Source organism: Hibiscus syriacus, unplaced genomic scaffold, assembly GCF_006381635.1.
Source record: "Hibiscus syriacus cultivar Baekdansim isolate YM2019G1 unplaced genomic scaffold, ASM638163v2 tig00116996_pilon, whole genome shotgun sequence".
NCBI classification, from domain to species: domain Eukaryota; kingdom Viridiplantae; phylum Streptophyta; class Magnoliopsida; order Malvales; family Malvaceae; genus Hibiscus; species Hibiscus syriacus.
Window position 1 is genome coordinate 2,951,206 of NW_024063512.1, and position 282,921 is coordinate 3,234,126.

Consider the following 282,921-nt stretch of genomic DNA (forward strand, 5'->3'; position numbering starts at 1 on the left):
TATTTGACTTCATAGATGTTGGTAGAGGAGTGAAGCCAGGAACTTATAGACTGGTAAATTCTCATCCCAAGTCCCATTCCCCATCATTCGAGATAGATAGATAGATGGATGATTTCTTTTTAGCAATGGACGAAAATATTGGGTATAAGCGCATTCTAAATTACAACATTTGGTGCACAGGTGAGGCCATACCCAAGGCGTGCTTTCAGTGATGGAGAGAGCAGTTTGACACTAAATGAACTTGGGTTAACAAGCAAACAAGAGGCCCTATTTCTGGAGTTGATCTGAAGAAGTAATAATATCTAATTCCTACCCGGAAAATCGTTTAGTTTCTATTGAACAAGTAGATGAATTTCAGGAGGATAAAATTAATCTGACTTAACAATGCTCAGTATTCTGCATTTTGTTGTTGATGGTTTTCTATTGATTAAAGGAGAATGCAGTTATGGCTGTCCTTTGTCGATGGCTGTTGAACGAGGCAAATCTACCACATTGTCCCTACGCACTCCAGCGTTGGTCCAGTAAACCGCTTAAAGTTCACTTAATCTGCTAATAATAACCTAATTAAAGATGCAGATTCAGCTTTGTTATATTATAAAAATTTATTATTAAAAATATATATATTAAGTGACATGTATCATATTCAAGTAATTTTAAAAAAATATTTTTAAAAGAATTTAAAATATTATTATATCAAAATAAATCTTAATTTCTTTAAAATTACAAAAAAAAACTCTAAATCCCTAAAAATCCCTAATCTTAACCTCACCATCTCCATTGTTGATCATGGACGTCGTCACCTTTGTCACTCTTGATGTTTTCCTTCTCGACCGTTGTCGTGTGCATTGTTAGATCGCTTGAATGTCGTGATTTTAGGGGGTTCAGGGATGTCGAGTTTATGTTATCGGGTTAGGATTATCATCGAGTAGAGGTTTGGTCGATGACAATGATAACGAATGGTGACGACCGGCGTAAGCATAGGGATTGAAATTAGAGTTTTCAAGGTTTTTCTTTTTAAATAAAATTTTAAAATTATATAAATGTGACAAGTATCAATTAAAGAAAGTTTTTAACGGTCGTTACAGTCGTGACACTTAAAATAGTAACGTTAGTAACGTTAGGTATTTGAATTAATCGGAAAAAATTTTAGGCACTTAAATAAAAAAATAATATAATTTGGACACTTATTTTTACATTAAACATAATTTATTTGATAATATATGCTTGTATTAACTTTATTCCGATTTCCGATTTTCGGAGACATATTTTAGTTAAGAGATTAAAGAAGTTTAAAAAATGTTAATTTTCATAAGACGACAAAACAAAATTGTATAATTGGGGTATGAGCCGGTGACCCAGCGGATAAATGAATGGGTACGAGGAAACGAACACGTGCACATCACGTGAATTTCAACACTCTCTGAAAGAAAGGTACTAGTGCTACAAACTAAAGACAAAAAGGAGAAAATTCCCTACATGAAAATTTAGTCACCAACTCCCTAACGGTCATATCTCACCGACAACACTCCAACGGTCACGAAGGCTATTATTCACCATGGTATTATTTGCTTGAAACGAATCCCACAAACCCCAAAAAGAACAACAGGGAAAGCAATGATGGAGACGTGAAGGTGAAAGAGGTGAGTATTTACTAGTAAGGTGTATAGAGTATAGTATACTATAGCTGTAGCTGTAGTGAAAATGAGTTAAATGAAGAACATGAACCGGGAGAAACAGTAAAATGTTTTCAAAAAGCCTCTTGGTTTTCTTGGGTTGTGAGCTTCGAGAGAGATGTTTCATTTGTTGGTTGATCGTTTTTCAGTTTGCTTGTTCATGCATGTTTAGTTTGATTTCAAAGCTGGGTTTTTTCTGAGTCTGGGTTCAGTTTCAGTTAGCATGGAGTTTTTGCAAGCCTCAAAAGCTGAGATGGGTCTCAAAGTTTTTCACGATATCTGGTCCAGGTTTGAGTATCTATGCGCTTTTGCTTCCAATATTGACGTTTTCTACATTGTTGATCATAGCCTTTTCGAATGAGTTTTTTGTGAGTGTCTGGGAATCCGACGATTGTTTTGTGGTAGATGTTTTAGTGTAGTTATTAACAAATCTTTGATTCTTCATGGGGTTGAATATTCTTTTCCATTATTCTAATTAGTTCTTCATTGTACACACACGCACACATTCTTCATATAGGAACACTTGCATTTTCAATATTCCTTAATTCGTCTCTGTATTTTTGTTTATCGGATTCCTTCCTATTTTATTTCTTTTGTGTTTCTTGAAAATCACACACTCACTTAGAATTTGTCCATCTCTGATCTCTCTAGATTTAGTTGTCCAAGCATACATGCAAGGTTTCATATGAACATATAAGATTTTATACAAAAACTCATACATTGCATAAGACTTGTATACACAGAGAGATAGGGAAAGAAAATAGAGAGTACAAACTGGGGGTGGGTGAATTGAAATTGAACTTAGAAAAAATAGGAAGGTTGTAGAGAAATGTTGGCAGGGTGTTCTAGTTCAACATTGCCGTCACCAAGGCATAGACTGAGGAGTGAAGCGTCTGCACAGTTTCAAGCTTGCCATTTCCCAACTTCAATGAGCACACAGAGATTGGACCTGCCTTGTAGTTTTTCTCGCAAGGACACTACTTCAAGGGCACAGCCTATTAGGCCTGTTGGCCTTTCTGTGGAGAAACCAATTGAGTCCAAGACCAGCGGTTGTTCTCTCAAGCAGAATATCCGGCTGCCGCCATTGACTATTGCTGCACAGAATCCATTTGAAGGACGGAGGGAGATCAATGATGAGCTTTGGGAGAAAGGGAAATGTTTGAAGAGGTTTGCTGAGGGTTTAATTGATGAGTCAGTCGTTGACAGGGCAAAGAGGAAAAAGGGTAGCTGTCATAATGATATTACTGGTGGTATTCATGAAGGTGGTGGAGATAATTTGCGTCTGGCCCAACTTGGTGCTGGAGATTTTTGGTTTCAACCAAGTTTTACTGGACAAAGTGCTCCTCAAGTTCCTTTCTCTCTGAATTGTTCAGGGGATGAAGAAAGGGTGTGTTTTGCGCCCAGTGAAGTGATTTCACTGCCTTTGCCGTCCTCTAACAATCCTTGGACCGAATCAGTAATAACTGAAATCACTGATGCCGGAGAAAAAGATGTCGAGACAATCCATAGGCCGGTGGAAGCTTCGGGATCGAGTACTTCTTCCGAGAGTCATAGTTTGGGACTTCGGTTAAATGAACAAGTCACTGAACATGAAGTGGGCAATGGGTCAGGGAATCCTCGCCCACATGAGGTTGCTGGTATGGGGGCTTATGATGAGGAGGAGAACAACCATGGGGAGCATCAGGGGTTTGAGCTTGTTCACTTACTTGCAGCTTGTGTTGAAGCAATTGGATCGAAGAACATTGCGGCCATCAATCATTTTATAGCTAAGTTGGGTGATCTTGCTTCTCCAAGAGGAAGTGCTATAAGCCGTCTAATTGCATACTATACTGAAGCTTTGGCTCTTCGAGTCGCAAGGCTTTGGCCTCACATTTTTCATATCACACCTCCCCGTGAGCTTGATTGGGTTGATGATGACAATGCTACTGCATTGAGGCTCTTGAATCAGATAAGTCCAATTCCGAAATTTCTTCATTTTACATCAAATGAGATATTGTTGAGAGCCTTTGAAGGGAAAGACAGGGTTCACATAATAGATTTCAACATCAAGCAAGGACTTCAGTGGCCTAGTTTGTTCCAGAGTTTAGCTTCAAGGGCTAATCCACCAAGCCATGTTAGAGTTACCGGAATTGGCGAGTCGAAACAAGAACTGAATGAAACGGGAGATAGGCTCTCGGGATTTGCTGAGGCATTGAATTTGCCTTTTGAGTTCCATCCAGTTGTGGACCGGTTAGAAGATGTAAGGTTGTGGATGCTCCATGTAAAGGAGAATGAGACTGTAGCTGTGAACTGTGTGTTTCAACTGCACAAGACACTTTATGATGGAAATGGTGTAGCTCTCAGGAATTTCTTGGGACTTATTCGTAGCACGAACCCTACGGTGGTCATCATGGCCGAGCAAGAAGCTGAACATAATGTACTCAGCTTAGAAGCAAGGGTTTCCAACTCATTGAGATACTACTCTGCCATATTTGACTCCATTGATTCAAGCCTTCCCATGGAGAGTCCAGATGGGATCAAAGTAGAGGAGATGTTTGCAAGTGAAATCCGGAACATAATTGCTTGCGAAGGACGCGACAGGGTAGAAAGGCACGAGAGTTTTGAAAAGTGGAGGAGGTTGATGGAGCAAGGAAGGTTCAGGTGCATGGAGATCACAGAGAGAGAAGTGGTTCAGAGCCAATTGCTGTTGAAGATGTACTCTTGTGACAAGTACAATGTGAAGAAGCAAGGGGAAGATGGTGGAGCGCTTACTCTAAGTTGGTTAGATCAGCCACTTTATTCAGTCTCAGCTTGGACACCCATTGATGTTGCAGGCACCTCATCCTCATTTCCTCAGCCAAACTGATTAGTTTTATTCCATTATTGAGTACAGAAAAGGCGACACAAGGATTCTTTGTAGGTAGAGAAATCTGTCATTATTCTTTCATTCTTTTGTTGCATGCAATAACTCCATACAGATTCATATGTTTCTAGGACAGAATTTTTTAGATCAGTGTGTAGTACCGGAGTGGATTAATTTTCTGTTTATTCTTTGATTCTTTATGCGACATAAAATTCTTTGTAGCTTCTTTTCATTTTATTGTAAGATTTATCAGAACTATGAACAGTTAATGTACTAGGAAATTTATCTTTCATATCATAAAGGATTTTATTTAAATTTGCCTGCTTGGTTCTTTCTTTTACTGATTCCTTAATACAAGATACAATATTCTAGTAATATTTATATTATTAAGATATCCAAAAAAATTATATTGAAATATAAAATTTATATAAAGGATGTGTATAATATTTCAAATGTATTTGAATTTTCTTTTAGCTACAAAAGTTAAGGATTTAAATAGCTGCAAAAAATCATTAATGTAAATCTCTTTTGTTCCAAAATCTTAGGATGATGATAGGTAAATATGGTCATTTTGATTATTTAATTAAGTATTTTCATGTTTGATATGTTTACATTCAAAAATAATTTTCAACCATACATTAAACGCTCAAACCTTTAGTATTCATGGTGCTTGAACCTGAGACCTTAAAGAGTAACAACAATTTATTTATTACTGAGGTCGCTTGATTCATGCAAAAAATTGTACCTTATGTTTGATAAGGATGACAAATTAATTTCTAATTTAATGATTGAAATTATTTTTCGTTTAGATCAATGAACGAATGAATAAGAAACATCCGTAATTTAGAAAATATACAAACGCAATGGAAATTACACATCTTTCAATTTCGTCAGAAATAGTAACTAAAAGACGGGCTAAATAGTAAATAGCAAACAAAGTTTGTATTTCCTGTATGATTTTTAGACTTGGACGTAAAAAATGGGGTAGTTATGCGGTGCGGCGCTTAAAAAACGGTTAATATACGGTGTGATCGGTTAAATAAGTGATCGGTTAAAATTTAGACCGGTTATGTTATATTATTTAACCGGAAATATTATAAAGTACAATAACATATTAGGTAGCGCTTATATAATGTAATAGGTAGCGCTTATATTGACCTATTTTATAAGTAAACCGGTATATTTATACCGATAACATTACAAATTTACCTATTACATTATAATATGTTGAAAGTGTCCATACTTTTATATAAAAAGGATCGATACTTTTTTTAAAGTTATGTAATTTATGTTTCAATTTTTTAATAGTGTTTCATGTTTTCCACCTACAATATTAATTTAATAATTTCATTTGCACAAAAAATTATTTGATTGTTTTGATATTTTATAAAATAATATTTAGAATTTAAATTTAACAATATTAACCAAATATAATAATATATATGTAATATATATGTTTTTTGTTTTTAATTTAATAATAATATATATCGTAACGTAAAAAATAAATCATTAAACGCCTATAATTACTAAATTAATATCTTAAAACTCACTCAAAAGATAACCTTAAATTAATGTTTACCACAGTGAAAAAAGTATGGACACTTTTATAAAAAGGATAGATACTTTACAATATAAGCACTACCTATTACATTATATAAACGCTGCCTATTACATTATATAAGCGCTACCTATTACATCATATTTTTACCTATTATATTGAAAGTGTCCATACTTTTTATAAAAAGGATCGATACTTTTTTTAAAAGTTATGTAATTTATGTTTCAATTTTTTTAAACAGTGTTTCATGTTTTCCACCTACAATATTAATTTAATAATTTCATTTACACAAAAATTTATTTGATTGTTTTGATATTTTATAAAATATTATTTAGTATTTAAATTTAACAATATTAACCAAATATAATAATAAATATGTAATATATATTTTTATTGTTTTTAATTTAATAATAATATATACCATAACGTAAAAAATAAATCATTAGACGCCTATAATTACTAAATTAATATCTTAAAACTCACTCAAAAGATAACCTTAAATTAATGTTTTTCACAGTGAAAAAAGTATGGACACTTTTATAAAAAGGATATATACTTTACAATATAACAGGTAAAAATATGACAAAACCAGTTTCATTATAACAAAACCGATAAAATTTACCTGATATGTTAAAAGTATGGACACTTTTATAAAAAGGATAAATACTTACCGATAACCAAAGTTTACCGGTTACCAATTTTTTTAATAGTTTTTCGTGTTTTCTACCTAAAACATTATTAGTCTGTCAACATAATAGGTAGCGCTAAACCGAATTTATTAAATATCTTTTAATGTATCCGGTAATACCGTATATTAACCATATATTAACCGACCTTTCCTGAGACAATCCCTAAAAAATGGAGGATAAGGAGTGGAGTTGTTGAGCCCAGTTCCAAGACAGGTTAGAATACTACAATTTAGTCCATCTAAAATGGACTGCATTTCTTAATTTGCATAGTACAAAATCAGAAGCCTTTGTGTTCAAAGCTGACTTTAGAAAAATTTATGATACAGTGGATTGAGGTTTGCTAGATTTTATATTAAAGAAGATGGGGTTCGGAATGAGGTGGCAGAGGTGAATTCACTTGTGTATTTCGACTCCGACTATCTCTGTGTTGGTGAATGGATCCCCTACCAATAGTTCTAAGATTAAGAGAGATCTAAGGCAAGGGTGTCCATTATTTTCAATGTTGTTCAATCTGGTGGGAGAAGCGCTGAGTGCCATGTTGAGCAAAGCGGTGGATATTGGATTGATAACTGGGGTCTCTATTGGGTCCAGTAATTTGCGTCTCTCACATATCTAATTTGCAGATGATCTTATTATCTTTTCGGAGGCTAATATTAGGTTGATCATGAATATTAAGAGGGTATTGAGAATTTTCGTAGTTTCGGGGCTCAAATTGAATTTGAAGAAATCCAAAGTGTATGTAGTTAATGTGGATGAGAGGCGATCCTTGGATTGGGCCCAAAAAAAAAAATTAAGTGTGGGTGGGATAAATTCCCAACTGGGGCGAAAGAGGAGCTGTATCGATGTGTGGAGGTCCGTTATAGAGAAGGTTCAGAAAAGACTTGATGGATGGAAAAGAAGTTTGCTATCCTTTGGTGGACGTATTACATTGGTGAAATCGATTTTATCAAACCTCCCGGGTTTCTATTTATCCTTATTCCAGATGCCATCTTCGGTTGCTTCAAAATTAAACAAATTAATAGCGAGTTTCATTTGGAATACAAATGCAAGAAAGGGCGTTCATTGGATAAATAGGGAAAACGTTTGTAGGCCAAGGGAGCTAGGTGGCTTGGGTGTTGTGGATTTGAGAGTTAAAAATCGATCATTACAAAATAAGTGGTTGTAGATATTTGGGTGCGAGTGTAACTCCCTCAGACCAATGCGGTAAACCGATCCGATCTAGAGTGTCACATTAGGGCCACTAGAGCGTCCCACTGTAAAAATAGCGGAAAATTTAAAACTTTTATTTAAAACATGTAACTCATAAAATAATTTATCAGTAGGAAGAGATAAAATAGATTTTCAGACCCATACATAAAATAAAAGACAATTACATGCCCCTAGTCACATATACCATACTCCGCAAGCAACGCCGAAAGAACTCCCTTATTGATGTCGATAACTGCGCTGGTACAATTCTTTTAACCTGCAATGGTGAGTAATAGAGTGAGCTTCGGAAAGCTCAGTAATACAGAACTACCAGGTGATGCTATAGGACATGCAGATAAATGGAAAGCCATATAATTTCCTTATTGAATCATACGTATACAAATTTTCGGGATAATTCGGAGTTACACTGGTAGTTCATCGAATAGAAGCCATGAAAATCCTAGGTCATAGGAAACATTCATAGTATCATGTTTTCATGAGGTCGAATAGGACATCTAGTGTGTTCCAATCAAAACCAGTGAAAATATATAAATCTTTTAAAACAATAACGAGACCCTCCAACCAAACTCCATTATGCAGTTCCCCATAACTGCGTCCGTAGGGATTTCCCTATGCACACAGCAAAGGGAGCCAACCTAAGATATGCCTTGGGGCCTATGGGCCTACCCAAGGGTATCATTAGGTCCGTAAGGTCTTACCAGCTGGATCAGGGCTGTGCCTCCATACTCCAGAATCCTATCCATATAAAAATTTGGTAGAAATCAGTTTTAGCCATAAATCATAATATCTGGACCGTTATCCAGTAACATGTCATAATCGTGATAATGAAATAAAACGTATAATTGATTTCCACCTATACACCGTAAGTAGTCAAATAATTAACCCAAGGGAGTGCCTTGGGGTCTGAGAGCCTACCCAAGGATCACCTTAGGTCCGTAAGAAATGTTCAGCTTGATCAGAGCGGTACCTCCAATCTACCCATATAATGTCCCAATAAAAACGTTCAGGTATAACCCGTGAAAATATAAAACCATAGTTCATAAACCAGTAAATTCCATGATTTCATAAATCAGGAACCATTCATAGTTTCGATGAAAACCGAAATCAGATATCACATACCATGTTGCCATGATTCTAAACCAATAAATCAATACTTTCATTAAAACTCATTTCAAAGCATATAAAACCATCATGTAGTACATGTGGAACACACTAGAGAATCCAAGTATTCTTTAGAGACATTTTGTAGTCATCAGTATAGATAACAGGAACTTATGCAATTTGATCGAATTCCAGGAATGATGTCCTATTGAAGAGAATCGATTACTAATCGATCTAATCAGACATTTAAGGTTGATACTTTAGAATTTCACTACGTTCTCATGTGCATTAGGAAAACGTTCAGGAATGTCCGAAGTGATTTGAGCTAATAAAGGAGAAACGAAGATTCAAGACATTTACAATCCATGTTGATCGATCGGTTTATCGAACTATTCGAACTGAACAACTCTCAGAACTAATGCATGTTGACCCGTCAATTCGTTTCATTTCCAGGGTATTCACTCTTTAATACTAACAATTCTTATCCATAAATCATATTCGTAATCATCATTGAATAGTTCTTCCAATAGTCTTTATTTCATTTTCACGTTTCAACGATATCAGGAATTATTGACGTACTTGATTCATGGTTCATGACCCATAAGGATAATTCATCATGTAAGTTTAATAGTGTTTCCAAACTCATTCAATCACCTATTTAATCCTCAGTCATTGAGGTTACTCAGTTCGTTTAGCAATCAAGTTTATCCCGGTTACTTCAGAGTTTTCCAGATTAATTCAAACATTTCTGAATTTCAGCTACATCTTGTACTTCCTTTAAGTTTAATTTAGTCATATAATAAAGTCCTTCTGGTATTCGTGGTTGCTTGGTCTCACGAATATCTACTTCTTAGTACCGAATGCGCTCTAGAGTTTAGCTGAGCCAAGTACTTCCAGAATTATCATTAATCCAAACTTGAGAAAACGAACACGCATCCAAGTGACATTGATGCCATTCAGGTATTGACATAGCATTAGGGTTGATATACTCACTTAAATTGTTTTCCATTACTTTTTTAAGGGTATTACAACAACCATGTTTATTTGGATTCCTTAATATCCAAGACATTTACTTAGTCTAGGTCATAAGGTCATTTTGGTCATTTTGGTGCTCAGTTTTATTCCATTCATTTCAGAGCTCGAGGATATCCAATTATTCCTAAGCTTAGTAATATTCTTGGGTCATTTCCATTCCAAGGGTATTCTGGTCATTTTATAGATCCAGTGTATTACAATCATTTTCTTATGTCTGATCTTAGTATGGAATTCAAATTTATCATTTATTTCAGTCATTTCGAACAATTCTGTCAAAAGATCACTATCGATAAATTATTCTTCATGTATTTACTCATAACTCGAAGATTTACGGATTATTAGAAATTTTCTGTATACACGTATAACTTAACGATGAAACTAGTAATTCATCGATTTATGCATGAGTTCTTGAGTACTTTTCTATTCAGGGTTAATTCGAGCTATTTTTTTCTCAAGGGTAATCTCGTAATCCTTAACCATTTAATTTCGATATTAAAACTCTTAACAAAGATAATTATAATTTAGAGATTCAAGGGTTAATCGCTTTCCCGAATAATCTCTGAACTTTAAATTATTCCTTATCAACTTCTAGTATCTTGTACAAGCCATTTTGGGTTTAGAAATCAATTATCCAGATTTCCTAAGCAAAAATAGTATTTTTGTTGAAAACATTTTGATATTTCGATATAACAAATTAAGTTAAATGAATTTTAAGATTTTCCAAATGATTTTCTAAGTATATTCGATAGAATTATTCGAATATCAAAACATTACTCCAAATCTTTCAAAGATCATTTTTAATCCTTACTCAAAGTGTAAAATTAAGTTTTAATCTTAAAACAATTCAAAATAATTTTACAAAGTATTTCGAACCATTTCAAAGCCAAAAATTCCAGATTGCTCAGAGGGAACCGATTCCCCCCAAGGGGGTACCGATTCCCCCCTGAATGGTTTGGCTCCGAGAATTCCAGTATGCTCGGAGGGAACCAATTCCCCCCCAGGGGGTACCGATTCCCCCCTTGTATAACGGTCAAAATATTTGAATTTTACACTTAGGTAATCGATTCCCCATAGGGGGTACCGATTCCCCCCACGCTCCAAACTGTTTTATTAATTGTTTTCACACTAAAACGGCTATATTATTTTCTCTAATCATTCCCAACGTTCAGAAGTGATTCAAGGTGTATTTAAGCAAGCTTAGAAGCCATTGATCAACAACAAGAAACATCAAGCAATTAGAATCAAGAGAGAATCAAAGAGAAAGCATCAAACCTCAAGTTTGAGCATTTCAAGCCTATTTTTCATTCAATATTCATTTTGCTTTCAAGAACACTTATTTTGCTCAATTGTATTTATTCTTGAGTGTTCTTTCTTTGTTCTAGAATTGTGCAAACATATTTACCTTGTGAGGTTTTTCTTGTAAGTTTGCAAATTTGTATTTTTCTTTGAGAAAAGAGTGTTCTCAAGAATTGGGGTATATTCTTGAGGGAGTTGTAAGGTTATCTCTTTGGCCTCAAAAGAAAGAACAAATTAGTGAATTTATTGGAAAATCCTTAGTGTGGATAGCTAAGGTAGTGGATGTAGACTTTGGTTGATAAAGTCGAACCACTCTAAATCGCTGTGCAATTTCTTTCAATTTTCTGCAAAATCTTCCACAAAAAATTTTATTGCAAATTCACCCCCCTCTTGGTCGATTCAGTCAATCGATTAACTCAACAATTGGCATCAGAGCCTAACTCATTTGAAGGTTTAATCGCCTCTTGAGTCGATTCGGGAAGAGTTATATCGATAATCAAAGTCATCAATGGCCTCCACTTCAAACTTCGACTCCGGTCTCGATTCGATGCCCGTCAACAAGCCTCATTTCTTCAATGGAGCTAACTATGCCTATTGGAATAATAGAATGGTGTACTTCATTCAAGCAAGTGACATGGGAGCATGGAATGCTGTAGAAGAAGGATACATCAAACCTCTCACTCATCCAAGGTTGTGGAGTGAAGGAGAGACAAGAATGTTCCAGCTCAACTCCAAAGCCATCCATATCATTTTTTGTGCTCTTGGACCAGATGAATACGAAAGAGTTTCATCGTGTACAACCGCCAAAGAAATATGGGACAAACTTCAAGTCACTCATGAAGGTACCGATGAGGTAAAGAAATCTAAAATTAGTATTCTAACGCATAGCTATGAAAATTTCAGGATGAAACCAAATGAAGATATTAAAGCTATGACGGATAAATTTTCAACGATTGTCAATGGTCTCAAATCATATGGAGAGATCATTTCAAATGAAAAGCTTGTGAGGAAGTTAGTCTACTCCCTCCCAAAATCGTGGCAATTAAAGAAGACGGCAATCATCGAGTCTAAGGACTTAACATCCTTAACTCTTGAAGAGCTAATTGGGCCACTCCTCACTCATGAAATGATGCTCGAAGATGAGGTGGACCTCAACAAGATTGACGAGACACCAATGGAGAAGGAGAAGAAGAAAAACATTGGAGTTGCTCTCAAATCCACAAAAGATGAGAGTGATTCGAATGACGATGAAGATGACGAGGAAATGACATTGTTTGCCAAACGATTCAGAAAAATGATGAGACCTTATCGAGGAAGAAAATTCAAACGAAATGAAGGCCTCAAAAATGAACCGAAAGACAATGACCCAATCATTTGCTACGAATGCAAAAAGCCAGGGCATTTCAAATATGATTGCCCACAATTGAAGAAAAAAGGGTCAATCAAAGAATAAGCACAGGGCTCATGTGGCTATATGGAGCGATGAAGAAAATTCCGATGAAGAGGAACAAGAAGTAGCTAACTTGTGCTTGATGGCATTTGGGGAAGATTTTAAGGTAACCTCTAACTCATCCGATTTTGATGATTTATCCTATGATGAGTTATTAGAGGAATATAATGGGTTGGCTTCGGATTATGAGAAATTATTTTTAAAATATAAAAATGATGTTTCAAAATTGAAAAATGAAAACAAACTCATATCCAAAACCAACAACGATCTTGAAAATAAAATCAAAGATTTGCAAATCAAACTAGAAGAGTTTGAAAAGAAAAATTTAGATTTGCAAAATTTACTTTCAAAGATCAATGATGATCATCAAAAGAAAATTGATGATCTTAAAACTTCTTTTGATAAAGTTGGAACAAAACATTTTGAAAAAGGTGGAAATTCAAAATTCAACTTTGTTAGAAAAAGTTTTAGAAACTACAATCATAGAGGTCCCCAAAGAACCTCTAATGGAAAAATAGTTAGAAGTATGTGGGTTCCTAAAGAACTCATTACTACTAAAGATAAAAATATCCTACACAAATGGATACCTAAGGGGACTAGGATTTTGGAAACTAATGAATATGGACCCAAAAGAATTTGGGTACCAAAAATCAAAAATTAATCTATGTTTGTAGGGAAAGGAGCATTGCTACAAGGCACGGGAAACAAATTCAAATTCATGGTACCTTGATAGTGGATGCTCAAGACACATGACCGGAGACAAAAGTTGGTTCATTGAGCTTAACGCCAAAAATGGAGGAGAAGTGACTTTTGGAGATAATTCAAAAGGTCACATTGAAGGTATTGGTACAATAGGTAATACCTCTTCCATACAAATTAAAAATGTTTTATATGTGAATGGATTAAAGCATAATCTATTGAGTATTAGTCAATTATGCGATAAAGGATTCAATGTCTTATTTGAAATTAATGGTTGTAAAGTCATTGACATTGCATCTAATCGGATTATGCTTGTTGGTCATAGAATAGGAAACATATACATGGTGCATTTAGATTCTTTTGATATGACTAATTTATGCCTAGTTGCTAAGGATGAACATGATAGTTGGTTATGGCATAGGAGACTAGGACATGCTAGTATGAGTGTTTTGCAACGGTTAATTCAAGGAGACCTAGTAAGAGGGTTGCCTAAGCTTAAATTTGATAATGATAAAATCTGTGATGCTTGTGCTAAAGGAAAACAAAAGCGAGTTTCTTTTAAATCCATTAATGATGTATCAACTAGTAGAGTTTTACAATTGATCCATTTAGATCTTTTTGGGCCAACTAGAACTACTAGCTTGGGTGGAAAACAATATGCATTTGTCTTGGTAGATGACTATTCTAGATATACTTGGGTTCTATTTTTAAGTACTAAAGATGAAGCATTAGAACAATTCATCACGTTTTCAAAAGTAATCCAAAATGAAAAAGGTTACTCTATAACTAGTGTTAGGGGTGATCATGGAACTGAATTTGAAAATCTTGGATTTACTGAATTTTGTAACTCTAACGGTATTAGCCATAATTTTTCAGCACCTAGAACCCCTCAACAAAATGGAGTTGTTGAGAGGAAAAATCAAACTTTAGAAGAAATGGCTAGAGCCATGCTTTGTGAAAATAATTTGCCAAAATATTTTTGGGCGGAAGCCACAAATACCGCTTGTTATACTGTAAATCGAGTAATGATTAGGCCAATTTTAAAGAAAACTCCATATGAAATTTTCAAAAATAAAAACCCTAACATCATTTATTTTCATCCTTTTGGATGTAAATGTTTTGTTTTAAACAACTGTAAAGAAAACCTTGGCAAATTTAATGCTAAAAGTGATGAAGGAATTTTTCTGGGTTATTCCTTAAATTCTAAAGCATATCGTGTATTTAATAAAAGAACTTTAGTTGTAGAAGAGTCTATACATGTTCTTTTCGATGATAATCTCCTTCCGAGGAAGGATTCTTGTGTGAATGATGATGTAGGTGTTATAAATACAAATGACGTTAGACATGACGTTGGAGAACCATCATCAAAGGAAGAAACGAAAAATAAGGAAACTCATGATCCTCTTGAGAATCCAACCATTGAAGAAATGGAAGTATCTTATCCAAGAGAGTACAACTATGTCAAGGATGGTGAAATTATTGGTGATCCATCCAAAGGGGTAACAACTCGATCTTCTCTTAGAAATATTTGTAATTATGTTGCATTTATCTCATGCATAGAGCCTAAGAATATTAAAGAAGCATTAAATGATGAACATTGGATTATGGCTATGCAAGAAGAGTTAAATCAATTTGAGAGAAGTAAAGTATGGACATTAGTTGAAAGGTCTAGTAATAAATCTACTATAGGTACTAGATGGGTATTTAGGAATAAGCTTGATGAGAGTGGTAATATAGTAAGAAAGAAGGCTAGACTTGTTGCTCAAGGGTATACTCAAGAAGAGGGCATATACTATGATGAAACATACGCTCCCGTAGCTAGGATGGAAGCAATTAGAATGTTATTAGCATTTGCATGTTTCAATGAATTTAAATTATATCAAATGGATGTTAAAAGTGCATTTTTAAATGGTTTTATAAAAGAAGAAATGTATGTGGAACAACCTCCAGGTTTTGAAGATTCAAATTTTCCGGATCATGTTTTAAAATTGACAAAAGCTCTTTATGGTTTAAAGCAAGCTCCTAGAGCTTGGTATGAAAGATTGTCAAATTTTTTAATTGAAAAAGGTTTTTCAAAATGGAAGGTTGACACTACATTGTTTTTAAAGCATAAAGGTAAAGGTTTATTAGTAGTTCAAATTTATGTTGATGATATAATATTTGGTTCTACTAATGATGTTCTTTGCCAAGAATTTTCTAAGCTAATGCAAAGTGAGTTTGAGATGAGCATGATGGGGGAGCTCTCATTTTTCTTGGGACTCCAAATCAAGCAAAGAAAAGATGGCATCTTCATCAATCAAGCTAAGTACGTCAAAGATATGCTCAAGAAGTTTGGACTGGAAAATAGGAAACCTCATGACACTCTAATGAGCTCTTCAACAAAGCTTGACTTAGATGAAGGAGGTAAATGTGTAGATGTTAAATTATATAGGTCAATGATTGGATCTATACTTTATCTAACTGCAAGTAGACCGGACATTATTTTTAGTGTTTGCTTATGTGCTAGATTTCAATCATGTCCTAAGGAATCACATTTACTAGCTGTTAAGAGAATCTTTAGATACCTTAAGGACACTCCTAGTTTAGGACTTTGGTATCCTATAGACTCTAGCTTTAGCTTGCATGCTTTTTCTGATGCGGATTATGGAGGATGCAAATTAGATAGAAAAAGCACCTCCGGTACTTGCCAATTCCTTGGAAATATGCTAATTTCTTGATTTTCAAAGAAACAAAATTGTGTTGCATTATCTACCACTGAAGCCGAATACATTTCAGCTGGTAGTTGTTGTGCACAAGTTTTATGGATGAAACAACAACTTTTTGATTATGGAATTGAAGTAGGTACCATTCCTATCAAGTGTGACAATACTAGTGCTATTTGTCTCACTAAAAATCCCATCCAACACTCTAGAACTAAGCACATTGAAATAAGACATCACTTCATTAGAGACCATGTCACTAAGGAAGATGTGGTTCTAGAATTTGTTGATACTTTGCACCAATTAGCGGATATATTTACAAAACCTTTAGACAAGGAACGATTTTGGACACTTAGGAGAGAATTAGGTTTGACCAACCTATCTTCACTGAGTGTTTAAAATAATTTTAGCACTTTTAATAATAAATGAAAAATGCTTATAATAGTAATTTTTGATTGCATTCATTGCTATTAGTTGGGGGGGTTTATGATTCTTGATGAAAAATTAATTTTATGTTCAAATATCGTTTAAAGATTAATTGAATTGTTTGAACATGATTAATTTTCAATATATGAGTTGCCAATACCACTATAGGAAATTAATTTAGCATTTTGGGTGTTTAAAATCGGATTTTAGCATTTTGGTGCAGAGGGAATCGATCCCCCCTTGAGGGAACCGATTCTCCCCACATGGGAATCGATACCCCCCTGGGGTTCTGGTTATACACGGGTAGAACCCTTATTTTTACTCAAAACCCTCCTTTCTCTTCACGTCGTTTCTTCCCTCAACTCTCTCCCTATCTCCATTCTTGCCTCAAATCATCGATTTTAATCGAAATTCACTTCAAATATCATCTCCTAAACTTGCAATCATCATTAAAATCGTGCAAACAACATCAAAATCCACTCAATCTCATCCTTCAAGGTAAAATTTTCTAAACTCCCTATTTTATTGATTTTGAACATAGGACTTGTTTTAATTAGTTCTAGGATGAACTTTAGATCGGGCATTGATTGTTTAGTGATTAAAAACTAGATATTACAACCAATTTCATCAAAAACACAAGAATTTTCCAATTTTTTAAAATTTTTGAAATTATTAAAAAAAATGTTAATTTTCAAATTATCGTGTTTTGATTAAATTATGTTGTTGTTATGAAAACTATACATATATTGTTTCTCAAAACCATATTTTTCAAAAGTTTTTTAAAAAAAAACTTTGCCCATTAGGATTGATTTAGAGAACCTTGAAATATTGAGGACTCAATTGAGTTTTGGGATTGATTAAATTGCATACATGTGTTTTGTAAATTGCAGGTTATCAATTCTATTCCGATTTCCTAAACCATGTCAAATCCTAAACGTGCTAGGTCATCATCTAGTCGCTCACACCGTCAACCAAATCCACCTCCAAATCCTCCTCCTATTCCAATTTCTAATCCTAATCCCATTGATCCTAACTTGACTATCCAAAATTTGTGTTTCAATCATCCTAGTCCTAGAAATCATCGTTTTTGGTATTATCAATATTTCGACTCTTACAAAATCCGGGAAGAACGTATTCCTTCTCGTCAAGCTATGTTAGCTATCAATTTTAAATATCTTCCTCTTTTACAAGAGTGGAAATTTGATAAACTATTTGACCTTGAACCCATCGTTTACCATCAACTTGTTCGTATTTTCTATTCTAATGCCGTTTTTGTTAAAAACCAAACTGAAACCGAAACCATAGGAATTCGTTCCTACCTCCTAGGACAATTCTTATATATTGACTCGGCTTACATAGCCAATACATTCGGACTAGATAATGATAATGATGTTATTTCAAATGAAAAACAGGTTTTAGGATCTCGTTATAAAAGAAGGGATAGTGCAAGTGTCTTAGACATTCATGAACGTTTTCTTCATCTAATGATTTCTTGGTGGTTTCGACCATCCGGAGGTCGTTATTCTACTCTTAGAGCCTTAGATCTTTGGTGGTTACATTGTTTCAAAAAAAAATATTAAAATTAACCTACCTCAGATTATTTTTGCTGAAATTGTTGAAACTGTAAATCTTGTTCCTAACAAGAAACTCTGTTCATCTCTTGTTTATGGTTACATTTTGAGTAATCTGTTTTCCAAAGTTGGGCTTAGATTCGGTCTAGATGTCGGTTTTCCCCTTAAGAAACAAATTAACCTTCTTTCCTTAACGAGAGCGGGATGGATTAAGGATAAGGAAACCGGTGAATGGGTTCGATCTTCTGCAAATACTCCGAGAGCTAGTTCTTCACAAGCTCCACCCGAAGCTGACGAGGATCTCGAGCTTGAGTAATTAATGCGAGACATCGATGAAGCCGAAGATGAGCCTGAGCAGCCCGAAGAGCAAGCACAACAAACACATTAAATGCCTCTATATTTCCAATCCTTTATGGAGACATTCGATTTTTGATACGCTACCATGGATTCATGCTTTTCTTCTATAGAGTCCCACTTATCCACAATGGGAGCTCAACAATTAGAAATTCTTCGGGAGATGCGTGCAAACAATGAAGCAACCAACGCGCGTATTAATGACCTCACTAACGAAATGGCCGCTATGCGAGCTCGTTTTCCTCCTCCTGATCCTGATATGTGATTCTATGTTTTGCTTTGAACTCCAAACTTATTGTTTTAACATTTTGAATATTTTGGAATGTTTGAATTTGTGAATTATTGACTTTGAATTTTTTTGGATTTATGAATGGTTAGAAATTATCTATTTGGTGTGATTAAATTTATTCATTATTGCATCATTTACTTCATGATTAGATATATGACCAATTTTGCCATTTCACATTAATTATGAATATTGATTATGAAACTAATGGCTAACGTTTGTCTTGCTTGTGATCTTAGCAACTTATATTATATATAATCAATTGGCTAAATAATTTCAAAACCTTGTTTAAATTCTTTAAAATGTCTTTTTGATTTAACAAAAAGGGGGAGAAGTTAAATGTGTTTTAAAGTGTTAGTGTTAAAGTAAGGGGGAGTAATTTCAAAACTTGATTTCAAAATCTTAAAATTACTAAAATGTTTTGATGTTTTGTTATATCAAAAAGGGGGAGATTGTTGAAAACATTTTGATATTTCGATATAACAAATTAAGTTAAATGAATTTTAAGATTTTCCAAATGATTTTCTAAGTATATTCGATAGAATTATTCGAATATCAAAACATTACTCCAAATCTTTCAAAGATCATTTTTAATCCTTACTCAAAGTGTAAAATTAAGTTTTAATCTTAAAACAATTCAAAATAATTTTACAAAGTATTTCGAACCATTTCAAAGCCAAAAATTCCAGATTGCTCAGAGGGAACCGATTCCCCCCCAAGGGAGTACCGATTCCCCCCTGAATGGTTTGGCTCCGAGAATTCCAGTATGCTCGGAGGGAACCGATTCCCCCCCAGGGGGTACCGATTCCCCCCTTGTATAACGATCGAAATATTTGAATTTTACACTTAGGGAACCGTTTCCCCATAGGGGGTACCGTTTCCCCCCACGCTCCAAACTGTTTTATTAATTGTTTTCACACTAAAACGGCTATATTATTTTCTCTAATCATTCACAACGTTCAGAAGTGATTCAAGGTGTATTTAAGCAAGCTTAAAAGCCATTGATCAACAACAAGAAACATAAAGCAATTAGAATCAAGAGAGAATCAAAGAGAAAGCATCAAACCTCAAGTTTGAGCATTTCAAGCCTATTTTTCATTCAATATTCATTTTACTTTCAAGAATACTTATTGTGCTCAATTGTATTTATTCTTGAGTGTTCTTTCTTTGTTCTAGAATTGTGCAAACATATTTTCCTTGTGAGGTTTTTCTTGTAAGTTTGCAAATTTGTATTTCTCTTTGAGAAAAGAGTGTTCTCAAGAATTGGGGTATATTCTTGAGGGAGTTGTAAGGTTATCTCTTTGGCCTCAAAGAAAGAACAAATTAGTGAATTTATTGGAAAATACTTAGTGTGGATAGCTAAGGTAGTGGACGTAGACTTTGGTTGATAAAGTCGAACCACTCTAAATCGCTGTGCAATTTCTTTCAATTTTCTGCAAAAGCTTCCACAAAAATTTTTATTGCCAATTCACCCCCCTCTTGGCCGATTCAGTCAATCGATTAACTCAACAATTTTGCATACACATCAGTAATTTCATCAGATCAATATGTCTTTACAAACTTCTTATCCAACTTACAGGGTCAATTCTTATCCTTATTACTACATAAGGGTATTTTTCGTAATTTTACCTAATCGAAGTATTCTCATAATTTATCATCCAAGTACCTTTAATGATATAAATTATAATTTATATATTCAGTACGGATTCCTTTATCACTTAATCGCAGAACTTGCAATTAAATAGAATCTTAACTAACTTATCACTTAAACCGTATTCGGTTCAAATTCATCCATAATCAAACAAGCATAATAGACCAATCATATATATTCATGCATTTATTCATTATCAACATGTTCCATAAAGCATAAAGAGGTAGTAATGTATTACCTCGCATTTTCCAGCTATATTACTCGATTATTTAAACCCCATCTGATCGCCATCAAACTTCAATCCAATTAATTTTTCCCTCTCCATAAAGATAACTTATTAGAACTAATTAATAAATGAGGGTCTTATTTGCTAAAAAAATCAAGGACTTAGGATTGAATGAATACTTAATTTATCAATTTTGGACTAAATTGAATTAGTATAAACTATTGAGCTATATATAAAAAATATATTGAAATATGGGGATAAGATCATATTCTTACCTTAAATTGAGGACTAAAGTTGAGATTTTCCCGCCTCCCCTCTAGAAACCCCTAAAACTATATAGTGTCACCAACTAACTTCATCTCCCACATGCCAATTTCATTTCATTTTAGAGCTTGATTTCACCCGTTAATATGGATTCAACAGCACCCTTATTGAACTTCACCACAACATCCTTTAAACATTTTCATCCACCAACATGAAATCCAACAGATGCTCCATGTATCCTGCAATTTCGCAAGCTCGTCAGCGAACTCGCATGGAAATAAATCTTACCTTGTTGACGATAACTGTCCAAGCTTAATAAAAGTAGGACCGAGTTGCAATACACGCTCATTTAGCCATGAGGTTGTCTTCATTCTCCTCTTTTTCTGCTTATCCTCTGTGAAGCCCCCTGCATATGCCCATTTGGAATTGTCCAATAGAACACGTACACATAAAAAAATAACAAAAGACCAAACATCTATAGTCCTTTGCAAGGTACTGTAATTTTCGTTGACCCAACTGAAATTTTCATCTGAAGGCAGAAGTTTTAACTCCTCTAATGGTGGAAGTTCTTTAGATACTCACGATATAGACTTTTGTATAAGGGATGGACTGATGTTTCTCCTAACTATGCTAGCACCATTTATAACCTGCTTTACACCATTCACCTTCTCCACTTTCCCAGTAGCAGGAGCCTTTCTTTTTACTACCTTACTCGCAGACACCATTTTAACAACTCGCCCATTGGCTCCTAATTTTGGGGGTGGTTCAGTTTGTTGCATTTCCACTTGAAACCTGAATGATTTATCTGCCATAAGAAGATTACGTATTTGCCTCTCCAACTTAGCAAACTAATTTGAAATCGAGCTCGAAAAACTGGAGTACCCATAGTTCTTCCTTGGTTCACCACTTCAAAATTGTAAGAATAACTATTGTGCGATGCCAGTATTGCTGCCATTTAAGTGGAATCATAAGGTTACCTGCTCTTTTTCTTTATGGATATTTTAGCTCCCTAGACAATGACTTCCATATTTTTTTTATTATATGAATGGAAATTGTTGTTGGGAAATGACAAAGCAAATAATTTCTTTAATTGATTTCCAGCTTTGGTGGATACTGGCTGAAAATGAAAGCTGGAAGCAATGAGTTCCAGAAAATACCATTATCATTAATCTAATTCACCCAACAATTTTTCCACTTCTACCTACTCTATCCTCCTCAATTTGTTTAATAATATAATGATATGATAAAATAATTATTTGCCAACCAACTTCATATCATTTCACATATTTAAACTTAAAGAAATCTAACCCCATATTGGGGTGTGATAATTCTCCCATTCTTAAAAGAATTTCGTCCTCGAAATTCATTCATGTCACATAATTGCAGAAATGAAACCTCCATCAGTTCTTTTATATCTTTCAGTAGCTTTCTCAGAAGTATTGATACTCTAATAATCCTTAACCAGTTGAGTATACATTTTCTTCAAAACTCTCCCTCATTCCAATAAAAGAATCAGAACAGAAATATCCTTGTAGAATCAATTCAGCCATGGTTACGAAAATAGGCTCATAGAGCTGTAACATATCTCAATTTTATTTCTGGAGTTGGATCGGAATTTCTCATATGAGTAACTTTCACATAGCTCATGAGGTACTTTACAAAGTTTAGACAGACGTTACTGGTATTCCTTTATGCAAAGGTAGAGCCTTAACAAATAAAAATTTTGGTTTGCTCGTTGCAGATAGGGACTCAACCTTTGAGTTCCGGCTCATAGAGGTACAATTGTAGTATAGGGGCAAGTACTGATCAAACATCTTTTGATATTCGACTGGTCGGTCTATCTTGAAAAAAATTGACTCAACCATAGCCCTGGTACCACTAAATGTAACCCCCTCAGACCAATGTGGTAAACCGATCCGATCTAGAGTGTCACATTAGGGCCACCGGAGCGACCCACTGTAAAAATAGCAGAAAATTTAAAACATATAACTCATAAAATAATTTATCAGTAGGCAGAGATAAAATAGATTTTCAGACTCATACATAAAACAAAAGACAATTACAAGCCCCTAATCACATGTACCATACTCCGTAAGCAACGCCGGAAGAACTCCCTTAATGATGTCGATAGCTGCGCTGGTACAATTTTTTTAACCTGCAATGGTGAGTAATAGAGTGAGCTTCGGAAAGCTCAGTAATACAGAACTACCAGGAGATGCTATAGGACATACAGATAAATGGAAAGCCATATAATTTCCTTATTGAATCAGACGTATATAAATTTTCGTGATAATTCGGGGTTCCACTGGTAGTTCATCGAATAGAAGCCATGAAAATCTTAGGTCATAGGAAGCATTCATAGTATCACGTTTTCATGAGGTCGAATAGGACTGTAACACCCTCAACCCATTCCCGACCCAAATACGAGTCCAGGATGTTACATTAACTATACAAAACAATACTCTTAAAAAATGATAAAATATTTGAAGTTATATTATTAAAATATAATAATATACATATATTAATACAAGTTTATCAAAATACTCAGAGCATACACAACTTGACCCTTTGATTACATGTCAACATTCCTTTACATAACAAAAGGACTTACTGATTAAGTTGCCTCTGATATGATAGTTGCAGGAGTAGTGTTGTCCAGTTGCTTAACCTGTCTCATCTACTTTCTCGGATCCTACGTGTGAAACACTCACATGCTAAGTCATAGACTTAGTGAGGCAATATAATAATAATAACAACAAAGAAATGTAATGAAAATGCCATAATAAAATGGAATAAGATGAAATCAAATACTTAACCATGCAGTTTATACCACTATGTTCCTTACCTGTAAACATAGTACATTAACATTCTGAATTCGTATTAATAAGATTATTGGCCCATGATACCATACTGAGAACCTAAGGTATGTGAGTAATGTGAGGTTGTACACTATGCTGTCACCACAGCTCGTATAAATACATCGAAGTGCCACGTAAAATTACACCGAAGTACCGCGTAAAATTACACCGTAATTCCATATAAAATTATCCCTAAAGACCACGTAGAAAATTCCTTAAGAATAATATATATATGTCAAGGATCAAGTATGTGTCTTAAAAGACCTCACACATATTCCAAAGAATACATATATATCCCGAAGGACCACGTAGACCCTCTACTCTTAGCATGCCAACTATACCTATAGTTCTCATCTACATAACATGGGCTTTTCCAAAATTACATAGTATATCACATAGACATATCATTTCATTACCTTCATCACATGGCTCGTATAATTTTGCATACATATTCATTTAAAACATTTTACACAATGCACATAGTTTGAATTCATATCATGCTTCATAATATGAAATGAATCATGCATCAATGTATTGAATCTAGACTTCTCACAAGTCTAGAACTGAATATATATCGCTATAATCATGTTATTCATATGCACTCACCTATATTTCCTTGCTTTTTCCTCGATCGATCTTACTAGGCAATTGTTTTGGAACTTGTTTAAGCTCTGTATCTTTATAGTAATTCATTGATACTTATCAGTATACTAATTAATATATTCTAAACTATCATTTCTTGGGCTAAAAAAAAGCCATTTTCATCTTTTAATGAAAGTATGCATCGATGCACTACACCATGTATCGATGCATCCCTTGACGGGTGCATCGATGCACTATCTATCCATCGATACATAAATCCTATTCGATATTTGTATTTAAGGGGGTGCATCGATGCACTATCTATGCATCGATACACTGATGGCATTCGATGTTTTTATTTTGAAGTGCATCGATACACCTTGATCAATTTCTAGGATTTATCCTTGATGCATCGGTACACATTGAATGTGCATCGATGCACATTGCCTAGAAATGTCATTTTTAACACGAAATCCCTTCATAATCCCCTCAACACTACATAATTCACTTTCTTTTATATCCCTAACTTGCATACTCTTACTTAAACTAATTATTATCCATTTCATACCTCTAAAACTTAGAAATGCAATTCTCCATATAGAATTTAAGAAGCTCACTCAAATTCCAACATGTTCTTAATCTAATTCTAACATTTCATATTCCTTAATTAGCTTGATGACAAGTCAAATCCCACTTCCAATTCTTATTATGAACTCTATTTCAAGATTTCACTTTTCTACTTCATTTCATTAATCCTTCCCAACTCCATCATCTTTCGATTTTAAAATAACCTAAGCTTTCATTAAGCTTAGTTATCATCTAATGATCAATAATCAACCTTAAATTCATCAAAAATTCATCAAAAATTTGATCAACAAGAAAACTCACCTTTAGTTTGGTCTCACGGTGGAGAATAAGAATGAAGAAGAAGAGAAATCTGGAACTTTGGTTTTCCCCAATTATCTTCCACGTGGTATTAAAATATCCCTTCAAAAGTAATATTTAATTATTTCCCCTATTAAAAGACTTATTTACCCCTTTAGTTCCTCATTCTTTGCTAATTGCTCCTACACAAAACATTTCAATCAATTCTTTGAACTTTTTTAATTTATCCAATTTGGTCACTGAATTTTTAAATCTCACAATTGATAACTAACCCGGTATGGAGGATTTTATAAATCTCTCTCCCTTAAGAAAATCCGTCTTAAATTTTCATTGTACGAACAGATGAGGATATTGAAGTCGCATATCTTCTTCACGTTCCCACGTGGCTTCTTCTACCTTGTGATTTCTCCAAAGAAATTTGACCAACGGAACCGTTTTATTTCTCAATTGTTTAACTTCATGAGCCAATATTTGTATTGGTTCCTCTTCATAGGTCAAATCAGGTTGAATTTCTACTTGTTCTGGTGCAACAATGTGAGAGGGATCTGACATATATCTTCGTAACATGGACACATGGAAAACACTATGGATTTTCTCCATTTCTGGTGGCAAATATAACTGGTATGCCACTGGTCTTATTCTTTTAACAACTTCATATGACCCGATGAATCTATGACTTAACTTTCTTTTCCGACCAAATCGTAATACTTTTTTCCATGGTAATACCTTCAGAAACACTTTATCCCCAACTTCAAATTCAATCTCCTTTCTTTTAAGGTCAGAATAGGACTTTTGCCGATCAAATACCACTTTTAGGTTATGTTGAATTTCCCGAACTTTCTCTTCCATATCTTGAATCAAATCTGGACCGAGTATATTTCGATCTTTGAGCTCATACCAGTGTAATGGCGTACGACATTTCCTCCCATATAATGCCTCATAGGGTGCCATTTTAATACTGGACTGATAACTATTATTGTAAGCAAACTCCGCCAGTGGTAAGTATTTCTCCCATGACCCTTTAAACTCAATGACACATGCTCGCAACATATCTTCCAATATTTGAATTGTTCTTTCTGATTGTTCGTCTGTCTGAGGGTGAAAGGCGGTACTAAAGTTAAAGTGAGTCCCCAACGCTCCATGCAAGGATTTCCAGAATCTCGAGGTGAATCGAGGATCTCGATCATAAATTATAGAAACATGCACTCCATGCAATCTAATAATTTCTCTAATATACAGCTTCGAATACTTTTCCATAGAGAAATATGTTCTGACAGGAAGAAAATGTGCTGACTTGGTCAATCGATCAACAATTACCCATATCGAATCTCTTTTGTTTGGAGTCAGGGGTAACCCCGAAATAAAATCCATCGTTACATTTTCCCACTTTCATTGTGGAATGGAAAGTGTTTGCAATAATCCAGACAGAGCTTGATGTTCAGCTTTTACTTGCTGACATGTTAAGCACTTGGAAACAAATTTAGTAATGGTTCGTTTCATCTATGGCGACCAATACCGATCTTTTAAATCTATATACATCTTGGTTCCACCCGGGTACATTGTCAATGGACTGTAATGAGCCTCTGTCAATAAATCTTTCTTCAACTCTTTATCGTCTGGTATCACAATTCTTTTTTTATAATACAATTTCCCATTAGACTTCACCTCAAAATCCTTAATTTCTTTATTCTTTACCTGCTCTATTCTTTTCAAACATATTTCATCTTGGCTTTGCAATTCTCCTATTCGGTCTAACCATGATGGTTTAAGTTTTAACTCTGCACATAGACCACCGTCTCCAGTCAAAGATAACCTTGCATCCATAGCTCGTAAAGCTGCAAACGTTTTTCTACTCAAAGCATCTGCTACCACGTTAGCCTTTCCGGGATGATAGTCAATTATTATATCATAATCTCTCAAAACCTCAACCCATCTCCTTTGTCTCAAATTAAGCTCTTTTTGAGTCATCAGGTATTTCAAGATCTTATGATATGTATACAAGTAACATTGTTCTCCATACAGATAATGACGCCAAATCTTGGGAGCGAACACCACTACAGCCATTTATAAATCATGGGTGGGGTAATTCTTTTCATGTGGTTTCAACTGTCTCGATGCATACACTATCACCTTCCCTTCTTGCATTAATACACACCCCAACCCATTGTGGGACGCGTCACTATATACAATAAAATTCTTACCAGATTCTGGTTGAACCAATACAGGAGTTTCTGTCATAATTCTCTTTAAGGCTTCAAAACTTTCTTAACATTCAGAAGTCCAAACAAACGGTACATTCTTTCTCATCAGCTTCGTTAAAGGCAACACTATCATCGAAAAACTCTTAACGAATCTTCGATAATAACCGACAAGTCCAAGGAAACTCCGAACTTCAGATACATTCTTTGGAGCTTCCCAGTTCATTATAACTTTTACCTTTTGAGGGTCTACCCGAATCTCATCTGCAGAGATCACATGCCCCAAGAAAATTACTTCATTTAGCCAAAATTCACATTTGGACAATTTGGCATAAAGCTTCTTATCTATGAGAATTTGCAAAACTATTCACAAATGTGCGTTATGCTCTTCAATGGACTTCGAGTAAACCAGTATGTCATCAATAAAGACAACAACAAATTGGTCCAAATAGGGCTGAAAAATCCTATTCATGAGATCCATAAAAGCAGCAGGTGCATTCGTTACTCCGAAGGGCATTACAATGAATTCATAATACCATATCTCGTTCTAAAAACAGTCTTTGTTATGTCCTTCTCCTGAATCTTCAATTGGTGATAACCCGAACATAGATCGATCTTCGAAAATACCGAAGCTCCTTTTAACTGATCAAACAAGTCATCAATGCTCGGGAGGGGATACTTATTCTTGATGGTCACCTTATTAAGCTGTCGATAATCAATGCAGAGACGCATTAACCCATCATTCTTCTTAACAAATAACACATGAGCTCCCCAAGGCGACACACTTGGTCGAATAAATCCCTTCTCTAACAACTCTTGCAATTGATTCTTTAACTTTTGTAATTCTTTCGGAGTCATTTGATAAGGTGCCATTGTAATCGGAGTTGTTCCCGTCATTACTTCAATCTGAAATTCTACCTCTCTATCTGGAGGTAATCCTGGCAATTCAGCAGGGAAAACATCAGGGAATTCCTGAACTATTGAAATCTCATATAATCCTTTCTCTTTAGCTCTTATATCTATCACATTTGCAAGAAAACCTTGAAATCCTTGTAGTAATAGCTTCTTAGCAGACATTAATGATATTACATTTGCTAAAGGATTAAACCTTTCACTAATCACATTTATTTATATTTCTCCTGGACTCTTCAGGGTTACCTTTTTCGATCTGCAATTAACATCCCCATAGTAACGGAACAACCAATCCATTCCCATAATCACTTCAAACTCGTCAAAGGGTAATTCCATCAGATTAGCAGGGAATTCAATTCTCTGAATCTTTATGAGACACCCCTTACAGACTTTGTTTACCCGAGCACTATGGCCTAAAGGATTAGTTACTATAATCTCATTACTCGTAGCTTCTAAGGGGATCCTCAATTCCATTACTAACTTACTTGTAATGTAAGAATAATTAGAAATCGGATCAATCAGTATCAATTCCACTACTAACTTAATTGTATACCTGTGCGATTGCCCGAACTTCATGTTGAGGAGAGGATTCAGATTGGTTCATTCCTCTACCTCTTCCACGTCCTCTCTGTGAGGCAGAACCAACTCTTTCAGATGGTGCAGGTTCACCAACCATCAACAGACAATCCCAGATAAAATGTATAGCATCTCCGCATCGGAAACAAGTCCCACCAGACATTCGACACACCCCAAAATGATTTTTCCCACAATACTGACACTGTCTTGCTTAACCCTGGTTGGATCTCCCAGCACCAGATCCCACTGATTGTGTCTGTATAGGCCTTGCCTAACTTGATCCCCTAGCAGATGATGTAACTGATTCTGATCTAACTTGTGATCGAAATCCTGAGTTTCTTCCTCTTTTTGATGGTGCTGAGTTGGAACAAGCATCTGTCCTCTTTGATGTCTGAACTCTTAAGTCCCCGAATCTCTCATTCTGAGCTCTTTCAAGAGCTTTGGCACGATTAATCACCTCTTGGAACGAGGACAAATTCAATACTATCAGCATTTCTTTCAATCTAGGGTGTAAGCCCTCCACAAACCATTCACACGCATCTTTTTCAGTAGGCACAAGCTCAGATGCTAACCGACTCAGCCTGTTAAACTCGTATTCATACTCATATACAGGGCGGTTCATCTGTTTCAAGTTCATAAACTCTTGCTTCATCTGCCGAATGAACTGATCTCCTATATACTTGTTTTTAAATTTATCTAAGAATAAAGACCAAGTTAACTAGTCACTTGACATCGTTATGGTGATGTTCGTCCACCATATTATTGCCTGACCCCTCAGTAACGAGACAACTCCATCTAACTTCTCCACTTCAGAGCACTGGAGACCATCCAACATGATTTTCAAATCATTTAACGAAAGATATGCCACAACCGGACTTTCCTCAGATTCTCCCTTAAATTCAGGAGCTCCCAAACTTCTCAACTCTTTTGCTACATTCATTCTTTGAATTGGTGGGGCAGGAGGTTGAAGACGCGTCAGAATAGCGTCCAACGTCCTGAAGAAATTGTCTTGGTCTTATACAGGCACTCCCTGAGATGCCTGTCCTTCACCTTGCTTGGCCAGGGCAGGTGAATTACTGCTTTCAGCAAGCATATCTTCTCCCGTTTCACTTCGGGAGCTATTATGTCCGGGCATCTAATAAAATAAACACACTATTCTATTAGCAAAACAACATACTCATACTATACCAGATTAGAAGTTCTCACTATTTGTTGGCATGTATTCCATTTAAAGACTCTATAGACTCTTGTTTATGCCTAGAATCGGCTAAACCATAGCTCTGATACCATTAAATATAACACCCTCAACTCATTTTCGACCCAGATACGAGTCCAGGATGTTACATTGACTATAAAAAACAATACTCTTAAAAAATGATAAAACATTTGAACTTATATTATTAAAATACAATAATATACATATGTTAATACAAGTTTATCAAAATACTCAGAGCATACACAACTTGACCCTTTGATTACATGCCAACATTCCTTTACATAACAAAAGGACTTACTGATTAAGTTGCCTCTGATCTGATACTTGCAGGAGTAGTGTTGTCCAGCTGCTTAACTTATCTTGTCTACTTTCTCAGATCCTACGTGTGAAACACTCACACGCTAAGTCATCGACTTAGTGAGACAATATAATAAGAATAACAACAAAGAAATGTAATGAAAATGCCATAATAAAATGGAATGAGATGAAATCAAATACTTAACCATGCAGTTTATACCACCATGATCCTTACTTGTAAACATAGTACATTAACATTCATGAATTCGTATTAATAAGATTATTGGTCCATGATACCATACTGAGAACCTAAGGTATGTGAGTACTATGAGATTATGCACTATGCTGTCACCACAGCTCGTATAAATGCACCGAAGTGCCACGTAGAATTACACCGAAGTGCCGCGTATAATTGCACTGTAGTGCCATATAAGATTGTCCCTAAGGACCACGTAGAAAATTCCTTAAGAATCATATACATATGCCAAGGATCAAGTATGTGTCTTAAAAGACCTCACACATGTTCCAAAGAATACATATATGTCCCGAAGGACCACGTAGACCCTCTACTCTTAGCATGCCAACTATACCTATAGTTCTCATCTACATAACATGGGCTTTTCCAAAATTACATAGTATATCACGTAGACATATCATTTCCTTACCTTCATCGCATGGCTCGTATAATTTTGCATACATATTTATTTAAAACATGTTACACAATGCACATAACTTGAATTCATATCATGCTTCACAATATGAAATGAATCATGCATCAATGTATTGAATCTAGACTTCTCACAAGTCTAGAACTGAATATATATCGCTATAATCATGTTATGCATATGCACTCACCTATATTTCCTTGTTTTTTCCTCGATCGATCTTACTAGGCAATTGTTCTGGAACTTGTTTAGGCTCTGTATCTACATAGTAATTCATTGATACTTATCAGTATACTAATAAATATATTCTAAACTATCATTTCTTGGGCTAAAAGAAAAGCCATTTTCATCTTTTAATGAAAGTATGCATCGATGCACTACACCATGTATCGATGCATCCCTTGACGGGTGCATTGATGCACTATCTATCCATCGATACATAAATCCTATTCGATGTTTGTATTTAAGGGGGTGCATCGATGCACTATCTATGCATCGATACACTGATGGCATTCAATGTTTTTATTTTAAAATAGTGCATCGATGCACTTCATGTGCATCGATACACCTTGAACAATTTATGGGATTTATCATTGATGCATCGGTACACATTGAATGTGTATCGATGCACATTGCCCAGAAATGTCATTTTTAACATGAAATCCCTTCATAATCCCCTCAACACTACATAATTCACTTTCTTTTATATCCCTAACTTGCTTACTCTTACTTAAACTAATTATTATCCATTTCATACCTCTAAAACTTAGAAATCCAATTCTCCATATAGAATTTAAGAAGCTCACTCAAATTCCAACATGTTCTTAATCTAATTCTAACACTTCATATTCCTTAATTAGCTTGATGACAAGTCAAATCCCACTTCCAATTCTTATTATGAACTCTATTCCAAGATTTCACTTTTCTACTTTCTTTCTTTAATCCTTCCTAACTCCATCATCTTTTGATTTTAAGATAACCTAAGCTTTCATTAAGTTTAGTTATCATCTAATGATCAATAAGCAACCTTAAATTCATCAAAAATTTGATCAACAAGAAAACTCACCTTTAGATTGGTCCCACGGTGGAGAAGAAGAATGAAGAAGAAGAGAAATCTGGAACTTTGGTTTTTCCCAATTATCTTCCACGTGGTATTAAAATATCCCTTCAAAAGTAATATTTAATTACTTCCCCTATTAAAAGACTTATTTACCCCTTCAGTTCCTCATTCTTTGTTAATTGCTCCTACACAAACATTTCAATCAATTCTTTGAACTTTTTAATTTATCCAATTTGGTCACTGAATTTTTAAATCTCACAATTGATCACTAACCTGGTATGGAGGATGTTACAAGGACATCTAGTGTGTTCCAATCAAAACCAGTGAAAATATATAAATCTTTTAAAACAATAAAGGAACCCTTAACCAAACTCCATTATGCAGTTCCCCAGAACTACGTCCGTAGGGCTTACCCTAAGCACACAGTAAAAGGAGCCAACTTAAGATATGCCTTGGGGCCTATAGGCCTACCCAAGAGTATCATTAGGTCCGTAAGGTCTTTCTAGCTGGATCAGGGCTGTGCCTCCATACTCCAGAATCTTATCCATATAAAAATTTGGTAGAAATCAGTTTTAGCCATAAATCGTTATATTTGGACCGTTATCCAGTAACATTTCATAATCGTGATAATGAAATAAATCGTATAAATGATTTCCACCTATACACCATAAGTAGTCAAATGATTAACCCAATGGAGTGCCTTGGAGCCTGAGAGCCTACCCAATGATCACCTTAGGTCCGTAAGAAATGTCTAGCTTGATCAGAGTTGTACCTCGTCTACCCATATAATGTCCCAATAAAAACGTTCAGGTATAATCCGTGAAAATATAAAACCATAGTTCATAAACCAGTAAATTCCATGATTTCATAAATCAGGAACAATTCATAGTTTCGATGAAAACTGAAATCAGATATCACATACCATGTTGCCATGATTCATAAACCAGTAAATCAATACTTTCGTTAAAACTCATTTCAAAGCATATAAAACCATCATGTAGTACATATGGAACACACTAGAGAATCCAAGTATTCTTCAGAGACATTTTGTAGTCATCAGTATAGATAACAGGAACTTATGCAATTTGATCGAATTCCAGGAATGATGTCCTATTGAAGAGAATCGATTACTAACCGATCTAATCAGACATTTAAGGTTGATACTTTAGAATTTCGCTACGTTCTCATGTGCATTAGGAAAACATTCAGGAATGTCCGGAGTGATTTGAGCTAATAAAGGAGAAACGAAGATTCAAGACATTTATAATCCATGTTGATCGATCGGTTTATCGAACTATTCGAACTGAACACCTCTCAGAACTAATGCATGTTGACCTGTCAATTCGTTGCCTTTCCAGGGTATTCACTCTTTAATACTAACAATTCTTATCCATAAATCATCTTCGTAATCATCACTGAATAGTTCTTCCAATAGTCTTTATTTCATTTTCACGTTTCAACGATATCAGGAATTATGACGTACTTAATTCATGGTTTATGACCCATAAGGATAATTCCTCATGTAAGTTTAAGAGTGTTTCCAAACTCATCCAATCACCTATTTAATCCTCAGTCATTGAGGTTACTCAGTTCGTTTAGCAATCAAGTCTATCCCAGTTACTTCAGAGCTTTCCAGATTAATTCAAACATTTCTGAATTTCAGCTACATCTTGTACTTCCTTTCAGTTTAATTTAGTCATGTAATAAAGTCTTTCTGGTATTCGTGGTTGCTTTGTCTCACGAATATCCACTTCTTAGTACCGAATGCGCTCTAGAGTTTAGCTGAGCCAAGTACTTCCAGAATGATCATTAATCCAAACTTGAGAAGACGAATACGCATCCAAGTGACATTGATGTCATTCAGGTATTGGCATAGCATTAGGGTTGATATACTCACTTAAATTGTTTTTCATTACTTTTTAAGGGTATTGTAACACCCATGTTTATTTGGATTCCTTAATTAATCCAAGACATTTACTTAGTCTAGGCCATAAGGGTATTTTGGTCATTTTGGTGCTCAATTTTATTTCATTCATTTCAGAGCTCGAGGATATCCAGTCATTCACGAGCTTAATAATATTCTTGGGTTATTTCCATTACAGGGGTATTCTGGTCATTTTATAGATCCAGTGTATTACAATCATTTTCTTCTGTCCGATCTTATTATCGAATTCACACTTATCATTTATTTCAGTCATTTCGAACAATTCTGTCAAAAGAGCATCATCGATAAATTATTCTTCATGTATTTACTCATAACTCAAAGATTTACAGATTATCAGAAATTTTCTGTATAAATGTATAACTTAATGATGAAACTAGTAATTCATCGATTTATGTATGAGTTCTTGAGTACTTTTCCATTCAGGGTCAATTCGAGCTATTTTTTCTCAAGGGTAATCTCATAATTCTTAACCATATAAGTTCGGTAATAAAACTCTTAACAAAGATAATTATAATTTAGAGATTCTAGGGTTAATCATTTTCCCGAATAATCTCTAAACTTTAAATTATTCCTTATCAACTTCTAGTATCTTGTACAAGCCATCTTGGGTTTCGAAATCAGTTATCAAGATTTTCTAAGCAAAAATAGTATTTTCCATACACATTAGTAGTTTCATCAGATCAATATGTCTTTACAAACTTCTTATCCAACTTACAGGGTCAATCCTTATCCTTATTACAACATAAGGGTATTTTTCGTAATTTTACCTAATCGAAGTATTCTCATAATTTATCATCCAAGTACCTTTAATGATATAAATTATAATTTACATATTCAGGACTGATTTATTTATCACTTAATCACATGACTTGTAATTCAATAGAATCTTAACTAACTTATCACTTAAACCGTATTCGGTTCGAATTCATCCATAATCAAATAGGGATAATAGACCAATCATATACATTCATGCATTTATCCATTATCAACATGTTCCATAAAGCATAAAGAGGTAGTAATATATTACCTCGCATTTTCCAGCTATATTACTCGATTGTTTAAACCCCATTTGATCGCCATCAAACTTGAATCCAATTAATTTTTACCTCGCCATAAAGATAACTTATTAGAACTAATTAATAAATAAGGGTCTTATTCGCTAAAAAATCAAGGACTTAGGATTGAATGAATACTTAATTTATCAATTTTGGACTAAATTGAATTAGTATAAACTATTGAGCTATATATATATATATATATATTGAAATGTGGGGATAAGATCACATTCTTACCTTAAATGGAGGACTAAAGTTGAGATTTTTCCCGCCTCCCCTCTAGAAACCCCCAAAACTATGTAGTGTCACCAACTAACTTCATCTCCCACATGCCAATTTCATTTCATTTCAGAGCTTGATTTCACCCGCTAATATGGATTCAACAGAACCCTTATTGAACTTCACCACAACATCCTTTAAACATTTCCATCCACCAACACGAAATCCAACAAATGCTCCAAGTATCCTGCAATTTTGCAAGCTCGTCCACGAACTCGCATGGAAATAAATCTGACCTTGTTGACGATAACTGTCCAAGCTTACTAAAAGTAGGATCGAGTTGCAATGCACGCTCATTTAGCCATGAGGTTGTCTTCATTCTCCTCTTTTTCTTCTTATCCTCTGTGAAGCCCCTTGCATATGCCCATTTGGCATTGTCCAATAGAACACATACACGTAAAGAAATAACAAAAGACCAAACATCTATAGTCCTTTGCAAGGTACTGTAATTCTCGTTGACCCAACTGAAATTTTCATCTGAAGGCAGAAGCTTTAATTCCTCTAATGGTAGAAGTTCTTTAGATACTCACGATATAGGCTTTTGTACAAGGGATGGACTGATGTTTCTCCTAACTATGCTAGCACCATTTATAACCTGCTTTACACCATTCACCTTCTCCACTTTCCAGTAGCAGGAGCCTTTCTTTTTACTACCTCACTCGCAGTCACCATTTTAACAGCTCGTCCATTGGCTCCTAATTTTGGGGGTGGTTCAGTTTGTTGCATTTCCACTTGAAATCTGAATGATTTATCTGCCATAGGAAGATTACGAATTTGCCTCTCCAACTTAGCAAACTGATTTGAAATCGAGCTCGAAAAAATGAGAGTACCCATAGTTCTTCCTTGGTTCACCACTTCAAAATTTTAAGAATAACAATTGTGTGATGCCAGTATTGCTTCCATTTAAGTGGAATCATAAGGTTACCTGCTCTTTTTTTTAATGGATATTTTAGTCCCCTAGACAATGACTTCCATATTTTTTTATTATATGAATGGAGATTCCTGTTGGGAAATGACAAAGCAAATAATTTCTTTAATTGATTTCCAACTTTGGTGGATACTGGCCAAAAATGAAAGCTGGAAGCAATGAGTTCTAGACAATGCCATTATCATTAATCTAGTCCACCCAATAATTTTTCCACTTCTACCTACTCTATCCTCTTCAATTTGTTTAATAATATAATGATATGATAAAATAATTATTTGCCAACCAACTTCATATCATTTCACATATTTAAACTTAAAGAAATCTAACCCCATATTGGGGTGTGACAGCGAGTCTGATAGTTTATGGGGGGAAAATAGCCAAGTATGGAATGGAGAGCAACTCTTTGATGCCGTGTCTTATTCAAGCTCGTAAAGTCTCATGGATGTGGAAAAACATTACCTTGCCCTTGGGTAGTGTCGAAGATCCTTTTTTTCAGAATTGCTTCTTTGAGGTTGGGGATGGCGAACATATTGATTTTTGGGATGACTGCTGGACCGAAGTTCCATCGTTAAAGGCAGCGTTTCTGCGTATTTTCAGTGTTGCTCTAAAGAAATCCGAAAAAGTTAACGATTTCGGAAGTGAACAGGCAATGGTGCTGTAACATTGAACTTAGGAGAGCATTATTTGAATGGAAAAAAAAAAGCACGTGGGAGACTTTCATGTCCGTGATAAATAAAGTTGTAAGGAGCGCGTGTTTCGGACCGTATGGTGTGGAAAGGGTCTTGGAATGGACAGTATTCTCCAAGTAATTTCTTTGTTTTTGTTTCATCTTTGAAGTTTGAGAAGGACGGGGTTTGGAAGCTAGTGTGTCCTTTGCCAAAGGGTTCCAACTTTAGTTGAATTAATGAAAAGAGGCATTCAGAATTTGGGGACAGTCAAGTGTGTCCTTTTCCATAAGGTACTTGAGACGGTGAACCACCCTTTTTTTGCCATTGTGAGGTCGTTTGGGGGTGTGGCAGAGATGGTGTAGATTGTGGAATATCAATTTAGTGGTCCCAGTTAATACTAAATCATTCCTCATTGTTTGGAACTGTCAAACGGTCAACAGAAAAACAAAGCAGTTGTGGAGCTTATCTTTTTTTGGTTTTGTTTGGGCAGTTTAGGTGCGTAGGAATGATGTCGTTTTAAATGGGAGTGTCTGTGATGGTGATAAACTGTTTGAGTCGGCTTTATTACTAAATGATTTTTAGTGTAAATGCTATTGGCCGTTGTCTTTCTCGTCAATTCTTGATTTTGTTATGTCCTAATGCTCGAGTTTAAGGTTTAGGTTGATCATTTTCGTATGGCAGTGTAGATGCACTTGGTATGATTCTTGACTGTGTTTACTTTGCCTTTGCATATGGGTTGGTGTCTAACACATCCTAAAGTTTGTTTTGAGTTTCGTTCTGCCTGATGACACAAAGAATGGATATTTACCTTTGGAAGCTTGGTGTTTTTCGTAGGGCTGTGAAGCTGTTTTTGGGACGAGGTGTTGATTTGTTTGAGGAGCTGATGGTGGTGTGTTATTTCGTTGTTGGCTTGTTTTGGATTTAGAATTGCAGTGTTGCAGGTAGAGTTTTTTTTAAGTTTTTTCTGGTGCAAATCTTTCACTCCCTTGGGCTGCCAATTTACGAGGAGCATTTCTGCAAGTTGGAGTGCTTGGTTCGACTCCTTCGCTAGCGTTTTTGGTGATCGATAAATTGTGGAATCTTGTAAATCGTGTCTCGAGTTTTGGTTTTTTTTTTAAAGCAAAACGATATAATCGACCCTAACTTATGTTACCGTGATCATTATATCGACATAACTAGGGAATACTCTTTTTTCTCTATGTAAAATTAGAGATGTTTTTTAACAAGATTCATAGTGATTGTCTTTGTGTTTTATATGCATAAATAATATAATCATACAAAACACATTTTCAAAAAAAATAATTAAAAAACCTTACATTGTAGTACAAAAACATACAAATATTAATATTATTAATAATTTAATTAAAATTTTAAAAATATATATATATATTGTTTTTTCGAATAGGAAATCAAATGATTTATTTTGGTTCGTTAAGAAAATTCAATTGAGTCGAGATATGTTCGTGTCATTTAGATTCCTAATGCCACCTCATTTACTACCGTCATGATATTGACGTCACCGTTGTCTCCTTGTTCCCTGCAGAAGAGCTTTTTGGAATGGTAGGTGATTTGGTTGTGTGGCACGGCTGACATGCTTGGCTAATCGATTTCGCTGTGTTTGTTGATTTGCATTAATGGGACTCGAGTGTCTGCAATTACATTACATTACATCAGCGTGTTAATGGAAGCATGCGTGAGTTGTATATTTTGCTCTCTCTACCAGATTATGGTTTACGGATCAAGACGCCCTTTCAGCGCTGGACCAATTAGGAATTGACACCCAAGACTCACTTTTTCTCTATTTTTTTGTGAAAACGAAAATTATTAAAATTTTATACAGTGATTTTTTTTATTATTTTGATTCAAAAAATTTATTTTTAAATACTGATACTTAATACTTATAATTTATTTTTATTTTTTAAGAGTTTACGTATTAAATAAGGTGAGATCCGTCTTACATGTTGGATTCTTAATCGGTTCATAATCAAACTGAATTGTATGAAATGAGTTTTATTATTATAGATTTTATTTTTAATTTAACCCTTGAAATATATTATTTTTTCACTTTACACTCTAAATTATTATTATTATTTTCGATTTGAGCTTTAAATTATAATTCTCTTCACATTTTATCTTAAAATGTTTATTCTTAAGGACAACCAACATGCTTGCATTTTGCATATATTGGATGGAATCACATCTGTCGCGATCTCTTTCTCCTGTGCCCCTTTTTAGCTTAATAAGCTGTGACGTATATTGATAGATTTTTCCAAATTGAAAAAAGAAAAACTGGAAGCGCGTGGGAAATGTAAATGGTATCACATCATTCCCTTTACTTTTATGCCATGACAAGATTATGTAATTTATATATGATGTACCTATTATATGACTAGAAATTTTATTTTATCTAATAAATAATTATAGAAGAGATAAAATAATAGAATAGTAAAAGATGTTTATATAAAATTTTATTACTATATAAAAGGATAAAAAAGTTAACAATAATATTTTATTTGTTTTCAAATTGATTATAAATAGCTGATTTTCTCCATTTGTTCTTGTAACACATTTTATTTGTTCACTTTTTGTTAACACTAATTTTATCGAAATCTATCTACAATATGTAAATAAACTGAACTTAAATGAATAAGGTTGTATTCGTGTTCGTTTCTTTATTTTTTTTAAAGGTGTTCATGTTCTTTTAAATTTTTAATATCGTATTTATATTATTTTATTTATTTTTGAAGGTGTTCGTTTTCGTTCGTTTAACGTTCACGAAAATGTTCGTTTATATTTTAGCATATATGTTCATTTGCAAATCAAAAATGATAAATTTATGCCACTAATGTTTAAACTCTTTAATCTTCATAATTTAAGCTCCAAATTTCACCATGTGTTCAATTTAGTCCCTACATTCATCAATAATTAAAATGTAAAAAAAGTAAACGAGCTTGTTCATGAATGTAAACGAATGAGTCGATAAATGAGTTTGCTCATGGATATAAACAAACCGAACACACCTTTTTCCGTGTTCGTTCGTTTATTAAACGAACGTAATTTTTTTGTCATACTCATCTATTTAACTTAATAAACGAACGGTTCACAAAAAATTAATCGAACGCTCTGTTCATTCACACCCGTATCTATTTATTAGATCTGGACAAAAATCTAATCTAAACCTAAATCAAATAAAACCCAAATTAGATGCAGTCTAACCCAAACTCAAAATCCAACCCAAGCCCAAACCTTGATACATTCTTACCCAATCAAATCCCAAACTTCTCTCAACAAACCATAACCAATTACCCACTATTAGAGCATCACCCATTACCTCAGACTACATAACCCCAGCACACGATGGCCCAAACCTCAACAAACCACAATCAATTCTAGGAGGAGTTAGGAAGGATATGATAAACATATATAGGGATTCCATTTCTCTATCATAAATAATAGGAACTTTCAATTACGTTGTAAAAATGTAAAACCAGATAAAACGGAATCATGAATTATACCTTTGTGTTTCAATTATTCTCATAACGGGGATTAGGCTTTAGTTATAATATAAAAATATAAAGCTAAAATTCATTTGGCTCTTCATGTCATCAAGTAACGTAACTTGGTTAGAAGGCTATCAATACAATCAACACTGCAATGCTTACATTTGACCACACTACAAGCTTTGAGTTGACAACGATAATAAGCAGCAGGCCCAATTTTTAGTTGGACTTGTTACGGGTTCGGGTTGTCTTTTTTGAGATAACGATTGATCTCTATCGATAAACCCGTTAAAGAACCGAATCAGAGAGTACTTAGTACCGGTGCTACGGAAAGATATCCATCAAGCATTCAACACATTCTTTAGTTTGCAAGTTGACAGCCTGAACCGGATTAGATTAAAATAATCAATTCAAGAATCGAACCTCTAACATGTTATTAATTGGTATTAACCAATAATAATTCTATAAAATTAAATAATCAATTTATATCAAATTAAAATAAATAAATAAAATATCTAAAATCATAATTAAGCCCTTCCGTGCAAATCCTAACCACGTAACGTATATCCAATTTCACTAAATTTTCTCCCCTTTCTTTTTCCCGCAGGACATTGGCTGCAGGATTCTAATCTGAGTGTCTTGTCCGGATCATTAAAACATAAAATGTTAGTTAGCCAAATAATTGAACCACAGAAGAGTCGTTTTCACTGAACCCACAGCCTTAGCTCCATCTACAATGAAGACAAAGGCATAAACATAAACATAACCAAGCACATGGGCCTGGATTTAATGTAGAACCGATCACTGTTTTCTAATTTTGTCGACACTAATATATATATATATATATATAATAAAAAAACGAGCAAAACGTGAATGTGGGGAAACTGTGTGGAGTAGGCTTGAAGGCTGCCGAGATTGAAGACTGGTCCTTGTTATCATTGAAAGTAAAAAGTAAAATGGTTTAAAAAATCATTAAGTAGAAAAGCTTAGCCAGCCACCAATTGGGACCCACAGATCCGCAACTTCTAACACGTGATCCATTTATTTCTTCTCTCTGTCTCTCTGTCTTAAAGTACACTATTTTTCTTTTCTTTTCTTTTTTTGAGGAAAAAAAATAAACAAAAGGTTAAGATTGGCCCATGCAGCTATTTTTCACTTTGTTTTTTCGAGACTTTTTTTTGTCTATTTTAATTCTTAAAGTATATTTTATTAACTAGTTTAATTTTTAGGGTAAAATATATGAATGGTTCCTTGACTATAGGGTGTTGTTATTTGAGTCTCTAACTATTAAAAATTACAAAATAATTCTCTGACTATAAGATATTATTTTATTGAGTTATCCAACTATTAAAATTTACAGAATGACCACCTCGACTATTCATATGTTCCAAACTCGTCATTTTATATTAAAAATTTAACAATCGTATGAGCTAGACGTTAACATGTTGATTTGGATATGGAGAAAACATATTTTAATGATATCTATTGGCACCACTGCTGCATTCAAACACTGACTCGACGACATAATATTTCAAACACTAGCTTGGTGACATAACTTAAATGGAGAGTTGATCCAATAAATATAGATCAAACGATTCTGAGATCAAATTTATTATATTATAGTCAATATGTTACTGTCCAACTTAGACAACTGCCATTTTTTTAACAGAAAATACGAGTTTTGAACATATGAACAGTCATGTGACCATTTTGTAACTTTTAATGGTTGAGGGACTCAACAAAGCAACACTTTATAGTCAGTGGACTATTTCGTATATTTTAATAGTAAGGGGACTCAATGAAACAATGTCCTATAATGGGGGACCATTTTTGTACTTTACCCATTTTTATTGGTGTTAAATAATGAAATGGGATACTTTAAAAATATGTATAATTTTAAAGAAATTTCTAAAAGTTAAAAATGTCAAATGAAAAGTTTTTTATCAACACCGCTAAATAGCTGGTCATGGTAAAAGGATATTTTTTTTTATGTATTTAAGCTTTTTAATGGCATAATGACAAAATTTGTACCTAATGTTTGATAAAATATTCATTTTGCTCTCTATTCTTTTTTGAAGAACTTTGACACTCAATGTTTCATTTTAGGGCAAAATACACCCTGGTTGGACGAAATATAACACCCCGATTTTTGGGTTAGCAGTTTTATATTGACCCAAGTGGGTTCTAATTAAACCCAAAGGTCTATGAAAAAGCTTTGAGTTAAGTGGATTTTGGATTTGAGCCCATTTAATTTTAAAAAAATGTATTTTTGATTGTAAAGCAAAAAGGGAATGACTAATGAGGTAAATAACCCATAAGTATTTTAAAGGTTAAATTCTATTTATAAAGGATGATGTAAACAAGCAAGAGTTTAGGAAAAGTTGAGTTCTCCCCCTCATTTTCTTTACCTCCCTTGTCATCTTCTTCCTTTAAAAACTCCCTCATTCTCCTCTTATGGCTTGAACAAAGGCAGAAAAGTTATAGACCAATACTCCTAATATGAAATTTCTGAGGTAAGAAAAGTAATCAGCACCCTTAAAGCTCTCATTCAAGCTCTCATTCTCAAAGTTTGGCCATGGTGGCTATGGAAGGGGTTTTAGTGGGGTTTTGAGTAGAGCTCAAGGATAATTCTAGCTCATTTTAATTGGTTAGAAATCCTTTTCCTACATCTCCCAAGCTTTTAGATGAATTAATAACTAATTTCCTTGTGTTTGATTAGTGAAAGAGGGGGTGAGAGTTCCAAAAGCAAGAACAATGAGAAGTTTGTGCTTGAGTGATATGGAGTTGTTTTCTGCGGCTAGAATTAAGGTAACACACCTCTAGCTCTATAACGCTTGTAAATCACTATATGTAGTTTGATTGCTTGTATGAGTGCATGGGGCATAACGGTGTATTTGTGTTCATGAGGGAAATGGGGTACTTTGATGTTATTCATGGATGAAAATGAGATATTATAATCCCTTTAAATTGACATAAGCTTTAAATAACGTTTGAGGGCTTTAGGGAGGCTTTAGGTTAGAGTAATAGCATTTTGCTCGTGAAAAATAGAGTTTTTTGAGTTTGGGGGTATCGATACTAAATGAACAGTACTAATAATATATGTCTGATAGGCACAAAATAAGGGGTTTTGGTCAAGTAGTATCGATACTCTATTCATAAGGTATCGATACTCTATTCATAAGGTATCGATACTCTATTCATAAGGTATCAATACTCTTTTTGGGTATCGATACTAGATGAACAATACCGATAATGTACGTTTGATAGGCCAAAAATAAGGGTTTTGGTTAAGTAGCATCGATACTTTGTTCATAGGGTATCGATACTATTCTTGGGGTATCGATACTGAAGGTAATGATATCGATACTATGGTTGATTTCAAATTTTAGAATGCAAAATTCGTACTGATACTCTAGGCAGTACCGATACTATAAAAGGGAAATATTAATATTCTAGATAGAAGTTTCAATATTGGATAATTTTTCCAATCATATCCAAATTCGGCACGAGTACTCATGAGAGTATCGATACCTTAAGAAAAAAGTATTGATAGTCTATATGGGGGTATCGATACTAGAATGATATCACAAAACTTCGAGAGTAAAAAATGGAATTAGTACCCTTGGTAGGTATTGCTACCCAATGGTCAATACGGATATTATAGGGTCGAGTATCAGTACCATCGAAAAAAAAAATTACTTAAGGCCTTGTTTCGTATGGGAACTCGAATAAGGGATCTAAGGGCGTGAAATCTTATTATTAAAAGCTTACAAGTGAAACGTTGATTTAATTGTGTGTTTTGTATAATAACATTATGAGTTAAAATTTCATAAGATTTTATGTCTTTGTTTGATGCTCGAGAAACGATGAGGACACCTGAGTTACTTATGTATGACGATCATCTAGTGATTGAGGAATATTTGAATATATCCAATTTGGTATTAGGGCATTACAAGCTTTAGTTAGACGTTGCTCTGATACTCCTTGACCCGGATACGTCCCAAGTACTCTAGAGGAGTAGACTAGTCGGGTAAGATACTGAAGCTATGTGAAGGTACTTGGTAGCGAGTACCATTTGGAGGTAAGACGCTGATGCTACGTGACTTAGGACTTACCCAAGTTACCTTTCGTAAGTAAATAAGGGTGTGAGTTCTGTGATGCTGATGTGACCTCGAACTACACTATGACACTTACTTGTGTTGTATGCTTGATAAGTCTTTGTGCTCATGACTATATTTGTTAGCATGCTCATATGGTGAATGCATGTAGTATAGTAGAGTTATTTGTGTGACACTGAGTTTGTGAGCTCAATGTTCAGAATTTGTTTCGGTGTGCATATTCTTAGGAACTAGATCAAGGATCCCATCGTCAGACTGTAGATTCCAAACTTGATTGAGTATTAGAGTACATCTCGAATATTTAGTGGGCATGTATTTTCATGGACCTTATGTATATTGAGTCGTAACTATGTTTTGATAAACTCTTATATTTTTGGGATGTATTATTTAGGAATTCCCCACTTTTGTAATCATATTACATTTTGGTGTTAAACCACATTTTAAATTATGGATGTTTATCTATGATTATGATATCAATTTCAAAAAAATGGTTAGTCATTTCGATGGTTATGTGTAACATTTTAATCCTCTGGATTTCGGGTTAGAACATTATATTTAGTGGTATCAAAGCATCAGTTCAATCTTTCCTAGGACCCGCATGTTAAAGTTAATAAGTTAATATTTTGATATGAGAAAATAACCTCAGTGACAAAAAATGCCTTATAATATACGAATTTAACCAACTTTTTTTGGATTTGCCAAAATGACCAACAAATTCGCAACGCGAATTCCAATTTTGCAACCTAGTTTCCAATTTCGCAACGCGGATATGTAAATCGCATTGCGATTTTCCAAATTCGCGTTGCGATATTCTAATTTTGCAACGCGAAAGTCAAATTCGCAACGCGGAAGTCAAATTCGCAACATGAATTTAATTTCGCAACATGTTTTAGTTTCGCAACATAAATGTTTTAGGTATATAACAACGCAGCAGCAGCAACTCATAACCTAAATCCCTAAATCCCTAAATCATAACTCATTCCATCTCCATCTATCACTATCTCCGACGACATCCGTTCCTATATCCAATGACATCCTTTCCCATCTCTATTTTTTTTACATAATTTTATTTCTATATAAATTTTCAATGATTTCTCTCCCAAATTATCAAATATAAACTTAATAAAGGTATGTTTTTCTCTAAGTTAGTGATAATATCTAGTTTATAGCTCGTTTGTTTAGTAAATTAATTTACAATTTTTAGAATGAAATCATCTAATGTTGATCATGTTTGGATAGATTTGTGTTTTGGAGGGTCATGGGAAAATGTTCACGGTGTTTTACAATATGTGCCTTTACCCATGAATCTTCAACTAAAACTGTCATTAAAAAAGTTAACTTATGAAACTCTAATATTACGTGTTGCAAAGAAATTGAATTTAGAGCCTCTAAGTGGATTTAGACTATCTTATCTGAGAAAAGGTAAAGTTTATTTGTTAACCGACAATAAAGATGTTGAACGATTCATTGCTTACATTAGTGTTTCGCAAGAAGACGATGTTACATTATATGTTGTTGAACCTAGAAGTAGTGAAGTTGGGTCAGTAGCGGGTAGTAATCAGCTAAGTTCTTCAACCCAAAAATTTAATGGTTCCACCACAATTTCATCACCAAGCAAATTTTGTTTCACCACATTTCCAATACCAAACACAATCTCAAACCCACAACCTTTTCCTAATCAAAATCCCAATCAACTTTCAACACCAAATTCTGGTTTTCGTATTGACCAGTTAGACGATTATGAGACAACAGAAAAAATTGTGAGTACTAGTCAGTATTCGAAATTTGATCTTGGTCAATACCCAGACTTTGATATTGGTCAATACTCGGATTTTGATGATGTGATGGAAGAAGAAACAGACCCTGCATGTAATGATTTTGATATTGGTCAAAAATTCGAATTTTGATAATGAAACAGCCGCTGCCGAGGAAGATGTTGTTGATGATAATGAGGAGGAAGTTACGACTGTGAATGAACATGTTGAACATCCATTCTGTAATTCATATAACCCTGAAGAAGAAAAAGAAGAAGAAGTCCCCGAAGAAAGGAAAAAGAAGAAAATGCCACAGGAGTATAACTGGAATATGCCAGAATTACTTCAGATACAGGAAGAAGAGTTGGTAAAGATATCAGTTGATTATTACACAAAAGTTATTCGTATCAAGAAAGATGATTTTTTTGATACAAAGGAAGACTTGAAGATAGCTTTGTATACGAAATGTGTAGAAGATGGCTATCAACTAAGAGTTAACAAATCAAGCAAAGATCATTTCGAAACAAGGTGTATGATTGAAAAAAATTGTACGTGACGTATGATTACTAAGAGGATAAAAGATTGCAAAATGTTTCAAGTTAGGACTTTTATTGATAAACATACATGTTCAAGAACCCAAGTTTTTCCTCACCATAGATAGGCAAACAAAAAGGTGTTGGGTGGTTTTCTGGATGAGTTAATGTTTTTGAATGGAAGGGTATATCGGGGACATGAAATTATGACTAGCATGAATACTCGGTTCAAGATTAGTATCTCATATTCTCAAGCTTGGAGAGCCAAATGTTATGCCTTGGAATTGTTGAGGGGGTCGCCAGAAGCATCGTTTGCCCAATTGCCAGCTTATTGTCACAATTTAAAGCTGAAATATCTTGGGTCGGTAACTCATATCAAAACAGATAGAGATGGACGCTTTGAGTTGCTGTTTATCGCCATTGGTGTTGTGGTTAGTAAATAATTATAATATTGTTGACTCATTTTTGTTAGTTGCATGCATTTCACATTTAAATGATTATATTTCTTGTGTATATGATTTTGTAGATTCGTTCGTTTATTACTTGCATGCGCCCAGTTATTATAGTTGATGGAGCACATTTGAAAGGTCGATGCCTTGGAGTAAACTTATTAGTAGTAGTCATGGATGCTAACAATGGGATACTGCCAATAGCTTATGGGGTTGGCAAATCTGAAACCTCTGATTCATGGACATGGTTTATGGGGCATCTTAGGGATTACATAGGTCCTATTAGTGATCTGACAATCATATCCGATAGGGTAAACTCAATTGACAACGTTGTTAGAAGGTGTTTCCCAGAAGCTTTTCATGGACTTTGTGGTGTTCATTTGTACAGAAATCTAAAATCAAGGTCTGCCGGTATAAAAAATCACAAATGGACATACTGGAAGGCTGTAAAAGCTTATCGGGAAGTGGATTTTAATAAGTATATAAATTGTTTAAAATGTGTTTTGCCTCAATGTGCTCAAACACTAGAAGATGTCGGGTTTGAAAGATGATCAACAGTACATCAACTTGGAGCAAGATATGGTTTCATGACGTCTAATAGTGCAGAATCAATCAACACTCTAAGTCGTCATTCCCGGAAATTACCTATTACTATGTTAATGAAGTTTTTTCGAGCCTCTATTCAACAGTGGTACTACAAGAAAAGAAACCATGCATGTATTATTTCTTTAAATTTGTAACTTATCATATATTTTACTAAGTATTATTTATTTAAATTTACAGGAACATTGGAACGTCGGGTTACACCATGGACTGAAAAAAAGATAACGAAACGTGTTGTGAAGTCAACGTCCTGGAGAGTTGAACCATGTTCAAACACTTTGTTTGAAGTATTGGATAATAACTTAAATGGGTTTGTCGATCTAAATGCAAAGACGTGTAGTTGTAAGAAATGACAAACATCTGGTTATCCGTGTGGCCATGTTATAAAAGTTGCTTTTCATCTAAACCAAGATGATTCAAGCGCATACGTTATGGATTGCTACACTACAGAAGTATATCGAGAGACTTATGCCAAGATTGTCTACCCATGTCCACATCCTTCTGAGTGGGACATACCAGATGACTTACAAACATTTTTGCCACCAGTGATGGATAGCAAGCTACCTGGCCGACCAAAAAATCACGATTGTATACCGTCTAAGGGTGAAGAGAAGAGGATATCGACATGTAGTCGGTGCAAGGAGAGTGGCCATCCAAGGTTGACCTGTGGATCACCAGTGCCATCACAATCATCTTTTCCTCTACCAAAAAATGGATCCTCATCTAAATTCAAAGCTCATATGGTGCCAAGCAAAAGGAAATCAAGATCGCAATCAAAATCCCAATCACAACCGGCTTCACCTTTTGGAACTTATTAACTTAGGTGATTTTTAAATGCAAACATTGTATTATGTGTATTTTATGTGTTAATGCATACATTTTTAGTTAGAAATTCATTAGTAACTTGAGTTTGAACATTGATATGATATGTTCAGTTGTTATCATGTTGGGATTTTCTCGTGTTTGATTGCTTGGATAGTTGTTCTCTTGCTTCTTCAAGTGTCCTTAGCTTGTATTTATAGCTTGGAATATGTTTGATGTTGTATATACCTTGATGTTGTATGTTGCGATCAACGCGAAAGTCAAATTCGCAAACCGAAAATCGCGTTACAAATTTGACTTTCGCGTTGAATTTGACTATAGCAACGCTTATTTCGTGTTGCGAATTTGACTTTCGCGTTGCAAATTTATACCTTCAACAGGTCTTTTTTGCCTTCAAACATAATGCAGATTGAATTTTTTAGAAACAACAAATCAAATAAACAAGCAAAAAATAATTCTTATTTAAAAATCAAATTAAACAAATCCACTTTTACAAATCAATTAATCAAAAAATAAATCTTATTTCCTCATTAATTGTAACAAATCAACTTTCAATGTAAAATTCAATTAAACAAAGAAAAAAAGTGTACCCCAGACTGTTGTTTATGCACAAATACATTTCACGCAGCTCACTTCAGGATTAACCTGCAGAAACCAAACATTTGCTCAAACAACACTTTCTACACATCTAAAACCAACAAACAGCAAATTACTGAATTCTAGGTACTTAACCAAATATTTTCAAACCAATTAAAGAGTATATATGTTAACAACACTTGCTCAAACTTACCAATTGTTTATGTACAACTTTCAGCACGCGGATGCAGGTATGCAGCTTCTCGAATATATCGATCTGGCCATATAATGTCGAAACCACAAGCCTACTTCAGCTCTATCTCTATCTGTGAGAGGTAGATATTGTATACTTCATGTCGTTAAACGTTCCAAGCACAAGCATACGAGAGGACCACAATCCTCTCTGGCTCCCTGTGTTTGTTATGGCGCAGTCTCGTATCTGATCATTGTAATTTTGAACTTCTTTGGCTTCTTGTTTCCAGATTTTGTCCAATAATCAATCGCATTCAAGAATTTAGCCAAATGATCGCTCCATCTCTTTGTAATAATATCTCTCAAATCAGACAATGGTATGTAATTCAACATGCTGTCATATACCACTGTCTTCAGGGATGGGAGTTGGAGCTCGATGAGAAGCCAATGATCCTTTTCCAAAATATGAATAAACACCTGCAATCATAAATAATTGCACACATCAAATAAAATTTATGAAAACCTTTAAAATATTCAAAAAATAAATACTAACCTTATCGACCTCCCACCACGCAGGATAAAAATTAGCTTTTTCATTAGCCAACTTATATAAAGCATCTCTCTGATCTTTCAAGTGAGCTGCGTGAAAAGACGTCGGCATAATAGTCCATCGAATACCTCTTTTCTTCAATTTCCTTATTATTAGAAGACTTGACACCCATGCATCAATATGCTGTTTTATAAAAAAATAAATATATTAGTGAATTTATTAATAGTTTAAAAAAAATTAATCAAAATGCAATATAAGAAGAATATAATACTTACACCCCTTCGAGATAGTCATTATCTTCAACCCCTAATAAAATACCCCACCAAAACCGATCAAGAAACAAATGAATAGCATCGTCGATTTGGCATAGGTCAGAATAACACCCCTTGCTCTGCTCATGTAGATAAAAATCAACTGCGGTCTTAGCCCAAAGGGTATCATCTGTAATTGTGTCCGGTAGTGTTTCCATCTCCTGCTGAGGAATGGTACTGGCCGGTAACTCATACGAAAGCCAACACGCATCCATCATATCGAGCATGGGAGGTGGTTTATCAATATGTCGACATATGAAGCCAAATGAATCGGGCTCTTGAACGGCGGGCGTGACCACTTGAACGATGACAGTGGCCTCTTGAACGGTGGGAGGGGCTTCTTCGATGATGATAGGGGCCTCTTGAATGATAGGAGGCGCCTCTTGAATAATGATAGGTGCATCAGGCTTATTCTTAAAGAGTCTTGGCACTAGTGGGGTGAACGGAGACATAATGGCACGTGTACGACGTCTGATGCATGAACCCCGTCGTGCAAGAAAAACCCGACGTAAAGCATCTACCTTAACGGTCGCTAAAAATAAATTAATATATAAATCAGTAAATAAATAAATAATGTCGAAAAAAGTTATTTGCATTTTTAGTATATTATTAAAAAAATTTACCTCATTGCGTAGAGTATTAACCTCATTCTGTAACAATGAAACATTCTCGCGTAGAGCGACAACCTCATCACGTAAGGTAGATACCTCACCGCGTAGCGCACCATTGTCATCGCGTAAAAAATTCACCTCACCACATAAAGATCGAACCTCACCACGCCATGCACCATTATTTTCACGTAAAGTACCGACCTCATGACGCAAAACACCGACCTCATCACGTAATTCCCCTAACTCATCCCGTGGAGGTGGAGAACAGGGAGATGGAGATAGACGGAGCCTCTTTGCCGGTCACCTATCATGAGGTGATGGTGGAGAAGAGGCTCGATGATGTGATGGAATAGGTGATGGTGGAGGTGGAGAAAAGGCTCGACCAGGTGATGGCTCCGGGTGTCGAGCTATAGAATCGGCCCGATGGGGTGATGTCTCTCGAAGTAGGGGTGCTCATCATCCGTCCCATCAAAAAACCGCTTACTAGATTCCCACCAATCAGTGGAAAGCTCAGCATCTGAGGGTGTCAGCCTCTGTAATGGGTAGTTGGCCTCCTAACAATATAAAAGCTCAAACAAAGTTAAACGTGTACTAGTAATAACTTGTTTATATATGGTAGTATTTGTGTGTTAACTTACATCATTAATCGTCGTATATGGGAGTAAGTCTTCCCAATCCAACATGCGTTTCCTCTTCTAGGTAATAGCCCTAGGAATATCATTTGATCTTTTTATCGCATATGTCTGCATGCTGGGGAAAGCCTCAAATATCCAAATCTACAAACAATATAATACACAAACATTAGTAATTGTTAAATAATTAATTATAATTTTGGAAACATTATATAGAAATTCTTACCTTAAAAGCCCAAGTAAAGCCTATCAAAGTGTATTTAGAACCATCGCCCCGCAAACTTTTTCGGTCCTCGAAGGCAGACGACAACTTTTTCCAGGTAGCTTTCCATATATATGAACCCCACGGAAACAGGTTCCATGCATTTAGGTCCTCTACCAATAATATTAGGTCCTCAGAGATTGGTTTTCTGCCCTCTTTGCCTAAAAAACCGGCATGCAAAAGTAATAAATGGCATACTCGGACAACATCAAGGTCATCCATCCGAGTAAAACCATCTTTATCAAATAATCTCTTCAAGTCGTCGACATGTATACTCGGCTTCGACTTTGCCAGCTCAGGAAAAACCCGATATAACCATGATGGGCGGGCGATATGACTAGTGTACCGACCTACATCATCGTGTCCGAAGCGTAGACCGGTGATTAAGCAAAACTCCTCCCGCCCAAAACAAGTATACTCCGGTGCCGGAGGAAAATGAAATCATATCTCTTCATCACCACGTTGTACCCCCTCGGGTAGATCGTTAGTCATGGTCTAAAGAAACAAATGTGTCAACATAGTATCTCCACCCGAATGTTGTACTTTCAGCCATGGCCCGAAGCAAGTATCCTCAAACAATTTTCTTTGTAGAGGTGTAAGCGTCAACGCAATTTTAGTGGCTATGCTTAATTTATTCCTTAAGGTCAATTGAGCCGAAAAAAATTTCTACAAAAACAATAAACATACCAAGTTAGATATACCAAAAACTACAAATTATACACTACAAACAGACATGATATTAAACAGTGAAAACAAAGCCAAATATGTTTCAAACTAGCACGGTATTCACCCAAGTCATTATTCCATCATAGTTCACAAAATGCATCGGATAACATTCCAGAAGTAAGCACTTATATAAACATTTAAAAGGACAACATATAGGTTTAGTGCAGGTTCAAGGACAACATAAAGAGTAGTAGTTTATTCTTGAAACTTAAATTAGCAACATTGTGAAGTTAATATATGTCTTTGTTTTTTGGTTGAAGTAATACAATTCATTCAAGTTTCAATTTGGCGAATAAAAGAAGTTTCTGAAACTTAAATTCGCAACGCGAAAATGAAAATCGCAACGCGATTTTAGTTTCACGTTGTGAATTTGGTATTGCGATTTAGGGTTTCTTCAACAAAAAGACAAAACAAAGACAAATACTAACTTCACAGGGTTAAAGACTAAACAGTTTAGCAGTATTGACAGCAACCGAATGAATTTAGCAATCTCAGTGAAATGGTTAATCTAATAATAATACAAAAATTTTAAAATAAAAATAAGAGATTAAAAAAACTAACCCTCGGTGGTTGATTTTCCATTTCTGGCCGTGAATGGTTGTGAGGGTTGATTTGAGAGATGGAGATAGACGGTTTTCGTCAGAAATGGGGACAGATTTCGTCAGAAATAGGGATGGATTTCGTCGGAGATAAGGACGGATGTCGCCGTAAAGAGTGAGAGATGGAGATGAGACTGAGTTGTGCTTTAGGGTTTTAGGTTAAAGATGATTTGCGATAATACTGTTTACATTTGTGTTGCGAAATTAATATTGTGTTTCGCATAAAAACATTTGACTTTCGCGTTGCGAATTTAACTTTCGCGTTGAGAATTTGGAATATCGCAATGCGATTTACATATTCGCGTTGCGAAATTGGAAACTGGGTTGCGAAATTGGAATTTGTGTTGTGAATTTGTTGGTCATTTTGGCAAATCCAAAAAAAGTTGGTTAAATTCGTATATTATAAGGCATTTTTGGTCACTGAAGTTATTTTCTCTTTTGATATTCAAATACTATGCGATAATAGTTGATATTTTTGTAAATGGTTTGAGATTTGATAGTATATGGTTATATTTATTGCCATTGGTCTATTGGATGGTTGGTTATAGCGTCAAATAATTTTTTTAAGAAAAACTTTATCATTTTATATAAATTAATATTTATTTAAGTATTATGATATAAAAGTTAGATATTTTGTTAATTCTATTAAGACCCACACAAGGTGAGAAAGGTTAATTTCAAATTGTACGATGGTCCTACATAAACTTATAGTATTTTAGTAAAATTAAGGTAATTCTTTAGGAAATATTGGTGTATCATTAAAAAATTTGGTTAATATTTAGGACTTTAGTCTTCATTATGAATGAGGAAGTTGTTACTAGTTACATCACTTGGTAAATTATTATAAATGGGGTGACGACATCATAAATGTTGGTATAAAAAAAATAAGTAGATATTTTTTAGAAAAATATATTTAAAACTTTATAGCTTTTATATATATATATATATATATAACCTGTATGACAGTTTTTATTTGAGACGTAATTTAAGATTTATTATTTTCATGGATAGATAGGGAAAAATTGAATCACGAATGTATTTTTTGGAAATTTTAAATTCTTGTATAGATTAAATATTTTTTATTGATAATTTAATTTTGTACTCTTAAAATTTTATAATTTTCAATCCTTATATTTTCTAAATTTGCATTGAACAATAGAAAATCCCGTGTTCATATCTTTGCTTTTTCCTCGATTGAAAAAGAAAAAGAGAACGACGTATTAAGAAAACAAAGACAATGTAAAATTCCTTCAACCTCCGGTATGGAATGGGCTGGTGAAGGTGCATGCGATGAACTGAAGGTAAAAATAACTTCAACGGAGAAGTAATTGAAATTTACTATTGCATTGATGTAAAAACTTATTAGTTTTGGAGTTAAAAGGGAAATTTCCATTTTGGTGGCCTGGCCCCACCGGTATTCGCCTCTGTTGGCCAAATGAGTAATTTGACAGATGGCATTAGTGTCCATATTCACTATGGCATATACAGCTGGACCAACCATAAGGGTTGAAATGAAAAAAAAGGTTAATATTTGTTTTATATTATCTCAATAGACAGCAAAGCAAAATTGGGAATCGGATCTCTATTACCAATTTACCATGCTGGCTCAGCTGTAAAGCCAAATGTCGTGACAGAAAAGGTTCAAAGGCAGATTCGCTTTTCTAATGTTGTGCATATCACATGTATTATGTATAAATTATAAATTTAATTTAAATATTTTATTTTAGTTAATTTTTAGATTTTAATATATTTTTTCAATTTTAAATTTATAAACATGAATCAATGCAATATGATTAAAGCGCATGATTTAACATGATAAAATTCGATAATAAGAATTATATTTATAATACATATATTATAGAAGAAGTTAATTTCACAAAAAAACATATTTGATCGGCCAGTTAAATTGTTAATCTTTATTCTATTATATTCATTTATGTTATAAGTTCTAGACTCACCAGAAGTATTCACATTCTTTTTCCTAAAGTTTCATTTTCTCTTCTCTCTAAGTCGAAGAACGTCTTCGTAGTTGATTACATTAAGAGAATATTTTTGAACATAGGGAAGTCATGATCTCTTACATGTCCAAGTGATTTGTCAAAGTCAAAATCAATTGACAGATGAAAATAACAATCGAGTGCGCCAATCTACAAGTAGCCATCATAACCTTATGCATACCAACATCTCTTTTACCTCTTCATAGAGAAAAAGTTCGTATACCGAATAATCATTATATAATCATCGAATATAATTCTTCACTTAAATCAAAATGAGTGATTCAATGAGAATAACAATCACTTTGTTTCTAGCAATAAAATATTTATATATCATGTTATTTTTTGTAATAGTTTAAGATGATTATAAAATAATATTGATTTATAATTTTGTTTAGTTACTGACAATATACATACATCTTGTAAATACAACTGATCAAACTTAAGACACGAGAGAATAATACTCCAATCATATTGAGTAATTAAATGAATTCTTAGTTTTTACTATTATATTAATTACCTTTTACACATATAACATGCGAAGCATAAACCATTTAAGGCATTCTTTCTCTCTCCCGCCAATAGTTGGATAAGATTGATCCTTTCCTAGTTAAGATTTCGCTTAACACTAAGTGTGTTTATATATATATATATATATATATATATATATATATATATATATATATATATATATATTATAAAATTTACTAATTTTATTTTAATTTCATGAATTAATTTAAATTCATTTAATAATTATAATTGTCTTTATCTATTGATTTAAAAAAATATTTATTACACAAATCAACTTATCTCAATAGTTAAAAAAATTGTTATTGTTCCTATTGGTCATGGGTGTGTTCGAATACCAGTGACAATAAGAGTGATTGCATATTTATTGTCAAAATGGTTGAGAGTATTTAAAACAGATTCTATTTTATAATCTCTTTAACTTAATAAAAAAATAACATTTATTTTTGTTAGTTACCCAAATTAATTCGTCAAAATCCACATTATCTGTAAACAAAACATTGGATTTTTTTTAATTTTTAAAAGAAAAATACCTCTATGTACTACGCACCACTCTTCTTCTCCTCTTATGTGGATCTGTATTTCAATTAAATATTTAAATTAAGCCAGATTTTATCGCTTTCTTTTGTACTTCTTCTTCGTTCATGGTAGAGTGCTTCTGATTTGTTTTATCAGGTAATGCTTTTCTTTCTTATTATTTTCCCTTTCTTTTTTGTTCCTACCTCTGTTTGTTTTCTAAGAAAACAACCATGATAAACTTAAAGAAATCATTGAAGACAAACCTGGATTTATTCTTCCATTCCTTTCAGTTTCGCATCCTTGCATTTCGTCTGAATGAGATTCGGAGTTTATATAAGTTTTCGTTTTTTCCTTTTCTTGAGGCTTCCGGTTATAAACCAGAAATCATTATGAATCTCTAGAATTTGCAACCGTTATAATTTCACTGAATGATTTCAACGTCAATTTTGATTTTTTTCTTTTAATTCTAATTACAGTATATCATTAGGAGAGTTCTTTTGTTAATTGCTGCATTTATATATAACTGTTACAACTAGAAAACTTGCCTTTTAACTCAGTGATTATAAAGTTGCCTTTAGGTAATTGATCAGCTTTTGTTTTTCAGTTGGTAAATATTAAGAACCAGGAACACATGATTTCACTGGTCAAATCAATTAGCGTGGCTTTTCCACTCGTGTTTAATACAGTGATAGTTCAATTATATTATGTTCTATGATATGTAAAGGCAATTTTTATCTGTCTGGCAGCTGGAGTCTAGTTTCAAACATTTTTCTCCTGTTCCCTACTTTTTAATGCAAAGGTTGCATATTTTTATATTTTTGTTCTTTCAGCATTCTTTGAATAATTATTTCATTTATTTGCAGTGAGATATGGTTTCCTTTGGGAAGAGGTTGAAGGAAAGACAAATTCAGGAATGGCAAGAGTATGTTCGATATATTCTTATTTCCGTGTGCATTGCTCTTTGACTATTTCCTCTGTATTGTGTTATATAATTTGCTGCTGTATCAATACTATGCTTTTTGCTTGTCCAACATGCTGCTAGTTGCAGTTTAATATATCTTATAAGACATTTTTCAATAAATATAATGTGGTTACAACTGCCATAGCCTTCTTTAATAGCATGTGGTGCTTATTTTCTACTATTCATCTTATGCGAGCATGAAGAGTTTACATGTTTCTTTATATAATTTAGCAACTTTATTTCTGTCTTTAATCAAGATTAATCTAAAAAAATCATCTTTCCTGATACAGAACAAACCATAGATATACGATGTGAAAAAGAGAGACAGGTTGTTGTGCATGTTGACAAACTTGAATGTTATTAGCGGCAAGACAAAGATCATATGATGTGGTCATATTTCTTTTCTCTTGCAGATATTACATAAACTACAAGTTAATGAAGAAGAAAGTCAAACAGTATGCTCATCAAATTGAAGTCGGGACACTAGATCTTCGACAGGTTCTCAAAGATTTCTCAAGAATGCTGGATAATCAGGTATGTTTAAAACTGAACTTCAGATTATCTGCATGTACTTATTCATGGAAAACTGAGACCAAAAGCTTGAATAGCAGGGAGCTAGGGACTCCACTATGGACATACTGATATTATGCTTTGATCCTTTTGCAATCTATTTACTTTCTCCTTTTAACTAATTTAGATTTTCTTTAGCATCACTCCTTTCCCCCTTTTTCCCCCAATATTTATGGATTGTTGGGGGAAAAGAGCATGTTAGAAAGTATACAGGGTAGGATGTCGGTACATTTATGGGAATTTCTGTAATTTATCCTTTATTTTGTTTGTCTTGTTCTGCATGTTTGTTGTATCACATCTTAAATTATTTTGTTTGTCTTGTTCTGCGTGTTTGTTGTATCACATCTTAAAGCCTCTTTTAGCTGGTAAAGATTTACTTAAAATGCTCAATGTGAGCATTGTGATGTGTCATGACCCTGTGGAATTAGAATGCCTTTGTATAGATTTTAAATCTAAAGAGAAATTTTGCAACCAATCATAAAAGTAATTTTTGTTTCCATACACCTTATGTGCTTTATGAAAATTGTCTTTCCCAAGGTTGAATCTGATGTATTTCATGCTTATTGTGTAGAAAACAAACTGTGTAGAAAACAGACTGTAGAAAACAGACAAGTCTGTTATTTTTATTCTTGTGTACATTCAGTAGAACATATTACATATTTATATACAAATTATGCCTCTAAACTAGGAAACTCTAAGAAAAGAAACTAATCCTAGGAGATGTAATCCCTTGAAATAAGAGATTGAAAAACAAAAAATAATTACAGAATCTCTTAACTTAAGGGATTGACAACTCATTTCTATAATTCCTACACTCCACCTCAAACTGGTGTATATATGTTGTATATACCCAGTTTGAATGACATCTCATCAAAAGTCACTCGTGGAAGGGCTTTGGTGAAGATATCTGCCAGCTGTTTCTTTGTCGGAATGTACTGCAGTTTTGCAACTCCATTGTTGACCTTCTCGTAAATAAAATGTCTGTCTATCTCAATGTGTTTCGTTCTATTATGCTGCACTGGGTTTTTTGCTATACTCATAGCTGATTGGCTGTCACTAAAAATCTCAAAATTCTTCTTGTCATCTAAGTCCAGTTCTGTGAGCAGTCTTTTAATCCACATTCCTTCACATATTCCGAGAGCCATTGCTCTAAACTCTGACTCAGCACTACTTCGAGAGACAACAACTTGTTTCTTACTTCTCCAAGTCACCAAATTACCCCAAACGTAGGTACAGTAGCCACTAACTGACCTTCTATCAGTTAATTCACCTCCCCATCTTGTATCCGTATAAACCTTCACTGTTCTGTCTTGATGTTTTCTAAATATAAGTCCAGCTCCTGGGGTAAATTTCAAGAACCTTAAAATTTTGTTAACAACTTCCAAATGTTCTTCTCGAGGATCACTCATATGTTGGCTGACAATGCTCACTGAGTATGCAATATCAGGCCTGGTCAGTGAAAGGTAGATTAACTTCCCAACTAACCTTTGGTAGGTTTCCTTGTTTACTGGATTTCCAGTCCTTTCCTTGCAAAATTTCAAGCCTGGCTCCATTGGAGTTTCAACTGGTTTGCAGTTGAGCATCCCACTTTCTGTAAGAAGATCCAAAACATACTTACACTGGTTTATGACTAGCCCTTCCTCGGACCTTGCAACTTCCATACTCAGGAAATACCTCATACTCCTTAAATCCTTGGTTTCAAACTCCTTTGCAAGATTCATCTTTAGCTTTTCTATTTCTTCTATATCACTGCCAGTTATAATCATATCATCTACATAGACAATTAGGAGGGTTATCTTACCACTCGGTGTAATTTTTCTGAATAATGTGTGATCCGCTTGGCTTTGTTTGAAACCATTTTGTGTCATAGCCTTAGCAAATCGATCAAACCAAGCCCTGGGAGACTGTTTTAAGCCATATAAGGATTTATTGAGCTTGCACACAGTTTTCTTAGTGACCTTTCCTTCTAATCCGGGGGAGCCTCCATGTATACCTCTTCTTCAAGGTTCCCATTCAGAAAAGCATTCTTTATGTCCAGCTGATGCAATTTCTAGTCCATGTTAACAGCTACTGATAACAATATTATGATGGTATTCAATTTTGCAACCGGTGCAAAAGTCTCCTGGTAGTCGATGCCATAGGACTGAGAAAAACCTTTAGCAACCAGCCTTGCCTTGTATCTTTCCACACTCCCATCCGAATGATATTTGACTGTGAATATCCACCTGCATCCAACAACTCTCTTCCCTTTTGGCAAATCTGTCAAACTCCATGTCTTATTCTTTTGCAACGCTTTTATCTCTTCTTCCACATCCTTTTTCCACTCAGGAGATTGAAATGCTTCTGTCACATTTCTTGAGATTTTCACAGTGTTAATGCTGGCAATGAAGGCCCTGAAATTAGACTGTAATTTCCCATATGTAACATACTTATTTATGGGATGAGCAGTGCATTTTCTTACTCCCTTCCTAATAGCAATAGGAAAGTCATCAAGATTAACAGTAGTAGCCTCTTGGTAACCATCATTACCTTATGTTTCAGCTGCAAGAGGATCCGAATTTGGTTCTTGGCAAATGCTAGGCTGACTGATTTCTTCAGCAACATCTTTCCTTCTTCTTGAGTAAACACTGAGTTGTTTCGGTTGGGGAGTTATGGTTTCAGGGTCATTGTTAGGTGCATTTTTGGTAGTGGTGGAAGGTGTTTTGCACGGACTAGAGTGTTGAGATAAGGAGGAAGGTAATTCATCAGAGTTATTTAGGTTATTCCCATCACCCTCCCTAGGAACTGGGACAGTGCTAGCCGGCTTTGTAGAGACAGTAATAGGTAAGGAAAGGATAGGCTGTAAAGAAATATCGGTTTGAATAGGTTGAAATTCCTTGTAACTAATAGGCTGTAAAGAAATATCGGTTTGAACAGGCTGAAATTCCTTGTAACTCCCCCCCTGAATTTCTGTTCCTGAAAAATAAGGTTGGTTTTCAAAAAATGTAACATCAAAGGAGACATAGGTCTTTTTTGTGGAAGGTGAGTAACACTTGTAACCCTTCTGACTCGAAGAATAGCCCAAGAACACACACTTTATGGACCTAGGATCTAATTTCCCTCTGTTGTGGATATGAACAAAGGTTGAACACCCAAACACCCAAGGAGAAAGACTTGAGTTTAAATGTTTAAAATGGGGATACAGCTGAAACAGAACCTTAGTAGGAATTTTGAAATCTAAGGTCTTACTTGGCATTCTATTAATGAGGTAAGTGGCTGTAAGAAGAGCTTCCCCCCCAAAGATACTTAGGAGCATTAGCAGCAAACATAAGAGACCTAGTAACTTCTAGAATATGTCTATTTTTCCTTTCTGCTACCCCGTTTTGTTGAGGTGTGTTGACACAAGAAGTAAGGTGAACAATGCCTTTTTCCTTAAAGAAATACCCAAGAGTTTTATTCAAATACTCACTCCCATTGTCACTCCTTAGAATTTTGATTTTTGTGTCAAATTGGATTTCAACTTTTTGATAAAAACTTTTAAAGGGAGACTCAACCTCAAATTTTTCTCTCATTAAGAAAACCCATGTTGTCCTAGAGTAATCATCTATAAAAGAAACAAACCACTTATACCCAGAAATACTTTTGACAGGAGAAAGGCCCCAAATGTCACTATGGATGATGGAAAAAGGTGTTGTTGGTTCAAATTTGGCTGGGATATATGGTTTTCTGGTGTGTTTGGCCATTTGACAAATTTCACAGGAAAACAAAGATGGATCTTTATTAATGAATAAGCTCGGTAACATTTTGGAAAGATAGAAAAAATTAGGATGACCTAATCTAGAGTGTCATAACATAATTTTATTGGTATTGAGATTAGAAGATAAAATTGGTTTCCTAAGAGCACTGGATAAGGCATGATTATGAGATGCTTTACCTCCAAGGGTGTACAATCCTTTGCCCAACCTAGCACTGCCAATCACCCTCTTCGAGCCCTGTGCTTGAAAAATGCAACCACCAGTACCAAACACAACATTACAACCAAAATCTTTAATTAATTTGTTGACTGACAACAGATTGCATGCAAGTCTAGGAACATAGAGGACATTATGAAGTAGTAGATTTTTGTTTAATGTAACAGAACCACTCCCTTTGACTGTAGTGAGAGAGCCATCTGCTATTTTGATATAAGCTGGTAAGCTGCTTTCACTATATTCCTCCAAGAGATCAATATTTCATGTCATATGATCTGATGCACCCGAGTCTATTATCCATTGTACAGAGGAAGCATATGGATTATTTCCATCAGTAGTAGTATAAATCACATTTGTAGGCTTGGCTGTCATACTGTTCAAAATCTGCTACAGTTCCTCTATCTGTTTCTTGCTAAAATTGCTTGAGGAATCATCTTGAGAGGCAATATGAGGCTCCTTTTGAAACCTGGACCGTGTGGGCTGCCAATCGGCTGGTTTTCCATGCAGCTTCCAACATTGATCTATCATATGGCCTGGCTTCTTACAATGTTCACACCAAAGGCGATTTTTCCTCTGTTGCTTTGAAAATTTGAAATCTGAAATCTGAAAATCAGATTGAGAGAGGTTGGTATGGGAAGTGATTTCGGATGCTGAGGGATCCGGATTAGCCATAAAAAAATAGAGTTGAATAGGAATTGATTTAAAGAGAAGCGAAAATCGGATTGATCGCTCGAAACTGATACCATGTAGAAAACAGACTGTGTAGAAAACAGACAAGTTTGTTATTTTTATTATTGTGTACATTCAGTAGAACATATTACATATTTATATACAAATTATGCCTCTAAACTAGGAAACTCTAAGAAAGGAAACTAATCCTATGAGATGTAATCCCTTGAAATAAGGGATTGAAAAACAGAAAATAATTACAGAATCTCTTAACTTAAGGGATTGACAACTCATTTCTATAATTCCTACATATTGTAATTGAAATTTCAGATTGAGAAGATTGTCCTTTTTCTACTGGAGCAACAAGGCCTACTCGCAAGCAAGTTAACAAAGCTTAGAGAACAGCATGATGCTCTTGAGGAGCATCCACAAATATCCAAAATAACTGAACTAAGAGAAGTTTATAGAGGAGTGGGATACGATCTTTTGAAGCTTCTCTATTTTGTTGAAATGAATGCTATCGGTCTACGGAAGATATTGAAAAAGTTTGATAAACGCTTTCGCTATAGATTCACTGATTACTATGTCAAAACACGTGCTAATCATCCTTACTCTCAGCTGCAGCAAGTGTTCAAGCACGTGGTAATGTACCATTTCTATATTTAACATCCAGCTCTTGTTCATTTCTAGATTAGATTGTGAAAAGTAACAGTAGGGCATGTAGAAGTAGTTTTAGCAGTATCCTTAAGCTTATTTTCTAAATGTATATTTTTCAGGGTTTAGGTGCTGTTGTTGGGGCAGTATCTCGTAATCTTCACGAACTTCAAGACCGTCAGGGAAGCTACTTATCAATTTATGATTCGCCCTCACTTCCACTCCAGGTTTCTGCAATATATACTTGTTATAAAATTTTCATCTTATTCCCTCTGCAAATCTGTTATATGGTAATAAAGATATGGTTATGCTATTTTACTTACTCGGATCATCTGCAGGATCCTGTGGTTGATTCAATAAAAGCAGCTGTTGATAGGTTAACTCACTCAACAAACTTCCTAAACTTCATGGCACAGCATGCTCTGATTATGCAAGAAGAGCTACCTGCTCCCATTGAGCAACGCATTGATGAAGAGAAATACCATTTTATGTCACTCCTCCTGAACTTAGCAAACACATTCCTTTATATGGTTAATACATATATTATTGTTCCTACAGCTGATAACTACTCCATGAGCCTTGGAGCTGCTGCAACAGTCTGTGGTATTGTTATTGGGGCAATGGCGGTTGCACAGGTGTTTTCTTCAGTGTACTTTAGTGCATGGTCTAACAAGTCATACTTCAGACCTCTCATATTTAGCAGTATTGTCCTTTTTGTGGGAAATACCATGTATGCGTTGGCTTATGATCTGAACTCATTAACAGTTCTTCTACTGGGTCGACTTTTTTGTGGGTAAGTGTTTGTTCTCTTTATCTTCTTTTCTTCTTGTCAGAGCTCACAGTACATATAGTGATTGTGGTGGAACGGTCATTGGGGTTTTTGGTTTGTTTTTGGTGCTTGAGTTTGTCAGGGTTTTATTCTGGTTACTGATACTAAGAGTCTTAACGCTCTAGCAACATACATATGGCTGTTAGCAGCATGGTCGTTATTGAGAGATAACCAAAGCTCAACGTAGTCATTGTAGTTTGCAGTATGGTAGGACTTCTTAGTGTATAATGACTGTAACTTAACTATTCCAAATTTTCTCTTATTGGATTAGTTATTACTTTTATTATACGTATGGCAAACCTGAGCCTTACTGGAATTATAAGTGGGAATAGAATTGGAGATTAAATATGGTTCCAGGACCCCAATTGAACTCACCTATGAATATTGTTAGTTTGAGAGACTAGGAGCTACGTTTCATTTTTTACTTTTGCCATCTATCTTGATAAAATTAATCTTGTCATTGCAGATTCGGTTCTGCTAGAGCTGTTAACCGCCGGTATATCAGTGATTGTGTACCACTAAAAATTCTTATGCAGGCATCTGCTGGATTTGTTAGTGCCAGTGCTTTGGGAATGGCATGTGGTCCTGCTCTTGCTGGCATACTTCAGACAAATTTCAAAATTTACAAGTTAACATTTAATGCAGTCACTTTGCCAGGATGGGTTATGGCTGTTGCTTGGCTCGCATATCTGGTATGGTTGTGGTTCTCATTTAAAGAACCATCTCGTGATTTTGAAGAGAATAATTCTCCTCATGGATCGAATTCCGGTATGTTTTCTTTTATCAATTATCTTTTGGCTTGATCAGTTTATGCATATATGCTATTATGTGATTATCACTGATCAAGGTCTTTCCAGTATATTTAATTTAGAACCCAATAATTGGTTTGGGAGCTCATCCTTTTTAATTCTGCTGCTTTGATTGTTTTGTTTAGTTGCAGGATATCTTATATAAATGCATTAAAATTATTGATATGCATGTTCTACAATGTAGATACAGAAAAGGCAGAAAAAAGTAAACTTGAGAAAGGTCTTAAACAACCATTGCTGATTACTTTGGAAGAGAAGAAAGAAGATGATGAAGACCCAGAAGCTGATGGAAGTGAAGAAGATCCTGAGGAATCTCGTCGACCCGCTACATCAATGGTTTCAGCCTATGGACTGCTTACACCCTCAGTCAAGGTATATCATTAAACAATTACTGGCTTGAGTTTCAAAAGTTGTATAAGATGATTAGTCGAATGTTCATCTGAATTCATTTGCAATAAAAAATTCCTTAGCACACTAAATGGGAAAAAGTGGACAAATACGATGTTTATATTTATCAACTTAACTTTACTTGTATCGTTTTAGCTAAAGAAAATGGCCTTTGGATGTTCTCTAACCTGAGTTCTAATAATATCACCAGGTTCAGTTGTTGATATATTTCATGCTCAAGTATGCAATGGAAATTCTACTTTCGGAGTCTAGTGTGGTCACCACATACTACTTCAGCTGGTCAACAAGCACAGTTGCCATCTTTCTTGCATGTCTTGGCTTAACAGTTCTTCCTGTAAACATTGTTGTTGGGAGCTACATTAGCAACATGTTTGAAGACAGGTATTTTTTAAGGATGTACCCTTTTAATTAATTTCTTTATTTAACGTAAATTGGTATTCATATCTTCATTGATCTTCGCTTCGGAATTGTGTGTCTAATGCATCCATTTTCATTGCAGGCAAATTTTGTTGGCATCTGAAATTGTGGTTTGCGTAGGCATACTGCTAAGCTTCCATATAATAATGCCATACTCCGTACCCCAGTATGTATGCTCAGGGCTCATCATGTTTGTTTCCGCTGAAGTACTCGAAGGTAAACATTATATCATCTGATTTATGCCTGCAAAGCGCACTTGATGTTTTCGTAATAAGAACCGAAGATGAAGCATTCCTCCCTGTTTTCAAGTTTTAAATGAACCGAGTGTGTGGTTACAGGTGTGAACCTGTCACTTCTATCCCGCGTAATGTCATCTCGGCTGTCACGCGGAACGTACAACGGGGGACTACTCTCGACGGAAGCTGGGACTATTGCTCGAGTGATTGCAGATGCCACAATAACAATAGCTGGCTTCTTTGGTCAGAGTTGGTTTTTGAATATCACTCTACTTCCTTCACTAGTGATATGCGTCGTCTCTATCGTTGCTACATGCTGTACCTATAACTCTTTGTTTTGACCAATTCCATAAGAACAAGAATAAAAAGAAATCAGCATCTCTACAAAATTCCATGATGATGCTTAACAGTTTTACCTGTTCAAATAATTTTTTTCATCATCGTGTTATCGATGCTATATATAGTGAGAAACTTGCGGCGTTGATTATCCCTTATAATTGTATCTTGATAAAATTTTGTTCCCATTCAATTGAGCTCTCAAAATAGAGCTGCAAAGTCCTACACATATAGAATGCTTCTATTTGTTTTACTTATGGTCTTTGTTATCTAGGCTTGAGAAGTGGACGTCAGGTGTATGAATACGTGTTATATAACTTCACATCATCTCTTTATGTAGTATATAACTAATCTCCAATATAGTATCATTCTTTAATATTATTAGTTTAAAAAAGCCATTTAAAGCTTAAGCACCGGTAATGATGTTGGTGATATGTGGGTAAAAATTAACATGTAGGATAGGATCGATAGTTATTCTTACTTTCATCTTCAAATTATGACTCTCATTCTAAACTGATCCTCAAACTTTTGAGCATTCCAAGTTCATCTCCAAAGTATGACCCTTATTCTATATTGATACCCAACTTTTTTAATGTTCTAATTTCATCCTCAAACTTTTGAATGATTTAGAGGAATATTATTGGAATGTTGAAAAGTTTGGGGATTAATTTAGAAGGCTGGTCCTAGTTTGGGGATGAATTTGGAACGTTCAGAAGTTTGGGGATTAATTTAAAATATGAGTCATAGTTTGAGGATGAAATCAGAATGTTCAAAAGTTTAGGGACCGATTTAGGATGGAGGTAATTGTTTGAGGATGTATGGTGCAATTAACTCTCTCTCTATATGCGTATGTTTAAAAAATAAAATGGAGTTGAAAATCACCCAACTTGGACTTCATCGAGTGTCCTAGGCCCTAGCCTTCTCTTTTTCCGGGTGGAAAAAGATGTTTAACTCTCCTGCAAATATGTTTGCTCTGTGGAGAATCACATATTATGCATTTCTTGAACTTTTCCTGAAGCTTCTTTTGCCTACAAGATTGGACATTTAACTTGGTTTGAGTTTTGTTTGGGTTTTGTGGCCGATAAACACAACTCAATAATCTTTGTTCCCTCAACCTATCTCCCGTAGAGCTTGTTGCTGGATTGGCCTTGTTTTTCATATATAAGACGCAAGACCAGGTTTTGGTTTTTGTTGGTATACATATATCCATAGCAATATCTCAACCATTTGAATTTATCTGGTGTTTCTTTTGGGACGATGAGTCTTGGGTGGGGGAGACTTGTTAACGTTGCCTTTGCTGTATTTCTCTTCCTACATAGCTTTTCTGCCTCTCAAACAGGTATTCCCAATATAAATGTTGAAGTAAATCTGGATATGAAGTTTATTTTTAGTATTAAGCTATCATTTTCATGCAAAAACTCAGGCTTAATGCATCAATGTTTCTATCCCAACAGCACCAAACTACTCTTTCATGCACAATGCAACATCAGCACCAAACTTGTCATTTTACGACTACATAGTTGTCGGCGGTGGGACTGCCGGCTGCCCCTTAGCTGCCACACTATCTCGACAGGCCAACGTCTTGCTCCTTGAACGCGGTGGACACCCCTATGGTGACCCCAACATCACTAAATTGGCCAACTTCGGTGCTTCCCTCTCCGACCTTTCCCAGCGGTCCCCATCGCAGCGGTTTATCTCCACAGACGGTGTCATTAATGCACGAGCGCGCGTGTTGGGCGGCGGAAGTTGTCTGAATGCAGGGTTTTACACACGCGCCGCCCCAGAATACGTCAGGTACCGAGTTTGCACCAATTAACATTATTTACCAATGTTTTTGCACCATATGCATATGTGTTATGTTGTTAATTTTAGGCGAGTAGGGTGGGATGGACGACTAGTGAATGAGTCATACCAATGGGTTGAAAATCTTGTGGCATTTGAGCCACCGATGGGGGAATGGCAGTCAGCTGTGAGAGATGGTCTGCTAGAGGTTGGGGTGAGGCCGTTCAATGGCTTCACCTTTGATCATATTAATGGGACCAAAGTTGGTGGAACAATATTTGATCAACAAGGGAACCGGCACACAGCAGCTGATTTATTGATGTATGCTAACCCTGGGGCTCTTACTGTCCTCCTGCATGCAACTGTGCACAGAATCTTGTTTAGAACCAAAGGTAACATTATCTCATAGCCACCACAAATTCTCTCTATCATCTGATATGTAACTTGAACTTGGTTTCAAATAACAGGGAAAAGCAGGCCAACGGCTCATGGAGTGATTTTCTGGGACGAAACAGGGGCTCAACATAGAGCGTATCTTAAACGTGGGTCTAAAAATGAAATCATTCTATCTGCCGGAGCACTGGGAAGCCCGCAGTTGTTGATGTTGAGTGGGGTCGGACCGGCAGCTCATCTTCAGTCGCATAATATCAGGGTGGTGTTAGACCAACCCATGGTTGGCCAAGGCATGTCCGATAACCCCATGAACGCTGTCTTTGTCCCGTCCCCTCTTCCAGTCGAGGTTTCACTTATCCAAGTCGTTGGCATTACAAATTCTGGAAGCTACATTGAAGCTGCTAGTGGTGAAAGCTTTACTACTTCTAGTCTTTCTTCTTCTTCAACATTTTATGGCATGTTCTCACCTAAGGTATAATAAGTTTTGTGTTCCATTCATTTAAAGACTTTTTTCGGTACTTCAAAGCTCTATTAAACTTTAGTACATTACCCTCACCTTGCTATGCAGATTGGCCAGTTATCTACGGTGCCACCTAAACAAAGGACCCCAGAAGCTATTGCCAAAGCTATTGAATACATGAATAGACTTGACCAAATAGCTTTACAAGGTGGATTCATCTTGGAAAAAATCATGGGTCCAATTTCAACAGGCCATTTGGAGCTCCAAACCCGAGATCCGAACGATAACCCATCTGTCACCTTCAATTATTTCAAGGATCCTCTAGACCTGCAAAGATGTGTTAAAGGGATTGAAACCATAGGGAAAATCATTGAATCAGAGTCTTTCTCTAGATTCAGACAGGATTCTGTGTCTTGGCAAGAACTTCTGAATATGACCGAATTTTCCCCTATAAATTTGTTGCCTAAGCATTACAACCCCTCAATGCCACTGGACGTGTTTTGCAGAGACACAGTGATGACTATATGGCACTATCATGGAGGCTGCCAAGTTGGTAGGGTTGTTGATCTTGATTACAGGGTTCTCGGTGTCAATGCTCTAAGGGTCATCGATGGATCCACCTTCAACTACTCGCCTGGGACTAATCCTCAAGCCACTGTCATGATGCTTGGAAGGTATTAATTAATCATTTGGCATAAAAGGATCAGTTTGGAAGGATTGACATTTTCTGTTTAATGTGATGCAGGTACATGGGTGTGATGATATTGAGTGAGAGATGAGCCAATTAAGAATCCAAGTGATTCGTTGTGGTTTATGTTTATTTCTTTTGATTAAGACATGATGTTCTTGACTTCTTGTTAAGCATTAAGTGGTCCAAATGTTGAGGCTTTTAAGTTAAACCATTTGTCAAAAGTTTCATTTATGAATATTTGGCGTGAGAAATGTTTTGTTGTTCAATTGTTTTGCCTTGTAATAAACTGGTTCAATGATCCGTAGCAGATCAAAATGTAGAAGAACAAGAAATCAAAACATATTGTAATAACGTAAGCATGATAATAACGATCGTAAAACAGTCGCAAAATAAAACACACTAAGATTTAACATAGATAAACCTTTTCGGAAAAAGACCACGGGGAGAAAGAGAGAAAATTCACTATATCGAAAAAGAGTACAAGAAGATTTTCCCTTTCTCTCATTCTCAGCTTGAAAATCGATGTCCAGGATCTTCTGTTACTTCTTCATCATCTTCTCCTCCTCCTCCATTGCACTCACTTTCCTTGGAATATGCATTTTTGACAAATCCCACAACTCAGTAAACCTGTATTCTCAGCTAGCTATTATATGGCGGTAAAGAGTCCAAATTTCAATCCGGTATCAGGAAAAGGATTATGGCATTCATGAATATCCCAGAAGCTGATTACATCCTGGTTTTCATTGCAAATCAATCCGCTGTTTTCAAGCATCTAGCAGAGTCTTATCCATTTTGGTCCAGTCGAAATCTTCTGACGGTTTACGACCATCAAAATGAGGTGGCAGAGGTGATGATTGAGAGCTCGAAGAACTGAGGAGCAATTGCTATGTCGGCTAGTTTTTGGTGACCTAATCTACAAATGCATACAGAAAACTTGACAAAGAAGATTGTGAGTACAAGCAAGCGGATGGAGGAAGGCATTCTCGTTTTCCACTGCAATCAAGGGTTACAGGATCGAGATATATTCATATCTGTGGATTCCAGCCTGCCTGCCTAATTTGTTCATTTTTTATGGTTTTTTGGAGAAAACCCCGTTTGGATTATGCTGCTTGTTGGTCAAGTAATTCAATGCTTTCGGTTCTTAAAGATTCAGCCATCGGATATGAGCGTAGGTATAGTGAATCTTGTCCCAGTATCATGCCAACTTGAATCCATGAAAAACTTGCTATAATTTCCAGGACTGAAACCAAAAAGGTTGATGAATCTCCAATTCAATCTTCATTCTCATGCCCCATATCTGAAACAGGCGGTGAAGTTCAAAAACCTGAAGGAACCAAATCAGCAAAGAAGAAGACATCATTTTCTGAAATTAAAAAAAAAGAAAAAGAAGAAGTAATAGTTGCATCATTTGAATGTGGTAGCACAAACAATACCCTTCAAAGCAAAAACCCGAAACCTGAATGTAGAAGCTTGGGTCATGCAGATACACTAGGCGTGATAAAAAATCAAGATCAGGACAAAAATCATAATTAGCATACATTCATAAGTGCCCGTCTAGCTCAGTCAGTAGAGCGCAATGCTCTTAACTTTGTTTTTATATTATTTGTCATTGTGCTTTAAATTGAATCTTGTACCGGCGTCGTTTTATTCACATTAAATATCTTGTTATTTTTATATTCGCTTTCTCAAGTCTCACCAGTCCTGCCAATTTTCTTAAAACCCTAACCCCAAAGACAAATCCCTCAAAACCAATCAAATCCAAAAGAACAAAGAAAGGGAAGTTAAAACTTGAACGAAGATGCCGAACCTTGAATGTCGTATGTACGAAGCGAAGTACCCTGAGGTGGATATGGCGGTGATGATACAAGTGAAAAATATCGCCGACATGGGTGCCTATGTTTCTCTCCTGGAGTACAACAACATCGAAGGTATGATATTGTTCTCGGAGCTCTCCCGCCGCCGGATTCGTAGCGTTAGCAGTCTAATCAAAGTGGGCAGAACAGAGCCCGTGATGGTCCTACGTGTCGATAAGGAAAAGGGTTACATTGATTTGAGTAAAAGGAGAGTTGGCGAAGAAGATATTCAGACTTGTGAAGAAAGGTATAATAAGAGTAAGCTTGTTCACTCTATTATGCGACATGTGGCCGAGACTTTGGATATTGATTTGGAGGTAATTTATCTATTTTTCTTTTTAATTTTTATAATCGAGCACTGTTTTGATTGCTCAGTGGTTGACAATAGTAATAGTTTTCTAAATTTGCATAATATGTATCCTTTTGGCCATGCTTTATGGATTGTGATTTGGAAGTAAATTTGGGTTCTTGGTTGATTGAGGGGATTTTGATCATTGTTTTATGGGTTTTTGCTTTGAAAATTTGGTTCGGTTAATGTTATCTGAGAATAATAAGACTTTCCAGTTATTTTCTTATTTAATGTCTATGAGGAGAATGCATCTTTTCCGTACTGAAACATGATAAACCAAAAACAAATTGGCTGATTTCCTTTTAAACGTTCTACTTTTAGTCCAAATTTTCACAATTTTTGCTCACTTTCAGATTGCATTTTACCCTGTTTCTTAGAAATATATGGACAAGCTAATAGTTTTGTCTGCGAAATTCATGCTAAGGCGAAGATTCTATTCTAATAATCTATACATGTAGCCAGTATTGAAAGTAATCTCTGTCTTCAGTTGATCGGCATACAATGGACTGATTCGAATTATTTTTTACAGGAGTTGTACATTAAAATTGGTTGGCCACTATACCGGAAGTATGGACATGCTTTTGAGGTAAGAATCTGCTGTTTTCAAAGTGTTTTATTATTTACACACTGGTATCATGGCCTTAATATTTATGTTTGCAGGCATTCAAAATTATTGTGACTGATCCTGATTCAGTCTTGAACACCCTCACCTGCGAAGTAAAAAAATCGGGCCCAGATGGACAGGAGGTAATTTTTTATTTGTAAGATTCATGCATCGTTATTTCTTCAGTTGGATTGAATCTCTAACCGTTTCTTTCTTTAGGTGACTGAGGTGGTTCCTGCTGTAACTGAGGAAGTCAAAGATGCTTTGGTAAAAAACATTAGGAGAAGAATGACTCCACAACCTCTGAAGATTCGGGCTGACATTGAAATGAAATGTTTCCAGTTTGATGGTGTTCTTCACATTAAGGTATTATTTTTAGAAATTCCCTCTGCTTTGTTTGTTGGTAACAGATGTTATTTTTTTGAATTTGCAGGAGGCCATGCGCAAAGCTGAGGCAGCTGGGAATGATGATTGCCCTGTTAAAATCAAGCTTGTTGCACCGCCACTTTATGTTCTTACCACTCAAACCCTTGACAAGGTTAGCTTAATGTCTCTTTTCATCTTTATTTTACTTGTTTTTGAAGTTACAGCCTATAGCTTTTAGTTCTGAAATCTGAAAGCGTTTGCATGAACATACTATACTTTTACGGTATTATGCCGTCCAAGATTGTTTCCCCTGTTGGAGTTGTCATTTTTGCTTCCCCATGCCAAATTCATCTGCTGATAATTCCATTGCATGCACGTTTGTCTAGCATTTTTTCCCCTTTCTGAGTTATGTAATTCTTTATTGTCTGTCGCTCAGGATCAAGGTATAGCCACTCTCACTAAAGCAATTATAGCTTGCACCGAAGCTATAGAGTATCATAAGGGAAAACTTGTTATCAAGGAACAACCTAGAGCAGTGAGTTTCCATCTTATTTCAGATTTGTCATTAGTCTTTGTTGCTTGGTTTGAAAAAAAAATTAATCTTTCTCTGGAGTCTCTCACATGGATTGATATTTAGGTGAGCGAACGAGATGATAAATTGCTTGCCGAGCACATGGCTAAGTTGCGAAATGATAATGAAGAGGTAAGTGGTGATGAAGATAGCGAAGAAGAGGAAGACACAGGCATGGGCGAAGTTGATGTTGAAAATGCAGGTCCGGGAATAATGGAATGATGCTTCTGCGGTGGCAATGATAATGAACATGATGGTCACCCTTTTCTTACCAAACCACTTTTTTTGGCCCCCCTTTCCAGGCAATTGAAAACCTCTTTAAAATTATTGTCATGTTGAGTTATTTTGCTAATATTGGATTTTAATGGAGAGTATACAGATGTATTACCTATTGATTCAAGTATTCAAAATCTTTGAAGGTGGACTTGTTTAGTTCGTTGCTTACCGTGGGGTAGAGCCACATTGAATGTCACAGTTAAAATGACTAAAAAGAGAGAGAAAACATATTCATTTTAAAGAACTCCATGCACTTGTCATTCTAATATATATATATATATATATAAAGATATTACATATGGCTAGCATACATGGCAAACAAAATAAACTGTTGCAGGGTTTTAATTTAATCTTTTATTTATTTATTGTATCATTAACTAAACAATTAATTCTGGTTAACATAGGGTCTATTTTGTCGGTTTAAAATAGGGATAAGTAAATTTCAATTCGACTCCAAAAAATTAAATCATTTTATCATTTGATTTTTTGAATTCAAACCGAGTTAAATTTTACAATTCGAATAAATCATATAATAGTATATCATGATTAAGTGTATATTATGTTTAACTTTGTAATCTAATGATGTATTGTTTAAGCTTGCTATATATTACATTATTATGTGTCTTGATTATCTTATTGAGTTTTTTGAAATTTACTCGAATTGTAACTTTATTAGTTTGAATTTTCAACAATTTCTTTATCTCTGAAACATATAATCATAAAATAGAGTCATATAAATAAATCGAAGAGAAAATCAAATAAATAGAATGGAACATACATGAACCTTAACCATGTTTAAAGGTTTAGAAATTCCTTACCCAGCTTCGAAATTAAGAATGATAGATTAAACTATGGGATTTCAGAATTTGAATTTGAGTTCATGAACACTTACGATTTCTTTTTCTTTCTTTTTTTAATAAAAAAACCTTTTCTTCCTAGTTCCTTAAAGGTTTCATCAATGACATTTAGGAATCAACCTTCAACAATGTTTTTATGAATTTGGATTGTGTAGAATCAGTCTAAAGCTTTTATTCCATATTCAAGCCTAATTGGTAGTACACAACTCTATGAGCAAAAAGGAAAAATGGGACTGGTCCATGAACCATGAGTAACCGCATGTCGTAAGATTAAACCCGTAGGGCCTAGAGAACCTGTTGTCGGGTCGTTTTCAGTGCTCATTCGGGTACGACTGAAAACCAATGTGCCCATTTCCCTCATGGGAGGGTGTCCCATATACATGCAGAGTCGAATTGATTACTGCAGGGACAACCTCAACACTTGTAAAGCCAGAGGTTACAATAATGGACTTTTGTCAAAAGTAGAAAGGAGACATAGGCAGAGGCAAAACCTGCCACTGTCCCTTTGATTTTAGAATTTCGGCCTTATCGGCATTTTCACCGGTTTACACCTCTCAACAACCTGTTGGGATGGACTCGGGACCCGAATTCGATAAAATCCGATTTGATCTGATCTTGTTACATCAAGTTTTGTTTTAATGAGTTTGAATTGTATAACGTCTATTTTAGATTATGAGTTTAGGTCATGTTGGGTTGGGTTGAGGTTTAGGATGGAAAATATCCAACATGGAAAAAAATCTAATTACACCTTATATATTTACAGATAATTATAAGGGTAAAATACACGTTTCGTACTTAAACTATTACTTTTAATCCGTTTTAATACATAAACTTTATTTTATATCAAAATCATACCTAACATTTAGTTTAAGTTTCAATTTGATTTCGTTGTTAGAAAATTAACAGAACCGGTTATGTGACATGTTTTTATTTTTTCCCAATAAAGATGTGGCATTACTTTATGTTGGCATGTCAACGTCATTGTTAAGGCTTGAATGACATGGTACCAAAATGAAACATAAACTAAATGTTAGGTATGATTTTGGAACAAAATGAAGTTTGAGTACCAAAACAAAACAAAGATAAAAGTTTAAGTACTAAACATATATATATATATATTTATGTCGGGTCGATTCAAATGCAATTTTATCTCAAAAAGTGGGTCGTGTGAAGCCATCTTAAATTTAGGTAGGGTTAGATTTCGAGTAGAATGTGTAATTTGTCGATCGAATTTAAAAAAAAAAACGCTATCCATACTCATCCCTAACAACAATGTTATTGTTTCTAGTCCAAGTAACCAAACAACTTGTGGACTAATTGATTCCCAAGTTCCAAAGTCAAAACCATGATTCATTCATTTTTTTTAAGTTGCTTTCCACGTACCCTCCCTTTAAACTTTGTCAAAATCATGGAGTCTAGCATCTTATTAGCCCCAAGTAACAAGCATAGCCTCCAAGTAAAACAAATAATTTATTAAGACAATTTAAGAGAGAAATAGCTGTAAAATATCTCAAAATGTAGACTCCAATCTTTGTCATCAACCTAGAGGTCACCAAATTAGTTGTCCACGTCATTCCCTCAAAAGTTGAAGGGTCAATGTCCCTAATGTTGGGGTTTTACATAAATGATATTATTATTTTACTTATTTAAGAAAATAGCATTTAAAATAAATTATTTAAGAAAATGAAACTCATTTCCTCACACATGCTGTCACATATTATAGATAAAAATATGTTTGACAGGATATACTTTTATTTTATGTGATATCTTTTTTCAGGATCAATTCGAAAGAAATTTAAAGGTACAAGGACCAAGACATGAATTTTCAGAAACCAATCATTTTAGAGAAAACGATGAGTTTTTTTAAAAAATAAATGTTGGTGTTTTAAATATAATTATATCGTACAACTTTGAAAGGTCACAGCTTTATGCTTGTGTATTTGATTGAGGTAGTTTTTTTTTAATTCGTGTAATTTTTCAAGATCTACGCATTGGCAATGGATCGAAGATATCTTGTCGCTGTTTTCACCTCGACGTTTTATCCCTTAATTTTGAATTTTAGTTTTTTATTAGAAATTTTAAATTTTTGAGTTCTTTATTTCTAGTCCGATGGACTTAAAATTTTATTTATTTATACAAAAACATCTCATTATTTATAAGGTAAGTCAAAAAAGTATCATTCTTCTAATTCACCTATTGAGAACAAAAATCAGTCTCCCCTACGAAGTGAGCATGAAATAACTAAACAAATTATTCAACTTGAAAAGTCTACAACAGAAATTCTATGTCAGCTAAAAGTTCACAAGGATCGGAGTTTGACAAAATATGTATTGGATGTTGTTGTTGCACTTTAAAAAAATAGATGATGAAACTATTAGTATGCCTATTTGAAAATCATTTTATTAATCTTTCTGTATCATATTTAACAGATTTTCTTTCAGTTTAGTCCCCGTGTGTGGTTTAAACAAAAGTTTTAGAAATTTGTAGAAAAACTAAACGTATTAAATCCTTAAAAATAATGAGATATTTATGTATAGAAAAATCGAAATTTAAGTTTGACGGGTTAAAAAAGAACAGAATTAAAGATTTAAAATTATCGATAAAAAAACTAAATAAAATTAAATTAAAGGTTAATATGATATTTTTCAGGACGAAAACAATGACAAATGTTTTTGGCCCCTTTTCAGCACGTAAATCTCAAAAAAATAAATACTAAATCTGAAAAAAAGTCTCAATCGAGCACATGAACACAGAGTTATGATCTTTTAATGTTTCAATGTTTAACTTAAAATGATAATTTCTAATTTTTTTTGTTTTAATCTATAGATTTTATTTTCTTACAATTTAATCCTGAAAAAACAAACATATATCTTGAAAGACAAAATCGTATTCTACTAAATATATCTTTCAAGCAAATACAATTATCAAAATATATCTTTACCTTACATGATGTCATTTTTCTAAATAATTTATTTTAAGTGATATTTCCTTAGATAATAAAGATAATGATATTATGTATATAAAGTTGTCCCCCAATGTGGTCCCTTGAATCAGTGTGGAATAAAAATTTATTAAACAAAATATTCTCTCTTTTTTAGAGAATCGAGGATCCAATAGCGCGCCACCACTTGCCCATCTCGCAAGAAGAAAGATACTCCAATAAACAATTACTCCCAAAAAGCAAACCCTACCACCAAACAAGGATCAGCCACGTGAAACCCAGTCAGATGATGATCACTCCGATGAACCACGTGGCGATCTCCCATTGGTTTCTTCCCTATTTCATCGTACGCACACATGCATACGTGTTTTCAACCTGTACGGACCCACATGTAGAGAGAGAGAGAACATTTTAATGGTGTCCAATTATTTTCATGCAACCGACAGAAATGTCGCGTGTCCTTTACTTTCACCTCACAGCCTGGTTGTTGCTCCTTTCGGTGGATACTGGACGTGGATGTTGTCCGTAAAACTTAACAGGTGTCATGTGTTCAGGCGATGGGCACACATTTTCGGTGCATCCATATCGCTCTTCGTCGTGGAATCACATGTTCTGGCATCCATTCTCTGTTTTTCTTTTTTTGGGAGGTGCCTGTTTTTTTTATCTTCAATTTTACCAAAAGAAGAAAGGGATTAGGTTCTTCACTTCCATTGACTTTGTCTATTATCATATCCTTTTTCTTCATCTTTATTTACCACTAAAATAGAGAGTTAAAGGAGCTTGAGCAAGGGAGTGAGTGATTGGTCTAGTCATATGTCATCTGCAAAATCTAGGGTTTTTGTTCGATTCTTCATTTTCCAGAGAAATTTTCTAAAAAATCTTGCTTTGTTCCTGCACATCAACTCAAACTTTTGAAGATTTTCTTCCAGTAATAAGTTTTCTATTTTTAGAAACCTTTTTTTCCTAATCGGGGTATTTTGGTTGTTGACAAAAATACATAGTATATCTCATGGGATTCAACCATAAATTCATTTTCTTTTCTGGGTTTCTCTTTGTAGGAACGAACACTCATTATTTTTGGTTTTGGCTTGTAGGAGAAAATGGTGAGACAGAAAACCCAGATGAAGAGAATAGAAAATGCAACAAGCAGGCAAGTAACCTTCTCAAAGCGAAGGAATGGTCTGCTTAAAAAGGCCTTTGAGTTATCCGTTCTCTGCGATGCTGAAGTTTCACTCATCATCTTCTCTCCCCGTGGGAAGCTATACGAGTTTTCTAGTTCCAGGTGCGTAATTTTCTCATCATCTTGCTTTTAACTTTCTGATATTTATTTGTTCATGCTAATTAAATCTGACAAGATATGAATAAATTTCCAAACATGGATGTTAACTAAAGAGAGGCACGCTCTCCTCCCATGTACTACATAGCTATTAGCTAATGCTACTGCAGGTAGGCAAAGTTCTAAGAGTCACTGATGATCGCAGGCTTTTATCTCTACCACATGGGATCCGAATCAGATTCCTGATCTCTTTAGAATCAATTCTTAGGGGTTGATCCTGTGATCTGTGGGGTAATGGGGTTTCCCTGTTTAAGTCTTGCAGATTTCTGTCCTCCTTCAACCAACATAAGTCTCCAGAGACAGAAGAAAGAGAGAGAATTTTCTCCTGGTCTTTAACTAGGGTTTAATGTCTGGGGTAAACAATATAACTGAAATTATTATTAGTCACCACAGCTTGGGAGTTGGGTCATTTGTAGTAAGCTAGCCTTGACCTTTACTTAACTAGCATTAAAACAGCTTTAAAGATTAATGAAAAATAAGCATGGAGCTGAGTGTTGGGGCCTCTGAGCAAGAGCTTGGGCATTTCTAAGACAGAAGTTTGCTTTTTTACTTCCAATATGGAAATAGGTAGATGTTTTTGGCTCCATGCAGAAAGCTTCCAGCTTTCCCACATTCTTTTATAACATTTATAGACAATCAGTGGATTACATAGTTTCTAATGTTTAATAGGCATACATTGTATATGAACATAAATGAAGTTTCTAGGTTAGGTTACCATTATCTGTTTAACAGGTAATGCCACTCTTATCTGTTTGGTTAGGGTAGGGTACATTAGGTTGTTATCACTTATTGCACTGGGAATTATATAGCGGATTCAATTTTTTAGGTAAGATCTCACAGATATAGGTTGTTGAACCGAATTATATAAGTAATCTTAGTCTACTTCTCAAGTGTTATTCTTTGAATCTCTTTCATTCAATTGTATGAACAGTCGTTGTAATACTACTTGTAACATTGCAACAGTATGACATTCAATATCCGTTCAGGATGGTTTGACTCTAATTATAGACATTACATTAAGTGATTCAGAACAAAAACTATTTCATGCATCTATTTTTTTAAACCATATCATACAAGCATCAACAAAAACATATATAATACATCTCATCGTAACCAATTTCATCACATAATTATATTTTACTCGTTTAAATAACCAAATCATCGTTTTATACTCAATGGTTGAATAACATATAAAAACCCCAGTTTAAGTCTACCATTATCTTTTTATGTGTTTAATATATTAGCAGAAAAATTTTCAATTAAAATGGAGTTGTATTTCTAAGTGAATTATAAAAACAAAGTTTTTAGGACTAGAATGAAAACCTTCAATAATTTTGGTATTTAATCTAAACCTTCAAATTTATCATTCAATCGTGAGATTAAAATCAAAATAAGTCTAATGTTAAAATTTCGAAATCATTTGAGTTAAAATCAAACCTCAATTGCATTTTTAAAATCAAGGTATTAAAAGAAAAAGAAAACAAGGCGAGAAACACTTTTAGTATTATACTATCCAAGTAGTATCAATGTTTCCCCATGAGTATAGGTGATCATGGTCTAGTATCAATATTACATTCATACGATATCGATATTATAGGTTAAAAATGTAAAACTTTCAAGCTTTAATGATATAAAATAATCTTAGTTCTCATCAAACATCTTAATCATGTTCCTAACATAGTATCGATACATCAATCACATAAGAATACACTTGCATATTGAATTTGACAACAAAAAATACATTAGATCAAAATATAGACAATATGATAATTTTAAGTCATTTTCCACACACGTCAAGAACTAGAATTATTATTTTATGCATTTTAAATCAATACATTAGTCCAAAACGTCATTAGTCTTATTCACTATATTATATATGCTCATTACATTCATAATACAAAAACATTTCATTTAATGTATTAAGTTTTTAATCATGCTTGTAAACATAGAAAGCATGCATCATATTAACATCACATAACAAAATCATCATGCATGGGCATCAACATCGATTTCAACAAATCAATATTAATTTAACACTCCATGACAGTCTAAAATCCACTTACTACATTCAAAATATTAAACAATGATTAAGCCCACAATATTTTATTAGAAGAAGTTTATGAAATGGTTATTACCTTGAACACTTGGCCTTAGATGTACATTTCACTTGCCAAATTCTCCAACATTCATGAGTTCTATTTCTCTATAAAACTTATAAAACGAGAGTGACCTGGTAAAAGCTCAATGAATGTTTCAATTACTACAAGTAAAAATCACATCACAAATATTGCAAAGCATATTAAATATACTACTAAAATCATTGCTTTCAACATCATGAGGGCATACTTATCCTTAAATCAATTACTCATATTTTCACATATGGTACAATAAGATGCTTTACTCTTTCACAAAGCATAACAACTCAGTTTTAGTTTTCTTATTAAGGATTATTGATACTTATATTCAAGATCAATCATAATTTAGTTACATTATCGGATAATTGAATCTCTTTATATTCACCTCAACAAAACATATTCCTATTGAAGTGTTGCAATGCTAACATTCTTCACCATACTAAACATGTGTTATATATGGATAATCATTCTTTACAACCAAATATATATATATATATATACAATCATTCTCTTATCTCTCCAATGTGTCTTAGGTAGAGGTGAACAAAACTTGACTCGAATTGAAAAATTGATTTTTTTACTCTATTCGATTTGAAAAAACTCGATTCGATTCGGAAAAACTCGACTCGAATTAACTTCGAATTGTAATTTCATAAACTCGACTCGAAAAAATTCAAATTCAAACCGAGTTATAAAATACAACTTGAATAACTCAAAAGCTTTAGTATTTAGTGAATCGATTTTCAAGTTTGAGTCTAGTCCCTCGACTTTGTATGATATATGTATATAACATATGAAAAATATTGAAGATATATATATGTATTGTAATTTGTTATAAAAAATCATTTTAATTGGAATCAAATAGTATCATAATATCATAAATATTTACAATTAAATTTAAACAGAAACTAAAAAATTTAACTCGACTCGACTCAAAAAAAGTTTAAATCAAATTCGAGTTATAAAATAGGACTCGTCAACTCTAATAACTTAACTTTTTTTTGACTCGATCGATATATCACCCCTGGTCCTACGGGCCTCAATCATCCCACATCACACGAAAAAGTACCCAAATCCTACGGTATATCAATTATATTCAATAATTTTAAGAGGAACAATAAGCACATATTTGTGTACTATTTTTAATGCACATTCCTTTGTTTTTATTCATTTTTCACACAACATACACAATTTTTAAGCATGTTTTTTATAATACAAATGCACTATTGAATGTTATAAAGAACTGAATGGGTTCATCACATTTAATATAACATTGTGTGCATTAAAATCAGCTAACACATATCACATTTGCTAAAATTAATCATAGAATTATATCTAACAAAATCATGCTTTCTAAAATAACTTAAGTAAAGAAGTATTTGAAATTTACTTACTCTTGGAGCTTATGATAAATGATTAGTCTAAATCTAAGCTCCTAAATCTCACTTAAAGATGTAAAAAGATGTATTAACTAACTTAGAACATTCAATAATGATATTGTCAAAAAACTCAAAACATTTTATATTCTCTTTTAATTTAGTCGAATTCAATTCTAATGGATCTGATACTAAACACACAAGATTACAACATTACTACCTCATTAATTTTAGGATATTAAAGTCAATTGTTTGCAAAACCATTCAATTTTTTATCACTTCCAGAATCTTTGTTACTTACTGAAATTTCTCCTTCCAGCTGCTTTATGTTTTCTAATACACCTTTCCTTTTTTATATTTTCTCCTTTAATTTCTCTATTAATATTGTACAAATTAAATCCAGCTATCTAATCATCAACTTTAGTTCATGATTTAATTATAATTAAATAAAAAATCATAAAACTTAATAGATGTATTAAAACAACTCAAAACTTCAATTTTTAGTGGTGCACAACAGTTGAAACGATTTAGTTTTACTTGTAATTTTGACAATCCCACCTTCTCATTTTCCTCCTCCTCTCCAAAAGAAGTCATTTCTAAGGAGGTGCAAAATTGCCTAAGCAACATGTGGTATTGAGATTAAAAGAGGAACACAAAAAGATGAAGAACAACATAAAACAAAGGAATTCTAATCCTACTTGATTACTGGTGAAAATTAAATAATGCAGTAATTATTGTGTTTGCTTTGAGATGCTTTCAGCATGAACAAAACCATAGAACGATATCAAAAAGAGGGAGAAGGATGCTTATGGAATCAGCAGCAAATCAGTAGGGCAAAATATGCAGGTTTATAGCTCCACCCCTATATATATATATATATATATATATTCTTGCCCAAGTACATGCATGCATTGAGTCTTGTGATTCAGTATGTAATGATTGAATTTGCATGGGCATGAAGAATGTAAAGGAAGACGCTCACAGCATGGCAAAGAAGATCGAATTTCTGGAAAATTCTAAAAGGTTAAATCCTTATGCTGCAAGTTCATTTTTGGAATCTGTTTTCTTCATCTTCTTGTGTAAGCCAGCTCTATGTTTCATAATTTTATAACAGAAAACTGCTGGGACATGGATTAGAACCATGTTCTGTTGAAGATCTGCAACAGTTAGAAAACCAATTGGAACGAAGCTTATGCAGAATTAGGGAAAGAAAGGTACATCCAAATTCATAAACATAACAATTAAAACCCACCACTTATGATACAAACGTATGACTAGTGAATTTATATACAAATCTTTTATTATTTTAGTTTTGATCATTTGTTGAGTAAATTTTATAAATATAAACATTTATATAAAATATTTCCGCCCACTCAAAATATAGTGTGACAAATTCTAGTTAATATAATATTAAGGAAAATATGTTAAAGATTTATTTTAATGTGTTGCATAATCAGGTATTTTTGGAGCAGATCGAGAGGTTAAAGGAAGAGGTGAACCATTTTGCATGCTTTTTTTTTATGTTATATATATGAATATGCTTAACAGAAAAATTTGCATGTGGATGACTAACTAATCAAGCATTGATTCAGGAGAGGCGCCTTGGGGAAGAAAATGCAAATCTGTGTGAAAGGGTATTTGATCTCTAATTTTCCTACATGATAATATGATTTTGTTTTGGCGACATTTTGTAACATTATGATTATTAGTGTGGGATGCGACCACGAGAATCATCGTCAACTAGCTTATCGGATGAGCTCCAAACAGAGAATATGGAGGTGGAGACGGAACTGTGTATAGGACCACCGGAGAAAAGAAATATCTAAAAACCCTACTTTTATACTAATGTTTGTTGCTGGTTAATCACTTTCAATGAAGCTTCAACACCTGCACTCACGTTGTTATTACAAATATTAACATTTGAATGCGAAAGACTCAGCATGAATGCATTGGGTTAAATAAACTCCCTTTTCAATTTTTTTTTTGAGATTTTTATATTTCCATATAAAATTTTCAAAATCTTTAGTTCCGTTGATCATGTCATAATTATATCTTTTTTTTTTCTAAATAAAGAAAGAAAAAGATCTCATGATATGAATTTCGTTATTTTCTTGGAGAAAAATTTAAAACTCCTTTCATCATTAAATTATAATATATATATATATATATATATATATGAAATGAAAAATAGCTTGAATTTACTCTGTATTACAGAAACCCTTTTGGATGAACTTATTTACACACACAAAGAAACGTGCTACGCTAGCTAACATACTCCCCGACCTCTTTAATTTACAAAGGGATGTAACAACTCTCTCTATAGATTAATCAAAATGAAAATTGGATCAATGAATTAGTTGTTGACCCTGCTGCAATTCCTTTGAATTTGATATTTCAGAGGATGAGAATTCTCACAGGCATGTGAAAATCCGATAAAACCCCGAGCTTACAGAATAGTTTCTTCGACTTAGCGAATTGTGGTTCTTCCCAAAGATGATGCTCCTATTTCGCTATCTGTGTTCTGCATTAGAAGATCATGTCCACAAATATATGAGTTGCTTCTACAGACCATTGAGTAGCACACCAGAAAGAAGAAAATTTTGAAAGAACTTGATGAGATTAGAGGCAATCCACGGAATAATGCAGCATTTACTTTCCAATTAAAAGCAGACATTTAACAGTACAAAATCGAAATTCGAAACTACATTACTTTATCCCCTCTGCTCCCTATTAACTTACAATCCCCACAAACAAAAAGTAAATTTATGAGAGTGGTGTTCAAACTAAAATCGGATTAATTGGTTGGGAAAAGAAGACTACAAAATTTGTCAGATAGCTTGGACTCCAAGTCTCATTACCTGAGATTTAGGGGAAGGGAACACATTCCAAAACCTTAGCGTCTCATTTCCAGCTCCAGTAACTATTGTCTGCAAAAAAAAAAGGTCATTTTAAACACAAGAAGAGCATTGATGTATAAATAAAGAGAAATAAAACTGCAGAACTTCCTCATATATTTTAATACTTCTATCGTAATACAGAAGTAGAAGCCAAGGGTAAGTCTAAAGCATGGGAAGGTACAAACCTGTCCATCAGGTGAGATTGCAAGATAAATAACTCTGTATGTGTGGCCCGTAAGAGTAGCCAACTGCATTAGTAGAATAAAATTTGAGAGGATAAAATGTAGATGAGAGATTATGATCATATATACACTGTTTTTAAACTTCTTATACCTTTGACATCGTAGGGTATCTTCAAACAATTATCTGGTTTTGGGAATATCCATGAGTGCTGACGAGTTCATTAACATTCTTAGACCACACGAGATTGCATACCTGCCATGCATAGAGCAGACATTATAAGCATCTAGAATTTGTAACTCTAGTCTTAAGAAGCACCACCAAGGCAAAAAGGAACTTGCAATTGTCTTATGTTAATTACAATAATAAATCTTTTCCATGGATATGTTCCATGAATTTATAGGGGAACGTAAAATTAGATATGTAGATTAAAATTTTCTTAATCTCTCATTATTGACAAGGTTACTGCATTGTAGATTAATAGGATAATTACTTAGAACACCTTGCAGATGACAACGCATTCATCATGTCAAAATTCAATCAAATTAGAGAGAGATCACCTATATCAATGCAGTCAAGGAAGAAACTTTATGCACAAGTCCATTTGATGTACATTTAAGGCCATGGTTAAGGGACCTGATCTGATAAGAACAAAAAAAAAGCACCCGACTGCCAGTGTCCATGCAGCTCAACTGTGTGTTTGTGGTTGTATTCCAGAATCGAATACATCGATCAGCTGTACCACCCCCAGATGCAAGAAGGTCGTGCAGATGGGGAGACCAAGCAATTGCTTTGACAGCAGCAGTATGATCCAGTATTCCAGGACAGTTTGTGTGGAATGTTGATTCCAAACGAAAAATTATATATATAGATGAGATTTTCCATTCAATCAATTTTAAAGTCAATGCACACTAAGCCTTGGAATAAGTCAGATAGGCAAAATAAATTTTACATACTCTGTTGTCATTTCCACCAGATGCCAGTTCACGGTTATCATAAGACCACTTCAGTCCACAAACCTACATAACGCCCAATAGTTATTCAGACTCAGAATTCAGGAAATGAGCATTTAGCGGGAGCCATGAATGAACACAATAATGATGGATAGCACATGCAATTTCCCAAAAAATGACTAGCATGAGAGCACGGATTCTTGATAAAACATGAAAAAAAAAGAGGCATTTATGAAATTGGAGGACATAAATATAAGAAAAACTTGTGTTAGAGAAAAATCCAATTGTAATAATATCTATAAATACATAAACAAAATTGTTTGAATCAAACTAATGAGTGATAAGAGTCTAACCTCTTACTTGTGACCAGAGTTTACTAGCAAAATCATCCTGAGCACGTACATCTCTTTGAAGAATGCTCCTATCACGACTACCAGAAGATAACAGAGAAGAGCTCCATGCTAAGGCCCCCACACGTAATCGATGCCCCTCCATTGTTCTCACCCTCTGGCAGCGAGATGCATCCCATATCTACATACAAAGTGATAGCCATTAACTAACTACATTATCCTACAAGCAAAATGCAGGAAGTCGGATATTAAAAGAAATTATAAGACTGATGAAAACTGGTGAGGAAAGATTCTCTCCTGAAAATTTTGTCACCTTCCATGACCATGATAGAAGCATTAAATTACAGATTTATGTCAAAGTTTATTAAAGCCCAAATATTCAAGGAAAGGACTAAGTTTTAAACTTTCAAGTAATAAAATTCTTAGAAGCAATTAAAGAATGTATTTTCCTTACATGAGGAAGTTAAAATGAGATCTCAAAATACTAATAAAATAGAAAGATTCAGTCCCAAACTATCAAAAGTCATCTCGCACTGCCCAGAAGTCCTGCGAATTTGTACATAACCATAAAAGGTACCCATGCTTGCATCTGACAAGACAATTGAACAGTTTTCTAGTTTCCCTCTGGCCAGAATCCATAAACTATGGATAGAGGCTTTTACTTTTGGGTCATGCCTTATCTGACCATTGAAGCAGATTTTGACCAAAATTAAGGCTTTTTCTCTACCTCTTATTTATTCCAATAGTAAACTACAATGTTAAAGTTTTTTAAGCTACATCATAAAGTCCAACTATTATATAACCACATAAAGGAACTATTATATAACCACATAAAGGAAAATAACATGTAAAAGCACCAGTAAATTCAAGAACAATTCTATAGAAAAATAAACATTATGAATTGCCAGCTAAATCGACTGAATGACCATAAAGATTTACTCTTCAATCTTCATATTGTTTTTACAATTCAACAATACTTTTCTTTGGGAGATAAAGCTTTCAAACTCCGCATGCATTCTGCCACCCCTGTTTATGAAACAACTTTGAGAACATTACTGCACTTCTTAAGAACTAGTGCTTTCATTCTTAGTTATACTCGAGGCATTACAGATCACGTAATTATACTATCTAACAGTAACAGCCTAAAAATAACACAGCAAAATCATACACAGATAGGCAAACTGAACATGTTGGCAACATAACCGTTTTTATCATCAGATACTAATAAAATTGAACCCGAACTTTGCCGTTGTTAGTCCCAATCGCAAGATGAGTTCCGCGTTGAGCCCAACCAACTGAATACTCACTATCATCAATCCCCAAATCACACAATTTGGTAACCTTACTACAAGCATTCTACAAATAAACACAATTCCCCAACCCCACGGCCAACATATTATTAGATGACCAATCCACCAAATTCAAATAGAAACCATCTTGTAATGCAGGTGCATCCAAAACCTACGAAAATAGAAGAACAAACACTAATCCCTCAAAAAAAAAACAAAAACAACCAAATTTACCGTGAAAACCATTAAAAAAAACTCACCTTGTAAGGTGACCTGGGAACTTTCCTGGGAGCCTTAACGGGGCTATGACTAATCCCGGGAACCTATTCATCAAGCCCGAACGGTGAAAGCGAGTGTAATGTTCGTTTAGTTTCGGTCTTGTACCGGAAAATATTACGGCAAGCCGAAGGTGCTAATGGATCCTTCTTGTCTGGCGTATCAGGCCCAAAAAGTGCGGCGCGTAGAAGCCTGTGATAAGTACCGGAACCATCTTCTTTTCCTTCAACTGATGTCAGAGAATTTGAGATATCAAAAAGGCCGAAATTGGATCCCGATCTGCTGGGAATGAACCTATCAGAATAAATTGTGCGCGACGGGGAGCTATTGTGGTTGGAGTTGAGCATCCGGTTGATGTGCATTGTCCGAGACAGGAGATTTTGGAGATGGAGGGAAGAGTCTGACATTGTGGACGGGAGGTTGAGGCGTGGAGTTGCCGTAGCTGATTTGATACGTAGATTACTTAATATAGAATCTTCCATGGAAAACAATTGTGTTTTTAGAGGGGAAGGGTGAAAATCAGGCAAACCCTAAAAGAAGAATAATTGAGAGGTTGAAGAAGAGGTATTGCTTGGAGGCATGCATGCTTTGTCTTTTAGATTCTTTTTCTGGAGACAAAATATCGTTGGCTGTTTTATATTTTTGCGCGAAAGGTAGAAATCCGGGATTGTAGAAAAACGGACTAATATACGGTTAATATACTGCGTTACTAGATACATTATAATATATTTAATAAATTTGGTTTAGTACTATCAGAAATATCGAGTAATAACAATGTTGTAGGTGAAAATCGTGAAGAAAATATTAAAAAATTTGGCAACCGGCAAACTTAGTTTGTCGGTTTGTGTCGATACAAATGAAAATGTATCGTTCCATAGCAATATAACATGTAAAAATATGATAAAATCAGTTTCATTATGATAAAACCGGTAAACCGCTACTGGATATATCGAAAGTATCGATTAGATTTAAATAAGTATCGACACTTTTTAGAATTTAAAAGAAAAGAAGTAATAACGCCTATAAAGTGTCGATACTTTATAAAAACGTATCGATCTATAAAAATATAACATGTATAAGTATGACAAAACCGGTCACGAAATGATAAAACCGGTAAAGAGCTACCGGATATATTGAAAGTGTCGATACGTTAATATAAGTATCGATACTTTTTGAATTTAAAAGAGAAGAAGTTATAGCGCCTATAAAGTGTCGATACTTTATACAAATGTATCGATCTATAGCAATATAACATGTAAGAATATGACAAAACAAGTCTCGAAATAATAAAACCGGTAAAAAGCTACCAGATATATTGAAAGTGTCGATAAATTAATATAAGTATCGACACTTTCGTAATTTAAAAAAGAAGAAGTTATAGCGCCTAAAAAGTGTCGATACTTTATGAAAATGTATCGATCCATAACAATATAATAGGTAAAAATATGACAAAATCGGTAAAGCGCTACCGGTTATGTTGAAAGTATCGGTACTTTAATAAGTACGCGTAAAAAAATATCGACACTCTTTAAATATGTGTCGATACTTTTTTCCAAAATAAAGCACAAACGAGTTGCACGCATAAAGTGTCGATACATTTAAAATTGTATCGATCTCGAAAACATTGAAACCGATATTTATAATGTAATAGGTCAATTTATAATGTAACCAGTTTAAATTTATTGGTTTTATGAGAAAATAGGTTAATATAAACGATGCCTATTACATTATATAAGCACTACCTAATTTGTTATTGTACTTGATAATATTTCCGGTTAAATGCCTATTTTATTATATAAGCGCTACCTATTACATTATATAAGCGCTACCTAATATGTTATTGTTCTAGATAATATTTCCGGTTAAATGATATAACATAACCGATCTAAATTTTAACCAGTCACTTGTTTAATTGATCACGCCGTTTTTTAGGCGTCGCTCAGCAGAACTCCCGTAGAAATCCAATAGGACCAGTCTATAATGAAGCTGAGTCGGTTTATTAATCTTAATTTTGAATTAAGTTATGATATATAAGATACGAAAAAAAAGTAAAATATGATAAAGATAATGCAAACTATGGAATACAAAACTGAGTAGATTATTTACTTATCTATTTATTTTTATGATTTTGTTTTGATCATATAATTTTTTTTCAAAATTTACATTTTAGTTTTGTTTTGGTCATTTACTATTAGAAAATTAGTAGTGATGTTAAAGTGTTATGATAAGTTAGTGTTACATAATTATTGAAAAAATAATATCATGTCAACAGTTTTTTATTTTATTTTTTAATGATAAATTATTAAAACGGAACGTTAAATATGATTTTGAGAAAAAAAAGTTGGATGATCAAAACATAAATGCAAGATTAGTGGGTGACTAAGTGTGTAGTTTACCCTATAAATTTATGTAATATAATTTATTAAATAATAAAATTTAGGGTGAACTGCTTATTTGGTCATTCACTTATTAGTTAGTTTCTATTTTAGTCATCCAACTATTATTTTTTAAAAAAAATCATACTTAACTTTACGTTTTAGTTCTATTTTGGTCATCCGTCGTTAAAAAATTAACAGTAATATTGAAGTGTTACTATAAGATAATGTCAATCAGCATTGAAAATAAAAATACCACGTCATCACCTATTTTGATGTGGACATGCCACGTTAACATCTCGCTTCACCTGTTTCGGTTGAGTCTTTCGACCCAAAACGAAGATTGAGGGTTAATATGCTCAAAAGAAGAAGAAATAGAGACTATAGTTATACTACTACCAAATGTTAAAGGTATTTTTTATTATGTCAAAATTATTTTGATCGGATTTATTTTCTATGTTAAAAACAAATAAAACTATCCTTACAAAAAAATAATCATATATAAAAAATATTAAATAATTATGGCATTTTAAGAAGGATAAATGTGTGTACTCGTGTTCAATTGTAGGCGTGGTTCGAGTACCTGATGCTATTGGAACCTTGATATGTCCAACCCTGGAAACCTGAAGAGCTTCTTCTTCACATGCTCTCCTCTTCAGCTCCTCCATTCTCGCTTTCTTCCTTACCTTAACAAGCACGGACACCAAGAGTAAAGCACCCAATGCGGATCCAATCGAGTTTCCGACGGTCAATTTCCATCTGCTATTCTTCTTCCTCACCAGCGTCGGTGGCGGTGACTCGATGACCAAATTAACCGAAATGAGAGGAAATTCCCCTTTGGGAGCTATATGGCTCAGTCCTCGGTATTCAAAATTTGTGGTTTCAACAAGTTCCCCAATGAAACAAATTTTGTGGGTCTCACCTGTCCTATTAGCTGACCGTGTGCCATCCCATCACAAATCTTTTTTAGTTATCCCAAAGGCACATACCCCGCGTTGTGCAATAAAATAGTCGTAACAGTTAGAGACTCATACCGCCCTTTTTCATTGTTCTTGATTTCTTAGTTTTTGTTTGTAGAGTCTAAGTAGGTTCGATTAACTTCAAGTCTCTGCAACATTGACAGCAAATTTTTAAATGCCCTTGAATCATTGTACAAGTCATTGTTATTGTGATACACTGTTATTAGTTGCAGATGACTCTGGTTCTAAAGCACAATCAGGATCTATTTTTATTAATTATTTCTCTAATTCGATCTAATCTTCTCCAAACCGAGCTCGAGTTATTAAGTCGTGTCAAGAGCTTTCTGAAAAAAGTTTGCACCATTTGCATATATCTATATCATTTCGAGTTTTTAGTGTGAATGCCACATGTTGCCGTATTGGTAACTATAATTCTCGAAGAGTCATATCTTCATATTGATATCTGAATATAGAATAGAATAACTGAAAATTCTTTGAATTCAATGAAATATATTGCATAAACCGATGTCGGGTTGAAAGTTTTCATGGTTGGCTTTGGGTGGTCGTGTAAATTTGTGAGGATTCATTTTTAGGCAAATGGAGAAGAGAATATGGATTGCAGAAAGTAAAGTGACAAAATTACGAGAATTGTTTTCTTGTTTGGAGAAGATAGAGGGCTTATCTGTAGTGATGGAGGAACTGTTGGGGCAATTTTATAAATGTTGAAATAATAATTTTGAGAAAAGAAAAAGAAACCGGACGAGATTGGGATTTTGAACCCGACGTGAATCGAACACGCAACCTTCTGATCTGGAGTCAGACGCGCTACCATTGCGCCACGGATCCGGTGTTGCTGTTATTCTATATAAAAGTAAAATAATTAGTAAATTTTCTCTGTTTAAATCAGATCAACTGAAACGAACGTTATTTATTATGTTTAATATAAAAATAAGTTTTCAAATTATATTTAAAGTTAATTTTAAGTGTTTAAAGAATTTTTTATTAAAAATAGATGGTTAATATTTTGTTTGTTATACTTTTAGGTACCTAACGTTTTCGATGTTATACTTTCAAGTGCCTATGTCGTAATAATCATAAAAAAATCTATTAAATAACACGTGTCACGTTTATATTTATTTGAAATTTTTATTTTTTTATAAAAAACTTTAAATTATTGACTTTTTATTTTAAAAAAACAACTCTAAATTCTTTGAAATTACAAAAAAAAACCCAAATCTTTATTCCTAGTCTCATATAGACGACGATTGCACTGACGAGAATTGAGGAGCTCATTGGGATCCATCGAGGGGGCACTGGTGAGAGTTGAAAGGACGACAGGTCTCAACGATTATGGGAGTGGTGTCGTTGGAGAGTGACGACAGAGTAAAGGGACGGGCTCACACTAGGAATCAATTGTTTAATGACGATATGGAGGGGGTTCAATTGTTGAACGACGACGAGGAGTTTAATTAATGAACAATGGAAGGTTCAATTGCTGAATGATGGAATACACGAGGATTAGGGTTTTTTTCTCTTCCATTTACTTCTCCTCCACTAATGGATGAACTGACGATGGCAACTCGCGATAGATGGCCGGTAGTAGATTCCGTCGACGATGGGTGAGTGTTCACCGACGGTGGTGACTGCCGACGACAGTAAATATACTTTGGGTTAAGGATTTTGGGTATTTTATAAATTTTTTGGGTGTTTTGTTAAAAACAGAAAAACATATGGGTTGTTCTGAAAATTTATAAATTTAATTAAAAATTAGATCATGTGTTAAATATTGATTAGTTAACTAGTTTTTAACAGTTTTTTTAATGGTAGTTATGGTATATGTTGAGTTAATCGATTGACTGAATTGGCCAAGAGGGGGGTGAATTGGCAATAAAAATTTTGGTGTAAGCTTTTGCAGAAAATTTAAAGAAATTGCACAGCGATTTAGAGTGGTTCAACTTTATCAACCAAAGTCTACGTCCACTACCTTAGCTATCCACACTAAGGATTTTCCAACAAATTCACTAATTTGTTCTTTCTTTTGAGGCCAAAGAGATAACCTTACAACTCTCTCAAGAATATACCCCAATTCTTGATAACACTCTTTTCTCAAAGAGAAATACAAATTTGCAAACTTACAAGAAAAACCTCACAAGGCAAATATGTTTGCACAATTCTAGAACAAAGAAAGAACACTCAAGAATAAATACAATTGAGCACAATAAGTGTTCTTGAAAGCAAAATGAATATTGAATGAAAAATAGGCTTGAAAATGCTCAAACTTGAGGTTTGATGCTTTCTCTTTGATTCTCTCTTGATTCTAATTGCTTGATGTTTCTTATTATTGATCAATGGCTTCTAAGCTTGCTTAAATACACCTTGAATCACTTCTGAACGTTGGGGATGATTAGAGAAGATAATATAGTCGTTTTAGTGTGAAAACAATTAATAAAACAGCTTGGAGCGTGGGGGGAATCAGTACCCCCTATGGGGAATCAGTTCCCTAAGTATAAAATTCAAATATTTCGACCTTTATACAAGGGGGGAATCGGTACCCCTTGGGGGGAATCGGTTCCCTCCGAGCATACTGGAATTCTCGGAGCCAAACCATTCAGGGGGGAATCGGTACCCCCTTGGGGGAGAATCGGTTCCCTTTGAGCAATCTGGAATTTTTGGCTTTGAAATGGTTCGAAATACTTTGTAAAATTATTTTGAAATTGTTTTAAGATTAAAACTTAATTTTACACTTGAGTAAGGATTAAAAATGATCTTTGAAAGATTTGGAGTAATGTTTTGATATTCGAATAATTATATCGAATATATTTAGAAAATCATTTGGAAAATCTTAAAATTCATTTAACTTAATTTGTTATATCGAAATATCAAAATGTTTTCAACAATCTCCCCCTTTTTGATATAACAAAACATTTTAGTAATTTTAAGATTTTGAAATTAAGTTTTGAAATTACTCCCCCTTACTTTAACACTTCTCCCATTTATCATTTAAAAACACATTTAACACTTCTCCCCCTTTTTGTTAAATCAAAAAGACATTTTAAAGAATTTAAACAAGGTTTTGAAATCATTTAGCCAATTGATTATATATAATATAAGCTGCTAAGATCACAAGCAATATAAACGTTAGCCATTAGTTTCATAATCAATATTGATAATTAATGTGACACGACAAAATTGGTCATATTGCTATAATGATGTAAATGATGCAATAAATTTAACTAAACCATCAAAAGAAAATATTTAAATTCAAACAAACAAATCCAAAGTCACAAAATCAAACAACCCAAAAAGTTGAAGCAATAATCGTTTAGTTCAAAGTTTTAAATTTAAGCACAGAATCACATATCCGGATCAGGAGGAGGAAAACGAGCTCGCATAGCGGCCATTTCGTGAGTGAGGTCATTAATACGCGCGTTGGTTGCTTCATTGTTTGCACGCATCTCCCGAAGAATTTCTAATTGTTGAGCTCCCATTGTGGATAAATGGGACTCTATAGAAGTAAAGCGCGAATCCATGGTAGCATATTGGAAATCGAATGTCTCCATAAAGGATTGAAAATATGGAGGCATTTGATGCGTTTGTTGTGCTTGCTCCTCGGGCTGCTCAGGCTCATCTTCGGCTTCATCGATGTCTCGCATTAATTGCTCAAGCTCGAGATCTTCGTCAGCTTCGGGTGGAGCTTGTGAAGAACTAGCTCCTGGAGTATTTGCAGAAGATCGAACCCATTCACTGGTTTCCTTATCCTTAATCTATCCCGCTCTCGTTAAGGAAAGAAGGTTAATTTGTTTATTAAGGGGAAAAATGGCATCTAGATCGACTCTAAGCCCAGCTTTGGAAATCAGATTACTCAAAATGCAACCGTAAACAAGAGATGAACAGAGTTTCTTGTTAGGAACAAGATTTACAGTTTCAACAATTTCAGCAAAAATAATCTGAGGTAGATTAATTTTAATATTGTTTTCGAAACAATGTAACCACCAAAGATCTAAGGCTCTAAGAGTAGAATAACGACCTCCGGATGGTCGAAACCACCAAGAAATCATTAAATGAAGAAAACGTTCATGTAGGTCTAAGACACTCGCACTATCTCTTCTTTTATAACGAGATCCTAAAACATGTTTTTCATTTGAAATACCATCGTTATCTAATTCGAATGTATTGGATATGTAAGCCGAGTCAATATATAAGAATTGTCCTAGGAGATAGGAACGAATTCCTATGGTTTTGGTTTCAGTTTGGTTTTTAACACAAACGGTATTATAATAGAAAATACGAACAAGTTGATGGTAAACGATGGGTTCGAGGTCAAAGAGTTTATCAAATTTCCACTCTTGTAAAAGAGGAAGATATTTAAAATTGATAGCTAACATAGCTTGACGAGAAGGAATACGTTCTTCCCGGATTTTGTAAGAATCGAAATATTGATAATACCAAAAACGATGATTTCTAGGACCAGGATGATTGAAACACGAATTTTGGATAGTCAAGTTAGGATCAATGGGATTAGAATTAGCAATGGATTTTGAGGATTTGGAGGTGGATTTGGTTGACGGTGTGAGCGACTAGATGATGACCTAGCACGTTTAGGATTGGACATGGTTTAGGAAATCAGAATAGAATGGATAACCTGCAATTTAAAACACATGTATGCAATTCAATCAATCTCAAAACTCAATTGAGTCCTCAATATTTCAAGGTTCTCTAAATGAATCCTAATGGGCAAAGTTTTTGAAAACTTTTGAAAAATATGGTTTTGAGAAACAATATATGTATAGTTTTCATAACAACAACATAATTCAATCAAAACACAATAATTTGAAAATCAAATTTTTTTTTATTTCAAATTTTTTTTTGGAAAATTCTTGTGTTTTTGATGAAATTAGTTGTGATATCTAGTTTCTAATCACTAAACACTCAATGCCCGATCTTAAATTCATCCTAGAACTAATTAAAACTAGTCCTATGTTCAAAATCAATAAAATAGTGAGTTTAGAAAATTTTACCTTGAAGGATGAGATTGAGTGGATTTTGATGTTGTTTGCACGATTTTAATGATGATTACAAGTTTAGGAGATGATATTTGAAGTGAATTCCGATTAACATCGATGATTGGAGGCAAGAATGGAGATAGGGAGAGAGTTTGGCGGCAAGGAAGAAAATATAGGGTTTTGAGGATTTTAAAGGGTTCTGCCCGTGTATAACCAGAACCCCAGGGGGTATCGATTCCCCTGTGGGGGGAATCGGTTCCCCTTCAAAGGGGGAATCGGTTCCCTCATGGGGGGATCGATTCCCTCTGCACCAAAATGCTAAAATTCGATTTTAAACACCCAAAATGCTAAATTAATTTCCTCTAGTGGTATTGACAACTCATATATTGAAAATTAATCATGTTCAAACAATTAAATTAATCTTTAAACAATATTTGAACATAAAATTAATTTTTCATCAAGAATCATAAACTCCCCCTAACTAATAGCAATGAATGCAATCAAAAATTACTATTATAAGCATTTTTCATTTATTCTTAAAAGTGCCAAAATTATTTTAAACACTAAGTGAAGATAGGTTGGTCAAACCTAATTCTCTCCTAAGTGTCCAAAATCTTTCCTTGTCTAAGGGTTTTGTAAAGATATCCGCTAATTGGTGCAAAGTATCAACAAATTCTAGAACTACATCTTCCTTAGTGACATGGTCTCTAATGAAGTGATGTCTTATTTCAATGTGCTCAGTTCTAGAGTGTTGGATGAGATTTTTAGTGAGACAAATAGCACTAGTATTGTCACACTTGATAGGAATGGTACCTACTTCAATTTCATAATCAAAAAGTTGTTGTTTCATCCATAAAACTTGTGCACAGCAACTACCAGCTGAAATGTATTCGACTTCAGTGGTAGATAATGCAACACAATTTTGTTTCTTTGAAAACCAAGAAATTAGCATATTTCCAATGAATTGGCAAGTATCAGAGGTGCTTTTCCTATCTAATTTGCATCCTCCATAATCCGCATCAGAAAAAGCATGCAAGCTAAAGCTAGAGTCTCTAGGATACCAAAGTCCTAAATTAGGAGTGTCCTTAAGGTATCTAAAGATTCTCTTAACAGATAGTAAATGTGATTCCTTAGGACATGATTGAAATCTAGCACATAAGCAAACACTAAACATAATGTCCGGTCTACTTGCAGTTAGATAAATCAAAGAGCCAATCATTGACCTATATAATTTAACATCTACACATTTACCTCCTTCATCTAAGTCAAACTTTGTTGAAGATTCTCTTAACAGCTAGTAAATGTGATTCCTTAGGACATGATTGAAATCTAGCACATAAGCAAACACTAAACATAATATCCGGTCTACTTGCAGTTAGATAAAGCAAAGAGCCAATCATTGACCTATATAATTTAACATCTACACATTTACCTCCTTCATCTAAGTCAAGCTTTGTTGAAGAGCTCATTGGAGTGTCATGAGGTTTCCCATTTTCCAGTACAAACTTCTTGAGCATATCTTTGACGTACTTAGCTTGATTGATGAAGATGCCATCATTTCTTTGCTTGATTTGGAGTCCCAAGAAAAATGAGAGCTCCCCCATCATGCTCATTTCGAATTCACTTTGCATTAGCTTAGAAAATTCTTGGCAAAGAACATCATTAGTAGAACCAAATATTATATCATCAACATAAATTTGAACTACTAATAAATCTTTACCTTTATGCTTTAGAAACAATGTAGTGTCAACCTTCCCTTTTGAAAAACCTTTTTCAATTAAAAAATTTGACAATCTTTCATACCAAGCTCTAGGAGCTTGTTTTAAGCCATAAAGAGCTTTTGTCAATTTAAGAGCATGGTCTGGAAATTTTGAATCTTCAAAACCTGGAGGTTGTTCCACATACACTTCTTCCTTTATAAAACCATTTAAAAATGCACTTTTAACATCCATTTGATATAATTTAAATTCATGAAAACATACAAATGCTAGTAACATTCTAATTGCTTCCATCCTAGCTACGGGAGCGTATGTTTCATCATAGTTTATGCCCTCTTCTTGAGTATACCCTTGAGCAACAAGTCTAGCCTTGTTTCTCACTATATTACCACTCTCATCAGGCTTATTCCTAAATACCCATCTAGTACCTACAGTAGATTTATTACTAGGCCTTTCAACTAATGTCCATACTTCTCTCAAATTGATTTAACTCTTCTTGTATAGCCATAATCCAATGTTCATCATTTAATGCTTCTTTAATATTCTTAGGCTCTATGCATGAGATAAATGCAACATAATTACAAATATTTCTAAGAGAAGATCGAGTTGTTACCCCTTTGGATGGATCACCTATAATTTCACCATCCTTGACATAGTTTTACTCTCTTGGATAAGATACTTCCCTTTCTTCAATGGTTGGATTCTCAAGGGGATCATGAGTTTCCTCATTTTTTGTTTCTTCCTTTGATGATGGTTCTCCAACGTCATGTCTAACGTCATTTGTATTTATAACACCTACATCATCATTCACACAAGAATCCTTCCTCAGAAGGGGATTATCATCGAAAACAACATGTATAGACTCTTATACAACTAAAGTTCTTTTATTAAATACACGATAAGCTTTAGAATTTAAGGAATAACCCAAAAAAATTCCTTCATCACTTTTAGCATCAAATTTGCCAAGGTTTTCTTTACCGTTGTTTAAAACAAAACACTTATATCCAAAAGGATGAAAATAACTAATGTTAGGCTTTTTATTTTTGAAAATTTCATATGGAGTTTTCTTTAAAATTGGCCTAATCATTACTCGATTTACAACATAACAAGCGGTATTTGTGGCTTCCGCCCAAAAATATTTTGGCAAATTATTTTCATAAAGCATGGTTCTAGCCATTTCTTCTAAAGTTCGATTTTTCCTCTCAACAACTCCATTTTGTTGAGGGGTTCTAGGTGCTGAAAAATTATGGCTAATACCGTTAGAGTTACAAAATTCAGTAAATCCAAGATTTTCAAATTCAGTTCCATGATCACTCCTAACACTAGTTATAGAGTAACCTTTTTCATTTTGGATTACTTTTGAAAACGTGATGAATTGTTCTATTGCTTCATCTTTAGTACTTAAAAATAGAACCCAAGTATATCTAGAATAGTCATCTACCAAGACAAATGCATATTGTTTTCCACCCAAGCTAGTAGTTCTAGTTGGCCCAAAAAGATCTAAATGGATCAATTGTAAAACTCTACTAGTTGATACATCATTAATGGATTTAAAAGAAACTCGCTTTTGTTTTCCTTTAGCACAAGCATCACAGATTTTATCATTATCAAATTTAAGCTTAGGCAACCCTCTTACTAGGTCTCCTTGAATTAACCGTTGCAAAACACTCATACTAGCATGTCCTAGTCTCCTATGCCATAACCAACTATCATGCTCATCCTTAGCAACTAGGCATAAATTAGTCATATCAAAAGAATCTAAATTCACCATGTATATATCCCTATTTTATGACCAACAAGCATAATAAAAAATAGATGCAATGTCAATCAATTTTGCAATCATTTAAAATAAAACATTGTATCTTTTATCAAATTTATTTTTCAAAAGATTATGCTTTTAACCCATTCACATATAAAATATTATGCAATGTTGATTATAGAGATTAAGAGCACATGCATAAAGTTTTTGAAAATGTTATGCATTAAAACTTTATAATATTTAAACAAAAATCTATGCATAAACATTAAGAAAAATTTTAGGTCAAAATTTTGCAAAACCAAAGTTCTTGAAAAATTGATATCAATTGTTAAAGAGATATCAATTACTTTTTAAAAACAATTTTGACCAAAAATTAATATGATGAACTAGAGTTTATAAAACATTACCAAAAATTACATGTTCATCATACAATATTTTTCAACATACATGAGATAAAACATAATTTAACATTTAAAACCTCATGCATGCATAAACTAAATGAGCAACCAAATAATAAAAACATTAAGTTTAGAGGTTACCCATTCCCTTTTTATGTGTGGCTAGAGCATCTTGAATATCATCATCTTTATCACCATTGCTCTCACACACCTACAAGAGACATTTAAGTAGATTTTGGTATCCAAATTGCTTTGGATCCTTGAACATTAGTTTCAATGCCTCTTGTTTCTTTTGGAACTCATACTTGTCTAATTTTAAATCATTTTCCTTTCTTTAAAGGACAAGTATGTTCCTTATGACCATGATAATGACCATGTGAACATATTGTCATTATTGAACTAGATGAATTATTTAGAATGATCTCTTTTTCTCTTGTTAAACATTCAAGCTTATCTTTCAAATTGAAATTTTCTTTTTCAATACTTTCAAATTTCATTTTTGAGAGTTCTAAATCCTTCTTCAAGATTTCATTTTGATTTTCAAAATCAATTTTCATTTCTAGAAGAAGTTTGTTTAATTTGAAAATTTCTTTTTCAAAGTTTTCAGATTTTATTTTTGAAAGCTTTAACTCCTTTCTCAACATTTCATTTTGATTTTCCAAGTCTGTTTTAGCTTTCAAAAAAAGATCATTTTTAGCAATAAATTTAGAAATCAATTTATTGTATTTGGAGTTCATGGTCTCAAACTCCGAATATAATTTATCATAAGCATCTTGTAACTCATTAAAAGATTTTGAATTTGATATATTTGAGTTAGAAGATACCTTTGGCTCTGTGAGAGCTAATAGAGACATCACTTTTATTGGTTCTTCTTCTTCCTTGTCTCTATAGATCTCCTCAAGCTTATCCCACATTTCCTTGGCACTTGAACAAGAAGAAACTCCTTTATATACATTAGGATCAATTGCACAACACAACATGTGCATAGCCTTTGAACACTCCACTTCTTTGTCTTCTTAGTAGGAGAGGAATATCATTTCTTGATTATCATCCAAGCTTCCATATCAAATGCTTTGATGAATATCATCATACACCTCTTCCAATGACAATAATTTGTTCCATTGAAGTGTGGAGGCACGTCAATAGGTATGGATTCTTCCATTGAGAATGAACCGGAAGTAGACGCCATCTTTATCGATTTAACTCTTCCCGGATCGACTCAAGAGGCGATTAAACCTTCAAATGAGTTAGGCTCTGATGCCAATTTTTGAGTTAATCGATTGACTGAATCGGCCAAGAGGGGGTGAATTGGCAATAAAAATTTTGGTGGAAGCTTTTGCAGAAAATTGAAAGAAATTGCACAGCAATTTAGAGTGGTTCGACTTTATCAACCAAAGTCTACGTCCACTACCTTAGCTATCCACACTAAGGATTTTCCAACAAATTCACTAATTTGTTCTTTCTTTTAAGGCCAAAGAGATAACCTTACAACTCCCTCAAGAATATACCCAATTCTTGAGAACACTCTTTTCTCAAAGAGAAATACAAATTTGCAAACTTACAAGAAAAACCTCACAAGGCAAATATGTTTGCACAATTCTAGAACAAAGAAAGAACACTCAAGAATAAATACAATTGAGCACAATAAGTGTTCTTGAAAGCAAAATGAATATTGAATGAAAAATAGGCTTGAAAATGCTCAAACTTGAGGTTTGATACTCTCTCTTTGATTCTCTCTTGATTCTAATTGCTTGATGTTTCTTATTATTGATCAATGGCTTCTAAGCTTGCTTAAATACACCTTGAATCACTTCTGAATGTTGGGGATGATTAGAGAAGATAATATAGTCGTTTTAGTGTGAAAACAATTAATAAAACAGCTTGGAGCGTGGGGGGAATTGGTACCCCCTATGGGGAATCGGTTCCCTAAGTGTAAAATTTAAATATTTCGACCGTTATACAAGGGGGAATCGGTACACCCTGGGGGGAATCGATACCCCCTGGGGGGAATCAGTTCCCTCCGAGCATACTGGAATTCTCAAAGCCAAACCATTCAGGGGGGAATCGGTACCCCTTGGGGGGGGGAATCGATTCCCTCTGAGCAATATGGAATTTTTTGCTTTGAAATGGTTCGAAATACTTTGTAAAATTATTTTGAAATTGTTTTAAGATTAAAACTTAATTTTACACTTGAGTAAGGATTAAAATTGATCTTTGAAAGATTTGGAGTAATGTTTTGATATTCGAATAATTATATCGAATATACTTAGAAAATCATTTGGAAAATCTTAAAATTCATTTAACTTAATTTGTTATATTGAAATATCAAAATGTTTTCAACAGTATATGCACATAGATTTGTAACATCGGGAATGTTGTTAAAAGGGGTAACAGAGAAAATATTTGGAACATGTGCAAATAAGCTATTTGTGGAATTAATCATCTCAGTTCTCAACAATAGACCTTCTTGGTTTAGCTGAATAATGACTTGCTGGTATGTAAGCAACAATAACTAGAAATAAACTAGTCTTTGCATTAATTAAAATTCAACTACCGACTGCACAAGCTTATTCGAAAAGAATGCTTTCAGGTTGGCTGTAATCAACTCCTCCAGGGCATCGAAGCATTCAAGAGTCGCAACAGCACAATGTGGAGACAGTGCAACATTAACCAGCAAAAATAGCTCTTGTGGAACATCAGGCTCATTCTCAAACACATCCAGACCATCACTACGAAGCTCACCTCCGACCAAAAACCGCACCAATTCCTTCTCATCGATCAGAGCCCCACGCCCCACGTTTATTATCACTCATTCCTTTCCCAGGGCAGTCATGACATCCTTGTTGATTATGTGTCGAGTTTCTTCTGTCAGCGCACAACAACAAGCCAGAACATCATTATTGACTGCAAGGTCATAAACATTTTCATACCATGTAAATGGAACTTATGGCTTTTTCCTTTTCAGTTGTAGTAAATAACACATCCGAATGACTCGAGCCTTTTAACAATTTCAGCGCCAATGCTTCCCAATCTCACTATTCCAACTCGTTTTCCTCCTAACTGCGTCGATGTTTAAAAAGCAACCCATAAGTTAGTTTCAAGAAAATACAAACGTGGAAACTATTGAGCGGTACAAAGGGAATGTTGTTCTTTCTGTAAGCCTAGGATTTATGATTGAACAAATACTAATTTGTAATTGTAATCATCTCAAATTAATATAAAAGAAGGAAAATGAAAATATGAATGTGTAACATAAGTTAGTTTCCAACGTTCTGTTTTGCTCTGGTAATCATATTGCAGAAGAGTTAACCTAGAAATGCACAAAGAATAATTCAGTGTTGCTAAAGAAGCTACTTCTTTCCAGTATGATAAGCAAGCACCTTTTCTAATAATCAACCAAATTATTTCACACCGAAAACCTTGAAAGTCGATGAAATAAAAGATGCAATCTTTATCAAACAAGGAATCAAAAAAACCAAACCTTGAACCCAAGCGTGAATTCCCCATTCCGATCCCACAACCCAGCCCGAACGTACCAGAAATCGGCGAAAACTCATTGCAGAACATCTATAAGGAGAGCTACAGCCAAGTCAGCTACGTCGGGGAAAAAGGCCAAGTCAGCTACGTCGGGGGAAAAGGCCAAGTTAGCGTTGGTAACAGCGATGTCCCTGCGGCGACACTCATCTAGGTCAATATGATCAACTCCAGCGCTGAAGCTAACGATAAGCTCATGGAAATGGAGGATGGAGATGGAGTGGAGGTCGCGGGTTATGGTTGTAGTATCGACACAGAGCAGCACGCGTATAGAAGCAGATTGGCGCGAAAAGAATGAATGAGTCGACTCAGTCCAGCGGGTCGAGGAGACGGAAGTGGGTTTGGAGACGGTGTGTGAATGGAAAGTTAAAGTTGGGTGTGCGATGCACAAGGACAAGCGGCAACTCTTCCTCTTCAACGGTGGCCATTTCGAGCCCGAAACCCTCAAACTCAATCCTTAGAGATATCTAGAAAGTATAAACCGATAAATTTTTGTTACTAGAAAATTTAAGGGGAAAATTGATTCACGATTATTTATTAGAGGAATGCAACAGTTCCAACTTGCATTAATGCAGATATGTTATGGAAAAATATGGCAAATACCCTCAGGGAGGTGGGTAAAAACACCATTGGGTTGTCGTCAGGGAAGGTCAAAGAACATAAAGAATCGTGGTGGTAGAACGACGAATTCCAAACTAAGATGAAGACAAAGCAAACTTGCTTCAAGGAGTTTCTACAATGCAATGACGATGAAGAAAGATCGAGAGCTAAGCAAAGATACAAGGAGGCAAAGCGGGAAGCCAAGAAAACAGTGGCTAAAGCAAATGATAAGGCATACGAGGAAATGTACAAGAGATTAGACACCAATGAAGGACAAAATGGCATCTTCATGCTTGCAAAATCCAGGGAAAATAGGAAAAATGATCTATGTAGCATTAGGTTTATTAAGGACAACAATGGTGTTCTTTTAGTGAAAGATCATGATATTAAAAGGGTTTGGGGTAGTTACTTCTTTGGCTTATTTAATGACGGTGCCTCTCCCTGTAGACATAGTATCGTTGATGGCTCAATCGACCATCATACTACGACAAATTATTGCCCTACAAGTAGGATTGGGTTTGAGGAAGTCAAAATGGCCCTAAGAAATATGGGGAGGGACAAAGCTGTCGGTCAAGATCAAATTCCTATCACTGTGTGGTTAGCCCCTAGGAGAAGAGGGAGTTAAGTGGTTGACCAATATCTTTAATATTATTTTAGAGACTGCCAATATGCCAGAGGAGTGGAGAACGTCTACGGTGATACCAATATATAAGAATAAAGGAGATCCCCAACATTGTGGCAACTACAGAGGTATTAAACTACTCAGCCATACCATGAAACTATGGGAAAAGGTGATAGAGGCTAGGTTGAGACAGGTTACTAGGGTTTCGAAAACCCAATTTGGCTTTATGTCAGGCAGGTCTACTACGGAGGCGAGTAATCTACTTCGACGGCTTATGGAGAAATATAGAGAAAAAAATAGAGATCTTCACATGGCATTCATTGACCTTGAGAAGGCGTATGATAGTGTTCCCCGCGATACGATCTGGAAGACCTTGGAAAAGAGACGGATCCCAACTGCTTATATCCGGGCGATTCGTGATATGTACTGTAGATCTACTATATACGCCAGGACTACAGCTGGTGACACGAGGCATTCCTGGTGGAAATCAGACTCCGCCAGGGGTCGACTCTTTGCCCTTACATCTTCGCCTTGATTATGGATGACATCTATTCTGCGACACCAGACGGTGTTCCATGGTGTATGCTTTTCGCTGACGACATTGTCCTAGTTGCTGAAACAAAAATTGAGCTGAATAGTAGACTGGCTACCCGGAAGATTGCTTTGGAAGACAAAGGTCTAAGGATCAATATTGAAAAGACAGAGTATTTATATTCAAACTTCAGTGGGAACCAAAACGATGAAGATGTAGAAGTATGCATAGAAGGACACGTTCTCTCCTCAAATGATTGTTTCAAGTACCTAGGGTCTATAATACATAAAGATGGGGTGTAGATGATGACGTTACACACCGTATAAAGGCGGGATGGCTAAAGTGAAGGGTTGTTACTGGAGTTTTGTGTGATAAGAAGGTACCTCTAACACTTAAGGGAAAACTTTATAGAATGACAATAAGACCAGCGCTGCTGTATGGATCAGAATGTTGGGCAATCAAGAAGGATCACGTAAGGAGGATGGAGGCTGAAGAAATGAGAATGTTTCGATGGGCATGTGGTAGGACTCTGTCGGACATGACACCAAACTCTGCTACTAGGATGTCCTTGGGGGTGGTGCATGTATCCGAAAAATTGAGGGAGGGAAGACTACGGTGGTTTGGGCATTTCCTTAGGCGAAAACCGTCGGAAGCGGTCAGGAGGGTAGAGTCAATTACAGTCGACAGTGCCAGAAGGAGGGGACGACCAAGACGGAAGTGAGAAGACTATTTGAGATCTGATTTGAAGGATTTAGCCCTTATCGAGGACATGACCTCTGATAGGAAAGTATGGAGACTTAAGACCAGGGTAGCCGAGTAGTTTCGGGTCACAGTCATACGGTGTAACTTCTTTGTCCTCTTTTTAATGCCTTTGTAGTAATTCTCATGACTTCTAATTTTTAAGATTCTTTCATTGGATTTTATGAACGCTTAGAACTAAGGTAGCGAAGTGGTGTTGCCTTAATTTAGGTTTTAACCCATTTGACTTTATTCCTTCTTGTAGCTTGCTATCGTTGACTCCTGTGTATCCTTCTTTTCAGGTTTCTTCTTTTTAAATTTAGTCAGGTCTTACGTTTCTGTCTATATGCAGAGATTTGTACGCAGGGATTTATTTGTAGGGATTACTCCCCATTACATACGCGCATATGAAAAATGTTCAACTATGTATTTATTTATTTAATTATACATACATTACATTTTATCTTTATTTTTAATTTTTTTGCCTGCCGGAGGTCTTCCACGGAAGCTGCTCTCAACCTTGCGTTTAGGGCCAGCCTATTACCCTACCTCCCCTTACTCATTACATATGGGAATAGGGTTTTGTTGTTGTTGTTGTACATCATTGAAATATGAAATAAAAGTTTTAAAAATAATGAACTAATCATTAATATTATCATTTTATAATAAATCAATCCCCTGCAAATCAAGGTGAAGGCATGAAAAAGAATAAAGTGTACATAATCATTAATAAAGCAACAATTATAAACCCCCCCCCCATCAATGAAATGATAAAACTCAAGTGCAACATTGAAGCAATCTAATTCACAAATTTTTAAACTAAGCTATTGAATCAGCTGACATATTTGCTTTTGAACGCTTTATATAGAAGTACAAAAATTATATTTCCAACTCTACACTCTCAAAATAAAAACGACCTTCCTCTCTCAATCAAACTAATTCTGGTTTTACACGGACGAATCCAAAAACATTGAGAGTAGGCACACGTACATTAATAATATAAAATTTGCGTATAGAGTGATCACAAATAAAATAAATAATCAACCGAAAGAAATTTAAATTTCAAGATTATATCAGATTCAAGGAAAACAAATTTAGGTAATGTTTTGATTCCAAGATTAATTGCTGCTTTTAATTGCACTTGATCATTATTTATCTTTAAAATTAAGCTGCCCAATAATCATTAGGCTATAAGCCCAAAACATTCTAAAGATATTTTGCATGGATCAGGCCGATGATGACCCATACATCAACTGGGTCTAAACTGAAATGGCCCAGATTTAAATATGAAAATAATCCCTTTTTAAATTTCCAGAGGGTTAATGTACCTTTTGGCCCCTGTTTTTCTAAAATAAATTTATCATTAATCAAACATTTTAATGTTTAGTCAATTAAAATTTGAAATATAAATCTTAACACTATATAATTTTTAATTTATAAAAAATGTACAAAAGATAATTGGACCAAATTGTATATTAAAAGCAAAGCCATGAGCTAAATTTTACCGAACAAAAAGTCAGTGGCCAATTTTACCCAAAAAGGTCAAAGGTCAAACTGCATATTAAAGCCAAAGTCAAGGCCAAAAGGTACGTTAACCTTTTTCTAGACTATGTTTAAGTTTATATATATGATTATTTAGTTTTGTTAGAATTAAAAAAATATCTAAATTATTGTAAAGGTTTATAATCACGACTATAAATTAAACACATAATAATAACATTTTTTATTATCATTAATATAAGAAAATTAGTTATTTAATATCATATAATAATCATACAAGGAAAATGTTAAAGAAAACTAACCAAATAAACTTAAACAAACGGTAGATACAAACAGATCTGACCACATCGACAAACGAATTTCAAAAGGGGATCAAGCTATTGAAAGATCACCGACAAACTGCAAATTAGAGTCGAACGACGTGAAAATCTATCCACGAACGCAAAACACGCATAAACACGCATAAATAAGCATCATCTTGATCAGCCGTAGCGATATCAAATATGACCATGTGAAAAATGATAAATGAAAACAACAACCAAAACAACCGAAAACGTGCTAAAAACAATGAAAATGTGCCACAATGACAAAGGAAAAATAATATAAAGACGAAGTTATTAAAAATTAAAAGACAAGAAAAAAAACCTAAAGATACGCTATATTAAAATAAAGGGTAATATATGTCAAATACCACTCATCTTTATGCTCGGGATCGAAAATGACACTGACGTTTCAATTTTGCCAATTTTAGCATGGACGTTTATGTTTCACTTCAATTTTGCCACTCCGCCGTTAACCCGTTAACGGCACGATGCATAGCATGCCAATGCCGTGACGGCGATGACATGGACGGCTTTTTCAAAGTTATTTAGTCCACGTAGCAAAAGTTGGAGATTCGCCACCACAAAACTCCCATTTCTTCACCACCACAAAACTCTCCCTCACTATGTCGTCCACTGTGCATGGTATCATCCGCTGCAAGAAGCTCGACAACCTCACTGGCGATTCGCTCTTCGATGACGAAAATCTTATAGCGTACATTCTTGTCTTCTTAATTTTATTTGGTTTCTTCTTGCTTTGCCTCGTAGGCTTTGTTTCCAGTATAATTTTTAAGTTGGTGTTGAACATCTATGAGGGTGAATCAGTGGAGAAGCTCCTCGAAGATGAAACAAGGGTTTGTCTACCCACAGAATAAAATCAAAGTTGAGTAGAGACTTCTCTGGAAAGCATATTGTATTTACCCCCAACATCTCTTCGTTGGGTAGGAGATCGAACGGTGTCCTTATAAAGGCATCTTTAAAACCTAAACAGCATGAAGGAAGAAGGCAATTCTTACGGTCGTTAATTGGAAGTGCTGGAATTGTAGTTTCGGCTTTACTTAGGAAATGGGAAAGCGAATGCTAATAAACAAATGGTTTATTCCTCGAGAATGTCCTACTCTAGTTTTTTTGGATTATTTGCACAATGACAGTGTTGAAAAGTGGATTTGTATGAAAATGGCACGATATCTATCGTGGAGACTGTCTCTCTTGAGTTGGGAAACCGTGTTCACCGAGTCTGTGTGAAGCTTCCAGGATTCAGCCAAGAGCTTCTTCAGAAGTTTAGGGAAAAGAACATTGATTTTGTTGCCCATAATGCTCAAGAAGAATCTAGTTCACTGTTGTTTAACATGATTGGCAATCTCGCATTCCCACTAATCTTGATTAGAGGGTTGTTCTTTCTTTCGAGGAGATCATCTGGAGGAATGGGTGGACCGGGTCGTCCTGGCTTCCCCTTGCCTTTGGTCAATCTTAATCAAAGTTTCAGATGGAGCCTAACAATGGCATGACATTTGATGATGTTGTTGGAGTTGATGAAGCGAAACAGGACTTCATGGAGGTTGTCGAGTTCTTGAAGAAGCCAGAGAGGTTTATTGTAGTCGGGGCTCGCATCCATAAATGTGTTATTCTCATTGGCCCTCTTGGAACCAAAAAGACTCTTCTCGCCAAGGCAATTGCTGGTGAAGCTAGTGTGCCATTCTTCTCCATTTTAGGTTCAGAGTTTGTTGAAATATTTGTTGGTGTTGGTGCCTCTCGAGTTCGTGATCTTTTCAAGAAGGCCAAGGGGAATACCCCATGTATTGTATTTGTGGATGAAATTGATGTTGTTGGTAGACAAAGAGGAATTGGTATCGGTGGAGGGAATGATGAGAGGGATCTAGAACTTGTAAGAACCTAATATTGTCAATGTTGTCTAAGATATTCTTCCTCATCGAGAGCTCGACAAGAGATACTGGAAACGTTAATGGGACTTGGTCGAATACGTTATTATCGCTAGCGTCGAGAAAGTAAAGCTTTCTGAGTGAACCCATATCAGGAAACTCACCGAAAATATAGTTTCGTTGGATTTCGAGTCGTTTCAAGCGTGTTAGGTTGTTAAAGCTTGAAGGAATTGGTCTATTTTATAACTTTTATAGAAACCATAACAAAAAAATATAATGTAATTCAATGGTTAAGCATTCAATTTAATTTTAAGGGATTTGGGGTTCAAATCCCTCTAGCTGCGTAAAATTTCAATAATTTTTCAAGCAAAACGACGTTGTTTTGTCTTTATTGAGCATCAAAATAGTTGTTTTGAAATAACGTCGTTTTGGTAAGGCATCCACGTCATCACTGTCACAGCCCGTCCATGCCATGTTAGTGGCAAAATTGAAGTGGAATATAAACGTCCGTGCTAAAATTGGTAAAATTGAAACGTCAGTGACATTTTCGATCCCGAGCATAAAGATGAGTGGTATTTGACATAGATTATCCTAAAATAAAAAGATAGTAATAAATACTAACTATCAACGATCAGCCCTTAAATTAATGTTACATAGATTATAAAAGTAAAAATAGATTAACAAGAAGAAAAACAACTAGGATATGTATAAATTTATTTTAATGATAATAATTATCTGGGTCAAATATAAAAATGATCACAAAATTATACTATTACAATATTTCTTCTGTTCACTAATATTTTATAAATTTTAAAATAATTATAAATGATTGTTAAATTTATTAATTATTATAAAATTACTTTTAAACTTATTAAAATGTATTATTATTTTATAAAATATAATGATTATTTAATAATAATTTAATATATTTAATAATTACTGAGTCGTTAATAATTAAAAATTCATTACAATGTTTAAATTAGTACGATGAAATCATGACTGCCTAAATTAAAATCTCAATTTTATTTTATTCGGAAACAAATTGAATTCATTGATATGTGAAAAACCCTAGAAGACACACAAAATTTGAGCACAAAGTTTGTCTCCGTTGCCAGTTAAAAGACCATATATAGTTTTATAGCAACATAAAAGAGGTATCTATTTTCTCTCCCACCAGATTGAATGCAAAGCAGTCAATGGGGGAAGAAAACAAGAAGATCAGCAAAGAAGAGGTAATTGCAAAACTCAAAGATGATGGTGATTTCGACAAGCTCCGTCTCAAAACCATCCGCAAGCTCAAGGGCAACGTATGCTATTTACTTATTTTTATTGTCGATATTATCTTCTTCTTCTTTTAGTTTCCTAAAGTTGAAACTATCTTGTTTTTAGCGGGGATTAAGGTAAAAATATTGGAATGCTGAACTTTTGGGTGGCCTGTAAACATCCATACTTGTTGTCTGTGGTTGTATGCTTCGATGGGTTTTGTCCTGATTTTGAGTTTTGGGTATTTTCGATGGTATAATTTGTTAATTTCAAATCCAAGGCTATGATTTTGAGTTTTGGGTATTTTCGATGGGTATAACTTTTTTCCTTGCGACCAAAAAAAATAATTGTATAACATCTGTTGTTGCGATTGTAAAGTTTGATTTTGGTAGGTTGTCCTGAAGAAATAGCTTACAGTGATTTATTATATGTACTTAACACTGCAATGGCAGTGCTGTACTGCTTGATTAAGCTGTTTTACTGCTTTAGATCATTGACAAATCTGATTATTGTGCATCGTGCTACTCTTTGCTCTTCAAAAACAGCCTTTGTTGGTCTTAAAGGATCTTACATTGATTGAATTTTAATTTGATCTAATAGCAAAAGTTTGGTTGATTAAATTATTCAAATTGCTCTGCTAACTTGATTGAATAGCGAGTGGTACTGCTATCTATTGCTTGCTTATATGGAAATAGAGAACGTTGCATGATTAAACTTATTTAGATATATGTAATTGTCCAGTTGGATCTTTGTAGAGTATAATTGTTTCCGTTCCTAACGGATTCATGGGATTACTCTGTCAACTGCAGAACATGACAAATGCAGCATTTATATTTTTGTTATCGTAAATGAATGCGGAGAAAATCACATTTTTCTAATCATGTGACTTTATAAGTTATTAGTAAGGCAATAAATTGCAGGAAGAACTACGCAACAGCATCATTGCTGCTGTGAAGCAGTCAGCAGCACTTAATCGTCCAGGTGCTGAAAACATGAAACTAAGACAAATATCAGATGCCATACATGATGAGGTTGGGTAAGTGGACCTTGTTTTCAAAGTTATTAATGATTTTAATCCATAGTGGCCTTAGCGGAAATCTCGTGTGTTCCTGGATAAGGATGGCACCTTTTTGGATATCATAATAAATTGGGATCACTTCTTGAGAAGAATATTAACTAGAATTTTCTTCTCTAGTCAAGCTTATGTTAGACTGTTAACTTAATCTTCAAATATGCTTCACCGCTCTGTTTTGAAAACCGGACCGGACCGAACCGGTCGGTTCAACCGGGAATCGTTGCCTAGTCCGGTTTAATCTAAACCGATTGAACCGCTACTGGTGAACCGGCCAGAACCGTTCGAACCGGACCAACTGAAAATCGGAAAAAACCGGAAATTTTGTTTTTTAAAAAAAATTAAACCAAACGTCGTTTGTTAAAAGAGCCAAGTCGAACTCGAGTATTGCTGAGCTCGACTCGAACTTGAAAACTTTAAAAGTAAGCTCAACTCCACTCAAACTCACAAGTTAAAAATTTTCAAGTTCAACTCGAACTCGAAATATAATATTGAAACTTAAACTAAAAAAGGTTTAAACTAAAAAAATTTAGAAGCTCAATTGAAGCCTAAAATTCTAGCTTGATTGAAGTGAAAGAATAGTTCACTCAATGCTCACAAAAGGTTCCATGATTTTGAATGCCAAATTACCTCTATTATTTATAGAAGTTAGTTGTGATGTTCTTCTATGTTTCTTAGCAATATGGGATTGTTTTGTTCTCATATTTTCTCTTTAAACTTTTGGGATGCTCTTATATGTTTCTTAGCCATGTGAGATTGTTTTTTTTTAAAAAATTAAATCAAACAATATCATTTTGTTATGATTTTTTTAGCTCCAAATTTATTTTTTAATTATAGTTATATAATTATATTTATTATTTAATATGTTTTATCTTAAATATTTTGTTGTAGTTAATTTGAATCATTTTGTTTCACTTGATTTTATGGTTTTTAATTTATATATGTTATAACTTGCTTTAAATATGACTTGTGATATAAAAAATTATTTTTTATTAAATATTTTTGGTATTTTTATTTAATTTTTTAAATAATTATTACGTCGTCCGGTTCTTCCGACCGGTCGGACCGATTCGACCGGTTGAACCAGTGAACTGGTATCATGACCGGTTTGCTAACCGGTCTGGTTCGTTAACCGGTCCGGTTCTAAAAACCATGCTTCACCGGCTTTTATAATTCTTGTCGGTTGATTTCCGTTTGTTCAAGAATGTTGATGTTATTCTGATACTTCTAATGTTTTATATGACCGTTAGGAACAAATTGATGGGTCAAATTTCGAATAATAAGATCAGAAGGTGGCATGAGAAGCGAAATTACAGAAACAATACAATCTGTTTACAGTAAATTAGCTAATCCTCACGGGAAAGAAAAGGGTGAATCGTCCATCGTGGTACGAGTTGAAAAGGAGTCTGAGAATAATGGTACCATTAAGGCTACAACTAGAAGAGTTGATGAGACATTATCTGATGCCGAGCCGAAAGAACCACCAGGTTTCTCTGTCTAATAATTGTCACAGCAACCACTGTCAACAGCTTCACAAGGCAAAGAAGCATCTTCCTAGGCCTTTTGACGGGGCTGTGGAAAACTGTAAGGAACAGCCCAGTCATTCACAGGTAGGGCGGGAAGAAGGTGGTGTTGATGTTGGTGTTGGTGTGCCACCTGGCTTTTCGGAAGATATTGACTAGAAGCAGCCATGTGATGTCAGTGATGAGGACCCTGATGTGCCTCCTGGATTTGGTTGATGAGAGTCAATTTGCAAGTCATTTCCAACTGGCATTGTGCAGCTGTAAATGTGGCTCTCTATAAATATCGGTAATGAGCTACTGAGGCCATGTACCTTTTTTTCTGCTCAAAAAGGCTCTCCTTTCTGTTTCAGTCAGGGAGGGAGCTCTTAGTCTGCTATCTCTGATAATCAGATTCATATTGTTTCTTTTATTTTCTTTCCTTATGCCTATGTTTTTTATTTGATTTTGAATGAACTTATACTAACATTCTTGAGAATCAGAAAATAGTTACTAATATGTAAGGCCTTTTTTTATAACTAAAACAACCATTCTTGTTGTCAGTTATTGGTCTTCCCGAGTTCCTTACCTTAGTTACTTTGTTTCGTTGTTACTAAAAACTAATGTTTTGGAGCTTTTGATAATGCATAAGGTAGGGATTTGAAAAATAAAACCATTTGGAACTCCTTTTGAACAACTTTCTGAATTTTGTATGCACCTTTTATGGTCTCTATTTTTCTTTTAGAAATTTACCTTGATTTAAGCACCAAACAGGCTGCGTTCCACATGTTTCTATTCTTTTTAATGCACATTGTATGGACTTCTTTGGCACATGAAATGACTATATATAAAATTCTTTTTATGGGGTTTTTCTCAGAACTCTTATTGTTCCCGTTGATCTTCTGTTAGTTATGATTACTATTTACTTTTTTCTTTTTTCTTTTTTGTTAACTTCATCTAGTGTTAATATGTATTAAATTAGAAAAGAAAGGGCAGTCCACATCTATACCTGGTTGCAATGGGTGAGCGAGTGTTAGATACGAGTATGTATCCGACACAATAATGATAATTTTTTTTTCTGAATTTCCTCATATCTTTGGATTCTTATACAGTTACTTAAAGGAAAATGAAGAGCCAGAGTATCATGGGCCATCAGGTTGAAAATTTTGCAATGTTACTGAACAACAAAGAGAGAAGTTAAGATGTTGCAACTTACAAATCAGTGATGGCACCCAATATTAGTCTTCATATCTCTGACATTACATTTGAAAGACTGCTCCTTTTTCTTTGTGCAAATGTTTCTTACTCAAACCTTACTACGTTGGGCTCCAAACAAAGCGTTTAGTAGACCATTTGATATACCGTCGAGTGAGTTCACCAATTTTACTAGTCAATTCTACTCGAGAAAATTTTATCAACTTTCAGGTTAGCTCTCGGAGGTATAGTGTACTAGGCTTCACAATAAAGTCAACTCCTTTTGGTGCTGTAACCATAATTTCATAGGATGAATTTGCGTCACCAGCAATTTTACATTCCTTGTGTGTATATGAGGACCAAGAGGTCCAAGTTTGACAGAAAATGGATGATTTATCTCTTCATATGGTATTGTATGTGTTTTTTTTGTATAATCACCGGTATCCGACTTATTGACCCATTAATCTAAATTGGATAATGAAGATGTCCATTGTATGCAAGGGATTTTCTTAGCATTTGACTGATCTATGTTTAAGCATCCCGATTTCCCCATCCCGCTCACTTGGCAATTTTATAAAGTATGTCAACATCAGCATGGCTTACAAACTGACCTGTAGGAATGCTGGCTGTGGGAGTACCATGTTCCTATTTATCAGTTGATAGTCAGCCATTCCCTTTGTGATATTTGAGTTAATATCGAAGGACCTTGGTCCAATGAGTTTATTATTGCAGGCAGTAAATTCGCATCTTTCATTCAGTTTTGGCCGTTGTAGGCAGCATTCCTTCACCGCTGCATTGAGGATGGTTAGACGTGACTTCCAGAGTCCAGCATGCCGATTATGACACTTCTCCAAAGGTAGATTCTTTCCAAATATTTGCTTGTTGCAGTGCCGAGAAGCAAGGTGTATGTGTTGTCTATTTACGTTAGTTTCCTTTGAGGATATGCTGGGATAACCCTTTTTCTTTGTCATGGTTGCACTTCCTAGATCCTCTGACGGTCTTGGTGCGAAATTACAAGACGTTTTTGCATGAATAAACCATGGGTGATTCCATGTCTGAGTTTGATGTAATGTTGGCGGAAAAGATCTGTAATAGCTCTACATCTGCAATGTCTGGGTCAAGACCTCCTAAATCCAGTTTCTCATCATGGGCAATGTAAGTATGCAAATTTTGCTTTTCATTTCAGTTGCAATGGAAATTCACTTCCTTGGACAATTAGACAAGGGAAAAGGAATGTGATGAATTGTTGATTTCTTTTCAATAAGCTTGAAATAAAAAGGATATATATATATATTATGATAGTTGTTTCCTTCTTTAGTTTGATTGATAATTCATTGAAAATTAATAATTTTAGTGTTTAATATTTTAAACTTTTAACGGAAAAGTGTGGAAAATATTAAGTAGGTAAAGATATACTTATGCTTTAATGGGAAATTGAAAGTATATTGTCTGTTATAATTTATATTTATCAAATGATTTAATTATATTTAATATTTAATTTTAAGTAAACTATTAAATAAATTTACTTTTAATTTCAACTCACTTCAATTCAATACAAATCATTTAACATCCGAGTTTCATTATTACAAATTCATTTAACATTCTAAACAAAAAAGATACATTACATTACTTAAGGGGAAGGGTTTAGGGAATAATATGTTGTAATGTAATGTAATATGTTGCATTTATAATATGATATATATATACATATATTAGTAAATTTATTTGATCTACGTGAAAATTTTGTGCATTTTATTTAATTATTATGGTGTCAAAGTTTCTTTTATTGGGAATAAGTAATTTCTTGGATAAATTTAGTGAAATAATTGAATCGGATTTTTTTTTTTTGGGAAATGTAGCTGTTAGAAAATTATTTTGAGCTTTAATTCATTTACTACAGTGTATTTAGGACTCGTTATGTAAAGGTGACGAATTTTATAAAATATAATAAATAATTAAAACTCGTCGCGTGAATATAATGTGTTTTAAATTTTTAATATAATAAGAAACTCGTGGTGTAAGCATAACGAGTTCCATATATGCAGTGATAAATGATTTAATTTTTAAATTAATTACTCAACAATTGCATTTCCTTAAAAAAATCACCCGTAATATTTCCTTAAATTTACCAATTTCTTGAGTGATTAAAATGAGAAAAACATGTGATGTAGGAACACATTTCTGTTTTTAACCTTTGGTCATTCATCACACGAAGCAATAGCCAGCTGACACGACTACAACGATGCTAAAATTACATACATATGGAAATATCCGTAATCCTGTACTTATAAAGGTTTAATTCAATGTATGATTCAAGTTTTGGCTGCCTTCTTAATTTGGGTCTCCCATAAATGGGCTACAAAAAAAAACTTCGAAGCCGCAACTATTGACCAAATCCTCCTCATCCATCACTTTCTCATATCAAATTTTAACTCCCTTTACTATAATGCCTTCTCATAAAGTATCATCTGATGTTAATGAAAATCAAACAGTTGCTTGTTCGTAACAAGGAAAAAAATTGTCATATTATGCGGGTCCCACGTTCTCTACTTGTCACGATTCAATGATCTGACATACGCGTTATGTCTGCAAACACCCTGCAGAGTTGTTCTGACATGTCAGAATACTTTCGGTCTCACTTTAATCTTCGTCCCGTTGTGTTTAGATAGGGACAAGGGGATTCATAGAAAAACAACTGGGGCGTGCTTGCTTGGTGTCATTTGCTGCATTTGTCAGTTTTAAAATCACAGAGAATTTTCATTTCTCATTTTTCCTTTTTGTTTATATTGAAAAGAAAAACTCACCCATCCCCAATTACTCTCTTTCTCTGCCATGAACTAAATCTATTCTTACTGCTGCAACTTTCAGAGCGTGTGTAGTGTATCTCTTTACCCTTTACTACTGTTAACTCTGTGTGTGTATTGCAGTCCATACTGCTTTTTGGGATTGACCCTTTGTTTCTTCTTATCTGATTTATCAACAAATGGAGCCTCGACCTCAACACACACCTCTCAAGATTGCCCGTTTTGCAGACTTGGGTACCTTTTTACCATCTTTCTACTCTCAAAAAATTTGATTATCATCCATTGGTAACTTTCTTTCTCTCTTTTTTGCAGGAATTGGACTTAGAGATTTGGGTGATTCCTGGAACATGGAGAGTGGTATGTTGAGTGGAGGAGGAGGAGATGGGTCGCCTCCAGTCGGGCTAGGTCTGGAGCTTGGACGTGGGTCTAGTCATAGACCAACCGGATTCACAAAATCATGTGGGTTCATAGTTTTTCAGTTGCAGGAACTACAGCTTCAATCTCTCATATACAAGTACATGGAAGCTGGTCTACCTGTCCCTAATCACCTTCTTCTCCCTATTTGGAAAAGTGTTGCCGGTTCTCTTGGCGGCATCCACGGCAGCCCTTATCAACTCTACTCCGGATGTAAGTACCCAAAACCATCTCCCTAGTACTGTATATGTATATTTTTTTATTGGTTAATTACTTTGTTGGATGTTGGTCCAGTTTTGGGTTGTGGGTCATTGCACTTGGAGTACAAGAATGGAATCGATCCAGAGCCAGGAAGATGTAGACGTACAGATGGGAAGAAATGGAGGTGCAGCAAAGAAGCTGTCCTGGATCACAAATACTGCGAGCGACACATGCACCGAGGCCGTCAGCGTTCAAAAAAGCTAGTGGAGACTTCTGAAGCTACCACCAGAAGTCGTATTAGCCATGTAAATGCCGACACCAACCTTTCCATTTCTCTGCAACTCGACAGCAGCAGTAGTAACAGTAATAATGGCAGCAACCTCTCTTCTTCCGGCTTCATTGGTTTCTCTCCAAAGAGTGTTCTTCGAGGAAGCAATCGAAAATCTGAATCATCACTGCAATTTCATTGATTTTAGGAGCAAAAAGAGAGAGTTTTGATTTGGTGTAATGTTTGAGATGTGAGAGACATTAATGGTGTTTGTAGTTTAGTTGGATTGCTTGGTGAAAAGGGGAGTGAGCAGCAGTGATGATGATGGGCTCCATTGGGTTGGATGCGTGGCAATAGTTTGCAGTTAATTTTGGTGCTGTCGCTCTTTTTTAATGTCGTCGTTGAATGATATAACAAACTTTCTCTGTGTTAGTGTATAATCTCTACTTCTTTAACCTAAATCATTTCGTAACTTCTACATATGATGATTTTGATATTCATATATTTTCCAATTTTATTATTTTCAACAATAGCAATGCCAAATGAATTCCTTTGGCATGTGTGTTCAACTATTGGAAACACCCAACTTTGTCATACGAGACCTTTTACATGTACGCATTTAATATGAGTTAGTTTATTTGATTTGAAAACTTTAAAATTGAACTCAATTCGGTTGAAAAATTCATGAGTTTAAAATGATCAAAAATCAAAATTAAAGTTCTACTTTAGCTAGAAAAATCTTAAACTTAAAATTTGTCAGATTTAGTTCAATTAAACTTTGATTTTGAGTTCGGTTCAAATTTTAGCTCGAACATGAAGTTTAAGTATGTGAGAATAATATACAATTTATATATATTTAAAATTAAATTAAAATTTTAGTATATTATTGTTTGATTTACTCATGTGCTTTTGGAATCGAGTATCAAATGACTCGTTTTATTTTATTAAAAAAAATGAGTTGAATTTGAGTTCAAGTCAAGTTTATTTCGATCGAATATTTATTAAATTTTGTTTAAATAAAATTTAAATAACTTATTATATATCTCGTTTCATTTACAACATATTTAGCCTACTCATTGTCAATGCACTAAATGAAGGGTACTATGTGTTTCGAGAGAAATGGCTCAATACTTCAGAATTATCATGATACTTGACGATATTACTCCTTTCAAGTGAAGTTGCTTCTTTAAGTAAAATGGTTTCGTATTTGAAAAAAGTTCAACATGTATTAGATAACGATCGAATTCAATGAGTATTATGGTTTTAACACCTAAAAATATAATGTCGAAAACGTTAAACACTTATTTTTAATAAAAAATAAACAAATATCTAAAGTTAACTTAAGAATACTTATTTTTATATTAATCCTTTGAAAAACTTATATATTTAATAACTAAATCTTCGTTTAACACCTCATCCTGCAGATAACCCAACTTCCTCCTCTTATATATACAAATAATTTATGTTCATAACTATAAAGTTGATTTAAAAAATCCAAAATAAAAATATACAAAAATAATTTATGAAATAAGTCGTCCAGCCTATTTCTATTGGTAACTTAACCATGTAATATTTTAACAACATTACATTTCACATGACACATAATATCCATAATAGAGGCAGCTACTAAGCCGTCCAAAGCTTGGCCCAAGGATTTTCCATTTGAATCAAGTCTTGCCCTATCTCCTCAGTTGACTTTAGCTTAATTTATGGGACGAGATTTGGGAAAATTAATCCTTATCCGCCTAAAAGAGGCACTATAATTTATCCAAATAATAATAACAGCACGAACTCAATAATAAGGAATTGTTATTATTTTTTTAGGATCGTGGAACACCAAAAATATTTGGAATATGAGAGGTTGATCACGTGACAAAGAAAATATACAATTGGAATTATGTGGCCTTTAAATGATTGGACGTAAAGGTTTAAGATTAACCTACGCTATTAAATAAGATTAGACGCCTTTCGGCTAAATCATGGGTCTAATCATCTAGTAATAGTAGGTAAAAATTTAATTAATTAATTGAAATAGAAGAGCAAAAGGGTCAGGATTCAGAATCAGATCATAGTTTTGCTTGCTGCTAATCCATCACCGACAACACTCCCCCAACTTTAAAACTCCTTTCACCACCAAATCTAGTTGGATTATTCTCTCCTAATCCAACTCTTCCCGTTTCTCTACTTTTTTCTAATCTAAATCTGCGCCTTCAGATTGGATCATTTCCTTCACTCTTTCAGATCTACCCAGCCACAGCCAAAAAATAAAAAAAGAATTCTTTTTATTATTATTGGGAGAGAGCGGATAAAACCCACGTAAAAAAAAATCCAAGTTTGAGTCTTTGAGGTTGCCAATTTTACGGTCATCCCGAAAGACCCAAAATGGTGGAAGCGCAGACATGGACGACAAGACGGATGAGCAACCCAAGACTGGACTCAACGGCCACTGCCGACCACGAGGTTTTGGACATTCCGCTGACTCCAACTGCTGATGTTAGGAACAGCATCCACACCGTTGGATCCCATCTCTCTCCTAACCTTTTAACGGCACTGATCATCGGCTCCTAGTTCATGTCCAACATTGGGGTCCTTTTACTCAACAAGTATCTCCTCAGCTTCTATGGCTACCGTTATCCAATCTTCCTCACCATGCTTCACATGATCTCGTGTGCTTGTTACAGCTACGTGGCCATAAACTTACTCAAAATAGTTCCAAGGCAACACATTTTGTCGAGGAAGCAGTTCCTCAAGATCTTTGCTCTGAGCCTCATCTTTTGTTTCTCCGTCGTGTGTGGGAACACTTCTTTAAGGTACATCCCTGTGTCGTTTAACCAAGCTATTGGTGCTACGACGCCTTTCTTTACCGCCGTTTTCGCTTTCCTAATTACTTGCAAGAAGGAATCCGCCGAGGTTTATTTCGCTCTTCTGCCTGTGGTCTGTGGGATCGTTTTGGCGAGTAACAGCGAGCCCTTGTTTAATCTCTTTGGCTTCTTGATTTGCATTGGTTCAACCGCTGGTCGTGCTCTGAAATCTGTGGTTCAAGGGATCTTGTTAACCAGCGAAGCCGAGAAGCTACATTCGATGAACCTGTTGTTGTATATGGCGCCTATGGCCGCCATGATTCTGCTACCATTTACTCTATACATCGAAGGGAACATTGCGAAAGTCGCATTAGAGAAAGCAAGAGTGATGCTTTCATCATTTTCTTATGAGAAAATAATCTCAATTATAAAAAATATCTTATAATATACGATTTTAATCAAATTTTTTTAGATTTATCAAAATGACCAACTAAATCATAATGCGATCGATAATTCGCAATGCGATCTCCGGTATCGCAAATCAGTTTCCAGATTTGCAATGCGATTCTAACTATCGCATTGCGATTTTCTAAATTCGCGTTGTGATTTTCCTAAATCGCAATGCGAATACGTAAATCGTAATACGAATACGTAAATCGCAACGCGAATCTGGCTATCGCAATGCGATTTACATAGCGTCATTCGTATCCAACGAGTATTTTTTTTTCAAATTCTAAACACGACTATATTAATATATCATAACACTGAACCGTCCACAGTATATCCTGTAATCGCAACTCATAACCTAAAACCCTAAATCACAACTCAGTCTCATCTCCATCTCCCACTCTCTAAGGCGACATCCGTCCCCATCTCCGACGAAATCAGTCCCCATCTCCGACGATATCAGTCTCCATCTCCGACGAAATCATTCACGGTCAGAAATGGAAAATCAACCAAATCAACCACCGAGGGTTAGTTTTTTTAATTATTTTTATTTTTAAATTTTTGCATTATTATTAGGTTTTTCATATTGAAATTGGTGATAAGTTTACTGGTGTTTTCAATAATAGATTAACCATTTCACTTAGATTGTTTATTATATTTATATGATTGCTACCAATACTGCTAAACTGTTTAGTCTTTAACCGTGTGAAGTTAGTATTTGTCTTTGTTTTGTCTTTTGGTTGAAGTAATGCAATCCATTCAAGTTTCTTTCAATTTTAGTATTTGAAACCGAGAATGACTATCGCAATGCGATTCTGTCGTTGCGATTTTCATTTTGCGTTGCGATAGTTAAATTCGCGTTGCGATAGTCAAATTCGCGTTGCGATAGTCATTTTCGTGTTGCGATTTTAAGTTTCAGAAACTATTCTTCTTCTGCAAATTGAAACTTGAATGAATTGCATTACTTCAATCAAAAAACAAAGACAAATACTAAATTCACAGTGTTGCAAATTTAAGTTTGAAGAATAAACTACTACTCTTTATGTTTATTGTTCTTGTTATATCTTCACAGTGTAGTTTTTGGTATATCTAACTTGGTATGTTTATTGTTTTTGCAGAACTTTTATTCAGCTCAATTGACCTTAAGAAATAAAGTAAGCCTGGCCAAAACAATTGCGTCGAAGCTTTCACCTGCACAAAGAAAAATATTTGAGGATACTTGCTTCGGGCCATGGCTGAAAGTACAACATCCGGGTAGAGATGCTATGTTGACCCATCTGTTTCTTCAAACCATGACTAGCGATCTACCAGAGACTATACAACGTCGTGATGAAGAGATATGATTTGATTTTCCACCGGCGTATATGTGTTTTGGGCGGGAGGAGTTTTGCTTAATCACCGGTCTACGCTTCGGACACGATGATGTAGATCGATACACTAGACATATTACCCGCCTATCATGGTTTTCCTGGGTTTTTCCTGAGCTGTCAACGGAGAAGTCGAATTTACACGTGGAAGACTTGACGAGATTATTGAATAAGAAAGATGGTTTTACTCGGATGGATGACGTCGATGTTGTCCGAGTATGCCTTCTAATACTTTTGCAAGTCGGTTTTTTAGGTAGAGAGGCCCGACAACCTATTCCTAATGATCTAATTAAATTGGTAGATGACCTAAATGCATGGAACATGTTTCCGTGGGGTTCGTATCTATGGAAAGCTACATGGAATAAGTTGTCGTCTGCCTTTGATGATTGGAAAATTTTGCGTGGCGATGGTTCCAAATACACTTTGTCAGGCTTTATTTGGGCCTTTAAGGTAATACTTTTTATATAATGTTTCTAAAATTATAATTAATTCTTTAACAATTACTAATGTTTGTTATTATATTGTTTGTAGATTTGGATATTTGAGTCATTTCCCGCCATGCAGACATATGCATTAAAAACTTCTAATGATATTCCTAGGTCTATTTCCTGGAAGAGGAAACGGTCATTGCAACAATGGGAAGATTTACTACTGTATACTACAATAAATAATATAAGTTAACACAAATACTACCATATGTTTATAAACAAGTTATTATTAGTACACGTTTAACTTTGTTTGAGCTTTTATATTGTTAGGAGGCCAACACTCCATTACAGAGGCTGACACCCACGGAAGCTGAGCTTGCCACTGATTGGTGGTAAGCTAGCAAGCGTTTTTTTGATGGCACGGATGATGAGCAACCACCACTTCGAGAGCCATCACCTCACCCAGAGCCATCACCTGATCGACCCGAATATACACCTCCACAACAAGAGTCATCACCTATTCTGTCACATCATCGAGCCTCTTCTCCATCATCACCTCATGATAGGCGACCGAAAAAGATACCACGACGTTTATCTCCATGTTCTCCACCTCCACCTCCACCTCCACGGGATGAGTTAGGAGAGTTACGTAATGAGGTCAATGCCTTGCGTGAGGAGGTCGGTACTTTACGCGATGACAATGGTGCATGGCGTGTTGAGGTGTCTACTTTACGTGGTGAGGTAACAGCTCTACGTGAGATTGTAGCATCGTTGCAGAACGAGGTTCATACTCTATGCAACGAGGTAAGTTTAATATTTTTCATAATTAACTTGATGATAAATTTACTCGTAATTTCACTTAGATTGCTTAGTAAATTCATTCGGTTGCTGCCAATACTGTTTAACTGTTTATTCTTTAACCCTGTGAAGTTAGTATTTGTTTTTGGTTGTCTTTTGGTTAAAGTAATGCAATCTATTCAAGTTTCAATTTGCAGAAGAAGAATAGTTTACTATCACAATGCGAAAATGACTATCGCAACGCGAAAATGACTATCACAACGAGAGAATCGCAATGCGAAATGAAAATCGCAACAACAAAGTCGCAACGCAAAAATGACTATCGCAATGCGAAAATGACTATCGCAATGCGAATTTGACTATCGCAACGAAAGAATCGCAATGTGAAATAAAAATCGCATTGCGATTCTCTCGTTGCGATAGTCAAATTCGCTTTGCGATAGTTAAATTCGCATTGCGATAGTCATTTTCGCATTGCGATAGTCATTTTCGCGTTGTGATTTTAAGTTTTAGATTCTATTCTTCTTCTGCAAATTGAAACTTGAATGAATTGCATTACTTCAACCAAAAGACAAATACTAACTTCACAGTGTTGAAAATTTAAGTTTCAAGAATAAACTACTACTCTTTTATGTTGTCATTGAACCTGCACTAAACCTATATGTTGTCCTTTTAAATGTTTATATAAGTGCTTACTTCTGGAATGTTATCTGATGCATTTTGTGAACAATGATATAATAATGACTTGGATGAATACCGTGCAAGTTTGAAATATATTTGTCTTTGTTTTCACTGTTTAATATCATGTCTGTTTATTTACTGATTTATGTATTAATTTATTTTTAGCGGCCCGCTAAGGTGGATGCTCTACGTCGGGTTTTTCTTGCAAGACGGAGTTCACGTATCGACGGTGTGCACGTGCCATTACGTCTCCGTTCACCCCAATAGTGCAAAGAATCCGTAAGAAAAAGCCCGACTCACCTGTCATCGTTCAAGAGGCCTCCCCTATCGTTCAAGAGGCCCCTATCATCCCTCAAGAGTCCCCTCCCACCGTTCAAGAGGCCACTGTCATCGTTGAAGAGGTCCCTCCCAACATTCTAGAGCCCGATTCACACGGCGTAATATATCGAATTATTGAGAAGCCCCTTCACGTGCCGGACATGATGGATGACTGTTGGCTTTCGTATAAGTTACCAGCCAGTACCATTCCGGCAGATGAAGTGGAGAGGAAACAACTACCGTAAACAATTCTGGATAATACCCTTTGGACTAAGATCGCAGTTGATTTTTATCTACATGAGCGGAGCCAAGGGTGTTACGCTGACATATACAAACTCAACGATGATATGCATTTATTGATTGAACGGTCTTGGTGGGGTGTATTATTAGGGGTTGAAGACAACAGCTATTTCGATGGAGGGGTAAGTCTTATATTTCTTCTTATATTTCAGTTTGATTAATTTTTTTTAAAATTTATGTAATTCACTAATATATGTCTTTTTTTGTAAAACAACATATTGATGCATGGGTGACACGCCTTCTAATTGTAAGGAAATTGAAGAAAAATATAAAAAAACGCTATATACAATTATGCCGACGTCTTTTCACGTAGTTCACTTGAAGAATCAACGACAGGAATCATATGTGTTGGCTAATGGACAAGCTAAACTTTATTAGCATGGTGGGAAGTCGATAAGGTTAGTATTTATTTATTTAAATATTTTAAAGGTGTTCATAAATAAGTGCGCAATTTGAATTATTACATTTCGATGCAAGTGTTTATCCCTGTTTTGAAACGTACTAATTGGCTTCTCGTCAAGCTTCAGCTCCCATCCCTAAAGACAATAGTATATGACAGCATGATAAATTACATATCATTGTCTGATTTGAGAGATATTATTAAGGGATGGAGCTCTCATTTGACTAAATTCTTGGATGCAATTAATTATTGGACTAATTCTGGAAACAAGAAGCCAAAGAAGTTCAATTTTACAGTTATCAGAGACGAGACCGCGCCACAACAAAGGAAGGAAGCCAGAGGGGATTGTGGTCCTCTCGTATGCATGTGCTTGGAGCGTTTGACGACAGGAAGTACACAGTTTCTACCTCCCACCGATAGAGATAGAGGTGCAGTAGGCTTGTGGTTTCGGCATTTTATGGCTAGAACGATATATGCGAGACGCTGCCTACCTGCATCCGCGTTATGAAAGTGTCCATAAACAATTTGTAAGTCAAATGCAAGTGTTGTTAAACATATATACTCTTTTTGGTTTGAAAATGTTTGGTTAAGTAGCTATAATTCAATAATTTGTTGTTTGTATGTTTTAGATGTGTAGAAAGTGTTGTTGATTCAATGTTTGGTTTCTGCAGGTTAATCCTGAAGTGAGCTACGTGAAATGGATGTATAGGTGCAAAAGTTGATTCAATAATTGATGAGGAAATAATTCTTCTTATTATTTTTTGATTGTTTAATTGATTTGTAAAAGATGATTTATAAATGTTGATTTATTCAATTGATGTGTACATAATTATTATTTGTGATTGTTTAATTGATTGAAATGTAATAGTTGATTTGTTGATTTCAATCTGCATTATGTTGAATGCAAAACAGACTATCGCAACGAGAGAATCGCAATGCGAAAATGAAAATCGCAATGCGAAACTAAATTCGCGTTGCGATTTTTATTTTTGCATTGCGATTCTCTCGTTGTGATTTTCATTTCGCATTGCGATAGTCATTTCCGCGTTGCGATAGTCAATTCCGCGTTGCGATAGTCATTTCCATGTTGCGATAGTCATATTCGCGTTGCGATTTTCGCGTTGCGATAGTCAAATGAATGTCTAATAAGTGATAACAACTGAACATATCATAGCAATGTTCAAACTCAAGTTACTAATACATGCCTAACTGAAAATGTTAAAAGTTCACACATAATATACACATAATAGAACGTTTGCATTTAAAAATCACCTAAGTTAACAGTCCCAAAAGGTGAAGCCGGTTGTGATTGGGATTTTGATGAGGATCTATATTTTGGTAGAGGAAAATATGATTGTGATGGCACTGGTGATCCACATGTCAACCTTGTATGATCACTTTCCTTGCACCGACTACATGTCGATCTCTTCTTCTCTTCACCCTTAGACGGTATACGATCGTGACTTTTTGGTCGGCCAGGTAGTCTTCTGTCCATGGCTGGTGGCAAAACTGTTTGTAAGTCATCTGGTATGTCCCACTCCGAAGGATGTAGAATAGGGTAGACAATCTCGACATAAGTCTGTCGATATACTTCTGTAGTGTAGCAATCCATAGCGTATGCGCTTGAATCATCTTGGTTTAGATGAAGAGCAACTTTTATAACATGGCCACACGGATAACCAGATGTTTGCCATTTCATACAACTACACGTCTTTGCATTTATATCGATAAGCCCATTTAAGTTATTATCCAGTACTTCAAACAAAGTGTTTGAACATGGTTCAACTCTCCCTGACGTTGACTTCACAACACGTTTCGTTATCTTTTTTTCAGTCCATGGTGTAACACGATGTTCCAATGTTCTTGTAAATTTAAATAAATAATACTTAGTAAAATATATGATAAGTTACGAATTTAAAGAAATAATACCTGCATGGTTTCTTTTCTTGTAGTACCACTGTTGAATAGAGGCTCAAAAAAACTCCATTAACATAGTAATGAGTAATTTCCGGGAATGACGACTTAGAGCGTTGATTGATTCTGCACTATTAGACGTCATGAAACTATATCTTGCTCCAAGTTGATGTACTCTTGACCATCTTTCAAACCCGACACCTTCTAGTGTTTGAGCACACTGAGGCAAAACACGTCTTAAACAGTTTATATGCTTATTAAAATCCACTTCCCGATAAGCTTTTTCAGCCTTCCAGTATGTCCATTTGTGATTTTTTATACCAGCAGACCTTGATTTTAGATTTCTATACAAATGAACACCACAAAGTCCATGAAAAGCATCTGGGAAACACCTTCTAACAGCGTTGTCAATTGAGTTTGCCCTATCAGATATGATTGTCAGATTGCTAATAGAACCTATGCAATCCCTAAGATGCCCCATAAACCATGTCTATGAATCAGAGGTTTCAGATTTGCCAACCCCGTAAGCTATTGGCAGTATCCCATTGTTAGCATCCATGGCTACTGCTAATAAGTTTACTCCAAGGTATCGACCTTTTAAATGTGCTCCGTCAACTATAATAACTGGGCGCATGCAAGTAATAAACGAACGTATCTACAAAATCATATACACAAGAAATATAATCATTTAAATGTGAAATGTATGTACAAAAATGAGTCAACAAAATTATATTGATTTACTAACCGCAACACCAATGGCGATAAACAGCAACTCAAAGCGTCCATCTCTATCTGTTTTGATATGAGTTACCGACCCATGATTTTTGCAGCTTTAAATTGTGACAATAAGCCAGCAGTTGGGCAAACGATGCTTCTGGCGACCCACTCAACAATTCCAAGGCATAACATTTGGCTCTCCAAGCTTAAGAATATAAGATACTAATCTTGAACCGAGCATTCATGTCAGTCATAATTTCATGTCCCCGATATACCCTGCCATTCAAAAACATTAACTCAGCCAGAAAACCACCCAACACATTTTTGTTTGCCTGTCTATGGTGAGGAAAAACTTGGGTTCTTGAACATGTATGTTTATCAATAAAAGTCCTAACTTGAAATATTTCGCAATCTTTTATCCTCTTTGCAATCATACGCCACATACAGTTTTTGTCAATCATACACCTTGTTTCGAAACGATCTTTGCTTGATTTGTTAACTTTTAGTTGATAGCCATCTTCCACACATTTCGTATACAAAGCTATCTTCAAGTCTTCCTTTGTATCAAAACAATCATCTTTCTTGATACGAATAATTTTTGTGTAACAATCAACTGCTATCTTTACCAACTCTTCTTCCGGTATCTGAAGTAATTCTGGCATATTCCAGTTATACTCCCGTGGCATTTTCTTCGGGGACTTTTCTTTGGGGATTTCTTCTTCTTCGTTTTCTTCTTCAGGGTTATATGAATTACAGAATGAATGTTCAACATGTTCATTTACAGTCGTAACTTCCTCCTCATTATCATCAATAACATCTTCCTCGGCAACGGCTGTTTCATCATCAAAATTCGGGTATTGACCAATATTAAAATCATTACATGCAGGGTCTGTTTCTTCTTCTGAAAAATCATCAAAATCCGAGTATTGACCAAGATCAAAGTCCGGGTATTGACCAAAGATCAAATTTCGAATACTGACTAGTACTCACAATTTTTTTCTGTTGGCTCATCATCGTCTAACTGGTCAATACGAAAACCGGAATTTGGTACTGAAAGTTGATTGGGATTTGGATTAGGGAAATGTTATGGGTTTTGAGATTGTGTTTGGTATTGGAAATGTGGTGAAACAATATTTGTTTGGTGATGAAATTGTGGTGGAACCATTAAATTTTGAGCACCATAAACTGGGGTTGAAAAACTTAGTTGATTACTACCCGCTACTGACCCAACTTCACTACTTCTAGGTTCAACAACATACAATGTAACATCATCACTTGAAACACTAATGTAAGCAATAAATCGTTCAACATCTTCATTGTCGGTTAACAAATAAACTTTACCATTTCTCTGATAAGATAACCTAAATCCACTTAGGGGCTCTAAATTCAATTTATTTGCAACACGTAACATTATAGTTTCATAAGTTAACTTTTTTAATGACAGTTTTAGTTGAAGATTCATGGGTAAAGGCATATATTGTAAAACACCATGAACATTCTCCCATGACCCTCCAAAACACAAATCTATCCAAAACATGATCAACATTAGATGATTTCATTATTGTAAATTAATTTACTAAACAAACGAGCTGCGAAACTAAAACCTGTTGCCGGATGGGGAAGGATGTCGTTGGATATAGGAACGGATGTCGTCGGAGAGAGTGATAGATGGAGATGGAATGAGTTGCGATTTAGGGATTTAGGTTATGAGTTGCTGCTGCTGCGTAGTTATATACCCAAAACATTTGTGTTGCGAAACTAAAACCTGTTGCGAATTCAGAAATCGAGTTGCGAATTTGAAATTCAGTATTGCGATAGTCAGAATCTCGTTGCGATAGTCAGATTCGCGTTGCGATTTACATATTCGCATTGCAATTTACGTATTCGCATTGCGATTTACGTATTTGCATTGTGATTTACGTATTCGCATTGCGATTTACGTATTCGCATTGCGAATTAGGAAAATCGCAACGCGAATTTGGAAAATCGCAATGCGATAGTCAGAATCGCGTTGCGAATCTGGAAACTGATTTGCGATACCGGAGATTGCGTTGCGATTTAGTTGGTCATTTTGTCAAATCTAAAAAAAGTTAGTTAAAAAATCGTATATTATAAGGCATTTTTGGTCACTGAAGTTATTTTCTCTTTTCTTATTGCTAGGGAATGCCACGGTGGCCTATGTGGTGAATTTGACAAATTTTTTGGTCACCAAGCATACAAGTGCCCTTACGTTGCAGGTTTTAGGCAATGCCAAAGCTGCATTGGCAGCGTTCGTGTCGGTTATGATCTTTAGGAATCCGGTGACTGTGATGGGGATGACCGGATTCGCGGTTACAATCATGGGAGTGGTGCTTTACAGTGAGGCAAAGAAGAGATCTAAGGCACAGCTAGCAACGAATTGACAATAATAAAGTCCAAAAGACAAGATTAGATTCTTTTTTGATTGTCCTTTGACACTGGCCTTTTTCTTATCTTTTTCATTATTCATTACAATTTCCTGCTTCTTCTTTTGTTAGACATTTGATTGGATTTAATGGAGGGAAAGCATCAAAGAAGAGAATTTTGATAAACTGGATGGTATATGAACGGTCGAGGGGAAAGGACTATAAATTAGATGAGAATCAAAGTTCTCCCCAACATCTGTCTTGTGCTGGTGCATTATTGTCTGTTCATGGAACTTCTTGTTGTTTGAACCTGAACATGATTGACATTCTTTGGCCTTGTTTCCGAGGTTGTAAGAAATTCATTTGCTGGTAAATCTCAAAAATGCATTTAGAAGAAAACATGTTTCTGTACGACTGATCAGCCTGAGAATGAAATTTTGGTGCACTTTCATGTGTCCTGAGAAATCTGAATAAGAGTTTTCTTCTATATTCCATTTCAAAGTTCTTTATGATCCCTGAGTCAATTTTTCATATTTATATTTCATAATGGTCCATATTTTCTGTATTAAATATGGCATGCAAATGAATCAGCTTTAAGGCCTATTTGTTGGTAAGCTTTGAGGTCATGGCCTTTCCTGCAATCAATACAAGAAGTTGATATTCCAATTCAGTCCGTGGTGTCTTGACACTGATTTCTTTATTAGCCAATTTCGTTCCATCTGCTCCAACGCTTAGTATAAGACACATTTGGAAGAGGCTTGGAGCATTTGCACAAAAACCCTTGGAACCATACTGGTTGTTGAGTGGTTGCAGCAGCATCAGCTGCAATACATTCTACAAAAAAAGTTGGTTTTGAATTGAACCCATAATGCCCATGGAGACATGTGAATGTGATCTGAACGGTTCCAGTCACTTTCACATGACTCTTCTGATGTTAGCATGACGATATGGGGCATGAACTTTAAACCAGAATGAATCTGTCAACCTTTTTTATTGTTTTCCTTTAGACGGTCGGAAATGGTATACTGGTGTGCACATGCGCGGGGCTGTAGGCTTACCTTTAGCCTTCAACGTGGGCTAAATTATCAATTTATCATTAATTTCACCGTTTTCTTTTTCTTGGGTTGGGCTACGTCCTCTTTTCAATATTTTAGACAAAGAATTTAGGGTAAACTACATTGGTGAGCACTTAACTATTGCCTGATTTTATTTTGACCACCAATATTTTGATTTAATTAATCATATTATCCAATTATTTAAATGGTTCAATCAAGCCACTAGTCGTTAATTTTTAATGGGGATAGTGACGTGTCAGTTAACAAAATGGGCATAATTATACATTTGATCCTCAGTAATTACATATTCTATCAATTTAGTTATAATTTAATTTAATTTTAAAAATTAATCCTCCAATCCGGAGGTGCCACAAATTGTATAGTTATGATAATTTTGTTAACTAACATGTCATCATCTCCATTTAAAATTAACGGTCAATGACTTGATTGAAGTATTTAAATAGTTGAGTGGACTAATTGATTAAATCGAAACATCGATGATCAAAATAAAATAATAATAGTTAAATGGACATCAGTGTAGTTTACCCAAGAATTTATTTATTATGCTTAAAGAAACCCAAAAAGGAAACCCTATAAAATATCAAGGTAAGCTAAATTTATATATAATCATATCAAACCATTGCCACAAATCAATTCTCATAAAAACAAATAACGGTATTTAAATAATTCAATACTAAAAAACAATATAACCATTGAATCAATCACGTAACATCACTGAAACATTAAACGAAGACCAACCCAATAAAGCTAACCACGACAGCAATCCATCCATAAAAGCTAAACGCAGCATTCGGTCCCGCCGCAGACGGTGATGCCGGAGCAGTAGCCGGTGATGCCACTTGAGCAAGCACAGTTATGTTAAGCTTCATGTTCCTGGCTGCGCAATGCCTCGGTACACTACAGATGTACCATTTCCTTCCTGGAGTGGAAAGCGTGATCACATCGTTCCCAGTTCTAAGGGGAACAACGTTATCATTTGCTGCTCGACATTGTTGGAACTCCGTTCCATTAACTTTAAGAACATCGTGAACTCCTGGTGTGTACTTGAAAACTGCATGAACTTGTTTTCGTCAGCTGAAATCATTTCAACTTTACATGTATAATATATATAGAGAGAATGAAAGTTTACCAAGCGTATCTCCCACTCGAAATTCCTTCCCAGCCGCCCATTCTTGGTAATCAAAGTCAAGAGCCCATCCTTTCTCATCACCAACTGTAAACTCAGTTGCCAAACTTGAAGGAACTGCAAAGAAAGCAACAACAGCTATGGCGAAGAAGATCTTGGAAGAGGCCATTGTGGAGTAAACAAAGTGTGGTTTAGTCTCCTCGATGGTTTGTGTTCTTCAGATGATGGGATTAAAGAGTTTAAAAGGCAACTATTTATAAAGTTTCTGATGCAGATTTGGTTAAATTCAGCATTTGTGATTCGGCCAGGGTCGGCACAGCCAAATGGCATGAAAAAGTGGTGGAAGAGAGTACAAAAGCATTAATATATTTAATTAATTGCCTTTGTACTTGTGGACTATTTCAAAATGATTTAATTATTAGTATAATTTTAGGGTTTTCATTAGACATAATGAGGAATGGCCTGCTATATTTGTGAGCATTAGACAAAGAGAAAGTATGAGGTTGGCCTGCTATGCTTGTGAGCAATAAACAACTGAAGAACATGTAAATTGATGGAACACATTTTTTTTATCGTTTATGTATTTATCAATTATGTAATTTCTCAACCTTTTTACATACAGTAATTGCCATTTAGCTCATTTTACTCGGCTATTTGATAATTTTAAACAGCATTTTAGTTAAATTTTGCTTTTCATTTTGATATTGTCATGTAATTTGGTTAGTTAAGTATTGTCTCATTTATTCTTTTATCATGAGTTTGATTCTCACGGCAAGCGATATTTTTTTAGCAAAAAATGCAATTTTGTGAAGACGCACATTTTAAATTTAAGAATGCAATATTGTCTTGAGGGTTTAATATTTATTTCCAATTTTTATATTTTTTCAAATATCATGCTCAAATATATGAAGTAATACTCGTTTGTATTCGTGGATAATTTTCTCATATCGTTCGGTTTTAATTTTTGATTTGTTCGTCGTCTTTTAATATTTGATCTTTTTTGGTTCGTTTGTTGATGCAATCAAATTTGTTCGCATCTACTTTTATTTGAGTTTATTTGGTTAGGCTTTTTAACCTTGTCTTTGTATGGTTATTGTATGATAAGTGGCTAGCTTCTTATGTTAATTATTATAGGAAAATATTCCTTATTATGTGTTTAGTTTACAGTCATGATTATAAACCTTCATTATAATTTAAATATTTTTAAATTTAATTAAATTAACGACAACTATCTTGTAAAAATAAATAAAATAAAGTCATATACATTATTTTAATAAAAACTGTTAAATTTAATTTTATGTTTAGAGAAATTAAAAAAAAATTACAAACACATTGTAAAAAGAAAATATTAAGATTATTTTTAAATTTATAGATCCACTACTATCGCATGTAGATATTATTCCAGTAATTACAACCCATTGCTATAAAAAAACACGACTACTTTGAATGCATTTTATACTAAAGAATACAACATAAAGTAACATAGAAGCTGAGGATATTAGATTAAAATATTTAATCATGAGCACATATTTATAAATTATAAGGTATAATATTAATGTAAGGTATGACTCATAAATATATCGGTAAAGAGGACAGGGGATGGAGCAGAGTGAGCAAACGCAGCAAACATCAACTGTCCTTACAAAGAAAGTCTCGTAGAGGGGGTTACGATTATGTGGGTTGGGGGTGCGGGGGCTGCGTCCCCGCGGTACGGTACAGGGTTAATTTTGTAATTATGTACCAGGGTTTTCTATTATAAGTAGAGATGTGACCTAAACCTATGAGAATTGAATAAAAAATTTTCTAGCTCCGCCTAGGCACCGATGACGTAAGCACATTGTCGAACCTCGTTAAAATTCTTGTGTTCTTTCGTTTACTTTGCCCGATTTATCAACAATTGGTATCAGATATCAGGAGCAAAATTCGAAGTCGCGAAATTCGATGGTCTGGGTAACTTCGGATTATGGCAAACGAGGGTGAAGGATCTGTTGGCGCAGCAGGGGATCCTGAAGGCTTTGCGACCTACAAAGCCGGCGTCGATGGAGGAGGAAGATTGGGAAGAATTGCAACAATGAGTGGCAGGAACCATACGATTATGCTTGGCGGACGAGGTTATATATCACGTCATGCATCTATCATCTCCAGACAAAATTTGGAGGAAGTTGGAAAGTCAGTTTATGTCCAAATCCTTAACGACAAAACTGTATCTAAAGCAGCGGTTGTATGGGCTGAAGATGCAAGACGATCATGATTTGGCGCAACACGTGAATGTCTTCAATCCAATCGTTTCTGATTTGGCTCGGCTTGATGTAAAAATTGAGGATAAAGACAGAGCGATGATTTTGTTGTGTTCGTTGCCTCCCTCTTACGAACACATGGTGACTACTCTTACATATGGGAAAGAGACTATCAACGTTGAGGAGATTACTGCAGCCTTGTTGGCTCACAACCAGCGGAAGCAGAATGCAGGGGAAAACTCTCAAGCCGATAGCTTATATGTCAAGGGTAATCGAGACCGTGGACGGAAGCCAGAGAAGGCAAGGTCTGGCAAGCGGAATTCCAGATCCAAATCTAGGGATAAGAAGACAATTCACTGTTACAAGTGCAAGGAGGCAGGACATATGAAGCAAGACTGTCCGAAGTTGAAAAAGCAGACTGATTAGAAGCGTGATGTTTCATCCAAGTCTGTGAACGTGGTCGAGGATGGCAATTCTGATTGCAATGAGGGTGATATGCTTTCTATTTCAACGACTCAATTGACGGATGCGTGGATTCTTGATTCTGGATGTTCTTATCACATCACGCCAAATAGGGAATGGTTTTCGACATACAGGTCGGTTAATTCTGGTTCTGTTTATTTGGGTGATGATCGATGTTGCAATATTGTTGGTATTAGTGATGTCAGAATTAAGATGTATGATGGCTCTGTTCGGACGTTGAGTGGTGTTCAACATATCCCAGATTTGAAGAAGAATTTGATTTCTTTGGGCACTTTGCACAAGAATGGTTTTATCCCTAAGGCTGATGAGGATAGGGAAACCATTCGGATTGTTAAAGGTGCTTTGACTGTGATGAAAGAAAAGATGACTGCAGGAAATATTTATAGATTGTTAGGGAGTACCATTGCAAGTGGAGTTTATTCTGTTGAGTCCTGTGATGATACTACAAAACTGTGGCATGTGCATCTTGTTCATCTTAGTGAACGTGGTATGACAGAATTACACAAAAGAAATATGTTGCATGGTGTCAAAAGCTGTAAGCTCGATTTTTGCAAGTATTGTGTTCTTGGTAAACAGACTAAAGTCCGTTTCAAGACTGCGAGGCACACAACTCAAGGGATTCTTTATTATGTGCATTCTGATGTATGGGGGCCTTCCACGACATTGTCTTTGGGTGGATCTAGGTATTATGTTACTTTTATTGATGATTTTTCACGGAAAGTTTGGGTGTATTTTTTGAAACAGAAATCTGAAGTTTTTGAGAAGTTCAAGCTGTGGAAAGCTGAGGTAGAAAACCAAACAGGACTAAAAATCAAGTGTTTGCGGTCTGAAAATGGTACGGAGTACACAGATTCACAGTTCTTACACTTCTGTATGGAGCACGGGATTAAGAGACATTTTACAGTGCGCAAGACACCAAAACATAATGGTGTTGCGGAACGGATGAACAAGTCGTTGAATGAAAGAGCCAGATGTTTGCGGTTGAATGAGGGGCTTCCCAAACACTTCTGGGTCGAGGCTGTTAACATGGCGTGTTATCTTATCAACAGATCGCCAAGGGCATCATTGGCTGGGAAAGTTGCAGAAGAGGTATGGATTGGTCATGATGTTAGTTTTGATAACTTACAGATTTTTTGTTGTCCTGCTTATGTGCATGTACCTGCTGATGAGAGATCCAAACTTGATGCAAAATCGAAGGAGTGCATTTTTCTGGGTTACAAGAAAGGTGTCAAAGGATTCAAGTTCTGGGATCCAATTGCGAAGAAAATTGTGATCAGTAGAGATGTTGTTTTTGATGAACAATCCATGTTGCAACAGAAGAAAGACACGACAGTGGTGGATTTCGAGCAGTTTCCAGTTGAGAAACCAGAAACTTCTCAACCGACTTCTGGTGGTTCCACTACGGATGATTTGCATTATTATAGTCTCGCCAGAGATAGAGTGTGACGGACGAATATAAAGCCTCCGAGTAGATTGGGTTTTGAAGACTTGGTCTCTTTTGCACTTATTGTTAGCAGTGATGATCCGGTTAATTTTCATGATGCTGTTACTAGTCAGGAAAACGACAAGTGGATGGCAGCCATGGTTGAGGAGATGGAGTCTTTGAATCACAATCGTACATGGGAGTTGGTTCGCCTTCCTGAGGGTAAAAAGCCGATTGGTTACAAATGGGTGTATAAGAAGAAACCAGCAGTAACAAAAAAAGAGGGGGAGAAGTTCAAGTTCAAGGCTCGTTTGGTAGCAAAGGGTTTTTCACAGCAGAAAGGAGTTGATTATGATGAAATTTTTTTCTCCTGTGGTCAGGCACACTTCAATCCGAGCAGTACTTGCATTGGTGGCCAGTTGGGATTTGCATTTAGAGCAGATGGATGTTAAAACAACTTTTTTGCATGGTGATTTAGAGGAGCAGATCTACATGCGGCAACCTGAAGGTTTCACTCAACCTAGAAACGAGCATTTAGTTTGCAGATTGAAGAAATCTTTGTACGGGTTGAAACAGTCTCCGAGATAGTGGTATAAACGGTTTGACTCCTATATGATCAAGATTGGCTACAACCGATGTGAGTATGATTGTTGTGTCTATGTTAAGAGCCTTGATGATGGTTCTTTTATTTTTTCTATTACTGTATGTTGATGATATGTTGATTGCTGCGAAGAACATGGATGATGTTATCGGTTTGAAAACTTTATTGAGTCAGGAATTTGATATGAAAGATTTAGGTACTGCAAAGAAAATTCTTGGAATGAAAATTTGCAGGGACAGAGACTCAAGGAGACTGTGGCTATCTCAACGGGGTTATGTTGAAAAAATGCTAGAAAGGTTTGAAATGAGCAGCGCAAAACCAGTTAGCACTCCATTGGCGAACCACTTTAAGCTCTCATCAGAACAGTGCCATAAGACAGATAAGGAAGCTGAAGATATGGCAAAGGTTTCGTATTCTAATGTTGTTGGCTGCTTGATGTATGCAATGGTATGTACTCGTCCTGATTTAGCTCATGCTATTAGTCAAGTTTGTAAGTACATGTCTAAACCTGGTAAGCTACATTGGGAAGCAGTCAAGTGGATCTTTCGATACTTAAAGGGTACTGTGGGACATGGAATTGTTTTTGGTAGTCAACGAGATAATCCTTTGGTTGTAGGATATGTGGATTCAGACTATGCAGGTGACTTGGATAATAGAAGATCTACGACAGGGTATGTTTTTACTCTTGGTGGAGGACCTATTTATTGGAAGTCTACTGTTCAATCTGTAGTGGCACTATCTACAACTGAAGCTGAGTACATGGCAGCGGCTGAAGCTGTAAAAGAAGCTTTATGGCTCACTGGTTTAGTGAAGGAGTTGGGTGTTCAGCAAGGTGGAGTTCAGCTGCTTTGCGACAATCAAAGTGCTATTCACTTAGCTAAGAATCAGGTATATCGTGCTAGAACTAAGCACATTGATGTACGTTTTCACAAGATCAAAGAGTTGGTTGCATCTGAAGAGATTTTGTTTCATAAGGTACACACTGATGAGAATGCCGCTGATATGTTCACCAAGCCAGTTACGACAGACAAGTTCAAGCATTGCTTGGACTTGTTGAATGTTTCAAGTTGTTAAAGAACTAAGGTAACCCAACCCACATTGAATGTTTCCTAAGGGGCAGGATATTCGCCAAGGTGGAGATTTGTAAGGTGTGTCTCATAAATATACCGGTAAAGAGGACAGGGTTAATTTTGTAATTATGTACCAGGATTTTCTATTATAAATAGAGATGTAACCTAAACCTATGAGAATTGAATAAAAAAATTTCTAGCGCAGTCTAGACACCGAAGACGTAAGCACATTGTCGAACCTCGTTAAAATTCTTGTGTTCTTTCGTTTACTTTGCCCGATTTATCAACAATTAATATAAAATATGACATAAAATTAAATGATCAATTACGTTATATATATCGAAAGTTAGAAATATCATAAAAATAAAAGTATAAATATTATTTAAGTTGTATTTATAATTTGATAATGAGCAAAGTTATAAATACATATAATAACTTATTTTGATAATTTGCCATAAAAGGAGGTAATGATCCCAAAAAATAAATCAATTTGTATTTCTCTTATTCCGTCATAAAATTTATATTCAAGAGAAATTTATCTTAAAAAATCAAGTACATTTCCATAAATCTAGTATTTTATTTTCGATAATTTAATATGATTAAATCTTGAATTTTAATTTCATATGCATTATGATTTTGTTCTAACAAAGGATTGGAGGTGACTTGAATACTATAGATAAATTAAGGGCCATTAACATTTGTTTTGGCCCTGCCAAAAAAACGAGTCTTGAGGTGTAAGAAAGTAAATATAACATGTTCGGGCTGTACAATATGTGTTAACAATTTTTCCCCTTTTTGGGCAGTATTATTATGCACTTTGTGAATTGTGTGAGCCAGAAGCAGAGGGAGCGCACAAAAGTACATCTAACATGCCAGTTCCTTTAAGATGTAAAGATTGATTTCCAGTGACAAGAAAAAGAATGTATGTCGATCTATGGCACTTGTCGAAGTGTTGATCCGTCAAAATTCAGAAGCAACAGCAGCATATTAAGTTGGATGTCGTCGCAAACCATCAGCGAACATGCCCGATCTCCTGCATAATCTCTGTGTAGAGTTATTCATCCTTGAAAATCTACAATTATTAAGGGAAGAAGAAAGAGATTATTATGTTGACGACCTCAATGTACCAAAAATGATGTTAAACAAACTTCTGTACTGAAACTATGAAAACTCACTGCATGTTCTGGTCGGAAAGAAGTGAATCTATTTTCTTTTGAGCCCTTATATCAAAGAACAATCATATGAATAACACAGAAAAATCACAAGTTTTACAAGTGCATGAACAGAAAATAGAGTTATAATGCCAGGGATAACCTTTCTAGATATAAAGGTAGGCCGAGGAGACTTCATCTGAGATCCATTGCTTGGCTGTATCTCAGATGTAAGAGATAGCTGGCAGACAAATAAGGAATAAATTTAAAAAATGCCAAGCAATCAAACAACGAATGTGCATATTAAGGTTTACCTTGCTAAAAAGTTCGACCGGTGGATTTTTCGGAACCCTCTTTTCATTTTGGAAATTAAATTCCTGTATGGTAGAAAAAGCACAATATCATCTCAAACAATTCAGAAAACATTTAGTATGTATAAAAAGAGGAAAAAGCTTCCATGCCATACCATCGGCACTGTGGTTTCCCTCTTGATATTTTGAAAAACACCAATATTACCCTTACTGGAAAATACCTGCAGAAGGATTTACATTCTCTTTAGATACGAAACAATGATACCTAGCTCAAGCTTTTAAACAAACAATACATTGATGCAATTTATTCTTTCTTTACCTTCCTGTTTAAAGGACGAGCTTTGAAGTTGTACTTTGTGTCACAAATATCCTGACCAGTGGCATCCATGACACTTGGTCTAAGAGGGAAAAAAAAAAGAGGAAAAAAATCCGAAGTCACACCTTTATCATATTCAATACAAAACGAAAATTAAGATTTACAAAAGAATTAGCACACGCATATATGTATGATAGATAACTATATCATATATTCTGCATAAAAACAATCTCTAGATAATTAAATTTTAAAGCATTTACCTTCTGGCTTCGCTAGTTCCATTGCCATTAGCAGAAATTGTACAAGGGTTCTCAAACCCCTGCAACAACATAAGTTTTCCAGATATCCAGAATCCAGATATGAAAAAACTTAAAGTAAGATAAATAAAACTATCAGTTGTTACCTTAGCAGCATTTGTATGGATTGAGGAGGAGGATACAGCTGATGAGTGTTGCACTGCCCTTTCCAATGTCTTCAGGTGAAATTCCTGAGGAGAAATGAGAAAGCAATCTGAGCTACACATGGAGGAAAGAATCCTCATTTTGCTAAAAAAAACATTGCTTTTGATGCTTCCACAAAATGCCATTAATTCAGGAACAAGCAAGAAACTGCAGTTTATTGCTTACTTGAAACTCTGGCAACTTTGGAACACTCTTTTTTGGAACAGGCAATGAAGGACCCTCGAGAATCTGCAAATCGAGAACATATATTTGTAAGGAGAGAAGTACAATAAAATCAGCTTCGGAGGAAGTCCCTTTTCTAACATCACAAGTACCAACTTTTCTATTCAATGGGCGTGCTTTGAATCTATGTGTGACAGATGTAACAAGCTCTTCCTCTGTACTATTCTTAGGCCTGAAATGAAGACAACATTGCACCAGCAGCATGATAAGGACACTCCTACTTTATGCCTCAATATATGTAAAAGATAGTAACTCGAACTAACCATAATCGTTGAGCCCTGTGTGCTGTTTCAAGCTCAGGTTCCCTTGGAATGGTAAGCTTCAGCTTGGTATTGGCGGCATTTCTATGTTTAGTACCTTCCTGCTTAACCACAAAGAAAAGCTCAGAATGTCTCAGATGCAACACAGGTTAAGATCCAATTGGACCCCCAAAAACTAACAAAACTCAGGGGTATACTTTTTTAGGTGCCTTGTGGACCAAAGTGGATTGCTGCTTCACATCATCAACCTGCCAAACAGAACAAGTTAGCCCAAATCAGAAGTTTATTCAATGAACATGTAACTGAACCATAGTAGTAATAGAGATTAATGATAAAAAATTCCGAATAGCAAAGTCAGAAATCTAATGTGAGAAAAGTGAAGCCAGATGCCAAACTGATCTGTGTGACTCTAGTTTTCCTTTATTCTCAGTTTTAATAGGTATGTTACTTCATTTATGAAAAACACAACCCATAAGAGAATTTTATGATAACATTCAGTTGTCGATTTGAGAACATTAAAAGGTAATGTTCTTTAACAATATAAAACCATTTTTTTACCATGATTTAAAAACCAACAAAATTTTCCATGAGAAATTTCACAAACTCATGTACCTTACGCAAGAGACCTCCCTCCAGCTTCTGCCTCTTGGCAGCTTGGATTTCCACCACTAAAGAATTACCTAGGCTTCTGTTAATGTTTAGCACCTGTTGCTTCTGAAATCTACAATCGAAAACCAATACAATGAATTTAATTTTTAAGGGTGTAATGTTGTTAAATAGGATATTAGTCACCACCATGAGACATATATTTATTATAGAAGCTTTCACACAAACAAATCCACTTATAAACACTAGGATGCCTTTACATTACAAGTAATATGACACTGAAAGCAACCATTTCCAAGATGTAGGATACCTGGATTGTGAGACTAGAAAAATTAGAAAGGAAAAAAAAACTGGTTCAGCATTTCGGTGACTTACCTGGATGTAGCAACTTGAGGGAGGCGATTTTGTTTGGCTAACTGGCTAGCAGTAGGTTTCATAAGAGTTGAGCTCCTTGGCATGGGTTTTGCACTCTTAGATTTAGCTTTTAACTTATCACTGGGTAAGTGATTGTAAGTTGTCAAGCCTGGGGAAGGGAACAGAAAAATGAAGTGTGCAAAAATATAGGACCAATGTTGGGATTAATGATAAAAGGGAATTATAATACTTGAGAGAAGGCAAAAGCGATAACAATGAGAAAGCAACATCACTGAAAAAGAGAGGCAAAAAAGAAAACTGAAGACTACTTTGCAAAAGTGTCTTGGTAACCTGTAGTTAATTGAAATGACTGATTCAGAGCATTTCGTAAAATTTTCTGTATATTGGTGGAGATCCCTCTGTTAGCTCCTTCATTTCCTGAAAAGAAAAGGTAGGATCAATCCACCACAGTTTTCAGGTTTTCAAAAGAAAAACACCCCTTTCTTATCCATTTTCTTAGTGATCTACCCCCCTTTATCAAATGATTTAACCAGTAACTCTAAAACAGACAACACTTGAACACAACCCTCATATAATTGCCTCAAAAGCTGTCTTTTGCAAACCAAGTTCCACGGCTCTTTAATATCAGCTAAACTATAGTATTGGCTCTAAAATTTAAATAAAAAGCCTGCTCAAAGACATAAAAGAACCAAACAATACCAACTGTACCTTTGCTAATGGCACTCACAGCTGAAAATTCCAAGGCAATTACATTTTTGGAATCACTTTGATGTAGTGTATTAGTATCTTCTTCATCACATTTTGGAGACGTAGTCACATTTTCCAGGAGACTTTCCTCTCTTATTACTAACCTTGTCATAAAAGCTTAAAAAAAAGTAAATAAATGTCGATCACTGATATCATACCTCAATTTTTAAGAAAGAAAGTTGAATATATCAACAGCATATTTTCTTTAATCAAACAAGAAGAAAAGATAATAAAAAAATAACTAAAATAATGGATAATATTAAATGCTTCGAGCAAATATTATTAAGCGAAAGAGAAACTGACGAGAAGGAGGATGAGTCGGCGCCGAGTCGAACCAAAGTTCAGCTTCTCCGGCCTCTCCCGGAGACTCCTCGCGCGTGAAATCAAAGAACCGAGCCGCATCAAACTCGTAATCAAGATCGATCTCTCTCACCTCGAATGCTGGCTCTATCTCCACCTCCATATCTTCTTCCATCTCTTTTTACCAAAACTCACTCCCTCTTTCTCAGTCCACAGTGCCCGCTCTAACTTCACCTGAACTAAACAGAACTAAACTCCGCCGCCATTTCCTCCGGAAATTTGAAACTAATTTTCACTTAGAAGCCCTAGGAACCTCGGAAGCCGCGAGTTTTAATCGATAACGGCGACGACTATTGTTGAGACAACTTCACTGTAGCATTCAAAGCACAGTATTTTTACGGGAAAAATAAAAAAGAAGAACAAAGGACAACATCCATAGCGTAAGGTACAAGCTAGCGAAGCCAGACTCTGGACTGCGATTTCTTTTATTTTCTTATTTTTTTAGCGCCGCGGTATTGTAACGATCCGAAATTTGAAATTATGGGATTCAGAAATTTATTAAAAACAACTAAATAAGTATAAGGCTGTATATTAAACTTTGACGAAATTATCCCTAATTTCTATAGAAAATTTGAGGGTGGAACGTTATATTGGAGAGGGTAAAAGAGTGAAGTACATTTGAATATATTTTGTCTTTGAAGCGAGAAGCAGTGCTATCGGGGTTCGAGCACAGCGGTTCGGGTGGCGAGATCCTGTCGTCAGGACTGAAATTTCGGCGCGGGTAGAATTTGCCATTGAGGTTTGATGATAATTGCGAGATTACCCCTAACGGTTTTATTCGTTTGTCAGGATTGGAAGTGGGGCACCTCGGATACGAATTAATCTGGAGGTCCAAAGTTTGGAAGGTTAGAGATGATATCCAAAGCTATGTAAATTCTTTAAATCTATTCTTTTTGAAGTTATAAGTATAGTTTAATATTAGATTCGACCAAGGCTGCAGTTTCTAATAAAATGTCGGTCGATGTTAGATCATATATTTGATTTGGATATTATCGATATAGTTAATTTTCTATATTTTATAAAAATCAACTCATTCACTTTAAACTTTACGATAGACTTCTTTATTTAATATTTTCTCATTTCTTTTGATCTAATTGTATTAAATATTTTATTATTTGTGAAGATCAGCTATTGATGGATATATTATATTAAAATATATCATAAGTTCCGCTTGGTCAACTTCATCTTCATTGATTTGGTAAGTATATGCAGTTCTAAATCTTATTTGATTTTTGTATATGGATACGACATGTACCTTAATCACATATTTGATCTTCTTGATGTCAATACTTTCGATGAGTCTGATATTGAGCCTTTGATTTAGCCGAATCACAATAAAGATGAACCTATCACTTGTGGATGAGGCTCAAAGTGATGGCCATGAGATTGTTTATTGTTTATTGTTGTTGGTACTTTGAACGTTCTTATTGAACTATTTGATGGTTAACGTTATTTTCTCTAATTTATCTTTATTTTTAATTAATTAATTAATTATTATATTGTATTAATAATGTTCAAATTATTTTTTATATACCAAAAAAGGTAAGTGAAAATTTAATTTGTTATAAGAAAAAAAGAGCTCAATTTTTTTTAATAAATTTATGTTTCAAGATAATATTTATATAAGGTAGAGCATTCATAAAAAAACAAAAATAAAATTTTTCAAAGATTTTATTTTATCAAAAAAGAAGATTGTTGAAGTTTGAATTATTATATTTTGATATAATAAATATTTATAATTTTTTGGACTTAATTAAATATTTTAAATATAATTCAAAGTACAAACAAACTTCAAAATCTTGTTTTAAATGATCTATACTTAGTCAAAAAAAATTAAAATCAGTTAATCATTTTTACACTTTAAAGTCAATTTTTTTTTAAAATCAGTTAATCATTTTTACACTTTAAAATTAAATTTTTAAAGATTTGTGGCTAAAAGGATCGATCCTTTTGATTTCAGTAGCCAAGGGATCAATACATTTACAAAAAGATCTCTTTCATGGGAACAACAAAAAGGATCAATCTCTTACCTCAAATAATTGATCCCCTGACTGCCAACAATCAAAATTTTGAAAAAAGATCGACATTTTCACACAAAAATTGACTATGTTACATCCTTAACGACTCTTAACATCTAGTTATCATATAGAAGATTAAAAATAAGCTCAAGACATATAAAAAAACTAGGAACATTATTGACAAAAAAACATCAATAAAAAAAGTTGTAGTGTGATAGATTGTCATATTCTTTATTGTTAAATACTTGTGAGATATCATTGTTAAAATTGTTGAAGTGTTATTTGAGTGAGTTTATAATTGCAAACATATAATCATTGTAAGAATTATTTGTAAGTACCATTTAGGAGAGTGTGTACCACTCGTCTTTTTATCTCTTCTCTTATCCTTCAAATTCATCCAAATCAAAATCTAACTTTAGACCTTAAATGATTCATTTTCATCATCTAGATTAGCAATTTGAGATAAAAAAAAGGACAGAATTATTGATCTCCAACTCCAAAGCTTTAAGAAAAGCTCAACATCTTCTATGTAAGAGATGTGAATCAATTTTGAGATTTTATGAGGATGCAAGTCATTGGCTTGTTATAAGCTTTACCCATGACATTTATATAATTTTAAATTCGTGTTATTACTTCCCTTAATCTTATTTTTTATTTATATTTTATTAATGCTTGTAGTTGAAAAAATTAATACAAATGAAGTATGGGTTTGAATGGTAGTTGAACAAAATAAATTTTGAAAAATGGAATTCAATTATATGATTATTATTGCAAGTATAATGAAGGAAATTGAGATGCAATGAATGCGTTAGTACAATTGTCATTTTAGGACAATTGAAATGTAAATAATTTAGCATTCACAGTTGGTGTAGTGTGTTGTCACATTGGATTCTTTTCTGTATTTCCCCAAACATACACCAAAATAGGACAAACTTTCCAACTACTATCTCACATCTCACTTCAATTCAAACCTTCTTTTGATTTGACATTTCTTTTTGTAATGTTAAAACCATGATCACCATTCTCATTAGCATGGAATGTAGTTTTTGTTTACACTATATCGTTAAATCAGTGTTTAACAACAATACTAATTGTTATTATTAAAATATATTTTTATTATATCACAGTCAATATGTTAACATTCAACTCAATAACCGTTATTTTTTTAACGAAAAAGAACGAGTTTGGAACATATAAATAGTCGAGTGAACATTTTGTAACTTTTAATAGTCGAGAGACTCAACAAATTAACTATTTTATAATTTTAATTAGTCAGAACACTAAAAAATATACCCTGAAGTTAGAAGACCATTTATGTATGTTACCCTTGCTTTTTAATAATAAATTTCTTTTTTTTAATTTATTCCCTCAATTTACTTTTTTTTTAAAAATTTGTTACTCTTAAATTTTTTAAATTATTTATTTTCGTCAATTATTTGATTCTTTTATACATTCACTAATATTTTATCCTTAAAATTCATTGTTAAATAACATTATAAATATATTATATACTTTTAGATAATATTTAATTTATTAAATAATATTATAAATTTTATTTACACGTATAAAAAAGAGTATGAAAAAATATATATGTATTTGAAATATGATTAGAGAATCTTTTAAATTAGAACTAATCAATATCATAATATATATAATTTCTTTTGAATAGAAGCTGTTACTCTTATTTGAAAACAAAAAATATCTAAAATTACAATAAGAGTTTACAATTATCATCGTAAACTAAATATGTAATTTATACATTTTCCTATAACATTGACAGAAGAAACTAACCACTTTAGATAATAGAAGGACCATACATGAAAAATGTTAAAAATCCCAAAAGACTTGAACGAAAAATAGATACGAACAAAAATGACTGCATCAACAAACGAATCATAAAAGGGGATTAAGCTATTAAAAGATCACTGAGAATCGTAAATCAGAGCCAATCGTCGTGAGAAACTATCCACGAACGCAAAATTACATATCCAAATTCAATATAGGGCCTAAAGTAGGGAAGATCAACATGATTACAAATAAGCGCTAACTTAATCAATCGTAGTGTCGTCAAATCCAACCTTACGAAAACATAAAATAAAAAAACGACCAATTGATTGAGAAAGAAGACAAAAAACGTGCCATAGAAAGAAAAGTAGGTCACAAAGGCATATTTATTTTTATTAAAAAATAAAAAAATAGAGAAAAAAAAAACTAACAGTTGACAACTAACATCAAAATTGGTGTCGTTGTCGGCTAAACAAAGTTAAAGAAGAAAAAGTTGATCAGATCTATAGAGAGCGACACAAATCTTAAAGAAAAAAAAGATAGAACTCCACAAACCCTTCATAATATATATAACTAAATTTGAATAAAAACTCGAATAAATATATTTGATTTAATTAGATTCAAATAAAATTTAAATAATAAAATAATATGTATAAATTTCACTTACTCAATTCTTTTTTACTTGATTCAATTTGAGGGGACTAATGGAGTGAGCGGCCTATTTGGCTTACAGATTTGCTTCATTTGTACTTCGATTGCATGTTTTTCTATTAGTACATATGCCCTTTTGATGATAATTCATTCATTCATTCATTTTTAGGGTTTACGAAAACATCTAATAGTTGATGAAACCTCAAACCTGTGGCTCGAATAAATGAAGTGGACAATGGCCCTAGCCAAAAGGGTTGGAAAATGACTAGACAATATATTTTCATAGGGAAATTTGAAAAAAAAAATGTTGGGATATTTGGTGAATTTGTTTTCTGCAGCTTGTGGTTGTGGAAGAGATTCCACAACAACAACAATAATAATGATTTTTGAACTTCATTCAAATATAAAAAATATTAAGTAATTTTCATGAAAAAAATGAATATTATTTTTTATAAAAAATTTACATTCGAATAATCAGTCAATGATTTATTATCAATAATTAATTTTTTAAATAAATATTATATTATAATCCATCAAAATTATTGTATATATTAATTCTTCTCCTCTAATGATTCCATTGTTCATCATGGGAGAAAATATGACCACTAAACTAACAGCATTTCCCTCCTAAAAATCACAACTGCTAAATCCCCCTCTTCTAGCGAGGACTGGCTGTGCATCCCATAATTCCGTACAAAACCTCACAAAACACCACAAAGCTATTATTTTTATTCATCCATTCATGATTCATCGTAACACTCAGTAAAACCATGATTTTCGATTCTCCCCTTTTCCTTTTGTGGCCATGACTTCATTACTATGACACAAACCCTTTATTCCCGGACTCGGAGCCCCGAAACCCAAAGGAAATAGCCATGAGAGTGATAGTTCCTCTGCAAGGTGTTGTTCAAGGACGAGGAGGCTTAGTTTTAGGCTCCATAATCCCTTGCGCGCTCTTTTACTTTCTCCAGTTCTATCTGAAGCGACACCGTAAAGACAATGATGACCAGAACAATTCGAATTCCTCGGCTCAAAACCCAACCTCCCGTTCGCCGTCGTTCGGGAAGTTATCGGAGCTTCCCGGGTTGACACGTAATTTGTCTTGGGGTTTGTCATCGCCGCGAAGTCAGCGTGGACCAGTCTCTCTTTCGGGTCGGGTTAATGGGATTGTGAAGGGTGCGGATTCTCCGTATTATGTGGGATTGAGGCGGGCTAAGGAGGATCCGTATGATGAACTCAGTAATCCAAATGGGGTCATCCAGCTGGGTTTAGCAGAGAACAAGGTAGGTTCTTTTTACATTTTTTTTTAATATTCTTGAGTGATTATAAGGTAGTATTTGCTCTCTTTTTTCCAGTTGTCATTGGATTTGATTAGGCATTGGCTAGCAGAGAATGTGGAGCAATCCATATTGAGAAACGGGGGAGAGCTAAGCATTAGCAAGATTGCCACTTATCAGCCTTTTGATGGATTGATGGAGTTCAAAGTGGTAAACATTGTTCAATTTATATGTTTTCGTTTGTACTTCAGGTTAATGCTATCATTCTATTCAATATCAGACTATCAGTTTATTGAGTTGGTTCTCCTTTTAGGTTTGAATTTTACTTTTTATTGTTCGAAGTTGTATCGAGCGAAAATATTACACTTCACTCTTAGCATTTTAGGTGACTTTAAGATGTCATGTTAGGATTTTTGAAGATTCAGATTGGTTAAGTAACGTGTAATGATACAGTTAGAGCTATAGGGACTGCTTGCTTATAAGTTATAACTACAGTTAAGGGTTTATGCTATCTGTTAAAAGTGGAGGTTCCAAAATTTTAGTCGAGTATAATGCTTGTAATACTACGAATCATATGAGATTGAGGTTGCAAACACCAAATCTATGAATTCCACTATTGGAGGCTGAGTAGGTTGTAAATTCCAGGCGGCTAACACTAAGTGGGCCAAGTTTGTTTCTTATTGAGCTTGGAGACGACTTCTGGTTAAGTGTTGTATGTGCAATAGAAGAGGGATAGAAAACAATAAATCTGACGTATTCGGCTTTTGATTCTTATTCAGTGATATATGTATTGTTGGTATGTATATACAAGAACCATCTTTAAAGCATGTAACGTGCAATGAGGCCTTGTAATTTCCAGTTCAATTCACCTCTTAAGATAAGTGCTTTCTCACCATTTATATATAGCATACTTTGATTACTTGCCGTGTAGGCTTTGATGAAATTTGAAAATCTAATTGAATAAATGTATGTCTGTGATCATAAAGTGACCTCTTTTCATTTGGAGAAAGAAAAGGAATACAAAAGAGAAGGGAGAAATTTATTTACAATTAGTGACAAGTCTTGAGCACATGTTTTCAAGGGGTATTTAGAATTTTCAGGTGATATGGTATGCTGGAAGAAAACCTTGACCAGTATAAATTGTTTGTAAAACTTTAAAATTAAAAAGCATAACTTCAAGAGTCAATACCTTGGAAGTCCGCCTCGTCTAATGGTTCTTTCTGGAAACATTTTGTTTTTGTCAATAAACAGTGTCTACTTTAAAAGCTTTTGTTCTGAATTGTAATTACTTTACAGGCTGTAGCAGGATTCATGTCTCAAGTCATGGAGAAAGCTGTTTCATTCAACCCTTCACAGGTAGTGCTGACGGCTGGTGCAACCCCTGCAATTGAGATCCTTAGTTTCTGCTTAGCAGATGCTGGAAATGCATTTCTTGTTCCAACTCCTTATTACCCCGGGTAATATTTCTCTCCATTTTGACGGTTTTCATTCCTGTAAGCAGCTATCTCACAAGGAAAATAATGTTTCGAACAAAATCTGCAGTTTTGATAGGGATATAAAATGGCGAGCTGGGGTGGAAATAATACATGTTCCTTGCCGAAGCGCTGACAATTTCAATTTAAGTATAGCTGCTCTTGATCGAGCATTTGACCAGGCAAAGCAACGCGGACTTAAAGTGCGGGGGATAGTAATATCAAACCCTGTTGGCAATCTTCTAAGTCGAGAAACACTATACAGCCTGCTAGATTTTGCCAGAGAGAAAAACATCCATATTGTCTCTAACGAACTATTGGCTGGTTCTACTCACGGAAATGAAGAATTTTTTAGCATGGCAAAACTCCTTGACCTGGATGAGCTTGGTCGGAATAGAGTTCATATAGTGTATGGTTTGTCGAAAGACCTTTCTCTTCCAGGTTTTCGGGTTGGTGTTATCTACTCATATAATGAGGAGCTTTTGGCTGCTGCTAAAAAGTTGGCGAGGTTCTCATCTATTTCGGTCCCAACCCAGTGTTTGCTCATCTCTATGCTATCTGATGCAAAATTTGTTCAAACATTAATTACCATCAACAGGGAGAGGCTTCAAACAATTATGCTCAGTTTGTGACTGGGTTAAAAAACCTGGGCATCGAGTGCATAAAGAGTAGTGGAGGTTTCTACTGTTGGGCCGATATGAGCGGGTTAATCCACTCTTACAACGAGAAAGGCGAACTTGAGCTGTGGTATAAGTTGTTGAATATAGGTAAGATCAATGTAACTCCAGGTTCTTCATGTCATTGTATCGAACCTGGATGGTTCCGCTTCTGTTTTACTACATTGACAGAGAAAGATATCCCTATAGTCATGGATCGGATTCAGAAAGTTTCTGAAACCTTTAAATTGAATAGATGAAATGCTGTTATTTTATTCTATGATTTTAAATAATGTGCAGATTTGTTTTTTTTTTATCGAAAGATCGTTTCTTTGACATTATAGTTTGAAAAAAGTAATCCTCGACTTGAAGCCGAAGGACAAATGAACCCCATCAAGATCTTGATATTCATCTTCAGGGAAGAAATGTGTTTATGTTACTGATGCTGCCATTGATGTTAACTTTTAGAACTTGCTTTCAGAGTCTAAAGAATTGAACAGATGCTTACACATAAATGGATACTTTTTTCCCTTTTATTGCACAAGGTTACAAATAGAGGAACGAATCAATGGTGGCAATCGCTAAATGAATAGAGAAGAATTAACCTTTTTTTCACCCTAACCAGCAGCAACTGTCTGTGTCACCTTTGCAGTATAGATCACATCTAACATTTCTTTGAATTTTCACTATGGTTCGATTCCAGATCGGATGGACTCGAGAACTTGAACAACTTCAGCCATGCTAGGTCTTCTTGAAGGAACCTCTGATGTACAGATCAATCCCAACTTCATAACTTGTATTAATTCGTTTTCCACGCCGCACAGCCTTCTATCGAAGCAAGCTGAAGCAGAGCCCCTCTCCAACAATCCTCTAATGTATTCACACAAAATCACTACCTCGTTTACTGTTGGACTCTCTACTGGTTTCCTGCCAGTTACTAGTTCTAAAAGAACCACTCCAAAGCTATACACATCACATTTCTCACTAAGACTCAAACTTTGAGCCAACTCTGGTGCGACATATCCCACTGCATTATGAAATTTAGTTAAACCATAATTATCCAAAATCGGAAGCAATTTTTCCAATCCATAATCAGATAGTTTCACCTCGTAGTTCTTGTCTAAGAGTATGTTAGTTGATTTGATGTTGAGATGGAGAATTGGAGGTCTACAATCATGGTGAAGATAAGAAAGTGCTCTTGCAGTTCCAAGGGCAATATGAAACCTTCTAGACCAATTTAGTTCGGTATTCCCAACACCTGAACTAGTGCTGGGATAATTCATTCCGTGAAGATTATCGTAGAGATTCCCGTTCAGAATGAATTCAGATAAAATCAATTGCATTGAAGAGGACCAGTAATAACCTTGAAAAGCAACCAAGTTCCGATGCTGGAGGTTACCTAGGCGTCCGATTTCTTGTTCAAATTCGTCTTGGTTTCTCAGTCTCCCTAGAGTCTCAAGCTTCTTTACTGCAATTGAGATCCCTCCTTCAAAGCTAGTTTTGTAGACTGTTCCGATCGACCCTCCACCTATTAGACACTCTTTGTCGAGCAAAGCTTTGGTGCCAGCTTCCCAATCTTCATATTTAGAAGGCAAACTTTTGCTAAAGAGAACTAACTTCCCAATTACAACATTTGAATCTGATGAACCTGGTGGTGTGCTCTCAACAACCATCGCCACTTCCTGCTTTTTACTCTTGCGTGCCCTGATGTTCATGATGGTTACCACACAAACCCCTGTAAGAATCACAGCAGCAGCAACAATGGCAACAATTGCAGAAACACTAAGGACCTCAGTTCTACTGGATGTGGAAGGCGTAGCACTTCCCGAACAGGAGGCCAAAGGGGAACCACAGAGCCTAGGATTGTTTGAAAATGCTGATGCACCAAACGATTGAATGGTCTGATCGTTTGGAATGATACCAGAGAGATTATTGTATGAAAGATTAAAATGAGTTAACATATTCAAATTCCCAAGTGAAGGGGGGATCGACCCGGAAAGTGAGTTCTGTGAGAGATCAAGCAATTGGATTTTTGACAAGTTCCCAAGACTCGATGGGATATTTCCATTCAGCCGGTTACGATGTAAGTCAAGAACTTCCAGATTTGACATGTTGTAAAACGTATTAGGAATATGTCCCTCTAGCATATTCCCAGAAACATCCCTGCAGCAGCATGATAGAACTTTCTTAGAATTAACTCAAAGCCATGCCATAGAAAATCTAAAGTACATCAGGATAGCGCTTATACTCACAGTTCTCGCAGAAACCTGCAATTGCTTATATCCTCGGGAATTTCACCAGTGAGGTTGAGGTTGTGCAAATCTAAGACCTGAAGCAACTCAATGCTTCCAAATCCTGCAGGGATTGTCCCACTTAATGAATTATTAGCCAAGCTAATTGCCAAAAGCCTTCCCAGATCCCCGATATTAACCGGTATGGTCCCATTAAGCTTGTTGAACCCCAAGTCCAAAACTTTGAGGCTCTTACAGTTCAAAACGCTTGTCGGGATTTCCCCACTCAAACTATTCCACGAAGCATCCATGAATTCCAACGTCCCACTACAGGTTCCAATCACGGGAATCTCGCCAACGAATTCGTTCCATGAAACATTGAAGTAAGTAATGTTCTTCAATTCAAGAACTCCTAGAGGAGCCAACCCTGTGAATGAATTTGTGCTAAGATCCAAGCCTACTAAGCTTTGGCATTTCAACATCTCTTCCAGCACACTGCCGTTTAATGCATTGCTACCAACATATATATATTTCAATACTGAGATATCACAAATTCGAGAAGGCAATTCACCGGTAAGATTATTGAACGAGAAATCAAACCCTTCAAGCTTACTACAATTCACAATGGATCCTGGAATCGAACCCGAAAATCCGTTATGCGAGAAAGAAACATACTTTGTTTTGTAGCAGTTCTTAAACAAACCAACCGGAATCTCTCCGGTATAAGCATTCTTTGAAAAATCAAGAAACCTAATGTTAGGCAAGTCACCAATGAAATCTGGTATGGAACCAGATAATGCATTTGAGCTCACATTGATCTTCCATAATGTTTGCAGCAGTGAAAATTCTTGCGGGAGATTACCTGAAAATCTGTTGCCAAACAATGTCAAGACTCTGAGGGAGGTTAAACCAGACAAGGTAGACGGCAGTTGACCGCTGAGGCTCGTGTTCCACAGAACAATCTTGTCCACAAATCCTTGTGGATTGCAAAACACACCACTGAAATCCACACAAGGGTTGCCATTTGGGACCCAGGATTCCAAGCTGTTGTACGGATCATCGGTGATGTTTCCTTTGAATTGGAGCAAGATTTCCTTTTCAGTCGCGGCTAAAGAAACGGTGAAGAGGGTACTGATTCCAAAAGAAGAAAGAATCAGGAATAGCAAAGCATGGGAAACTATAAATCCACGGATCCTTTTCATGCTCGAAAACAGCAGCAACAACACAGAGATTGTGTCTAACCGTAAGGCATTATCGAATCAGATTCAATTGCAGAGCTTGTGGTTTGCACTTGTAAAAATCTCCAGTACCAAAGACAAAAACATAAGGTTCGTGTCCAAAAACCCACATTTTACTTGCATTTGCTCAACGAAGAACAACAACAGAGCAACCCATTTTAACCCACACTCTCTTCAATGAATCAAAGATCTCACCTTTTTCTTTCTGTATTTGAACTAAAAATTTCAATTTTTTTGTTCTTCCATGCCAAGAATCTAGACAGGTAAATAAAAAGGACAAGTAATGAATAATGGGAGAAAAATGTAATAAAAATGGCGATGACCAACAAGTGAGAACAAATGTATGAGAAGGTGGCTTGGCTGGAAAGGAGAACAGGGGAGCAAATTTAATAGTATTAACCATATATGAAAAACATCTATATCTATAGGGTTGCCACCAACAGAAGCTTAACCACGTGCATGTCCGTTTCTTTCCACCTTCAATCTCAGTTCTTTTCAATTCCATTACAAAAATTAAACCCTCTCTAATTTTTTTTCGGTTTTAACTCTGATTTGTAGAAAAGTAATCAACTTGAAATCCCCAAAATGGTCTTGCATCACTAACAACCGTCTAAAGGTGGGGTCTTGGTTTTGTCCCTGAAATTACAAGCATTTATTATCTATTACCAACCGGATCTTTTCACCCCAAATAATTGTCAGAGAAATGAAATATGTTTAGAAGAAAAAAATAAAACCCAAGGAATTTTAAGACTTTGGCTTTTTGGGTTTTTTTTTGGTCTTTTGTTGACTCGTGAGTTGAGCTTTTCTTTCCTTTTTGCAGCATTAAAGACTCAAGTTCCCTTGTATCCGTTCTCAATGTGACTCCTTTTTCATTAAATTTTGTTACAGAAGATGTGAAGTTTATTTCCATTTCCTCATATTTTTTTTCCATTATAAGCAGAAAACTTGGAAAAAATTAAAAGGGTTTACACTGTATTTTACACTGATTTCTCCATTTTTAATAACTTTTCAAAGCTTCAGCATCTACCTTTCTCAGAATGTCCTGATTCCTGCTAAAAACAACCAAGTTTTAATGGGTTTTAATTACTTTATTTAACTCGAGTCTGTTGTCTTGTTGCATTTGACCGAGTACAAGGTTTTTGGTAGGAAACATAGTAGAATGAATCAAAGTTGATGAGAGGAGTACAGAAGGAAAAGCTAAAAAGTAAAAAATTAATTAAAATATTTAGTGAAGATTAGGTTAACGTATATGAAGAACTTACTAGGATGGCCATGGACCTTTGTCTTGGTGCCTTTGGCTTTGGATACATCTTTTTCATGCCCATGTGACCATATCAACGTCATTCAAGACTTTTATGCATAAGTGGCATAGACAGTGCTTCGGATGAATCACTCTTTAATATATGCTTTAATGGAATGCCAGACCAACTTCTGCAGCTCCCTGCGCCATCTCTTCTTTCTCCTTCAATGCGTTTCTATATTTGCATCCTTACTGTATTTTTCTTCTTCTTCTTCATTATATCTTTGGATTTTAAACTTGTACTCATGATTTTTTTCATATTAACATTTTTTTGTAATAGCGTTAGACACTATTATATTATATCATTTATCATCTCATCTCAAGATTGAAAAAAAACCTAAGAGTTGATTGCTACACGTCCTCAAACTGTGATCTTCATTTTAAATTGCTCTTAAAGTTTCAATGTTATAATTGAGTTAATTCTATTATAAGTCCTCAAACTATGACACTCATTCTAAATTAATCCTCAAACTTTTGAACATTCCAAATTCATCCACAAACTATAACCATCATTTGAAATTGGTCCCTAAACTTTTAGGAATTCCAATTTCATTCCCAATCTATGATCCTCATTTTATATTGGTCCCCAAACTTTTGAATATTTCAATTTCATCTTCTATCTTTTGAATGATTTTGGGGTAGGTTATTGGAACGTTCAAAAGTTTGGGATCAATTTAGAATGAGGGTTATAGTTTGTGGATGAATTTGGAATTTTCAAAATTTTGGGGATTAATTTAGAATGAGAGTCATGGTTTAGGGATGAAATTATAATATTCAAATGTTTAGGGACCAATCTATAATGAGGGTCATAGTTTCAAGATGTATGGTGCAATAATCTCATTTTAATTTCATCTCCAAACTATAATTCACACGTTAAATTGGTCTCTAAACTTTTAAACATTCCAAATTTATCCCAACTATGACCTTTATTCTATATCAGCCCCTAAACTTTTGAATATTCCAATTTCATCTCCAAAATTTTGAATGATTTTAGGAGATGTTATTGGAAAGTTCAAAGGCTTGGGGATCAATCTAGAATGAGGGTCATAATTTGGGGATGAATTTGAAATAATCAAAAGTTTGAGGATCAATTTGGAACGAGACATAGTTTAGGGATAAAATTAGAATATTCAAAGTTTAGATATTAATTTAGAATAAAGGTCGTAGTTTGAGGATGCATGATGCAATTAATTAACTAAAAACTCATTTTTTTTAAAAAAAATTAAACAATAAATATACAGAATAAAAAATGGTGTGAAAATCATCAAAATAAAAAAAAAGTGTAACAAATTAAGAACTTCAAAATCAATTTATTTTCAACTTTGAAACTCTTGTCAAACTAATATAGTTTGATTTGTTGTTGGTTGCAATTTGTTTTCAACTTTGAAATTCTTCTCTAACGCTTTCACTCGTCTCTTTTTCCCACTTCCTCCACGGCCGACTATTAATTCCTCCAAACAACCTTTTTTTTTCTTTTATCTAATTAATCCAACATCCACTACAACTCTCCTTTGTAAACATTGATGAACATCACAGATTGTATTGTTTTTGGTTGATTCTTCATCGTTCCTACAAGGCCCTAGATAAGATTATAATGACAAATTATTGAATTAGAGATTTGTGTTTTATACCTAATTTTGGTGAATAATATTTTCAACGAGAAACTTTTACATACACAAAATGTCAAATTTAAGATTTAAATGATATCAATTTTACAACTTGAATCAACCTTATTACTTTTTTTTCGACTAAACATTATAATCACCCAATAAACTTAAAAAAATGTAACACTTTTATAATTTTATTTGGTAGATAATTTTGCAGAATTGATGTTAACCGAGGGAAGCTATTATGAGTTGACCTTCAGGCAGAAAAAAATGGAAGGTAGTAGGGTAAGCTAAGCTTTGCCGAACACGTACTTAAAAAGACATGAAACCAAAGAATTAGAAGTTTTCCAGCATTAGAAAAATAAATAATCTCTGTGATTAAGAGTATTTTAATAAGGATTAAACAATTTTTTAATTGTTCATTCCTTTTTGCTTCACGCCAGCAGAGATGTTTAATGTTTTCGTACGCCACTTTACACAAGAGTTTTAAGAACCGGTGAAAAGCGCTGAAATCCATTTTCTTGTTGAAAAAATAATAATCCACTGGTAATTTCTTGATCCAGCGTCCACGATTCAATCATGTTCTGTTGCAAAACAATAGCTTTCATTTACCAAAGCGAGTACAGTTCCCAGTTTTGCCACAGAGTTTCAATATTCCTGCACCTACCAATTCCATTTCTCAGTGTAAGTTATGTTCTTTTTGGCCTTCAATTCTTGTTTTTTATTCCATTTTATTTTCTGGGATATGTTCTAAAAGAATTTCCTTTTCATTTTTGTTGTGCGTGTTTGTGTTTCTTTCTGCAGTTGGGGGCACTAGATGTTCGTTGTGCAAATGTGCATCACAGAGTTTATCAGGATCCTTTGAAAGGGATCCAGGTCAGGAATATGGACCCGAACCAAATCAGGTTCTCATATTTTTACTAAAAGAATCTAATAGTGTTCAAATTTTAGGTAAACTGAATTTCCTTACAGTTTGATAATAATAATTTTGGTTCAAGGAGTAATCATCTCTTCCTATTTGCTATATGTAGTATTGTTAATTGCTTCTTAATAGGCAATGTTCAAAACTTTATAATGGGGGTTTGATAATTGATACCCAAATCCTATATTTGATTTGTATTTAAGCATTGGATGTTCTTTTCTATGTTGCTCCAAGTTAATCCTATTCATCTTTTTAGTTATAAACATTGACATTATCAACTATTTTGGGCAAAAAATTTGTTGTAGTTCTTCTGTATGTCTCGTTTCAGATGGTTGAACAAAAGGAGGCTTCTATAGTGGATATTTTGAAGCAATCAAATTCCATTCTGCCTCATGTAGTCCTTGCTAGTACAATTCTGGCTCTTGTGTATCCGCCTTCTTTTTCATGGTTTACCAGCAGGTCATTACCTGATTCTTTCTATGAATATCCGTCCATAGCCCATACTATGTATTTTGCTTTTGCTTGTAATGGATAAGGATCAGTTCCAGCTTCTGTTTGTTTAAATCATCCCCTTAAAATCAAGATTAATTCTTCCATTCATTTTCGCTTATTTATATCTAAGATCAATAACATCCTTTTTGTATTAGTTGCGATTTGAAGTAGGTCTATGTTTGTCTTTGTGATCAATGCTATCAATGAATAAATAGAGTTCAATGAACTTTTGGACTGTGATGTCTTAGCTTATGCTTTTGTTATTTGATCTCTTTCTAGGTACTATGCCCCTGCATTGGGTTTTTGATGTTTGCAGTGGGGGTTAATTTCAGTGAGAAGGATTTTATTGAAGCATTCAAAAGGCCAGATGCTATATTGGTTGTGTCGTAACCGGATTTCGTCCGGGCACGAAATATTTATTTTGGCGGGGAAATTGATGTGAATAAATAATTTTGAAAATAATTTGTGAGTCGCCATCGACCTTTTGGATCAGGTAGGTCGAATACCTAAAAAATTTTCTTTTAAAAGAGTTTTTAAAAAAAACATCAATTAAAAAAATGAACTGATCTGCGTTTTATAACCAAAAATTCGTTCTTAATAATAAAAAGGGATTCGTGGTCGGTTACGTTTAGGGAAGGATTAGCACCCCTACAACGCCCAAAATTGGTACTTTTTAATTATAAATTGTCTCTATTATTAAAATTATAAAAATTCAAAAATATATTTAATTTATAATCCTATTATTTCAAAATTATATAAAAAAATATTTATTTATTTAAAAATATCAGAAAAGAACTTCTAGGTGCCTTAAGACAGCTCTTTTCTTTGATATTGATAAATATTAATTTAAATAATATTGTTTAAAAAAATATCAGAATAGGACATCCAGTTGTATTAAGACTGTCATTTTCTTCGATATTAAAAATAAACATTAAAAAATTTATTCCAGATTTATTATATATATATTTATGAATACATAAAAATATTTAAAAATATAAACAAATAAAATTAAAACAATAAAAATACCACTAAAACAATATATTTTAAAAGCAATAAAATAAATGAAAACTTATAAATTAAATGACTAAATTATAGTAAAATTAAAAACTTAATTCAATATTAATCAAAGTATTAGGGATTAAACATGCTATTTCTTTATTTTATTTATTTAGTGACTAAAATAAAATTATATAAAATTCGAATATTATAATAAAATAAATTAAAAATATAAACTAAGGATTAAAATATTATTTATTAAAATTAAGGGATTAAATCTGCTATTTATCCTAAATATATTATTTTAATATAAAGGACTAAAATGAATAAAATTAAAATTAAAGAACCAAATTAAAAGGATTATAAATTTGATTTAGTGACTAAAATGTAAAGTTTACAAATTGGGATGACTGCGGACGTGGTTTAACTATTCTATAATTACGCGCATAGTCCTTCCCAAAACGACGTCGTTCGGGAAGGCCTATATATGGTCCAAAACCGGCTGGCCCGAAGGGCCAGCCTTCATTTTTTTTCATTTCTGTTCTCTCTCTAACTGAGAGAGAACAAATTTCTCTGCCTTCTCTCTAGCTTCCCTCATCGGAGGGAAGCCGGTCACCGGTCGGCCACCGTGAATGCAACCGCCGGCCACCGCATCCGGTGGCCGGAAAAAAATATTTTTACACTAATAGATAGATCGGACCGTCCTAAGGACTGTTCCGGTGTTATTTCCTCCTAAAAAGCTCCCAATCGGAGCGAATCTACAAAAGTACCTTCGGTGTTTCGAAGGTTCCGGTGGTCGGGGCTTCCTTGGTAAGTTTCTTTTCTTCCTTTTTCCTTTTTTTTTTTTTTGTTGCTTTGCTGCTGAGATCGTTGGTAGTATGTATATATTTTTTCTGGTTTTGTCTCTCTCTGTCTCTGTGTTCTCTGTCTTTTTTCCTTCCTTCTCTGTCTCCGTCTCTTTTTCTTTTTCAGGTTGGGGTGGTGGCTTTTATAGCCACCACCGGTGTGGCCATCGGACCAGTCCGAAGATGGGGTATCGGTGAGTCACCGGACTACCAGTGGTGACTCACCCCGTAACCATGGCATGGACGGCTGGCGTTGATCTTCTGGAGTCTTCATTTGGGACGTGGCAGCGGCGGAGGCGGCGAGAAAGTGTCGGCAGCCGCGTGGAAACTGGGGCGGCGCCGCGTGGCCCTAGGGTATCAAACCCTAGGGTTTCCCTCTGGAGCCATCTGGACCGTTGGATCTTGCCAGATCCAACGGCAGCAAGCTGAGGCGGCTGGTTTAGATTAGGGTTAGGAAACCCTAACTGGAAACCCAAATGTTTAGGGTTTCTGGTTTGATTTGGACCGGTTCTGGTTTGTTTGTAACTGGGCCGGTCCAGTTGTAATTGGTCTGTAATTATTATTTATATATATATGTTTAATATATATTTAATAATAATAATAATAATGATAATAATAATAATAATAATAATAATAATAGTAATAATAATAATAATAATAATAATAATTAATAATAATAATATGGATAAAAAATTAATATCTTCAACTGCCCCTCTTTGCTCATTCTTGTGTTAACAAGAATAGGGCAAAGATGAAAAGATAATAAAATTTTTTATCCATTTTGACTTTACTTTGATCATAATGGAGATATTGAATAAATTCTTCTCTCTCTCCAGATAAGTTCTTCTTATTATGAACTTTCTGCTGGGGATGATGATGACCTCCTTTCTGTGATAGAGTCATTCAAAAGGTTGAATAAGCTCTTGATGAGTTCTTCTCATTATGAACTTTTTCTAGAAAGGCTGATGCTAATCTATCTCCTTCTGCGATAGAATTATGCAAAAAGTTGAACAAGTTCTTCTTATTATGAACTTCTTCTTTCTTCTTCAGATGAGTTCTTCTCATTATGAACTTCTCCGGAAAAGATAATCCATCAATTGATGAATTCAGGTAAAAGGTTGAACAAATTCTTCTAATTATGAACTTCTTCTTCCTTCTTCAGATGAGTTCTTCTCATTATGAACTTTCTCTGGAAAAGATGATCCCTCAAATGATGGATTCAGGTAAAAGGTTGAACAAATTCTTCTCATTATGAACTTCTTCTTCCTTCTTCAGATGAGTTCTTCTCATTATGAACTTTCTCTGGAAAAGCTGATCCCTCAAATGATGGATTCAGGTAAAAGGTTGAACAAATTCTTCTCATTATGAACTTCTTCTTCCTTCTTCAGATGAGTTCTTCTCATTATGAACTTTCTCTGGAAAAGCCGATCCATCAAATGATGGATTCAGGTAAAAGGTTGAACAAATTCTTCTCATTATGAACTTCTTCTTCCTTCTTCAGATGAGTTCTTCTCATTATGAACTTTCTCTGGAAAAGCTGATCCATCAAATGATGGATTCAGGTAAAAGGTTGAACAAATTCTTCTCATTATGAACTTCTTCTTCCTTCTTCAGATGAGTTCTTCTCATTATGAACTTTCTCTGGAAAAGCTAATCTTTCAAATGATAGATTTGAATCTTTGCTAAAATCTTTGAAATTCCTGTTAAAAATTCAACAAGAATAAAAATGAATGAAAGTGCACCTATTTTTGTAAACACCTAAAATATGATGCATGAATGTTAAGTTATTTGATTTCAGATTGGTGAATTGAATATTTCTTCAATTGTAAAAACCCAATAGATCTTTCTTTTTCAAATCAAAGAATATATCATCTTTGACAAATGTAGATGTAGATATAATGTCACAAAACCTCTTGAGAATAAAACTCAATAGTATAGGCTCTTGAAAAGCTTGCATTCAGGCAACATGTTGATTCTGATAACAATTCATCTGATTATGAAGTGACCTTTCAAGATGATTTCACAGATATCGATAGTTCTTCTAATACCGAGAAATCTTGAATTCTGATTCTGATGAGGAGAATAAACTGTTATACTTGACAAAAATGGGATTCTCATGGGCTGAAACTTCAATAGCCCTGGAGAAATGTGGTCCAGATTCATCAATTGCAGAATTGGCAAATTTTATATGTGCTGCTTAAATGACTAAGGCTGCTGATGTACTTCTTCTAGTAAAAGATATGAAGTCATTATGCAATGATCCCAATTACAAGCAAAGGCAAAACTTGGGCTATGATTTTTGAAAAGGAAGAAGCAGAAGAAGCTTGAAAATAAGCTTCTTAATGAAGATAATCATGCATTTCATCTTTTAATTCCAATGATTGGTTCTGTAGTTCTTACCAGATCAAATAACTCAAAGAACACTTCCAGAAGATGCTATTGAGTATCCTTATTTTTACTATGAGCAAATTCATCTTCCAAATTCAATGATTGGTTTTTTGGGTTCATACCAAACCAGATAACTCAAAGAACACTTCCAGAAGATGCTATTGGCAAATTCATCTTTTAAACTCAATGATTGTTCTGTCCAACCAGATCAGATAACTCAAAGAACACTTCCAGAAGATGCTATTGGCAAATTCATCTTCCAAATTCAATGCTTGATTCTGTCCAATCAGATCAGATAACTCAAAGAACACTTCCAGAAGATGCTATTGGCAAATTCATCTTCTAAACTCAATGCTTGATTCTGTCCAATCAGATCAGATAACTCAAAGAACACTTCCAGAAGATGCTATTGGCAAATTCATCTTCTAAACTCAATGATTGTTCTGTCCAACCAGATCAGATAACTCAAAGAACACTTCCAGAAGATGCTATTGGCAAATTCATCTTCTAAACTCAATGATTGTTCTGTCCAACCAGATCAGATAACTCAAAGAACACTTCCAGAAGATGCTATGAGCACATTCATCTTCCTAATTCAATGATTGATTCTGCTAAACCAGGTCAGATAACTCAAAGAACACTTCCAGAAGATGCTATTAACAAATTCATTTGTTCTATTTAATGTTTGGACTGGGATATCACAGTACTTATTCGATGTAAAGCCAGAATTTGTAGATTCGAAGCATTTCCATGCTGCTACACTAAAAAGGGCTATATTCTTAATTCTGCCAATTAAGAACAGATTTTCTCTTATTCTACTTCCTCCATGTGTTGATGCTTTTCCATTGACAAAGAAATGATGGCCTTCCTTTGAGTGTCCAGAAGTATTTTCTTGATGAGTGCTGAAAATGGAATCTAGTATGGGTTGGAAGGAATAAAGTTGCTCCACTTGAACCTGATGAGGTGGAAATACTTCTAGTTTTCTTTAAAAACCATACACAAGGATCTGTATAGAGACATATTTCCCAGTGATATCAATGTCTTGTTTCCTTTTGTTGGAATCAGTGCTGCAAAGATCACCTTCTATTGTCTTAGTATATTTTTGAAAACAGATGTGCAAGAACTGAATGGTGATCGGTTGGAGCAATTGATGAGTAGATTTGGCGGATTCGACTTTGTTGTCGGTAACATCCCATGTAACAATTTTGATGTTCATGGCTTTAAGATGGTGATGATTTGCTTACTTTGTATTCCATGTATTTAAAAGTATTAACATAAAGTGATATTCAAAAATCTTTAATTTATTTCAAAATTATGTTAGTTCAATAGAAAAGAATAAATTGAATTTCCAAAAATAAATTGAATCTCAAATAAATTGAAATTGAAATAGATATAATTGTATTCAAAGTTATGGCAAGCATAAGAATAATAAAAATTCAAATGTCTCAACAAATTATAAGCATAAGTATTTCTAAATTAATCAAGTTGACACAATTTAGAGTAATGTTGTAAGCTTTTGTCTGGAAGATCTCAAACGTTGTCAAAATGCTTGTAGATGTGAAGTTTCTCCCAAACTGTCAAAATCTTAAGAAAGTTCAATTGCCAGATGCCTAATATCAACCTGCATTTGAGCCGCCTTTTCAGGTTTTCAACTCAAATCCTTCCTTTGGTTACAAGATGCCCTTTGCGGGTTTTCACCTTGACCCCCTTTTTCTTTTTTCCTTTTTTCTTTTTTTTTTCTTTTCTTTTTTTCCTCTTTTCTTTTCTTTTTTTTTCTTTCTTTTTCTTCAAGCATAATATCTCTTGACAGAATCCGAGTTTATTGGATTTTTCAGAATTTTTCCATCCATTTCTGCCAAGATCAACGCTCCTCCGGAAAAGGCCTTTTTCACAACGTATGGCCCTTCCCAATTAAGCATCCATTTCCCATGGAAATCTTTCTGTATAGGCAAGATCTTTTTTAATACTAGATCACCCTCTTGGAATTCTCTTGGATGTATTTTTTTGTCATGAGACTTCATCATCCGTTTTTGATACATCTGTCCATGGCAAACAGCTTTCAATCTTTTCTCATCAATAAGGTTCAATTGATCAAATCTAGATTGGATCCATTCAGATTCATCCAATTTTATTTCTCTCAATATTCGAAGCGATGGAATCTCAACTTCAATTGGTAATACTGCTTCCATCCCATAGACTAAAGAAAAAGGCGTTGCCCCAGTAGATGTTCGAACAGTAGTTCGGTATGCATATAGAGCAAAAGGTAACTTTTCGTGCCAATCTTTGTAAGTTTCAGTGGTCTTTGTAATGATTCTCTTGATATTCTTATTTGCTGCTTCAACTGCCCCATTCATTTTTGGACGATACGCCACTGAGTTTGAATGTTTGATCTTAAACTGTGCACAAAGTTCGGTCATCATTTTGTTGTTCAAGTTCAGAGCATTATCTGTAATGATCCTTTCTGGTAGACCATATCGGCAAACTATCTCTTTCTTTATGAATTTGCAGACTGTGGACCTCTTAATATTGGTGTATGAAGCAGCTTCAACCCATTTGGTAAAATAATCAATTGCCACAAGGATGAAACAATGTCCATTCGATGTTTTTGGTGTGATTGCTCCAATGACATCTATTCCCCACATAGAAAATGGCCAGGGTGCTGTCATTACATGTAAAGGAGATGGGGGTACATGAATCTTGTCTGCATATATCTGGCATTTATGACATTTCCTTGCATAATCAATGCAATCTGTGTACATAGTAGCCCAATAGTATCCATATCTCATTATTTTTCTGGCCATGGAAAGACCATTTGCATGTGTTCCACATATTCCACTGTGTACTTCTTCAATGACGTTTCGAGCTTCGCTGGTATTTAAACATCTCAATAGCATTTGATCACTGCTTCTTCTATACATAATCTCTCCATCAAGAAAATATCCAGCAACCATTCTTCTCAAAGTTCTTTTATCAATTTCCGATGCATTTGGTGGATAACTTTGATTTTTGATATATTGCAGGATATCATGATACCATGGTTTACCATCTACCTCTTCTTCCACACTATAACAATGTGCAGGAATTTCATATACTTGTATTTTGATTGGCATCATATCAACCTTCTTAGTTGCTTGAAACATAGCAGCTAATGTAGCCAAAGCATCTGCCATTTGATTTTCTTCTCGAGGGAGATAATTGAAGGTAACTTTCTCAAATTCCTTCACTAATTCAAGGGTAAAATTTCTGTATTCCAACAATTTGGGATCTTTTGTTTCCCATTCTCCTCGCAATTGATACACCACCAAAGATGAATCTCCATATATCTTGAGAAATTTGATTTTTCTTTCTATAGCTGCTTTCAATCCCATGACACAAGCTTCATATTCCGCCATGTTATTGGTGCAAAAGAACTCCAGTCTGCTTGTAAAGGGATAATAAATATTTTCTGGAGAAATTAACACTGCCCCAATTCCTCGTCCCAAAGCATTAGATGCTCCGTCAAAATAAAGCTTCCAAGTTGCAAATTCATCATTTGTTCTGACTTCTTCATTCATGGATATGCACAACAGATCTTCATCGGGAAAATTGAAGTTCAAAGGCTGATAATCATTTGATACACGACTGGCCAGAAAATCAGCTATGACACTTCCTTTTATCGCTTTTTGGTTGACATATATAATATCAAACTCAGATAATAACATCTGCCATCTAGCCATTCTGCCTGTCAAAGCTGGTGATTCCATTAAGAATTTCAAAGGATCAAGTTTTGATATCAACCAAGTAGTATGGTATAACATATATTGTCTGAGTCTTCGAGTAGTCCACACCAAAGCACAACATAATTTTTGTATTGGTGGATATCGAACTTCACAATCAGTAAATTTCTTGCTCAGATAATAAATAGCTTTTTCTTTTCTTCCAGATTCATCATGCTGTCCTAGTACACATCCCATCGAATTTTCGAAGACCGTCAAGTAGAGAATTAATGGTCTATCAGGCATTGGTGATACTAAAATGGGGGCATTGGATAAATATTTCTTAATAATATCCAAAGTTTCTTGACATTCTTCATTCCAGACTTCAGGATTGTTCTTTCGAAGTAATTTGAACACTGGATCACATTTGTCAGTTAATTGAGAAATGAACCGAGATATATAATTTAATCTTCCCAAAAAGCCTCGAACTTGTTTTTTTGTATTGGGTGGTGGAAGATCTTGAATTGCTTTGACTTTATCTGGATCAATCTCGATTCCTTTTTTGCTGACCACAAATCCCAAAAGTTTTCCAGAAGTTACCCCAAAAGTGCATTTAGCGGGGTTGAGCTTTAATTGATATCTCCTCAATCTCTGGAAAAGCTTTCTTAGATTTTGAATATGTTCTTCTTCAGTTCGGGATTTGGCAATCATGTCATCTACATATACTTCAATCTCTTTGTGCATCATGTCATGAAACAAAGTTACCATGGCTCTTTGATATGTTGCCCCTGCATTTTTCAATCCAAATGGCATCACTTTATAACAGAATGTGCCCCACATGGTTATGAATGTTGTTTTTTCCATGTCTTCAGGATTCATTTTTATCTGATTATATCCTGAAAATCCATCCATAAATGAAAACCATGCATGCCCTGCAGTATTGTCCACCAATGTGTCTATGTGGGGTAATGGAAAGCTATCTTTTGGACTAGCTTTGTTGAGATCTCTGTAATCCACACACATTCGAACTTTCCCATTTTTCTTTGGTACGGGAACAATGTTGGCTACCCATTCTGGGTATTTAGCTGCCTGTAGGAAACCTGCATTGATCTGTTTCATCACTTCTTCTTTGATTTGCAACAACATTTCTGGCCTCATTTGTCTGAGCTTTTGTTGGACCGGTTTATATTCTGGATTGATTGGAAGCTTGTGTATCACTATATCTGTGCTTAAACCAGGCATATCTTGATAAGACCATGCAAAGATATCTTTGAACTCTTGAAGGAGATTTATCAATTCTTGTTTTATCTGGACTGTCAAAGTGGTACCAATTTTCACCTCTTTTATTTCTTCATATGTTCCCAAATTCACAGTCTCAACCTCTTCTTTGTGGGGTAGAATTTGTTTGTCTTCTTTTTCTACCAATCTTAATAGTTCAGTAGGAATATCACATTCCAGTTCATCCTCACAACCATTGATTTCTTCCAGACATATAGGATGCTCTAAATTTATCACTGGATTAAATTTAGGAATACACATGCTATTAACACGGTGACACCTGCAAATTTAAGTCGGACATATTTCCGAAAGAATATAGTAAATTTATGAAATGTAAAAATGTAATAAAATGTAAAGAATGATTGCCATCTGAAAATTTTAAAGAAAATTCCTTATATTTAACATAATTTCTTTTACAAGATAACAAAAAGTTTTCATATTTTTGAGCTAAACATAAAGATTAGTTCTGAATATTACTCTGTATTAATATTAAAAACTATAGGAAGATCTTCAGCGGTCCAATTGGTGAGTGTTTCTCCAGGAAGACATGGTCGAATCCTATCCAAGTATTTGCCAGTTTTGTTGTCATTCATGATCATGTTGATAAATAATCCATTCATAGCTTCTTCAACTATGTCTTGATCTTTCGTCAACTTTTCTTCTTTAAAGGCTTCAACAAGCTGCTGTTCCACATTAATTGTTCCCCCTGATCTGAATGTGGTCTTCAACTGTGGGAAAGACATGTGTTTCCAAAGGATTTCTTCCCCTTTCAATTTTGCCTTTCTGTCTTCACATCTTCTTTTCATCTCTTTGTTCTTTTGCTGAAGATTGGGCTTAAACCCTAGCCCAAAACGGTCTTTTTATCTTTATACTGATAGGAACTGAAATCCCTTGAAGATTCTTTCCTAGACCTCTCCCAGTTTTAGCTCCGATGCCTAAAGTTTGTTGTACCGTCATCTTGGTGCAATCAGACAATCTGGGATATGGAATTTTGCTTCCTTCTGCAATAAAGGTTGCATTTACAAATTCAAGAGCTCGAAAAGAGCATTCAAGAGCCTCATTATTGATGTTGATATATGGAACATCGCTTGTTACAGACGCAATGATTTCTTCTTCAGCACTAACGCATATTAGTTGTCCCTCAACAACAAATTTCAATTTCTGATGTAATGAAGAAGGAACGGCTCCTGCTGAATGAATCCATGGCCTCCCTAATAAACAATTATATGTGGGGTGGATGTCCATCACCACAAAGTCAATATTGTACACGACAGGGCCGATTAACAACGGTATTTCCATTTTCCCAAGCACTTCTTTTTGAGTACCATCAAATGCTCGTACCACATTCTGATAACTCTTCATGTGTGATTGATCCAGAGGCATTCTTTGAAGTGTAACTAGAGGCATCAAGTTGAGAGCGGATCCATTGTCAATTAATACTCCTGGTAACACATGACCATGACAATGTGTCGTGATGTTCAAAGCTTTTACTGACCCCATTCCGCCTTCCGGTATTTCATCATCCGTGAACGTTATGTAATTGTCAGCGGCTATATGTCCCACAATTCTGTCAAGTTTATTGAGGGATATATCTTCAGGGATAAATGTTTGATTGAGAATTTTCATCAAAGCATTTCTATGTGCTTCTGAATTCATCAATAGATCAAGAATAGAAATTCTCGCTTGTTGTTTGTGTAGTTGTTCAACCACACTATACTCATTATGTTTCAAAAATTTCAAAAATTCTTGAGCTTGTTTTTCTGTCACAGGCTCATTAAATGCTGGAAGGGATTCATCCTCAAATACCTTCTGAGGTATTGCCATGGCTTTTCCTTTGGCTTTCACTTGTTCTGAAGCATTGGATGTTTCGGGAGAATAACATCTCCCACTTCTTGTAAAAAACCGACCTCGCTCACTGCTTCAGACGTCGATGTGGTACTCAGACTTTGTATTTTCTCTTCTGTTTTTTCTAGAGAAACAGATCCTCCTACCATTGAAACATTGGTAGTATAATTCCAAGGTACCCTGCGGGTATCTTTGTATGGAAATGGTAGAGGAGTGGTAATAACTACTTTCGGCTTTATTGGTGCAGGAATCGCCGTAGATGATTTTACATTAATGATCACAGGATCATTTATTCTTTGACTTGGTTTAGAATCCTCTGATGAGCAAACATCATCTTCTTTTTTTTTCTGGTTCTTCTTCAAAGAATTCTATTTCTCTGTTGTTCATCAATTTTTGCACCAAATCCCTAAATTTAGGACATAGTTGAATTTTATGCCCTTCCTCCTGATGATATTCACAATAACTCTTGCCTTCATTCTGCTTTGGCTTGAATTGTTGTGGAATCATACCGGCTAAAAAAAGTTGTTGGAATATCCAAACAAACGGAGATTTAATTTCAGAAATGTCAGTTTTTGCTTTCTTTCTGTTCTCTTCCTGAATTGCATTCACGTTTTTATCTCCATGATTTGGCAATGGATGATTTGATGCAGATGGTGTATTAAATTCCAACTTCCCAGTGTTGATCAAATTTTGAACCACCCTTTTGAATGCTAAACAGTTTTCAATAGAATGACCCGTAATTCCTTCATGGTAAACACAGTGTGCCTTTGTATCATACCAAGGAGGGAATGGTGGTTGCATGGGAACCAAGGGATAAGGCCGTATAACATCTGCTTTTAACAGCGAATCATAGATCTCTGCATACGGTACTGGTAAAGGCGTAAAAGGCAACCTTTCATTTTCCTTTCGAGATCCTCTGGACTCTGCTCGATTAGTGTTTGTTTCCTATTTCTTAACCATTGGCTGGGTTGTTGTAACACTTTTCGATGAATCTTTGCTGTAAGAATTTGCATTGTTGACTTCATTCTCCTTTTTCCGGTATGTAGGTCTTTTGGAACTAGACCCATCATTCGATTCAATCTTGCCGCTTTTCAAGACATTTTCAATGAGTTCTCCAGAAATGACCAAATCTGCAAAATTTCTGGTTGCATTCCCCATTAGATGGTTTAAATAAAGAGCCTTTAATATATGGACAAACATTACTGTGGCCTCTTTTTCTGACAAAGGTGGTTGAACTTGGGCCGCAGTGTCACGCCATCTCTGGGCATACTGTCTGAATGTTTCATTATTCTTTTTCTCCAAGTTTTGGAGAGTCCATCTATCAGGGACCATGTCTGTCACATGGCGGTACTGCTCTAAAAATGCTTTAGCCAAATCTTTCCGAGATCTAATGTTGGCTTTGGTCAATTGAGTATACCATTTTAAAGCCGGTCCTGTCAAACTATCCTGGAAGCAGTGAATTAACAATTTCTCGTCCTTCACATATCCTGCCATTCTTCGACAAAACATAGTAATGTGGGATGAAGGGCATGTAGTACCATCATATTTATCAAATTCGGGAGCTTTGAACTTGATGGGGAGGATTAGGTCTGGAACCAAACTCAACTCACTAGCATCAAACCCATAGAATGATTCAGTTATTTCCACGGATTTCATTCGTTCTTCTAAGTTCTTGATCTGTCTGGTCAGTTCTTCATTTACTTTTTGTTTCTCATTCAGCTCATTCAAATCTGGGATCAAATGATCAGTATTAAGATCCCCTATTTTCACATCTGATATAAGCGAATTTTTGCTTGAAGATGCAGGATCCACTTGTTGATCTTCATGTGGTTTGACTTCTTGTAATGCAGATGTACGAGCATTGATTTGTATAGGTGTAGTACCAGAATGATAAATTGGTTCTGGTGGAAAACCTAGAGGATACATAGATTCTTGATCAAAAGATACAGGATTTTCAGGCATTTTTCCAATAATAGCCTGCCTTTTAAACATATCCTCTATTTTCTTCATCATACTGTCTTGTGAATTTGCAATACTAGCTTCAATTTTTTCCAACTTCATTCTCATTTCTTCTTGTTCTTTATGATGCTGTTCCTCAATACGCTGTATTTTATCCTCCATAATTCTCTTAGTAGCTTGTCTAGTACCGTAGTGATGTAGTATTTCTCTTTTGGCCAGAGTAACTACGATTGAAAAATCTTTTAATATTATTTTTTCAAATTTTAATTAATGAATTTTAACTTAATAAATAAAATAATTCATAGTGAAAATTATGAAATGAATGATGAATGTATGCAAAATGCATGTATGTAAAAAACATTGATCCCAAAAAGTTAACTGTCATAGAACAACTTTCATCGGCATACAAAAGTTTCTTTATAATAGTTCATAACTACAGATAAGGCGTAGCTTTCCTATTAAGCTCTATAATTTCTTTCATTAACCATGACACCTTCTTTCCGCACTTAGAAACTGGATCAACATGATGCTCAATTATTTTGGCTTCAACAGCTAGTTCCCCAACATATCTAGCAACTTCGCTCATTTGTACCATGGCCTCGAACACCATATTACTTCTTTCTTCACTTCTTTCTACATAGAAATTAGTTGACTTTTGCCATTGTTCATTTGTTTCTTCAAGAGTTTGCTCTAACTCAGTGATTCTGACTTGACAATTGTGCAGATTTTTTTCAAGATCTCTAATGCGTCTTCGCAGTGAAGCATTTTCCTCATTACTTTCTTTGAGATCATTAGGTCCTAGACGAACCTTTTCTTGAAACAATGATTCTTCAAGTTGCAAAATGTAAGTATTAAACTCTGAGTTTTTATTTCTAGACTGATCCAACTCTTCTTCAAGTTTTGTTCGTGCTTCTTGTGTTCTTTGATTAAGCTTCTGGATTTGAACATCCTTGTTTCTGCATCTTTGCATCCAATTGCTAGCCACCTCCTGCTCTACCTCAAGTCTGGTGTTGAAATTTTTTCTTTCTAGCTCCCATTTTTCTTTTTCAATATTGGATTCTTCCATCTTTTGGTCTCTGACTTCAAGTTCGGCAATCAACTGGTTCATTTCAGATTCAAATCCCTTGAACATGCTATTTTTCTCACCTTCAAACTTATTAAAGATGTCATTCTTCATCTCTTCTAAATCTTTGGCTCGATCCCTTTCTCTATGTATTTCATTCATGATCTCGCGGTGTTCAGCCTTGTGTTTTATAATTCGCTCTCTTCTGTCGACCTCAAAATCTTCCATTTTTTGCTTTCCTTTCTCAAGGTTTTTGAGTAGACGGCTATTCTTTCCTTTCAGATCTTCAACTCGTCTTTTCTCAATATTCAATTCTCTGGTCATCTGTACCGTCGATTGGCTGGGTCCTGATGCTTTTCGGGATTTATATAACTCCTGGTAATTTTTCTGTAAGGCTCTGTATTCATCCTCACCTTTTTCTTTTTCTTTTCTCAACATTGCACATTGTGATGAATGAAAGTCAATGTCAACCCCCAACATAGCTTTATCTTGTCTCATTTGCTCTAACTCTTTCGACCAGCCTTCTCTTTCTGCTTCAAACTCAACTCTCAAGATTTCAATCTCTGATGGAACCACCTTAATGCGATCTTACATAGAGATATCCTCATTTTGATCTGGTAGAGGAATATTTTCATTTTTTCTGACAGATCTCCATTCTTCATAATCAGGAGTTAGCATTTCTTTTGCTGCTTTAGCTCGGATACAAAAAGTTGTTTTCCAAGCTGTAACGGCTTCCATGATGTTCCTTTTATAATTTTTGCTGTGGAATGCGAACTCAGATGACTGTAATCCAGCAGTGACAGGTACAAATTGACGACCTTCATACTGTCTTATGACCAGAAGTGGTGCATATCCAATTCCTCCCCATAATCCAAGCAGCATTATCCAATTGTAATCACCACATCTGTAAATGAATTCCCTTTGTATTTGCCACGGGGCTCGCCAAACAATGTCATTGCTTTGCAGATTTCGAAAGGCATTAATCCACATATCTTTCGTAATTTCTTTCGGCCATTCCTGCTCCAGAAATTCTTTTAATGGTGAGTAATCCGTATTAAAGCGTCAGTATGAAATCTTTTCTGTCCTCCAGAAATGGCTACGGACCCAAACATATAACAACTGGGTACACCCTGAGAATCGTCCACCTCCTAACTTTCTACAAGCATTTAACGATCTGAAGGTCTCTGCTAGAATTGCAGAAGCAAGATTAGTCTTTTTCAGTAGCTGTTCAAACAAATCTACCACTGCAGCTTCAACATATCCCAATACTTTTGGGAAGATGACCATACCATATATACCCAGAGCAAATAAATCGAATCGTACTTTAGAGTCTAGATGGCTCTGAATAAGTTCTTTAATGTTGGTCCAAGCAATGCCTTCGCTTTCGCCTTTTTGTTTTGTACGGGATGCCACCCATTCTTCTCGTACCCCAGCAATCTTTGCTAATTTAACTCGAAAGGGTTGAGTTTTAATTGACTTTGAATAGATTCGATTCTCCAAAACCCCATCTATATGTAGCAAAGTTGTGTATTCTTCAATAGTAGGGACCAAGTCTTCCTTATTGAGAGTGAAGCAAGTGTACCCTGGATTCCAGAATTGAATTAAGGCTCTGAGTAATTCATCATCAACTTCAACATAGAGCAAATATGGGATGTCTCCATAAGTCTGATAAAACTGCAATTTTTTGTTTGAATCCCAACTTTCCCAAATGCTTCGCAAATCTTGCGTATCATTTCTTTTTAGTGAAACTGGAGCATAACTGGCCAAGTCAGATACATAATCATCCTGCAGACTATCTCCTTCTTGTCTTTGTAAGTCCTCAGCCCACTGTCGTACTTCTGAGTTTAGAATTACTTGATTTGAACACTTTTTATCCATAGATGAAGGCTTTCCAATGAGACAATTAACACAAGGATCAATGTCTTTTATCCTGTATGATGCAATGCAAACAGAAAAATAAAGAACACACAAAAAGAAAATAAATTAGTTTACATAATAAAGAAATTTAATAATAACATTTACATAAATATTCTTTATTTAAACATGCCTTTCTAAATTTAAATAATTTAAATAAACATGTAATTTAAACAATAAATAAATTAACAGGAAAGTCAGAATTCATTTCTCCTGTGTGTACACCTATTTTGGACAAAATTTCGGCATGACTTCTGATCGGAAGAGTTTCTAAGGTTTTTTTATATGCAAGGTTTCAGATCTAAGAATCAAGGTACCCGAATTGTCCTTGTTAGTGCCCCCTTGGGTTGCTAACCCTCAATCCTAGTCCATCACAGACTAAAGTGGATCGAGTTCAATTCGAGGGGATACATTTCTCTATGCCTGACACGGAGAATAAATTCTCACGAAGACATAGAGCATATGAACCCCGAAAGTTACTTGCTAGGTCTGACACGGAGAATAAATTCTCACGAAGACGTCGCTTTCACTCCCACTTAAAAGGGACAACTCAATTATAGAGCTTTATGTTATGTAATGCAAGTATTGTGTGTGAGGAGAAATGTTCAAACCTTTGACAGAAAATAAATAATGAAATAGAATACTTGTAAATAAAAAATGAAATAATATATATAAATACTATAAAAATAATATGTATATATATATATAAACAAAAAATTATAAATTAAATATATGATTTATAATTAATAGAGACAATTTATAATTGATTTTTAAAAGTTTGACCAGTCCCCAGCAGAGTCGCCAAGCTGTCGTAACCGGATTTCGTCCGGGCACGAAATATTTATTTTGGCGGGGAAATTGATGTGTAAATAATTTTGAAAATAATTTGTGAGTCGCCATCGACCTTTTGGATCAGGTAGGTCGAATACCTAAAAATTTTTCTTTTAAAAGAGTTTTTAAAAAAAACATCAATTAAAAAAATGAACTGATCTGCGTTTTATAACCAAAAATTCGTTCTTAATAATAAAAAGGGATTCGTGGTCGGTTACGTTTTAGGGAAGGATTAGCACCCCTACAACGCCCAAAATTGGTACTTTTTAATTATAAATTGTCTCTATTATTAAAATTATAAAAATTCAAAAATATATTTAATTTATAATCCTATTATTTCAAAATTATATAAAAAAATATTTATTTATTTAAAAATATCAGAAAAGAACTTCTAGGTGCCTTAAGACAGCTCTTTTCTTTGATATTGATAAATATTAATTTAAATAATATTGTTTAAAAAAATATCAGAATAGGACATCCAGTTGTATTAAGACTGTCATTTTCTTCGATATTAAAAATAAACATTAAAAAATTTATTCCAGATTTATTATATATATATTTATGAATACATAAAAATATTTAAAAATATAAACAAATAAAATTAAAACAATAAAAATACCACTAAAACAATATATTTTAAAAGCAATAAAATAAATGAAAACTTATAAATTAAATGACTAAATTATAGTAAAATTAAAAACTTAATTCAATATTAATCAAAGTATTAGGGATTAAACATGCTATTTCTTTATTTTATTTATTTAGTGACTAAAATAAAATTATCTAAAATTCGGATATTATAATAAAATAAATTAAAAATATAAACTAAGGATTAAAATATTATTTATTAAAATTAAGGGATTAAATCTGCTATTTATCCTAAATATATTATTTTAATATAAAGGACTAAAATGAATAAAATTAAAATTAAAGAACCAAATTAAAAGGATTATAAATTTGATTTAGTGACTAAAATGTAAAGTTTACAAATTGGGATGACTGCGGACGTGGTTTAACTATTCTATAATTACGCGCATAGTCCTTCCCAAAACGACGTCGTTCGGGAAGGCCTATATATGGTCTAAAACCGGCTGGCCCGAAGGGCCAGCCTTCATTTTTTCATTTCTGTTCTCTCTCTAACTGAGAGAGAACAAATTTCTCTGCCTTCTCTCTAGCTTCCCTCATCGGAGGGAAGCCGGTCACCGGTCGGCCACCGTGTGCCGCCGTGAATGCAACCGCATCCGGTGGCCGGAAAAAAATATTTTTACACTAATAGATAGATCGGACCGTCCTAAGGACTGTTCCGGTGTTATTTCCTCCTAAAAAGCTCCCAATCGGAGCGAATCTACAAAAGTACCTTCGGTGTTTCGAAGGTTCCGGTGAGATCCGGTGGTCGGGGCTTCCTTGGTAAGTTTCTTTTCTTCCTTTTTCCTTCTTTTTTTTTGTTGCTTTGCTGCTGAGATCGTTGGTAGTATGTATATATTTTTTCTGTTTTGTCTCTCTCTGTCTCTGTGTTCTCTGTCTTTTTTCCTTCCTTCTCTGTCTCCGTCTCTTTTTCTTTTTCAGGTTGGGGTGGTGGCTTTTATAGCCACCACCGGTGTGGCCATCGGACCAGTCCGAAGATGGGGTCTCGGTGAGTCACCGGATTACCAGTGGTGACTCACCCCGTAGCCATGGCATGGACGGCTGGCGTTGATCTTCTGGAGTCTTCATTTGGGACGTGGCAGCGGCGGAGGCGGCGAGAAAGTGTCGGCAGCCGCGTGGAAACTGGGGCGGCGCCGCGTGGCCCTAGGGTATCAAACCCTAGGGTTTCCCTCTGGAGCCATCTGGACCGTTGGATCTTGCCAAATCCAACGGCAGCAAGCTGAGGCGGCTGGTTTAGATTAGGGTTAGGAAACCCTAACTGGAAACCCAAATGTTTAGGGTTTCTGGTTTGATTTGGACCGGTTCTGGTTTGTTTGTAACTGGGCCGGTCCAGTTGTAATTGGTCTGTAATTATTATTTATATATATATGTTTAATATATATTTAATAATAATAATAATAATGATAATAATAATAATAATAATAATAATAGTAATAATAATAATAATAATAATATTATTATTATTAATAATAATAATAATAATAATAATAATAATAGTAATAATAATAATAATAATATTATTATTAATAATAATAATATGGATAAAAAATTAATATCTTCAGGTTGGTTATGTCGGTCAATTTGTTGTGAAGCCCCCGCTTGGATATATTTTTGGAATACTAGCTGTGACCGCGTTTGGTCTTCCCACTCCTTTAGGTGCATCTATGTTTGTCTTTGTGATCAATGCTATTAAAGATTAGTTCTCTCTATCTTGCCTAAAAATACTATAGAGTTTATGCTTACAAATGTGGTTATGTGAATCAGGTGCTGGGATTATGTTGGTATCCTGTGTAAGTGGTGCCCAGCTCTCAAATTATGCTACATTTTTGACAGATCCACCACTAGCCGGATTAAGGATTGTTATGACATTGTTATCTACTGCTACTGCTGTTTTTGTTACACCAATGTTGTCTCTCCTGCTTATTGGGAAAAGACTGCCCGTTGATGTCCTGGGAATGGTTTCTAGCATTCTGCAGATTGTTATTGCTCCTATTACAGTAGGATTGCTTCTGAATTGGTGATACACTAACCCCAAAATGTGGTTGAACTTGATAATATCTCTAAAGAAGTTCCTATCTAATGTGTTTGCAGGTTGTTCCCTCATCTCTGTAATTCCATGAGGCCATTTTTGCCGCCGCTTGCTGTACTTGATACAGCTTGTTGTGTCGGAGCACCACTCGCTATTAACATTAGTTCGGTTTTGTCCCCTTTTGGTTTAACTCTTCTGTTGCTCATTGTTGCATTCCATTTATCAGCATTCATTGCTGGTTATTTCTTTAGTGGTCTGGTCTTCCATAACGCGCCTGATATGAAAGCGTTGCAGAGAACTCTATCCTTTGAGATAGGTGAGAACGCTTTTTCTTTTCCGTCTTGTTAATTTGCACCATTGCTGATATATTTAATACTGCAGGAATGCAAAGCAGTCTTTTGGCGCTTGCGCTTGCGCTTGCTAACCGGTTCTTTCAGGATCCACTTGTGAGCGTGCCTTCAGCTATCTCCGTAAGCCTTTTTGTTGCCTTTACCCCCAATGAATCATATACAATATTTGCTTTTTCAAATTAGTTCCTTTTAGTCCCCTACAATCCATATCCCATCTTTTCAAATGTTCTTTCTTATATTTATTTCGGGGTTTGAAGTAGTTAGTTCTGGTTAAAACAGATTGCTCATAACTTGATCCTTAACCGTCTCGTTTTTGGGATTTGCAGACTGTAATCATGTCTTTGATGGGATTCGCTCTGGTCATGATTTTGGCAAATAAAACAGAATAACGGGAGAATGATGAGTTCATATGTCAAACCATTGTCATTTGATGCATAAACTTTTGCTGCAATGCGATGATGAAATAATCGGAACGGTGGAGTTCAGCCTACTGAAAATAGAATGAAATCCTTGTAATTTGTGTACAGTTTCATTCTTGACAAGTAGATAAAATTAGAATCTTTTTCCTCATTTCTATACTTTTATGCTGAGTGATTAGTTTAGTAAATTTGGGATTTGGCATATGTAATATCTACCAAGTAAAGGAACTGAGCTAATTACAAGTGTTGATTCTGTCATAGGTTTTAAACCACACCCTCATCTGAACCTTATCTTCTTCAGAACTACCCCAACTATTTACCTTACTTTTCTGAATCTAATGTATGCCGAAAAGAATAAAGTGTCCCTATAAAATATTAAAGACGAGTCTCTGGAAAGTAAATCCGGCCAACTAAAGAAATCACTGCCAAAATCTCCAACAATGGCGAACGTGACCGTCCTCTGCTCTCCTAAACCCATTTTCAAGCAAACTCGTACTATTGCAACTCTTAGTCACCCCGAAATTCCTCAGAAAACCAGGCCACAGACTCGAAAGTTGTCAATTTCGGGCTTAGTTTTGAATCCGAAACCAACGATTGGCATAGTCGGGTCAGCTCTGGCCTTGGCTTTTGCAGGTTCCGCTTCGGCCTACGAGTTGCCGCCGTTGTTGCTTGGCACTTCTTTGCAGCTCAGTGAACCCGCCAATGCCTTGTCTTTGCCCACTTGGGCCATACACGTCTCCAGTGTTGTTGAATGGTGAGGATATTTTCTTCTCTTAACTTCGGGTATTTGGTTTCTTCATGCGTTTTATTTTCATGGGTACTTTGCCAATCTTTGGTCCTTTTTTTCTTAATGTGATTATCTAAGCTTAAGAAAGGAAGGGATATTCTGTGGAACAAATTAAGATGCGAAACATCATTGTTAGAGGCATCATAATAATTCCTTCCAAGGATCTCACTTGATAAAAAACTATTGACTGTTATGATTCCCTTTGTATCCTCTGAATTGAAATTATTGATGACGATGCTAATGAGATTGTCTTGACAAAAGGATAACAGCAATGGCTTTGGTGTGGGAATACGGAGATAAATCTGGTTTTGAATCATGGAAGGGTCTCTCTTGGGGTATGGTGAGGTTTTCCTCTTAATCTTGTAAGTTCTGATACTTTCTTAGTCTATCATTGTCTAGATAAAGATAAGTCTTTTAAATTTTAGTTGATGCATGAATTGTCATGGAACCAGTTTTCTTTCTTTCTTTTCTTTTGGGTGTCATCTTGAAGGGAAAAACTCATTTTTAGACTGGAATTGATCACTCAACCTGGATGTGTAAAGTACCAAGTTCTTGCTGATAAAAATCTATCCCCTGCATTCATTATGTTTCCATTTTAACTCAAAAGTAAGGATTTTGCTCGTTTGTGCACTTCTATCTATTGGTAGTTAAGTTTGTGCAATGATTTTATTCTATAGATTTTTTGTTCCTTGCTCTTGTTGGGAAATCCTTCCAACAGATTCATTTTATCATTTATGGGGGATGGAGTCATATCTATTTATACAACTCAATGTGATAGGTTTGAATGATATGTCATATCAAGCATCTATAAGTTAAGTTTCTACTTTTGCCTGATTTAATTATTTGTTTTAGGTACCTTTACTTGGTGGAGCATTTTGTGCAGGCATTTCTTTTACAATTCCGAATCTCTGGAGGTGAGGACTGACTAGTTACTCTGCTTTCTTATCCTTCTTTATGGAAAAATGCAAAGACTAATTTGAATTAATTGAGATACAGTGATGAATTGATAAAGAAACACTACAATGAAATATTTGGGTTATACTGAATCACGGACGCAAGTGTCGGTTTTGTAGTTTTTGCTCCCGTATGCCCTCAATGCTTATCATGATGAAAGCGCTCAGGGTTATGTATGCTTACAAATAGACAAACTTCAGAAAAATTTATTTTTCGGAATTGTGAATGTAACAATTAGGCAACCAAAGATTTAATGTATAATACGAAATGTAAGTATTTAAACCACATTGCTTAATAAAAAACGATTTCATTGTTTGATAATTAAGATTTTAAAATATAAAAAATTATAAATTATGTTTTTAAAATTTTAAAATATAATCACAATTAAATAAAAAATAATCATAAAATAATTTGATAAATTAAAAAATATTTTCTAAAAATCATATAATTATAAAATAAATTATGAATATATATTTAAAAAAAATTAAAAACATAATTGCATATTTAATAATAGTTTAATGATAATTAATGTTTAAAAAAAAGAGAGGTGTATAATTCATTGATTAATAATAGTTTAATGATAATTAATGTTGTTGTGCCATATGATAATAAAATTCAAAATTTAATATTATTATATAACTGTAGATAATTTAATGTTTAAAAAAATCATATAATTTAATGATCATTTATAAATTTTATTCTATAAAACTTATAAAACCAATAATACATGTGATTATGTGAGACTTATAATAGAATTAATAAGGTGGTGTTTGTTTTTCTAAAAAAATTTATTATTGTAGTTGTATGAATTATTTAAATTTCAGTATTGTAAAACTAAAATTATTTAAATCTCGGTATTGCAAAACTCGTTTAAGTTTAAAAAATCAGTTTATTTATATTTCAGTTTATTTTAGCAGTCTGCAGACGTTAAAAAACAAACAGTCTTCTTCTTACACACTGCAGAATTTTGGTCCACCTCTTCTGCTGCAGATGTCTGCAGATGTGGTCCACAGACTGCAGACCTTTTACCTCTTCAAAAACAAACACCACCTAAGAATCATTAAAATCTTTCAATAAAACCGAGAGAAAGACAAACCTAGAAGGGAGCACCTTATCTTGACTTACTTCTCTGCTATCAATCATTATAAAATCACTTGATAACAGATACAATAGTCAACAATATAAAGGATATATACTTACATTTAATAGTGGATTTATAAATATTTTTTAGGATAAATATACATATATTAATAACATAAAATTTTTATGTGAGGTACATAAATAAAATTTAAGAATGAATACAATAAGAAAAATAGATAACTATTTAGAGAAATTTTGGGTTCCACACAATATTCGAAAGAAAGAAAAAGTATATTACTCAAATTCATTTCATAAAAATTGTACATGAAACTTTATTTAATTGAAGGTATATATATTTTTTATTAGTCTAGAGTGATTATACAATAATATTTGGATAAAATTTTTCTTAGTAATTAACGACTTATACTCTACAAATATAATTATTCGAATTCATAACTTAAAAAACAAACAAAACTCTTTTTAATCATTGAAAATATATTTTAATTACATTTGACTTTTTGTTTAATGCTTCATTGAATAATATTTCAATCTCGTACTATAAAAAGTACTTTGTTTTCATTAGTAATTTGGATATTTTTAAATTTATTTTTTGAGTTAAATTTGAATTTAACACTTCTTTTAAGTTGGTGCATAATAAAGAAATTTAACTTAAACGGTAAGATTAACCGTCTATAAACAACCCTAATTTTGCTTGTGTTACAAATATTTCAAAAACTTAAATTAATCCGGTAATTAAGTGTTAACTTTGTATCTTAAATGGCTTGGGTTTGATTAACTCTATTTTTTACTTAAAAAACAAAATTATTTTGATTTGTTTTAATTATCAAAATAATTCCATTGAAACAACGTAGTTTTGATGTGATATTCACATTAACAATTGTTAGTGATATTACTGCATCGTTAATAATTTAATGATTCATTGATATAATTGAAATATAAATTCAAGTTTAATACTATATTGATCAAATTGAAAGTTCAATACCATAAATGATATAACATTTAAAGTTAAGTGATATTTCGTATAGTTCAGCTTATTTAAATATTTAATAGAATAAAAGAATTAAATATATATTTTAGAAAAATAAAAGTTAAGTATCACATGTAAATTAAAACACAATTTTAATATAACAGCTTCTAAAATTTCTTAAACACCCTTCCTCAGAAAGATCGGTCCCACACCACTGACCGTGAATAACGGAAATTTTGATGTCACCACATCAACGGATTAAATCAAACAGCTCAGTATTCTCGACCCTATCAATACCGTGTACCCCTGCCACGTCGACATAAAACCGTGGGTGCCGTAGGGACAAAACCAAACTCCAAAACCAAAATTTTAAAGGTCGTCGTTTTGGGTTTGGTCTAATTTCGAGTTTTCAATTTCGTTTTTTCTTCTCTCATCTGTTCCTGTTTATTACCAGCAAGAAAGGAATCAAGTCTCTTATGTTGTTTCTGTTATCGAATTCCTTTTTCTTTCTTTTTTATTGTCGGATTTCTTCACTTTTTTTCTCATCGATCGACGCTGATCTGAAGAAAGAAGAAAACGAGAAGCAAACAACCTCCGATCATCGAATCAACGAGGTATGCTTGTTTTTTTTTTTCGATTTGGATTTTCTGCTTCTGGGTTTTTAAGAAATGTTAGGAAGTTATCTATTTTCATAATGGTAAACTACTCGGAATACCATTAAACTATAATAAAATCTAAAGTAAAAAAATAATGTGATAATTGATTTTTTAATTAAATTAATTAGATCATTTAATTATTTAATTGATTCAATCAAATCACTAATCGTTAATTTTTATTAAAAATTAAGAGATCCAACATACTTGCAAGCAAAATTGATCTTGTGTCAAAGGAGAGAAGCTATCAAACGTTCAAACTATTGAGTCAAAGTTTTCTAATTTCTTAACTTACAACAATTTGTATTTAACTTGTAAAAATTTATTAATTTTAAAAATTTAATTAAATTATTTAATTAAATAAATTATAATTTAAATTAATTATAAATTAGTTATTTAATTTAAAATATTTAGTTATTTAATTTAAAATATTTAATTTATATATAAATTAAAAAAATTTAATTTTTTTGTTTAATTTAAAAATTGATTAATAATTTTTTAAATAAATTTTGATTCGATTAATTAAATCGTTTTAACCGAATTTTTATTTCAATTAATTCGGTTAATAATTATAAAAAAATCGATTAATTCGGTTCGGTTAATAAATTTTATATTAATTTGGTTTGATTAATATTTTTCAATAAATTTTGGTTCGATTAACTAAATTGAATTAATCGAATTTTTGTTTTAATTAATTCGTTTAATAATTTAAAAAAATAGATTAATTCATTCGATTAATAATTTTTAAATAAATTTTAGTTTGATTAACTAAATCAAATTAACCGATTTTTTTAACATTTAATCGAATTAAAATTTATTTAAAAATTATTAACCAAACTTAATTAACCGATTTATTTTATTTAATCAGTAATCGAATCGAAATTTATTTAAAAATTATTAATCGAACTGGATAAATTTTGATTAATTCAATCAATTTTTGAATTAACTAATTTTTTTTAAAATTTTCTAATTTGTATAAAAACTGAATATTTTTAATTCAAAAAAATTACAATTAATTTAAATAATAATTTATTTAAACAAATAATTTATTTAATTTTTTATAATTAACAAACTTTTACAAATTAAATATAAATTATTGTAAGCTTAAACCATTGTGACATTTAACCCAATGGTTTGGGCGCCTAGTAACTTCTCCCCTTAACACAAGTTTGATTCACTTTTTAAACATGTTGGATTCCTTTATTTTTATTTTAATTGGTGGTGACACGTGTCACCACCTGATTGGATAAAAAAATTATTTAATTAAATAATTTTAAATTTATAAATAAATATTTTAATCATGTATTGGCACGTGTCATGTTCTAATTGGATAATTAAATTTTATTTAACTCAATTAAAATAGTGATGAAATTGATAGAATATGTAAATATTAAGGACCAAATATATAATTATGTCAATTTTATTAACAAACATGTCATTATCTCTGTTAAAAATTAATGGTTGATAGTTTGATTGAATCAATTAAATAGTTGGATAATCTGATTAATTTAATTAAAAGTTTGATAGTCACATTAATTTTTGACCATAATTTACTAGTATCTGTGTAATTTACTCTTTTATTATTTGACTCATAATTACTGGTTACCACTCGATTTATTCCGATGGACTGATGTTAAATAGGGATTTTTAACGTGTTAATTTGGGAAATGGATTGGTATATTATGATTTAATTGGATCCTTGGTGGATTGTCGACGGGCCCAGGTTAAACGGGCATTTGAAAGACAAAATTACCCTTTTTTTTAACACTTCTCGCTAGAAGAGCTGTCTAGGAATTTATTCGACTTTTACCATTTATTGTTTAAATATCTAAAGCCGCTTACTTGTCAGCCCAGTGGTTTATAAAGCTACGCGATCTTTTACATGTGCGATAATACTCTAAAGAACATCAGGCAGTAGGGGTATATTCGTTAATATCTAAATTAAAGTCACGTTTATTTTAGGATTAGAGAAAATAATCAAAATCTATATATTTTTATTGCAAGGATCAAAACAACTCTTAAACAAAGCCATAAGATGTCGTTTGGTTCGTTGGAATGTTTATGAAGGAATTAGAATCTATGAAAGAATTAAAATCTGTCAGGAATTGGAATCAAATTTCATATTATGTTTGGTTGACAGGGTTTGGTTCACAGACATGTCACATGAATTTGATTTCAGTAATATAAAATAACAAAATTGTCATTCTTATTTTTTTTTATTTTATTTTAGTTTATTTTACAACTTACATGTAGTAATATATTATAAAAAATTAAAAAAATATTAAAATTTTATTTTATTAATTGATTATTCATTTCAATAAATTATAAAAATCATGCTAATAAACATCATAAGTTAAAATCATCTCAATAAAAATATGTTAATAAATTATCAAAAGATATAGCAATATTTCGATACATTCCAATTGGAATATGTTAATTAGTTACCAAAAAATATAGCAAAAACTATTTTTATTCAATATATGAATTAAAAACCCGACCCGACATGACAAAAAAAAATATTTTTATTCAATAAAAAATTGATTTAATTGAAAAAATTATATATAGAGGGGTATTATTGTAATTATTCTTAAATATATAAAGTAAAATTATATATTTTTTTCGGGTCGGTCCGATTTTTTTCACCCTAAACCCAAACCCGACCCGAATATCACACTTAAAAAAACCTGATCCGACTCGACCTGAATATCACACTTAAAAAACCCGACCCTACCCGAACAAAATAAAGTTTCACCCTACCCGACCCGAATATATGAATTAGAAATCCGACCCGACCCGAAATAATAAAAAAATATTTTTATTCAATAAAAAAAATAACTTAATTAAAATATATATATATATATATATAGAGATGAGTATTATTTTAATTATTCCTAAATATATAAGGTAAAATTATATATATTTTCGGGTCGGGTATTTTTCACCCTAAACCCGAACTCGACCCGACCCAAATATCACACTTAAAAAACCAACCCGACCCGACCAAAAATAAAATTTCACCCGACCCGAATATATGAATTAGAAACCCGACCCGACCCGAAATAATAAAAAACTATTTTTATTCAATATATGAATAAGTTACCAAAAGATTGATGAGGGTAGTATGGTCAAATTTTAATTCCCTCCAACAAAAGAATTGAATTACATCAATTCCTGGATGAAATTCACTTTCCCTCATTTGATGAAAAGTTAAAGTCATGAGAGATTCCAATTCCTTTGAAAAATTTGAATCAAACATAAAAAAATGATGGAATTAGATTCTAATTTCCCCAATTCCAAAAGATTTCATCCAACCAAACGTCACTAAAGATTTTCTCATAGTTGATTATAGAAACCGAAAGTAAACGCGCGAAGATGAATAGAAACCATGGGTTCAAAACAAAACGAAGGAACTAGCTTTCCACCACCATCGGAGCCAAAGCTTTGCGCCAACGGCTGTGGGTTTTTCGGCACGGCAGTGAATATGAATCTCTGTTCCAAATGTTATCTGGACCTCCGTGCCGGGGAGGGGCAAGCTGTCCAGGTGAAAGCTGCCATGGAGAAAACTCTAAGAGTCAAAACTATGAAGGAAGATGAGGTTGTAGAGACTTTGACGCCTGTTCTTGAGGTGTCCCATGTGGGTTCATCCTCGACCGTGGTTGAGCAACAACCATCTGTTGTTGCCGATGATAAACCGGCGGAGCCGAGGGTGGGAAACAGGTGCTTTATTTGCAGAAAGAAGGTTGGATTAACTGGATTTAAGTGCAGGTGCGAAAGTACTTTCTGCGGCGAGCATCGTTATCCGGAAAAACACGAATGCGCCTTTGATTTTAAGGGTGCAGGACGCGACGCCATTGTCAAGGCGAATCCAGTCATTAAAGCCGACAAAGTGGAAAGGTTCTGAAAAAGCTTGGAGGCGCAGTTGATGTTATTGGCATTGTTGGCGCAGCTTTGTTTGATTCTATCATAGAAAAAATGGTATCAAGGAATGTTTAGTTTTCAGTTTACTTCAAATATATCTGGCTTGATCTTTGCATTCTATCTTATGTAGTTTGTGCAATCGACTTCCATTATACACATTACTCACTCGACCCAAATATACATAAGATCGGGCCTTAATGGAAACAATTTATGATCAACACGATCGCTAAATAAATTACCCTACGTTCATTTATAGGGTAAAGTATATTAATGATCGATTATATTATGTTGTGTTATTGAGTTTCTTGATTATCAAAAATAAAAATTATTTTTTGACTACAAACATTATTCTTTTAATATTCTGACTATTAAAAATTATAAAATGATCAATTGATTATTTATATGTTTCAAATTCGTATTTTTCGTTAAAATTTAAAGACTGTCTGAGCTGAATGTTAACTTACTCATTGGCATATGGAAAAAAAATCTAATTTCAAAGCTGTTTGAGTTGTATTTTATAGATTGAGTTTTTGTTTACAATACATTATCAAGTTGGTTCTTGAAACATTATGTCGTCGAGTTAGAGTTTGAAACAACGACGTTGTTAAAAAATATCATTAAAATATAATTTATCATGTCTCATCCAGCAATTTAACATTTCAGATCAAACCTCCATCATATTTTTAACAGAGAATGACAAATTTGAAACATATAAATAGTTAAAGGACTTAAAAAACCATATCCCATAATTGGAGGATAATTTTGCAACGCCTAATAGTCAAATGACTTAATAAAACGATACCTAACTAATTAATTGGTGGATTAAATATCGATAATTAATCATACAAAAAATAAATGATTATAAAATATTTATTCATAGTCATTTATTTAACTTAGTTAACTCAGAAGTAATTTATCAAACCCAATGTTCGTTAACCATATTATGCTAGACTTGGAACAAGACACCTCAACTGGTTAGGGCAGGGAACAAGCACTCCAGCTTAATGGATAATTAAATTGTTGATAAATAAGAGTTTCCCCCAATAGATCATTCATGCATCAACGTCTCAGGCTTTTCATGAAAGAACTTGTATTCACAAGGTTAGCTCTTTCGAAAACTTTTATCGGTGTTATTAACTTCAGAGCATTCGAATGCAACACCTTTTTTAATGCAATACGGTAAATCGAATAACAATTTGTATTACACCTACAGTCCATTTGGTGGGGAAATGAAAAAGAACACTAACCAAGGCCTGTTCCGGCCTCCTTACGAGGTGCGTCGGCCTTGATACGAGGTGGCCTGACTATACGATCAATAAGTCCATATTCAAGAGCTTCTTGAGCATTGAAGCGTTTCATCCTACTTAAATCCGTGTTGATCTGCATGTGCACAATCATTGTCACTTCGGTTTCAAGGGATAAGAGTAAAACAAATGAACTTTCAGAAGAGAAAGCGAATGAGAGATTTAATGTGAATGTTTTGTGTTTAGAAACTGCTCAAGCCAAAACGGGAAGTGCTGGCTGAAAACAAAAACATTCGCTCGAGTTGTTAACATCACCTTCTCAACAGGCTGGCCTGTGTTCCTGGCTAGCTCACTGTAAAGGTAATCTCTTATTCTAAGAAGTTCATTTGCTTCATTCCGGATATCATCGGCCTGTCGACATCAGATAATGTTAACATCATCAAAATCATAACAATGAAAAAGTTTAATGTAATTCACAAGAAGATAGCCTGCAGTCATACCTGACCACGAGCCGCACCAGCTGGAGACTGTAGAGCAATTCTTGAAAGAGGCATTGCAAAGCGATTACCCTCCATGTATAGGAAACAAGAAAGAATTATATCATATTTCCGATTTCAGATTCAAATAAAAGATGCATCACATAAGACATTAAATAAAATTTCATAATCTAGTAGATCACAGGTTACAAAAGGCCCAATTAGGTCAGAAGCAACAGCATTTTTTTCATTGCCATCATTACATCGAAATACCTTTTCGCCAGCTGCAAGAAGGAAGCCTGCTAGATTATAGGCATAGCCCACACAGTGGGTGCCGACAGGACTCTTCAAGCTTTGCATGGTGTCATAGATAGCCAAGCTTGGAGTAAGCTGTAAACAAAGCCAGTCTATATCAGATAGTGACCAAAAATAAAGAAACTAGAGATAGAAATATATAGATCAACAAAGGATTTAAAATGAAACTTACATCTCCACCAGGACCATTAATGTAAAAATAAAGCATTTTATTATCATCAATACTATCAAGGTATAGCATCGTTGCAAGTATTTGGTTGCTAAATTCCTCATCTATATGTTGTCCAATGAAGATAACTCGCTCTCGATACTGCATTCAAAGTATGTCATTAGGCTCTAGAAGCCATAATAGAATTTAAAGCTTGTTTGAAAAAGATTCAGGCAACAATGAAAATAAAGGAGATGCCGTAACAGATTCTCAAACCATTTTTCAAACTGAAAAGTATTCATATAACAGAACAGTAAAAGAAAGATTACAAGGGTAGATTGTAAGCATCTCCAAGATAAAAAGACCCCAAAGAATGCATGCTACAATCTTTTAATTTTAAAACTAGGTTCTCCAATCTTATAATGTAGAATGAGCTAAGTTTACTCACAAGAGCATTCCACAAATCAACCCATTGCCAAGTTCCTTCACCAGGAACTCTGTAGGGAACTTTAGGAGTTCCGATAGGCATCATCCGTACTCGAGCCCTTGTTGCTTTACAGTTTTCCGTTCTGCAAAAATGCACAATCATCGATTTGAGGAACTAATTCGGTATGGAGTTTCCATGTATCATATAGTCGAGACTACATCATATAAAGCTCCCTCTTTTCCATGCCTTAAAGGCAGGCAACATATACAAAGTAGCCACCAATCATGCCACAAACCCTTAAAGGAGCAAACTTTGAATCAAACATAAACATTAAAAGCCGCTCTTTTGCCTTTTCTTGGAACCAAAAACAACATTCAAGCAGTTGCACGTGATTTTCATTGGCAAGAAGCACATTGTAAAATCCAAAAGTCGAAATTTATGAAATGCAAAGTTGCCCAAGAGAGGCATAATCAAAATAAATAAGAAACGACTCAAAATCTCCAATTAAAGGCCATTAAACACAATTAATAAAAACTAATAAATTAAAATTAGACTAGTTACCTGCATTGGAGACTCTTATTAACTCTGGCATAGAAATCTGCTGTTAAGTTTGGTCTCCCACTTGCAAACAAACCTTTGGAATATTAATAATTACAAAAAAGGGGTCAAATTTAGGGTAGATGTTAAAAAAAGAGTATGAATAGACTACAGAGAGGAAACGAACATACAGGGAGATTGAAGCTTCAAACCAGAGTAAAGCTTAGTCCCACAACTGCAAAAAAATAAACGAAGAAAAATACAAAATACCCATGTCATGTATATACGTATAAAAATACACCGTATATGTGTTATACAGTGAGATAAATAAAACCTGAGGGAGGGCTGATAAAGATTTGAATTAAGTGAAGTGGCCATTGTTTTTGAGGTTTGAAGAATCCGAAGGCAGTTCTATTAGGCAGAAGAAGATTAAGGCGTGGATGATATAGCTAGGATCTCGTGGAGCCGTTACTATTGTAGACTTGTTCACGAACAAATCGTTGCCGGTTGAATTAGGTTTGATGCAATAACCAAACAAATTGGACAAAGTGATCCCAATAAGGCAATAAGAAAAGAGAAGTCGGCTTATTCACAAACCAAACGATCTCAAATAAAGTCATAGGTATTATTTTTTGAGTTTTAAGTTTTTGGGTTTAAGTATTATGAATATCAGGATACGAGCAGTGACGGAATTTGGTGATAGAGTTTGGAGATCATCTTAAAACTTAAAAAAAATAGAGGTTAATATTAACATTTTTTAAAATTTTGAAGGTTCAATTTACACTTTTTCATAAAAATTGGGATCTAACTAAACTTTTTGAAAATTTGATAGGCTTAATGAGAATTTTTAAAAATTATAGAATGGGTTTAATTAAGATTATTAAATTTTTTGAAAGATTAATATAAATTTCTAAAAGTTTTATGGGGGACAAATTAAATATTTTGAAAGTTTAAAGGTCTAAATTATAATTTATCAATTTTTTTTGGGGTATGGTCCCCACTAGTCTCTATTGTGTTCCGCCGTTGGGTACGAGCGTTTAATGTCAAATGATTAAAATTATCTTTGAACAAATACTACTTTATACTTATCCATATTAATAATTAAAAAAAGAAACCAGTATCAATTAATTAGAGTTTTAAGACAATATTGTGTAACTTCAGTGATGAAAAAAGCATTTTGTCATGAATAATAAAAATTATATGCAAATATCACCTTAAAATCATCACAAACTATTAAAAAAAATCATAATGTCAGTATTTTCCATCGATTTTACATAATTTTAATAACCTCAATATTAGCCCATTGTATCAATTTGGTCATGATTCTAAACTCCAACTCATAATTTACACCTTTTGTAAAGGGTAATAGCTAAATTTGTTAAAAATTTAAGGATTTAAGACTAAATTGACAGAAATACTTATTTTTCGTTTCTTTTGCAAAGTTCTTTGCAATTGAAAATGAGAAACAAAAATTACTGGGATGTCATGTCAAGAGTATACTCAGATGACCGAAAATTTTACATAAAATCAGCTGATTCTCACAATCATACAACCTTGGGATTTATGCTATATCAGTGTACAAGAGACACAAGTTGAAATAATGTCGATGTCCAATGCACAGCAGCAGTTTGAGAAACAATTGTTCAACATAAGAAAGCTGTCGTCGTCTCCAATTAATCTTCCATATCATAATGTTGACCAGATCATCCTATAAAATAAATATAAAAGTTCCCATGTTAGCAGCTACAAAGAGAAAAAGTAACATGTTTAGAGGGAGAACCCAGTGTTTGACGAAACCAACGAATTACCAGAACGTGGAGAAAAAGAGGAGAACGACAATGTAGCCAAGCTTAAAAAGGCGCTGCTTCTTCTCCCAGGGAAGCATGTTAAATATCTCCGTAACACCTGCAAGGTGCTTTTTCTGTGTGTAACTGATAACAAGAGAGCATATACAATTTCAAAAGCACTCGACAAAGTATATATAACATGATAGCAATACACTGTTTTTCATTTCCCAGCAGAGTAATTTGCAGATGCTCGTATCTACGAATGATATAATAAAGGAAACTTAATTTAAAGCATACAAATAACTACAATTACACGAGAGACCAACATTCTTGCAATGAAATCTTCAATAGGTAGGGGAAAAAGAAAGGTATATTTTACCATATTGTAAATTCTCAAATCCAACAAACTTAGCACAAGGGATACTAATACTTTTTGGGACCGATGAAATTTATTTGTTACCAAATTAAACTGTAAGTCACTACTACGTTTGCCAATCAATCCCTCAAGAAGATCACTAAAACATTCTATTATTTCAATCGATCAATAGAATATTGCCCACAGCACCATACACGTTAACCTCAGCAGATGAATCACACTTTTCTTTAGTTAGTGCCTAATAGCATGGGTCTTTAACCTACAAAAGGCTGAAAGGCTAATGGAGCAAACAATCAATACTCATATTCACCACAAGGACGTTCACAATACCAGCAAATGTAGACATATAACACAAACCTTTCCATGATTCATGTCTTTGCACGAGTTAGAAGTTACACGTTATCAATTATATATAGCGCGGGGCAGGGGCCGCGCCTTACCTTTAACTGATACAATTATATAAGACGCGGTGCAGGTACCGCGCCTTGTATATTTATAGCTAATTTTCTCAGCTATAAATACCCTTCTCACATGGTAAACTCCTCACATCTCCTAACATTTCCCCTTTTAACTTATAAATTAATACAACAATTCCGTCAACGAGTCAATAATTCCAGCAATCTTCTCATATTTGATTCAGAAGTTCGTGCGATTTTTCGTTATAAGGTAATTTTGTTATAATTTTTTTTATTATACTTATTGATTATTATGATTATTTGAAAAAATATTATACGTTTATGTGTAAAAATTTTATTATGTTATATTTTCGTTCATATATTATTTATTTAATCAGGTTTGTTTCAGTTGTTTTTTTTTGCAGATATAATATTGTCGCACTTTTAAACTCAAAGAATAACACGACTTTCAGCTATTGTTTATTATGATGGTGAAATTCGAGAAGATGAAACCGGCTTTGTTTTCGTATCAAATGGACGTGTTAAAATATCATTCAAGAGAAACTTAACTATTGAGGAGCTGATAACGAAGATTTCGAGGAAGGTTCATGTTGGAAGTAGTAGAAGAATGTCGTTGTTGTAGTACAGATTTCCAACATCATTGTTGCCATTAACTTATACAACGTTCAAACTTTCGAACAATGATGATGTTGAAGTGATGGTTGAATCTCAAAGTAATTATTTAGACGCCGATATTGAGATGTATACAAATTTTGTTTAAGTGTGTGCTACTCGGGGTCAGTCATTAAGCTCCCACTATGGGCTGGCTGAACAAGTTGACAGCCCGACGACAGTAATGTATAATGATTTTAATGTCATAATGGGGAGACATTCATCTGCAACTCCTTACGATATGTACCGAGGAGGGTCGACAAACAATCCGTATGGCAACATCGCATGCAGTTCAAGGGAAAGGCATTCATCTGCAAATCTCTTTGACCTTAATATGGAGATGATGTCATCAACGCAACAATCTATGCACTATCCATTTGACACGATGGGTTCAAGCTCCAGGGGAGGCATTCGACTACGAGCTTTTTCGATCTCAATGTCGATATGCCTTCCAGTTCAAGGGGAAGGCGTGCAAGTAGTAGGTTCTTCGACCTAAATGTGGAGAGCATGGAGGAACCATCATCTCCACCAGAAGAACCGCTTCGTGAGCCTGGTGCGGATGGAGCTGAGACTGGACTATTCATTCACCCATAATCACCGCAATTCAACTCCGATGATGATGATGTAGATGAAGTTCCAAGAAATGTGGCACAAACTGACCCTCCTACACACATGTATGAAGCTGATTATGGTACAATGTACGGGCCAGAATTTGCGGATATGCCTCATCTCGGTGACTATGGATATTACTCATCAATAAATAATGGTGAGTTATCTTTAGGCATGGAGTTTTCAAGCAAAGAAGAAGCGATGACGGCTATAAAAATTACAATATCCGTAATTCTGTTCAGTCTAGAGTCGACCGCTCCACGACCGAAAAATATGTATGCTACTGTGCCCGACGCGAAAACAGATGCAATTGGATGGTTCGCGTATCAAAGAGGAAAAACAACAGATGGGAACTAACAATATACAACGATCCTCACACATGTTGTGCTGGAGGGGTCAACCAAGATCATCCCAACTTGGACTCTGAAATGATATGCCAAGCCATCATGCCCATAGTAAAAGCAAGCTCTCATATAGCTGTTGTAGTGTTGATTTCAGCTATACAATCGCAGTATGGGTACACTGTCTCCTATAAAAAAGCTTGGTTGGAAAAACAAAATGTCATTGTCAAACTTCATGGCGAATGGGATGCCTCTTACAACGAACTTCCAGGTTGGTTTAGGCTGGTGCGGACGTTGAATCCTGGGACAATTGTGGACTTTGAAACCTCCTATGCATACCATAATGATCGAGTTCTACGCGATCGATGCCAATTCTACCGGGTTTTTTGGACTTACCCACAGTGCGTTAACGTTGTCAAATATTGCAAGCCTGTGGTCCAGATCGACGAGACTTTCTTGTATGAAAAATACAAGTAAGTTTTATTATTGACAGTTGTCCAAGATGGCAATCACAACATTCTTCCAGTTGCTTTTGCTCTTGTCGAAGGAGAATATACAGATTCTTGGGCTTTTTTCCTCCGAAACTTACGTGCACATATTATCACGAGGGAAAAAATTTGTGTCATTTCAGATCGCAGGTTCCTCGCGCCTTACACACGTGTATCCCAATCAGCATAAGGCGCGCTTCAGGGGCGCGCCTTACCCCACGTGGCGCCAGATCAGCGTAAAGCGCGCTGCAGGGGGCACGCTTTACTGCAAAGGGTGTTAGATCGGAAAAAATAATCTGAAGGGTGCCTGACAGGGAAAAATAAATGGAAAAGGTGATATATCGGGAAAAACGACAAAATTTCCTTCTTGAAGTAGGAGACAATTAAATAAGTTGAAATATTGTTTTAATTAATTTTTTGTTTGAAAATTTATGAATAAATAAGTTTCTGAAATTTGATTAAAAAATTAAAATAATAAATTAATTTTTAATTATAAAAGTTTTAAATAGTAGTTTAATTAAGATGTCAGAGATAAAATTTTTAATAAAAATTTAATCATAATAATATTATATTTAAATCTTTGTTAATTTTCATCTAATTCGATATAAACTATTATACTATATAAACCATAAAAGTTAAGACTTTAAAATATTTAAATCTTTAAACTTGAAAAAAACTAAATATTTTACACCTGATTAAACTCTCCAACCAAAATTTAATTAATTAAAATAATTATCATTTAAGTCATCCTTACAAAAGCTCAAGGATTTTCTGGCACCCTTCAATACAGAAAACAATACCGAATACAAAAGGATAGTTATATAATAAATATATATAAATAAAAGGTTAAATATATAAGAAATATATTAATAAAAATTAAATATATACTATGGAAGTTAAGTTATCCAAACTTTTTTTTATTTAATTAGGTATTTAAATTTAACCTCAAGATTCAATTTAATATTTAATTTTTTTTATAATTACATACGTGAATCTGACTTTGAGTTTAACTTGATATGGAACATGATTTCGTAGTTCAATTTTATTCAAATAAATCGTTTACTTTATCTTTGTTATATAAATTGGTACTTAAACTTGGCAACTTCTCTTAAAATATTAGTAGAGTTCTTTATATCTCAAATTGATGCCTAAAATTAACATTTTTTTTAATTAATACTTGTCTATGCGTTGACTTGGGATTTCAACATTTGATCATATTATTGATGTATCATTTATTGGTCAAAATAATAGTTTCATAATTTTATCGATTGTTGAAATACTACATCAACATCATGTACCAATTTGAGATTTTTATAAATTTAAGTGAAATTTTGAGATAAGAAAAAGTTTAGTATCAATTTTAAAATAATATGAAATTGAAGTACCAATTTGTATCAGTTTAGTATCAGTTAAAACTAGATTAAGTATATTTGGTCGGTTAGTTAGGTGTTTATTTTTATTCTCTTATATTTTCTTATGTCATAGATTCTAAACTTACCAAGAGCACCTTATCTTCTGGAATTTCGATTTCTCTTCTTCTCTGGATAGGATTAGAATTAGATTTTTATAAAAAAATCAAGTTTAAACTAATAAGTTATGCTCATATCCCTAATTAGATAATAAAAATCTTTAGGTATTGAATTGAATTTTAAATTTAAATTTAAATTCATATATTTACTCTTTGATAAAATAAAATATTTATGGACGTTAAAATCAAATAAAAGGTATGATTTTTATTATATAAGTCGTCAAAATAATATTTATAGCGATAAGAATGAGTTTTTAAAAATAAAAAGGGAACTGGACATTACTATCTTATTAAAAAACTTTATTAAGAGTCACTTACATATTCAAAAATATTTTAAAAATATACACACATATATTAGCAACATAAAATCTTTTAATGAGCTGAATAAAAATAAAATTTTAGGATGAATATTATCAATAAAATAAATAATTAATCAAATAAAAATTAAATTTCAAGATAGACACATATCTACTCTAAAAATGCTCTGGATCTACCATGGTTAAGAATTTATATTTTCTGTTTCAAAAAAATGATTTTTTTATTTGTTTCAAAAATATTTTTTGTTTCAAAAACCCTAAACTATATATTAAACCCATTTTTTAAATGATAATAAATATATAGTTTCAAAAATTGATAATAAATAAAATGATTTTTTTAACAAATTGAATTCATTTTTAATTTTTTTTTTCTGAATTTTTAATTTGTTGAACAGAAACTGATGGTGTGAAGTATCGATATTTAGAGTATTGGTGGAAAGTTCTAGAGCAACAAGTCGACAAGTTGGGTAAGAAAAAACAGAGGTTCCGATGCCAACTTTGGGTTTCCCGATGAAGTATCGGCGGAAGATGGCCGCTGCTTCAAACACAAAAAGAAATTCCTGGATCCCAAATTTATCACCTTCTCCCCTGCCTTTAAACCTGCTCATGAATCCCTTCTAAATTCCAATGTTCTATTTAATGAATTCACTATGATTGTCACAATTACAGTGTTAATCAAAAAAGAATTACTACTACTTACTTTCCAGGCTGAACTGCGAATAATGAAGCTGAAAGAAGTTAGGATCAGTTTCCTCTAACAATGGCCTTCTTTTCTCTTTCACGTAAATTTCTATTGCAGCTTTGATCAATCCTTCACTGTATTATCCGATGACATAATCACATGCACTGCCCCCAAGTTGCTTTCTATGTTTACATTCACCAGCAACTTCGTCAACCTTTGGTATATTCCATCCGGAAACCTCGGAGACGGGAAGGTTGCCGATCTTGCCGTGACCGCGACAAGGCCTCCTCGCCTTTGAATGATGTCCGAATTCTGCTCAGGTGGGAATGTTTGTAGTGTTCGGTCGGAGGTTGACAGAACCCTCATGGAGCTAAGTCTCCGGCTACCTGGAACACGAGGAATCATGGTGAGATTACAATTAAATGATAAAAACAATTGGGTTTCCTTTGTTGTATGAATTATTGATTTTGGAGGAAAATATTGGAGTTCTGCAACATAAAACCCAAGTGCGAAGTTTCCAGGAATTTGTCTACTTTTGTGGGACTGCATGCATGTACGTTACCTAGAAGTAGATTTTAAGCTAAATTTACGCGGCTCTACTAGGGGGGAAACATGAACAACATGTAAAGAAACTGTAAATGGACAATTATCAATTAATTTATTGTAAAATGATAAATTAGTCCTCACATTTATACAAATGGTTACTTTGGCACATATTATTTTTCTTTAGTATTTTATCTTCTAATGTTTCAACTTTTTTTTTTGTTAAAATAGCTCATGTTGAATGGAAACAATTACTTGACAAATAATCAACGCATGTTGTTGATATGTTATTTCTACATGTGTTTAACTATTAACATGAAACATGTCATGTTACTTGAATTGATGTTGCGACACAAATCACGTCATCTAAATTGATGACGTGATATGTGTCATGTCACCTAAATTGATGTAGTATGTTTCACATCATCAATTAAATACATGTAAAATATCACACCAGTAATATGAGTTGATCGTTGGTAACCCAACGAGTTCCATCCAACATTGAATATTTTAACTAAAAATGAAACATTAAGAGATAAAATGTTTTAAAAAAATAGTAAGGGTGAAATAGATTATTTATATAAAGGTTATGAATTAATTTTTTCATCATACAGATAGGTCATGGGATCGTGGCTGGAAATATAACATTGATACGCAAAGTGTAACGTCCTCAATACCGGGTTAGTGACTAAATTGTAAAGTTATGAAATTTGGTACTTAAAGTAGAATAATTGATTAGTTCAAGGACTTATATGAAAATGTTGTGTAGGATCAAATTTCAAAGAATGAAGAATGAAAGGGCAACATGGTCATTTTGTTAGTAAATAATTAAATTTGGTTAGATATATATGGAAGCCACGTGTATGAGAGGAAGCAAATATCCAAGCTTCCAGACAACTCTTCTCCTCATTTCTTCTTTGTGCGTGTGAGCCAAGGTAAATGTAAGAATTCTTATTAGTTGATTAATAGTTGAGATTTAAGTTTGGTTTTGATCATTAGACAATAATTAAGCTTAAGGAAAGCTTAATTTATCTTAAAACAACAAGATGAAGGGTGTAGGAAGAATTAAAGGTTAGGAGTTCTTGAATGAAATTTTGAAATAAAGTTCATAATGAGAATTGGAAGTTGAATTTGACTTGTCACCAACTTGATTAAGGAATATGAAGTGTTATAATTAGATTTAGAACATGTTGGAATTTGAGTGAGATTCTTGAATTCTATGTGGATGATTAGATTTTTAAGTTTAAGAGGTATTGAATGTGTATAAATTAGTTTTAATAAGTGTATGCAAGTTAGAGATATTAAATGAGGTGAAATATGAAGTGTTGACCTAAAAAGAAAGATAATTTCGTGCTCAAAATGTAATTTCTGGGCAGAGGGTATCAGTACCCTATGAAGGTGTATCGATACACCCCTTGAACAAAAAAAATAACATAATGCAATAAGGGTATCGATACCCCCCTTAAGATAAAATTTTCAGATTGTTGTAGGGGTACCGATACCCTATGGGGGTATCGATACCTATTATAAATGAGAATGAAAATTACCTTTCCTTTATCTTAAGAATTGGAAGATTAGAGTATACAATCGGATTACTAATATATATTAATGTATAATTATGTAGATAGTGAACGTAAGCTTGTTCTGGAACAATCGAAGGATTAGGATCGAGTCAAATCAAGCAAGGATAAGGTGAGTGCATATCCTAGATAGAATTGTATTGAGATAAGACTTGCGATAAGTCTATCTCTTATAATTGAATTTATGATTCCATATTCATGCACATGCATACATATATATGTGTTAATGTTATAGTGATTCCATGTATAATTCATTCATGATTTAACATGATAGTATATGAATGAATGCCATTATCAGAGAATCCTTCCAGGTATGTGAAATAATGGAAATGATCATATGAAGTGACTTATGTGTTTACATGGAAATGATGAAAGAGATATGAAATGATAAAGGTATTGGTAATTAAGCCCATGTTATTTAATATGAGAGTTGTAGGTATAATTGGCATGCCAAGAGTCGAGGGATTATTAGTGGTCCTTCGGGACATAGTGGTCATTCGGGACAAATATTCAGTGCCCCTAGTGGGATTTTATTCGAGCTGTGGTGATAACATTGTGCACAACCTTAGTATACTCGCGTACTTTCTGTTCTCAATAATGTACATGGGCATTCAAAGATAAATTAAAAGAAAACTCTTATAACACATAATTGTTCATTCATGAATATCATACTTATATGTCATAATAGGATATCTATAGGTGCATTGCAATGTCTTAGTGGATTGATAGTAGTGTGTATTCATGATATTATTGTTGTATTTTTATTTTATGCCTCACTAAGTCTGTGACTTAGCGTGTAAGTGATTTACACGTAGGTACCAAGAATTTAGAAGAGCAGAAATAAGGGTGACAAGAATGGCATCATTGCTAGAAGATCAGATCAACTAAGAAAGTATGTATTTGATTGTGTATAGTGTGTTGGCATGTAAGAAAAGTGTTAGTTACGAATGCTCTGATTGAATTTGTCTTGTTTTGGTTAACTTATGTAAAGTAACAATGTTATTTTAATGAAAGTTTTAAATTTCCTTGTTTTTCGTCAAGAGTCAAAGTTTGAAAAGTTAATGTGACACATCAGACTCGTATCCAGGTCGGGTACGGGTTGGGGGTGTTACATTTAATGGTATCAGACCTACGGTTTAGTCGATTCTCGGCATAAATCGAAGTCTAGAGAGTCTTATAAAATATACATGCCACCAAAATAGTGAAAACTTCTGATATGATATAATAGTAAGTATGTTGTTTTGCTAATAAAACGATATGGGTATGTTTTTATAGATGTCCGGATATGGTAGCTCTAGAAGTGAAGCGGGAGACGATATGCCCGCTTAAAGCAGTAATTCACCTGCCCTTGCCAGGCAGAGTGAAGATCAGACACCCTCTAGAGTGTATGTGAGTGATCAAGATGTGTTCTTCAGAAACACTGGACGCTATCTTGGCGCGTTTCCAACCTTCTGCTACTTCAAATCCGAGAATGAATGTAGCAAAAGAGTTGAAGGGTTTAGGAGCACCAGAGTTTAGAGGTGAAGCCGAAGAAGGTCCTGTTGCTACAGACCTTTGGCTTAATGATGTGAAAATTATGCTTGAGGGACTTCATTGTTCTGTTGTTGACAAACTGGATGGAGTAGTCTCCTTGCTCTGAGGGCAAGCAAGGGTTTGGTGGACTAACGTTACCTTGAGAATGACAAGCGATCAAGTAACTTGGTCCTTATTCTTAGAAGAGTTCAAGCATAAATATATCGGAGATCAGTTCATTCGACAAATGAAGCAATAGTTCATGAATCTGAAGTAATGGAACTGTACAGTGTATGAGTGCGAATGTGAATTCAACAAGTTAAGCAGCTTTGCTGCTGAGTTAGTTCCTATAGAGAATGATGCTTGCGAGTGGTTTGTTGAGGGATTACGTCTTTATTTGAAAGAGATGCTTACTGTGTTAAATTTATCTTCATTTCAAGAAGTGGTGAATTGTGCTAAAGCTCTGAAAAGATCTCAGAATGAGAGGTTCAGAGATTCCTGAGCTCATACATTGAAAAGATCGGGTGCATCATTGAGTGTTGCACCATCAAAAAGGGGCAGGGATGTTGGTTCTCGACCCCAAACGAGATCAGAGTCTTTAACATCCTCCGCGAGGGGATCAAATACGATGAGGGGGCGACAAACATGATCAGTGGGATCTGGAGATGGAAGATCTAATCTGAGTCAAGTTAAACCATGTCCACATTGTGGAAAGAATCACTCGGGGATTTGCAGGATGATTTCTGGATCCTGCTTTAAATATGGGGACCGGTATTTTGTTCGGGAGTGTCCTATGTTAGCTGGTGAATCTGCTCAGCCAAAGAGGTTTGCACCAACTACCCAGAGAGAAAGAGGTAGAGGTAGAAGTCAATCAGAGTCATCGACTCCACAAGAGATACGTTCTACAGCTCGTGTGTATAATCTTAAGACTAGCGATGATCGAGATGACCCAAAGATAATATCAGGTATTTTTCAGTTATATGATAAGAATGTGTTTGTATTGATTGATTCAGGGTCTACTTATTCTTATATTTACAGTAAGTTAGTGAGAGAATTGAATATTCCGTTAGAAGCTACTAGTAGTGAGGTGATAGTGACTAATCCATTAGGGCACAGTGTTCAAGTCAATATGATGTGTCAAGGGTGTCCCATACGAATTCAGGGAATTGAATTCCCTGCTAATATGATGGAATTACCTTTTGACGAATTCGAGGTGATACTGGGAATGGACTGGTTATATCGTTACTACGCTAATATTGATTGTAGATTGAAAAGAGTAACGTTGAGAAGTCCAGAAGGTATAGAAAGGATGAAACCCATTGGCTAATGTAATATCAGTGATGACGGCAAAGAAGTTATTGCTACAGAGATGCCACAGGTTTATTGCTAGTGTACTAGAAGTTAGAGTTAAAGAGAAGGGGATTGAAGAAATTCCTATAGTCAGAGAGTTTTCTGACGTTTTCCCTGCAGAGTTACCGGGGTTTGCCTCCAGATAGAGAGGTAGAATTTTAGATTGAAGTAATGCCAGAAACTGCACCTATTGCCATTTCACCATACAAAATAGCCCCAAAAGAGTTACAAGAATTAAAGATCCAATTACAAGAATTACTGGATAAAGGGTTTATCAGACCGAATGTCTCACCATGGGGAGTTCCAGTTTTGTTCGTCAAAATGAAAGATGGATACATGCGTCTTTGCATTGATTATAGATAACTCAATAAAGTGACCATCAAGAACAAGTATCCCCTCCCCCGAATTAGCGATTTATTTGATCAGTTAAAGGGAGCTTCATTGTTTTTGAAGATTGATTTACGTTCTGGTTACCATCAATTGAAGATTCAAGATAAAGATATTCCAAATACGGTATTCAAAACGAGTTATGGGCACTATGAGTTTATTGTTATGCCATTTGGAGTTACGAATGCACCGACTGCTTTCATAAATCTCATGAATAAAATATTTCAACCCTATTTGGATTGATTTGTAGTGGTATTCATCGATGATATTTTAGTGTATTCAAAGTCAGAAAAAGAGCATAGTTCACATTTAAAGATTGTTCTACAGATTTTGAGAGAAAAGAAGCTTTATGTTAAACTCTCCAAATGTGAATTATGGTTGAAGAAAGTGACGTTCCTTGGACATGTGATTTCTGCAGAAGGAATTTGTAACATCCCCCATACCGGGTTAGTGATTAAATTGTGAAATTTTAAAATTTAGTGATCAAAGTTGATAAATTGAAAGTTGAAGGAATTGATTGAAATATTTGGTGTAGGATCAATTGGCAAAGCATGGGGAACTAAAGGGGTAAATGAGTCTTTTGACAAGGAAATAATTAAATGTTTCTTAAGGATATTTAATAAACCACGTGGAAAGCTAAAGAGAAACAAGGTTCAGAAAGGAAGTAGAAAAGTGAAATATTGGATTAGAGTTCCTAATAAGAATTAGAAGTGGGATTTGACTTGTCATAAAGCTAACTAAGAAGTATGAAGTGTTAGAATTCAAATTAGAACATGTTGAAATTTGGGTTAGATTCTTAAACTCTACATGGAGAATTGGATTTCTAAGTTTTAAAGTATGGAATGGATAATAATTAGTTTAAGTAAGAGTATGCAAGTTAAGGATATAAACAGAGGGGAAATATAAAGTGCTAAGTAGACTAAGAAGAGATTTTCGTGCTAAAATGACAATTCTGGGTAATGTGCATCGATGCACATTCATTGTGCACCGATGCATCAAGGATAAATCCCAGAAATTGTTTAAGGTGCATCGATGCACATGAAATGCATCGATGCATTAATTTAAAAGAAAACATTGAATGCCATCGATGCATCGATGCATACCTCCATTAAAAGAGGAAAATTGCTTTTCTTTTAGGTTAAGAAATGATAGTTTAGAATATATTAATTAGTATACTGATAAATATCAATGAATTACTATGTAGATACCGAGCCTAAACGAGTTCTGGAACAATCGACAAGTAGGATTGATCGTGGGAAAGACAAATAAATCTAGGTGAGTGCATATGCATAACATAAATATGTATTCTATTTAGTTCTAGACTTGTGATAAGTCTAGATTCAATATTTTAATACATGATTGCGTTCCATATCATGATACATGACATGAATTCATACTATATGCATTATGTGACATGAATATGCAAGAAAAAGTTGTATGAGCTATGTGATAAAGGTATGAAAATAATATGTCTACGTGATACAAATTATGCGAATTGTGAAAGCCCATGTTATGTAGATGAGAATTATAAGTATAGTTGGCATGCCAATGGTAGAGGGTCTACGCGGTCCTTCGGGATATATATATATTCTTTGGAACATGTGTGAAGTCTTGTGAGACACATACTTATCCCTAGTATATGTATATGATTCTTAAGGAATGATATGTGGTTCTTATAGACATTATTATATGGCACTACGGTACAATTCTACGCGGCACTCCGGTGCAATTCTACGTGGCACTTCAGTGCAATTATACGAGCTGTGGTGACAGCATAGTGCACAACCTCACAATACTCACATACCTTAGGTTCTCAGTATGGTACCATGGGCTAATGAACTTAATAAGGTGAACTTATAAATGTGAATTTGATAAGTATATGTGTAAGAAAAATGGTTCTGGTTATTGCATTGTTTACATACATCTTATCATTGCAACCCATTTCATTTTGGCAATTCCTTTATATTTATTGATATTATTATATTGCCTCACTAAGTCGATGACTTAGCGTGTGAGTGTTTCACACGTAGGATCCGATAAAGTAGACGATCGAGGTTAAGCAGCTGAACAACATTACTCTTGCAACTATCAGATCAGAAGCAACTTAATCAGTAGGTCATTTTGTTATGTAAATGGATGTTGGCATGTAACTAAAGGGTTAAGTTGTGTATGCTCTGAATATTTTGGTAAACTTATATTAATATATATATATTATTGTATTTTTAATAAATAAGTTCAAATGTTTTATCTGTTTTTTTAGTATTGTTTTGTTTAGTCAATGTGACATCCTCGACTCGTATCCGGGTCAGATATGAGTTGAGGGTGTTACAGAATTCGAGTGGATCCCCAAAAGATTAAAGCCATTTTAGAGTGGGAAGTTCCAAAGAATGTGTCAGAAGTCATGAGTTTTCTGGGGTTAGCTGACTATTACCAAAGGTTCGTTAAATTTTTTCGATAATAGCATTACCCCTAACAAAATTATTGAGGAAGAAGATAAAATTTGTATGGACTCCGGAGTGCCAAGAGAGTTTTGAAAGGCTAAAGAAGATTTTGACAGAAGCTCCAGTGTTGGTTCAACCCGAGTCTGGCAAGAACTTTGTAATGTATAGTGATGCGTCTCATAATGGCTTAGGATGTGTGTTAATGCAAGAAGGTAAAGTGGTGGCTTATGCATCGAGATAATTAAAAGTGCACGAAAAGAACTATCCAACGATGATCTAGAGATGACTGCAATAATGTTTGCTCTTAAGATATGGCGTCACTACTTGTATGGGGAAAATGTTATTTATATACAGATCACAAGAGTTTAAAGTATTTGATGACTCAGAAAGAATTGAATTTAAGACAGAGAATATGGGTGGAATTCTTAAGGGATTACAATTTAGTAATCGATTTTCATCCGGGGAAAGCAAATGTGGTAGCAGATGCTTTAAGTCGAAAGACGTTTGCAGCCTTACGAGTTTTGGATGCCAGACTATCTTTAAGCGGAGATGGTACAATATGTGCAAAGTAACTCTCAAGCCATCATGTCTAGATCGAATTAAAGAATTACAAGCTAGAGATGAAAAGTGTTCAAAGAAGATACAACAAATAAGGAATGTCTAGATCGAATTAAAGAATTACAAGCTAGAGATGAAAAGTGTTCAAAGAAGATACAACAAACTTATATGAAAATGTTGTGTAGGATCAAATTTCAAAGAATGAAGAATGGAAGGACAACATGGTCATTTTGTTAGTAAATAATTAAATTTGGTTAGATATATATGGAGGCCACGTGTATGAGAGGAAACAAATATCCAAGCTTCCAGACAACTCTTTTCCTCCTTTCTTCTTTGTGCGTGTGAGCCAAGGTAAATGTAAGAATTCTTATTAGTTGATTAATTGTTGAGATTTAAGTTTGGTTTTGATCATTAGACGATAATTAAGCTTAAGGAAAGCTTAATTTATCTTAAAACAACAAGATAAAGGGTGTAGGAAGAATTAAAGGTTAGGAGTTCTTGAATGAAATTTTGAAATAAAGTTTATAATGAGAATTGGAAGTTGAATTTGACTCGTCACCAACTTGATTAAGGAATATGAAGTGTTAGAATTAGATTTAGAACATGTTGGAATTTGAGTGAGATTCTTGAATTCTATGTGGAGGATTGGATTTTTAAGTTTAAGAGGTATTGAATGGGTATAAATTAGTTTAAGTAAGTGTATGCAAGTTAGAGATATTAAATGAGGTGAAATATGAAGTGTTGAGCTAAAAAGGAAGCAAATTTCGTGCTCAAAATATAATTTCTAGGCAGAGGGTATCTGTACCCTATGAAGGTGTATCGATACCCCCTTGAACGAAAAAAATAACAGAATGCAATAAGGGTATCGATACCCTATAGGGGGTATCGATACCCCCTATTAAGATGAAATTTTCAGATTGTTGTAGGGGTACCGATACCCTATGGGGGTATCGATACCTATTATAAATGAGAATGGAAATTACCTTTCCTTTAGCATAAGAATTGGAAGATTAGAGTATACAATTGGATTACTAATATCTATAAATGTATAATTATGTAGATAGTGAACATAAGCTTGTTCCGGAACAATCGAAAGATTATGATCGAGTCAAATCAAGCAAGGCTAAGGTGAGTGCATATCCTAGATAGAATTGTATTGAGATAAGACTTGCGATAAGTCTATCTCTTATAATTGAATTTATGATTCCATATTCATGCACATGCATACATATATATGTGTTAATGTTATAGTGATTCCATGCATAATTCATTCATGATTTAACATGATAGTATATGAATGAATTCCATTATCAGAGAATCCTTCCAGGTATGTGAAATAATGGAAATGATTATATGAAGTGACTTATATGTTTACATGGACAATGATGAAAGAGATATGAAATGAGAAATGTATTGGTAATTAAGCCCATGTTATTTAATATGAGAGTTGTAGGTATAATTGGCATGCCAAGAGTCGAGGGATTATCAGTGGTCCTTCGGGACATAGTGGTCATTCGGGACAAATATTCAGTGCCCCTAGTGGGATTTTATTCGAGCTGTGGTGACAGTATTGTGCACAACCTCAGTGTACTCACGTACCTTCTGTTCTCAATAATGTACATGGGCATTCAAAGATAAATTAAAAGAAAACTCTTATGACACATAATTGTTCATTCATGATATTATTGTTGTATGTTTATTTTAGGCCTCACTAAGTATGTGACTTAGCATGTAAGTAATTTACACGTAGGTACCAAGAATTCAGAAGAATAGAAATAGGGGTGACAAGAACGACATCATTGCTAGAATATCATATCCGAAGTAACTAAGAAAGTATGTATTTTGATTGTGTATAGTGTGTTGGCATGTAAGAAAAGTGTTAGTTACAAATGCTCTGATCAAATTTGTCTTGTTTTGGTTAACTTATGTAAAGTAACAATGTTATTTTAATGAAAGTTTTAAATTTCTTTTTTTTTTGTCAAGAGTCAAAGTTTGAAAAGTCAATATGATACCTCAGACTCGTATCCGGGTCGGGTACGGGTTGGGGGTGTTACACAAAGGCAAGTGAATTGGTCAGAAATTACTAGATTGGGAGGCAGATGAAATGAATGGAGTGTGGACAGTTTCTGAAACTTGTTTGCAGCAACCTCATTTTTTATGACAGTTACGGGTGAATGGGAAATAATAACTTGTTGGATTCTTATTGTTTGTTTGTAAACATCAGCATGGCATGTTGAGCAACAACATTGTATCTAATAATGTATGTATTAGTTACGACATAGAAATGGGCCTAGCTTTCTCTCTTCTTTTAATAGAAAATACATGCACATGGTCCCCTCACTTAACCCTAATCTCAAACTGTAAAATGGGTCTAACTTTATAGTATTTTGTATGAAATAATGAAATTTGAACCATCTTCTTAAAAGCACAAATTATGGATTGATCTTTGTTATTGTCTTAATTTATTAAAGTACATTTAAGTGTATAATAATTTTTTATTTAGAAGTTATAATTGTTTTAAATATTATATTTAAAAAATACTCTACGATCAATTAAAGTTTCTTTCTTATTTTTTAATTAATTAATTTAGAAGGATGATATTTAAACCTTCGAGCTGGTTCTTTCATATTGATAAGTGCTCTCAACCATCTTAGATAGATCACGTTTGAGTTGTGGTAAAGTTAGTTATTGACAAACCTTCATCGTTGTATTCACTTTTATATTAGTGTCATCATTCATCATGTGGTGTTTGCTTGTATCTTTTATTTTTCTCAAATTGTTTGATTAATGTTTTTTAACTCTTTACTTGTATAATCATATTTTTCACTTTAGTAGTTAGTTTATGATTTTTGATAATATTAGAAAATAAGTAATTAATGTGATTGTTTTATTTTAGTTTATAGATATATTAGGAGATTGTAGTTTTTGTGTATTTTTTATTATTTAATAAAATAAATTATTCTTATTAATTAATTATATATAAAATAAATAAATTCATATTTAATTAATTTATTGGTTAAGCTATATTTTAGAAGATATTCAAATTTATGTTCTAATGTGATTGAATATGATTGAAGAGTGAAGACCATTTGATTCTTAAAAAAAGAAAAAAAAAAAACTCTTTTTTCAGTTTACCATTTTACTTAGGTCGGATAGGATCATGGATGAACTTGAAGCTGAAATTTTGAAAAAGTTTGGAATGGGTGAAACATCACAATTATTTGGGTCGAGGTTGAGGCGATAGAAAAATTGACATGTTTTACGTCCTATTGTCATCCCTAAACGATTTTTTTTATAGTTGATTTAATTTTAGAAGAAATTAAAAAAATCGAAGGTCATAAAAGATAGAAAAAAACAAGATTTAAAATAATTATCTAAAACTTGAGGGTTAAAAATGTTATTAGCCCTTAAAAGTTTTACCCAACTCTCATGGAACCGACCAAAATTTGGTGCTTTTCCCAACGAATATGACTGAATGTTTTTGGTTGTTTTGAAAACGAGCTTGCTTGTACGTGTAACATTTTAATTGAAAAGACATAGAATATTTATAGTTTTATACCAACCTGGTTTATAATCTATTCTGGTTCAATGGATTGTGACAAAACCCAAATTTTAAAACATTATTCGAGGACTCATTTCCATGGTTTTTCAGACAACTGTACCTATCTTTTTATGTTTCTTTCTTCGACTCGGTTCCTGCAACCACAATTTGATGGAGAATCATCCCATCTCAAAACAAACAATAACTTTGATTGAGACGCTAGTTGTTTAATATATATGTGATGAAACACAAGATCGCATGCGTTTTACAATATACGATGATACAAATATGGGTAAATAATAGGGGCCAATCCCAATTATTAAAAAATGGGAGAAACCAATAGACTCGGTTCCTGCAACCACAATTTGATGGAGAATCATCCCATCTCAAAACAAACAATAACTTTGATTGAGACGCTAGTTGTTTAATATATATGTGATGAAAACAACAAGATCGCATGCGTTTACAATATACGATGATACAAATAATGGGTAAATAATAGGGGGCCAATCCCAATTATTAAAAAAATGGGAGAAACCAATAAATAAAAAATGAAAATAAGGTAGTAGTACATATTATCACTGGTTGTTGTTAGGGCAGTCGTCTTACTCTAATATCCTCATCATTTCAAGCAAACCAAGACTTTCCATACCCGTTGCGTTCTTCTCACGATTTTGCTGAGCTTTCCAGCAATGATACCCGGAACCAAAAATGCAGGAGAGTCGGGTCTTGCCGGATCGATTTCCGAAACAAAAGATGCACTATTGCCACTGCTATTCTTTCTAAGATAAAAGCTTCTGCTACCAGCATCCCCGATGGACATTGATTTATCAAGTAAGAAGAACTTAGAGGTCAAGGTTAGGGTTCTCCCTTCTTCGACATACTTGTTTACGTCGACAAGCTTTATAGTGTCATCGACACTGGACCCCAATTTGACCGTGGTCCGGACCGGCCCTGGGCTTCCTTCAACTGATACATTGATTACAACCTTAGCATCTTTGTTGTAACCATGCACCCCAAACTTCACGGGGAAAAAAAACAATTAAAGACTTCAGTTTCTAACACAAGTAGTGTATTACCTAAATTAGTTGGTTGGTTTCTTGAATCCCAATTCCCAATTGATTACGCACCAAGATAGTGGAACAAGTTTGACCAAATGAAAATAGTGGCATCACATACCTCGAAACACAGCTTCGGATAAGAAGAAGAAGGGGAGCAAAGACCCGACAAAGGAGGAGACGAAGCGAAGACGTCCGCACAAGTTTGAGGCCTAAATAAAGTTCCCACTTCAGTTTCAGACCCCAAGAAACCGCTCCTGGTTTGTTGATCTTGAGTGGCACTGCTCCAAAGACACGGCTCCGATGAACATCGCTTCAGGATCCTACCGTACTTGGACGACCTTTTCAACGATCGGCGATGTGGAGGAGGCGTCCGTAGCCGTGGGGTGGACGATGGGTGTGGAAGTTGCGGTCGCCGGCATCTGGGAAGCCGTCGTCTGAGACTCTTTTCGGACATAAAATGGAAGGGGGAAGATGAGTTTCCTCGGAATTTGTGTTGTTGGGTTTTTATGACTCTGTGTATTGAGAATCAAAAGGGTTTAGAAGCAGGGGATGGGGGATGGAACAGAGAGGGTTGTTGTTGGCAGTTTGCTCGGGAGTTAGAGGGCTTTTTTGTTTGGGTGAACTACACCGTGATTACCTAACTACTTCAATTTAATCAATCATATTATTTAATTATTTAAATATTTTAATCAAGTCATTAATCCTTTACCATTAACGAAAGAGGTGACGTGGTAATTAAAATTTGATATAATTATATATATTTGATTCTCAATATTTCTTCTTTATCATACTCTTCTATAACTTATTTTCTATCCAATTAGATGGTGACATGTGATGCCATGTATCATTATTTGTTTGAGTGATTAAATTTATTAAATTCAAATTAAAATTATGATCCAATTAATAGAATGCATAAATATTAATGACCAAATATATAATTATATCAATTTTTTGAACTATCATATTGTAGACACTCATTTTCGTCCGATGCTCGTTTAGAAAACAGTTTGAAAAACATATAATATATATATATATATATATATATTGAAAATATATATATTATATAGTTTTAAAACATTTTGAAGATATATATATATATATAATATAATTTTTGAAACATTTTTGAAAACTACATAATATATAGTTTTGCAAACATTTTTAAAAATATATATATATAATATATATTTTTAAAATATTTTTAAAAATATATATTTTATAGTTTTTGGAAATAGTTTTTATATATAATATATTATTATTATTATTTATTTTTCATTATACGTTTTTTTATTTTGTTAATTATTTTTTGTTTTAATTCGGTCCAGGTCAAGCAAGGGTGTGGACTGCCCAACAGGGTTTGGGCCTGACCCAGCCCAATCATGGATTAAGGTTTCAACAATTTTTCAAGGCGCCGCACAGTCAGCAAGATCGAGCCATCCAAGAAGATCCCGAGACTGACCATCCCAGGATTTAGCCAGCAATGTACACAGCCTGAAATAACCGGGAACGACCCCGTTGCCATCGGAAAACAGCCCCGTCAAGGGGCTATATAAATACCATCGAGGGAACACATCGGGGGGACACAAATTGAACCACGGTAAATACGAGAAAACAAACAAAAACACCAACCAACATCGATCAACAAAACAGAGCAAACGCATCAAGAAACCAATCGAGATTCGCAAGAGAAAAAACAAAATATCACCAAATAACTAAAAAACCAATAGACCAACATTCAAGGCTGAGGGACCCAGATCGTCAAAGCGTCGAAGGAACCGAGAGGAGCCAAGCATCAAAACCGAAGAGCCACCGAAAGTCGAAAGGCTCGTCGGAAAAGGTAAAAAAATTATTAGATCTACGTCGAGGGGGTTTGGTTTTTATATTTTGGTGTTCGGATTTGCGATCTTGAGGGTGAGACGAGTGTTTCGAGGTGTTTTGGGTTTGCCCGGCCACCGCTCGCGATGGCGGACGATAAATCTTGGCCGGGGAAGGTGACCAGTCTTCGGCCGGTCGGTTTTTAGGGGAGAGAATTTTATTTTTTTTTGGGTTTTTGGTTTAAAATGATATTTTTTTTTGTTTTGGGGGTATTTATAAAGGATGAACCTGTGTGTAATTAGACAATAGTTAAATTATTTCTGCAGTCCTGGACTTTGAAGTGTAATTCATTTTGGTCCCCTATTTTAATTTTGTCTCTAAATTTTCAATTTATTCGATTTAATCCTTATTCATACTTTTATATTTATGCAATTAAGTCATCCTAACCTTTTATTTTTTTCTTGCAGCTGATTTTTAGCTTCAATTTGATCCATAAATTTTGATTTATTTCAATTTGATCCTTTAAACTTTTATTTATTTTTTATTTACTCGTAATTTTAATATTTTTCCCATTTTCTTTATTATTCTTTTTAAACATTGTTTATATATATATATATTCTTTACACTCCTCTATTTTATTACTTTTAAAATTTAAACATTTTTATTTATTTCATTTTTTCCTTTTGATTTATTTAATGTTTATTTATTATTTATTATCTAACACTTTTGACTTTTTAGGAATACTTCCAATTGATTAAAGGTAAGCAATTTGAATCGGGTTTTTAAATTTAAATTTTTATTTTTATTTTTTTGCAATTCAGACAACCGACAAATTAATTGGTACCGAGAGGGCAGTACAAGGGTGCTAATCATTCCTTGACTGTAACCGACTCCCGAGCCCGACACATTTTCCAATAAAACGCATATCAGGTAAGATGGTGTCCGATCTGGCTAAATATTTTTAAAATGATCGGTGGCGGCTCTAACCCATTATTTCAAGTCGAAGCCCAATTTCAGGCCCAACCGAAAGACGGCCGCGACAGCTTGGCGACTCTGCTGGGGACAAGGTAAGTGAGTCAGGTCATAATTAATTTCCGATTATATTTTTAAGCAAAAAGAACGAGTTTAAATTTTAATTTATTTATTCGATTCTTATTATTTACATTTGATTATTTTTCAAGTAAATAGTTGTACTGACGTTTTTTCAATGATTTTAGATTTTTGAAAAAGTTTTCATCTCTGGCTCTATACCCGAGCTCTGAACCCTTTTTAAGTGGGGGTGAAAGTGACGCCTTTGTGAAAATTTATTCTCCGTGCGGGTCTAGCAAGTAACCTTCGGGATTCATATACATTATGTCTTTGTGTGAATTTATTCACATTGCGGGCATAAGGGAATGTATCATATCGAGTTTAACTTAGTCTAAATGAGCTTGTAATGGGCTAATGACTAAGGGTCTGGCAAGCCCAAATGGGCACGGGTAAGGAGAACTCGGGTACCTTCTTTAGAACCTAAATCGGGAGACTACTGGGAATTAGAGCCCACCTCAAAACCTCATTTCAAACCCTAGGCTACTTTAAGATTATTTCATGCTTTATTTTTTGTTCAAAGCATGTAAACTATAAATTTATACAGTTATGACTGGTTCAAAATTAACATGTGGGATAGAGATCATGTCCGGGTAGGAACAATAAGCATGTGTGGTAGATATCATATGGGATAGGACTTTTAATTTTCATTATTGCTTTAATTTACCTCATTAACTCTTTTCATATTTTTCTCTTTCATTTTATTTTCATCATTCACATCATTCAAAAAGAGGTGTTGATCCACAAAAACACGTTCGTTAAATGTAAATAGTTTGCATTAATGGACAAATGAGTTGTAATACAAGAGGTAAAAAACGCAAAACTCCGGCTATGGTCAGAGAATACTCAGAATGGACTTGGATTTACACTGAGCACACCAAAAGTAAACTTTTTGAGCTGGCAAAGGTTATAGGGGCAAGACGAGAAAAATGTTATTGACCTGGAGAGTCCCTTCAAAGATAACAAGAACAAGATGACAAAGCGATAGCCGAAACTGGAGGCCATTGTTGACGAATTCAAGAAATAAGCAGATAAACTTCGGATAGTTCCTATCGATGGAGGGCTCCAATGGTGTTTCCGTCAGGGAACAGACTCAGCCGAAAGTAAAAACCAGATGCAACCATTCGAGACTTCTTGGGACAAGTACAAAAAGTAGCTCAGAGAGGCCTGAATGGTTCGATAGGGAATTCAACCAGTGACAGAAGAATACGGAAGACGAATCAACCTGCCAGAAACTGTTCAGGGTCTAGAAGAATATACCTTTAAAATGTTTTTTGTCTCTTAAAAAATAACACTTTTGTCCCTAATAAGGATTATATATAATAACAGACATATTTTGGATCAATGTCTCGAACATTTCATGCATCATGCATTTAGACATGTTTTTCAGTTTGTTATTTTCATTTATTTACATTCGAATTAACTAACAGAAGAATGTCTCATTCAAAAAAGGGAATAAATACTGGATATACCACCTCAAGCATTGGACACACCTCATCCACATAACACCTACTTAAAAAGAAGAAGATGGAGGCTAAAATTGCTCAACTCGAAGAGAACATACTGAGGCTGCAAAGAGAGTTAGAAGAAAATATAAGCCAGAACAATCAAAGTACTTTGGATAAGATCACTAAGAGCCAAGAGTCCTTGGTCGATCATATTGTTGCAAAGTTATCTGGCTTACATCAAAGTGTGCCTGGGGCAGGTTCATCGGAAGGGGTAGCTATGGCACCTACCCTACAGGTGGTTATCTCACCTAGAATCTTACCTAAACTTCAAGGGGACTCATCCGCTATAAAGGTGAAAACCCCATCTACTGCAAAGATATATAATACTATATCTAACCCTGAGAATAATCCAGGTTATTACCATATAGCAGATTTAGACGAAGAGAATGACAAGGTAAAGAAGATGGAGAATAAAATCAAACAATTAGAGGACTAAATGAATGTGGTTAAAGAAGACAATGACTACTATAGAGTCGATGCCGCGGAACTTAGTCTAGTCCCAAACTTGGTTCTTCCTCCGAAATTCGAGAAGTTCGATGAGAACAGTTGCCCATCTGCGTACATCACCATATTCTGCTGAAAGATGACAGGATATGTAGGAAACGACTAACTCCTAATCCATTGTTTCCATGAGAGTCTGTCGGGCTCAGTCATCCGGTGGTACAATCACCTAAGTCGATCCCATATTAAGACTTGGAATGATTTAGCCAGTCATTTTTGGAATAATACAAACATGTCAATGACATGAGGACATATCGAGTTATGCTACAAAGTATAGAGAAGAAGCATAATGAAAGTTTCAGGCAATATGCACAGAAATGAAGGGATTTAGCTGTGCAGGTTCATCCACCTTTGGATGAGAAGGAAACCTGGAAGCTCTTCATGCAAACACTGAAGTCTCCTTACTTCGGGCACCTGGTTGCAATCACATACTGTAATTTTTCGAACTTGGTTATGGTCGGGGAGATTTAGAAACGACCATAAAGCAAGGCAAGATTGAGGAAGGGGAGGCAAGTAAGAAACCTCCTATGAAAAAGAGGGATTGAGAGATTAGCAACGTCAATACATACAATTCCAATAAGGGTGTTACAATCTCCAACCCAAAATCAACTGCAGCTGCACCGTTAGGTACTTCTGTAACACCCTCAACCCATACCCAACCCGGATACGAGTCCGATGTGTCACATTAACTTGTCAAAGCTCGTACATCTATAAAAAAACATAGAAAATTTAAATTTCTATTAACACAAAAGCCATATTTACATAATTGAGTTCAACACGTTACAAAATTGATCAGAGCATGCTTAAATTACACTTTCGTACATGCCAAAACTTTTAACTCAACCAAAATACATACAAAATACATACTATGAATTTACTTCTAATATGATCTTTGAGTGAAAATATGCTCAACAAATTCTATTCTTGATCCTCTTGCTCTTCGAAACCTACGTGTAAAAACGCCTACACGCTAAGTCATAGACTTAGTGAGGTATTATAAAATATATAATATACTTATAACATGTAATAATATATGCATATTATATTCTATCCTGTTATCCAAACTTATTTCATTTCATCACATAAGATAAAATCATCTCAAATTACGTATCAAGAAATAAATACATATGCATAGATCATTATTAATCTCCTTATCTATTGATCACATATTATTTACCTTTATAACATATTTATATTCATAATATATATTTATCATTACCTCTTTATTAGTTTATATGCATACATGATTCAATACAAGCAATGGTAATATGACAACATACCATCATACAAACTCTTTTCATATCTTTTATAAGCCCATGTATATTACTGAGAACTCAAGGTATATGAGTACTATGAGGTTGTGGACACATATACTGTCACCACAGCTCGTATAAAAATCCACTAAGTGGCATATGAAATTTGTGTCCCGAAGGACCTGTCCATATGTTCTTAAGAACATAGGTAATCCTGTCCATATATCTCGAAAGACATAGGTAATTTGTCCATATGTCTCTAAAGACATAGGTAATATATCCATATGTCTCGAAAGACAGATAACCCTCGACTCTTGGCATGCCAACTATACTTATAGCTCTCATGTCACCTATCATGGGCAATATCATTATAATTTATACCATTGCTCTTATGATCACATATTTCTTTTCCTCTGTCACATACTACATGTATATATAACCATCAATCTCATATCATATAACATATATCATATAATCATACTATTCATACAAAACATATCTGTTGAGTTAATCGATCGATGGAATTGGCCAAGAGGGGGTGAATTGGCAATAAAAATTTTGGTGGAAGCTTTTGTAGAAAATTGAAAATATTTGCACAGCGATTTAGAGTGATTCGACTTTCTCAACCAAAGTCTACGCCCACTACCTTAGCTATCCACACTAAGGATTTTCCAACAAATTCACTAATTTGTTCTTTCTTTTGAGGATAAAGAGTAACCATACAAATCCCTCAAGAATTATACCTCAAATTCTTGAGCACACTCTTTTTCAAAGAGAAATAAAGAGAAATACACAAATTTGCAAACTTACAAGGAAAACCTCACAAGGTAGATTGTTTGCACAATTATAGAACAAAGAAAGAACACTCAAGAATAATACAATTGATCACAATAAGTGTTCTTGAAAGAAAAAATGAATATTAAATGAAAAATAGGCTTGAAGTGCTCAAACAATGAGTTTGATGCTTTCTCTTTGATTCTCTCTCAATTCTTGTTGATTGTTGTTTCTTGTTTTTGATCAATGACTTCTAAGCTTGTATAAATACTCCTTCAATTGATTCTGAATGTTGGGGATGATTAGTGGAGTTAATGGATCCGTTTAAGTGTGAAAATAATTAATAAAACTGCTTGGAGCGTGGGGGGAATCGGTACCCCCTCATAGGGAATCGATTCCCTTAGTGTAAAATTCAAATATTTCGACCGTTGAACAGGGGAATCGGTACCCCCTTGAGGCAGAATCGGTTCCCTTCGAGCATTCTGTTATTTCTTGGAGCCAAACCATTCAGGGGGGAATCGTTTCCCTCTGGGCAATCTGCCCATTTTGGTTTGATTTTAATTAAGAAATGATTTTTGACTCGATTAAGGCTCGAAATACTTTGTAAATTTGTTTAACATATTTTTACACTTTAGTAAGGATTAAAATGAATTTTGAAAGACTTGGAGTAATATTTTGATATTCGAATAATTATATCGAATATACTTTAGAAAACCTTTTGTAAAATCTTAAAATTCATTTAACTTAATTTGTTATATCGAAACATCAAAATGTTTTCAACAATCTCCCCTTTTTTGATATAACAAAACATTTTAGTAATTTTAAGATTTTCTAATTGAAAATAAATTTTGAAATCGGTTTTGAAATTACTCCCCCTTACTATTACACTTCTCCCTCTTTTTGTTAAATCAAAAAGACTCTGAAACGTTTTTAAACAAAGTTTTGAAAAATTAGCCAATTGATATTTAGAAATTTAAAGCTTAAGCTGCTAAGAACACAATCAAAAGAGATATTAGCCATTAGTTTCATAATCAATATTCATAAATGAAAATGAAATGGTAAAATTGGTCATATATCTAAAATGATGCACAAAATTAAAATTTAAGCAAATCCACATATAAGTTCAAATCATCCATAAATCCAAAACATAAATTCAAACATATAAGCATCCAAATTCAAACAATCCACAAATTCAAACATCCAAAATGTTAAAACAGTACTTTCTAAGTTCCATCTAAGTGAAGTAAAGCACAACAAGAATCAAACATTCTTAGGAGGATCGAGAGGAGGAAAATGAGCTCGCATTGCGGCCATATCATGTGCGAACGAATTAATACGTTCATTCATTGTTGCGTTGTTCGCGCGCATCTCCCGGATAATCTCCAATTGTTGAGCTCCCATAGATGATAAATTGGATTCTATGGAAGTCAGTCGTGAGTCCATGGATGCATATCAAAAATCGAATGTCTCCATAAAAGAATAAAAATATGGAGGCATTTGATCTTCTTGTTGTGCTTGATCCTCATGCTACTCCGCCTCATCGTCAGCGTCGCCTGCTTCCGGAGGTTGCTCTCCAGTACAAACCCATATACCAGTCTCTTCATTGATCTTCCATCCCAATTTAGTTAAAAAAAATTGATTTGGTTTTTGAGTGGAAAAGCGGCATTAAGACCAACCCTAAGCTCGACTTTAGAAAATAGATTACTCAGAATACAACCATAAACTAGAGATGAATAGAGTTTCTTGTTAGGAACAACGTTTACAGTTTCGATAATTTCAGCAAAGATAATCTGAGGTAGGTTTATTTTGAGATTATTTTGGATGCAATTAAGCCAAAAGATATCCAAGGCTCGAAGAGTAGAGTATCTGCCTCCGGATGGTCAAAACCACCAAGAGATCATAAGATGAAGGAAACTGTCATGAAGATCTAAAACACTCACACTATCCCTTCGTTTATACTGAGAACCTACCATTTTTTTTTCATTGTCTAAGCATGCATTATCTAATCCTAATACGTTGGCTATGTAATACGGGACAATGTAAAAGAATTTTCCTAGAAGATAGGATTGTATTCCTATGGTTGCAGTTTTAGTCCAGTTTTGAACGCAAACGACATTAGAGTAGAAGATACGAACGACTTGATGATAAACTATTGGTTCAAGTTCGAAGATTTTATCAACTTTCCACTCTTGTAGGGTAGGAAGATGTCAAAATTTATGTCTAACATGGCTTAAAGAGATGAGATTCGTTCTTCCTGGATTTTGTAAGACTCAAAGTATTGAGAATACCTAAATAAAAGATTTTATCTACGACCGGGTTCATTGAAGCACGAATTACGAATGGTAATATTTAGATCATCGGGATTAGGATTAGGAATTTGTTGGAAATGAGGTGGATTTGGAGGTGAGTTAGGAGGTTGGTTTGATCGACTAGAGGAAGGTCTAGAATGTTTGTGAGACATGACGTAAGATAATCGGAATAGAAATAGTAACCTACAATTTTAAAACACAAGTATGCAACAACTATCAATCCCAAAACTCAAATGAGTCCTCAATATTTCAAGGTTCTCTAAAACAATCCTAATGGGCAAAGTTTTTGAAAACTATTGAAAAATAAGGTTTGAAAGTCTTAATCCATATATTTTTCATGAAAGACAACATAATTGAATCAAAAACATCAATAATTCTCGAAAATAATAAATATATATATAATTAAAAAATTTAATTTCGAAATTCACAGAAAATTTTGAAAAATTGTTCGTTTTTGATTAAATTTGTTGTAAAATATAGTTTCTAAACACTAAACAATCAATGCCCGATATAATGTTCAACTTAGAACTAATTAAAACTAGTCCTAAAATCAAAAATTGATAAAATAAAAGTTTAGAAAAATACCTTGAATATTTTCGGATTTGAGTGAGATTGGATGAAGTTTGCATGATTTTAATGATTTTAGCAGGTTTAGGAGATGAAATGCGAAGTGATTCCGACTAGAAATCGATGTTTTGAAGCAATGTAAAGATTTAGGGAGATGGAGAGAGTGAACGGCGGCAAAGAAAAAAAGAGAGGGTTTGAGAGAATATGCAGTTTGGGCGTTAAAAATAACAGAACCCGTGGGGGTATCGATTCCCTCCAAGGGAGGAATAGGTTCCCCTTTAAGGGGGTATCGATTCATCCTGCACCAAAATGCTAAAAATCTGATTTTAAACACTTAGAATGCTAAATTAATTTGCTCTAATGGTATTGTCAACTCATATATTGAAAATTAATCATGTTCAATCAATCAATTTTATCTTTAAACTACATTTGAACATAAAATTAGTTTTTACTAAGAATCATAAACTCCCCCTAACTAATAGCAAAGAATGCAATCAAAATTATTATTATTATAAGCATTTTTCTTAAAAGTGCTAAAATTAATTTAAACACTAAGTGAAGATAGGTCAGTTAAATCTAATTCTCTCCTAACTGTCCAAAATCTTTCTTTGTCTAAATGTTTTGTAAAGATATCCGCTAATTGGTGCAAAGTATCAACAAATTCTAGAACTACAACTTCCTTAGCGACATGGTCTCTAATGAAATGATGTCTAATTTCAATATGCTTAGTTCTAGAGTGTTGGATGAGATTTTTAGTGAGACAAATAGCACTAGTATTGTCACACTTGATAGGAATGGTACCTACTTCAATTCCATAATCAAAAAGTTGTTGTTTCATCCATAAAACTTGTGCACAACAACTACCTGCTGAAATATATTCCGCTTCAGTGGTAGATAATGCAACACAATTTTGTTTCTTTGAAAACCAAGAAATCATCATATTTCCAAGGAATTGGCAAGTACCAGAGGTGCTTTTCCTATATAATTTGCATCCTCCATAATCCTTATCAGAGAAGGCATGCAAGCTAGAGCTAGAGCCTCTAGGATACCAAAGTCCTAAACTAGGAGTGTCCTTAAGGTATCTAAAGATTCTCTTAACAGCTAGTAAATGTGATTCCTTAGGACATGATTGAAATCTAGCACATAAGCAAACACTAAACATAATGTCCGGTCTACTTGCGGTTAAATAAAGCAAAGAGTCAATCATTGACCTATATAATTTAACATCCACACATTTACCTCATTCATCTTTGTAAAGCTTTGTAGATGAGCTCATTGGAGTGTCATGAGGTTTCCCATTTTCCAGTCCAAACTTCTTGAGCATATATTTGACGTATTTAGCTTGATTGATGAATATGTCATCTTTTCTTTGCTTGATTTGGAGTCCCAAGAAAAATGAGAGCTCCCCCATCATGCTCATCTCGAATTCACTTTGCATTAGCTTAGAAAATTATTGGCAAAGAACATCATTAGTAGAACCAAATATTATATCATCAACATAAATTTGAAATACTAATAAATATTTACCTTTATGCTTTAAAAACAATATAGTGCCAACATTCCCTTATGAAAAACCTTTTTCAATTAAAAAGTTTGACAATCTTTCATACCAAGCTCTAGGAGCTTGTTTTAAACCATAAAGGGCTTTTGTCAATTTAAGAACATGATTTGGAAATTTTGAATCTTCAAAACCAGGAGGTTGTTCCACATACACTTCTTCTTTTATAAAACCATTTAAAAATACACTTTTAACATCCATTTGATATAATTTAAATTCATTGAAATATGCAAATGCTAATAACATTCTAATTTCTTCCATCCTAGCTACGGGAGCGTATGTTTCATCATAGTCTATGCCCTCTTATTGGGTATACCCTTGAGCAACAAGTCTAACCTTGTTTCTCACTATATTACCACTTTCATCAAGCTTATTCCTAAATACCCATCTAGTACCTACAATAGATTTATTACTAGGCCTTTCAACTAATGTCCATACTTTACTTCTCTCAAATTGATTTAACTCTTCTTGCATAGCCATAATCCAATGTTCATCATTTAACGCTTCTTTAATATTCTTAGGCTCTATGCATGAGATAATAATTACAAATATTTCTAAAAGAAGATCGAGTTGTTACCCCTTTGGATGGATCACCTATTATTTCACCATCCTTGACATAGTTGTATTCCCTTGGGTAAGAGATTTTCCTTTCTTCAATGGTTGGATTCTCGAGAGGATCTTGAGTTTCCCCATCTTTTGTTTCTTCACTTGATGATGGTTCTCCAACGTTATGTCAACGTCATTTATGTATATAATACATACATCATCATTCACACAAGAATCCTTCCTCGAAAGGGGATTATCATCGAAAATAACATGTATAGACTCTTCTACAACTAAAGTTCTTTTATTAAATACCCGATAAGCTTTAGAATTTAAGGAATAACCCAGAAAAATTCCTTCATCACTTTTAGCATCAAATTTGCCAAGATTGTCTTTTCCGTTGTTTAAAACAAAACATTTACATCCAAAAGGATGAAAATAGCTAATGTTAGGCTTTTTAGTATTAAAAAGTTCATATGGAGTTTTCTTCAAAATAAGCCTAATCATTACTCGATTAATAATATAACAAGCAGTATTTGTGGCTTTCATCAAAAATATTTTGGCAAATTGTTTTCACAAAGCAAGGTTCTAGCCATTCATTCTAAAGTTCAATTTTTCCTCTCAACAACTTCATTTTGTTGAGGGGTTCTAGGTGCTGAAAATTTATGGCTAATACCATTAGAATTACAAAATTCAATAAATCCAAGACAAATGCATATTGTTTTCCACCCAAGCTAGTAATCCTAGATGGCCCAAAAAGATCTAAATGGATCAATTGTAATACTCTACTAGTGGATACATCATTAATGGATTTAAAAGAAACTCGTTTTTGTTTTTCTTTAGCACAAGCATCACATATTTTATCATTATCAAATTTCAATTTAGGCAGCCCTCTTACTAAGTCTCCTTGAATTAACCGTTGCAAAACACTCATGCTAGCATGTCCTAGTCTCCTATGCCATAACCAACTATCATGCTCATCCTTAGCAACTAGACATAAATTAGTCATATTATAGAATCTAAATGCACCATGTAAATGTTTCCTATTCTATGACCAATAAACATAATCAAAATGGATGCAATGTCAATCAATTTTGCAATCATTAATTTAAAATAAGACATTGTATTTTTATTAAATTCATTTATCAAGAGATTATGTTTTTAACCCATTCACAAATAAAACATTATACAATGCCGATAATAGAGATTTTATGCATAAAGTTTTTGAAAATGTTATGCATTAAAACTTTATAATATTAAAAAAAATAAGATCTATGCATAAACATTAAGAAAAATTTAAGGTCAGAATTTTGCAAAACCAAAGTTCTTGAAAAATCGATATCAATTGTTAAAGAGATATCAATTACATTTTAAAAACAATTTTGACCAAAAATTAATATGATGAACTAGAGTTTATAAAACATTACCAAAAATTATTATGTCATCGTACAATATTTTTCAACATACATGAAATAAAACATAATCATTTAGAATTATTCAACATTTTAAACCCTCATGCATGCATAAACTAAATGAGTAACCAAATAAAATAATAACATTAAGTTTAGAGGTTACCCATTCCTCTTTCATGTGTGGCTAGAGCATCTTGAATATCATCATCTTCATCACCATTGCCCCCACACACCTACAAGAGACATTTAAGTAGATTTTGGTATCCAAATTGCTTTGGATCCTTGAACATTAGTTTCAATGCCTCTTGTTCCTTTTAGAACCCATACTTGTCTAATTTTAAATCGTTTTCATTTATTTAAATGACAAGTATGTTCCTTATGACCATGATAATGACAATGTGAACATATTATCCTTTTTGAACTAGATGAATTATTTAAAATGATCTCTTTTTCTTTTGTTAAACATTCTTTCAAATCGAAATTTTCTTTTTCAATAATTTCAAATTTCATTTTTGAAAGCTCTATATCCTGCGTCAAGATTTCATTTTGATTTTCAAAATCCATTTTCGTTTCTAGAAGAAGTTTGTTTAATTTGAAAATTTCTTTTTCAAAGTTTTCAGATTTCGTTTTTGAAAGCTCTAACTCCTTTCTCAATATTTTATTTTGATTTTCTAAATCTGTTTTAGCTTTCAAAAGAATATCATTTTTAGCTATAAATTTAGAAATCAATTTATTGTATTTGGAGTTTCATGGTCTCAAACTCCGAAAATAATTCATCGTAAGCATCTTGTAACTCATTAAAAGATTTTGAATTTAATCTATTTGAGTTAGAAGATACCTTTGGCTCTGTGAGAGCTAATAGAGACATCACCTTTATTAGTTCTTCTTCTTTATTGTCTCTATAGATCTTCTCAATCTTATCCCACATCTCCTTGGCATTTGAACAAAAAGAAACTCATTTATATACATTAGGATCAATTTCACAACACAACATGTGCATAGCCTTTGTATTTTGTTGAGCTTTCTTCCGTTCTTGATTACTCCACTTCTTTGCCTTATTCGTAGGAGAAGAATATCATTTCTTGATCATCATCCAAGCTTCCATATCAAATGATTGGATAAATATCATCATAAACTTCTTCCAACGACGATAATTTGTTCCGTTGAAGTGTGAAGGCACGTCAATTGGTCTGGATTCTTCTATAGAGAATGAATCGGAAGTGGACACCATCTTTATCGATTTAACTCTTCCCGAATCGACTCAAGAGGTGGTTAAACCTTCAAATGAGTGAGGCTATGTTATCATTTGTTGAGTTAATCGATCGATGGAATTGGCCAAGAGGGGGTGAATTGGTAATAAAAATTTTGATGGAAGCTTTTGCAGAAAATTGAAAATATTTGCACATGATTTAGAGTGGTTCGACTTTCTCAACCAAAGTCTACGTCCACTACCTTAGCTATCCACACTATAATTTTCCAACAAATTCACTAATTTGTTCTTTCTTTTGAGGACAAAGAGTAACCTTACAACTCCCTCAAGAATTATACCCCAAATTCTTGAGCATACTCTTTTTCAAAGAGAAATACACAAATTTGCAAACTTATACACAATCCTAGAACAAATAAAGAACACTCAAGAATAATACAATTGAGCACAATAAGTGTTATTGAAAGAAAAAAATGAATATTGAATGAAAAATAGGCTTGAAGTGCTCAAACAATGAGTTTGATGCTTTCTCTTTGATTCTCTCTCAATTCTTGTTGATTGTTATTTCTTGTTATTGATCAATGGCTTCTAAGCTTGTTTAAATACTCCTTCAATTGATTCTGGACGTTGGGGATGATTAGTAGAGTCAATGGAGCCGTTTAAGTGTGAAAACAATTAATAAAACTGCTTGGAGAGTGGGGGGAATCGGTACCCCCTCATAGGGAATCGATTCCCTTAGTGTAAAATTCAAATATTTCGACCGTTGAACAGGGGGAATCGGTACCCCTTGGGGGGAATCGGTTCCCTCTGGGCAATCTACCCATTTTGGTTTGATTTTAATTAAGAAATGATTTTTGGCTCGATTAAGGCTCGAAATACTTTGTAAATTTGTTTAACATATTTTTACACTTTAGTAAGGATTAAAATGAACTTTGAAAGACTTGGAGTAATATTTTGATATTCGAATAATTATATCGAATATACTTTAGAAAACCTTTTGTAAAATCTTAAAATTCATTTAACTTAATTTGTTATATCGAAACATCAAAATGTTTTCAACAATATCACACATACAATAACATATAACTCATATAACACTTTCATATACTCTTATAGTTTATTGCACTTTCTTATGAAATCATTTATATCATATAGTTTATACTTTGTCATCCTATATTCACATATATCATGTAACATATATGATTACATATCACATGTTCATTCAATTCCTTATATCTCTATGGTCATATATATATAATATCCCATAGATTCAACACAATCATGTAACATATATAACCACATATATCATTTATACTCATTCACTATTATACTAACTTGTACTCATATATATATCATATAACATATGCAATAACCATTAACATACATACATCATGTCAACCATATGCTCCTATTAGGAGTTCATACATCCTATTCTAGGAAATAGACTTATCACAGTCTTATTTTCATGAAACAACATGTAATAACTAACATGCACTTACCTTAGTCTTGCTTGCTTTAATTTGATCCTAATTCTTCGATTGTTCTGGAACAAGATTACGTTATATATCTACATAATAATACATTTTAAGGCAATTATTAGATACTTACACCTTGTAATTTGATACTAATAACTTAAACGAACTTAATAAACCAATAATCACTTTTTTTCCTTTAGAGGGTATAGATACCCTTCTTAGGGCATCGATACCCTCATTGTATTCTGTGATTTTTCGTTCAAGGGGGTATCGATACCTAACTGGGGTATCGGTACCCTCATTACATTATGTGATTCTTTTTGTTTGAGAGGGTATCAGTACTGTTGAATGGGTACCGATACCCCTAGCCCAGAAATCACATTTTTGTGCACGAAAATTCTTCATTTCCAACTCAATACATCTTATTTCCTTCCTTCATATATTCTTAATTCATCTACATGTTAGTAAAACTCATTTCTACTCAATAATCACATCTTAAACCTCAAAATCCTATCCACCACATAGAATTCAAGAATTAAACTAAATTTTCAACATGTTCTAAAACTCATTCTATCACTTCATATCTCTTAATTTAACTCTTAACAAGTCAAATTTAGCTTTAAATTTAACTTATCAACTCTTCTTCAAGATTTCACTTAACTCCCAATCTTCAATCCATATTATATTTTTCATCTTATAGTTTTAAGATAACTTAAGTTTTCCTTAATCTTAAGTATCATCCAATGATCAAAAACCAAATTTAATTTCAACTAAAAGCCAACTAATAAGAAATCTCACCTTAACAAGTTGGAGTTCACGGCTGGAAGAAGATGAAGAAGATAACTCTAGAAAGCTTTTTTTTTCTCCTTCATTCCCACGTGTAACCCATATATATATCCTCACTTAATAATTATCTTTCCATCAAATTACCATTTTGCCCTTATATATTTCATTCTTTAATATTTAAATCCTACACAACATTTTTCATATAATCCCCCAAACTTTTCAATTTATCTACTTTGACCAACAAATTCTAAAATATTTCAATTTAGTCACTAACTTGATATAGAGGATGTTACAACTTCTAGACAAGATTTCAGGGAACCCAAGAAAGAAAGAAAAAGGGGACATTTCGACCCTATTCCCATGATTTACAAAGAACTTTATCAACAACTTTTTGACATCCACGTAGTGTCACCATATCCGGTAGAACCCATGAAGCCCCCATACCCCAGGTGGTATGATGAGAATGCTCATTGCAAATATCATGGCGGTGTCTCAGGGTACACTATTGAGAACTGTTACGCATTAAAGAGAATCGTGCAAAAGATGTGTAACGAGAATTGGATCGACTTCAACAACTCGGGGGCATCCAAATAAGGAAGAAGATCATTTCATTTCATCATTTACAATATTTTTTTTGAATTTGTTTTTCATCTTTTCTTAGTTTTTTGTAAGGATATTTAAATAAATTTATGTTACTTTAAAGATGGAGAGCAATGAATCAAATTTGCAAACTTGAAATTCTTTGAATATCAACTGAATTAAAAAAACCCTGTAAATGATTCAGAGTTACAGATCTTTGACAAAGTGACATGATTTAAATTTGGTAAAATAACAAGGACCCTGACCTTACCCCAGAAGATACACTCAAACACCGTACCCTTCTCTTACAATAACTGATATAGCCTTATCTTCTCATAAGGGAATGAATAAGAGGCTTGGTATTTAGGTATACATAGGAGCGGACAACATGGGGCATCTTTTGCGTATGACTTTATTATACTTTTGTTTAAGACGTTCAATGATGATGATGATCTTTACAGTTGGAATAGTCGAGTAGGCGACTCTATTTCAAGTCAGTTACTTGGAAATTATACTCTAAAATATGAAAATTTTGACTTTCAACAAACACTTAGACTATAACAGGTTCTTCTTGACAATCTTAATAAATTGAATCTGTAAAGCTGAGCTATTTCACTAAAGCAATTGGTTATAGAGGAAACTCGAAAGCTCCGGTTTTATAAATAGATTGCATTCAAACCATGACATTGCTCGGACGCTTAGCAATTCAGTGTTTGCTCTACTACGATTGTCAGGCTGAAGACTTTATGATGAGATGAACCCTTCAGTAAACCTGATAAAAGTGATTATAATATTATGTTGTCCCTCTAGAGCAATTGGTTAAATGCCCCAGCTTTAGGGATAAGATTCAGCTAGCTAGACAATGACAAATCAAATCAAATTTATCTACATAAAGAGTTTCGATAAAGATGGACTAAGGGAGTTAAGGAACACATATTATAGTCAATTTCACACAAGCACTCAAGAATTTCATATTTAGATTGATATTTATGCACTATCTTTGTTACAGGGGCCTATGAAGCTTGAACAAATGAAAGATTTCAGAGAACCAAAATAGAAGGTCTAGTAATTGATTATGCTAGTTGTGTCATTTTGTCTGCATCTAATTAAAATGCCAAGCCGAAAAAGAGGGGCATGTTGCGATGTTCAAAAAGAAAGAAATGAAATTTTGGTGGTCGAAACCTTAGAAAATAGAGGGCCAACCTGAAGCCAACTCAGTAATTTGGACATTTGTCAAAGAGCTATAACTCTGAAAGCATTAAAAGCTATTGATTCTTTTGATTTTCTTTGAATCCATATTTATGATTTGATTCGATTGTGAGACTGATTTAAGAGGCAATGTTTTACAAAATTCTTATATCATTTTTCCTTCTAAAATAAGAGAAATGAGAATAACATTTTTAAACAAGATAGTCTCAAATATGAAATGATGCAACTCGAGAAGAAAATTGGTATGGTCGATTCCGAGGACAAGATCGATAGACAAAATGAGGCTCATCCAAGAGATAAAACATAACTAATTCATGTTGCATGCATCTTAGACATACTTAAGAGCATCACATTCATCATTTTTTAGAATACATAATTTTTGCAGCTTTTAGAGTCAAGTTTCAACTTCAAGGAGAAAGATACTCGATTAATGACACCTTCAAAAAAACCGATTGTGGTTGTTTAACTTAGTGGCAAGGAACTACATCTCAACCAACTTGACATATTGAAAGATCTTATAATCAAATTTAGACGGGTTCGAGAGCCAATCCAGAACGAATCCAGTTCAGCTTAACTCAATGACGAGTGGCTAGTTTTAAGTTAATGTTTTCAAGCCAGATTTCAACTCCACGACAGATGATATCTGGTTGACAGAATTTACCACTTGGCTTTTCCTTAAAAGGGGTCATCTGAAGAATTATGATCGACTTAGACCCGCAAAGAGGGGTTATCCTTCATTTAGAGGAAATTTATAGTACATCTTAAGTCGAGAAAAGATGTCTGTCAATAAACAACTTTCCAGTTTCATCCAATTTCAACTTCGTAGCGAAGGATATTGGACTCAAAACAATGCAACTTAAACAAGATTGGATTTCAACTTCACAACGAATGATATCCAATTCAAAGCTCAACTTCACAGCGAATGAGACATCCATTTTTAACTTCACGATGAAGGATATCGTGCCCAAGTGTATTGACTCAATTTCACATCAAATGAGTCATCTGTAACAGTAGAGGGTTATCTCTCAACCTATTACAGCATAGCTCAAGGTGAGAAGGTCTATCTGTCAACAAAGACACTCGAGTTCGATTACATTCAGCTCAATGACATATCAAATTTACAGCATAGCTCAAGGAAAGAAGAGTTATCTGTTAACAAAGACCTTCGAATTCGATTACATTCAGCTTAAGGACATATCAAATTTAAAATATAACTCAAGGCGAGAAGGGTTATCTGTCAACAAATACCTTCTAGTTTGATTCCATTCAGCTCAAGGGCATGTCAAATTTACAGCATAGCTTAAGCCGAGAAAAGATATATGTCAACAAACACTGTCGAGTTCGATTCCATTCAGCTCGACAACACATCAACCACATGGTAGTATCGAGGAACTACTTCCCAGTTGAAGCTGAGGTCTTTAAGTCAAGAAGAAGATCTGGGGCAATCTCTCAGCGTAGTACAACATAACTCAAGGGTTATCTGTCAATGAAAACTTTGAGTTCGATTCTATTCAGCTCGATGATGTATCAACTTCTTTCCGGATAAAGTTTAAACCGAGGTCTTTAAGTCAAGAAGAAGACATGTGTTAATTGTTCTTTAGTGACAAGAAACCATCTTCCAACAGCATGGCTTAAGTCGAGAAAAACTACATGTCAACGAAAAACTTTCGCGTTCAACTTCGTTTTGCTCGAGGGCCTATCAACCACATGGTGGAGTCAATGAACTACTTTCTATTCGAATTTTCAAACCAAGGTCTTTAAATCAAGGAAAAGACCAAGGTTGACTACGATTTGGCAACAATAAGCCAATTTCCGATTCAAGTTTTGAACTACGGTTTCAATTTCATATCATTTCAAGACGGACTTGACTTCGATAGGAGGAGTCATCCACAACTCAATTTAACAGGCATTTATTTCTAATTGCAATATTTGAGTCAATTTTCAACTCCACAAGAGGATATTAGACTCAAGAACCCCTTCATACCAAACGAAAATTTGTGTCATTTTATCTTTGTCCTATTTTTTGTTACACAAAAAGGACAAAGAGAGGCAGCTGTAGACACTCATTTTTGTCCGGGACTCATTTAGAAAACAGTTTGAAAAACATAATATATATATTTGAAAATATATATATTATATAGTTTTAAAACATTTTGAATATATATATATATATATATATATAATATAGTTTTTGAAAACATTTTTGAAAACTATATAATATATAGTTTTGAAAACATTTTAAAAAAATATATAATATATAGTTTTAAAATATTTTTGAAAATATATATTTTATAGTTTTTAGAAAGATTTTTTTATATTATTATTATTATTATTATTTATTTTTCATTATACGTTTTTTTATTTTGCTAATTATTTTTTTGTTTTAATTTCGGTTCAGGTCAAGCAAGGGTGTGGACTGCCCAACCAGGTTTGGGCCTGACTTAGCCTAATCTTGGATTAGGGTTTTAACAATTTGTCAAGGCGCTGCACAGTCATGTAGATTGAGCCAGTCAAGCAAAACGGTCGGTCAAGACGTCCGACCGAAGATCCTGGGATTTTAGCCAGCAACGTTCACAGCTTGAAATAATCGGGAACGACCTCGTTGCCATCGGAAATAGCCCCGTCAGGGTGCTATATAAATACCACCGAGGGAACACAATGGGGGGACACGGATCGAATCACGGTGAATACGAGAAAACAAACAAAAACACCAACCAATATCGATCAACAAAATAGAGCAAACACATCAAGAAACCAACAGAGATTCACAAGAGAAAAAACAAAATATCACCAAACAACCAAAAAACCAAGATACCAACATTCAAGGCCGAGGGACCCAGATCATCAAAACGTCGAAGGAACCGAGAGGAGCCAAGCATCAAAATCGAAGAGCCACCGGAAGTTGAAAGGCTCGTCAGAAAAGATAAAAATCGAAGGGGTTTTTGTTAGATCTACGTCAATGGGGTTTGGTTTTTATGTTTTATGGTTCAAATTTAGGATCTCGAGGGTGAGACGAGTGTTTCGGGGTATTTTGGGTTGCCCGACCGTCGCTTGCGGCGGCGGACAGCGGATCTTGGCCAGGGAACGTGATCGGCCTTCAGCCGGTCGGTTTTGGGTGAGAGGATTGGGAGAGAGTTATATGTTTTTTTTGGGTTTTTGGTTTAAAATGATAATTTTTTTGGTTTTGAGGTATTTATAAGAGAGGGACCTGTGTGTAATTAGACAATAGTTAAATTATTTTCACAGTCCCTAGACTTTTGAAGTGTAATTCATTTTGGTCACCTTTTCAATGTTGTCTCTGAATTTTCAATTTATTCGATTTAATCCATGTTCATACTTTTATATTTATGCAATTAAGTCCTCCTAACCTTTTATTTTTTTTTCTTGCAGCTAATTTTTAACATCAATTTGATCCATAAATTTTGATTTATTTCAATTTGATCCTTTAAACTTTTTTTTATTTACTCGTAAATTTAATATTTTCCCCATTTTCTTTATTATTCTTTTTTAAACATTGTTTATATATATATATATATATTTCTTTACACTCCCCTATTTTATTACTTTTAAAATTTAAACATTTTTTATTTATTTCATTTTTCCTTTTGATTTATTTAATGTTTATTTATTATTTCTTATCTAACACTTTTGATTTTTTAGGAATACTTCCAATCGATCAAAGGTAAAAAATTCGAATCAGATTTTTAAATTTTAATTTTTTGCAATTAAGACAACCGACAAATTAATTGGTACCGAGAGGGCAATACAAGGGTGTTAATACTTCCTTGACTGTAACCGACTCCCAAACCTGACACATTTTCTGGTAAAACGCAGATGGTGTCCGATCCACCTAAATATTTTTAAAATTATCGGTGGCGACTCTAACTCATTATTTCAAGTCGAAGCCCAATTCTGGGCCCAACCGAAAAACGGTCGCGACACATATCACCTCCTTTATTAAAAGGTTAAAGGCCAATAACTTAATCGAAACATTTAAATAGTTAGATGATGTGATTAATGAAATCGAAACATCAATGAAATCAAAACATCAAGGATCGAAGTGAAATAAAGTAATAATGTCACCCGTGTAGTTTAGCCTTGCCTTTTTTATCAAGATGTTTCCTGGCTTGTCTTGGACTTGGAATAATGGTTTTATTTTTGTCGCCCTTTATTGCTTCATTTGGGCCCGGAAGATGAAGAAAGGAGTAAAGCATTGGCCAATATTATGGGTTGAGGAATATGTGCAAAGCCAATAAAGCAACCATAAAGTCCAAACAAATTTGGTATTTTCAAGCGCAATACAGTAGCGCTACATAAAACTTATTAAAATCTATATAATATAATTCTTCATTTGTTTTAGAGAACATTTATTTGCATGTGTATACGTATTCTTAACGAGTTTGAACAGTTATATTTGTAAGGTGTTTACATGTTGTTAATAGTTAAAAAAGATTCTAAACAAATATTATTTTATAACCACCTAAAATTATTTTAAAAGTTATATATGTCGTCAGTTTGGTATTACTTTTCAAAAATGATTTTAAAAGTGTTGTAAAAAATATTTATGAAAATTGCAATTTAAAAGTTAATTGTTTGAAATTGTTGTTATAAAGTGATTTTTATAAAGATAAAATGTTCATTTCATACATTATATTGTAAATTAAAAATATAGTATTTGAGGATAAGAATATAATTTCACCCTAAAATGATTTTTCACAACAAAAGCTAGAAATTTGAGCTAATGAGGTTATGTTAAAAATCACTTTTCCAACCGGTGATGAAACTAAAAGAATTCTATAGATTGAGCCAAAATAAATATAATAATTTTTTTTATCTAAAATGATATATATATATATATATTAATTAATATAAAAATTAAATAACTATTATATATATGTGGATTAAATCTAGAATAAAATATTAATTGGACCAATATATTTTTCTTAACATAATTCATACATATTTTTTATTTACGGTAAACTATCCATTTGGTCACCCACCTATTACTTAATTTATGTTTTGGTCGCTCAACTATTATTTTTTTTCAAAATCATATTTAACCTTACGTTTTGGTTATGTTTTGGTCACATGCCGTTAAAAAGTAACAATAATGTTAACATGATATTTTTTAATTATTTTTCAATCCTAACATGACATTATTTTATGATGACATGTCAACATCATTGTTAATTTTTTAAAGATCATGATAAAAACAGAACCAAAATGTAACATTAGGTGTGATTTAAAATAAATAATAGTTGAGTGAACAAAACACAAACTAAATAATAAGTGAGTGACTAAATAATCAATCTACTTTTTTTTGTGCAGGGGGTGGCCATAGCCTTGGTAGGCCTAGGCCTAGGCCTAGAAATTCCCATGTTTCCAACCATAGATTTAAATCAGTTTTTGAGGGTTTAACATTACTTAGCATAAAAAATCACAAGTAGTTCACATTGATAAATTTAGTCTTTGTTTCTTTTAGTTTCTTTTCTAAGTGACTATTTAATTTGTTTCAAAAGGGCTTCCTTGCTCATGTAGAGTAGTGGAAAAAATTTCACGTATAAGACTCTTACCATGTTATTTTTTATCTAGAGTCATTGCTACAGTGTTAAGGAGAGAATGTCAAAAATAACGTGCAACTTTAATTTTTTCGGTGGAAGACACATGGAGTTAGGTTTCCCAAAGTTGAAGACGCACAACAGTCTGAAGTCTTCAACCGAAGACTTCATGCATTCTAGGAGTCTTCTAAAAGTATTATAGCAATTACCCTAGTCTAAAAAATAATGTTCGAGGTAGATTATTTTGATAAATTTTTTTCAATGACATTATTTTAACCATTATCTCGTTTCAAAAGTTATCTTTAGCGATTATCTACATATATTTTCCTTTCTTGTTTTTATTTCTTATTTCTTTATTCAATTTTTATTTAAATTTAAATAGACATTTGATTTCTTTCTTTTTACATACTTTTTAAACGTTAATTTTTGGCTTTCTTATGGCACGATTATTCGTATATTTTTATGGTACAATTTTTTATATTGTTATAATAATTTAGCGTTTCGTGTTATATTCATCACGACGTATCTCCTAATCAGTAAAAATTGACAATCTTATATAATTAAATTATCTTTTACAGCAGTTTATCAATGCATTTAGAATCGTTCAAATAATTTGTTAGATTTGTTCTCTTAATTTTTATACATACATTAACATTGTGTCTAGGTATGAATAGAGACAGAGAGATTATTGATAGTTGATAGGGTTTTTTGTTTTGTTTTTGTTTTTGAAAGATAAAGCATGTATTTAAGGAAATATTTTGATTTTATTTTTCTTTATAATTTTTTTAAAGTAATATGAGAAAATATTCATTTATTGAAAATCGTAACAACAACGTCTTGTCTATTACAAATTGAAAAAACACAATCGGGACTATCATAAAATCTTATAATGATCGCTTAGTGATAGTTTGATAAGAAAAAATATTAACAAATGAAGCAACGACGTATATAAATTGATCGCACCAACGACTCTGAGTACCAACCATGGAGGAAAAAAACTTGAAGAATATCTAAAATGACAAACGTAGAAGCAATCTCCCCTGAAAGGTAATCTCATCTATGGAAGCATGTTGAAATACAAACCAATAAGAAAAACCAATAAATAAACCTGCACCGGAAGTTTACAAACACCCGTAGCCATCAGGGTGGACTTCCATGGTGCCCGGGGTATCCCGGACAACCCCTCATCTAGGGGCGGACCTCCATGGTGCCTGAGGTATTTCAAGCAACCCCTCCACAAGTGTCACTCCTAATATAAGTGTCACCCCTCAAAAGTGACATCTCTGGGGCTCTTGCAACCACTGATTTTTTATCCTGGGTCCACTTCTGGTAACCATGATACCCTTTATTAAAAAAAGTTTAAGAGAAAACATTAATATTAAACTATGATAAAACTAAAATTGAAAATTAGTAAACATAAAAAGAAATAACGAAAAATAGAAACAAAAGGGAAGGGAGATGGCCATGAACGAACACCACAATTGCGATCCCGTCGATTTGTTTGTAACTCCTAAACTGCCGTATAGAATGAGAAATTTTGGTAACTCCCGTCGATTTACAGCGCAGGAAATCCCAATAGTTAGTTCTTTATAATTCTTTGAATTTCTATGTTACGATTATGTTACATTTTTTGTATCTTATCTTTTTTTAATGAAAATATAATTTATTTAATTTAAAAAAGGAAAACACGTGACTTGCAAACGTTAAAGAGGTGTTGCGCCCTTTCATAGAGCTATTGCTTTCATAGTAAAACTAATTATATATTGGGCTTTTACGTAATTGTCCCCCTGTGGATCTTAACACTCTTCCGAAGTTCACAAACTAATTACCCTTATTTATTTTAAGGACCACTGTATCAAATCTCCTTTTTTTCATTAGCGAAAAATTTAGGTACAAATTTACTCATATTTACCATCATTATGTTGGAGGACAAAGCCATAACAACTTTGCTTCAGTGTTTGCTTACTGTGATTATATCTATGGGACTAATAAGTTAATCAAATAATGTTTGAAGTGATTAAAATGTATTATTTGTTTAAAATCTTTTTTAGTTATCGATAATACATACATATCCTACAAATACAACTATTTAAATTTGAAATATTTAGTAAGAATATTATTCTCTTTTATCACTGAAATTACTTGATGGGTTAATCGAAATTTGTACCCACATTTTCCCGGAATCTTGATCTCTTCTTAGGCTCCTAGTATCAACTTTTTGGGTGTAATCTGAGTGGCCTCAACCAAATTGGTTTATGCAGTTTCATCACCAACATTTGAATTTTCCTCTCTTTGAAAACTTGTCCCTCAAGTATTCAAGACCGATAATTTTTTTTTGATAAATTTACACAAAATCCCCTGGAAACTTTTTTCTTAAACCATGACCCTCTCCTCTTTTTTTTTTTTTATAAAGAGGAGGGGAGTTGAACGACTTTTCTTATAATTTCTCAAACTTTATGACATTCTTTTTCAGGCATTATTGTGGAATTTTTACCTTCACTGGTTATAAAATGACACCTGGCATAAATCACAAGGTTAACCATAACCCTAGGGTAGATAATTTGGTCATGTCTAATGATACAAAAACGTAACCTTGGTTTATTCATTTTGGTCCACATTTAAAGTAGATGGAAACATAGTTAGTTTTATGATATCAATGGTAGATCTGCATCTATTTTAGGATGTGTAAATGCTCATCCCGAAATCAATAATTTCCTTAATTGTTTATTTATTTTATTGATTTTATTTATCTTATATAAAAATTTTATGTTATATATATATATATGTAAAATTATTTTTAATTCCGTCGCTATATAATATATAACTAATCGTACGTTTGTAAATATTTTGAATATCAAAGCACCACCCACTATAGAATGATTTCTTAATATTATGTTCTGGTTATTTTTTAAGTTTTTTTTAAAGTACTTAGAATCACTAGAAAAATTCAATAAAAACTTCATAACATTAAATAATAAAATTAATTTCAAAATTTTAATAAATGACGTTTTTATATTTTATATTATAAATTCTCAATTGAATTAATGTTTAGTTAAGATACAACATCAACTTAGAGAAGAGCATAGAGTGAGGAATTCACGAAGATGATGAGTCTAAAATATAATATCTTAATATAAGTTAAAAAAATAGAAATCAATAATTGGAGAACTTATAAGAGCATAACTCTTTAGAGTAATTTAGGAAATATTTTTGGTATATGATCCATAATAAATTAGGTATATTGCTTAATTATTTCAGTTATAACTTAAAAAGATACGGTCAAAATATTTTTAATTATAACCGAAATTATTATTAATTATATAATTATTTTGAAATAAATTTAATATTTAAAGTTAAAACCCATCCTAAATTAACCTCATAATAAACCACCGTACAACAAAATTATCCGGATGGTGAAGTGTTTGACTTTTTGTAGAATAAAGAAGGGGGCTGCTAATCGTTTTTATGGCCTACTCCACAAGTAAATTTACTCAATAATTTGACTTTTTGTTTGTTTGTACGCATTGCCTTAACTAATATTGATAATTAGGTGACGGTTGATTACTATCCTTTTCCTGTCGTCAAATTATTTACATATCAAAGTTGATGGCTATCTGGACATCACTTACATCAGTAGTTATGATTCACCATTCTTCGAAGTTTGTACACAATATGATAAAATTATTAGATTTTTTTAGTGATCTAGTATTATAAAATATTTTTTATCAAAAATTTTTTAATTATTGATAGTGTGCATACATTATGTGAATATAATTGTTCAAATTCAAAATATTTTAAAAAAACAACATTTCATTTTACACTAACTCATTTGATGGGTTGAAAATATTCTTACCTTTATCAACCCTAAACCTAACTCATTAACCATAAATGAGACAAGGTTATTAAAATTGAACATTTGGGAAAGAAAGAGAAATAAAACTGCTTCCCCCCCCCCACCAAAATGTATGTTCTTCTTCTTTATATGAACAAAAATTCCTTTGGGTACACAATCAAAAAAGAAAAATCCTTTGGCTATATACCATTAACGATAACACAGCAAAGTTGATGGCGAAAATGCGAGTTTCAGCAAAGTTGCTAACTGCTTTTAAGGAGGTCTGCTCTGATGATAACAATAATAATAAATAAAATTGAAAAAACCACCCAAAAAAATTAAAATGTACATGTACGGTTATTTCTAAAATCTATAGATTTATTAGAAACCATTTAGTTGTGTTTTAATATTAATTTTGTTTATAATATCGGGATGTCTTGAATACAAAAATTCTTTAATTTTTCTTTTGATGGAGCTTCGATTTCTGAAGATAGAAGTCTGTTATGTTATATATATATATAAATTACATTTGGATTTCATTTTTACAAATTTTTAAAAATAATTATGAATAAATTATTTGTGTATAAGATATATTTTCTATATAAAAAATATGAATTTGTTGAATTCATAGATTTCTTACGAATTTTTAGTTTCATCTCAACTGTATTAAATATTAACTAGCCCCTCTCCTGGGTGTTTTTCCTAAGTTATTTTCTTCTTGTGCCGCTCTACCTTTTATACTTTTATTTGGTCGGTGACGACACTAGCTATAGTGATGGTTGTTGACGGTGGGTGTTTCTTATATTTTACTTATTTTTTATATTACATCTTTATTTTTCTTTTAGTTTTTAGTTTTTAATAATTATGTCCTTATGTATATTTATATGTCTTTGTAGCATAATTTTTCTGTTTTTTGGTATGTTTTTGATCGTTTGATCATTCTTTTCGTTTTTATATTTTCTCATGGATAAATTTGACAATGCCTCGACTAATCAAAACGACACTTATTTATTATCGTGATGATCTTCCATGTTTGGATCCTTGGATTGGATTAGGATACATGGTTGCATTCGTGGATAGTTTATCACCTCTCTCAACTCTGATATGTGATTTGTCAGTGCTCTTTTAGTAGTTTTCATTTCATGTTATGGTTCATTTATCAATACAGTAAGATCTATTTGTATCTTTTTTGTTCGAGTATTTGATTGGGTTTTTAATCTTTTTCTTATGGTTCTTTGGCTAGTTTCTTATGTAATGGTTTATGTGATTTGTCAGTGCTCTTTTAGTAGTTTTCATTTCATGTTATGGTTCATTTATCAATACAGTAAGATCTATTTGTATCTATTTTTGTTCGAGTATTTTGATTGGGTTTTTAATCTTTTTCTTATATGGTTCTTTGGCTAGTTTCTTATGTTAATGGTTATAGGAAAATATCCTAATTACGTGTTTAGTTTATGATTATGATTATAAACATTTATTTAATTTTGAATTTCTTTTAATAAAATCAGCTTCTTCTATTAAAAAAATTCTTACAAAATTTTAATCCATGTCATGTTTGTGTAGTTTCATTCCACATTTTCTATATAAAAAAATCATAATATTTTGTGCAATATCTTTTTCATTCCACATTTTTATAATTTGTAGACTTAAAAAAATTCGTTATATATTAAATAATAATCTTATATTATACATACAGTGCCGCACCATTTAAGGATCAACTAAACTTCATTTAACAACTTAATCAGCCCTTAACTCTTTCATCTAATCCACATTTAATTGCTAACCACCTTATTCTAAAGATGATATATCAAACTTAGGGGCTGTTTGTTTGCCTCTTAATAAAATCATTAGCGCGTTTGTTTCGCACCTCTGAATGATTTAGTTGTTGATTGATTTAGCAAAATAGTGATGAATGATTCAACACAGAAATACATTCTGAATGATTCAGCCATGATCAACAACATGTCATTTAGAGTTAATTCATACAGATCCTCTGAATCATTCAGCGCTTAATCATTCAACTTAATCATTCAACGCTCATTCTGAAGTAAACAAACAACCCCTTAATCTTTATTCCCACACTATAAATGACAAAATAATCAGCCCCTCGGAAATAAAAAGAAAAAAATCATAAAATTATCTTATTTCGCATAAAATATTTTGTAAATGCAACACATGAGGTTGGTAACACATTATTTTAAGTGCCGCTGCTGGGCTTAATGATCTTTTATTTAAGGTTGAATCTTCAATGGAATGATGTGTCAATGTCCCTTGACCATCATCATATTAGTTTAACACAAATGTATTAAACCGTGATTAGCTGTAAAATTATTTATTATTTCATAAAAAATATTTTTAAGTAGGGGATTCTCAGGTACTACAGTCTTAATATACGGTTAAAAAATGTGCTACCAGAAATATTAATTTTTTTAATATTTCTGATAAAGTGCTACATAAAATATTATTTTTTCTACCGAAAATGTTAATATTAGGTGCTACTTAAAATGTTTAACGTTTTCGGTAAAACACTACCTAAAATATTATTATTTTTCTACAAAAATATTAATATTGAATTATGCCAGAATTTTGTTAGCAAAATAATATTTTCAATAAAAATAATTTAAGAACACTTTATCGAATATTAAAAAAATATTGTACAACAAACTACCCTTCTAAGTATTAGTTTAACACAATGTATATTAGTTTAACACAAATGTATTAAACCATGATTAGCTGTAAAATTATTTATTATTTCATAAAAATATTTTTTAAGTAGGGGATGCCTCAGGTACTACAGTCTTAATATAAAGTTAAAAAAATATGCTACCGAAAATATTAATATTTTTTAATATTTTTGATAAAATGCTACATAAAATATTTTTTTTACTGAAAATGTTAATATTATATGCTACTTAAAATGCTTAACATTTTCAGTAAAATATTATCTAAAACAGTATTTTTTTACCAAAAATATTAATGTCGAATTATATCAAAAATTTGTTAGTAAAATAATATTTTTAATAAAAAATAATATTTTATCGAATATTAAAAAAATATTGTACAACATAACTACCCTTCTAAGTAAACGGTTTAACTGTAAAATTATTTATTTATTTCAATTTTTTATTTTTTAACGAAATTCCAACAGTGTTCGTCAGCTGGTAAATATCTTCCGTACGTAGGACTCTGATGTTACCGACAATTCTCCCCGCTCACCTCGACGGCGCGTGCCAACGCGTTAAACCGTACTCTTTCTCTCTCTCACCCTTTATTTCTCTCTCCGACCTTCTTATCTTACCCTCTCCCTCCCTCCCTCTAGCTTCGAATTTCCTTCGGTTAAACTCTACTTTTGCATGGGGAGTCACCGGGGAATCAAGATCCGGCAAGTGCCGGCGGATTTTCCCGGCTAAATGCGAGAAACCATTAGTCGTTGTTGTTTATATAATCCTTTATCCTCGCGAACTAGTAGGAGAAGAAAATAATGGCAATAACCGCGAAGATATCCACAACATCAGAGACAATAAGCAGAACCTTTCAGTGAAACTCCAAAAAGGAGTTGGCAAGTTTTCCATTATTTTCACTTAAGTCCCTTTGCAATGGCTGCCACGACTAATACAACAACGACTCCAGTAGACTCAGTCTCAGCTGACGAGTTAGCAGCCAAGGCCGTCCACAAAAGGTACGATAGGTTAGTGATGGTTAGAACCAAGGCTATAAAAGGTAAAGGAGCATGGTATTGGGCACATCTCGAGCCCATGCTCGTTCGTAACACCGATACCGGACTCCCCAAAGCTGTAAAACTCCGATGTTCTTTGTGCGATGCTGTTTTCTCGGCCTCTAACCCTTCAAGAACAGCATCAGAACATCTAAAGAGGGGAACATGTTCCAACTTTAACAGTCTTGTTAAACCCATTTCTTGTGTTTCTCCTGTTTCTCCATCTCCGACAACTGTGGCAGCAGGAACCGCTACTCAAGGTAATAGAAAACGAAGTTCTTCGGTCATGGTAACTGCCAGCGGCCAGGTCCTTGTTGCCTCCGGTTCGGGTTCTATTTCTGGTTCTGGTCCGGGTTGTTCTTATCAGGCTACTCCGTTGGCTATTGTTGATCCTTCAAGGATATGTGGGGAGTCAACTTACTCGCTGTCGCCAGGTGCGCTTGTGACGACGAGTGGTGGAAGTTTGGCGCCACAAAATCAGCATCATTTGGTTTTATCTGGTGGTAAAGAGGATTTAGGTGCTTTGGCTATGTTGGAAGATAGTGTAAAGAAGCTAAAAACTCCTAAAACTTCATCCGGGCCAACATTAAGCAAATCCCAGATTGAGTGTGCAATTGATTTGTTAGCTGATTGGATTTATGAGTGTTGTGGGTCGGTTTCATTTTCGAGTCTTGAACATCCAAAGTTCAGAGCTTTTCTTAATCAGGTCGGGTTACCGCCAGTTTCAAGGAGGGAGCTTGCTGGGAGTAGATTGGATGTTAAGTATGAGGAAGTGAAAGCTGAATCCGAGGCAAGGATTAGAGATGCGATGTTCTTTCAGGTTTCATCCGATGGGTGGAAAGTTAGTACCGTTGCTAGCGGCGAGCGGAGCTTGGTAAACTTGACCGTAAATTTGCCTAATGGGACTAATTTGTATAGAAGGGCAGCTTTTGTTAGTGGTTTTGTTCCTTCAAAATATGCAGAGGAGGTGCTGTGGGAAACGGTGACAGGAATTTGCAGGAATGCTGTGCATCAGTGTGCAGGGATTGTTGCCGATAAGTTAAGGCTAAAGCATTGAGGAATTTGGAGAATCAGCACCATTGGATGGTTAATCTATGTTGTCAGTTTCAGGGTTTTAATAGTTTGATTAAGGACTTCACCAAGGAGCTTCCTTTGTTCAAGACAGTGACTTATAACGCCTTGAAGCTTGCAAATTTCATAAATATCACGCCTCAAATTCGAACGAGCTTTGAAAAGCATCTGTTACAAGAGTGTGGGAGTGCCGGGTTATTGAAGGTGCCTTTGTGTGATCAGGAGAGCTTGAATTTTGGACATGTTTATACAATGATTGAAGATATATTGAACTCTGCTAGGGCACTTCAGTTGGTTTTACTTGACGAAACATATAAAATGGTATCCATGGAAGATCAGGTTGCCGGGGAAGTGGCTGAGATAATTCGAGATATGGGGTTTTGGAATGATTTAGAGGCAGTGCATTCACTGGTTAAATTGATCAAGGAAATGGCACAAGATATTGAGGCCGAAAGACCATTAGTTGGGCAATGTCTGCTACTTTGGGAAGATCTCAGAACCAAGGTGAAGGATTGGTGTTCTAAATTTCACATTGCAGAAGGTCCAGTAGAGAAAGTGATTGAAAGACGGTTCAAGAAGAACTACCACCCGGCTTGGGCTGCTGCATATATACTTGATCCACTTTATTTGATTAAAGACATGAGTGGGAAGTACCTTCCCCCTTTTAAATGCTTGACAGTTGAGCAAGAAAAGGATGTTGATAAGCTGATAACCAGGCTTGTATCGAGGGAGGAGGCTCATATTGCTCTTATGGAACTTATGAAATGGAGAACAGAAGGGCTTGATCCGGTATACGCCCGCGCTGTGCAGATGAAGGAGAGAGATCCTATCACTGGGAAGATGAAAACTGCTAATCCCCAAAGCAGTAGGCTTGTTTGGGAAACTTATCTTACCGAGTTCAAGTCCTTAAGAAAAGTTGCAGTTAGGCTTATTTTCCTCCATGCAACATCATGCGGATTCAAATGCAACCGGTCATTGTTGAGATGGATAGGTGCTCATGGGGATTCAAGGGTAGGCATGGAGAGGGCTCAAAAGTTGTTATTCATTGCTGCACACTCCAAGCTTGACCGGAGGGTTTTTTCCAGCGATGAAAAGAAGGATGCAGAGCTTTTCGCATTGGCAAACGGTGAGGATGATGTGCTAAATGAGGTTCTTGTTGAAACATCCTCAGTGTAGCGTTTTTCTTTTTCTCCCATTTCTTTATATATTTGAGAATTGTAGGATTTTTTGAATTCTTTTCACTACTTTATTTTCTCCATTTTTGTATAGCTTTGTACTCATACCACTGTTTAGCCTCACAGCTTGAGCATTTTACCACCCTAGCATGATCTTTGGGGCTTCGCTTCTTCAGAAAAGTCTTCTTTGTGTAAAACATATATAGATATCTGCACGAATAGAAGTTACGAAACAGGAAGAAAACTGTAATTTTTTTCTCCTCTAGGATTCTTTTATGAACATATCTCGTCTGTGTATTCTTTTGAGGTTTACAAACAAGCCATTCTTTTAACATAAAACACTTATGAACCATAGACCCTGTCACTTGAGTAATACAGAAGCTATGCAATCAGGTTTGGCTTGTACGCTACCTTATATGTGCTTTTTCGTTTAGAAACTCGATATATTTTGTGTTCTTAAGAATCCAAAAAAAAAAACAGTTTCATTTGTAGTCCAAATCCATCATGTATTAATTAATCTTGTAAACACAGTTACCATTCTGTCTGAAAAATTTGCACTTTGTTTCCTTGTTTGATCAGATGCAGCTGGTCCCTGCATGACCATCTCATTTCCTTTATAAATAAGCGTGACCGTCTTTTTAGCTTTCAAACATGTCCAATTTGGATGTATAATTTGCTCTTTGATTAATGATAAAACTGTTGGGGGGATTTTTCTGAAAAACCCCTCACTATTGTGGATTTTTGGGAACTTGACTTTGGCTGCTTGATGGTCCTTATATATACTCATCTAAAGGGTCTTTCTGCAAACTGAACTTGGTTCCAACTCAGCCTTGTTTTCGGCCAAAACCGGTAATAGTCTCGACCATGATACCATAACAGAAGTTTCTGCCTTCTTGTATGCGCAGTGTTTAGTTTTTGTGGCTGGTGACGCAATCAATCATTCTAAACAGGTTGAAAACTGAAATCAGAACCCAAGTATAATCACTTCTCTGAACTTGGTTAAAGTACATTTTGTCAGAAATGTTTTTCAAACATTGGTAAAACCAATTATTGCAAGTTGAACAATAAGCTTAAAGATCATTATGCTGAATGTCTTTATTTGTTGGCAGGAGCATACGAGAAAGTATTGTGCGACTGGAAAGGCCACCATAAGAGGGGTGGGCGTTAGTATTGTTGGACCATGATTGGAGAGGAATTTGGCTGAAGAATCCAAAGGAAGTTAAAGTTTCAGCAAGGTGGGTGTGTCGGTTTGCGATAGGTTCCTCGAACTGGTCGGGTGGATGACAAACCGAATTTCAGTACGGTCAGCAACCTCGGAAGGACCCTGGGACCTGGCCTTTCTAGCTGGAGGAGCACTAGTACAAGTCCCATGTCTTTCGTTTTGTGTGTGTGTGTTGTGTCATTGGGAGATTGGAACCCCACCATGAAAGAAGTGGAAGTCATTTTCCAAGCTTTGGTTTGTGTGTGGGAGAAAGATGAGGTTTTTGCCATCAAATCATCTTTTGGGGGTAGCTTATCTTTTAAACATTCCTGAGCTCATGATGCTAATACAGACCCCCACTCATGATACCACAAAGGTATTAAATAGGACCCAAAGCAAATGAAGATTGTCGGCATGAAGCAATGGAAATATAAACTTACCTTTTCCTTTATACATACATATTTATATTTTCCTCTTCAAACAAGCATTTTAAAGTCTCATCTTTTTTGCTTAAAGCATTGATGGAATTAGATTCAATTCACCCACCAGCATCCTAAACAGTTAAAATCTTTATAAAGATGAAAAAGTGGAGTAAATTTTGTTGGTTTTTTTACCACACACGTGTCTTTGGGGTCTTGTCAGTCTTATTCTTCTTCCAATTAATAAGATATTAGTGGAGAGACAGTATTTCCTGTCGGCCAAGACTTTGTAATGTTGACTGCTCACTGACCAGCCTAAGTCACCCACTAATCTTTTTGTTTCTCAGCGTACAAGGTATGCTTCAAATACTTGTACTCCTTTTATCGTCTTATGTTTTGTTTGGTTAAAGGGAAAAGCTGTATATAAAATGATTAGTATATAAGATACGGGCACTCTCTTTAAGCAAAGAATCTTTGCCATTTCTTTTTCTTTTTCCTTCTATTATTCTGGTTTCCACTCATTGAGTGCTCATTCTATTTGAATTTCTCTTGCCATTAACAACTATGCTTAAAGTCATTTGCATGCATTATTGTCCTTGGCGGTTTTATTTTATAATTATTATTGGTGTTGTAGTTCGAGAGGGAACTTAAAATGCAAATGACAAAGATGTAGATAACTTATTTTTGGCATCGATGCTCAAAGTTTTGAAAAAGATACATTACTATGAAACACAGTTTGGTTCCTAGTAATGCTTGGGAGTTGCGATCGAGCAACGTGAACGCTAAATATGGTAAAAACAAGAGGGCGTTATACATGTATGAATTTGTATTGTCATGGACCACTATACCAATTTTATTACCATAACAAAAATGTCACGTGGGACACTTACCATAATTTCTTCAGTTAATTATTAAATTCAATTGTTAATTAGTAGGCAAGGGAACTAAAATAATTCAAACCTCTGCGTTTCAAATTCTGTACATATATATAAAGGGCTGCAGTTTTTGTCATTTGTAAAATTTTGGAATTGCACTTTTCAAGAAAAAGATCAACGTCGCAGATTTTAACATCGACAACAAAAGTTGCCAACTCATTTTAAGCTGAACGTCAAATGCAACATCTTAATTAAAACAAAAAATAATAAATGCCAAATCATCATTTTTCCTTTATATTACTTTCCTTTTTAATATTAGAATATGATTATAAGATAATATATATTCAAATTTTTTTTAATTAATTTATAACCTCATACCTTCTACGGACGCAATTGTTTAACCTAGAATTTCTAGGAAGAAGAACATTTCATTTATTATTATCACTTTGATCACTTGATATGATCTGTCTCTTTATTACTCTTAATTCATTTATTTATTTATTTTACATTATAAATTGAAAGAGATCACGTCAACCTATTAGAAGTTTAGACCTGAATTACGGGATGTCAACAATTAAAATCATTCATATATAATATCATGGATTTAGTAATTATTTAGTATGTTTATAAAATGTTTTGAGAGTGGAAAAAATAAGACAAAAATTTTGCTCCAAGAATAGTGCTGGAGTTTAGACCACACATTAATAATGATATATTGAATAGCTGTACAATGTTACATTACTATAAAATTCCAAAACATTGTATTTAGAAAGAACAAGAAAAAAAAAAGAACAAATCATGGGTGTCCTAATGAATTATTGCTACAACTAGGCAAAAATGATTCGGGCTGTGTTTACTGTTACGTTTGAATGGGAAGTACAGTAAAGAGGCACGTGCTTCATCAATGCTTTGTATAATGCGCTTGTTCATTCTTTTAGGGATAGGGTTAAGAAAAATAACTTAGTTTTTTGAAACAAATATTTAGTCAAGAAATTCATTTTAAAACTTTATATATAAAAATATTTCGATAAAAAATTATTATCATATCTCATAAAAATTATTTTTGCATAAAATTTATTTAGAGTGTATTAATTTTATAATTAAATTATGTGTAATTATATAATTATGATTAATCAGTATTATAATTTATAAATTTTATTGAATTGAATATAATTAGAGGTCTCTAATTATATTATATACTTCTGAAGGGGAAAAAAGTGAGAGTAATCATGGACCACTCTTAATTGATACCTTTTTTTTAGTTATGAATTATACGTAGATATTTACTCCCTCACTTCACTAAATTTATCCTTTTGAATTTTAAATGGATGACATTATTTTTTTATTAAACTTTAATCTCTCTTTATTTCACTCATTGTACTTTCATTTTTCCAATTTACTCACTGAACTTTTGAATTGCTCTATTTTGGTCTTTCTGAATTATTCTATTATATTTTAGTATGATGTGGCATTTTATTTATTTCATATAAAATAATTTAAAATATGAAATAAATAGACGGTGATCGTCCACTGTTCTTCAGTGTTGATGCCACTATCGACAATTATAAATTATGGGTTGTTCAGTCTCAGGTTTCATAGTCCGTTTCGTAGGTTTCATAGTCCGTTTCGTCTTGATCCCCTGAGTTCGAATTCGACCTTTACTTTATCGAAACATGCTCTGAATCCGATCAAAAGTGAGAAAACGAAACGTCGGCTGCCGTTGACCGCCATAGATGGTGGTCGTTAGATCCCATATTTCATGGATTGGTTTGCCATGACCCCTTGAGTCCGAATTCGACCTTCATTTTGACGGAACATGCTCCGAAGTCCATAAATAGAATATCGAAAGTGAGGAAACCAAAATGTTTCAATCGAGATTCACAGGTTTTAGGACATTTTTTGGTGAAACAACCATCAGATTCAGACTCAGTGTGTCAAAGCGAGTCTCTCAATACAATTTGGGATCAAATAGTTTCCAATTTCGAAGGTCGACGGTAACGAGAAGGGGCGGTGGTGATGCTGTAGATGGTGGAGAAGTGGAAATATTATTTTATTATTTATTTCAAATTATTTTTATATTTTAATAATAAAAAAAACCACATCATAGAATAATAATAAAAAATAATTTATAATGACCAAACATGAGTAATTTAAAAGTTCTGTGAGTAATTGGAAAATTTTAAAGTAAAATAAGTGAAATAGGATATAAAGTAAAGTTTAGCAAGGAATGATATAGTTTAACCTTTCAAAATTGTCTTATATGTCTTATTAAAAAAATCAACAAACAATAGTATTTATATTTCCTTTTTTATCATTATTTGTCTCATTCTTTTACATTTATCAAAATAAGTCTGTTAAATATATCAATTATTTTTTTATTATTTTTTTATTTTTTTATTTTTTTTATTTTTTCGTTTTTTCATTTTATATTTCTTAATATGTGGGCAAATTTATCTCTAAAAATTATGTGTTTAATTAAAATATGATAAAAATAATGGGATGAAGAGAATGTAATATAGTGTTAAAATTTTATATTATTTTTTTACAAAGTGGAAACTAAAAATTATCACAACCTTGACGAAGCCTAATAAACAAATAAAGAAAGAAAGAAAATGATATTGTATGGTCATAGACACGTGGTCAACTAGAGTGTTGGGATGATTGATTCATGGGAATTGGATCTAATTGGTCAGTGTCCGTGCCCTCTTGACCAGTTTACGTCTTTAATTATTGCTCTATTTATTTTAAATATAATATATATATATATATAATACTAATAGGAATATCCTGAGCTGTCTGTCAGTACTGAACTATATCAAATAAACGCATCGAAACATAATAAGTGGTTAAATTTCAAAATTAAGATGATTTGATGATAATATTTTTATCAACTACAATCGAATGTACACTCCAAAACCAAAGACACATCTTGTCTCCTAACGTTAAAATAGTTGTTGGGTCTTACAATATTAAAAGGTTTTAATGTAAAATAAGTGCTCAAATTATACAATAAATTAGTTTTATATACTTAAAGAAATTTCATTAAAAATATGTATTAAACATTTTTCACTTATATGTTTAGTGTTTAACATTCTTCTGTTACACTTTCAGTTGTCTACGTAGTAAGACTGTTAAAAAATCGTTAAGAGTCACATCTCATGTTTATATTTTGACTTTATATATAAATAAGTACTCAAACTATACCTTGAATTAACTTTAGGCATCTAAAGAATTTTTCGCTGAGAATAGGTATCTAATGTTTTCGACGTAACACTTTTAAGTGCCTAGGTTGTAAAGACCATTAATCCGACCGTTAATTGACATTTGTTGCGTTTTTATATTTTTAAAATTTCACATATTATTAAAAAGTTAAAATATATTTTAAGAAAAAAATTCCCCATATAAAAAATTCCTCCTTGACCAATTGCATTCAAAACTCCTCTCTATTGTCCCCATAAATCCCTAAAGTTAACTTAAAGTGAGAATGATAAATTTGGGATTAGGGTTAGAGATTTAAGTTTAGATTTATGAATTTAAGGAAATTCAGACGACAACAAGAAGAATGATCGGTAGTAGAAGTCCGACAATGGGTGAGTGGTCGTTTGTCGATAGCGAAGGTTTCCGGTGATGGCTGACGACAACTAGTAATGAGGTTGAAATGAGATATTTTAGGGTCAAAGTTTTTTTGTGATTCTTTTTTAAAAAATGGTTTTTTAAATAATAATAATATAAAGTTTTTTTTCTGAAAAATAAAAATTTAAAAAATAGAACATGACACGTGTCACTTAATGTTTTTTTAATGGCCATTACTGCAAATGCACTTAAAAGTGTAATGTTAGAAACTTAGACTTTTTTAACGAAAAATTCTTTAGGCACCTAAAGTTAACTGAAGGTATAGTTTGAACACTTATTTTTATATTAAGCCAAAATATAAACATGACACATGCCATTTAACGTGTAACATCCTCAATACCGGGATAGTGACCACATTGAAAGATTTTAGAATTCGGTGATTAAAGTAGAATAATTGAATAGTACAAGGACTTATATGAGAAATTTTCTATAGGATTCAATATCAAAGAAGAAGGAAGTGAAGGACAAATGGTCATTTGCAAGGAATAATTAAATTTTTATGGTTTATATTAACCCACGTGGAGGAAAGGAAACAAAACTTCAAGCTTCCAGACTTCTCTTCTTCTCCTTTCTTCTTCGTGCGTGAGAGCTTAAGGCAAAGGTGAGTTTCTTGTTAGTTAATTCTTGTTGAATTTAAGATTGGTTTATGATCATTAGATGATAATTAAGCTTAAGGAAACTTAATTTATCTTAAAACCATAAGATAAAGGAGTTAGGAGAGATTAAAGATTACGAGATTTTGTATGAAAACTTGAATAGAGTGATAAGTGGAATTTGAAACTAAATTTGACTTGTCAATGGTTGAATTAAGAGATATTAAGTTAGTATTGGATTTACATGTTGGAAATTTAGTATGATTTTTGAATTCATGTGGTGGACAGGATTTTGAAGTTAAGATGTGATAAATGGATATTAATGAGCTTAAATATACGTATGTGAGTTAAGAATATAGGGGATGAAATATGAAGTGTTTAAGTAGAATTGGTGTGATTTCGGGCTTAAATGTGAATTATGGGCTGGTGTGTATTGGTACATATTTAATAGGTACTAATACACTAAGACCAATTTTGAAGAATGTCTTCAAGGTGTATCGACATTAAGGAGTGTATCGATACACTCCTTGAAACAAAATTTTGAATGTAATTTATGTACTGATACATAGCAGTGTACCCATACACCAGTGAAGAGATGTACCGATACCCTATAGTGTGTACCGTACAATTCAAAGGGAAAATGGAAATAAATCTTTCTTTTAGTTAAGAAATGAAAATCTGAGTATGCTATTAGAATACTGATATGTATAAGTATGATTATGTATATATCAATCGAGAGCAAGTCAGATCAGTCGCGACAAGTATTGGGTATTGAAGAAAAGTTAAAAGAATGATTTTGACTAGTGAGGCCAGGAGTGCACACTAGTGTTATCTAGTGTTAATGGAAATATGACTTGCGATGAGTCTATTTCCTAATAGAATGTATGAGTTCATAAATATAAGCATGTGTTTATTATGATTATATGTGTTGACATGTTGTATATTACATGATTTATGTAAACATATGTTAGTGGGATAAGCCATGTTGAATAATATAAATGATTTATGTGATTATATAGAATATGAAATAAGAGATAAAATAAGGACATAAAGAATGATAGGAACATGTTGACATAAGCCATAAGAATTATATATATATTTAGGTGAACATAAATAATTCAATGGTAAGTTATATGATATGGTATAAGGGATTACTCAAGGAAGGTTAGGAACTCAATGAGATAAACTTATGTGATCTAGGTGAACATAAGAAAATAAAAATATAATTATGTGATATATGGGATTATAAGTGAACAAGATAAGACATACATATTTATATGCACACATGAAAATATTATAAGCTATGTGAGACATAGATATGAGATCATGAAAAGTGATTACATGTATATGTGAATGTGCCTATGTGACATGTGAAATGAGACTCCATGAGAGTATTACATGATATTTGTATATGTGAATAAGTGACAATGCCCATGTTATGTGTTATGAGAGCTAGGGTATAATGGCATGCCAAGAGTCGAGGGTTCTAGTGGTCTTTCGGAACATATGTGATATGTTATATGTGATCCTTCGGGACATAGTGGTCATTCGGGACAAATTCTACGTGACCCTAGTAGGAATTAAACGAGCTGTGGTGACATTATAGTGCACAACCTCTATGTACTCACATACCTTAAGTTTTCAGTATTGTACATGGGGAAATAAAAGACAATATAAATAAAATTGATATGATAATGTTTGTTTCCTTGTGAAGTGGTATATGTGATATATGATGTGCATGAATATAGTTGTCATATGAATGGTTATATGATAATTGTATTAATTTGAAATATGTTACAGAGACATATATGATGATATGTACATATTTGGTTAACAAGGTTAGGTAAAAGAGCCATAACTAAGAAATATGATTGTTAATCATATGAATAGTGATAAGAATAATAATAAGAATAATGACATTATATGTATATGTATATGTAATGTTTTGATGCCTAATGTATTCTATAGTTTATGAGGATTATATGAAATGTGCATAGTAGAAACTAATAAAGATATGTCATAAAACGTTTATTTATGCCTCACTAAGTCATCGACTTAGCATGTGAGTGTTTCACACATAGGTTTTGAGAAGCAAGAGAGGAATAAAGCAAGAGTAGACAAGGTAAGACAAGTCAGCTTCCTACCTGATTATCAGATCAGGAAAGTCTTTTATTAATATTGTTTTGTTATATTAAATTGTAGTTGGCATGTAAGATAGATGATTTGAAATGTATACGCTCTGATAAGTTTTGTAAACCATATGTTTTATAATAGAACTTATTTAGTTTTTGGAAATATAAAAACTGGATTTGTATTTTGTAAAAGCATGATTAAAAAGTCAATATGACACCTCAGACTGTATCCGGAAGATAGATGATTTGAAATGTATACGCTCTGATAAGTTTTGTAAAACCATATGTTTTATAATAGAACTTATTTAGTTTTATTGGAAATATAAAACTGGATTTTTGTATTTTGTAAAAGCAAATGATTTAAAAAGTCAATATGACACCTCAGACTCGTATCCGGGTCGAGTACAAGTTGGGGGTGTTACATTTAATGGTATCAGAGCTAAGGTTTAGCAGATTCTAGGCTTAAACCGAAGGTAAAAGAGTTTTAAATCGTGTATATGACAACACATAGTGAAATTTTTTTGATCTGATAGTGTAAGGAGTATACTGTCTTGCTAATAGAAAAAGATTAGTATGAGATAGTTATAAGAATGGTCAAAGTGAATCGAGAGGCGATAGACCTGATGGTTGTAGTAATTCACATGCCTTAGCCAGGCAGGATGAAGAGCAGACACCTCAGGAAGTGCCTTATAAGATTAAAGGTTAATTTTAGAAGATTGAAATCATATTCGAATAGTGATAGAATGTTTTCACTTTTGAATCGGAAAAGTGATATGGAGAAGTTTTGTTATAACATGCATAAGATAGAATATGGTGAACAAGTGTCACCATAAGGACGTTAAAAGATCAAATGATGCAGTGAGAATTGGTAGAAGAGTTCAAGAATAAGTGTATCAGTGACAAACGTATAAGATATATAAAGCTAGAGCTTATGAGTTTGAAACGAATGGATAGTATTGTGTATAAGCAAGAGTGTGGATATGATAAGGGTTTGCATTTAAGATGGAAAGAGTTAGCGTTGGCTAACAAGATTAGGTGATGAAAAAGGTATTGGAGTTATAAGATTTTAAGATATTGTCAGGTTATGATATCCAAATATGAAGTGGATTTGGATACAATGTATATCTTGATCATAGTAATGTGATATAGTAAAGGAGGTGAGGATTCATATGTTTGAGTAAAGCCAAGGATTTATAAAAAGAGTATGAGAATACGGTGAAAGATATAGTTAAGTTATGCTATAAGGAGATCTTGATTTATGGAATAAGGAAATTATTATTGCAAGACAATTAAAGATGGATAAGAAATTTGATTGATGATTATTGATTTTGAACTGATGCAACTGTTTATATGAAGTGACATAAGATGATGGATATGATGTATAAAAGAAAAGGTAGTGAAGAATTGAAGTGATGAAAGTTAAGTTATTAATGATAATACGAAAGATTAAATTGAGAGGTAACATGAGAATATGAATATGATATTGTAGATAGTATTTTCATCTATTAATGCAGTAAAAATTGGAGGACGAATTTTCTTAAAGGATGGGAGATTTTTAACATCCTCAATACCGAGCTAGTGATTACATTGAAAAATTTTAGAATTTGGTGATTAAAGTAGAATGATTGAAAAGTACAAGGACTTATATGAGAAATTTTTTATAGGATTAAATATCAAAGAAGAAGAAAGTGAAGGACAAAATGGTCATTTACAAGGAATAATTAATTTTTTATGGTTATATTTTAATCCACGTGGAGGAAAGGATGCAAAACTTCAAGCTTCCAGAGTTCTCTTCTTCTCCTTTCTTCTTCGTGCGTAAGAGCTTAAGGCAAAGGTGAGTTTCTTGTTATTTAATTTCTTGTTGAATTTAAGGTTAGTTTATGATCATTAGATTTAAAGCTTAATTTGTCTTAAAACCATAAGATGAAGGAGTTAGGAGAGATTAAAGATTAGGAGTTTTTGTATGAAAACTTGGAATAGAGTTGATAAGTGGAATTTGAAAATAAATTTGACTTGTCAATGGTTGAATTAAGAGATATGAAGTGTTAGAATTGGATTTAAAACATGTTAGAAATTTAGTATGATTTTTTAATTTCATTTTATGGACAGGATTTTGAAGTTTAAGATGTGATAAATGGATATTAATGAGTTTAAGTATACGTATGTGAGTTAAGAATATTATAGGGGATGAAATATGAAGTGTTTAAGTAGAATTGAAGTGATTTTTGGGCTTAAATATGAATTCTGGGGTGGTGTGTATCGGTACACATTCAACAAGTACCGATACACTAAGACCAATTTTGAAGAACATCTTCAAGGTGTATCGATATATTAAGGAGTGTATCGATACACTCCTTGAAACAAAAATTTTGAATGTAATTTATATACCGATACACTAGTGAAGGGATGTACCGATACCCTATAGTGTGTACTGATACCCTATAGTGTGTACCGGTACACTTCTAAGGGAAAATGGAAATAGAACTTTCTTTTAGTTTAAGAAATGAAAATCTGAGTACGCTATTTAGAATACTAATATGTATAATGTATGATTATGTAGATATCAATCAAGAGCAAGTCCAGATCAGTAGACAAGTATTGGGTATCGAAGAAAAGTTAAGAGAATGATTTTGACTAGTGAGGCCAGATGAGTGCACACTAGTGTTATCTAGTGTTAATAGAAATATGACTTGTGATGAGTCTATTTCCTATAGTAGAATGTATGAGTTCATAAATATAAATATGTGTTTATTATGATTTATATGTGTTGACATGTTGTTGTATATTACATGATTTATGTAAACATATGTTAGTGGGATAAACCAGATTGAATAGTATAAATGATTTATGTGATTATATAAGAATATAAAATAAGAGATAAAATAAGGACATAAAGAATGATATGAACATGTAACATAAGCTATAAGAATTATATAATATATTTATGTGAACATAAGATAATTCAATGGTAAGTTATATGATATGGTATAAGGGATTACTCAAGAAAGGTTAGGAACTCAATGAGATATGACTTATGTGAACATAAGAAAATAAAATATAAACTATTTGATATATGTGGATTATAAGTGAACAAGATAAGACATACATGTTTATATGCACACATGAGAAATGTTATAAGCTATGTGAGACATGGATATGAGATCATATGAAAAGTGATTACATTTATATGTGAATGTGCCTATGTGACATGTGAACATGTGATATGAGACTCTATGAGAGTACTATATGATATTGTATATGTGAATAAGTGACAATGCCCATGTTATGTGTTATGAGAGCTAGGGTATAATTGGCATGCCAAGAGTCGAGAGTTCTACGTGGTCATTCAGGACATATGTGATATGTGTTATATGTGGTCCTTCGGGACATTGTAGTCATTCGGGATAAATTCTATGTGCCCCTAGTGGGAATTATACGAGTTGTGGTGACAACACAATGCACATCTATATACTCACATACCTTAAGTTCTCAGTATTGTATATGGGCAAATAAAAGACAATATAAATAAAATTGATATGATAATATGTTTGTTTCCTTGTGAAGTGGTATATGTGATATATGATGTGCATAAATATGGTTGTCATATGAATAGTTATATGATAATTGTATTAAATTAATATTTGAAATATGTTACAGAGACATATATGATGATATGTACATATTTGGTTAACAAGGTTAGGTACAAGAGCCATAAATAAGAAATATGATTGTTAATCATATGAATAATGATAAGAATAATAATAAGAATAATAAAATGATATGTGTATGTATATGCATATGCATATGCGTATGCGTATGCATATGCGTATGGGTATGCGTATGGGTATGCGTATGGGTATGCGTATGGGTATGCATATGGTATGGTATGGTATGGGTATGGTATGCGTATGCGTATGCGTATGCGTATGCATATGCGTATGCGTATGCGTATGCGTATGCATATATGTATGTGTATGTGTATATGTATGTGTATGTGTATGTGTATGTGTATGTGTATGTGTATGTGTATGTGTATGTGTATGTATATGTGTATATGTATATGTATATGTATATGTATATGTTTATGTTTTGATGCATAATGCATTCTATAGTTTATGAGGATTATATAAAATGTGCATGGTAGAGACTAATAATGATATGTCATAAAATGTTTATTTATGCCTCACTAAGTCATCGACTTAGCGTGTGAGTGTTTCACACTTAGGTTTCGAGAAGCAAGAAGATGAGTAAAGCAAGAGTAGACAAGGTAAGACGGGTCAACTTCTCCTACATGATTATCAGATCAGAAAAGTTTTTTATTAATATGTGTTTTGTTATCTGAAATTATAGTTGGTATGTAAGATAGATGATTTGAATTGTATACGCTCTGATAAGTTTTGTAAAACCATATGTTTTTTAATAGAACTTATTTGGTTTTATTGGAAATGTCAAAATGGATTTTTTTATTTTGTAAAAGCAAATGATTTGAAAAGTCAATGTGACACCTCAGACTCGTATCCGGGTCGGGTACAGGTTGAGGTGTTATATTTAATGGTATCAGAACTAAGGTTTAGCTGATTCTAGGCTTAAACGAAGGTAAAAGAGTTTTAAATGGTGTACATGCCAATACAGAGTGAAAAGTTTCTGATATGATAGTGTAATGAGTATATTGTATTGCTAATAGAATAAGATTAGTATGAGATAGTTATGAGAATGGTCAAAGTGAATTAAGAGGCGATATACCTGATGGTGGTAGTAATTCACCTGCTCTGGCCAGACAGGATGAAGAGTGGACACCTCAAGAACTGCCTCGTAAGATTAAGGTTGATTCAGAAGATTGAAATCATATTCGAATAGTGATAGAAGGTTTTCACTGTGTTGAATCAGAAAAGTGATATCTATAAGTTTTGTTATAACGTGGATAAGATAGAATATAGTGAACAAGTGTCACCATAAGGACGTTAAAAGATCAAATGATGCAGTGAGAATTGGTAGAAGAGTTCAAGAATAAGTGTATCAGTGACAAGCGTATAAGATATATAAAGCTAGAACTTATGAGTTTGAAACGAAGGGATATTATTGTGTATAAGCAAGAGTGTGGATATGATAAGGGTTTGCATTTAAGATGGAAAGAGTTAGCGTTGGCTAACAAGATTAGGTGATGAAAAAGGTATTAGAGTTATAAGATTTTAAGATATTGTCAGGTTATGATATCCAAATATGAAGTGGATATGGATACAATTGTATATCTTGATCATAATATTGTGATATAGTAAAGGAGGTGAGGATTCGTATGTTTGAGTAAAGCTAAGGATTTATAAAAAGAGTATGAGAACACGGGTGAAAGATATAGTTAAGTTATCCTATAAGGAGATTTTGATTTATGGAATAAGGAAATGAAAGAATAAAGTTTAAAGAATCAGATGTGATAAAGGTTATGTTTCTTGGTTAAGCAGACTTAGTCAGAGAAATAAAAAATAATTTATATGTATTAAAGAAGTTTAAGAAGTAGTCAAGGGATAATGAAATAAAAGTTGGTTATTATTGCAAGGCAATTAAAGATGAGAATATGAAGATAATATGTGTAGACAGTATTTTCATCTATTAATGCAGTGAAAACTCGCGGACGAATTTTCTTAAAGGAAGGGAGATTTGTAACATCATCAATACCGAGCTAGTGATTACATTGAAAGATTTTAGAATTTGGTGATTAAAGTAGAATAATTGAATAGTACAAGGACTTATATGAGAAATTTTCTATAGGATTAAATATCAAAGAAGAAGGAAGTGAAGGACAAAATGGTCATTTTCAATTAATAATTAAATTTTTTTATGGTTATATATTAACCCACGTGGAGGAAAGGAAGCAAAACTTCAAGCTTCCAGAGTTCTCTTCTTCTCATTTTTTCTTCGTGCGTGAGAGCTTAAGGTAAATGTGAGTTTCTTGTTAGTTAATTTCTTGTTGGATTTAAAGTTTGTTTATGATCATTACATGTTAATTAAGCTTAAGGAAAACTTAATTTGTCTTAAAACCATAAGATGAATGAGTTAGGAGAGATTAAAGATTAAGAGTTTTTGTATGAAAACTTGGAATATAGTTGATAAGTGGAATTTGAAACTAAATTTGACTTGTCAATGGCTGAATTAAGAGATATGAAGTGTTAGAATTTGATTTAGAACATGTTAAAAATTTAGTATGATTTTGAATTTCATGTGGTGGACAAGATTTTGAAGTTTAAGATGTGATAAATGGATATTAATGAGTTTAAGTATATGTGTGTGAGTTAAGAATATGATAGGGGATGAAATATGAAGTGTTTAAGTAGAATTGGATGATTTTCGGGCTTAAATGTGAATTCTGGGCTGGTGTGTATCGATACACATTCAATAGGTACCGATACACTAAGACCAATTTCGAAGAACATCTTCAAGGTGTATCGATACATTAAGGAGTGTATCGATACCCTCCTTGAAACAAAAATTTCGAATGTAATTTATGTACCGATACATAGGCAGTGTACCGATACACCAGTGAAGGGATATACCGATACCCTATAGTGTGTACCGGTACACTTCAAAGGGAAAGTGGAATAGATATTTCTTTTAGTTTAAGAATGAAAATCTGAGTATGTTATTTAGAATACTGATATGTATAATGTATGATTATGTAGATTTCAATCGAGAGCAAGTCCATATCAGTCGACAAGTATTGGGTATCGAAGAAAAGTTAAGAGAACGATTTTGACTAGTGAGTGCACACTAGTGTTATCTAGTGTTATGGAAATATGACTTGCGATGAGTCTATTTCCTATAGTAGAATGTATGAGTTCATAAATATATGCATGTGTTTGTTATGATTTATATGTGTTGACACGCTGTTGTATATTACATGATTTATGTAAACATATGTTAGTGGGATAAGCCAGGTTGAATATTATAAATGATTTATGTGATTATATAAGAATATGAAATAAGAGATAAATAAGGACATAAAGAATGATAGGAACATGTGACATAAGCTATAAGAATTATATATATTTAGGTGAACATAAGATAATTCAATGGTAAGCTATATGATATGGTATAAGGGATTACTCAAGGAAGGTTAGGAACTCAATGAGATATGTGTAACATCCTCAATATCGGGTTAATGACTAAATTGAAATATTTCAGAATTTGTTGGTCAAGTAGATAAATTGAAAAGTTTGGGGACTTATATTATAAATTTGGTATAGGATTAAATATTAAAGAAGAAATATGGAAGGGAAAAATGGTAATTTGATAGAAAGATAATTATTAAGTGGGATATATATGGGTTACACGTGGAGATGAAGGGGAAAAAGGAAGCTTTCTAGAGAGCTCTCTTCTTCTTCAATCGTGAGCCTTAAGGAAAAAGGCGAGCTCTTTGTTTGTTGATTATTTATTGAATTAAAGTTAGGTTTGATCCTCAGGTGATACATAAGCTTAAGAAAAGATTAGGTTGTCTTAAAACCATAAGATGAAGGAGTTAAGAGAGATTAAAGACTAAAAGTTTTTGAAAGAAAACTGAAAATATTAGAATATATCAATTAGAATATTGATATGGATCCATGTATGATTATGTAGATGTTGAGCTCGAGCAAGCTTTGGAACGATCACCGAGTTAGGATTCGATCGAAAGGAAGGAAGTCATATGAATAATTAATAGTCAGTGAGGCCAAGGTGAGTGCATACTAGAGATGTAGTTCAAAGGAATTATGACTTGTGAAAGTCTATTCCTATGATTAGTAGTTATAGCATAGTCATTATGAACATGCATACATGATGGTTACTATAAATATATGCATAAGTCAGATATGTTATATATATATGTTTATAGTAATTGTTAAATGTTATATGATTCATATGAATAGATGAAAGTACATATGTTATATGATACGAAATAGATAATTATATGTACATGTGCTATGTGGTAAAAGAAAAGACATATGTGAATACAGGAGTAATGATATGAATATATGAACATATGAATAATAACAATAATGCCCATGTTATGTGATATGAGAGCTAGGGATATAGTTGGCATGCCAAGAGTCGAGGGTTTTATAGGTCATTCGGGACAAATTTCATATTCCCTTAGTGGGACCCCATACGAGCTGTGGTGACAGCATAATGCACAACCTTAATGTACTCACATATCTTAAGTTCTCAGGAATATACATGGGCCTATAAGGGATATCAAATGTATTTATATGAGTATATATTTCTATATTATTATTGTTTATATTGTATCATATGCGTGACATGATTAATTTATTATATGATTATTACATGAGTAATTACTTGTATGTTCATATTCATAGGAAATGTATTATTATATTATTCTATGTCTCACTAAGTCTATGACTTAGCGTGTAAGTGATTTACACGTAGGTACCAGAAAGCAAGAGGATCAGCCTTAGGATTGGCGGAGCAGTATATCTTCACTCAAGGATCAGATAAGAAGTAAATTAATAGAATGTGTTTTGTTGAATTAAAAGTTTTGCCATGTACAAAAGGGTAATTAAGCATGCTCTGATCAATTTTGTAATGTGTCGAACTCAGTTATGTAAATATGGTTTTTATGTTAATAAAAGTTTAAAGTTTCGTATAGTTTTTATGAATGTATACGTTTTGAAAAGTCAATGTGGCACCTCAGACTCGTATCTGGGTCAGGTACAGGTTGGGGGTGTTACAATATGATTTATGTGATCTAGGTGAACATAAGAAAATAAAATATAAACTATGTGATATATGGGATTATACGTGAACAAGATAAGACATACATGTTTATATGCACACATGAGAAATGTTATAAGCTATGTGAGACATGGATATGAGATCATATGAAAATTGATTACATGTATATGTGAATGTGCCTATGTGATATGTGAACATGTGATATGAGACTCCATGAGAAAATTACATGATATTTGTATATGTGAATAAGTGACAATGCCCATGTTATGTGTTATGAGAGCTAGGGTATAATTGGCATGCCAAGAGTCGAGGGTTCTACGTGGTCCCTTGGGACATATGTGATATGTGTTATATGTGGTCCTTCGGGACATAGTGGTCATTCGAGAAAAATTCTATGCGCCCCTAGTGAGAATTACACGAGCTGTGGTGATAGTATAGTGCACAACCTCTATGTACTCACATACCTTAAGTTCTCAGTATTGTACATGGGTAAATAAAAGACAATATAAATAAACTTGATATGATAATATGTTTGTTTCCTTGTGAAGTGGTATATGTGATATATGATGTGCATGAATATGATTGTCATATGAATGGTTATATGATAATTGTATTAACTTAATATTTGAAATATGTTACAGAGACATATATGATGATATGCACATATTTGGTTAACAAGGTTAGGTACAAGAGCCATAACTAAGATATGTGTATGTGTATGTGTATGCGTATGCGTATGCGTATGCGTATGCGTATGCATATGCGTATGCGTATGCGTATGCGTATGCGTATGCGTATGTGTATGTTTTGATGCATAATGCATTCTATAGTTTATGAGGATTATATGAAATGTGCATAGTAGAGACTAATAATGATATGTCATAAAACGTTTATTTATTCCTCACCAAGTCATCGACTTAGCGTGTGAATGTTTCACACGTAGGTTTCGAGAAGCAAGAAGAGGAGTAAAGCAAGAGTAGACAAGACAAGACAGGCCAACTTCTCCTACCTGATTATCAGATCAGAAAAGTCTTTTATTAATATGTGTTTTGTTATCTGAAATTTTAGTTGGCATGTAAGATAGATGATTTGAATTGTATACGCTCTGATAAGTTTTGTAAAACCATATGTTTTATAATAGAACTTATTTAGTTTTATTGGAAATGTCAAAATGGATTTTTGTATTTTGTAAAAAGCAAATGATTTGAAAAGTCAATGTGACGCCTTAGACTCGAATCCAGGTCGGATACGGGTTGGGGTGTTATATAACGGTATTTACTGCGTAGGCACCTAAAAGTGTAACGTAGAAAACGTTAGGCACCTAAAAGTGTAAGTCGAAAACATTAGATATCTATTTTTAACGAAAAATTCTTTAAACACTTAGGGGGTGTTTGGTTCAAGGATTGTGGGATTCCCATGGGAATGCCACATTCTCATGTTTGGTTGGCCGGGAATCTCATTCCCGGTAATGTTTTATTACCAATAGTAGATTTTTTGGGTATATTACCGGGAATGTCATTATCTCCCTTCCCTTAGGTATTGTAACATTACCGGCGTTTTGGACTAAAATGCCCTTAAATTTTTTTTTTCAAAAATATTCTTCTTCTGTCATTGAATAATAAAAATTCTACGAAGGTTAAATTACAAATTTATCCTTAAATTATTTTAGATTTACAAAAAAAAAATCTATAATTAAAATTTTATATGAAGTTCAGGGATTTTACCCTTTCATTAAACTTTTTTTATATTTTTAATTTTGTAATAAATATTATGAATTTAATTTTTTAAAGAAAATATATAAATATTTTACAATTTGTAATATTATACAAATATATAATAAAGATAATTTAGTCAAATATACATTCCAATAATCTTTTATTCTTTTAACCAAACACGGGTAATCTTACATTCCTGCTAAACCAACCAAACACAAAATACAACATTCCTAGTAATCCTATTCCCTGGTAATATTTTATTCCCACCGGTAATCTTACATTCTGTGAACCAAACACACCCTTAAGGTATAATTTTGACACTTATTTTTGCATTAAGCCGCCTATTAAAAATTATAAAATAGAAAAATTATATTTTGTTAAAAATTTGATAATAAATGATACAATAATTAATAAAGTTATATAATATTTGTTGATGGAACAAAGTAGTTAAGATGGTCGTAAGTTATTCATCCCTTTTAATTTAATCAGAGACTTGTAGTCGGGCTTTAAAAAAAGAAAAAGAGACTTGTAGTTTGTGATTAAATGGTCGTTGGCCGGTGTCAAGATCCTCCGCATAAAGAAGATGAGAAAGGGAGGTGGATGTGAAGGTGATCGAGAGGTTCTATAGTAGCCCTTAATGTGGGTGTCAAACGTACAATTATTATGACTACTCGTAGGTTAATAGGCCTGATTGATGTGATAAGTTGAGAATTGATTTTAGATATGGTAGATCATGTGGTGTTTGTAAGAGGTTATATCAAAGATTCGTCGCTTTACAATAAGTACAAAACTTTGGAGGTCCTATGTCCGAAGATGTTCCTCTGGGCCCTCAACTGTAGAGGTATTTATGCACAAAGAGTGATTCTTGTGATTCACTAAGGAGATACAGAGATGGTACAACACTTTTACCTCCTTAATCAAAAGATCGTCATAAAATGGCTCGATCTGAGACGACGTATGTAGGCGTGACCTGCATTAAATGTATCATTTTAAAGGAAACATCGTGATGATTATTTTTGAACGGTTGTGTATACATGTATCGTTGTGTAGTTAGTGAAACAGAGAGATAAAGTGTTTCAACCACCACGGGAGACATTCCATTATCCGACTATTTATAGGAGAGTTGGGACAAAATTCCTTTATATAATCAATTCATCATCTTCTCCTCTCTTGGTCTATTGCACTGGAATTTTTAAAAACTATTGCAACAAAATCATAATCAATATCAATTCAAATTCAAAATCTAATTATACTAAATCATCAAACATTAGAATACGAAATTTGTATATTCGTACATGAATTCATTGTTAGAGATTGTTTTAAGGTTGAGATCTTTTAAGAAGATAGATTTTCTCTTTTATGTAAAAATTTACGACAAAGATAAGAAAAACACAAGTTAACATATTTATTGGATATCACTACCTTTTTATATAATTGGATATTTAATTTTTTAAAATATTTATAATTATGTCTCATCAAATTTTAAATATAACTTATGATACTTACACTTCGTTTCCATGACACTTTTTGGTATAACCACCGGTTTCTGATATATTGATCGACTATTCGGATCGGGTACTGTAGAAGCAATAGCGACCCTCCTAACCCAATTTGCTCCATTCACAAACGTCAGGATTCGAACCCTTGACCTTGCTTAAGGGATCTAGTCTCTCCCAATCCATGATACTTTAATACATATGACACATGTAATAATATGATCATTTAGTTTTGTGTCATACTTTATAATAATATTATACATATGTACCTACAATTACGAATTTTAATCTAACAATCTTCCACTTGGATAATATATTTTTTTCTAATAAACATATAACTTTATGATCTCAAAATTTATTATCATATAATTACATATTTGAATCTCTTTATCCACAAACCCCATAATTCTATTAGAATACAAATTCAACAAACTCTTCAGTTAGACACTACATGTTAAAGAATTCAACGACACTTTTATTGTGGGATTTTGGACCCAATAAGTATGATATTGTACCTAATTAGGGTTTCGTCTATTTAATTTTGTTGAGAGTCATGGGAGGATTTATAAAGTTGAGAGTTAACAAATGTGGAGTTTCAAACTAATTTTCTATGACATATAAGACATTTAATGAGCAAGGTGGTACCAAACCCTTTAGTTTAATAGAGATTTGCTTGTTCATACATCTAAGCTAGCTCTTGACTTTATGAACCTCCAATAATTTTCATGGAGTTAAAAACTCATACACAACAATACCAAAATTGTTTTGGATCTGAAACTCCTCAAAGAAAATCTGAAAACGTTATTGGACTTGGAATTTATGTACAAAATGACGAGTGTCAAATTAAATATTGTTGAATGATGAAATATTTCACTTTTGAAGATTGGGAAAAGTAAAAAAAAAAAAGACATGAAAGCTTTGGCGTTTTTACCCAAAAATCACCATGAAAGGAATTAATTACCTGTCATGCACCGTTTTGCCAAATTTTATTGATCTAGCACCCTTTCTGACAAGGCGTGGATTGTCATCCACACCTTTGCGGGGTTTCGTCCGAGCTGGCACCACGTTATGAAAGGTACGAATGGTCATCCGCGCCTTATCTGAGCTAGCGCCACGTCAGGACAGGCGCGGATCGCCATCCCCGCCTTCCAATTAATTTTCAATCGTTCACAACTTCCACATTAATTACCCCATCCGTCCAAACCCTCCCATCTCCCTATAAATGCCCCCTCCCTTCTTCATTCAAACACACACCAAATTCTCAAATCCCAAACCCTCTTAAAGTTCAAACCCGATCAAATTCTATTAAGAAGGTAAAATATTTTACTATATTATAATAAATTAATATTTTATTATTTTATTAAATTGTATTATATTAACTTTTTATTATTTTTTGCAGTTATAAAATAGAAGGTTATCTGCTACGTTTGGATGAACATCATATATTGAGGCATTTTGCTGATACGGTAACAATTTTAAATTCTATTTTAATTTTAATTATTGTTACTATTTTATTTATTTATTTATTTAGTATTAGTTTATATTTTAATTTCTATAATATTTATTAAATTAGGAGAGAGACCGTATATTATATTCATTCATTCATAATCTTAAATTAGAGATACTAACCCGTGTATGACCGTATTTAGTCGAGGTTGGATTTAGTTATGTAGCAAGATACGAAGGGCACTGTAACCTAGATTCCAACATATTTTTTTCATTGGTCGATCGGTGGAGACTGGAGACACACACGTTACATATTCCGTGTGGAGAGTGCACAATTATGTTGGATGATGTTTCTATGTATTTGGGGCTTCTGTTAAATAGAGATGTGCTTTTTAGGGTGGCACACGGTGACTGACATTCATTGTGTCAGGAGTATCTTGGAGGTGTTTCACCTAATTTCAACGGTGGTCGGATTTCGTTAAATTGGTTGGATGCAACTTTCAAGCATTTGAGTCACGCCGCCTCAGAGGAGCAAGTTAAAATATATGCACGAGCTTGCATACTACAACTGATAAGAGGGCTCCTGATGCTGGATAAATCGTGAAACCAAGTTCACTGTATGTGGTTGCGTCTCGTCACCGATTTTCATCAGACTGGAATACTGAGTTAGGGCTCGGCAGTTTTGGCATTTCTCTATAGGGAAATGTGTCGAGCTACTGACTATAGAAGAAATGCTATCGATTGATGTCTCCTTCTGCTGCAATCTTGGACGTGGTATCACATGCCCTTTTTATGTCCGATGGTGAAAAACCCGTTAGTCTTCCCCCTATTATTGAGGTAATTACAATACTAATTTAGTATATTAATAATTTTATTTAGTATATAATCAAAATTATTTCATTGAACAAGTGGTCTACTGCAAGGAAAGATCATCGGGATTTACCTGATGAGTTAGAAGAAATTAGCATACTCATTGATCAGAATGCTGACACAGAGGTATGTATTTAAATAACAAAATATAATTTTAATTATCATTATATAATTAGATTATTATTTTGATAAGAATTATATATATTTATTTTAGTTTGAATGAGCTCCTTATTGTACTGAAGAGATGAGGATTTGCATCTCACACGAATTAAGAGCCCATTAGATGTCTGGATGGCGGTGGTCCCTCTGATATGTTATGCGATTGTCCAGTGGCATCCTACTGATCACGTGCTCCGCAAATTTGGTTTTGTACAATCAATTTCGGAAGCACGTAAAAATCTCGATGATTTACATAGCATCGATCGACGCGGCAAAAAAGAAGTGGACTGGCTGCTGAAGCAATATGAGTGGGTAATGATATGGAGAATCGACGTGAGCGCATTCCCCGTATAGAACCCATTTATGTGGACCATTTGAAGGTTGCAGATAATTTTTACGAGTAGTTCAACAAGAACGGGAAACTGTTCCTACTTTCCAAGGAAGCACGAGGCAGAAGCATTCATCGACGTCGACAAAGACATCCACCGTAACAATATCATCGTCCTCTAACTCATGGATAGAGAGTAGGCGCTTCCAATTCATCCTCAGCTGCAGCACCAGAACCTTCACAGTAGCCACTGTCTACACCATTGTACATTCCACGGCCATTTCATATGGCACCGCAGCCATATCAAATGCCACTATCATTATTTCCATACCAGATGCCGCCACTGTTGCAGAGTTATATGACCCTCCTAGAGGATATTATAGTTTTATGTTTGTATATCAAACTTGGGGTTTATATACTGGTTATTTGGCGGGTCCAACTTCACTACTGACGGCCATCACACAAACATATCCTGTATAGTTTTATCACTCATTGATGTTAATCTTTTCGCAGTTTTCCCAGTTTTCTATGAGCGGTGGGATAGTCATTCATACACCTCCAGGATCCTTATTCTATGCCTATGGAGGTGCTACATCGTCATTCGTCTCTCATCAACAAAATGTATCTGCTCCTGATAATGATGATGATGACGGCGATGATGATGATGATGAGAGAGAGGAGTTATAACAAATTATACGAAGAAATCCTCCTCGAGACAAACAACCATCTCCCTGCAGAACATATTCAAGACGTAGGCATTGATAGATTCATACATTTCATTATTTTTTTATTTAATTTTTTTATTTACCAACAATTGTAATTTTTAATTAATTACCTTTTATTACTTAATTTATTTTGTTTATTTTTTGAGAAAATAACTTCAGTGACCGAAAATGTCTTATAATATACGATTTTAACCAACTTTTTTTGGATTTGCGAAAATGACCAACAAATTCGCAACGCGATCTCGAATTTCGCAACTCAGTTTCCAAATTCGCAACGTGAATATTTAAATCGCATTGCGATTTTCCGAATTCGTAACGCGAATCTGTAATTCGCAACACAGAAGTCAAATTCGCAAAGCGTGTTTATTTTTGCAACGCGAATTTTATTTTCAAATTTGAAATACAATATTAATTTTGCAACACAAATGTAAACAGTATAATCGTAAATCATAACCTAAAACCCTAAATCACAACTCAATCTAATCTCCATCTCTCACTCTCTACGGTGACATCCGTCCCCATCTCCGACGAAATCCGTCTATCTCCATCTATCAGAGCCACCCTCACAACCATTCACGGTCACAAATAGAAAATCAACCACTGAGGGTTAGTTTTTTTTAATTATTTTTTTTTGAAAATTTTGTATTATTATTAGATTTTTCATATTTAAATTGATGATAAATTTACTGGTAATTTCAATAATAGATTAACCATTTCACTTAGATTGCTTAGTAAATTCATTCGGTTGCTGTCAATACTGCTAAATTGTTTAGTCTTTAACTATGTGAAGTTAGTATTTGTCTTTGTTTTGTCTTTTGGTTGAAGTAATGCAATTCATTCAAGTTTCAATTTGTAGAAGAATAGTTTTTGAAACTTAAATTCGCAAAACGAAAATGAAAATCGCAACGCGATTTTAGTTTCGCGTTGCGATTTTCATTTTCGCGTTGCGATTTTAAGTTTAAGAAACTACTCTTCTTCTGCAAATTGAAACTTGAATGAATTGCATTACTTCAACCAAAAAACAAAGACAAATACTAACTTCACAGTGTTGCGAATTTAAGTTTCAAGAATAAACTACTACTCTTTATGTTGTCCTTGAACCTGCACTAAACCTATATGTTGTCCTTTTGAATATTTATATAAGTGCTTACTTCTGGAATGTTATCTGATGCATTTTGTGAACTATGATAGAATAATGACTTGGGTGTTTACCGTGCTAGTTTGAAACATATTTGACTTTGTTTTCATTGTTTAATATCATGTCTGTTTATAGTGTATAATTTGTAGTTTTTGGTATATCTAACTTGGTATGTTTATTGTTTTTGTTAGATATTTTTTCGGCTTCATTGACTCTAAGGAATAAATTAAGCCTAGTCACTACAATTGCATCGACACTTATACCTGTATAAAGAAAATTGTTTGAGGATATTTGCTCCGGGCCATAGCTGAAAGTACAACATCCAGGTGGAGATGCTATGTTGACCCATTTGTTTCTTCAGACCATGACTAACGATCTACCTGAGAGGATACAATGTGCTGATGAAGAGATATGGTTTCATTTTCCACCGGCATATACTTGTTTTGGGCGGGAGGAGTTTTGCTTAATCACTGGTCTATGCTTCAGACACGATGAAGTAGGTCGGTACACTAGTCATATCCCCGCCCATCATGGTTATCTCGGGTTTTTCCTGAGCTGACAAAGGTGAAGCCTAGTTTACACGTCGATGACTTGAAAATATTACTTGTTAAAGATGGTTTTACTCGGATGGATGACCTCGATGTTGTCCGAGTATGCCTTTTATTACTTTTGCATACCGACTTTTTAGGCAAAGAGGCCAGACAACCTATTTATGAGGACCTAATATTATTGGTAGAGGACCTAAATGCATAGAACGTGTTTCCGTAGGGTTCATATCTATGGAAAGCTACCTGGAAAAAGTTTTCGTCTGCCTTTGAGGACCGAAAAAGTTTGTGTGGCCATGGTTCCAAATACACTTTGGCAGGCTTTATTTGGGCCTTTAAGGTAAGAATTTCTATATAATGTTTACAAAATTATAATTAATTATTTAACAATTACTAATGTTTGTGTATTATATTGTTTGTAGATTTGGATATTTGAGGCTTTTCCCAGTATGCGGACATATGCAATCAAAAAATTCAAATGATATTCCTAGGGCTATTTCCTGGAGGAGGATCCGACTGTTGGATTGGGAAGAGTTACTACCATATACGACGATGAATGATGTAAGTTAACACAAATACTACCATATATAAACAAGTTATTACTAGTAGACGTTTAACTTTGTTTGAGCTTTTATATTTTTAGGATGCCAACTATCCATTACAAAGGCTGACACCCATAGAGGTTAGTAAGCATTTTTTTATGGCACAGATGATGAGCACCCCCCACTTCGAGAGCCATCGCCTGATCGAGCCGATTCTACAGCTCGACACCCAGAGCCATCACCTGATCGAGCCGATTATACACCTCCACAACGAGAGCCATCACCTATTCCATCACATCATCGAGCCTCTTCTCCACCATCACCTCATGATAGGCGACCGACAAAGATGCCACGACATTTATCTCCCTGTTCTCCACCTCCACGGGATGAGTTAGGGGAGTTACGTGATGAGGTTAGTGCTTTGTGTGAGGAGGTCGGTACTTTATGTGATGATAATGGTGCATGGCGTGATGAGGTACGGTCTTTACGTGGTGAGGTAGAGGTTTTACGCGATGACAATGGTGTTTTACGTGGTGAGGTATCTACTTTACGTGATGAGGTAGCCGCTCAACGTGAGATTATTGCATCGTTGTAGAATGAGGTTCATACTCTACACAATGAGGTAAGTTTGTTTAATACTATACTAAAAATGCAAATAACTTTTTTCGGCATTATTTATTTGTTTATTTACTGATTTATGTATTAATTTATTTTTAGCGGCCCGATAAGGTAGATGCTTTACGTCGGGTTTTTCTTGCACGATGAGGTTCACGCATCAAACGTCGTACACGTGTCATTACGTCTCCTTTCACCCCAATACTTCCAAGACTCCGTAAGAAGAAGCCCGATTCACCTTTCATCGTTCAAGAGGCCCCTCCCACCGTTCAAGAGCCCGATTCACATGGCATATTATGTCGACATATTGATAAACCCCCTCACGTGCCCGATATGATGGATTCGAGTTAGCTTTCGTATCAGTTATCGGTTAGTACCATTTCGGTATCTGAAGTGCAGAGGAGAACACTACCGGACACAATTAAGGATAATACCCTTTGGGCTAAGACCGTAGTTGATTTTTATCTACATGAGCGGAGCCAGAGGTGTTACACTGATATATGCAAACTCGACGATGATATGCATTTGTTTCTTGATCGGTCTTGGTGGGGTGTTTTATTAGGGGTTGAAGACAATGACTATTTCGAATGGGGGGTAAGTCTTATATTCTTCTTATATTGTATTTTGATTAATTTTTTTTAAAATTTATTAAATTCACTAATATATGTATTTTTTATAAAACAACATATTGATGCATAGGTGTCACGTCTTCTGATAATAAGGAAATTGAAGAAAATAAAAAATACGCAATGGACTATTATGCCTTCGTCTTTTCACGTAGCTCACTTGAAGGATCAGAGAGACGCTTCATATGTGTTGGGTAATGGAAAAACTAAACTTTATCCTGCGTGGTGGGAGGTCGATAAGGTTAGTATTTATTTTTGAATATTTTAAAGGTGTTCATAAATTTTATTTGGTGTGCACAATTGAATTATTATTTATGATTGCATGTGTTTATCCCTGTTATGGAACATCCTCATTGGCTTCTCGTCGAGCTTCAGCTCCCATCCTTGAAGACGATAGTATATGACAGTATGTTGAATTACATACCATTGTCTGATCTGAGAGATATTATTTGTAAGGGATGGAGCGCTCATTTGGCTAAATACTTGGATGCAATTGATTATTGGACTAATTCTGGAAACAAGAAGCCAAAAAAGTTCAAAGTTACAATTATCAGAGATGAGACAGCGCCACAACAAATGGAGGGAGCCAGAGGGGATTGTGGTCCTCTCGTATGCATGTGCTTGGAACGTTTGACGACAGGCAGTAAACAATTTTTACCTCCCACAGATAGAGATAAAGGTGCAATAGGGTTGTGGTTTTGGCATTTTATGGCTAGAACGATATATGCGAGACGTTGCCTACCTGCATCCGCGTGCTGAAAGTGTGCATAAACAACACAAATTGGTAAGTTTGAGCAAGTGTTGTTAACATATATACTCTTTGTTGGTTTGAAAATGTTTGGTTAAGTACCTAGATAATTTGTTGTTTGTTGGTTTTAGATGTGTAGAAAGTGTTGTTTGAACAAATGTTTGGTTTCTACAGGTTAATCTTGAAGTGAGCTATGTGAAATTGATGTATTTGTGCATATACAACCAGCTGTTGATTTGTTTTTTTTAGATGTGTAAATAAGAATTGTTTTTTGTTTGTTTAATTAATTTTGTAAAAGTTGATTTGTTGTTTAAGAAAATTTCAATCTGTATTATGTTGAAGGCAAAAAAGACCTGTTAAAGGTATACTTTCGCAACGCGAAAGTCAAATTCACGTTGCGAAAGTAAAATTTGCAATGCGAAAGTCAAATTCGCAACACGAAAGTCAAATGCGCGTTGCAAATTTTACTTTCGTGTTTCGAATTTGATTTTCGCAACGCGAATTTGACTTTTGCAACAATTGCAACAAAAAATCGACACGTGAATTTGACTTTCGCATTGCGAATTCAAGGAAAACACCTTCAAAAAGATAACAAACAAACAATCTGATAAGTGATAACAACTGAACAGATCATAGCAATTTTCAAACTCAAGTTACTAATGAATGTCTAACTGAAAATGTATGTATTCACACATAAAATACACATAATACAATGTTTGCATTTAAAAATCACCTAAGTTAATAAGTCCCAAAAGGTGAAGTCGGTTGTGATTGAAATTTTGATTTTGATTGCGATTTTGATTTCCTTTTGCTTGGCACCATATGAGCTTTGGATTTTGATAAGGATCCATATTTTGGTAGAGGAAAAGATGATTGTGATGACACTGGTGATTCACATGTCAACCTTGTATGACCAGTTTTCTTGCACCGACTACATGTCGATATCTTCTTCTCTTCACCCTTAGACGATATACGATCGTGATTTTTTGGTCGGCCAGGTAGTCTGCTGTCCATGACTGGTGGCAAAACTATTTGTAAGTCATCTAGTATGTCCCACTCAGAAGGATGTGGAATAAGGTAGACAATCTCGACATAAGTCTGTCGATATACTTTTGTAGTGCAGCAATCTATAGCGTATGCGCTTGAATCATCTTGGTTTAGATGAAGAGAAACTTTTATAACATGGCCACACGGATAACCAGATGTTTGTCATTTCATACAACTACACGTCTTTGCATTTAGATCGACAAGTCCATTTAAGTTATTATTCAATACTTCAAACAAAGTGTTTGAACATGGTTCAACTCTCCATGACGTTGACTTCACAACACGTTTCGTTATCTTTTTTTCAGTCCATGGTATAACACGACGTTCAAATGTTCCCTAATACTTAGTAAAATTTATAAATATGATAAGTTACAAATTTAAAGAAATAATACATGCATGGTTTCTTTTCTTGTAGTACCACTATTGAATAGAGGCTCGAAAAAACTCCATTAACATAGTAATGAGTAATTTCTGAGAATGACGACCTAGAGCGTTTATTGATTCTGCACTATTAGACGTCATGAAACCATATATTGCTCCAAGTTGATGTACTCTTGACCATCTTTCAAACCCGACATCTTCTAGTGTTTGAGCACATTGAGGTAAAACACGTCTTAAACAATTTAAATGCTTATTAAAATCCACTTCCTGATAAGCTTTTACAGCCTTCCAGTATGTCCATTTGTGATTTTTTATACCAGTAGACCTTGATTTTATATTTCTGTACAAATGAACACCACAAAGTCCATGAAAAACATATGGGAAACACCTTCTAAAAACGTTGTCAATTGAGTTTGTCCTATCGGATATGATTGTCAGATTGCTAATAGGAACTATACAATCCCTAAGATGCCTCATAAACCATGTCCATGAATCAGAGGTTTCAGATTTGCCAACCCCGTAAGCTATTGACAGTATCCCATTGTTAGCATCCATGGCTACTGCTAATAAGTTTACTCCAAGGTATCGACCTTTCAAATGTGCTCTATCAACTATAATAACTGGGCGCATGCAAGTAATAAACGAACGAATCTACAAAATAATATACACAAGAAATATAATCATTTAAATATGAAATGCATGTAACTAGCAAAAATGAGTCAACAAAATTATATTAATTTACTAACCGCAGTACCAATGGCGATAAATAACAACTCAAAGCGTCCATCTCTATCTGTTTTGATATGAGTTACCGACCCATGATTTTTTAACTTTAAATTGTGACAATAAGCCGACAGTTGGGCAAACGATGCTTCTGGAGACCCCTAAACAATTCCAAGGCATAACATTTGGCTCTCCAAGCTTGAGAATATGAGATACTAATCTTGAACCGAGCATTCATGTCAGTCATAATTTCATGTCCCCGATATACCCTGTCATTCAAAAACATTAACTCAGCCAGAAAACCATCCAACACCTTTTTGTTTGTCTGTCTATTGTGAGGAAAAACTTGGGTTATTGAACATGTATGTTTATCAATAAAAGTCCTAACTTGAAACATTTCGCAATCTTTTATCCTCTTTGCAATCATACGCCACGTACAGTTTTTGTCAATCATACACTTTGTTTCGAAACGATATTTGCTTGATTTGTTAACTTTTAGTTGATAGCCATCTTCCACACATTTCGTATACAAAGCTATCTTCAAGTCTTCCTTTGTATCAAAACAATCATCTTTCTTGATACGAATAACTTTTGTGTAATAATCAACTGCTATCTTTACCAACTCTTCTTCCGGTATCTGAAGTAATTCTGGCATATTCCAGTTATACTCCTGTGGCATTTTCTTCTTTTTCTTTTCTTCGAGGACTTTTTCTTCTTCAGGGTTATATGAATTATAGAATGGATGTTCAACATGTTCATTCACAGTCGTAACTTCCTCCTCATTATTATCAACAACATCTTCCTCGGCAGCGGTTGTTTCATCATCAAAATTCAGGTATTGATCAATATCAAAATCATTACACGCAGGGTCTGTTTCTTCTTTTGAAACATCATCAAAATCTGAGTATTGACCAAGATCAAAGTCCAGGTATTGACCAAGATCAAATTTCGAATATTGACTAGCACTCACAATTTTTTCTGTTGGCTCATAATCGTATAACTGGTCAATACGAAAACTGGAATTTGGTGCTGAAAGTTGATTGGGATTTGGATTAGGAAAAGGTTGTGGGTTTTGAGATTGTGTTTGATATTGTGTTTGGTATTGGAAATGTGGTGAAACAAAATTTTCTTGGTGATGAAATTGTGGTGGAACCATTAAATTTTGATGTTGATAACAACGTTGTACATTGTGAGCACCATAAACTGGGGTTGAAGAACTTAGTTGATTACTACCCGCTACTGACCCAACTTCACTACTTCTAGGTTCAACAACATCTTCTTGTGAAACACTAATGTAAGCAATGAATCGTTCAACATCTTCATTGTCGGTTCACAAATAAACTTTACCTTTTCTCTGATAAGATAACCTAAATCCACTTAGAGACTCTAAATTCAATTTCTTTGCACCACGTAACATTAGAGTTTCATAAGTTAACTTTTTTAATGACAGTTTTAGTTGAAGATTCATGGGTAAAGGCATATATTGTAAAATACCATGAACATTCTCCCATGACCCTCCAAAACACAAATCTATCCAAACATGATCAACATTAGATGATTTCATTATACAAATTATAAATTAATTTACTAAACAAACGAGCTATAAACTACATATCATCACTAACTTAGAGAAGAACATACCTTTATTAAGTTGATAGTTGATAATTTGGGAGAGAAATCATTGAAAAATTATATAGAAATAAAATTATGTAAAAAAAATAGAGATGGGGAATGATATCGTTGGATATAAGAACGGATGTCGCCGGAGAGAGTGATAGATAAAGATGGAATGAGTTGTGATTTAGGGATTTAGGTTATGAGTTGCTTCTGCTGCGTAGTTATATATCCAAAACATTTGTGTTGCGAAAATAAAACCTGCTGCGAAATTAAAATTCGTGTTGCGAATTCGAAAATCGAGTTGCGAATTTGAAATTCAGTGTTGCGAATTTGGAAATCGCATTGCGAATTTGACTTCTGTGTTGCGATTTACAGATTCGCATTGCGATTTACATATTCGCGTTGTGAATTTGAAAATCGCAATGTGATTTATATATTCGCATTACGAATTTGGAAACTGTGTTGCGAAATTGGAGTTCGCGTTGAGAATTTGTTGGTCATTTTCGTAAATCCAAAAAAAGTTGGTTAAAATCGTATATTATAAGGCATTTTCGGTCACTGAAGTTATTTTCTCTTATTTTTTTATTACTTAATTCAAGCGAATGTTTTTATTATTTAGTGTCTTTTAATCCCTTTTCTTGTATCATTTTCTTGTTTAATTAATCGGTGATGCTCAAATGACATTAACTTAAAGTAAATGAAAATTAAATTATATAAACTTGACTTTCATAAACAACAACTACATCAAGCACAACATCAACGGTTACTTGATGACAAAAAAGATGGACATTTTTCCTACTGTATCCTAGGTTTCTACAATGCTCACATCTTTTGTTTTCTCTAGACGTTTCCCGAATATCCATATCATAATGAATTCGAGTGGATTTTGGACGACTGAGCTCTCTCAATAAGGACGGATCTGGTACTATCAGAAACCAATTTTAAACCTCATTAGGGTCTTTCTCATTACCTATGGGGGAACTCAATTCATATACCTTAAACACTTCTGATAGTAGGTATACTGGATCTATAAAAAGTTTTAGTCTTGATGGGTATGCAAGAAAACTACTATGGCATGAGAGCATGGATACTTCAGAGCTTGAAAAAACCCACAGTCACACCATTTGTCTCGTAGATTAACTCTGAACGAGTTAGCTTGAATCCCTTGAAGAGGTCACAAGATCTCTGTGACACGAAACAATTCATGGGTTCTAGAGTAGCTTGTACTTACATTCTATTTGATGATAGTTTGCAGCAATGTGTTGGATACAATACCGATGTTGGACATAGGGTGGTTTTCACATTGGACCTAAAGAATCTATTGCTGCTTTGATCACATCTCTGCGATCTGAAATGACACATATTTTTTTCCCTCGTGATAACATGTAAGCGTAAGTTTTAGAGGAAAAAAGCTCATGAATCTTTATTTTCTCCTTCAACAAGGGCAAATGTAACTAGAAATATGTTGCGATTACCATATTGGACAACTGCCAATAGTAAAACTTACTTGTATTTTCCATACAAGAATGTCCCGTCGATTTGGACCACGGGATTGTAGTATTTCACATCATTAATGCACTATGGGTAAGTCCTAAAAAGTCGGTAGAATTGGCATCGATCGCGAAGAACTCGATCATTGTGGTATGCATGGCATGTTTCGAAGTCCATAATTATTCCAGGATTCAATTTGCGCATCACCCTAAACCAACTTGGTAGTTCGTTGTAAGATGCATCCCATTCGTCGTGAAGTTTTTAATGGCATTCTGCTTTGCCTTCTATGTTTTCCTGTATGAGATGGTATACTCATACTGTGATTGTATAGCTGAAATCAACACAACAATAACTATATGGGAGCTTGATTTTACCATGGGCATGATGGTTTGGCAGATCATGTCAAAGTCCAAGTTGGGATGATCCTAATTAATCCCTCCTGCATAGCATGTGTGAGGACCATTGTATATCATTAGTTCCTATATATTGTTTTTCCTCTTCCTATTCGATACGCTAACCACCCAACTACATTTGTTATCATATTTGACACAGTGGCAGACATACTTTTCGGTGGTAGAGCGATTGACTCTGAACTGAACATAATTACGAATATTGTAATTCTTAATTGCCATCATCGCTTCTTATTTGCATGAAAACTCCATTCCTTTATATAACTCATCATCATTTACTTATGATTTAAATCCATAGTCACCAACATTAGGCATATCCGCAAATTTTGGCCCGTACATTGCATCATAGTCAACTTCATACATGTGTGCTGGAGGTTCAGTGTGTACCATATTTTTGGAAACTTCATCTATATCATCATCATCGGAGTCTATGTTGAACTGCGGTGATTCTGGGTGAACGAATAGTTCAGTCTCAGCACTATCCGCACCTGGCTCACGAAGAGGTTCTTTTAGTGGAGATGAGGGTTCGTCCACGCTTTCAATATTTAGGTCGAACAAGCTGGTAGTTGCGTGCCTTCCCCTTAAACTTGAAGGCATCTCGACATTGAAGTCGAAGAAGCTCGTGGTTGAATGCCTCCCCCTGGAGCTTGAAGGCATCGTGTCAAATGGGTACTGAACAGATTGTTGCGTCGATGACATCTCCATATTCTGGTCAAAGAAATTGGCAGGTGAATGTCTTCCCATTAAACTGGACTCGATGTTGCCATACAGATTTGTTTGTGGAGCCACCTCGGTACAGACCATAAGAAGTTGCTGATGAATGTCTCCCCATTGAACTTGATGGGATGGCACCATGATGCAGATTTCCCATTATAACGTTAAAATCATTACACATTACTGTAGTTGGGCTATCAACTTGATAAACTTGTTGAGCAAACCCATAGTGGGAGCATAATGACATACCACAAACAACACACACTTCAACAAATTTCGCATACATCTCTATATCGACGCCTGAATAATGATTTTGAGAATCAACCATCATTGCAACATCGTCATCGTTCGATAGTTCGAGCACTGTATAAGTTAACGGAAACACCAATGCTAGAAATCTGTACTGAAGCGATGACATTCTTCTAATACTTACAACATGAACATTCCTTGAAATCTTCATTATCAGCTCCTAAAAAGTTATGCTTCTCTTGAAGGATATTTTGACATAATGATTTTGATACGAACACGACACCGACTTCATCTTCCCGAATTTCTCCATCATAGTAAACAATAGCTGAAATACATGTCATTCTAATAGTTTGAAAGATTGAGTCTTATATCTGCAAAAACAATAGCTAAAATACGCCTAATTAAATATATAATATATGAATTAAAATATAACCTAATAAAAAATTTAAAATTTTTACAATAATTTAAATAATATAATTTTATATTGTTACTGTATCGGCAAAAATGTCTCGATGTATGATCCCACTTTTCAATTTTACAACCACAAAAAATAATTGAAAATAATTAATACAATATTTTTTTTCAAATAATTATATATAAATAAATATAATATATTAAAAATTTACTTTACAACAAAAGATCGAAAGAACTGGTGAAACAAATATAGGAGGAATTGATGTGGTGATGTTTACGGTTGAAGAGGTGTTATTTATAGGCGATGTGAGAGTTTAAAGGCTGAGAAATTCGGAACCACTAATGAAAGGCGCGGATGACAATCTATGCTTGTTATTACGTGGCGCCAACTCGGATAAGTATCCGCGCCTTTCATGCTATGGCGCCAGTTTGGATAAAACTCCGCAAAGGCGCGGATGGTCAGAAAGGTACTAGATCGGAAAAATTTGGTGAAATGGTGCCTGACAGATAATTAATTCATATAAGAGTGATTTTGGAGTAAAATTGCCGAAAGCTTTCATATTCCTCACATGGGGCAGAAGGCTAACCAGCAGACGTTAATCAAAGAAAAAACTGGATTCTAAAATCTAAAAGAAAATCATGAAAACAATGCTATTTGTGAAGGTCCATGAATAATTACTCTTAGCTACCTGTCTGCGGGCCTTCAAATTTCAACGCGCTAATAGTAGCAGAAGATCTCGGCACAGATAAATTATCTAATTTGAGTTTGACAGTAGCAACTTTTACAGATTGGTCCCATTCATTTGACTATTTCTCATCTGATGTAACCCTTGCTCTATTATTTTCATGCTTCTGGGGCGGGAGGGTTTTGTCCATTGAGTCGAGTAAATTTTTTTAGTTAGTTAAATTGATAAATCATATTTTATAATTTGAATTTTATTTAAAAAATTAAATAGAATTGTTCGAGTTTTTATTAAAATGTAATTGTAAATATTTATAATATTATGGTACTATTTGATTCTAATTTAAATAATTTTTTATAATCATCTATGATATATATATATTATACAGAATTGAGAGATTCAACTAAAATTTAAAAAATCAATACACTAATTACTAAAAAATTTAAGTTATTCGTGTTCTATTTTATAAATCAGTTCAAATTTAAAAAAAATCAAATTAAATCGAATTTATGAAATTACGAACCAAATTAAATTAAATAAAAATAATAATTTTTCTAATAGAATTTTTCACCCCTAATCGACATCCCACTCCAATATTCTATGAAAACCATGCTATATGCATATAAAAATATTTAAAAGATAACACAGTAATATCAGTGAATAAAGTGCAGATGGGAATTAGGATTACATCACTTTCCCCATAGGAATTCTAGACAGTATAGGGTGAATTATGATTTCGTTCTCTTCAAGTTGGAAACAATCAATCAATAAGAGCAGTTGTTTTCAACATTGAAGGCTCTCTCTCTCCGTATACAATCATGAATTAATGATGAACTTGTCCATCTTCTTTACTAATTCAAAGTTATTAATTAGTGAAAGTAAAATCAAAACGGTTGAT

At 34.0% G+C, this 282,921-nt stretch overlaps 12 protein-coding genes, 1 non-coding gene and 9 pseudogenes across 21 annotated transcripts in view; 14 read left to right on the forward strand and 8 right to left on the reverse strand.

Annotated features, from left to right (window-relative positions):
* LOC120193770 (plant UBX domain-containing protein 8-like) overlaps positions 1 to 411 on the forward strand; it is a 9,132-nt gene extending 8,721 nt beyond the window's left edge. For both annotated transcript variants that reach the window (XM_039196213.1, XM_039196212.1), the window contains 2 exons: positions 1 to 53; positions 181 to 411. The exon at positions 1 to 53 is cut by the window's left edge and continues 4 nt beyond it. In XM_039196213.1, coding sequence (XP_039052144.1) covers positions 1 to 53; positions 181 to 288 — 161 coding nt within the window. In that variant the 3' untranslated portion in view covers positions 289 to 411. The remainder of the gene's footprint in view (positions 54 to 180) is intronic.
* Positions 412 to 1,820: 1,409 nt separating this feature from the next.
* LOC120193658 (scarecrow-like protein 28) lies at positions 1,821 to 4,564 on the forward strand. The gene has a single exon (XM_039196093.1). The coding sequence runs from the start codon at positions 2,503 to 2,505 to the stop codon at positions 4,516 to 4,518; it is 2,016 nt and encodes a 671-aa protein (XP_039052024.1). The 5' UTR covers positions 1,821 to 2,502; the 3' UTR covers positions 4,519 to 4,564.
* Positions 4,565 to 56,508: 51,944 nt separating this feature from the next.
* On the forward strand, positions 56,509 to 66,327 carry LOC120193519 (SPX domain-containing membrane protein At4g22990-like). 4 transcript variants are annotated; one of them, XM_039196002.1, is made up of 12 exons: positions 56,509 to 56,578; positions 56,925 to 56,931; positions 57,286 to 57,354; positions 57,807 to 57,927; positions 62,913 to 63,224; positions 63,359 to 63,463; positions 63,575 to 64,029; positions 64,532 to 64,833; positions 65,059 to 65,246; positions 65,473 to 65,663; positions 65,782 to 65,915; positions 66,038 to 66,327. In XM_039196002.1, exons 3-12 carry the CDS (start codon positions 57,302 to 57,304, stop codon positions 66,274 to 66,276), a joined length of 2,100 nt encoding a protein of 699 aa, XP_039051933.1. In that variant the 5' UTR covers positions 56,509 to 56,578; positions 56,925 to 56,931; positions 57,286 to 57,301; the 3' UTR covers positions 66,277 to 66,327. The 4 variants fall into 4 exon arrangements, with proteins under 4 accessions (XP_039051933.1, XP_039051936.1, XP_039051937.1 ...); XM_039196005.1 differs by having other exon boundaries at positions 65,065 to 65,246; XM_039196006.1 differs by having other exon boundaries at positions 64,532 to 64,826; positions 65,064 to 65,246.
* A 1,158-nt stretch (positions 66,328 to 67,485) lies between these two features.
* Positions 67,486 to 71,130, forward strand: LOC120193628 (annotated as a pseudogene).
* A 161-nt stretch (positions 71,131 to 71,291) lies between these two features.
* On the forward strand, positions 71,292 to 73,740 carry LOC120193761 (eukaryotic translation initiation factor 2 subunit alpha homolog). The gene is made up of 7 exons (XM_039196199.1): positions 71,292 to 71,767; positions 72,329 to 72,385; positions 72,460 to 72,546; positions 72,623 to 72,769; positions 72,837 to 72,941; positions 73,206 to 73,304; positions 73,407 to 73,740. Exons 1-7 carry the CDS (start codon positions 71,396 to 71,398, stop codon positions 73,560 to 73,562), a joined length of 1,023 nt encoding a protein of 340 aa, XP_039052130.1. The 5' UTR covers positions 71,292 to 71,395; the 3' UTR covers positions 73,563 to 73,740.
* A 4,307-nt stretch (positions 73,741 to 78,047) lies between these two features.
* On the forward strand, positions 78,048 to 84,119 carry LOC120193762 (annotated as a pseudogene).
* A 320-nt stretch (positions 84,120 to 84,439) lies between these two features.
* LOC120193544 lies at positions 84,440 to 88,723 on the reverse strand (annotated as a pseudogene).
* Positions 88,724 to 92,314: 3,591 nt separating this feature from the next.
* Positions 92,315 to 92,386, reverse strand: TRNAW-CCA. Its single transcript has one exon. It is a non-coding gene; the product is annotated as a tRNA-Trp (tRNA).
* Positions 92,387 to 102,931: 10,545 nt separating this feature from the next.
* Positions 102,932 to 104,383, reverse strand: LOC120193518 (annotated as a pseudogene).
* A 4,507-nt stretch (positions 104,384 to 108,890) lies between these two features.
* Positions 108,891 to 110,161, forward strand: LOC120193629 (annotated as a pseudogene).
* Positions 110,162 to 111,233: 1,072 nt separating this feature from the next.
* LOC120193744 lies at positions 111,234 to 114,514 on the forward strand (annotated as a pseudogene).
* A 3,607-nt stretch (positions 114,515 to 118,121) lies between these two features.
* Positions 118,122 to 131,432, forward strand: LOC120193630 (growth-regulating factor 10-like). Its single transcript, XM_039196076.1, has 5 exons — positions 118,122 to 118,210; positions 118,289 to 118,603; positions 118,685 to 118,859; positions 124,496 to 124,524; positions 131,191 to 131,432. The coding sequence occupies exons 1-5, from the start codon at positions 118,156 to 118,158 to the stop codon at positions 131,430 to 131,432; spliced, it is 816 nt and encodes a 271-aa protein (XP_039052007.1). The 5' UTR covers positions 118,122 to 118,155.
* A 582-nt stretch (positions 131,433 to 132,014) lies between these two features.
* Positions 132,015 to 133,813, reverse strand: LOC120193631 (blue copper protein 1a-like). Its single transcript, XM_039196077.1, has 3 exons — positions 133,620 to 133,813; positions 133,243 to 133,541; positions 132,015 to 132,236 (listed from the first exon to the last, which is right to left on the reverse strand). The coding sequence occupies exons 1-3, from the start codon at positions 133,783 to 133,785 to the stop codon at positions 132,015 to 132,017; spliced, it is 687 nt and encodes a 228-aa protein (XP_039052008.1). The 5' UTR covers positions 133,786 to 133,813.
* A 6,735-nt stretch (positions 133,814 to 140,548) lies between these two features.
* On the reverse strand, positions 140,549 to 144,614 carry LOC120193633 (protein TPX2-like). The gene is made up of 16 exons (XM_039196078.1): positions 144,183 to 144,614; positions 143,841 to 143,996; positions 143,463 to 143,549; positions 143,133 to 143,280; positions 142,764 to 142,872; positions 142,349 to 142,399; positions 142,155 to 142,252; positions 141,988 to 142,063; positions 141,835 to 141,897; positions 141,612 to 141,695; positions 141,469 to 141,527; positions 141,212 to 141,290; positions 141,048 to 141,113; positions 140,896 to 140,958; positions 140,745 to 140,822; positions 140,549 to 140,650 (listed from the first exon to the last, which is right to left on the reverse strand). The coding sequence occupies exons 1-16, from the start codon at positions 144,352 to 144,354 to the stop codon at positions 140,549 to 140,551; spliced, it is 1,491 nt and encodes a 496-aa protein (XP_039052009.1). The 5' UTR covers positions 144,355 to 144,614.
* A 4,762-nt stretch (positions 144,615 to 149,376) lies between these two features.
* LOC120193734 lies at positions 149,377 to 152,388 on the forward strand (annotated as a pseudogene).
* A 161-nt stretch (positions 152,389 to 152,549) lies between these two features.
* LOC120193733 (probable LRR receptor-like serine/threonine-protein kinase At1g12460) lies at positions 152,550 to 155,702 on the reverse strand. The gene is made up of 2 exons (XM_039196175.1): positions 154,351 to 155,702; positions 152,550 to 154,261 (listed from the first exon to the last, which is right to left on the reverse strand). Exons 1-2 carry the CDS (start codon positions 155,529 to 155,531, stop codon positions 152,785 to 152,787), a joined length of 2,658 nt encoding a protein of 885 aa, XP_039052106.1. The 5' UTR covers positions 155,532 to 155,702; the 3' UTR covers positions 152,550 to 152,784.
* Positions 155,703 to 158,950: 3,248 nt separating this feature from the next.
* Positions 158,951 to 180,293, forward strand: LOC120193735 (annotated as a pseudogene).
* A 140-nt stretch (positions 180,294 to 180,433) lies between these two features.
* Positions 180,434 to 181,615, forward strand: LOC120193551. 2 transcript variants are annotated; one of them, XM_039196036.1, is made up of 2 exons: positions 180,434 to 180,899; positions 181,194 to 181,615. In XM_039196036.1, exons 1-2 carry the CDS (start codon positions 180,586 to 180,588, stop codon positions 181,288 to 181,290), a joined length of 411 nt encoding a protein of 136 aa, XP_039051967.1. In that variant the 5' UTR covers positions 180,434 to 180,585; the 3' UTR covers positions 181,291 to 181,615. The 2 variants fall into 2 exon arrangements, with proteins under 2 accessions (XP_039051967.1, XP_039051968.1); XM_039196037.1 differs by having other exon boundaries at positions 181,202 to 181,615.
* A 2,747-nt stretch (positions 181,616 to 184,362) lies between these two features.
* LOC120193659 (zinc finger A20 and AN1 domain-containing stress-associated protein 7-like) lies at positions 184,363 to 188,513 on the forward strand. 4 transcript variants are annotated; one of them, XM_039196096.1, is made up of 2 exons: positions 184,363 to 184,568; positions 187,947 to 188,513. In XM_039196096.1, the coding sequence occupies exon 2, from the start codon at positions 187,993 to 187,995 to the stop codon at positions 188,506 to 188,508; it is 516 nt and encodes a 171-aa protein (XP_039052027.1). In that variant the 5' UTR covers positions 184,363 to 184,568; positions 187,947 to 187,992; the 3' UTR covers positions 188,509 to 188,513. The 4 variants fall into 4 exon arrangements, with proteins under 4 accessions (XP_039052027.1, XP_039052028.1, XP_039052025.1 ...); XM_039196097.1 differs by having other exon boundaries at positions 187,957 to 188,513; XM_039196094.1 differs by having other exon boundaries at positions 184,364 to 184,568; positions 187,934 to 188,513.
* Positions 188,514 to 189,590: 1,077 nt separating this feature from the next.
* On the reverse strand, positions 189,591 to 192,199 carry LOC120193668 (ATP-dependent Clp protease proteolytic subunit-related protein 2, chloroplastic-like). The gene is made up of 9 exons (XM_039196106.1): positions 192,007 to 192,199; positions 191,864 to 191,907; positions 191,697 to 191,769; positions 191,157 to 191,277; positions 190,733 to 190,870; positions 190,519 to 190,635; positions 190,270 to 190,338; positions 190,085 to 190,180; positions 189,591 to 189,905 (listed from the first exon to the last, which is right to left on the reverse strand). Exons 1-9 carry the CDS (start codon positions 192,048 to 192,050, stop codon positions 189,768 to 189,770), a joined length of 840 nt encoding a protein of 279 aa, XP_039052037.1. The 5' UTR covers positions 192,051 to 192,199; the 3' UTR covers positions 189,591 to 189,767.
* Positions 192,200 to 211,384: 19,185 nt separating this feature from the next.
* Positions 211,385 to 212,317, reverse strand: LOC120193474 (uncharacterized protein At4g22758-like). The gene is made up of 2 exons (XM_039195959.1): positions 211,959 to 212,317; positions 211,385 to 211,800 (listed from the first exon to the last, which is right to left on the reverse strand). Exons 1-2 carry the CDS (start codon positions 212,292 to 212,294, stop codon positions 211,402 to 211,404), a joined length of 735 nt encoding a protein of 244 aa, XP_039051890.1. The 5' UTR covers positions 212,295 to 212,317; the 3' UTR covers positions 211,385 to 211,401.
* A 30,810-nt stretch (positions 212,318 to 243,127) lies between these two features.
* LOC120193464 lies at positions 243,128 to 246,047 on the forward strand (annotated as a pseudogene).
* Positions 246,048 to 282,921: the final 36,874 nt, after the last annotated feature.

Excerpts from the sequence above, each read along its gene's own strand:
- LOC120193658 (XM_039196093.1), top strand. The coding sequence starts at position 2,503 with ATGTTGGCAGGGTGTTCTAGTTCAACATTGCCGTCACCAAGGCATAGA.
- LOC120193519 (XM_039196002.1), top strand. The coding sequence starts at position 57,302 with ATGGTTTCCTTTGGGAAGAGGTTGAAGGAAAGACAAATTCAGGAATGG. Across the intron at positions 57,355-57,806 it reads CAAATTCAGGAATGGCAAGA|ATATTACATAAACTACAAGT; the intron begins GTATGTTCGATA and ends TTTCTCTTGCAG. Across the intron at positions 65,247-65,472 it reads TGCTTACACCCTCAGTCAAG|GTTCAGTTGTTGATATATTT; the intron begins GTATATCATTAA and ends TAATATCACCAG.
- LOC120193761 (XM_039196199.1), top strand. The coding sequence starts at position 71,396 with ATGCCGAACCTTGAATGTCGTATGTACGAAGCGAAGTACCCTGAGGTG. Across the intron at positions 72,770-72,836 it reads ATGGTGTTCTTCACATTAAG|GAGGCCATGCGCAAAGCTGA; the intron begins GTATTATTTTTA and ends TTGAATTTGCAG. Across the intron at positions 73,305-73,406 it reads TCAAGGAACAACCTAGAGCA|GTGAGCGAACGAGATGATAA; the intron begins GTGAGTTTCCAT and ends ATTGATATTTAG.
- LOC120193630 (XM_039196076.1), top strand. The coding sequence starts at position 118,156 with ATGGAGCCTCGACCTCAACACACACCTCTCAAGATTGCCCGTTTTGCA. Across the intron at positions 118,604-118,684 it reads TTATCAACTCTACTCCGGAT|TTTTGGGTTGTGGGTCATTG; the intron begins GTAAGTACCCAA and ends ATGTTGGTCCAG. Across the intron at positions 118,860-124,495 it reads CGTTCAAAAAAGCTAGTGGA|ATCTCCATGTTCTCCACCTC; the intron begins GACTTCTGAAGC and ends ACCACGACGTTT.
- LOC120193631 (XM_039196077.1), bottom strand. The coding sequence starts at position 133,785 with ATGGCCTCTTCCAAGATCTTCTTCGCCATAGCTGTTGTTGCTTTCTTT. Across the intron at positions 133,542-133,619 it reads TCGAGTGGGAGATACGCTTG|TTTTCAAGTACACACCAGGA; the intron begins GTAAACTTTCAT and ends AAGTTCATGCAG. Across the intron at positions 132,237-133,242 it reads ATGGATGGATTGCTGTCGTG|CTGATGCTGCTGCAACCACT; the intron begins GTTAGCTTTATT and ends AATGTATTGCAG.
- LOC120193633 (XM_039196078.1), bottom strand. The coding sequence starts at position 144,354 with ATGGAAGAAGATATGGAGGTGGAGATAGAGCCAGCATTCGAGGTGAGA. Across the intron at positions 141,528-141,611 it reads TCCATACAAATGCTGCTAAG|GGGTTTGAGAACCCTTGTAC; the intron begins GTAACAACTGAT and ends ATGTTGTTGCAG. Across the intron at positions 140,823-140,895 it reads CGGTCGAACTTTTTAGCAAG|CTATCTCTTACATCTGAGAT; the intron begins GTAAACCTTAAT and ends TTTGTCTGCCAG.
- LOC120193733 (XM_039196175.1), bottom strand. The coding sequence starts at position 155,531 with ATGAAAAGGATCCGTGGATTTATAGTTTCCCATGCTTTGCTATTCCTG. Across the intron at positions 154,262-154,350 it reads TGCAGGTTTCTGCGAGAACT|GGATGTTTCTGGGAATATGC; the intron begins GTGAGTATAAGC and ends ATGCTGCTGCAG.
- LOC120193551 (XM_039196036.1), top strand. The coding sequence starts at position 180,586 with ATGGCGAACGTGACCGTCCTCTGCTCTCCTAAACCCATTTTCAAGCAA. Across the intron at positions 180,900-181,193 it reads GTCTCCAGTGTTGTTGAATG|GATAACAGCAATGGCTTTGG; the intron begins GTGAGGATATTT and ends TCTTGACAAAAG.
- LOC120193659 (XM_039196096.1), top strand. The coding sequence starts at position 187,993 with ATGGGTTCAAAACAAAACGAAGGAACTAGCTTTCCACCACCATCGGAG.
- LOC120193668 (XM_039196106.1), bottom strand. The coding sequence starts at position 192,050 with ATGGCCACTTCACTTAATTCAAATCTTTATCAGCCCTCCCTCAG. Across the intron at positions 191,278-191,696 it reads AATAAGAGTCTCCAATGCAG|AACGGAAAACTGTAAAGCAA; the intron begins GTAACTAGTCTA and ends GCATTTTTGCAG. Across the intron at positions 190,636-190,732 it reads TTAATGGTCCTGGTGGAGAT|CTTACTCCAAGCTTGGCTAT; the intron begins GTAAGTTTCATT and ends CTTTGTTTACAG.
- LOC120193474 (XM_039195959.1), bottom strand. The coding sequence starts at position 212,294 with ATGTCCGAAAAGAGTCTCAGACGACGGCTTCCCAGATGCCGGCGACCG. Across the intron at positions 211,801-211,958 it reads ATCCGAAGCTGTGTTTCGAG|TTTGGGGTGCATGGTTACAA; the intron begins GTATGTGATGCC and ends TTCCCCGTGAAG.